Genomic DNA, 288,358 nt, shown 5'->3' with positions numbered 1-288,358 from the left:
TGTAAGATGGGTAAAGAAACAATGCCACAGCTTTGCTAAAACCAACTGCTAATAACAAGGTTTTCTGGCAGCAGAGGTTAGTATTTGATGTGAAAAGAGATTTTCTTCCCAAGTATCATTTCTCAGCATAGTTCGTGATTCTCAAGTTTTACGTATTTTAATGAAAGTTACAAACTGTGAGTTTCTCATAATTTTACATTCTGCTCATTTTCTTTGTGGCTCTTCTCAAGTCCAAAGGATTGAAAAGGGAAATAAAAGAAAGCAAACCAAGATTTCTTTTCTTTTTTTTTTTTGTCTTGTCTTTTTAGGGACGCACCCACAGCATATGGAGGTTCCCAGGCTAGGGGTCCAACCGGAGTTGTCACTGCCAGCCACAGCCACAGCCACAGCAACGCAAGATCCAAGCCACGTCTGTGACCTACACCACAACTCAGGGCAACGCCAGATCCTCAACCCACTGAGCAAGGCCAGGGATCGAACCCGCAACCTCATGGTTCCCAGTCGGATTCATTTCCACTGTGCCATGACGGGAACTCCAAACCAAGATTTTTAATTTAACAGTTATAAATTAAATGCAGTATTTTAAATCTTCACACTTTTAAAAATAAGGTGAAGAAGTAACGTCTGACTCAATGCTCCCTACACCTGGGAGCTGCAGGGGAGAGACTCCTAGTGAGGAAAGAATCTTAGGGTACTTACGGCCAAGTTCAAAGATAAGGGCCTAAGCTCTTCCCTCGGCAAGAGTCTGTGTTCCCAGACACTACGTGCTGTCTATCACAGTAAATACCACTGCATCACTGAGTCCAGAACCCACAGGAGCTGAAATAAAACTAAAAGCTCTGGTCTGCACATTTCACATTGACCTTTTTGAATAAAATAAAACCTGTTTTCTGCAGTTCTACTGTATTTCTAGTAAAGATTTCAACAGTGCACAGAAGCCAAGATTTTCTTTCTCTTCCTCAAATACCATCATAATGACCCCAAATGATCACCAAACATAAAGCCACTAAATGTTTGATATCAGGCACAAATTCGAAGCTCCGGAAATACTGTGGCTCAGTTAAAAAGATACAGGAGGAAAATTTTTAAGAATTTTAAATTTCTGTATATTGGTTGTTTTCATGATCTTCTGAGATGTATAAGGTTATATTTACTGGGTCATTTAAAACATAAAGAAAGAGTGGTCATCCATTACAAGAATAATCTGGCACAAGATCAAACAAGCAACAAACCACAGGTGATCAGTTAGAAACAACTTTAACTATGAAATTAAATGTATTTGTATACAGGGGATTGGAAAACATCAATGGCTGAAATGAAAGCTCAAAGGGAGAAAAAATTTTAAGCAAATTCTGTTTTGGAAGCCCACTTACATTGTGAGCTGCTTGCAGAAAGTGACTATGTGCTATAGCTTAAATCCTTAGTACCTGAAGCATAGTACACAGTAAATGTCTGTTGAATTCTTTTATCTCTAAGGAGAAAGGTTGTGCTTGTCTAGAAATAGAAAAATTTCCTCAGTCTAAATTTGGCTGGGGTTGTAGACTGCAGGTTTCAGGAGGCATCCTTCAAAATATATTCATCTATTTCCATATTTTCATAACTGATATTCAAAACATCTTAGTGAATCATACAGAATGTCAGGGACTAATAGCCCCAAAATTAGAAATTCTCTTTTTTTTTTGTCTTTTTATGGCATGTGGGGGTTCCCAGGCTAGGGGTCAAATCAGAGCTGTAGCCACCGGCCTACGCCAGAGCCACAGCAGTGCAGGATCTAAGCCGAGTCTGCAACCTACACCACAGCTCAAGGCAACGCCGGATCCTTGACCCACTGAGCAAGGCCAGGGATCGTACCCGCAACCTCACGGTTCCTAGTCAGATTCGTTTCTGCTATGCCACGACAGAAACTCCTAGAAATTCATTTCTTATTACACTAGAAGATGAGAGACAAAAGGAATCAGGAAGAATAAGGAAATTCACTGGGAAGGGACAGAGGTAGAGAGAAATGAGAAGGAGACAAAAAGTTAAAAGTTATGGACTACAAGTAAAATGCACGTAAGACAATAAGAATTCGTGAATCACTAAGCAGGAGCCAAAACAACATGACTTTAAGAATTAAACCCATTTTCAAAAGTAGTTTATCTATAATACAGGTTTCTGGAACTATTGATGGATTTCAATTCACTTATTCCCAGAGCATCACTGTCACTACTACACCGATTACATCCAGGTCACGAAGCCTGACCGCTCCCCCTGACCTTCAAACCCAGGGTTTCTACTCTCCAAAGTCTTCACCAAAAAATTCCATGAGTATTTCTTAAATGTAACATTATTAAAGCTGACACAGTTTCACCAGATGCACCAGTCCTCCTTTGTTCCTTTCTGAATAGCGGCATTGTTATTATTTCAGGCATACGAGGCTAGAGAATCAGGGTGATCTTTCTCTCCTCTTAATCTTCACATTCAATTAGTCACGAAGCCCTACTACTTCTACCTGTACAAAGTTTCCATAGCTGCCCCCACCTCTCCATCCCCTCTGCTACCATGAGCCTAGTATCCCTGCCCTCATCCTTTCCCATCTGCACCTGACCAGTCTTGAGAAATGCCCCAACCTTTAGAGGTTTATCACTTTCCTACCTCATGATTCAGGGTCAGTGCATGATTTTTAATTCCTGCACAGGCTATTCGTATTTATGGGTCAATGTCTTTGCTTTCATCTTTTCCTCTGCCTGTAATGTTCTTCTTGAGGCACAATTCTACCAATATCTCAAATTTTTATGTGTTCTTACAGTATCATCTATTCTTGTCTGTTTTCTTAAACATTTTGATCTATGTTTCTCTTAAAGCATTTTCCCTACTCCGCTTTATACCAAAGTTACTTGTTAACATACCTATCTTTGCCAGTAAACTCTGAGTGGTTTAAGGGAGGTGATGGTGTTTATTATGCTTAAATCTCCCAAAGAGTGTTGGAAAGCACCTGACTTGTAGCAGGCACTCAAATATATTGATTAGTTATACTTTCAACACCAAGATGATTTAAAACTGAAGGCAATAATAGGCTATATAGTTTCAAATTGAAAGGTATATTGTATTTGGAAAAAGTAAATCATTCTAATAATGAGTATAAAAATAGAATGATTTGCACTGACATCTATGTTAAGTATTAAAAACACACAATTATCCTATCCAGGTTTTATGCAAAAGTTACTTGTCTTCAATAACCATAATGGCTGACATTTATAAAATACATGCTATGTACCATACACATATATTAAATTATTCGATCTTCAAAACCACCCCATTTACTAGATAAGTAAACTAGGATTTGGAGAAGTTAATTTTCTTGATGTCCTCAAGATATCAAGATGTAAGGAAAGGGTCTGAGTAAAAGAAAGAATAACATACAGAGAAAAATCACATCATATCTTATTGGTTTTTTTCTTCTTAATTCATTAAAGTACTTGATGTCACTGTGTTAAGAAACCCACAATGGATTTCCACTGCCAATTTGTTCAATGGATTCTTGCTCTTTTAAAAATAAAATCTTCTAAATCACATGCTGCCCTAAATACATGTTTAAGGACTACTCCTGCCCAGCCCATTTCAAAGTAAAAGTTCAAAAATTTTATAAAATATTATGATAATCCAGTTGCTTAAGGAAATGTTTGATTCAGAGTATAAATTTCTAATCTTAGGTGAATTTCCTGGAGTTCAAAACACTATGTTTTGGGGGCATTTATATGCATTTCTACCATTGCTCCTTCAAAGCCAAGTACTACTGCTGGGATAAAATGACCCCAAGCGTTAAAGTAAAATGAGAATAATGTTAAATGATTCTTCATCTCATAAAAGCAGTGCTCACAACCTGCCCATATCTAATTCTACATAAGCTCTGCGTTTGACTCAAGGCAAACATCTGTAGTAGAACATTAGCTAAAGCGTTTCTCAAAGAAGGCCCAGGGAGCTTCAAATCTACCATCGGGCAATAACAGAAGCATGAATTGTGTTCCAGACTTTCAGCCAAGGAAACTGGAATGGAGAAACAGTGGCATTATCCAGTCCTGAAGTACAGTGGTTTCAGCATAATTTAATATTGAAGCCCTGGGAGAGAAGTGAGAGGAGCAAACTCCATACACTTGCATGAGACTGGCATCCCTGACATGACCCCCATCAAGTGTACACCTTGGACAGTCCATCATCTTCCAGGGGCGGGACTCAGTTAAACAGACAACAGGACAGAACTGAAGCATCATCATGTCCACATCCTCATTTATCCTCAGCTCTCCCCTTTTCACAAATCCCATTCTTTTTCTCATTGCTCATGATACCACCAACAAAAATAGTTCCTTGTTTGAAAGAAGAAATTTTTTTTCTAAAATAGAAATGGTTAGAATCTACTAAAATATAATAACTAAAAGTATTCATATAGGCTTCACTAAGTCTTTATTGCACATCTTAGCAATAGAATAATGGATCCATAAACACTGTTTCTTTTGCATGTAGAATTGCCTCTTTGAGTAGAAGAAATCTAAGGACATCTAGGAACCAGCCCACCAGAATACTCCATACATGTTCAGCTTAGCTTCCTAACAACCCTATGAGTAAGAAGGAAACATTACCATCACTGTAATTTAAAGAGATGCAGAAGTTGAGGCTTAAGATGTAGTTTTCTTAGGTCTCATATGGGTGAGCAGAAAATAAAGGAATAGAGCCTACATCTCCTGAGGCAAGATGCACACAAACAAGCATGAACTATAGAGAAAGCAGGATGTGTTTAATAGCATAGCAGGCTCAGACCAGGGAAATAATAAGAAATAGAGAGTCAGGACTGTGGCCAGGTCTAGTCAGAGTTGGGTGATCATATTATTTTTGAACTATTTTGATGATGGGAGGTCACTGACCAAAACCAGATAGACTGCCAGTTACTTCTCCCAGAAAGAGGTGTTTATTTAGGATCAGCAGAGAATTGCAGTTTGGGTTCTGTGAGCCAAGTGCAAGTCCCTGCACAGCAAGGGAGTGAAAACACTTGTATAGAGGGGGAAAGGAACCTAGGCTTTTCATTGGCTGAGTCTTTGCCAGGAAAGGAGTCTTTCCTCTTCTTGCTGGGTTCTGCTCTCATTGTAAGGCATGAGAGTTTCCCCTTCTAGTCTTCCAGCTCTGTTTAAGTGAAGTTTCTATTTTTTTTTTTAGTAGGGGATATTGTGATACTGTGATTTATAATAAAAAATGCATATTTTGGTCTTTGTGTCCATTTATGGCACAGAGCTCCTAAAATCCTTGGAACTTCATAAGAAGCAGAACCATAGAGGTGTCTCTTTCATAGATTAAAAGGATTAGAAGTTTGGAACTTTCAATCCCACCCTCCAACCTCCGGGTGAGGGCGGGGAGGAGGGCAGAGGTTGAATCAATTATCAATGGCCAACAAGTTAATCAATCATGCTAATGAAATGAAGTCACTATCAAACCCCAAAAGGATGGAGTTTGGAGAGCTTCTGGGTTGGTGAGCCATGGAGATTTAGGGAGAGTGCTGAACTCAAAGGGGGCATACAAGCTCTGTGACCCCTTCCTCATACCTTGCCCTATACATCTCCACCATTTGGCTGTTCCTAAGTTATGTGCTTTTATAATAAACTGGTGATGTAGTAGGTAAAATCTTTCTTTGAGTTCTTTAAGCCACTCTAGCTAATTAATTGAATCTTAGAAAGTGATCATGGGAACTTCTGACATGTTGCTAGTTGATCAGAAGCACAGGTGACAAGTGACAGTGCAAGTTGGGTAGGGGACAGTCTTGTGGGACTGAGCCCTTGATCTATGAAGTATGATGTTATCTCTTGGTAGTTTCAGAATTGAGTTGACTTGCAGGACCCCAGCTGGTATCAGAGCATTCCTTTTATGTGTGGTGAAGCCTCCCATGCACACACACATTGGAAACTGGGTCCTTGAACCCAAAAGAGGTATATTAATGATTATGCCAAGACAAAAGGTATCTACCAGGATTGTACCAGAAATTCGGACCCCAAGCCAGATGATTACTGTGCAAGAGCTCTCACAAACAATTCGGAGTATCTGAGGCAGAATTCCTAAAATGGAGCCTGAAATGATTCATTATAACTAAAGGTTTCTAGAGGTCAGTACGGAACAAATGATGAGGGGGAAGAAGGGATAGAGAGAGAGAAAAAAAACTAAACATTGTTTCTGGAGTCAGGGAGCAAACAAGATGCTGAGAATCATAACAAAAATGATTATGATAATAGAAATGTCAACTACTGAGTTTCTGCTAATGCCTCAAAACCCTAGAAATTTACCCATTATCACACTTTTCTTACACATGACAGAACTAAAGTTTATAAGGGTTAAGTTGTTCATATTCCCTGAGCTAGTAAGAAGCAGAGAGTGGATTTGAACAGGTCAGTCTGAATCTTAAAAATTATTTTAGCTGTGGGGTGAAAGGACCAATATAAACAAGTTATTATTTATGGTATAGAAACCAGACACAGCTGCAGTGCCAGAGCTGAGAAGAGGTAAAGGAAAGGGGTTACCAGCCAAGGTCAATTAAGTCAGCTAGAAGCAAGACAGAGTCCTAAAGGTGAAAAACCACAAAATGAGTTGCTAATTTAAATAGGCACAATGCCACAGAGGAGGGATGCCACTGAAATTTTCAGCTTCAACTCCTGCATCTTTCCTCTATTTAAAGCTGATAAGCTTTATTAACTTTAAAATCCTAGTGCTGAGTAGAAGGTATGTGAATCCGTGAAAATGTGGTACTACTTCTCCAGGGTCTAAGGACAAGAAAAGGAAAGAAGGTGAAAAAGGAATGAAATGAGGGTATAGCTATTTCAAGAGCCGAGACAGGGATGAAAACAAGTTTAGCATTAGGAGGCAGTTCCTGTCCATAGCGACATGTCTGAGCCAAATAAAGACTACGTCATGAGAGTTTGGGTTAGTAAGATAGAGTAGTACTGTTACTGGAATCTGGAGTTCTGCACAGACTGGAGTCTCTAGAGTAGGGCTACATATGGAGTAGAGTTATTGGCCTCTGCTGTTGAGTCAAGAGGGACTGAAATCCAAAACTTTTTTCATAGCAGGACCGTGACAAGGCTATCTGTAGTAGAGGACTGAAATGGAGGAAGAGCCAAATCATACTGAGTAGGATTGAGTGGAGATACCCAGAAAGGTTTCCAGAGGCCATCAGATGCCATGGTAGCACGTCAGAGACACACATGAATAGACAATGAACAATTAATGTCATAAACCAGTCTGGTTAATGACACTAAACTCCCTCAGTTTTTTGTAAGGATCGGCTGCACACCTGGAGAGACAATGTGTGTCCTATTTAGTAGATCCTGCATTACAGGAAGAGGTGTGATTAGAGGAACACCAGAAGGGAAGACACCGATATCAAGGACACAGTCTCCCATGGGGGGTGCCCCGAGGCTCTTTACAACCCTGCTGTGGCGGCCGATGCCTTGGAAGTTGAGCTGGGGATACACTTTCCTGACAATAGCCTTGAGAGGGCCTAATTCTTCCCAAGGAACGATGGCATTTGCACATCCTTGGATAGGGCTGGTCCCAAGGAGAATGAAGTGGATGTATTTTGTCAACCTCCCACCTCCACATCCATAGCTCCACAGCGAGGCTCCTCTCTGTGTCTTCATACCTAGAGCCTCAGGTCCTCTGCAGAATGGCCCTTCAAAGAGCCTGCACGGGGGACACAAGGAAAGGGGCATTTTGAATTCCTGAAGGATGCTGTTGATGTTCTTACTTGTAATACATCTCACTGATCGGGAGATGCTAGCATTAATAAAATCTTGTCATTTCTTTGCAGTCAGCAGTAATTGGTAGTCACGAGTGTCATAATTTGCATGTATGGGCTGAACAATAAACAGCCACAGTTTGACTGTGGTAGTAATTATGCCTCTTCATCAATTCATCAACTCTATGAATCTGTGAAGTGTTCCTGTTTAGTGATGCCGTCTCATGTCATTTTCAGCAGGGAAGAAAATCCTGATTGATATGTTTTATTTTCTTACAGTTCATCAGCAGAATTAACTTTAATGGGAGCTACTAAACTTCATACAATGAAGAGTGGTAGAAGGGAAAACTGGAGCAAAAAGACATGTTTTTATAGACTTTTTAAAATTCTAATTCTTATTTCCCCCATACAATTATTTTTCTACTGTAGACTTGTTTTGATGACATCTCATTCTCCCATGGATTGCTGTAATCCCAGTGCCCTATATCAAACGGCTCTGTCGGGATGCTCAGACCAATGTCTTATGCTATAGAGTCCTCTTAAATTTACCTTTTTTGTCTCAAGTCTGCCAGGCTAAATGAGTACCTGTATATAGTGGGTGGATGCTTATAATTTTATATACATAGATAAACACATTAATAGGTATATTAAATATATCACATATAATAGGAGAATTATTTGAAATAAGCTTTCAGATCTCCTAAAGGGAGTGGAGTGCAAGAACAAACCTTCCTCAAATTTGGTAATGAGCATGAGAGTGAGATTTAAGGAAGCCAAAAGAAAGCCAAATTTCACTTCACCAGTAAAGTCACATGCCAAGAGAGGATCTCCAAAAGGGAGGCTCCCACAAGGAAAAAGATGGAGTTTGCTGTGGCTAGAGAAATTAACAAAAGAGGGGAAAAGTGACTGACACTGGGATAGAAACCTGGGGAAAGATAGGAGATTTCTCAGAAATGCCTTAAAGATCTCATGCCCTCACCCCAAGCTGTTTATCAGAATATTTCTTCAGCATACACAGAGTTCTGAAAATAAAGCCTTTAAGACAGATACTTAAGAAAAATTGACAGATGTAAATGTAGCTTTTTTTTTTTTTTTTTGGTCTTTTTGTCTTTTCTAGGGCTGCAACCACGGCATATGGAGCTTCCCAGGCTAGGGGTTTAATCGGAGCTGTAGCTGCAGGCCTACACCACAGCCACAGCAACACTGGATCCTTAACCCACTGAGCAAGGCCAGGGATCGAACTCGAAACCTCATGGTTCCTAGTCGGATTCATTAACCACTGAGCCATGACGGGAACTTCTAAACGTACCTTTATTAAAAGGAAAATGGAAATATGAATCTGCAATTGTTAATTTTATATGTATACTTGACTGGGTTAAAGGATGGCCAGATGGTTAGTAAATGTTATTTCTAAGTGCATCCATGAGAGTGCTTCCAAAAAACATGAGTATTGGAATTGATAGACTGAGAAAGATCACTCTGACCAAGGAGCATATGACTCATCATCCAATCTGTTAGAAGACTGAAGAGAACACACAGGTATAGAAAGGGTGCATGTGCTCTGCTTGAGCTGGACGTCCATCTTCTCCTGCCCTTGGACGGCAGCACTCACGGACCGAGACCAAACCACACTACTGACTTTCCTGTTTCTCCAGCTTCAGACAGCAGACTGTGTGACCTCGCAGCCTCCATCACAACATGAACCAAGGCCTACAGTGAGTCTCTTTCTTTCGCCACACACACACACACACATATATCTATATATTTCATAGACACATATTTATCTATCTGTGTCTATATCTCTCTAGGTTCATATTGGTTCTCTGGAGAACCCTAATACAGCTGTGCTAATATTTTACTGAGATGGGAAATAATTCATTGAGTGTTTGCTATTTACCAGGCACTTAGCTAGCTGGTAAGCATCTCTTTGAGCTCAATAATATAAGACTCTTTTACAGATGAATAACCGAGTCTTAAAAAAGGTTAACTGACGTGCCCTATATTACACAGATAATAAGGAAGAGCTCAGACTGAACCCAGCACTATCTCTGCTAAACTGCATTGTGTCTGATGCCATCTCCTGTGCTTGAGTCTGTCTGACTTTATTCACCTGAATTATGTAAAATTCTGGCAAAATAAAAGCTATTAGCCATTTTGGACTTTGAGTAATTTTCCGTAGCAGAAAGGAAATTTATTTCATATACATTTATCAAATTGCTGAGCTTTCTTTTTGTCAGAAATGGAAACATTATTTATTTAGCACCTATTGTTTAGAGCTTCTATTCAAACTACCATCCCTCAGCTATCCACTCAAAAAAATATTCAGTCTTTATCTAGGTATATCCAAGAATATACAGGTATATCTAAATTAAGGGCAGTTAAGGATGTGCCCATTCAAATGTCTAGCCCTGGATGCTTGAAATAATAACAAAATAATCTTTTGAAATCATGACTTGAGAAGTATGTAAGGCAAAGCTAAGTGCATCATTACGATTTGTGAATGTCAAAATTAATTCCATTACGAGATTCCATTTCTCAAATCAGAGAACCAAGTTCTAATGTTCTGTGAATATGACAGCAAAATAATAGATTATATATCCACAACTGACTCATCCTGACATATCAGTGGATTAACGTGAAGGAAATCTATCTGGCATTTATTATAACTGTCAATCATTGAGATTATTGTGAGCTTTCCTGTATTTAACCATCTCCACTTTCCTTCTATTTCAATGGTTCTTTAACCTGCATGTAACCTGCAGATTTCCAGGCACACACTCCAAATATTCTAAAAATAGGGCCAAACTCATGGCATATGGGAGTTCCCAGGTTAGGGGTTGAACCGGAGCTGCAGCTGCCAGCCTACGCCACAGCCATGGCAATGCCAGATCTGAGCTGCATCTGCGACCTACACAACTGTTCACGTCAGTGCTGACCTTAACCCACTGAGTAAGGCCAGGGATCAAAACCGCATCCTCATAGATGCTAGGTGCATTCGTGACCACTGAGCCACAATGGGAACTCTCTTGATAACCTTTTAAAAATAGAAAGCTGAGATGATTCCAGTACAGATTATCTCTGCTCACACTTGAAATGATAGCCCCTCATTTAAATTATTAGAATATTTTCCTTCTATTTGTGTTTTTGATGGGTGAAGAATAAGGGTTTTTTTCATAAAAATTATTTAAATATTTAGTGAGAATTTGACAATATAGAGAAAGATAAGAAAAAGAATATTTATTGCCTATTGATAATCTGTTAACTCCTTGGTAAACATCCTTATGGAGCTTTCTTTTAATATATGACTATTCATATATTCTACATTTATAGTATTTTCTATGTCCTACTAGTTGTATATACTTTTAGGTATTTTTCCAGTTTTATATGTCAGTTTTTTAAATTTTCTGTCCTTGTTTTTTAATTGGGTAATTTCTATTGACCTCTTTCAAGTTCATTAACTCTTTCTTCCCCTTTCACCACTAGTGCTGATATAGAAGTTGTCAAATACAATGTTCTATATCCGTCCCTTAGTTTATTTGCTAATTCTGTTGCCCAAACAAGATTTAAGCACAAAATTTCTTTACTGATTTTTTTTTTCTTGGCTTGAGTTTAATCACTGAGAAATTCATGCTAAACTAACTTATCATAATTGTGGATTTGTCGATTTCTTTTTGTATTATTATCCATTATTTGTTTTCTATATTTTGAGGCTACTGTATTTAGGTGCTTTTAAATTACAAATTGTGATATCTTATTGAAAAGAAACTTTCATCATTATATAATTGACCCTCTTAGTCTCTTTTTAAAATTTTTATTATACTTGATTTACAATGTTCTGACCATTTCTGCTGTACAGCAAAGTGATCCAGTTTATATACACACACACACACACACACACACACACTCTTTTTCTCATACTATCTTCCATCATGTTCCACCACAATTGACTGGATATAGTTCCCTGTGCTATAGAGCAGGACCTTGCTGCTTATCCACTCCAAATGCAAATTTGCATCTACTAACCCCAAGCTCCCAGTCAGTCCCACTCCCTACCCTCTCCCTTGGCAACCACAAATCTGCTCTCCATGTCCATGAGTTTGTTTCTTTTCTGTAGAGGTTGATTTGTGCCATATGTTAGATTCCACATATAAGTGATATACCATGTGATATAAGTGATATCATATGGTATTTTTCTTCTACTTCTGACTTGCTTCACTTAGTATGAGAATATTTAGGTCCATCCATGTTGCTTCAAATGGCATTATTTTGTTCTTTTTTATAGCTGAGTAGTATTCCACTGAATATACATACCACATCTTCTTAATTCATTCATCTGTTGATGGACATTTAGGTTGTTTCCATGTCTTGGCTTTTGTGAATAGTGCTGCAATGAACATACGGGTGCAGTATCTTTTTCAATGAAAGTTTTGTCTGGATAGATGCCCAGTCATATAGTAGTATGCTGGGTCATATGGTAGTTCTACATTTAGTTTTCTGAGGTACCTCCATACTGTTTTCCATAGTGGTTGTACCAATTTACATTTCTACCAACACTGTAGGAGGGTTCTCTTTTCTCCACACCCTCTCCAGAATTTGTTATTTGTAGACTTACTAATGATAGCCATTCTGACCAGTGTGAGGTGGTACCTCAACATAGTTTTGATTTGCATTTCTCTAACAATTAGTGATGTTGAGCAATTTTTCATATGCCTGTTGGCCTTCTGTATGTCTTCTTTGGAGAAATGTCTATTTAGGTGTTCTGCCCATTTTTCCATTGGGTTATTTGTTTTTTTGCTGTTGAGTGGTATGAGTTATTTGTATATTTTAGAGATTAAGTCCTTATCGGTTACATTGTTTCCAACTATTTTCTCCCATTCCATAGGTTGTCTTTTTGGGTTTTTTTTTATGATTTCCTTTGCTGTGCAAAAGCTTGCAAATTTGATTAGGTCCCACTGGTTTATTTTTGTTTTTATTTCCATTGCCTTGGGAGACTGACCTAAGGAAACATTTGTACAGTTGATATCAACAATGTTTTGCCTATGTTCTCTTCTAGGAGTTTTATGGTGTCTTGTCTTATGTTTAAGTCTTTAAGACATTTTGACTTTATTTTTGTGCATGGTGTGAGGGTGTGTTCTAGTTTCACTGATTTACATGCGGCTGTCCAGTTTTCTTGTCTTTTCCCCATTTTATATTCTTGCCTCTTTTGTCAAAGATTAATTGACCATAGATGTCTGGGTTTTGCATCTCCTTGTATCTAGAAAAGCACTAAAATCCTTCGTGGTGAAGTGTGCTCCTCAGGACTAGCAGTAGCCTTCTGTAAAAATGTGTGCCTGGTTGCATGTACCTCTCCTTTCAACATCACTTATACACTGACATTCCCCCCTACCTCTTTTTGGAGCTGTTTTTCAGAGCTTTCTAAAATGCTGCCTCCTGGGCTATAGTCCTCATTGTGCCCCCAGTAAAACTTAACTCTAAACTTTTAGGTTGTGCATATTTTTTAAGTCAACCTGTCTTAGACATGACAGCTGTCGCCATGGCCCATGTGATTTAGTACGACATAGCCCAACTACAAACTCCAATCATTACTTTCATATTTTAAAAACAACTACACAATGCATTATGGAATTTGTGACAATGCTAATTAGAATTTTCTTTTTTTAACACCTGAAATGCCTAGATACCTCTCACATCTGTAGCACAAAAAAACTCTCTCTTTTCTGTGATCTAGTTCCCTGGATCATTTCCTCTGCACCCAAGCCATTCACACGCTACACTCCCCTCTACCTCTGCAGGAATGCAACTAGCCATTCTGTATGACAGAATGCACTTTCATTCTTCTATTCCTTTTAGAGGACAGGAGAGGGAGACAAGATGAGCTGACAATACATATCTTCTTTTCCAGATGGAAGAAAGGAAGGCTTTAAACCAGTGCCCCTCCAATACACACACACACACACACACACACACACACATACCTCCACCACCACCACCACCACCAACAACACCACTTCTGCTCAGTCACACATATCAAAGAAGAAATTCCTTACCTGGGCTTCTCAAGACTCACCAGGCAAGTGTACCTCTATTTTTAAGCAAAAAGAAACATATAAAAATGCACTTATTCAAAATTAAATTATTTGCTTTTATTCACTTTATATAGGGTACTTTACATACTCTCTTGGAGGGTAGCTCACTTGGTACAAATATAATGTAATTACAGATATAGAATAAATATACCTATGATTTTAGAAACACTGGTAATAACAAAATTGAGTTGCAACTCCAAGAGATGAATTAATAAATATATATATTACACCATCGCATCATACACTTGCCCATATACATGGAGCCTTAAAGAATTCCTATACTTAAAGGATCATCTTCCTTTCTGGAATTTAACATTTTCCAAATGTTGAAGTTCATCACATATTTGAATATATAAAAGTATAAGTGACTATAGATCACGTACTTAAATACAGAAAGAACCCTTGATATCAGTGTTTATAATGTATAGTCTTATCACAGTGGCACAGTAGCATTTGAGGGAAAAAAGTTTAATTATTATTGAGAAATAAAATATTGCTTGCCATATCAATAAACAAAAGATGTCACAATCATCAATGATTTTAGCCACCTCCAAGAGTGAGCAGGTGAGCCCTGAGGAAACTCAGGAAGGAAACAAAGTATACCTGCTGCCTAGCAGCCATCAGACTGTAGCCACTCCTGTTAAAAGACTAGAGTGATGAGACTAGGCTGTGAAAACACAGGATACTGGCCCCAGATAGCTGGAATCATCGAAGAAATGATTTCAATGAGCCCAGACCTTGCATATTCCCATACATAGAAAAGCACTAAATTCCTTAACTTAAAATGTCTAATTTTCTGTTATTAGCAGCAATCTTTATTTTTCTACTACCTGCTCTTTGTTGCAAAACTCCTATATATATTAGCTCCCCACTTTCCTCCCTGGAGCAATTTTCTTGGGGTTACTTGAGATGGCGCCTCTTGGGCTTAAGTCTTCATCTTGCCCTCAATAAAACTTACTATCAACTTTTAGGTTGTGCCTATGTTTTCTACTCAACATTTATCATTACAGATCTTGGCATATCACCAAGCTTATCAAGTAGAGGTTCCCAGATTACCATGTAGAAATTATGTTTTCCTATGTATTTGAAATGCAGAGCTGGGGTCCTTGATAAAATGCTGAATTGGAAAAATAGAAGCCTCCACTCTGGTACTGACTCTAAAGCACTATTTTAATGAGTTAATGGCATTAGGTTAAATCTATTGTCAGAAAAACAAGTATTAATTTTTATCAGATGTCAAAAGTATTAGTAATTCTGGTAGTTAAGGATCTGGCGTTGTCACTGAAATGACTCAGGTTGTTGCTGTAGCTCGGGTTTGATCCCCATACTGAGAACTTCCACGTGCCTTGGGCATGGCCAAAAAAAAGATTTTAGTAACTCTGAAGTTAGTATTGTCTTTCTTTTTTGGCCACACCAATGGCATGTGGAAGTTGCTGGGCCAGGGATCAAACCCAAGCCACAGCAGTAACAACAAAGAATCCTTAACTGCTAGGCCACCAGGGAACTCCACAAAGTTAGTATTTTCTTTTCATCCCCACAAAAAAGTAACGAATACTTTTGAGGAGATATTTTTTAATGCAAGATTTCTCTTTAAGACAATTTTCAGTGAGAATTACTGATTTATAAAAGCTGTCTATTCTGCATTGTCATTTCCTTCCTCAAAAAGGGGAGAAAAAGGCTCCTTCTGGCATTTTTATTAAACACTTTATTAATCTCAGTTACAGAATTTATTTAGTTCCTACTGGCATTGACATTTTATTCCCTCTAGTTCACTAAGGTCAGGACTAGATCTTTATTCCACCATCTCTCCACAGTGGTACTTAGCATAGAGCCTTCCACAACGCAGGAGACTAACACATTTTTCTCAACTGCATTGAATTTGTAATTTGCGGGAACATCAAATATATTGTATATAAATTAACATGTCATAAAAATTTTAATTGAACAATAGAACTAAAAATAAGACCTCAAAGAGTTAAACTGTCATCCAAGATCAATAGCTGGTTAATGGCGGAAAGAGATTTAAAATTCCAAATTTTAATGCTTAGTACGATATTCTTTCTGAACTAAAAATTACTCAACTATTAATTACAAACTTACCATTTGAAATTTACAAATTTTTAATTATGGGGACCCAAGATAATGATTGGATTCATTTATTAATAGTGGCATTTTAAGAAATTCTACACTAGATTGCTTTGATAGCTTTTTTGGTTTTTAGGGCCACACTCATGGCATATGGATGTTTCCAGGCTAGGGGTCAAATTGGAGCTGCAGATGCCAGCCTACACCACAGCTCTTTTTAATGTCCTTCATTTGATTCTTTTACTGTAAAGGCAGCATCAACATAGACATCCAGTTTTCTCCACACCCCCTCCAGCATTTGTTATTTGTGGACTTATTAATGATGGCCATTCTGACTGGTGTGAGGTGCTACCTCATGGTAGTTTTAATCTGCATTTCTCTGATAATCAGGGATGTTGAGCATTTTTTCATGTGCCTGTTGGCCATCTGCACATCTTTCTTGGAAAAATGTCTATTCAGGTCTTTTGCCCACTTTTTAATTGGGTTGTTGGCTTTTTTGCTGTTGAGTTGTATAAGCTGCCTGTATATTCTAGAGATAAAGCCCTGTCAGTTGCATCATTTGAAATTATTTTCTCCCATTTTGTAAGTTGTCTTCTTGGCTTCTTTTTGGTTTCCTTTGCTGTGCAAAAGCTTCTCAGTTTGATTAGGTCCCAGTGGTTTATTTTTGCTTTTATTTCTGTTGCTTTGGGAGACTGACCTGAGAAAACATTTATAAGGTTGCTGTCAGAGAATGTTTTGCCTATGTTCACTTCCAGGAGTTTGATGGTGTCTTATCCTATATTTAAGTCTTTAAGCCATTTTGAGTTTATTTTCATGCATGGTGTGAGGGTGTGTTCTAGTTCCACTGATTTGCATGCAGCTGTCCAGGTTTCCCAGCAACACTTACTGAAAAGACTGTCTTTTTCCCATTTTGTATTCTTGCCTCCTTTGTCAAAGATTAATTGACCACAGGTGTCTGGGTTTATTTCTGGGTTCTCTATTCTGTTCCACTGGTCTTGTATGTCTGTTTTGATACCAGTACCACACTCTCTTGATGACTGTGGCTTTGTAATATTGCCTGAAGTAAATTTGTATTTAAATGACATTTTACAACACAGAAAGAGCTTAGTGCCTGGCATCAGGTAGATGCTGAATGAATATTTTTTTTAATATAACCTGTGTGGGTGAATATTTTATCTCACTGAATCTTCAACTTTATGAATTTTCTTCCACTTTATGAAGTAGGCATGGATATATGCTCACTTTACTTTTGAGCTTATGAATGTCAGAGCTGAGATTTTAATTCAAATTAGCAATATTCTTAAGTTCTTTCTCTCATTCTCTCTGGTAGCATATGGATATGAAGAGCTCATAAGACAATACGTGTAAATCACACTTTCACCTTAAAATATTTATGGCATGGCATTGTAGAGATTATGCTTATCATTCATCTCAGAGTCATGACAGGACACACAGCACATTCTGATTTGTTAATAAAGAGAGTATAAAAGAATAATATACAAAGGTGTGGACATTTACTGAAGAGAAGCCAACAGACGATGACTGAGGATCCAGGGAGCTGGCTAGAGTGGGTGAGGAGCCATTGCCATCCCTTGCCTGAAAGGCAAAAGGGAAAGGCAGTGATTCCACCCTTTCAACCACCATGAGCCAAGTGAAGAGAATCCTTCTGAATGTGGGGTTATCTGCAAAAAATAGAGACTGCATCTAATTTTGCTTGGACGACAGGATTGGGAATATGCCTTCTGTGCCTGCTTCATCAAAAAAAAAAAAACTGAATTGGAGAAAGACTGTGGTAAAGGGACACTGTTGGAGCAGTCTGCACTGCCACTATTTACCCAGATAGAAACTGCAGGCATGATATCCATGCTTGAGTTGTCTTACTAATATCATGAACAGCAGGACTACAGCAATGGGAGAAGATGGGAGGTGCCCTAGAATGGGCATCTGAACGCAACTCTTTAATAATTCATGCTTGCCTCCCAGGTAAGAAAGACAGCTTTGGAATGCGGGTGTAAACATTTGGCCTGTCTCATATTTCTCTTCCCAGGCTCCACTGTAAGAGAAGAAAGGTAAACCCAGAAAAGGAGGGGACAGAATTTGAAAGGGAGAAGAAATGAAATAACAGGACCCACACACATAACTCCACAGTGCAATCTCCTTAGAACTTTAAACAAGCGCCAGGCACAGAGAGGAACTGTGCTAATTTGGCACAAAGCCGAACTTAAGTCATTCTAGAATGGAATCAATGTTTTTAATATCTTGGAATGGATGAAAAGTCACAGAAATGATACAAGATAATTTGAAGAGGAAAGAGTGATTTAACAAAACATGGTTGAAAGTTGCAATTGGAAAAAAAATAAAATTATTTCATACTTATACCCCACCAGCATGAACCTGCCTAATAAACTAGCTACCTATATAAGCTTTGAGCACCATCGTACACATATTTGACAATGGTACTGCAAAGAGTTAACTGCAAACTTTCATCCTTGTTAGCCTTACATTAAGAGTAAGCTTGGGTAGGAAAACTGACCACATATAATCAGTTTGATAGGAACTCGTGTTTTACATATAAATATAAAAACTCATGCTTAAGTACATATATCACAAAAAATGTACTTAAATATTATTTGTTATTTGTATATCAAATACCTATAGATCTTTATCTTTTAAAACAGAAGTCCATTTTTGTTCTACTTCCTTTGTAAATATCACAGTCACAGAGCCAGGAGTGTAAGTGTCTACTTCTTTCCAGCTTCAAGTTTTGACTTGTTTTCACACATCTCATATCTTTTGAGTAAGCTTAGAAATAAGCATATTTTTTCTCTTTTCCACAAGGTTAAATTCTTTACTTTTTTCTATTTCCAGTGCTTTGGAAACTAAGCAAGAGAACAGAAACATATCTAGCAGCCTCTGTATCAAGGCACTAAGAATAGTCCAGCAAAGAATTCTTAAAAATGACTCATCTACCCTGAAGTTAAAAGTATATTTAATTCTTCCATTGAGGAGTTGGATTGAACTGCTTATCTTCAGCCTTCAGGATTAAAATCATCTAATTTTTTCACTTCATAGCTTTCAGCAGCAATGTTGTAAGAATCAAGTTTGTATATCACTATATTATGCCCTTACACTAAAACTTGAATTAATCTTTTTGAAAGCATTGGTAATACCATGTCCATCCTCATATTTTTGGGTAACTATGAGAAAACTTTTTCTACAAAAAAGGAAAGTAAATTTTTTCTCCCTTTTTTGCCTTCAAATGAATGACTTTCCCCACTAAGCTTTCCTATCTCCAACGTTGTTTTCATTCTCCTTTGGTACAGTTGGCCCAACTAGTCACTGTTTCCTTGAACTCTTCCTCCCTTAATCTTCCTTCTCTTACATTCCCATTTCCTCAGCTACAATTTCACTCTCTCCCGTTTCCTTCTCTACTTTGACCCATATTGCTTACTCTGATATTTTGTTCCTTTTTCGTTCTGTAAATTCTCTACATTTACCCATTCTTGCAGTTTCAGCTACCATACTTGGTGATGTTGGTAATTCCCAAAGTTTATAACTTATACCTTAGTGTTTCATCCTTTTCTATCATCCAAGTCAGAGGGTATGTCCCAAGGAGCCTGTGATATCTAAAACATAAATACATCTTAAATCCAGTCAAATGACCTTACCACTTAACTGGCATCCTGAGCCTCCCCCTCATCAATTAAACACTGTCCCTGCCCCACTTCATGCATTTGTATTTTCCTCTTCCCTTCTCTAGAAACCTCCCAAGAGCAGAACTTCATCTTCTTACTGGGATTACTGTGACGCCCCCAGTTATCTGCTAAATCTCTAGCCTCTGAGCCTGTCATTCTATCCTGCACGCAGCTGCCAGGATTATCTTCCTCAAACACTACTTTCATCATGCCAGTCTCTTAGAATCACTTTCTCTTGGCTTTGACATCTCATCTAAATTCCTGAGTCTGGCATCTAAAGCCCTTCATCAACGGGGTCCACAATCCCCATATTTTCTAACCAAACATCTCATTACCCTTCAATGTACCATTGCTCTAACTTCATCAAGTAAACCATCACTTCCCACATATATCTTAATCATCCCCTTTATATGTTTTTTTTCATAAGCCCAAATTTCCTTTTTTGTCCTTTTCACTGGCCCATGCTTATTACTAGCCCTCCTTACTATCTTTGGCCGTATAATTACTGCAGGATTGTCAGTCCTGAGGCTACAGAATTTTCTCTAGTTCTCATATAGTCTATTCTTGGATTTTCCTTGAGGGTCACATGAGTAGCCATCATTACAGACAACTTCTATATATTGCTGAAATCCCATACCATTATTCAAATAAATTGTCAACCTGAATGTAAACAAAGTATGTATAATTTCAGATGAATGAACTAAGCCTTAAAATGCTCACTTCATTCATGAATTCAACAAACACATTGAGCATCTACCATATTTTGGCAACTATGCCAGCAGATAGCCATAAAAAACATATGTTTTAAAATAAAAATATATCCCATAATTTGAAAAGCTCCTCAAAAATTATTTTCCCATCCATAAGCATGCACTAGTCATTTGTGAAGTCTGATTATCACTGGGTCATTTAAATATATAACTTTTATATCTAAGAGTTATTTTCTGAGAGTTGAAAGAATTCCTTCATTCAACATATTTATTGAGTACCCATTAGGTGCTAAAACCTGAATAAATGGACTCCAGATTTGTTTTGTTATCTTATTGTAACCTCTGTTAGAGGAAATACATTTTACACCATTAGAAATCTTGACAAAGCATATAAGAATATGAAATTCTTGCTTTCAGAGGCACTAAAAAATTACTTTCCAGAATTGGGAGTTTTGGATTAGCAAATGCAAACTAGCATATATAGAATGGAGAAACAAGGTCCTACTGTGTACCACAGGATTGTTCAATTTCCTGTAATAAACCATAACAGAAAAGAACATGAAAAAGAATGTATATACATATGTATGTAAACTAACTAAATCACTTTGCCATACAGCAGAAATTGACACTACATTGTAAATCAACCCTACTTCAAAAAAATGTTTAAAAATTACTCTCCATATTTAATAATAATGTAATAAATATGCCAATGACCCAGGGGCTCCAGCTGCTGCCTGTTATGTGGTATCTCATTTCTCTTACATAATATATATACATGACTAGGTTTTTCCATCTCTTAATTAACAGCTATATAGTGGAAGAAGACTAAAGGCCAGTATTTGTGCAACCAAACTGGTAGAAGGCAGTGTCATAATGCAGACCCTCTTCTCTGTTAGTGACCTTGTCTCTGAGACAGATTTTTTTAAGGAGATCACTCATGAGTAGCAAACACTACAGATGCTTTATAAATATAAAATATAATTTTTAAAGTGTCAAGAAAGCATCTAGCTGCCTGTTTGAGATTGTGAATGAACCACAAAATCAAGGGCCAATCCAGATTTTACAGGGCCTGAAGCTTATGCAATACTGGAATACAGAAATCCACAGACAATATGGGGTACAAAGCAATTATTTAAAATGAGAAAATCGACCATCAAAATAACTGCAGATTCAAGGTCCTGTCTTCAGAGACTTCTGGGGCCATTTACTAGAGATGCCAACAGAGAAATGCTTTGTGATGGATGGCAACCTGAATTCTCCCCTCCATCTAAAACTCACAGTAATGCCCAGAATTCTCAGCACTCACCAGGTGAGGTACCCTGAAGCTTTAATTCATAAGCTGCATTGTAAGTTTACTTCTGCAAAGTTAAAAGCCAATAAATACAAAAACTTTCTCTTTCACATGATTTCTTCTATCCCAGTCTTGCCTTCTCCAATTAAGTTAGTGGCCTTTTCCGGGTTTCCTAAGATGTGATCATCATCTTTATTTAAAAAGACAATATTTAGGATGCAGAACATGGTATCCAGGGACTACTGAATACAGGTTTCTACAAAGCTGTCACCACTCTCTCTTATCCCCATCATGCAGAGGAGGTGAGCATGACAACTCTGCAGCCCTCATTTTTGCTCCCGCAGATTCAGTTTGTATCATCTAAATTAACACCCAAGGGTTTCAACTCTTTCCTTGCCTTCTTTATTTTCTTGAGCTTCTTCATGTTTATCATCAGCATGATATGCAGGGCCACATCGTCTCTGGATGAGACAAGCAGAGAGTGCTAAGTTCTTGGACAGATCTTCTGGCTCCAGGAGCACCTCGGTGCAACAGCCAAGCCAGGCGAGCAACTGGAGCCAAAAAGACATTTCCAAAAGATATTTCAGATAGTAAAGTCAAAGAAAACAAAATTTTGCTGCATCCTCTATCTAGAAAACCCTAAAGCAGCTTATAAAGGACCTGTCTCACAAAAGACCATGTGCCTTTCTTTGCATCGACAAATTTACAAACTGTTTTAGACCAAAAGTTTATTTCCTGGTCACAAATGGTATTTTTAAGCACACTACTAATTGGGGGAATCTTGCGTTCTCAGTGAGCCACAAATGGTAATTCTAGGCTACTGATGAGGATTATCTTCTAAGGATAATTTTGCTTGGATATTTTATATCAGGCTTTCGGAACACTCACTGGGGCAGAGCCTCAGACTGGGAGTCTGGCCCCTATGGATATTTTTCTAGTTCCTGAAAGTATCTTTAGCAGTTCGCTTTAGACAACTCTGTTGAAAATCATTAAAAAACTATAGAACATTTTTGTTATAGTTTATTCAAATCTGTTTTCTTTTAAGCCAAAATTTAGTTTGCTCAATTTTAACAATTCTAAAGCTAATTTAAAACAATACCCAGCTGTCTTTGTTAGAGGCCAAACTGTAGAACTTGCAACACCATTAAGGAAATTGTTTAATGAGCAAAAAAAAAAAAAAAATTATCTTATGCAAATATATTGCTAATCATTCAGCAATTAAATGTGCTAGAAAAACTATCCTCCCAAGAGAATAATGCTCACTTTAGCAGGTACATTCTGGTATGTTTCTTTTTTTTTTTTTTTGTCTTTTTGCCATTTTTCTTGGGCCGCTCCAGCAGCATATGGAGGTTCCCAGGCTAGGGGTCAAATCGGAGCTGTAGCCGCCGGCTTACACCAGAGCCACAGCAACGTGGGATCCGAGCCACATCTGCGACCTACACCACAGCTCATGGCTACGCCGGATCCTTAACCCACTGAGCAAGGGCAGGGATCGAACCCGCAACCTCATGGTTCCTAGTCGGATTCGTTAACCACTGCGCCACCACGGGAACTCTTTTTTTTTTTTTTTTTTTTACCTTCTGGTATGTTTCTGAATGGATTAACCCCTTAACAGTGTCCTTTGGATAGTAGGAACCTAATTGATAATACACTTGTCATTATGATTTTCTTGGCAATACCTTTTGAATAAATCCCCTAAACATAAAACCATGTGAGTACATATATGATAGAAGTAGCTAACATCTTCTATACACATATTGGTCTTGGATAACTTAGGACATTTTTCTTTTTTTTCTTTTTTTTTTTTTTTTGTCTTTTTAGTGCTGAACCCGTGGCATATGGAGGTTCCCAGGCCTGGAGTCAAATCAGAGCTGCACCTACCAGCCTACGCCACAGCCACACCAGATCCAAGCCGCATCTGCAACCTACACCACAGCTCACAGCAAAGCCGGATCCTTAACCCACTGAGCAAGACCAAGGATTGAAGCTGAGCCCACATGGATACCAGTCAGATTCGTTCCCGCTGAGCCAGGACGGGAACTCCAGACATTTTTCTAAGGTAAGCATTTTGAGATTCCACTTTATTAATACATAGACATGGAAAACACATTAATAAATCTGCTCTTTGAAAAAATGTCCCAGTGGTTTCCCTTTTGTGAACCAATGCTCAGATCAGTGATCCTCCAAGTGTGATCTGAGGACTAATATGAAGAGCCTCTGCACTATATAGGAACCTATTAAGTGAGTTATAAAGGGTTATTAATATTTGCCATTCAGAAGCCAAAGTTACTGTTGGAAGACTTTTCTAAGGATTTTAATGCAGCATTCCATTAAGAAGTCTAGCTACCATGCTATGCTTTACAACGCTGTGAAGTCCTACTGAGCACACCCCTTCAGACAGCTGAGAGTCCTAAAAGTTTTTATTAGAATTGTACACTACCATTAGTGCACTTCAGTGTAACTTTTAATAAATTACAGGATTCACTTGCTGCTATTCTTTTTTGTTTTGTTTTGTTTTGTTTTTGTTTTTGTTTTTTGTCTTTTTGCTATTTCTTTGGGCCGCTCCCGCAGCATATGGAGGTTCCCAGGCTAGGGGTTGAATCGGAGCTGTAGCCGCCGGCCTACGCCAGAGCCACAGCAATTCGGGATCCGAGCCGCATCTGCAACCTACACCACAGCTCACGGCAACGCCGGATCATTAACCCACTGAGCAAGGGCAGGGACCGAACCCGCAATCTCATGGTTCCTAGTCGGATTCGTTAACCACTGCGCCACGACAGGAACTCCACTTGCTGCTATTCTTTGTCTTTAATTTTTATATTATTTTGATTTTAATTCAACATTATAGCTATTTGTTATTCATTGTTTTTTCCCTTATAATTTGCATTGATGCAGGCTTTCATAAGCATATTTTTTACAGCCTCAATATCAATAGTCATCAGAAAAGTACAAATTAAAATCAAATTGGGATAACATTTAGAACATCAACAAGGCTTAAAATAAAAAGAATCTATAGATATAGAGATAGATATATAGCTATAGATCTCCTGTAGATACCATAAAGTTGAATGTGTTCTTATCACAGTGAAAGAGAGCATGATCCTGAAAGAGTTTTAATAGCATCTCATAAGGAAATGGCAAAACCAGTGTATTTGTGAAGATTGGGAGTGTGGCTTAAGGTATAAAGAAGTGCCCGACTGAGATAGGTATGGACTGCTATAATTTAGGTGGACATCACAAGGTGAGGATTTTGAAGCTTGAGTTTCAGAGAGTTTAGGGAAGTAAACAGCCGTTTGGTGCTATCTGTTGAACAGCTGAACAGTTTAGTGTTCACTTAAATGGGTTTTTCAGGAAGTCCTTGGAACAAAGTTATTTTCATCTCTTCTTTTTCTGGTTAAGGGTTACCTGAATATTACATTCGTGTTGATGAAGAACAATAAAATCATGTTTAAAAAGACAGCCAAATAATAAAGTCATGCCTACACTGACTATGAGCAGAATGCATGTAGATGGGTTCAGTTCTCACTGTCCTGCCATGTGGCCATTCTTCAGCCTGGGCTGTGAGAGGGTCCCTTAATGTCTGGTGATGTGACAATCCAAACTGTCATCACATGAGTTGTCATGTAAGTGTGTCACATATCCAAAAACAGTTGTTTTAACCTCTATAAATGTCAGGTTTTCCTATTCTTTTTCTTAGATGGTCATTTATTGGATCATTCAATACCACGGTGGCTACTCAGCAATGTTCACAAATCTGGAGATCACATACTGAACAGTGAAACCAGACAAATACTGAAAGAAGAATTATGATTAGAGTTTGTAATTCACTTGTCAGCCAGGAATCAAGGTGTCCAAATCAGCCAGACACTAGATCTCATCCTCGAACCAAAAAGTCAGCATACCAGATAGAGGTTATGAGCCAAACTGACAATCTCAGGGTTTGTTCCCTCCCAAATCTTTCTTTTCTCTTTTTTCTCTTTTAATTATAGTTGATTTACAATGTTGTGCTTCTTCCAAATCTTCTTGGTGATATTAAAGACACAAAGGAAGCCTGCAAGAAGGTAAGCACAACATTCCTGAATCAGCACATTCTCCTCTTCAGTGGCCAATATTACAACTATCCTGAACCAATCAACACCTGTCCAATTTCATGAGTTTTTCAAGGTATACTTCTTTTAGTGGCTCTTTTGTTAGTTTGTGAACCATGGCATCTAGAATTCTTCCAACTCCCCAAGCCTATTTTAACACACATGGTGAACTTTTTCTAAAAGGAAAAGTGGATGAGCCAAAATGGTCCCTGGGTGATGCAGACTATCCTGAAGGTAGGAATCAGATTAACGATATAAGTCCCTGTCCAGTTGGCAAGTAGAAATCAGTAGTCCTTTGTACACAAAACCAATACCAGTCACTGGAAGCCAGTTGGTGATCTGTTTTTGAACAATGTACCCTAATAGACTGTCAAGTAATGTAGTAAAGTTTGACACCACTTGTCAAGAATGGTTCAGTACCAGGCAATGAAGTTGGCAGTATGAAGATCCTTAAGCAGATTGAAGGCAAAAGAAAAACAGTATGTCTTTCTTAGATCTTTGAAAGTTAGTTGGCCTTCAGATATATACCACTTGTATCATGGTCCTTTTCTCAGTTCTATTTTGTATAAGCTCAAGTTCAAAAGTGAGGCCCAGCAAAAAGACCACTGGATGTTGTTTCAGTGGAGACAGGAACCTCCTTTTCTAAGTACAATATGATATGGGGTTTCAGATTTTTCACTGTCTGGACTGCTTGAGGATTTCTGTCTACAATGTTAGTTAACAAATACAACTACCCAGGAAACCAATGGATTTATTATCAGGAACTGGTACCATGGAAAGCTGGGTGGTTCCCAATGGAAAGTGTGATTCCTCTTGCTTCAGTTGTATTATTTAGTTTACTAGTAAATTGTAGCTATGCATAGAACCCACACAAAGGAGTGACTAAGGAAGCAAACATTAAAATTAGGAGTATGGTTCTTAAAATAACATAGTTTAAAAATAGCCTTAATCCAGCAAAAGAAGAAATAAAATGACTAGAAAACTAAAGGACAAAAATAATGCAAATTAAAGCATCACCATCCAGTCTTATTCTGTGGATCTTGGGTGGAAGCTAGCTATAGATATAGATGTATCAACTAGTCATCCACTCAGTCCAAAAATCTTGAGGAAAAACTATCTCCTTCAGAAGACTGCTTCTGAACATTGGTCCAGAACATTCTCATCTTTAGATCTTTGCTAAGGACCATCTTCCAATAATTCAAGAACATGTTGTGTCTCTTTATTTGAAAGACCTGAACCCAAGGTCTTTTACTTGGAATTTTACTGCCATTCTAGTTGTGAACAATGCTGATGGGCTCTTTCTAGAAGATGTAATTGTAGGTTTTAGTTCATTCAAAGATTATTTAGAAAGAATATAGGAAAAGGCTCAACAAATGTCTGGATAACTGCATGTTATTCCTTGAATCCCCTGCAAAATTTGATCATATTTGTCTTTAGTAGGTGGAGTCCAGAACTGCAGGTGACATTTCCAGACATATGGGCCAGTCTGTTATTAAAGGTAAGGGGAGAGTCACTGAATCCTGGGAGTTGATCTCAGTGGCAATACTTTAGGAAGTTTGAGAGTCTCTTAAAGTTTTACTGATTGAACTCTAGAGTCCTTAACAGACTTCAAATTTCTCTGAAGTCCCTATGCTATATCTCTTGCTTCCGGCCAGATAAAGTTTTTAAAACTTTTCGTGATTATATCAAGCCCACTCAGATAATCTCCATATCTCAAAGTCCTTATCCCATAATCTACAAAGTCCTTAATTGCTATATAACACAAAATGAAAAAGGATCAAAGTATGAACATCTTGGTGGTGGATACTATTCCATCTATTATATGCCTATATCAATAAAAAAATTTAAGATTATTCTTCAATATGTAAAGAAATTTCTCTGTGTAAGAATAAAGGAGGAGTTCTGACTGTCGCGCAGTGGGTTAAGAATCTGACTTCAGTGGCCTGGATCACCTCGGAGGTGCAATTCAGCTCTAGGCCCTGTGCAGTGGTCAAGGATCTGACGTTGCCACAGCTGCAGCATTGGTTGAAGCTGTAGCTTGGATTCAGTCCTGGGCTGGCAACTTCCATATGCCATGGTGTGGCCATTTAAAAAAAAGAGAGAGAGAGAGAGAGAGAGAGAAAAGGAAATTAAGTTCATGCTTGTTCTTCAGAGTGCCTTCATTGATCACTTGGCTTTGTTTTTTCCTTTAGCTTCTTAGCTACAACCAGAAAATTCTTTTCCAAGCATCCTTTCTTTTTACTGCATCTTTCTGTTTAAATATCTTTATCACAAGACTCGCTCCTCTGGTGTTCATGACTGACGTAGGAGGATCGAATTGTTTATCGGTAAAGTCATCAATCTATTTTGATTCTCATTCTGTTTTTGTTCAAAAGTTTTTCAAAATGTCCAGCAAGATGCTGGAGATCTGACAATGGGGCCAAATCCCACTCTAGTTTTTGCTTATACAGTAAACCCTTTATTTCTGGCTTAAGGCCACTTATAAAAAGTGGAGAGAGGACCAAAGTTACACCTGTTTGGGGAGCTACTCTTGAACACTAAGAGCCTTTCCCTGAAGTCTCAGAACTCATTCTTTTTTTATTGAACCGGAATAGAATCCATAAGTCACCAATCAGACTCTTCCATTTTGCCTCTTCCATCTAATGTTTCCACTTACATATGAACTACTCGGTATCGTTCTGGGATCCCTGAATTATGCATTTCTAAAATGATTCTAAATTTTTCCGTAAGTTTATTTTTGTTTTGTGGTTTTGTTTGTTTGTTGTTTTTTGTTTTGTTTTGTTTTTTGGTCCTATACAGACTTTGGAGAGTCTTTGGCAATGATCCTCAACTCAAATGAAGACTGAGGCCTAAAACTAACTTCAAAATATTTTCCTGTTCTGAGGGAGGTTTAACTTTTTTTTTTGTCTTTTGTCTTTTGTTCTTTTAGGGCCGCACCTGCGGCATATAGAGGTTCCCAGGCTAGGGGTCGAATCGGAGCTGTAGCTGCTGGCCTACCTACACCAGAGCCACAGCAATGTGCGATCCGAGCCATGTCTGCAACCTACACCACAGCTCACAGCAATGCTGGATCCTTAACCCACTGAGCAAGGCCAGGGATCAAACCCACAACCTCATGGCTACTAGTCAGGTTCGTTAACCACTGAGCCATGACGGGAGCTCCCTGAGGGAGGTTTAACTTTAAGAAATAACTGACTTTGGTAAAGAAAAATATAAGTTAAAATAAAAAATTTAAAAAAAGTTTGAGTTTGGGAAGGTTTCTGGCCGAACAGAAAGGAAAAGAGCAGATTAAAGGAAGAAATAGGATGGGAGGGAAATTGAAGAGCTTAGGATGGAGGAAGAGTAATAGAAGGATAAAGACCTTTAGGGGTATGTTTCGATTTAAAGGGAAATAAATGAGAGATAGTAAATGAGAGCTTCCCATGACCCCTCTTTGGGTTCAGTTAATTTGCTAGAGTGATTCACACAACTCAGGAAACTTTTCACTCTCTAGATCACTGGTTCATTACATGAGATATTAAAGGATATAAATCAACATCCAGATGAAGAGACACATGGGGTGAGGTACCAAACAAAGACGCTTCTGTCCTCATGGAGTTTGGGGCCCAGTACAGCACTCTTGGAAGAATTCTGTTTCCCCAGCTTGGAAGTGCTCTGAAACCCCTGATTTGGGGTTTTATGGAGAAGACATCATTACACTGACACTATTATCAAGTCATTGGCTATTGGTGATTGATTCAACTTCTAGCCCCCTCTCCCATCACAGAAATCAGGGAGTGGAACCTAAATTTCCAATGCTCTCTTCCTTTTTTTGTTGTTTTTTTGTTTTTTTGCTTTTTAGGGCCGCACCCATGGCATATGAAGGTTCCTACACTAGGAGCTGCAGCCACCAGCCTATCCCACAGCCACAGCAACTTCAGACCCGAGCCACATCTGTGACCTACACCACAGGTCACAGCAATGCCAGATCCTTAACCCACTGAGTGAGGCCAGGGATCGAACCCCAAACCTCACAGTTAGTAGTCAGATTCATTTCTACTGAGCCACGATGGGAACCCACCAACCCTCTTTTCTTGATTGGTTCCCCTGGGCCAGGATCTGCATTTAGGTGCTTTCCAAGAGTTACCTCATGAGCATAAACTCTGTTGTGATGGAAAAGGGCTTGTCATGAATAGCAAGACACATCTCACATTTATGGCTCTGAGTTGTTTTTAGGAACTGAGGACCAAAGACCAAATATTGTAACAAAAGATGCTCCCCTTGCACTTAGTTCAGAAAATTCCAAGGGCTTGGGGCACTGTGGCCAGAAACTGTGGAGGAAGAATATATATATATATATGAAATGTATCTGCATAATCCAATATATATTTCTTATATATTACAATATCAAAGTAGTAAGGCAGATTTCCAGCAAGAATAGGAGGTTTACAAATCCAATTAGCTAATCCAAAAGTTCCTTTAAAAGGCTTATTTTTCCGAGAAGATGAAATAAAGCCAGTATTTGGGAAGAGCCAAAGAAAAAAGGGAAAAAGGAAAAGATAGAAATAGAAGGTTGGATCCAAAGTCATACCCCTGAGTTGAAAGCTCAAGAACTTTCCAAATTGCTCTATTTTCAGATTGATGGTCTTGGGCTACAAACATGTGGGATCTTGATCAGATCTCAACATGCCTCTAAGATGATTCACTATAAATATCACCAAAATAACCCACTGGATGGGACGAAGCTGAGCTTATTCCTCAAGAGATGAAGGAGAATACTACTGTTGCAGCCTTTCCAAGGAGGGAGGGCAAAGTTGGGAGATTTATGAGATTTTGAGACTGTTTTAAGACAGTCTTCCAACTGCAGAGAACTTCACTGGGATTATATGAGGTTCATGCTATAATAGATCAGAAGCGATGAACATGGCAAGTTTAGGTTTTCTAGAGGAAGGTTTTGGAGTATGGAAGAGTAAGAGTCTTTTGACGCTATCTACAGAAATGTTAACCAGTCTGATGTTCTTTTTTTTTTTTTTTTTTTTCTAGAGAGCTCCTGGAGCAAACAATAAAGCTATTTGCAACTTACATCATTTTTCAGCAAGAATTTCCTGACCTAATAAAGTCGTGTTGATAAAAATAGTGGAATAGCAAAATTATGTTAGAGAAAACAGCTAAATAATAAAGATATCTAAATATAGATGGTAAGCTGTGTGGGTGTAGAAGCTTTCAATTCTCCTTTTTTCCTCCTCCCACAGAAGAAAGTTTTCTAGACTGTTTCCAAGGGCTTCTAGGACTGTCTGTGAAGGTATTTTGTTTATCAGTAGCTAATGGCTGTTCATAGGAACCCAGAGAGTTTACCACCTCTTGTCTAACACTCTACAGTAGCCTCTGAACTGGGTTCCCTCCTTTCATTCTTGTCCTATTCCAGGCTACTCTCCACACAGCAGCCAGAGTGACACTTCAAGGGCAAACTGAAACACTTCAATGACTTCCCATCTTTCTTAACATTAAAAGCCAAATCCTTACCAAGACCTACAAAGCCAGCTGGTAGGATTCTTAGACCCCAGCCTTGAGCATGTGCTTTTTACCAGGCTCATTTTTCACCTCTCCAACTGTACCACCAGGTGCTCCACCCACCTCCCACCAGATGAGGAGTCTACAAGTCACTGGAATGTATACAACTGAGTCTACAGACCACTTAGAGAATGTGCCCTGGTTCTCCAGAGACCCAGAATTCCCTGCCCCGAGGTCTGCAAGGCTGCCTCCGAGCTGCAATCTGTTCTTCCACACGATCTATCTCTCCAAGGACAGGCCTTGCTGTGGCTGTGCACATCCTATACCCAAGAGGTAACCAAGAGGCAGCTGTTTACAGGAGTGGAAGCGGAGCTTGGATAGAATAGTCTGGGATGTCCATGGGTATGTCTGATCTCCCACAATTCAGAATGGTGCTAAAGGTGGAACGTGAAGGAGGCAGACCAAGCGCCCGGGGCCAACTTCTTATTCACCAACCTGGAATCAAGAGTCCAAGAATTTTACATTTAAAACTAAGCCGCTGGGTGTTGTGGTGTTATGAAGGTTAAAGAAGGGAGAGAGAACATATTTTATTTAAGAGTATGTTAGCTTGATTTGTACCTTTTAAATATTTAGACACTGAATCATAGGTGGGATTCCATTTGCTTTTGCCCCTGGTCCCACACATGTTAAGTGCCAGCTGCCTCCTAGTCAGTGCATCTCCTGCCACACCCTCCCTCCTCCACTTGCTCCTGCAGGCTGCCTTTCTGCTACTCAGTCACAACTGTCATGCTTCTGCCATAGAGCCCTTAAACTTACAGGTCCTTTTTTCTGGAATGCTCTTCCGAAGATAGTTGCAAGCCTTGGTCCCAGATTTTAAGTCCTTTCTCAAGGGCAGCCTCATCAGAAACACTATCCTTCACCACATGAGACACCTCCTGTCCATTATCCTCCCTGCCCTTATGCTACTTCAATTTTCTTTTTTCTGAAATAGTGCTATCTGGCCTTTTATCAAACAGCGTTCCCTCCATCAGAATCAAGCTCCACAAAGTCAGGAACCTTTATTTTATTTAACGCTGTACACCCACCTCCTAGTGTACTTCTTGATGAGTCCTAGATTCTCTCTTTCTCTCTCACTCACATATAAACGTATCACACACATAAAATAGAAGAATATGAATGAATGCATCTGCAGTTTCTACAGATGTCAATTTTGGTGAAGCAGAAGGAGTACATGGCCAAAATATTTAACACCTTAAAAGCATTTCCTCTTACGGTAATTAAAAGGTACACTATTTAGTTGATTTCAAAGAAATATTTGTTGGCAATGATATAAAGAAGTTCACATTTTTATAGTGATATTTCTTTTTGATCCATTTAGAACCCTTCGAACAACTGACACTATAGCTTCTAGAGAAATTGAGACTAGTGAGTGAGAGAAGAGAAGCAATTGTATGGACTAATGCCTCTAGTACTTGTTATTACATAATATATAGTATGTGGGTGGAATAAAGGCATAAAATTAAAAAGAAGAAACAGTCTCTCCATGATATAATACATCACATAAAATACATATCAAAATGGCTTTCAAGTAGCATCATATAAATGCATCCTTTTCTTTGTAAATATTTACCCTTAGTGTTTCATCAATAGTAGGCACTTAAATATTTCTCAAATAAATAAACTTGAATTGACTAGATTGATCTGGATTCAAAAAACAGACAAATATACAGATACAGAGCAGAGACACAAATATTAAAAATTACAGTAGAAATTAGACAAATGACTAGTTTATTAAAACACAAAAAGATGAAAAATATACATTAAAGTACATACACTCAGGAGCTAGAAACCAAGATTATATACATTTTTTTCTAAATTGTCTTCTGAATTGATTAATATCAATTCATTTCCTTGACTCATTAAAGTTAGCACTATTCAATTAGGTAATACGTTTCCCTATGAGGTGGCTACATTTAATTCATGTATATTGTGACTTTTGCAAGTATTAGAACCATTTTATCATAGCTTCCCTATCACTGTCTCATTCCAAAGTTCAGCCACTATTTTTCCCTCTTTCAAAAAGATAAACACCCTTAAACCAAGCCCCAACTTGCTTCAAGAGGGCAGAAACATCCTTTATGTGTTGTAGTACATCAAGTACTGAGATATGTGCCTTGAGGATTTCTTTTCCAACTCGAGATAAGTTGAAACTTGTATCAGGGATTCCAGGGTAGATTTCACCCTTGGTTTTTCTTACAACAATTGACACACTGATTATATCTCCTTTGAACTGTGACTCATCAGTCACTGAAAAACAGAAACAGTTGCTCAGGCTTTCTGGGCAAATAATTCAGAAGACCTGTCCTTATTCATCATCAATTTCTGCTCCAAAGTACAACCATGCTAAAGGCAAGGCGTTTCCAACAACACAGTATAGGTCTGATGCCTGTGAGCATGATCCCTCTGGGTCAGGCAAGTTTCAGGATGGATTCAATGCATTATTCTTTCAAAACATCAGTAATTTCTGCCTTACCCACTCAGTTCTACATCCACAGAATTCCCTTTGGAAAAATGAACACATCATCACATGACTAGAAATTATAATGGCATTTCTCCTCTCTCCTTTCTGGCTAGTAAGCTCCAGGAGAGCAAGGACCATGTCTATCTTATTTACAATATACCTGGTACAAAGAAAGCACTCAATAAATATTTCTTGTTTGAAACAATGATAAAGAAGAATGGAAAAGGTCTTTGCTTGTTGGGAGTTCCTGTAGTGGCTCAGCAGCAATGAATCCGACTAGCATGCAGGAGAATGCAGGTTTGATCCCTGGCCTTGCTCAGTGGGTTGGGGATCCGGCGTTGCCATGAGCTGTGGTGCTCAGATCCCTTATTTCTTTCTTTCTTTTTTTTTACCTTTTCATCTTTTTTTTTAGGGCCTCACATCACCCACAGCATGTAGAGGTTCCCAGGCTAGAGGTCGAATCGGAGCTGTAGCTGATGGCCTACCCCACAGCCACAGCAACAGGGGATCCGAGCCGTGTCTGCGACCTACACCACAGCTCACAACAACGCCAGATCCTTAACCCACTGAGCAAGGCCAGGGATAAAACTCGAGTCCTCATGGGTAGTAGTTGGGTTCGTTAATCACTGAGCTATGTGAGGAACTTCAGATCCCTCATTTCTATGGCTGTGGCATAGGCCAGAAACTGCAGCTCCAATTCGACTGGGAATTTCCATATGTCACAAATGCAGGTGCAGCCCTAAAAAGCATTTTAAAAAAGTCTTTGCTAACAGTTCTCATACCATAACAAAAAATACATCACACTTTAACATAATAAGAATATACTTTCTGGACTCTCTAACTGGTAGCCATGAACTGAGAAGGAGCAACACAGTCCCTGCTAGGTTTCATGTCCTTACACAGCCCTGGCTTCTCTTTTGTAACATATCATGATAAAAATAGTGGAATAGCAAGATTATGCTACGTGAGAGTCACACAACCAGTATATCCATAAACCAGTAGAGACCGCCTAAGGCTCTAACTGTCAAAAAATAGCATTTGAAGGGGGAAAAGGTACAGTGCTCTCTTATTTCACCCTGTAACTGATTTCTGAATAACTAGTTTCAGATAACATCTGACTATAAAATTTTAATACACCCATATTAAAACAAAGGTCTGCAGTTCCTCTTATAAACTTCATCTAGGACAGCCTAAGCTTTTGAAGCCTTAGGTCATCAATCTTCCCACTAGATTGGCCAGCATTTCCCCCAAAGTACAATCTCTGGAGTGGTAGTTTAAGTGGATTTTCCTATGGGGACAGGGGAGAAGAAGGCATCTAACTCAGGAGATGACAAGGTTTATTAGCATATTTAGATTCTGAGGAGTGTTACAGTTAAAACACACTTCATTCTGTTGACCAGTATTCCCCACTCTAATTTTCTTAATCTGGAAATTTTCCTTTAAATCAAAATACGTAAAAAGCTGCCGGTAGGACATGTTTACAGAAGCAGCACCAGCACAGATTGCTCTACACAGTTCCCTGTCTCCGGACTCTGCTAAACCTCATGCCAAAGAGGCTAAGGTTGATGTTTTTTAAAAAATCTTGCTTCAGGAATATGAGGCTATTCTGTTTACTCTGAACGTTTGCCACATGTCCTAGACATCTTAAGCCATCTCCCTGTGGGCCACCTGGCGACCTTCATGGGGCTCTAGCGATAGGGTTAAACAAAAGTTCAGTTCCTGGAGACACAATGTGAGATTATCATTTACTGTGATCCCAAACACAGGAAAACACCATCGAATGAAGGACAAGAATTCCTGGGAATGTCCTGGGAAACCCAGGGAAATGCAAATGAGCTTCACTTCCTCCTCAAGACAAACGACGTGACTATCCAACCAAGTGTGTTTGGAGATAAAGGAAAAGGCAGAGGGGGCCTTGGGCTGTGCATGTGAACCCAACCAATGAGCTGCCTTTATTTAGTGTCTCCCCATGAATGAATCAATATTTCAGGCTCCTTAGGAAGATCACTCTATAAACCAGTTTATGATTTTCTTTCTCCGATCATTGCAGCTGGTCATTATGGAAAACGATGATCTCAGAGTCGGCTGTTCCTGCCAGAGAGCTTGCATACAGAGAGATGCCTTTGTGAAGCCAGCCATAGAAACCTGCAGAAAATTGGCCTTCTTTCCTTAATAGAACCACGCGAACAAAGATGAGTTTGTTGCTGACTCAGAGCTGAAAGCTTTGTTTTGTAAAGCTCTCTGAATATATTTCACTCTGCCAAAAGAGAAGGGCTCCTTCTTAAAAAAAAAAAAAAAAAGTGAGGAGGAATAGTCAGCGGAAACCAGACAACAAATCAAAGTGCACACCCTTGGGGTGGATATTTGTGACCAAAATGGCCTAAAACTATTTTTTTTTTTTTTGGTGAATACTGGTCACATTTCACAAGCTGAATAAAAATGAAAGGAAAAGGAACTTTAATTGATGGGATGCCTTTTGATTTGCAGAGCAAAACTGCCAGAGCAGATGTACCAGCAAAGAGGATTAGATTGTCCCTGCTATGATGCACTGAAATTTTCTTTCTTCCCCTGTAGTAACCCCATTGAAGAGAGGCTGTCTTTAGTGTCTAAGATTCAGCACTGCAAAGAAACTGTTGTCCTTGGACACAATGGACCACTCTCCCAAGACCAGACAGAATATGTGAGGAGAGAACTAAGATCCTTTTAATTCTCAGCAAGACAGTTTCGGTTTTACTATTTTGACAAGACAAAAATAAAAGCGAAATTTGTGGGTGCATTCAAAGTTGAAAAAACAGGCATCCGAGTGAACCTTAAAACATTCATGAATAGCATTCATCATTCTGAAAACATGAAATTGAATCAAGAAGGACTCACGGCTGGTTTTCTTTTTAATTTAATCAGTCCAGGGTATTTGGAGGGGTTTTTTGGTTTGGTTTGTTTTGCCTCTTAATTATCGTTGAGATTCTCATCTGAAAAGACAGGGCTAACTTTCATCCAAAGGGAATCATTACCAGGATGTGAATTCTCACTGCCATCTGAGACACCAAAATGATCTGTAAATCATGCTGATGGTAAATGGTGTGCTTCCAGTGAAGAGAGAAGTAACACGCCATCGTTGTTGTTGTCCTTAATACGCTTGTGGGAGGAAGACAAGAACTGAAGAAGGGCATTTGTTTTTAATGTCTGGTACCAGGTCATTTTGTATTTCTTTAGTTCTGGGAAAAAAGTGAAAGGGCAGAATGCTACTCAGCTGGGGTCTGATTCTACTGAGAATAGCTATGGTTCTGGGTACAACTTAAGTTGTGGAAGAGCATGAATGCTGGCACCACCGCAGACTCACTTATTCAAGGGAAGAGGGAGGTCGACCTACTGCAGAAGTGAAAGAAATAATCCTCTCTCCTGCTCTTTACCCTCCCCTCCCGCCCCACAGCTCCTTAGCAGTGAGTCGCAAATCTGCCCCAGGGCAGGGAAAAGTATTTATGCAAATGATGGCCCTCCCTCCACACTGGCCAGCTCTGGGGTCAGTCTCTTTTGCAGCTCTGAGGCTTTGTTCCTCATCAAGAAATAAATATGCAGTTCACACACACACACACACAATCATGCAACCACACAAACAAGCCTAGATGCCCCTCTTGTTTTAATAGCAAAACTGTATTTGTTAGCAGTTATCACTTCCTGAGACAGAACTGATACTCGTGTGAAAAATAACTTTCACATTACAGTCTAAGTGATTTTTCGAAGAACGTCTAGTTCTGTGGATACCAGAAGCTGACTGAAGAGCTGGCTGAGGGGGATTCCACCTGCTTCCCTGCTCTCCTGAGTGACAGTAATCAGCCTTCTCATCCGGACAAGAGGAGAAAGTTCTCAGGCTTCTTTCATCGCATCCTGGATAAAACTGTGCAACACTCCACTGGGTTTCTCTTTTCCTCATCTAAGCCAGCACCAACACAAAGCATCTTCAGGATAGAGCACCACCACCCCAGAGCCAGTCTCCTCAGGACCGTCAGACACTTTTACACATGGAGCGCACATCCATGAGAGGCCAGCGGGGCCCTGAACACACCGCAGACCAGGTAAAGGCTCTCCCAGAGAGCCTCGAAAGGCAATGTCGACACCTGCTATGGTTTAAATTATTTTCCGACACACAGACAATGGCCCAGACACCAACCCATCTGTATGTTCACATACCAGCCTAATAGAATACTAATGGCCTGTCCTTGCTTTCTTTGTTTCTCCAGAGTTACACAGAAACACTGTGGACAAAGAAAAGGCCCTGATGTTAAAGAGACATGTGAAAGAAGATGCGACAAATGCTACTGTGTTCCTCTTGGTTTCATCTTTAGCAGAACCAGAAAACAGCTGGGAATCTTCCTTTGCCTATTTAATGTATATAATTAAAGTCTCCTACAAACTCCCCTAAATTTTCTCATTTCCATGCTAAACCATCCCAGTTCCTTTGACCTTTTCTCAAAGATCCTATTTTCTAGGCCTCTAATCTCCTTATATCTCAACACTAGACCGCCCCCCATTCTTTATTCTCAACTCTTGCCATCATTTCTAGGAGCATGTTTCATAAATGCCACTGTGCTTTTTCTTTCAGGCTTTCGAGACCTCTTACTTATATCTTCCCATCTTCAGTTGAGCAAATAAGTACTTACTGTGAAACTACTGACCACAGTGTGGAAGATGCCTTGGGGGAAAATACTTTATCTTGAAAGTAAAGATCCAGGATCCAGGAAGTTCATACTTTCCGAACAGATATAGATATGTATCCAGCAGCCCCTGGCTCAAGGCAGAATGAAGTAGGTGTTCTAATAACAGAGGTTCAAGAAAAATGCATGGGAGGGCAAAGGGATAGGTAATGTTATCAGACCAAGGGACAGCGGGATAGAGTTCAGGAAACACGGTCTATGGATAAGCGGCATTTGAGCCCATATTGGAAACGGCTAAACATTTGAGTTGGGTAATGACTGATCTCTAAAGGAAAGCTTGGTGGATAAAGGTCACCCTTCTAACATTACAAGGTAGCATGCAACACCTTCTTTGTAATCATAACTTCTTAGCAGGGTGACTGGTGGAAGCTTGCACTTTCCTTGGGTACAAATCTACCTTTAATCTTCTCAGTCTACCAGTGATGAAGTCTGCCTGGTCCTACAGGCTAGGAATGTGCCTATACTGATGTTCTTCTGGACCTCCCTCCTTTCCCATCAATGGAAGGAGGGTTAGTAGATGGACCTGTTCAGAAATTTTAGCTAGGTGACCTGAAAATGAGCTGAATGCTCAGAGAGCTCAGATGTCTCAGGGAGAATAGACTCACTGAAAAAACAGAACATAGTGCTTAAAATCATACCCATCAGTCTTTATTTCAGGCACCTGGTTCTTTGGCCACATTTCCCAAGTGATCATTAGGAAAGTGTGTCTGAAACGTATTTCCATGAGGTGTGTCAGATAATCTTCTGGGCACTGAGGGTACAACAACGAATTAGGCATAGTCGCCTCCGTGCTTTCCACATACTGTTTCCTCACTGTGATAACCCTCCTACCTTTTGCCAATGCAACTGAGTTCTTTCTTTAACTTGTTGAACTCATTTAAGATCTGGCTGCAAATGACATGGTCTTAGTGGCGTCTATCTCAGTCCAAATCCAAGCAGAAATATTCAGTGACTGCTCTCTGCTCTCAAAGCACTTTGTACACAAGGTAAAAAGGTCTTTTAGTCAATCTTTACTGAACAAATGCAGCATCCTGAATTCACCAACACCGTTTACACTTCCTGCGGAAAGCACATAGACTGATATCCACACCTGCTCAAAGCTCCTGAAGTTCAATCCCTGGCTCAGGAACTTCCGCATGGCACTGGTGCAGCAAAAGGAAAAGAAAAAACTCCCGATGGGTAATCTCTCTCCAGTGCACCTATGTCCTTCTGTCCTTGCCAGGGAATTCTGTACTTACCAAGGGACAGTTGATTTGTTCCACTCTTCATGCCATTTGCACTCAATACTTTCATTATTTATTTAATATGTAAGCCCACAAAATATGAGTGAAATGAAGACCAAGTGACCTTGTGGGCAAGCCTCTAAGAAAAATTTCTACTGAATGAGATATGGGTTAGACAATATTAAAAGTTTAAGGGAAAAGATCATTTATATAGGACAGGATTCGATAAATTTCTTTACAAGTTTGTTTTCCAAGCGACTTTAAGATCTCGTTCTGCTTTAAGAAAATTGTAATTATGGGGGGTGGTACAGAATATCTTATAGGGTATGGTTTATGGAAGAAAGGGAAGTCAGAACTCCAATGGGTAGAGCCCTACTCAAAGGAATTACATGGAATACTAAAAAATTGACCAATAAATGTATATTTATGTTGGTATGTTAAATTTATGTGTATCAGTCATACGATATTCTACATAAATTCACTTTTTTGATAATCAATCTTCTATCCATCTAAACCCAGTGGGTAAATGGGTTTCTGTTGTATCTCTGTATAGTACTTACATCGGCATTGCTTTCATCACTGCACACCTGTCTACTCTAAGTTACCTGGTGTTTTTGTGTTCTCTTCTCCACATTGAAGACTGAGTTGATATTAATCATTTACATCTCCGGGGGAATGGTTTAGGATTAAAAGTTATAAAGAGAAAACTACCTGAAGTTTCTTTTTTAAGAGATCTTGGGACTGCAGGAGCATGTGTGGCAGCAAGGTTTCTGGTTCTCATAACAATGATGTAGTTTGAGGAACAGTATCATAAAGAGCTTCTTAACCTGCCTTAGAAACCTAATAATAATTTATTCTACCTCATTTTTTTCTCTGCTGAGAGCTACTATTTTTTCAGCATTTTCTTCATGCTGAGTGCTCTCTATATAATATCTTATTTAATTCTCATAATCAACTGCCACTCTTCATTCACATGTCAGATACCTGAACTCCCTTACTTGAAGAAAGATGTGATGAAATATTGATCAGGTGACTAACTCTTGCCAATGCGTCAGCTGGCTAATTTGTAACTCTAGTGTTTAGAGAAAAAAAAAATCTTTATTTATTTAGAAGATGTGTATCTCTAGAAAGCAACTATGGTAGGAATTTCAGATCAAGTGAATATGAATAAAATTATATTCAGACTAGCTTTTTGTTTTGAGGGCTGTCAAATTAAGCAGAATAGCTGCCTTATCCATTTCTTTATAGAACCAGCCTGGCTGAAAATATGCTCAGAGGGCAGAATGCTTCAGTAACCTTGGTAATGACATGTGAGCACCCTGCCATAGACTCTCCATGACTCATCAGGAAGTGCCATTTGGACAATTTTAACTGAAGAAAGCAGCCAGCTCCCAGCCCAACGCTTGCACATCCTTTACTCTGTCAATAGTTATAGAACTGGATTCAGAATAGACGTGACGCTAGATATTATGTAACTGGATATAATAGCTCTTTATAAATGGTGGTAGAAACTTAAACACTAAGAGCAGCTATGGAGCTTGACATAGAAACTCACATAGTCTCCCTTCCAAGCTTCCTCTGACCCAATTTATAGCATGACATCTGCTACAAGGGATGGTAGAGGAATAGCCATAGCAATATATTTGAGGAAGTGATACGGTTCAGAGAAGAAACAAATCTGAAGAAGAAACCAAGTTCATAGATGATTTTAAAGCACTGGATCTTTTTTTAAATTATAGTTGATTTTACAATGGTGTGCCGATTTCTGCTATACAGTGAAGTGACCCAGCCATACAAAAACATACATTCCCTTTCTTTTATTATCTTCCATCATGAACTACCCCAAGAGACTGGATATAGTTCTCTGTTAAAGCACTGGATCTTGAAATCATAACTCTTTGTTTTGTAGAACTGGTATATTTTTAGGAGCCGACTTGAGTTGTTTGTATAAACCAATAAATAACACAGGGCATGAATAAAATTTTAAGAGGAAACAAAGTTGGAAAAGGATTTAGAGTGAGTGACGAGTTGAGGGTGGCCAGGGAAGTCCTCAACGAGGTGACACGTAGGCAGAGTCTGGAATAAAATGAGAGAGTGAATCTTCCTGAGCATTCTCCCCATGCAATGCCTTTTTAAGAGCACTAGTAAGACTAAAGTGAAATTTTAGTAGAATAAGCAGTGTAAAATGCCTAATTGGAGGGACGGTGGTCCCACGGTAATTCACAACAGAAAGGTAGTGGTGGACAGATGCTGATATGCAATGATACCCTCTCCAATCTATAGCAGTCTGCCCCTCTCTCAGTAGTAGGACATGGCCAGTGCTTGGATCCAGGTGAACATTTGGATGTTGCTGACACCCTGGTTTTCAAGTGCTTTCCCCAAGAGCTGATCCCTTTGATCCCTATTCTTTTTTCACCAGATCTAGTCTTGGGAGCACCTGAATGGTGCGAAGAGGGCACCATTTTTTTTTTCTGTGGGTGAAGGTGTGGCAGTCAGGACTTTAATGCACCTGTTGTATTTTCCTAAGGCTGGTCCTAATTAGACTCCTCCCAATGAAACCAAGCAAATGTTAATGTTGTGGGTATTTTCCTCTGTAATGGTTCAGTAATTATTCATCTCATGCTAAGCCCTTGAATATGTATCCTCCCAGAATCACCAAGCCTGGCTCTGATGTCATGGGATAAAGGTTTAAGGACACTTTTTCCATGGTATAGCCTCTTGACTTTATACATTTTTTGTCTTGATAGAGACAGTGGTACTGTTTTGCTAGCATCTAAAGTATGGATCTCTTCTGATAAAGAGGAAATTGTTATTACACATAAATAGACTATTTTCTCAAGGGCTGTCAAGATTGCAAACTTTAATTATTATTTTTTTGGCTTTTTAGGGCTGCACCTGTGGCATATGGAGGCTAGGGGTCAAATTGGAGCTACAGCTGCCAGCCTACACCAGAGCCACAGCAACACAGGATCCGAGCAGTATCTGCGACCTACACCACAACTCACAGCAATGCCAGATTCTTAACTCACTGAGTGAGGCCAGGGATGGAACCCACAACCTCATGGTTCTTAGTCGGATTTGTTTCCACTGTGCCAAGACAGAAACTCCCAAAATTACTAGCCTTTATGAAAACATCCAGGAGTGGATTTAGATGAGTTACCTATAAATGATTTTTACCAGGTGACTCCAACTACAGTCAAGTAGAAAATTTTAGAGGAAGAACCCATATTTGTTTCTGGAAATCTTCAGGATTCACTGAGTCTGAAACACATTGGTTTGCTTCTCTGCTGTTTTCAGCTTACCAAAGCTAGGTACAGAATTTTGTCTCCTTTAATAAATGTACATCCTTTCATGACATAAAATTTGAGGCTTGGGAGAGCCTTTCATCCTATAGCATATATTTTCTTCCAGCTCATTTAATAATACTTAAGACTATCTATGATTTATTTTAGTGATTGGTCAAGTACTATAGAGAGTACTTTACTTTAGTTGGATACAAAAAAATTACGACAGCTAACCTGTACTGAGCATGCTATACGCTGAGTACTCTACATGAATATTTTATTCAATCCTCACTACAACTCTATTTGGTAGGTGTGATTATCACTACTCCTGTTTTATAGATAATGAAACTGAACTTAGTGAGATTGTTCATATGTCATTGTTAACATGAGGTAATGCACATATTAATTTTGTGTATTTTCACAGCAAGGAAGTGTGGTCACTAGTTTTCTGTCCTACGCAGTATGGCACCACACTCACACATATAAACTGTCATGCCGTGTAATCTCCCTTCACAGAGTCCCCTAATTAAATTCTGAATCTCTAACACTTTAACACAGATACAGAGTATGATGTCCAGCACTTTATCATCTTCGTGTTGTCATACTCTCTCCTGTGTTAGCAGGTACTTGACAGTTAAGTAGGCTCTGAGTCATACCAGGCACATTTATCCAATTATATGTCACCTCTACCATCATGATGTGATTTGTTTTCTAAAGCTTCTACCTTCACGATACTTATGGAGAAGAAACCCTTCTTCAATATTGCTGATAAAGTCATTGTTTGAAGTCTTAGTATCTAGATCTGTGGATAACTCAGTAAGAGTAAGAGTTAGTTTCTATAGGATTGTTCACATTAGCGCTATTCAAAGTCCAGTCTGTAGAGCAGCTTCTTGTCTGTGAACTCTTTCCTTAGCTATGTGTAATGAGATAAGGCGCTTGTTGTCACAATGTAAATCATTGGTGTCACTGACTTAATTGGTTTGGACTGTACAGAGCAAAATTTTGCTACCCCCAAAACATCTCTTCGACATACAAATTATTTTGAGCTGAAGATAACTTAGGCCCAAAAGGTTCAGAAAGCAACTTTGAGCTTCCTCCTCATTGTCTGAAGGATGTAGAGGGTCTGTTCCAGGACAGGAGCCTCGCCCTTGTAGACAGGAAGAGGCCTAGCAAAATCTGTTTGCTAACATTCCTCTCTGTATCTCACTGCCTCTGCAGAGCCTAGCAAACCTTTATTTACCAAACATTTGCTCCTTCTCAATGTCAACTGGCTTCCTCCCCTTTGAGGTCCCAAACCACTACCCTCAACAGCTTTTGTCTACAGTGAAGATGGTATTTATGGTGACGGTTTCAGCCATTTTTCTGAATTAGTCAGTTTTCCTGGGTTTCTCTCATGTATGCGTTATTGCTTGTTCGATTTTCTCCTATAAATCTGCCTCATGCCAATTTAATTTTTAGGCTAGCCAGAAGAACCTAGAAGAGTAGAAGAAAACTTCTTCCCTCACAGCTGCTAGAGCAAAATGCCATAGACGGAGTAGCTTATAAACAGAAATGTATTTCTCACAATTCTAGAGCCTGGAAGTTGATCAAGATGGGGAAGATTCAATGTCCAGTGAGAGCCCACTTCTAGACAGCTCTCTTTTTGCGGTAACCTCACATGGCTAAAGGGGCAGAGGAGTTTTGGTGGGGCAGGGGGAGGCTCTTTCGTAAGAGCACTCACTCCATTCAGGAGGACGCTTCTCTCATGACCTCATCATCCCAAAGGTGCCACCTCCTAATATCATCTCCTTGGGATTTAGGATTTCAACACATAAATTTTGAGGAGACATAATATTCAGTATACTGCAATCACTAAGCACACTATCTAGGTCCACTGACGTTTTTTCCACACTGAGATTTTCTCAGTGGAGGGCCTAGTGAGTTGATTTGCATTCCCATGCAAGCCTTTACCTCATCGTGGAGTGGCACTCTAGGGAGTGTGGCCCTTACACGATGCCTGCGACTGAGTAACACTGTGTTTTGCACCTTCCCCATTTAAAGAGACCTCAAGTGAGACTGTCAGGCATTTGATATCCTCTCTGGATGTAGTCTCCCTCCTTTGGTCATCAACATATCCCCAATCAGGCACTTCAAGCAGACCAAGAATCTTCAGGTTGTTCACATAGCTTTTCACATGAGCAACTAGAAAATGACCAATGCGTGACCCAGAAATATTTTGACGTCCCCTAAATTAGTAAAAGCCAACAGTAAATAGAGGCGATTTTATCCTTGTCATCCTCACCGACTGGTAAAGTTCAATCCTGAGATTCAAAAATTATGTACCCGGTATTCAAGAATTATCTTGAATTCACAGCATAATGGAGTGATTTCCTTTAACTTTCAATTCAAAATATAGTTAGTTATCTACACACTTCTTGTCTTCTTTTGTGTCAGTCACTAACTGGATAATGCAAAAGAGCTTCAGGGTTCCTAATAATTCTATTAATTAGGAATTAGCTCAAGTGCTTATTTTGGTTCTCTAACTCTGAAAGAACAATTCTCAGATTTACTGCAGGAAAGGCCAAAAACTATTTTTGACATGAAAGCTTTCACAGAATCCCCATAGATTCTGTGAAACCTAGAAAGGTATAGCCTCCTAATGAGTGTGAAATCAGAGGGACTGAATCCCTTTCTACTGCCAACCACCACAACCAGGAAGCACCTAATATCCCTTCTCAGAGCCCTGAGATTCTTTGCAACGTAGACTGAGAATCACTGTAGCAGATACCAATTTCTGGAGTATCACTTACAGACAGTAGTCATCTGGAGTCATTTTCCTCCTCCATTTGAACTATAGTTAGGAATTGCCATGAACTTGCTCATCTTTCTCCATGCTTCTGAATTTATGGTCTAATTGCCGGGAAGTTCCCATGTATAGTGATAGAAATCTTATCAATGTTTAAAACATGAAACTACAAGAAGCGAACTCCCCAAGCATTCCCAGCAAGCACTGCCACTTCTTTCAATTCTACAATATTCTCCAGCCAGAGTTCAAGAGTTTTTTCTCCTAATATGATAGCAAATAATCTCTAAAAATACAACATAGTTTTTAGCAGTGCATTAAGTCAAGCAGTTCCACTTGCTCATCCTAGAATATGTTTCAGAGTTTGGAACCTAGAAAATAGGTCCCAAGCTTGTAGCCTACTATAACGATTTTTTCATAGATTGCTCTTCTTTCTACAGAAAGAAGTATTTTTACTTAAGAGTTACAACGTTGGGGTTAGGTGTTGTTTTCTATATAGTACTTCCAAGATACTTATCTCTCCCTAGGTCTCAAAGGTCATGGAAGATGCACATGTCTGAGCTGACTTGCTCTGCTAAACATCTTACTCACTACACAATAGCCTCTATATTAGTCTGCAGAAACCTTTGATATTTGCCAGCCACCATCATGGTTCATTGATATCCCTGACTGAGTCCAAAGTTCTTCCTTTCAAAACACACAGTAATTACAATAGCCTTGACTTCCTCTACTACTCATGCTGTTTACTGTCCAAAGAAAACTGCTGCACAAGTGTTTGATGTTTGTTTGCTTGTTGGGTTTTTTGTTTGTTTGTTTGTTTGTTTTTGTCTGCAGAAAGCATCAAAGAAGTGTTGTTTGCACAAAGGAAGAAAAGAAGACAAATCTTATCCAAGAATTTTTCTAGAGTCTTGATCAAGAATTTATACTGAAATTTGAATTTTCAATATTATGGAAAGCTAGATATGTCTTGTTTCATCAAATAAACTATAAACTCCTTGAGGACAGAAATCATGGCTTACATTTGTTTGGAATTGCTTATTATACTCAGAATAGCACTCCTTGATAACACTTTTGGAATCAAATCAAAACAAGCTAGAGAGTAAATTAAGCCATAGAGCAGTTTCTACATTGTTTTGCAATCTTGTAAGTGTCCTTCTGTACCTCATTAAGTTTAGTCTTGACATCCAATTTACCATACAGTCTTATAATTGAATGAAAAAAATGGCACTGAATGACTAAAGCCACCACTGCCTGCATAGTTTTTCCACTTCTTTGGTGGAGTTCTGGCATAAGAACTTAGAAAGAGTGAATTGGAGGCTTTAAGAGAGTAGGTTCAGAAGGGAACAAGGAAGGAATCTCCATATTTAAGGGTCTTAAATGAGAATGCCTGGTAAGGGTGGTAGATCTCCCAGTGGTCTCCTTGTCCCCAAATAATTTTCCATTTTCTAAAGGATTTTTTTAAAGCCAAATTTCATTTCACTGAAAATAATTCTTTCAAACAGAAATTAAAATACACCTTCTTTAAAAATGCAAATGTCGGTTAAAGGGTACCACTATCTAATTAGGTTTGAGATGATTAGATGACATTTGTGGTATAAGTAAAATCATCCGTGTCAATAGCAGACAACCATTTTTGCATAAAAACTAATTTACAAATAAATTAAAATGTTAAGATGATCAATTTATTTTCATTTATCAAAAGTGAATATAGCCTTGTAGAATTCAACAGGGGAACAATATACCTATTTTACAATTTAGATTATTTAGTTTCAAAAAGAATGGAACATCATCAGTGAGAAAGTTGTCATTGTTTAGTGATGAACATTAATCTTTGGGCATATTTGAGAAGTAGCAACATGGAGGAGACAGTTCTCTAAATACTCACCTTGAAATTTAATCAACAGCCACCTCTCTGCAAAAAGTGGCTATGGATTGCTCATCCCTGACCTATGTAGAAGCCACCTAAACATCTGTTTTATATTTTGAGGGTTATTTTGTTGTTTCAGATATTAATGTTACCCATTTCTCCGCATCTCTTCTTAACTACTTAGGTTGTTGCTACAGCTATTTTTTCTGAGGAGAGACATTATCTTGCCATCAAAAACACAGGCAAAAATTAATGTGCACTAGGGTTTTATGTGTCTACTCCTATTCAGTCACTGTTGCTTATGTATACATAATTTTCATATATTCAAGCATATATAAAACCTTATAAAAATGAATACCATTTAATGAGCCACCTTGTAGTTTCCAAATACAAACTCTCTCTTTGCATACTGATATTAACATTGAAGCACATAATTTATTAATATTTTAGAAAAACATTTAGAAAAAGTAGTGTATTAAAAATATACTCTAGCAAAAATGTTTAAGAAAGAAAAAAGGTAAGAAATTAGAAATCTAAAACTCAATACTGTGATCTTTGTTTTCACCATCGATGCTCATAGACACCACCCAGGAGATACAGAGTGAAGAGAAAATTATCTTATTTGAAGAGTGTGCCTCAGTGGGTTAAGGACCCAAAAAAGAGCATAGGAATTCCCTGTATGACTCAGTGGGTTAAGGACCCATCCTCCATGAGGATGCAGGTTTGATCCCTGGCCTCACCTGATGGTTAAGGATCCAGCATTGCTATAAGCTGCAGCATAGATAACAGCGGTGGCTCGGATCTAATGTTGCTGTGGCTATGGTGTAGGTCTCAGCTACAGCTCCAGCTCAACTTCTAGCCTGGAACTTCTATACGCTGCAGGTGTGGCCATAGAAAAGAAAAAAAAGAAAAAAAAGGAAAGGAGTATAAAATGATTAAGACCCTAAAGACAATCAGTGCTGGACTTTATCCTAAATAGCTGAAAAATTATATATTCCCTTTAAGTGAATGTTACCATATATATAAAACAAGAGCTATGTATTATGCAAGATAATTTGGAACTATAAAACCCTGGTAAAATGGTCTAACAAGTTTTTGATGCCTCAAAAGATATTTCAGCTTATTTTAGCCATCATGGGGTCTCGTTATAAACAATTTTTATTGCACAATAGTGAAAATTATTTTTATCTTTGTTTTCTCATTTTGTTCTAATTCTGAATGAAAGAGTGGATAATAGAATCAAAACTTGAATACTAAAACAATTAAATCGTCTTCGATGTAGTCAAAAGGGTATGCAGATACTTGGAAAATATTTTTAAATTTTAAAGATTTTAATAAAATGCCTAGAGATTAAAATAAAAGCACTAGATGGAATCAATTGTAAAAAGAAAAAGTAATATACTGAAGGCATGGTAACAGAAAGTATCAGAAATTAATACATAGAGCAAAGAGAATCAAAAAAGAAGTGAAAAAGCATCAGTGAGCTGTGAAACAACTTTAAGCAGGCTAATGTACATGTAATTGGAGTCACATTGGAAAGGAGCTGGAGGATGGGACTGAATAATCTTTGAAGAAATAATGTCTAAAAATATTCCCAATTTGATGACAATTATAATTGCATAGATTGAAGAATTCAATAAGTTTGAGGTATGAGATTCATGAAGAAAACTACCTCAAAATCTGTGAAAAACAAACCAAAAAACTCTTTAGTCAGAAAAAAAATGACTATGTAACAGGAACAGAGATAGGAATCACAGCAAATTTCTCACCACACCAGAAACAATGCAAGTGAGAAGCAGAGCAATATCTCTATTCTACTGAAAGAAAAATCGCAATTTAGAACACACCTTTCAAGACCAAAGGCAAAATAAAGACTTTCAGATATCTGAGAGTTGAAGGAATTCATCATAAACATACCTGCACTATAAGACACATCTTCAGGCAGAACAAAATGATGCCAGAAGGAAACCTGATTTACACAAGGAATGCAGAGCACCAGAAAACATATAACCAGAAAGGTAAAACATGAAGGAGCTTTGTGCTATTATGTAAAGTTCTTAAAAGATGTTAATTGTTTCAACTAAAGTAGAAACCATGTATCATGGGGTTTATAACACATGTAAAAGTAAAACACATGTCAATGTTAGTTCAAAGGCTGGCACAGAAGAAATGGAAGCAGATATTATAATGCTCCTATAATGTTGATTAAATGGTATAATAGCATTTGAAGGTAGAGTGTAATGAGCTAAAGATATATACTACAATATTTAAGGCATCCCCTAAAATAACAAAAGACTTACCACCATTTAGCCAAAAATGAATTAACATTAAATCACAAAAGCATTCTCAAAAAAGTTAATCCCAAAGAAGCCAGAAAATTAAAAAAAAAAATGAAGAAAGAACTGATAGAAGAAATAGAAAACAAGTAGCAAAATGATAGATTTAAACCAACCCATATTAACAAACACAAAATAGGTAAATGGTCTAAATACCCCAGTTAATAGGCAGAGGTTTTCCAACTGGATCAATAAACAAGACACAAAAATATGCCACCTCTAAGAAACGCACTTCAAATATAAAGACACAAATAGTTTACAGGAATGAGGATGGTAAAATATGCACAATACCAATGCCAGTCAAAAGAAAACTTAACTCATTATGTAAATGTCAGCAAAAGTAGATTTCAGAGCACAGAATACTACCAGATATAAAGAAGGTCATTTCCTAATGATAAATAGGTCAATTCATCAAAATCACATAATAATCCTAAACATTCATACACATAATAGGAGAACTTCAAACTACATAAAATGGAAACTGACAAAACTACAATGAGAAACAGACAAAGCCACAAGGACAAAAACAAGTAGAGAAAAGATCAATAAGGATATAGAAAATTTGAACATCATTATTAACCAACTGGCATAAGTGACATTTATAGAACATTATACCCAGCAACAGAACACATATTCTTATATTTATGAACACATTACACTTCCAAGGTAGACTATATTCTAGGTCACAAAATATTTCATTAAATTCAAAAAAATCAAATCATACATGCATGTTTTCTGAACACAGTAGCAGGAAATCAGTAACCAATAACAGAAATTAGTGATTACTATTTCAATAAATTTAAAAAACTCAAGTCATACAAGCATATTTCCTGACCACAATAGCAGAAAATTAGTATTCAGTAACAGAATTATTTGGAAAAATCTCCAAATATTTGAAAACTAAATGTCATATCTCTATGTAACCTATGGGCTACAAGAAATCAAAAGAGAAATTAGAAATTTTGATCTGATTAAAATGAAAATAAAACATAGAAACATTTGTGGGCATCCTCTAAATTAGTACCTAGAAGAAAACATGTAGTACTAAATGCCTGTGTTAGAAGAGAGAAAATGTCTTAATGAGCTCAGCTTCCAATTTAAAAAAACTAGAAATGAGGAGCAAGTAAAACATAGAGTGAGCGGATGGAAGGAAGTAATGAATGCCAGTGTGGATATTAACAATATTGGGAACAAAAATAATAGAGGAAAATCCGTGAAATCAAAAGTTGGCTTTTTGAGAACATCGATAAATTGATAAACTTCTAGCCAGACTTACAAAGGGAAAAAAGTGAGATAACACAAATTACCAAATTAAGAAGGAGAGAAGAGATATCACTACATATTCTAAAGATATTAAAAGGATAATAAGGGAATATCATAGACAAGTTTAGGTCAATAAATTCAACAACCTAGTTAGATAATTTGAAAGACACAAAGTAGTAAAGATCACTCAAAAATAAGCTTAAATAGCCTGAATAACATCCCCATGGCTACAAAAGAAACTGAGTTTGTTGTCACAAACCTTCCGCAAAAGAAAACTCCAGGCACAGAGTTTTCCCAAACGTTAAGAGAAGAATTACCATTCTACACAAACTCTTCCAGAAAATTGATAAGGAGGGAATACTTCCCAACTCTTAAATGAGGCCAGCATTACTCTGATACCAAAACCAGACAAGAACATAACAGAAACGAAATCACAAACATATATCCCTCATGGACATAGCTGCAAAAGTCCTCAGCAAAAGAATAACACATTAAATACAACATAAAATGAGGATATTGCACAATGATCAAGTGGGGTGTATCCCAGAAACGCAAGGTTGATTTAACATTCAAAAATCCATTGGTATTATTCCCCATATCAACAACCAACAAAGAAAAAACATATGACCATCTCAACCGACTCAGAAAAAGCAGTTGAAAAAAATGCACTATCCATTCAATTTGTAAAGAAATCTCTTGAACTAGAAATAGAGTCTTCTCCAACATGTTACCTATGATGGTAAAATTTCTAGGGTAGCTCACAAATCTATTTATCCCATGTACAAATTATTACATCTATGCAATTTTAAAAAAATTGGAGCTAGCACTCTTGAAATCTGCAGCCTGGGATTTCAGTTACACATATTCCTTCAGCATGAGGCTCCCTTGGGAGCAAGCTGGCTACTGGCCTAGCAAGCCTGGGCTTGTCTATGAAACTCAGTCACATTAAGGTGTAAATAATCTGTCCCCACTCCATTAAAGTGCCGAAGACAGAAGATCATGGAACATCTAGTGGAGATGGAAGAGGCAATTTGAATTTCTTATGTTTTTTAATCCTATAGGGCTCTCATTGTCCATCTCTGCCCCAGAATAAAAGCACGATGTTAACAGGTGTTAATAAACCCATGAGAGAAGAAAACCTGGAGGAGGAGGATTATTCCAGGCTACAATGAATCGAATGAGCTAGGATCTACAGACATCACAGAGCTGAAGGAGGAAAGAGGATTCTATCACAGTATTTTCAGCCCATTAACAAAACCAATTCTTGTACCCGATGTAGCCTGAAGCCAAGGCTGATTTCTCAAGGCCTGTGCTTTCCTGCAGAATCGATCTCATAGTCTTACAGTTCAGAAACCTAAATGGAAGGAATACTACTACTTAGCTCTGAATAAAGGCCCTCAAGGTCCTTCACACTCCACAGATTCAGCCCAAAATGACAGAGAAAGAATGAAGGTACCTTTCCTGTTTATTTCTCTTGGGGAAGTGCTTGTATGGGAGTATGTGATCCACACCCTAACTCCGACTCACAGACACACATGCAAGACTATTTCTGCTTCAGCTCTGGAATCCCACACTGTCTAACTTCATCCTTCCTCCTCAGCCCCTCTCCACTTCTCTTTCCTCTGTGGATCTGGATGGTGAGAAATTGGTGCATGCTTTTTTTTTTTTTTTTTTTTTGGTCCTTTTAGGGCCATACCCAAGGCATATGGAGGTTCCAAGGCTAGGGGTCAAATCCGAGCTGTAGCCGCTGGCCTACGCCACAGCCACAGGGATGAGAGGAAGAAAGGATGAGGTGGGTGCCAGACAATATATCCCATGTAAAAGAGTAAGAAACTCAGTGGCTTTATCTCCTGACTGAGCGCCAGTCCTAGTGACAGCCTTCAACTACGAACAGATCCTTAAACACTCTCCAGAGAAAGGACTTGAGGAGTGTCATTGCCAAAGAAGCAAATAGTCTCCGGAGATGGAGGCTACTTGCCATCCCACACCCCCCTTCTTTCCTTCCTTCCATCATTATGGAGTGTGTTCTCTTTGACAAGTACTGTGCTAGGTTCAAGGACAAGTGTAGCATACTTTGGAGAATTTAAACTCTAAACAGAGGCAAATACGTATACTGGCATGAAAGGCGGTAAACATTTAATGATACAATAATTGAATATATTATATAAAATAATTACACTAAAAAGAAAGAGGCCAGACCCCCCAAAAAAGAGTTCATATTGAACAGATTCTCTCTCTCTTTCTCTCTCTCTCTCTCTCTATATATATATATATACACACAATTTTTTTAATGTAAATTAAATTTTAATAGAAAGTAGATCAGGAGTTCCCGCTGTGGCTCAGCAGTAACAACTCAAATAGAATCCATGAGGACACAGGTTCAATCCCTGGCCTCACTCAGTGGGTTAAGGATCTGGCACGGCCATGAGCTGTGGTGTAGGTGGCAGACACGTCTGGGATCTGGCGTTGCTGTGGCTGTGATGTAGACTGGCAGCTGCAGGTCTGATTCGACCCCTAGCCTAGGAACACCCATATGCCATACCTGTGGCCCTAAAAAGATAAAAAATAAAAGTTAAAAAAAACCTTTCTTTAAAAAAAAAGAAGAAGAAAGTATACCTGTCACTGCTTGGGGATGGGGCCCAAGGGAGAGGGGAGGGCAGTAGGGAGGGAGATATTACAAAAGGGCACAAGGAAACTTTTAGGTGTGATGAAGATACTCATTACCTTGATTCTTGTGATGATTTCATGAGTACATACATAAATGAAAACATGTGCAGTTTATTGTATCTCAATTAAACTTCAATAAAGCTATTAAAATCTATTTCAGAGTACAGTGTGGACACGATGGAAGTAACAGGCTTTTTTTTTTTTTTTTTTTTCCTGCAGAGGATGAGGCACTCTGCAGACGCCTCTTAAATAGTTACTGCTACACCCAAGCATGTTCTCAGTATCAGACAGGGTCCTCACAGGAGACAGAGTGGGAAGAGATGGATAAAAGGAGTGTATACAAAGGCGTCTGGAAGATGTGGAAGATCGGAGCACCCTGGGGCCAGGAGTACAGGGCACAAGAACTCCCCCTAGACTGGCAGTGGAGAGGAGGAAAGTGGTTCCTGGAACTTGGAGACAAGGTGTCCTGCAGAGAAAGACACTTGAAAAGGATCTTAGAGGCAACATCCAACCTGCACAGACCGTTCAGGGAGGGAGCAGAGGAAGGAAGACCCTAACCAAACTCTCCTCTCCCACCTTTACCCTACAGGTGCTCCACGTGGCCAGCCACAACCAAAAGCCAAGGCGGCATCCAATCAGATCGGCTTCCTAGGACTCAGAGCAGCATGGATCACAAGTCCAGAAAAACAGAGGAAAGGCAACACAGTCCCCACTATAGTCTGCTTTCTCCTTTTCTGGTCCAGGAGCAAAAGATGCAAAATGAGACAGAACTAACACAGAGTCATGTTTTTCTTTTGAAAAACAATGATGATTTCAGACGTTTACTTCACACTGTAAGCCTCAGTCTTTACTCTGATAGGATAATCTCCGATCCTACGTTTGGAAGGATGCTGCAGAGAGCGTGAATTTGACAGCCAGTGCCCTATGCCAGGAGCTGACAAGAAAAACTATGGCTCGTGGGCCAAATCTGGCCCACCATCTGCTTTTGTAACAGCCCACAAAGCTAGAATGGTTTCTACATTTTTAAATGGTTGAAAAAATAGCAAAAGAAGAGAAATATTTTGTTACACATAGAAATTACAAGAAATTCAAATTTCAATGTCCACAAATAAAGCTTTTCTGCAACTGGGTATGCCCACTATTTACATATTATGTGTGGTTGCTTGTGCACTCAGTGGCGGAGTTGAGTAGTGGCCCATATAACTTAAAATCTTTACTCTCAGTCTTTCACAGAAAAAGTTTGGTGACCCTAACTTTGTGCTAAAGAAGCTGGAGATTTGGAGTCAGATTCACCTGAGACCAGACCCTGGTTCTACTGGTACTTGGATGTGTCATCCTGACATGTTACTCAATTCCTACAAGCCTTAGGTTTTTCAAGGAAAAACAAGAAGGATAATAATGTCCACTATATGGAGGGACAGTTGAGGATTAAGTTACAGAACAGAAGTAAGTATCCAGCACAGAGACTGATACACAGAGAAAATTGTTTCTCTCATCAAATGAAAAACGGAAGTGAAAAAAAAACATGCAGCATTAAGTCAGACAGGTCTTCTTGCTTTTCTTTTTATATATCTTTTTTTTTTTTTTGTCTTTGTTGTTGTTGTTGTTGTTGTTGCTATTTCTTGGGCCGCTCCCGCGGCATATGGAGATTCCCAGGCTAGGGGTTGAATCGGAGCTGTAGCCACCGGCCTACGCCAGAGCCACAGCAATGCGGGATCCGAGCTTCGTCTGCAACCACAGCTCACGGCAACGCCGGATCGTTAACCCACTGAGCAAGGGCAGGGACCGAACCAGCAACCTCATGGTTCCTAGTCGGATTCGTTAACCACTGCGCCACGATGGGAACTCCTATATATCTTTTTTTTAACTCACCATATACTAAACATATTTCTCTCTTCTCATCATTCCAACCCGTGTAAGTGGAGATTTACCTCTTATCTAAAACTAATCTCTTGACAGTAAACATCATATTCCCTCCCTTTCCAATATGCTTAGATAATAGCTTTTAATCTGTAGTATACTTAGAAGTCACCAGGCGTTAAGATACAGATCTCTCTGCATTTTAAAAGTACTTTAAGAAACATTGATATAAGATTTCTCCTCTTCCTTCTCTCTCTCTCTCTCCTTCCCTCTCTCTCTTTCTCTCTCTCTCATACACACACACACACACACACACACACACACACACACACACGCTCACGTGCACGCTTCCTTTGTAACATTTCAATCTTTTTCATGAACTCTTTCCTCCTATCAATATCCTTTATTTAAAAAAAAAAAAAAAGACTAGAGCTTCTATTATCCTAATAGCCTTTCTAGCTGCCTTTTGATCTCTTTTTCTTTTTACCATAAAAACCCCCACATATACAGTCTACATATAACACATCTGAAGCTATTTGGGGAACCTGTTTTCTATATCTCAAAATTCCCCTATCATCTCTCACTGTCCATCTACTTCTTCCTTTTCTGTTTCCTTTATTAGTTCCTTTTCCTCTTCTCTCCATTAAACAGAACCTTCCCCCATTTTACTGCTACATAGTTCCTCACTTTCAAGTGAGCTCCTCTGGCCCTAGTCAGAACCCTTGTTAAGGAACTTTGCAGTGGGAGGCTAACCTGCTTTTACCCCAGGCATGGGAGTTGGAATCAGTGTTGCCAGGCATGGTTCCCAGGTGTTGGGTCAGATGGAGCTCAAGAGGTAACATCTGTTTTCTCCTGCCTGAGCTAACAGAGAGAAGAGCTAGACAGAGAACACAAATAGGAAAGGAAAAAAATATATAGATATGCCATCTTTAAAGCTGATTGTGGAAAATGTGGGTTATGTCAGCAGCCAAGTGGGCTTTGCAATACTAAACCGCTGACTTACACAGATTTATACCCCCTGCCAGAGACACTGCTGGGAAACATTAAAAATGGAAAAGAATCCTGCAGACAACTGTAGTCTGCTCAGAGGAAGAAATACTCTACTTAATCTTAATTATCACTTAAGAACACATTGATGATGATAAGTAGAGGCTACAATGCACCACAAGACTTGGTAACAAGAATTAATTTTTTTTTTGAAAACTAAATATGCTCTATTTAGATTGTTTGAGCATTCAGTATAACTCTCATGACAACACAACAGTTCATTCATCATACCTTTGCTTCAAAATATCAGATACTGGAGTTACAAAGGTAAGACATGGTGCTTCCCCACCAAAGGCATAAAGCCTGGCAAGAGAGGGGCATGCCAATTACATAACAGCAAAGAGGGGGCAGCAGTGGCAAGAAGCAGCCATGGGGGCAAGTGGAGACCCCCCAAGTGCATCCCAGTCCCCTAAGGAAAGGTTTCCCTGGCTGACACCGTGTCTTGACAAGAGGTGGGATTATTATAGCTTGTTCCTACTTCCCTGCTGCCAGAGGTGAGTAATCAAGTGTCCACTCCTGTTGCAGAGATAACAATTCTCGGAGGGGCTAGCCCTGCCCTTGTCACTTCCCCATCTTGATTCAAGTCTCTTTTTCTTGCTACAGTATATTTGCCATTTTTTTTTTTTCTCTGCAGGAAGTAACAGGAAAGTATGGCAGTGGAATGTTTTATGTGAGTTTCAGAAAAGATATTTTAAAGGTTTAGGGCAAAAACATGATCTTATAAAGGGATGGGTTTTGTGGGGAAAAAAAAGGGGGGATAATCTGGAATAGGCTGAAGGAAAAGAATCTTAACTAAGAAATTATTTATTTTATTTTTTTAAACATATATATATATATTTTTTTTTTTTGGTGGTGCCCACAGCATGTGGAAGCTCCCTGGCCAGGGATCAAACCCATGCCAGAGCAGCAGCCCAAGCCACTGCAGTGAAAACACCTGATCCTTAATCTGCTGTGTCGCAAGACAACTCCCAAAGTAATCATTTTTAAATGCTCTAATATTGTAAGGAGGGAGGCCACTAAAGACATCTTCTAAAAGGGGCTAGAGCAAGCCATGGAGTGTGGGCACATGACCAAGGCTAAGCTAAAAGATTAGTGTAAACTTGTATGAATAGCATCAGGAAGACGAAAGTCCTCAAGGAAAAAGATGAGGCTCAAAAATTCTAAACACCACATAAAGAACTTTAAATATGTGTTCCAAATAAAAAGAAACAGAAATAGTCTCAGGGCATATGATGACACAGATGACAAAGACAAGGCAACTGACTCAACGTTACTCTTGGGAAAGTCACTTGATTTCTCCACAACAAGTTTCCCGATTCCTCCACAAATGAAAAGGTGTTGGACTCCAAGGTCCCATTCAACCACTTTGTTTCCAATGTTCCTAAAGGAGAACCATCTTCGAGCTAGGAAAAGAAGTATATAGACTCTCCTTCGCACAGTGAGAAATGTAGGTTAAAATAATAAACAGGACAGCTACCAAAAGAACAGTAAAAAAATAAAGCATATCACATTGACTTCATTCCTGCTGATGCATTGAGAGGAAAATGTCATTGACATAAAGTTTCTTGATTTCAATCGTGTGTGTAATGAATCCTCCAATGATGCAATTTTGGATAAAACAAACCAGAAGGTTATTTGGGTTTCAACTGGCATTAATTAGAAATGACAAATGGAGTCATGCATCAGGCACTGAGGTTTCCTGTGTAAAGGCAACGAGTACAGGTAGTTTCCTTCGAGAACTTCTTCTCGGGGTTTGAGCATCACCAGGTGACCCTGAAAGCCATGTGGGTAGCATGTGATGTAGAGAAGAAATCCACTGAAAGCTCTGGAGAAGAGTGACATAGTGCCAAACTCTGATGAAGACAGAGCGACTGCCATGGGGCCTTAGGAAAAAGGTGGCAGGCAGTTTCTTCAGTCTAGGGAAATGGCCCCAGTCCATGAGCCAACAGCTCGGGTGAGCTCTGAGCAGCAGGTCAGAGGCCACAGAGGCAGCAGCTTAGATCAAAGAGGATGGTCAGATTAGGACCTGGGGCAAGGTGAAAAAGAAAGGCATGAGGAGCAGCCAATAGACTAAGCCAGGCAGTAGAAGGAGCCACCCAGGAATCTCAGAAAGGAGTGGGAACCTCAGTCCCGTAGCTGGGGAGCTGCTGGATGTAGACACTAACAAATACCTGAGTTAAATGGTGAAGTGACTATCCTGGGTGGAAAAACTGGAGTTTGAGGGGTATGGAATTCTGTTTTATCCCTTCTTTCTTTTTCCCCCACTTATCTTTAATTCCTAATTTTTTATAATAAATATAAACTGCTCGTATAATAAAAAAAGTTATATTATTTTCACAAAATGGCAAAAAAAAAAAAAGTAATCTTTGCTTTGGCATCAATGAAAGATAATACCATGATCCTGGGAGTTCTACCACTGGAAATAATGGCCACACGTTGCAGATCAGCTCACCTCTGTACACGGTTCTTCCGACAGCACACTCTAAGGGCAATGAAGATAAATTAAAGAGAGAACAGGAGGAGGGAAAAGAGTTGGCTAGCATGTTTATAAAGGAAGTAGTAGAAAGCACTGAAATATCTAGCCTGGACCAGAGACTTCTGAGTGGAGAGAAGAGCAGCCATACCTACTACAACGTAGGGGCTCACTTCACACTTGTGAATAATCAGTAACTAAATAAATGACATCTCCTTGGCTAGATTATAACTTCTTATAAGAGGAAGTTGTGAGTTATGCTTCCTTCTATCCTTCAAGAGCCTACTACCATGCTTTGCACATAGTGAAGGCTCAGTAAACATTTCACGGTATTTTATTGCATTCTTCAACCCCATAACAGTTCTAGATAAATAGCTAGAAGCAGATCCTGGCAGCTGGGAAATAAGTAAAGAATTCTCTAGTATCTGTCTTCTCTTCTGGCTCACCCTTAGCCCCCAGACTACTCGGCACTAAAGAACTTCACCTTCTTATCTCCAAGGACCCAATGCCCTCCAATCCTCTTGATCCATCCACTGCTCCTCATGTTGGATTCCTCACTGTCCTTCGGGCTCTACCCCTAAGATTTTAAACTCTGAAATTCCAATTGCATTGTCAAACTTACTACACATGGCTTCTCAGTGCCTCTAACCTAACATAATTAGGACTAAATTCATCATTTTGTCATTCAAACTTGTTTTTCATCTGTTTCTTCATATTTCTGGTTAACAGCACCATGGCTGGCTTGTTAACTGATGTTTAAGACCCGCAGGCCGTCACTGCCCCAAGTTTAAATGCTCCCCCCTCACCATACTTCAAACCCTTCTTCTCTCCTTTCTGGACCATAACAATAGTGCTCCAGGGCAACTCACTTCCTTCTTCACACTGCGACAAACCCGTTCCCATTGCCCTCGGATTAACCTCCTGTGCCTCCCTCTGATCATGGTATTTACTTGCTGAAAAGTCTTGCTGATCCCTTTTCTGACTAACTAGAAATGAAATTCTCTGGTTTGTTACACAGTTTTTGACAAACTGATCCTAACCTGTCTTTTCCAGCATGAGTTCCAACAAGTCCCAGAAAACAGCCCTCTACTTCAAACCAGCCATTCTGCCCAAATATTCTTGATGCTTCTCAGCCCCTCAACCTTTCCGCTGCCCATCCATTTTCAAGTCCTACTTCACACACTGACCCTGCCTGGCAGCCTGCTCTCAACTCCCCTGCTGGGTCAAAAGAGTCAGTGTCTCCTCCTCCAGGCTTCTGCATCACTTCCTGCCTTGTAACTCTTACTCTCTTCTTCATAGTTTCATGGGAATGTACACATTTGGCTGATTTTTCATAACAAAGTACATAATATAGTGAGACTTTACATTATACACCTTTGTATTAGTCATTCATCCAGTGATTTAAAATGGTTTTTGAGCACTTCACGTGTGCTAGGTGACAAAGATAAGCAATGACCTGGATGGATTTGTCCCTACTCTCTTGGAGCTTAGTTTAACATGTACAAGCGCCAATAAACAAATGACTAGTAAGTAGCTGATCAATTAGAATTATGATAAATACTAAAAATAAAAAAGTACACAATGCAGTACTGATATACAGAAAGTGAACATATAGGATGATACTGGTTTTCTGATTCAAAACACCTTTCAAAATGGACCATATTTAGCCCAGCTTAAAAGTATTTGCTAGTTTAGTATTTGCTAGTTAAGAAATACATTCCTTAATTTCCAGCATAATCTGGTTATTATGAGTAAAGATAATAACATCTGAGGGACAAAAAAGGAAATTAAATTCCCATTCTTGGGCAATCGTAGCTGACTAGTTTAGCTGCAAACCTAGGGCAGAAGTATAGTGTGGCCTTTTCCTTCCTGTTGTTTTACTCTAGAGTAGCTATTTTCTGCTTTTACCAGTTGCATGGAGCCATCAATCATGGCCAGTAATCTCCAACAAAATAAGAAGAGCAAAAATATAAAGAGGCAAGTGATTCATCATGAAGCCTGATGCCAGCTGTAAGGGAAAAAGCCCTTTCTGGCTTGGAGCTAGCAGGCACAATAGCACATTATTCCCAAAGAAACTGTGACTTGAAATTTCTGAATGGGCTCACCACCAGTCTCAGCTGGCAGCCTACTATGCATGCACAGGCATGGAAACTCCTCAAATATACTTTTTTTTTTTTTTTTTAGCATTGCGACTGTGCCTGGTATTTCTATCATCATCCAAAAACAGTGTTAGAGTTTCATTTTTTGTTTTCTCCTACTGAATTCATGCTGTGAATATGAACTGTGAGACTATAAAATTCTCTCCGATCCTCTTAAGCAAGGGCTTTCAAACACAAGGTACCATATATATTCTGGCATCTCTGATGGTCAGTACATGAGTACTGAGAATAACAAATTACAGGCAATTGACAGTCATATAAATGGAAGCCAGAAGGCCACCCTCACACCATTTTTATAATGTGGCATGAGGGTGAAAGAAGGGACACTGGGACAGGAGGCAACATTCTAGGTAGAGACTGCACCATTGGGAATGAGACAGATTAAAAGAATTACCCTTACAAAAGGTTACTAGGGAGAACTAGCTATTCTAGGGGCCTGAATTGAAAGGAATATGCAATGAACGAATAAAAACCATTGTTGTTGTGTCCTCTAATTAACTGTCCTTTATTCATCCTTAAGGACTGTGGAAAACACACAGGGCAGACAGGAAATTTTCTACAATGAACCATGAATGTTGCCTCTGCAACAAAGGGTAAACGGGAATGGAAAAATGAAATACGCTTTTCCATGCATTTCCCCCTTTTACTTAGAGGGAAAAAAAATTTTTTCGTGGCAAGCATCTTGGAGACATTGCCTAAGAACAGTTCATCTTCATATAAAGGTTACCTCTGTAAAGCTGCCAAGGTCAGGGCCCTGCGGTTCATCCGCCAAGTAAGTGCCAGTTGTGGAATCTATACCGTGGCAGGCATGGAGGCAGGCCTGGCTCTCCCACCCTCCTGATGAATCACCGTTCTTTGCTCCTTTGTACCAGAGTTGCCACTTTTTCCCACTCTCTGCCCTCCCTTCTCATTGGAAAGATCTTTTTCCTTACACAGGAGCTGAATGTTCCGTTGTTTGCCAGGAAGCCAGGCTTACTGAATGCTGATTTCATGGAAGTCACACAAGAGAGGCAAACAGTAATCTTTGAAGTAATCTGCTTGCAAAGTGACCTTACAAGACATGAAGTGCTCAACTTGTTTGGTGATGCATCCTTTGTGCTACTTCAAAGGAAAAGAGGTATATAGATAATGTATATTATGTAGAATGTACATTATATATGTGTGAATGATATATACACAGATGTTTCCTTTAATATATGCACATATACATATATGATTTTAGTTTCATTTTTGGTTAAGTGTTTTAAATGGCTTTGTCTTTTTTACTCAAAAACATTTATTTCTCTTTTATAAAGAACCACAAGTGTAACTTCAGTTCCATTTTTTAAATCTCTAGTATATTCTAGAGTGTGCATATATATATATATGTATGTGTATATACATACATATATATATATATGCCATTTAATATCCCATTTCTGGAGTCCGATAGGGTGGAAAGGTATATTTCATTTCTTATATTTTGACACATAAAATGAAAGGAGTTATTCAAAAGAAGCATATAAGTGCTTTATAAAAGATATTCTCCTAATAGAAAAGATATCTCATAGTTATCACTTTCTGCAGTCCTCAAAAGTAAAAATTTTTAGCATAAGTCATCTCAAACTATGCCCTTTTGGCATTTATTCAAGCTACTTTCATGCTACAACTTTACTGGAATTGAGGGGAGACTACATAATCGCTTATAGAAAACTGCATCTTTTTACTCTTAACAGCTTTCTAGGGTGAACTGTCACTCACCTTTAGGTCACCTCTCAGTAAATTGTTGTACGTGGCTTGACAAACTCATAAGGCATGCACTACTTGATAGCAATGATTTGTTTTTAAAGAGCAGAGGGGAGGTTTCAGGGTTAGTTAAATTATATATGGTCATAGATACAATTCTTCAAAATCCTGGAAAACACAGAGATTGCTTATAATTAAAAAAATCCCCTAGTATATCTTAAAAGGAATTAATTTTCTATATTGTCCTGACACACAAACTGTTCCATTTTCTCTCCCTTTTGTTACACATCTTCTTAATGATCAAGAAATAAAATGACCATATGTTAAATATTTTCATATTTTTGACAATTACAAAAAAAAAGAAGCAGCAGCAGAGTAAGCTAATTGCACAAAAGAGGGAAATGTATTTATTGAAAAATTCAATACTCAACTGTCAATGAGTTGCAAATTGTGAACAGGACAGCTATTAAAAATGAGATATCCATGTTAGCACTGTGATTCCATTATAGATATTTTTCATATGTTATTCATTTTTTCCCACTGTTTTCACTAGTAAAGCCAGTGGAAGTCATCAAAATTAAATCTGATAGGAAGTCAGATCAGGCAGAAAAAGTAATGGGAAATAAAGATGTAGTGTAAGGCTATGGGCTCAGCTCAGCCCAGATCTGCAAGCAACTAAGAGCTGTTTGACGCTCTGTTAGCAGTCTTGGCAGAGATTTAAAGATTGAGTGGAGATGAATTCTTAATAGCTTCCTAACATTCAGGTGGGGGGCTCCTTCCAGAAGGAGATTGAGACATAAGAGATTTAAAGATTGAGTGGAGATGAATTCTTAATAGCTTCCTAACATTCAGGTGGGGGGCTCCTTCCAGAAGGAGATTGAGACATAAGACTTATAATTGCAGGATGAGGGAACTGGATATATCGAGGCTTCTGCTCAGGATGGAAACATAGCCCACCTCAGGAAACAAGAAAAAGCTCAAATAAACAACCTAACTTTACATCTAAAGCAGCTTGAGAGAGAAGAACAGACAAGACCTAAAGTTAGTAGAAGGAAAGAAATCACAAAGAACAGAGCAGAAATCAATGAAATAGAAACAAAGAAAACCATAGAAAAGATCAATGAAACGAAAAGCTGGTTCTTTGAAAAGATCAACAAAATTAATAAACCCCTAGCCAGACTTATAAAGAAAAAAAGAGAGAGGACTCAAATCAATAAAATTAGAAATGAAAAAGGAGAAGTAACAACGGACATCACAGAAATACAAAGGATCCTAAGAGACTACTATATGCAACTATACACCAATAAAATGGAAAACCTAGAAGAAATGGACAAATTCTTAGAAAAGTACAATCTTCCAAGACTAAACCAAGATGAAATAGAAAAGATGAATGGACCCATCACAAGAACTGAAATTGAAACTGTGAGTAAAAAACTTCCAACAAACAAAAGTCCAGGACCAGATGGCTTCACAGGTAAATTCTATCAAACATTTAGAGAAAAGCTAACACCTCTCCTTCTGAAACTATTTCAAAAAATTGCAGAGAAAGGGATACTCCCAAACTCCCACCATCACCCTGGTACCAAAACCAGACAAAGACTCCACAAAAAAAGAAAACTACAGGCCAATTTCACTGATGAACATCGATGCAAAAATCCTCAACAAAATACTAGCAAAGCACATCCAACAATACATTAAAAGGATTGTACATCATGATTAAGGGGGATTTACCCCAGGGATGCAAGGGTTCTTCAATATCCTCAAATCCATCAGTGTGATATACCACATTAACAAACTGAAGAATCAAAACCATATAATCCTCTCAATAGACGCGAAAAAGCCTTTGACAAAATCCAACACCCATTTCTGATAAAAACCCTTCAGAAAGTGGGCATAACGGGAACCTACCTCAACATGATAAAGGCCATATATGACAAACCCACAGTGAATATCATTCTCAAAGGTGAAAAGATGAAAGAATTCCTGCTGAGATCAGGAACAAGACAAGGATGTTTGCTTTTGCCACTACTCTTCAACATAGTTCTGGAAGTCCTAGCCATGCCAATCAGAGAAGTAAAAGAAATAAAAGGAATCCAAATTGGAAAGGAACAAGTACAACTATCCCTATTTGCAGATGACATGATACTATACCTAGAGAATCCTAAAGACCCTACCAGAAAACTGTTAGAGCTCAGCCATGAATTTGGCAAAGTCACAGGATACAAAATTAACACACAGAAATCGACAGCATTTCTACACACTAACAATGAAAAAGCAGAACAGGAAATTAGGGAAGCAATCCCATTTACCACCGCATCCAAAAGAATAAAATACCTAGGAGTAAACCTACCTAAAGAAACAAAAGACCTGTACTCTGAAAACTACAAGCCACTGATGAAAGAAATCAAGGATGACACAAATAGATGGAAAGACATATCATGCTTGTGGATTGGAAGAGTTAATATTATCCAAATCACTATATTGCCTAAGGCAATCCACAGATTCAATGCAATCCCTATCAAATTACCAAGGACATTTTTCACAGAACTTGAACAAAATATTTTAAAGTTTGTTGGGAAGCACAAAAGACCCAGAATAGCCAAAGACATCCTGACAAAGAAAAATGGGGCTGGAGGAATCAGGCTCCCGGACTGCAGACTATACTACAAAGCAACAAGCATCAAAACCGCATGGTACTGGCACAAAGACAGAAATATAGATCAGTGGAACAGGACAGAAAGCCCAGAATTCAACCCACGCACTTACAGCCAACTCATCTATGACAAAGGAGGCAAGGATGTACAATGGAGAAAGGACAGCTTGTTCAATAAGTGGTGCTGGGAAAACGGGACAGCCACATGGAAAAGAATGAAATTAGAACACTCCCTGACACCATACACAAAAGTAAACTCCAAATGGATTAAAGACCGAGATATAAGACCAGACACTATCAAACTCCTAGAGGAAAACAGAGGCCAAACACTCTCTGACATAAACCACAGCAACATTTTCTCAGATCCACCTCTCATAGAGGATTGACAATAAAAACAAAAATAAACAAATGGGACCTAATCAAACTGAAAAGTTTCTGCACAGCAAAGGAAACCCTAAACAACACAAAAAGACAACCCACAGAATGGGAGAAAATCTTTGAGAGTGAATTGACTGACAAGGGATTCATCTCCAAAATGTATAAACACCTTCTGCAGCTCCATACCAAAAAAACAAACAACCCCATCCAAAAATGGGCAGAAGATCTAAACAGACAGTTCTCCAAAGAAGACCAAGATGGCCAAGAAAAACATGAAAAGATGTTCCACATCACTCATTATTAGAGAGATGCGAATCAAAACTACTCTGAGGTACCGCCTTACACCAGCCAGAATGGCCATCATCCAAAAGTCTACAAACAATAAGTGCTGGAGAGGGTGTGGAGAAAAAGGAACCCTAGGACACTGTTGGTGGGATTGTAAATTGGTGCAACCACTGTGGAAAGCAGTATGGAGATTCCTCAGAAAACTAAACATAGAACTACTATTTGATCCAGCAATCTCACTCCTGGGCATCTATCCTGAGAAAACTATGACTCGCAAAGACACATGTACTCCAACGTTCATTGCAGCACTATTTACAATAGCCAAGACATGGAAGCAACCTAAATGTCCATCGACAGAGGAGTGGATCCAGAAGATGTGGTACATATACACAATGGAATATTACTCAGCCATGAAAAAGAACAAAATACTGGCATTTTTTGCAACATGGATGGACCTAGAAATTATCATGCGAAGTGAAGTCAGCCATACAATGAGACACCAACATCAAATGCTTTCACTGACATGTGGAATCTGAAAAAAGGACCGACTGAACTTCTTTGCAGAGCAGATGCTGACTCACAGACATTGAAAAACTTATGGTCTCCGGAGGAGACAGTTTGGGGGGTGGGGGGATGTGCTTGGGCTGTGGGATGGAAATCCTGTGAAATCAGATTGTTATGATCATTATACAACTACAGATGTGATAAATTCATTTGAGTAATTAAAAAATGGAAAAAAAATAAAATCAGCATCTGGATTTCGTTTAAAAAAAAAAAAAAAAGAAGTTCTCAGAAGAAATGAGATTCCGCCATCAGATTTCCTTTGAACAAAGAGCATTTGTGTTGGTTATCTTCCGAGATTCCTTCAGATGTTGAAAGAAAACTATGCTGCTTTCTTTTTTTTTTTTTATCTTTTGTTGTTGTTATTGTTGTTGTTGCTATTTCTTGGGCCGCTCCCGCGGCATATGGAGGTTCCCAGGCTAGGGGTCGAATCGGAGCTGCTGACACCGGCCTACGCCAGAGCCACAGTAACGCGGGATCCGAGCCGTGTCTGCAACCTACACCACAGCTCACGGCAACGCCGGATCATTAACCCACTGAGCAAGGGCAGGGACTGAACCCGCAACCTCATGGTTCCTAGGCGGATTCGTTAACCACTGTGCCACGACGGGAACTCCTATGCTGCTTTCTTGAGTCTTCTCTAGTCTAGGATACGAATTTCCCTTTTTGATCAGTTTCAATTGGCAATTACACTGATATTCAACATTTGGTCCTAATGTTTTGGATCTCCAGGTGCTCATATTTTGAACCTTAAAGAGGTGAAATATTATGTATTAAATGAGTCATTCTTTGCCCAGCTTCTCTATCGTAGAAAGTTGTTTTAAATAACTGAATCACTTTGCTGTACACCTGAAACACTATAAATCAACTTTACTTCAATAAAAGTTGAAAAAAAACTAAGTCATCATCAATTAATTATGAATTCTAGAATATCTTTTCTTGTGTAACCACATTTTTCCCTAAGTCAGATTAATTATATGCCCCTCTACTGTCCAAAATGGAAGGCACAAGCCACCAGTGACCATTTAGCACTTAAATTGCGGCTGTTCTGAGTCAACTGCAATATGAATACAAAACATACATCAGATTTTGACGATGTCATATGAACAAAGAATGAAAATATCTCAGTAAGATTTCTATATTGGTTACAAGTTGAAATGTTATTTTAGATAATGTTGCATTAAATAAAATATATTATTAAAATGAATTTTGCTTTTTTTTTTCTTTTAAAATACGTGGCTACTAGAAAATTTGCAACTATGTATGTGGCTCACATTTGTATCTGTTAGTGCTGATCTACATAGCTACAGCTAATAGCTGCAATCACTTTAGTTTATTTTGCCCAGCCCATTTTGCATGTTTTATGCAGCCTATAGAGACATTTCTTCTGGGAGAACACATGAGAATCATATCAGGCAGAGTCGCTGGACATCCAAAAGATGACGCTCAACATCAGCAGTACTGTTATGATTATCAGGAAAGAAGGGTCCTTAATAACTCTGATGAACATAATCACTGACTTTCCCAGAACCCCAAACTGGGGGCCTGGAATCACAAGCACATCTCAAAACAGAAACAGAATTCATTGTATGGAAACATTGAATACACAAACCTACAAAATTATCCAAACATTGAACTCATGCCTTCTTACTCTCATTAAGAGAACTTTGTCTCTTTCTGACTTCTACAGTGTAAAATGGAGCAAGAGCAGTAATGGTGGTGGATGGGGACTGGCAGGATTTCTATGAGTTCCCGAAGCTGACCTGGAGCCTCTGTGGCCAGAACTGTAACATGAGCTTTGAGGCTGGGGCAGGGCCAAAATTTTTGGATAGACAGTTAGATAGATGAAATGGAGGAGTACAAGGCCTTTGTACTGATTTAGGTTTATATCATCAAATACTTGGTATATTAAGTAAATTTTTTTCAAATTATTTTTCTTTCTTCTTCTTCCCTTTTTTTTTTTTTTTTGTCTGTGCCCAAAGCATGGGATTCCAGGCCAGGGGTCAAACCTGTGCCTCAGCAACCCAAGTCACAGCAGTGATAATGCCAGATTTTTTGACCTGCTGAGCCACCAGGGAACTCCTATTTTTCTTTCTTAGTTAAAACATCTCTATATTTCCTCATGCCTTTTATTGTCTCCAGAATCAAAGGGACATGCCCCTCCTTGTATTCCACAACATTTGTTCCTCCAATCATCATTGTATGAACTGCCATCAATTCATAAAAGATATTAGACTAGGGGAAAAGCTCTTCTCTTTTATAAGGGTGGGTTTTGTTTGACTACATTTTCTTTAGACATAGATTAAAATGTAACCAATTACTAGTTAATGTTCAATTCTAAAAGATGTATGTAGTGTTTTTAAGCCAATAGCTTTCTATTCTTAGATCATTTCATCTATATCACAACTCTGTAGGTAAGTGTGATTATCTTCACTTTACAGATGAGGAAACTGAAGACCAGACAGAATCAGGATTAAGTCAATATTCACATAGCATACAACAAAGGAAAGTCTATGTGGACCAAACTGGTTCCTTTTAGTCATGTAACGACACTTCCTTTTACTGTGTGAATTATGTACACCAAAGCCAGATGGTGCATATGTTCTAAATTTGCAAAACATTTCAACTGACTAGTGAAAAGTGTGAACAAGAGGAGAAGGGCATAATTAGTCATCCTTTAATACAAAAGTGTTGGGTTGCACCAGTGGGGGAGTGGGGGGGGGTGCTTTTCCTCAAACATAGAACAAGAACCTTGAGAAAAATATGTAGCTAAAACATTTTTTAAACAGAATAACAAGCCTAAGAACAAAGAAAATACAATGCAGTTAAGAAGCACAGAACTGTAGGTAAGTTATATTTAAATTTTAAAAGTTGTCTTTTCTTACTAATATCAAATGGTTTGGAAAGTATTTATAGGTATACCCCACTTTTCAAAAATGCATTTTACACCACTTTGCTTTTATGAAAGATCTACATTAGTGCTTGTTTTTGCTAACAAAAAGAAATCCAAAGAGGATTTTCATTTTTATGAGAAAAGGAGAAAAATGAAAATAGCATTCAGCATTTATGTCACAGCAAGCTGTTATAGAGGCAGCATAGCCCAAGCAGGGAGAATGGCCTCGCCAAGCTCCTAGAGAAACTACACCCAGCAGCATTTTAACATTAAGGTGCCATAAGCTTTGAATTGTGTCTATGAGAGTCTGTGCTTTTACCTCAATTTATTTTGTCCATCCATTAGCAAGGTGTGTCCTGAGGTAACTGCTTCTTCCCTTTACACCCGTTCAGCTTATGAAAGGTTTCTTAGCAACCCTCAACTTCCAGATAGTGAGGAAAACCTATATTTCTATCTATACACCTTCAAAATAAATGTCTGGCCCACAAAAAATAATGTATAAATTTTATATCATTTTGCCTTCAAATACTCTTTTTTATGCCTTTTTTTTTCCCCCTTTGAGAATTCCTACTAAAATTGCCTTTACAATGCATGAATTTTTCCCTTCAGCCATTGAGTCCATCTGCTGTCAGGTACAAAGCCAGGGGCAACTAACAGAAAGCACTAGGATAGAATTCTGTTGAAAGGAGTAGGGAATATTTCTGATCATCTAAAAAATAATTTGCACTTTTTAGCCATTTTTGACAAATCCATAGTCCATATAACATTCGACATAGAAAAGCTGAAAGCTTTCTTGCTGAAATCTGTAACAAGGATACCCACTCTTACCACTTTTATTCAGCATAGTATTGGAAGTCCTAGACAGAAATCAGACAAACAAAAGAAATAAAAGATATCCAAATTGGAAGAGAAGAGGCAAAACTGTCACTCTATACAGATGACATGATACTATATATAGAAAACCCTAAGGACTTCACACAAAAACTACTCAAACTGATCAATGAATTCAGCAAAGTAGCAGATACAAGATTAACACTCAAAATAGGCTGCATTTCTGTATATCAAAAATTAAATATTAGAAAAGGAATATAGCCAGTTAGAATAATAGCCAGTCAGAATGACTATTATTAATAACTCTATAAATAACAAATAAAAAATGCTGGAGAGGGTATGGAGAAAAGGGAACCTTCCTACAATGTAAACTGATACAACCACAATGGAGAACAGCATGGAGGTGCCTCAGAAAACTGAATATAACACCACCACATGATCCACCAATCCCACTTCTGGGCATACATCCAGATAAAACTACAATTCGAAAAGATACATGCACCCCTACGTTCATAGCAGTGCTATTTACAACAGCCAAGACATGAAAACAACCTAAACGTCCATCAACAGATGAATGGATTAAGAAGATGAGGTACATATATCCAATGGAATACTACTTGGTCATAAGAAAGAACAAAACAATGCCATTTCCAGCAACATGGATGGACCTAGAGATTCTCCTACTAAGAAAAGTAAATCAGAAAGACAAATACCATATGATATCACTTATATGTGGAATCTAAAATATGGCACAAATGAACCTAGCTACAAAACAGAAACAGATTCACAGACATGGAGAACAGATGACGGGGCAGGGGAAGGGGTTGGGATGGGCTGGGAATTTGGGGTTAGTAGATGCAAACTATTACATTTAGAATGGATAAGCAACGAGATCCTGCTATAACCAGTCTCTCGGGATAGATCATCATGGAAGATAATATAAGAAAAGGAATGTATATATATGTATGACTGGGTCACTTTGCTGTACAGAAGAAATTGGCACAACAGTGTAAATCAAATATACCTTAATAAAGAAAATGCAACTAAAAATAATTTGTTCTTTTTATACAATATACCTGGCTTAATATAAATTAACAGTTGGTCAGTACATGACACAATAAAATAATCAGTTCCACCCACAGATTACCAGATTGCACTTTAGGTACTAGAAAAAAAGGCAGTGGAATTCACTATTAATTTTTTTTTTTTTGTCTTTTTGCTATCTCTTTGGGCCACTCCCGCGGCATTATGGAGGTTCCCAGGCTAGGGGTCGAATTAGAGCTGTAGCCACTGGCCCACGCCACAGCCACAGCAACGCGGGATCCGAGCCTCGTCTGCAACCTACACCACAGCTCATGGCAACACCGGATCGTTAACCTACTGAGCAAGGGCAGGGACTGAACCCACAACCTCACGGTTCCCAGTTGGATTCGTTAACCACTGCGCCACGACGGGAACTCCTTAATTTTTTAATGTAAGAAAAAAATGTTAGCATCTTTTGTAAAGATTGTATTAAATATTCTTTTAAAGTAAATACATTAAATATGACATAAATTCTAACGTGTACACACACGTTAGAATATTAAGCTATGTGGAAGAGTAAATTCCTTCTGGATTCTAAACTGTTTTCAATAGTTTCTTATTAGCTGTCTCCATTCTCCTTCTAGCCCATTCTCTTCCATTAATTTATATGTTCCTTTAAAATACAAGATATACCCATTGGAAAATAGCATATTTCAATAAAAGCATTTTATCAATGTTAAAAAATAAACGGAGTTCCCGTCGGGACGCAGTGGTTAACGAATCCAACTAAGAACCATGAGGTGGTGGGTTAAATCCCTGGCCTTGCTCAGTGGGTTAACAATCTGGCGTTGCTGTGAGCTGTGGTGTGGGTCGCAGACGGCTCGGATCCCACGTTGCCGTGGCTCTGGCAAAGGCTGGTGGCTACAGCTCTGATTAGACCCCTAGCCTGGGAACTTCCATATGCCGCGGGAAGCAGCCCTAGAAAAGGCAAAAAGAGAAAAAAAAATTAAAAAAAAATAAACAAGATATACTTTCCTTTATTTTCCTAACTATCTATACATTAATAAGAAATATCTATTTGACCTCTGCCCCCTCCCTATTTCTGTCATAGAGCTCCTAAAACCCTTGAAATGTTCTGAGTGATAAAGGAGAAAGAAGCATCTTTTGTTATTTATATCAAGCCTCTCCTGATCTATGATAATGAAGTGACTCCTGGAGAAAGAAACTGGTGGCCAGAGGAATCAGCCCCAACTCCTTACCTCTAGGGAAAGGAAGGGGGCTGAAGACGGATTTAATCACCAGTAGCTAATGATTAGATCAAATCATTCCTTTGCAGTGGAACTTCCATGAAAGTCCTACAGGAAAAGGTTCAAAGAGCTTCTGGGTTAGTGAACACAGAGGAAGGTGGCTCACCGAGAGGACACAGAAGCCCCCACTCCTTCCCCATACCTTGCTCTGTGCACCCCTTCCATGTGGCTGCTCCTGAGTTGTATCCTTTTTTAAGTATTTTCTAGAGTTTGGTGAACTGTTCTGGCAAGTTATCGAACCCAAAGAGGGGTTGTGGGAACCCCTGATTTATGGCCTGAATAAAGTCAGAAATACTGGAGGCCTGAGCTTTCAACTGTCATCTGAAGTGGGGCCAATCGTGTGGGACTGAACCTGCAGCATCTGTATTAACTCACAGCAGTTAGTGTTGTTAAGTATTGTGAGGGGAGAAATAGTTGTTTTTTACTTTTGCTATCCATATTCTATAAGAATTAAAATACTCCCTGCAAATGTTTGAGTAAATGTATACACAAATGATTAAGACAAATGACATAATAAGAAAAACCAGTATAAACCCAGTATGTGAAAAAAAAACTATGCCAAAAATTTTCAGACTATTAAACTCAAAGAATACAATATATAAAATTAAACATTATAATCATTTCCTTTAATTTTTTCCTTTAAATCCTCTAACAGAGAAGTCTGTTGACTCCTAAGATCTCATACAAATATAATTTTTATAACCAGCATATAAAATGATATGTTAAGCTATTAATGTACTAAATATTTACCTACTTTTTAAAATCCTAATTATCTTTCTATTTTTACTTCTTTTTAGAAACCTAACCCAATCTTATTAAAAGAGTGGCACAGCCTGCCCTAGACTTCCTACTTTATGAGATGGAGGTAAATAATCAAACTTGTTATCCAATGTTGCTCATTATTTAGTCTTCTATGCTTTACTTTTTTTTCAGGTAATACTGGCTTCATTAAATGACTGAATTTTAAAATATTGGATCTTCAACTATATTTTATCCTTGGGGTTTAGGGGTGGGGGTAATTAGAATGTATACGTGACCAGTAGCTATGATGGGCAAAGCTGGAGGCTCCATTCATGAGGGAGCAAAGAACACTTGACATTTTTTATTGATATTTTATTATTTAAGTTATTTATTAAATAAGGGAGAATTAGCATCTTTATGAATTTCATATTTGTAGTCTAGAACACGGCAGTGCAGTTTCATTTGCTCAAATATTCTAGACTTTTTTGGATATGCATCTCTGAAGAGTTTTTTAAATAATTCTTCAGATAAATCGTGTACATTTTACATTAAATATATTATTACATCCATTATCTTTTTGCTGTTATTGAAAATCCCTATTTTCATTTTGTAGCTGCCTAGATTTTTCTTACCCATTCTTTTAACTTTTATTTCTCAAATAACTTTATATATTTATATATACTATATATATAATAGAATCGAAGCTTGCTATGTAATTAAAAGAGCAATTATTTTCGTTTTAGTAGGTGACTTAAAACAATTTATATTAATCAATATGACAGATATGGATGGTCTTAGTCCAATTAAATTATTTGATATCTTCTGTTTAGATATCTTAAAAAATTATTCACTCTGCCGTTTTTCTTTGTTTTTGATATGTGCTTTTTCTGAAAATTGAGAAGTGTTACATTCTTTACTACTGGTTACCTTTATAACTATAACATATTAAACTTACCTTTTTTATTTTTGGTCAATATATTCATACATTTCCCTCTAAAATATTAATAAATTTTATCTGTACCCCTCATTTCTTTCTTTACCTGATTTTATTTAACTCTAATATCTTAGTATCTTTCTTAGTTTTTCCATTAGTGCTGAAAAAATACAACTGCACCTATGTTAATTGATTTTATAGGCTTTTATTTTTTTATCATCAGCTAGTAAAAAATAAGGAAATTGGAGCAATCATAGCACCTCCCATTTTTCTCTCCTTTGCCTCCTAATGCTTTTGTTTTATCATCTCCCTTCCTGCCTTGTAATTTTCCCTTTGTATTGTGGGTATCTACACTGGCTGTCCATTAAAGTCATCTGTGGAGATTTTGAAATATAACTTTGAGAAGGCTTCTGCCCAAAACTATTAAAGAAAAATCTGTGGGCACAGATTTGGGACATGGGTATGACTCCAGAATTCTACAGGGGGTTCTAAAATGCAGCCAGGCTTGAGAACCTCTGATTCACATGATGACTTTATTTTACTGTTTTCATGCATTCTGCCAATTCAGTTATCTGATTCTCTTCATTTCTTTCCATACTCTTCCACCAAGAGGCAAATATTTAGTAAGTTCTCTCTTTTTTATGGTTTTCTATTTTTCATGATGAAGGTCTGACAATTTCCCAGTGTTTCACAGCAACATTTTCTGGACGGTCTTGCTTTTGTGACTTGTTTTCTTCTTCCCTTCTTTCCATTTTCTTGTAGTATCTCAGATTAAACCCTCTTCTGGTTCTTCCTTATTTCATATTTGAAGAGGGCAAGTCTTTTTCTGGGAAAAAGAATTCCACGGAAACAAGGCTTCAAGACATACAACGTGTGCAACTGCACAAGGTCCTTTACACAGAGGGCTCTGTGCTTGGTTTCATGCCATGCTGTCACCATCTTAACATTTTGAATAACTTCTAAACAAAAGACTACATTTTCATTTAGCAGTGGACACTGCAAATTACATGGTTAGTCTTGCATTGATGGTAGGGAAGGGAAATGTTTCAGGCTAGCAGGAATTTTCTTTAAGACCCTAATGGAGAGGGGCAATAAAGGATTTTTGCATTACCCGCTTTCACACTGTAGCTGGAGAGGCCACCCTACTTCCTAGAGTAGAGGCTTCTTTGTTGTGTGGTTCATGGTTTAGCTTTACTTCTCCAACTTAGAAGAAAATCAAATCACAGAAAGATCATAAAATTATTCATGTAGCACATCTCAATTGCTGCAGACAAGGGATTTAGGACAGGATGCATTCTTTACCATTTTCTGAAGTTGGCAGATATGAGGTCCTGCTTCCTACCCTTGTTCTGGCTTCCGATCTGCCAGCCCTCTCATCACTTTGGGGGTTTAAGGTTTTTGTTGCTGCCTAATTTTACCAAAAAACCTGACATTTGCATGTCTAGCTTTTATTCTCATTATTGCTTTTGAATGGTTTGTGGGAGAAAAAGATGGAACATATCTGAATTTACATGATCATCTTGAAAAGTATATTTGACTTTCTATGTCTTTATGCTTTGTATGTATCTTCTGTAGGCAACCTATAAGCCAAAAATCTCTATTTTTTAGCTCTGTGTGTATGAGTTAAGGGCAGTTTAATCAACTTACATGTATTTTTACTGATATATTTAACCTTCCTCTCTTCCCTAGCTTCTTGTCTTCTAGTGGCATTTTTAAATTGCATTTTCTCCTACACTACTAATTTGGATGCTATTTAACTCTATTTTTATTATGAATTGGTATTAAAAAATAACATGCATATTTAATTTTATAAGGTCAGAGTAATTAGCACCTAACTTATTAACGTATGCTTAACATATAGGGCTTCAACACCTATGCACAATTCCTATCTAACGTAACATCTTTTCCAGAAATAAATTTTATCTAGTTGTTTACTAACCCACAAATTAGACATTATTGTGGTTGATAATTTGTGGCTAACCCATGTGTTTTTACATTTCTAATCTTTTTAAAATTCCTATTTGTATCTCTGACTTAGATTTATTTTTTGTCTTCTTTCTATAGTATTTCCTCTTAAGTGTGTGTATTTGTTTCTGTTTGAAGATGTCTTTCTTAATCTTGAGAGAGAATTTGCCAAGTATATAATTCTCAGCGGACAGTTCTTTTCTTCAAGCCATATTAAAACATTACTTTATCATCTTCTGGGTTTTCTTAACGCTTCTGAGAGACTATAGCGAATCTGGCATTGCATTATAGGTAAGTTATCTTTCCAGTTTTTTTTTTTTTTGTTAGATATTTTCTCTTTATCTTTGGAGTTTCAAAGTTCACTAAATATTTGTCTTGAACTGGAGTTTTTGTTGGGATTTATTTTTATTTACTGTTCTGGGATCTGGAATGCTTTCTCAACTCCAGAATTCATGTATCTCTTCGATTATGGGAATTTCTAGCCACTATCTCTTCAAATATTACTTCTCCCCATTCTTGTATTTTTCACCCTTCAGGACTCTGATTAGATGTGTGCTACCCTTTCTCATTTTAGCCATCATATTTCCTAACTTGTCTTTTCTTTTTTCATTCTATTTGTGTCTCTTTGCTGAATTCTTAATAATCTCTTTAGATCTATCTTGCAAGTTTAATGGGGTTTTTTTTGAGTTTCTGGTTTGTTCTTCAGATTTCATTTATTATTTTACTTTATTTTTGTCTTTTTAGGGCCGCACCCATGGCATATGGAAGTTCCCAGGCTAGGGGTCTAATCTGAGCTTCAACTGCTGGCCTACACTCCAGCTCACGGCAACATCGGATCCTTAGCCCAGTGAGCAGAGCCAGGGATCAAACTCATGTCCTCGTGGATACCAGCTGGGTCCATTACTGTGGAGCCACAATGGGAACTCCTACTTTGTTATTTTAAATCTTATTGTTTCCTTATTTTTGTGGATTTATATTTTTACTTTCTTAAAATTTCATTCATAAATTATTTTATAATCTACTTCTGATCATTACTATATCTGGGTCTTAGAGGGTCTAATTTTGCTATTTGTTTTTCCTACTGACTCTTGTTCATAGTAGCTTATTGCCTCTTCTGTTTTTTTTTCCCCAGGTTTATCTAGATATAATTGGCATATGTCACCACATGAGGTTCAGTGCATAGCTTAAAGGTTTTACTCATATGTATTGTAAAATAATTGCCTCAGGTTTAGTTAACTCTTTTTGTTTTAAAATGTTGATTTATTAGATCATTTTTTTCTCCTGGTCTACATCTAATAAATTGTGTTGGACTCTGGATGAGGCTGCATTATTTTCAAGAAAATATATAAGCTATCTTTCTCTTAACTTATCTTTCATATTTTTCCATCCTTTTATTTCTCTGTGTTAATCTCTCAAAAACTTCCTCAGATAATATTTTCCAATAAAAATTAATTGCTATATTTCAAATATTCCCATTCTATTTTCATACCACCTAGGTCTTTCATTTTTTTCTATTATTGTTTTTACTTCTATTTCACTTTTAAAAAAATATTAGTATATATTTGTTTTATATATAAATCCACACCCTAGAAGTTACTTTTGAAGTGCTGCTGTTTATGTCAGTGTTATGAAGTCTACCCTGTAACTATTTAAGAAATCGTGATAAAGAAGTAAATAATAACTGAGGAAATGTCTCTTCTGGGACCATACTGCTTCTATCATTTACAGTTTTGACAAGAGTTATAGAAGAAAACTGAATCATTTTATAATAATGCCTCTTTCTTTAATCAGCCGGATAACGCCCCAATTTTTTCACCTGAATTTCTTGGCCAATTTCTAATTGTAGTACAGTGGACTATTTAGTCTATTTTTGAACAGGCTGGCTATTGTGAAGTATAGCAATCATGCGTGAATACAGCTTTATCACTGCTCTAGTATCTTCAATGTCAGTTACTGTGGTAGTGTAAACTCCTGAAGATAACTGAGGCCACTTATAACCTTTGAAGATATTCAGAAGGATGTCTTACTTCATGAAAATATAGAAAATGTTTCTTCATTAGATTGAGGAAGAGTTACTCCTTTTTTTAACCTAAGATTTTAAAAATTACATTTTTTTTCTCAGTCCAAGGAAGCAAAATTAATTTTTATAATGGAATCTAGGCAGTTTCTACAACAAGTCTATATTTTCTAGATGCTCAAGGCTTTGAGTTGCTTGTTCACTGCCTGCTGTATCTTCTCTACTATTGAGACTTGTTGAATGGCTTCCAATAAAATTTTATTGGTGTCCCTGGAAATTTAACATCAGGCTATTACAGATATTACCTTATTGATATCAGCTACTTTAAAATTCCTATCACAATTTGTATCTTAAGTTCCCATTAATTCTTTCAACAAATGATAACCTCCTATTTTGCCCTCCTCAGGATTTTTTCTTTTTTTTTTTCTTTTTCTTTTTGTCTTTTTGCCATTTCTAGGGCTGCTCCCGCGGCATATGGAGGTTCCAAGGCTAGGGGTCGAGTCGGAGCTGTAGCTGCCAGCCTACGCCAGAGCCACAGCAACGCAGGATCTGAGCCACGTCTGCAACCTACACCACAGCTCAAGGCAACACTGGAGCCTTAACCCACTGAGCAAGGGCAGGGACCGAACCCGCAACCTCACGGTTCCTAGTCAGATTCGTTAACCACTGCGCCACGATGGGAACTCCAGGATTGTTTCTGGTAATTAATCATATTGCCACACCTGCAAGAGCAGGTGAAATTGGAACCTCTGCATTCACTAATTCTTTCTTTTTTACATTTTTAAAATATTATTTTGTGTGTTTTTTCATTTTTTTAGGTTTTACTGAAGTATAGTTGATTTACAATGTTATGCCATTTTCACTAATTCTTAACATCCAGTATAATCAATGCTATAGACTTGCACTGTCCACTGATGTAATTATTAGTCACGTGTGGCCATTTAAGTTCAGATTCAATCATAAATTAAATTAAAATTCAGTTTCTCAGATATACCAGCCACATTTCAAGAGCTCAGGAGCTACATATGGCTGGTAGCTGCCATAGTAGACAATGCAGAGGTAGAACATTTTAATCATCACAGAGAGTTGTACTGGAGAGGACGTCTACAGATAATAAACCCATTTGACTCAAGAAACTCGGCTGTGATTCTTGATTAAAAAACAAAATCCTTGTGAATAATTGTATACAAAGCTTTACCTGCCAGAGTACCATGTCCAAGTTCTCCTCTATTTATATGCATAACTTAGTCAATTCCATTAGTTGGGTTAAGTAGGAACCTCATAGTGCAACATAAAACTTGTACCTTTTATCACCATTTACAGCTATCACAATAAAACTTCTCAGAGAGTTCTAATAAATCAAATGTGACTATATAAAAAGTGCCAGCAACTGCCTCTTTACAATAGTACTGATCCATGAAGATATCAACCTGACAATTTATATACCTAAGTGCAGCCATTTCTCAACTACCATACCTTTAGCAGTCACTCAAAATAACACTCTGAAAACCTCCTATAAAATGGAATTAAAGGATTCCTTCATATGGAATGATCTCTACAAACTTTTCCTTTAGTTGTCCTCAGCCATATTCCCTTCCTGATAACCTTTATTTCTGGAAAATTTTAAATGCTCAAAATTAAAATGCAATCATCTTTCCAAGGTGACTGGATGACTGTATTTCACAATCAAAAAGCAATAAATAATGTCTGACTTATCAGACATTATTTCCTTTACTCATTGCCATATGGCCTGAATTATCTGTTGGGTGGACTCACTTGCCACTTGAATGTTATGGAAGGAATCATGATGTACTGCCTTGTTTGCAGATATATGTATACGCTTCCAACTTAACAATCTGGCTTTCTGGTCCTTCAGCATCCAGCAAATTTAAAATATGAAAAGGCATTTTTGAGTGTATATATTAACACATTCTTCATCAGTTGTTCTTAATCATATCACTCCAACAATACTCATTCCGAGCAATATCACATAACAAAAGGATGCCAAAAGCCCCACTGTTTGCTACAGCACCAGGTTGCTGCAACATCACCTACTGCAAAACATTACAAAGGAACTGGGTTTCATAAAGCCAGTCAGCTAGAAAGAGATGTTTAATTGATCCATCTATAATTCATTTGTAACCATTTCTTTTTTCCTATAGTACAATATTATTGTCCATATCATTACACTGATTTGTTAACTGTTACAAGTTTATGCCCTTAAACACCATCACTCTTGTCCCCCTACCTTCTTCCTCTAGTAACCACCATTTTACTCTGATTTTTACATTCACTTTTTAAAATCCTACATATAAGTGAGATCATACAGTACATATCTTTCTCTACCTGACTTATCTCAGCATAATGTTTCAGGTCCATCCACATTGTTGCAAATGGAAGGATATCTTTTTCTCATGGCTGAATAATATTCCATTGTGTATATGCACATTTTTAATCCATTTATCCATTGATTTGGGTTGTTTCCTTATCTTGGCTATTGTGAGTAATGCTTCCATAAACATGGGTGTGCATGTATCTATTCAAAATCCTGTTTTCGTAGCCTTCACATATACAGCCAGATATGAAAATTCTAGACCTATGGTAGGTCTATTTTTATTGTTTTGAGGAACCTCCACATTGTCTTCTGTAGTGGTTGGGCTAATTTATATCCCCCCAACAGCGTATAAATATTCCCATTTCACTACATCCACACCAGCACCTGTTGTCCCTTGTCTTCTTGATGACAGCCATTCTAACAGATGGGAAGTGATAGCTCCTGGTTCAGATTTGAATTTCCTGATGATTATTGTGTAACCATTTCTTTGTCAGAGAAACCAACATCTCTTCAAAAAGAGTACGTGAGAATTCCACCTGCTGCAGTAGCTTTTTGTCTATTGTCAACCACCAAAGGCATGAACAGACAGTGTGAAGATTCTGTTTCACTGATCACTGTGACCATCTGTGCCACCTGACTGTACCACAATGGAACCATCCACAAATCTAGCCAGTTTCCGGAGAATACTCTTGGTTTTCCTCTGGCCTGTGTTCACAGCTACATCCCTAGACCTTGCCTGTCTCCACTCTCCCCACCCCCCTACATCCTTTCTGCAGCGCTTAAGCCCCCAAAAACCTACTCTGTGGGCAAGCAGAGGGCTGGTCTTTACTGAGTGGCGTCATGGAAACCTCCCTATAATCTGTAGCACTATAATCTATAGCACTTTGTTTTCTTCTGTTGCAGGTATTTTTTTATTGTGAACATAATAATGTGTGCGTGTGTGTGTGTGTAAGAGGGAGGGAGAGAGGGAGAGAAGGAGACTGAGAATCTCATAGAACTTGAGCTATGGAAATATCCACATACCAGGGTTTTCTTAAGTCCTATTTTCAGTATTAATTTCCTTCTGATTTCTAATTTTCTACTGGAGCCACTGCTGCTGTACCTTAAGTTGCTAAATATAAACCATCACTATCTCCACCTTAGATTTTTAATCATTAATTATGTTCAAGCTTGTGCCACACAGGAATTAAGCTTGGATTAATATCCTCAACCAGAGATATGTACTACTCTGAAAAAGAACTAAAAGAATGAAAAAAATGGAAGGAAGGAGGGAGGGAAGGAAGGAAGAAAGGACTTCATTTTTTCATGGGATACATATGGCCTTACACTGACATCTATTGTTGCTATGAAGACCATATAATTGAACTAGTTTCCTCTCTTCTGGAAAGAAAAGATTTATTTAATAATAATCACTGCTTATCTTACATAATAATGAATAATCACTTGAATAGGTACTAGGTTCCTCCTGGACACAGGGTAGAGATACTAGGGGCTGTGTTTAGAGATTGTGGCCTTTAGATAATAATTTGTTCTCACTCTGCTGCCCACCTTGTTCCCAGTCTCATCTCCCCACCCCTCCACCCCCGCCCGGCATGTGAAAACAAAAATTCTAGCCACTTGCATTCCAAATCGCACAAGCCAGGTTGCTATGAATACCAGTTTACTTTGCTTTGCTTTGATTTCTCTCCCCCTTTTTTTTGGGGGGGGGTGGGCAGACACTTGAATTTTACCTGTCTTTTCCTGAGTTCAACTCTGTAGTTCCGCAGTTTTTAAAATTTTACACATACTGTTTCTAAAATGGTTCATTACTTACCATGTGATGATTTCTGTGTGTGTGAAAATCTTCTAGCATTGATTATGGATTTATTGACAGGTAAGAAAGTGTTTTTGAGTTTTGAAAGATTGATAGTAGGGATAAAGGTAAAATCAGTTAAAAGGTAAAATCAAGTAGGCAAAGCATTATTACTATTTATAATTCAATTAAATCTTGTTTGTTTACAATAGGTCAGTTTTCTTTAATAGGTAATAAAAGCATGCAACATCTCAACCATTTTAGAACTTGCTCCCTCCAAGGTTTCATTAGAGAGGTTCTGGATTGCAGTTATTTTCAAATAATCCTCACCAATTATGCTGCCATTCTGTCTTATTTCAAGTGCATTTCTAGGCTTTTCACTTTTTTCCATTATTTCTCATGTCTCATGTTCCAACTATGGATCGTGTCAGCCTTTTATGACTATAATTCACTTTTAAGTGGACCTAATAGGTCTTACTGCTGTGTCTTTTTTCACTCTATATTTTAACATTGGTCAACTGTCCTATATCAGAAATTCAGAAAGTAAAAGGGTGGTGTGAGAAGTGTGGTTGCAAGCGGTAATCAGACCTGGCCCCTTGGTGCACACACACCCACACGTGCACACGTGTGTGCCTACTCACAAACTGCAGGACATGAAAGAGGCCTGCTCAGCTCAGCTGAGCTCCGATTCCCCATACACTTCACTCCAAGACAATAAAAAATAATAATAAAAGCATTAAAACACATTTACCACCAGAGATAACCACAAGTCATCAAATATCCACCTGTCATGTGCCTCCTATGTCTACTTCCCCATCAGAAAAGTCAAGTATACAACTGAAGAATAAAGGAGACCCCTAAGATTTCTTTAAACTGACTTCTGTGTTTAAATGAAACACATGTGGAGGGTGACAGCAATTATCTTTATAAGGCTTCCACTGAAAAAGGAGAAGAACCCTCTTGCTAAGTTGGAGGGTGATGGTTTTAATAATTTGGAAAATATTTCCTGAGGAGCCAAACATTTGAATACACTAACTTTCTGCAATTGAAGTCTTTACCTTTAGCAATTGTTAGTATACTGTTCAATTTGTTTCCTGGTTTCCTCACTTATTCTGCCTTATTTTATTGTTGGTTATGGAGAGGAGGAGTAATAGGGCTGTCCCAGAATTTTTCTTTAATCTTGCATAGCTTCTGTTTTCCCAAATGGCATCTTGTTTTGGTGACTCCTCACAGAGCCTTTAAAATTTTATATTATTTAGAAAACTGTTCTCCTAAGCCAGGCAAACGCTAAGGGCTTTAGCCATGTTGAAGATTCTCATCCATTTCTCAAACATTCAGGCACTCCTCTGTAGAGGGGATGCAGGGGGCTGGGGAGACAGGCTTGTAAACAGTCTCAGTGATAAAAGGGAAAGAAGAGAATGGATGGAGAGGGCGTGCTGTGGGCACACAGCAGGAGCCCTTATTTTGTTGTATCTCCTTAGGTTAAAGCATGTTTGCTCATCTCTAACTTAAAATGGGAGCTTTAAAGTTACACCATCTTAATCTTTATCTAAGATAAACTCAAACGTCTTCCTATTCCTCTCCTCCAGATTCTTGCTTCATTAATTATCCATTCTTTTTAGAAATTTCTCCAGTGACTCCTTCTATTCAATCTGCAAAAATGCTTAATTATTCTTGTCCTTAAAAAAAAGCCCCAAATCTTCTAGTAACCATGCCTCCCTCCTGTCTCCTGCTCTCTCTTTCCTGATGTTTCTCAAATTCATGATAGTCATCAGCCTCCTGCCTCCACTTCTGTAACTGCTATACTCATCAGCACACTCAAATCCGGTCTCTGTTCCCCAATACTCCATCTAAACTTTTTGGTCAAAGGGCAACAATAACATCCTAAATGAATGACGGTGGCCTCACCTCAACCCTCTCTATGCTTGCTTGACCTCAGGCAGAAATGTGATTCTTTTGCAATGACTTTTCCCTTGGCTTCTAGCTGGCAACTCCAGTCTACTGGGCCACCTGGGCTTTAGAGCTTGGACTAAACCTGTTTAAATCCTTTACTCAATACTATTTTGAGTCCTTAGGGTTTTTTTCTTATTGATTTGAATAAAGTCTGTATATATTTGTAAAATAACGCTTGGAGTCTTACAGGAGTGGCGACTATTTCTCCCATTTTGTTTTTCCTGATGCTTATAACAATTAACTACCAATATTAATATTAAACGTACTTAGCTTTGTTGGGTAGATTCTAGGATTTTGGATCTTGATTTCCAAAATCACGAAACAATTACATTATCATTTCATCTATCACTTTTATGATTTAATTTTTTTTTTTTTTTTGCCTGTAAACCAAGAATGAAACGTCATTTGTATTTGTCGGTTTGTTTTAAAGAAACTATTTTCTATTAACCTTACTTCCATTTTCTTTTCTTAATCATTTTGGTCTTTTTGCCTTTTCTAGGGCCCCTCCCGCGGCATACGGAGATTCCCAGGCTAGGGGTTGAATCGGAGCTGTAGCAGCTAGCCTACACCAGAGCCACAGCAACAAAGGATCCGAGCCTCGTCTGCGACCTACACCACAGCTCACAGCAATGCCAGATCCTTAACCCACTGAGCAAGGCCAGGGATCGAACCTGCAACCTCATGGTTCCCAGTAGGATTCGTTAACCACTGCCACGACGGGAACGCCTCCACTTTCTGTTTTGAGTCTGCCAGAGAACAGCTTAATACCCCTCAGTGGTTGTTCCTACCCATTTGACGGCCAGAGCGATGGGGGCTGCAGATCAGTCCTGGGGGCTGAGGCTCCGTCTCCACGAAGAAACTGCTGGGTAGACACCGAGGGCACCTGCGCTTTCAGAAAGGACCTCAGCTTGGCGAGCTGGAGCAGTTCATTCCCCCGACATTTCTCCTTGGTCACAGCCTTTTCAGCAGCAGCGGCTCCTTCTTTTCTGTCTCCTAGGCATCCCTGCGGAAGTGGAGATGGGACTGACCTCTGAGGGCCCGTAGCCCGGGGAGACTGCAATGCGCACGCGCAAAACTTCCCCGGTCCCGCGTTCCCGGCAGACCCCAGTTCAGCTCCCTTGCTTTCCTCCCGCTTTGATGGCAAGGTCCACGTGGCACAGAAAGTGTGTGCCACACTGAGGGATGGTGTGTGGTTTCACATGACACACTTCTGTGAGAGACTAGTGGTCAGCCTCTCAGGGATCAGTAGATACTCTAGATCCGTAGATCAGCTTCCTGTGGCCCAGGAAGGCACCTGAATCTGGTCCAGGAAGTTTCCAGGAGTAAAGTGGCCAGCAAGAGGAGTGGCCCCAAGGACAGAGGCGCGCTTCAGCACGGATCGATGGCCAGTATTCCCCGAAGATTTGAAGCTGGCAGGATCCAGGGTACAGGAACAGCCAGAACCTTCCACTCTCTCTTCAGATTTACAAGGTAATCACTTTTCCTTTTGTGGATGATTGTTTCATTTGGAAATTAAGATTGGTGCCACCTAACTGGGTGCCTGCTGCTAGAAATTAGAGGACCTCTTGCTCCTTTATTTGCAGGACATCGAGGGCTCAGACATTGGTAAATTTCCCTTTAAGTTATTACAGGAATCCAGAACAATGCCTTCTGGACTAGTTTCTGGGTAGCATGGAAAGGCTTGGTGGCATTTGTCATGAGAGGCTTGGTTGTAGCAATTATTAATTTTGTTCATCAATATTCACTTCTCCGCTACTTCTGGAGCAGAAGAGGATTGCATTTATACAGCTTCTAATGTTCCATGTGACCTGTTGGTTTTGGAGTGTCTCCCATAGGAGTAAGGGATGGCCACAGCTCACATTGGGGACCCAGACACTGGCAGCAGCCACCTCTGGGAGCTGCCCCCACTGCTAAGACACTGCTGCTGGCAGGGGCCACTGTCAAGAATTAAGTTTCTTGTACTGGGTAACTAATCGCCGCTTAGAAATGCCATCTTCATTTTGTGTTAAATTTCCATATGTGTTTAGTCTTTCTGAATTTCTAATTCCATTCCATTGATTTATCTAATCTTATGTCAATACCAAAATTATGAAATTACTGTAGCTTTATAATAGATTTTGTAACTGGTCAGGGCAATTCCTTTTCATTATTCTTTTTTCTCAGACTTTTTTTTAGTGATTCCTAAAAAACTTTTCTTCTATGTGAATGTTAGAATTTGGCTTGTCTAGTTTAAAAATAGGGTTTTTTGTTTGTTTGTGGCCTTATAACAATTTATGATAATCTGGGGACATAAAAGACATCTTTATAATATTGTTTTCAATCTATGCCAAAACAGTGTTTGCCTTTTTACTTATTCACGTCCTCTTCAGGGGAGTTCCCGTTGTGATGCAGCAGAAACAAATCCAACTAGGAACCATGAGGTTGCAGGTTCGATTCCTGACCTCGCTTGGTGGGTTAAGGATCCAGCGTTGCTACTGTGGTGTAGGTCGCAGATGCGGCTCGGATCTGGCGTTGCCGTGGCTCTGGCGTAGGCCAGCAGCTACAGCTCCGATTCAACCCCCAGCCTGGGAACCTCCATATGCCATGGGTGCGGCCCTAAAAAGACGACAAGGACAACAACAAAAAGCAAGTCCCTTTCAGACATCTCCAACTCAGATCTCCAAAATGGATACAATTATTTCTTTACCACCATCACCTACTGTGTTCACACCATTCTACAGCCAGGGAAAATAAAATGCTAAGGAACATGCCAGAGGGTTGAACATAAAACTGGCTGTGTGCATTGTAAAGTGTAAGTCCCAATTCAGTTTGTTCTGGGACAGTGACAAACCGTAGTATTTTCTGTTAGAGAAAACGTTTTGAAGAGACAAAACCTTCAGTCTCCTTGATTCTCACTGATGATGACCAACATGCAATTTCTACTTAAGGACTTTCTGTTAGTTTCATCTGAAATATTTAGTTCATGTGGACAAATCAGTAAAGATCACTCTTTGTGCGGAAATGTATTGTCCTTCATTTATTTGATATGCCAGTCATAATTAATTTTCCTTTAATTTTTGCTATTTTAAAAACATGGAACTTATTTTTTTTTTTTCCTTTTAACATTCCCTTCATGTCTAAGCTGCTCCCAAAGGCTTTGGGCCTTCTTCCCTCTTTCTTCCATATCGCCTTTGTCCTGTCTGTTTCTCTGTTTTTGTCTCATTCATGATTCCCCGGGTGAAATTGTCTGGAGTCACCAGCACCCAAAGAGTAAGGGAAGCCACCAGGACACAGAGTGAAATGGTAAAAACACTTTAATACTCTTTTTGGGACCTTAAATTCTGTAGCCATTGCCAGTCTCCCTACCACTGATAGGGCTCACCTTCCCATCACTCCCCATGCCCTAGGCACAATGTCCTTTCAGTTCTTAAATTCACCTGAGACCTCTTTGCCCCCAAGTCTTTGCACATACAGCAATACCCAGTTCTCCCACCTCCTCAATTTGCTAACTCTAACTCAGCATTGAAATCTCAGCCTAAATCATGTCCCCAGGAAAGCCTTTTTGGTCCCCTCAGATGAGGTTAGGCAGCCTTGTGATACAGTAACCTTACATATGGCACTTTCCAGGCAGGTTTGTTTTATACCCTGCTAGAGTGGGTCTAGAGCAGCCTTTATTGGGGGGGATAGATTAACCTTACTTGTGAAATATGACTTTGGAGTCTCTACTGAATACAAGTATTCAAGTTATCTCAGCCCTGTATTGTTGAACTTAAATATCTTTCAGCCATGGAGAAGCTCTGGAAATTTTTCAGCGTATAGCTCTCTTGTTCTTCTTTGCCCTGGCTCATTGGTTTTTACCCACAGATTTAAGTAAACTCTTGTTCAGATTTCGAGAGTTTTTCCTCTTAAGAGCTCCCCTCTCCCCTCTAATTTTTCTCTAAGGTTTTAGCCATTCAGACTCCTAAAACTCTGTTGGATCTCCAGCTCATCAAGATGCCCATGCTCTGCTTGGGCACGCCTCTCCTACACTGTGGTCCAGAATATATTTCTAGACAGAAAGCCAGGATTATTGTAGGACTTACCTAGTTTGTTGCCCTTACATCAGGGCTCACGGTCTTGTGCTATATATTGCTCAATATCTAAAAACAATTTTCCCTATATTTTGAAGATTGTATATTTATAGCAAGAGATCAAGTCTGTTTCCAGTTCCTCTGTCATAATTGAAAGCAGGAGGCTTCCAGAATCTTACTTAAATCTTAGTTTTCAGAGAATTACTTAGGGAGGAAAATAATGAATGTGTAAAGCAAGTAAAAAGACATAGCAACCAGTAAGAAATGACCCAGGGTGGTCATTCATAGAGACAGTAAGAATGTATCTGATATGTTGGGGGGTAGATTAGGAGGAGTTAGTTCATGTGAGAAAACGTGTAAACAGATCTTCCAACTCCATTCAGGTCCTCAGAGAGCCAACAGCTTGGCTGCAGGCTTATGAGAGATGCTGCGCCAGAACCACCCAGTAAAGCTGCACCTGGATTCTTAATCCTCAGAAACTATGTGAAATAATTATGTTACACACCTTAAGCTATTAAGCTTCGGGGTTTGGGTTTTTTTTTTTTTTAGTGAAGACTTTTATATTTAGAATTAGCCAGCTGGACTCAGTTTATTTTATTTTTTATTTTTTTGTCTTTTTTTTTTTTGCTATTTCTTGGGCCGCTCCTGCGGCATATGGAGGTTCCCAGGCTAGGAGTCTAATCGGAGCTGTAGCTGCCGGCCTACACCAGAGCCACAGCAACGCAGGATCCGAGCCGTGTCTGCAACCTACACCACAGCTCAAGGCAACGCCGGATCGTTAACCCACTGAGCAAGGGCAGGGACCGAACCCGCAACCTCATGGTTCCTAGTCGGATTCGTTAACCACTGCACCACGACAGGAACTCCTGGACTCAGTTTAAATGATCCCAATGTCGTCAGCAACATCCAAAGCATCATAGTCAGGAGCCAGTAGAACATATGCCTTCTTCTCTCCATCAGGCCTAATCAGAGTGTCGACCTTAGCTGCAGCAATGTCATAGAGTTTCTTCACAGCCTGCTTCATCCGGTGCTTGTTGGTTTTGACATCCGCAATGAACACAAGTGTTTTGTTGTCTTCTGTCTTCTTCATGGCTGACTCAGTGATAAGGGAGACCTTGATGATAGCATAGTGGTCAAACTTGTTTCTTCTGGGGGGCTCTTCTGAGGATATTTGGGCTGCTGCCTGAGCGACAGTGTTTTTGGCCACTGGAAGGTGGGTGATGCCCAGATCTTTTGCATGTGTGCGTGTGTATGTGTGGCTGGTTGTAGACACCTTTCAGTTCTGCCTTCTTGGCCTTCAAAGCCTTTCTTTGGCTTTGGGAGGAGCAGGGGCTTCCTTCTTCACCTCAGGCACCATCTTCCTGAAAAGCACCTTGTGGTATTTGTTATGCAACAATAGAATGCTAATAGTGATGGTAAGCTATTTTTACAGAACATTTTAGAACTTTCCTCTCTCTCTCTAACAAAACATTTCAGAACTTTTTCTCTACTTTGACTCCATTTAGAAGGAGGATTCCCCAAACTTCCACCATCCTTCCCGCCTCTAATTTCAATTGGTATCATTCTACGAAGAGGAATTTCCAGCTTGCGGCTCTATGAGGAGATCAGGACAAAACAATTGCTCCCTAATCTCGGGGGTAATTTACATTTCCTTTGATCTGTGCATAAAGTCACAAATGATCTCTCCTCTCTTTATATTATAAAAATTTTAAGGGTCTGGTATTTTTACTTTACTAATAAAAATATCACCTAAGTACAAATTTTGTGTTTAAAGGCATAAAAACCACTCAGTAAGCTATGGCATAATAATGACTTATTTTCTCACTTTGTGAGATATTGTGTAGGCTGATGCAGAAGGTGTAAAGAGTTTTGAAATTGCAATGATTGCCCGATCCACACTGATTTATTGCCATATTTGGCTTGTTCTTCAGTTTTTCTCAAATGCAAAAGCATGGCAGTATAATAAATCATAATTGACATAAGCCGCAAGATGAACTTTAAGCATAGGATTATTCCACTAAAGCTTACTTTTGTTCACTTTGTTTCTAATTCTAAGTAATTAAAGCCTCAATAATAACAAATATAAAAATAAATTGGAAACTTTACTTTAGGGATAATTAATTTTGGATGCAATACAATTTCTGTTTAAGTCAAGTATTGTTTTTAATTCATCTCATTGATTAAAAAATGAATCATTACATGATAAACCTATTATATTAAGGATGGTTTAAAAGCTCTTTATATTTGTCAGAAAAAACCATTCAGAGTTTCGGTGAATTAAAAAGAATACCGACTGACCATTAGCAGATGGGCATATCTCTTTTCAGTGGATATTTTAAATAATTCCAAAATTGAAAATTTTAACAAATAGCAAATTGACACAGATAATTGATAATCTACCATATAAATTTTGTTAAACAAAATAACAGTTACTTTATAAAAACACAATCTTACCACTTGAGGTTTCTCAACCACTCCTCTATCGTTGTCCTGACATGCCGAACAACGAAATTTTAAACAATATGAGTTTCCTCTACATGTATAATGAAAGTGCTTATATCTTATTGAAAGATAAAATAAAACATTTTATTTGATAAAATAAAACAGTTATTTTATAAAAACACAATCTTACCACTTGAGGTTTCTCAACCACTCCTCTATCGTTGTCCTGACATGCTGAACAACGAAATTTTAAACAATATGAGTTTCCTCTACATGTATAATGAAAGTGCTTATATCTTATTGAAAGATAAACTATATTAAGAACATGGATCTATCTTCACTTATGAGATTGAGTGAACACTATAAAATTATTACATATTTTGTCAAATTTCTCATATTTATGAAAGATGTGATAAAGATAATCATTTATGCTTTATAGAACATAGTTTAACATATCTTTTATATGTAACATAGTCTAACTTACCCAAAAATGTGTATACTAATTTTATGTTGTATTTTCCTGTCATAGTACTTTATTGTGATCTAATTTATAATTGTTTTATATGTAATAACTGGATGACATTCAATTTTTTAGTTAGATTTGACTCATAGGAGAGACTGCTTTGAAGTACAATAGCATTGTGAAATTTGCCCTGCAATCATTTCAACACACATTTAAGCTTTGTCTTTTTTTCACCTACAATGAGTTGCCTCATTGTACTTTGCAACTCACTCATCCTGAATGACAGCCTGAAAAATCAACACATCAGTCAGGATAGTAGAGAGCCCATAATTCCTCATCAAAAATCCATTTCCATAATAAAAAGAGTACATTCTTGGGCGTACCCAACAAGCTTTTCTAAAAAGTACATTGAACAAGAGCATTATGAGAATTATAGCTGAAAATGAGCCTCAGTTGCTTTTTTGTATGCATGTTTGTGCTAAAGACTTCATTTTTATGCTACATATACAGAGAACAAAATGTAACATGTGCATACATATATATGTCTCACTTAATGTCCAACTGTCTAGTATCAACCAGCGTTCATTAAATTAAAGCTTGATAGTTCCTTAAGGACAGGGACAGACATTTCTCATGTTTCTTGGTACCCACCTACTCCCCCTATCCCCATGGTGTCTAGTATAATGTACAAAGCAGGTGCTTAATAAATAGTTTTAACTGGGTTGAGGATGCCTATGGAAACAGTTCTTTTCAATCTGATAGGTTGTATGTCTGTGGGGGTTTTTTGTTGTTTTGTTTTTTTTCTTTTCTTTTTTTTTTTTTTTGCTTTTTAGGCCTGCACCTGTGGCACATGGAAGTTCCCAGGCTAGGGGTCTAATTAGAGCTACAGCTGCCAGCCTACAGCACAGCCACTGCAATGCAGGATCGGAGCCACATCTGCAACCTACACCACAGCTCACGGCAACGTCAGATTCTTAACCTACTGAGCGAGGCCAGGGATCAAACCCACATCCTCATGGATACTAGTCAAGTTCGTTACCACTGAGCCACAGTGGGAACTCCTGATAGGTTTTTATCCACTGCTAGGCCTTATGTGCTAATTAAGTTAAAGATATACATTATAATTTGTTTACTTATGTTCTCAATGCTAAATATTAGACATTTTTGTTCTGCCAAGAACAAAATGAAGATGGACATAAAATAACTCAACCATTAAGTTAAGACCATGAGTGTGATCAAAGAAAGAAAATACTGTTAATGGATTTGAGTTCCATGGAGTATACCACTTGAACACCATTGCGGTCTTTGGCTGTTCATAAAAGAGAGCTTGCCGTCTCTAGACACGTCTTGACTGAGGCATTAGGACCCACGTTCACACAGGAGAAGGGACCAGCCAGCTCCTCTCACCAAGCAGCCCACAGTAAGTTGCGCTCCTGCAGGGGACTCTGAAGAGTAGCACAGGCCTCTGTTTCCTTCCTTTCTTGGTGCGCCTCATCATAAATGCATCCTCATTCATTTTAATTATTGTGCTGACAGTTACAAAGGAAAACTGATAACTTTTAACAATTTAAAACGAAGGGAATTTCTGACTCTTCCTAGTTCTATACAGATTGTCCCTTCTATGAATAGTTGTAAAGTAACTGTCTCTAATCAAATAAATGTGATCCAATAACTCTGTTGATCCTAACTTCCCTTCTTAGGGGCTGCATAGAAGCCAAACTGAAGTTCTATTCTTCACTTTTACTCCAGCCAAAGAGAGGTTTCCCCAAACTTCTGCCATCCTTCCTGCCCCTACTTTTGATTGGCATCATTCCGTAGAGAGGAATCTTCTCAGTCTGTAGGTCTACTCAGGAAATCAGGAGAAGTTAACTGCTCCCTAGGCTCAGCGGATAATTTAACAATCTCCCAGTTTGTACAGACATCCATTTCCTCTGCCCTCCATCCAGAGAATCCCCCTTTTCAGGCATATCTTCATAATAAAATCCTATAAAAGTACACATGCCTTTCGGCTCATAATCTCATCTCTATTAATTTATCCTCAGAGAAAATAACTTAAAAGCATAACTTTATGCATTCAGACATCCGCTGAAATATTATTTACAGTAGTAAAAATTGGAAGCCAAAAATCAGTTTAAAAATCCACCATAGGGAAACACTCAATAAAGTTATGATTTGAGTCCAGATGTCCAGATGAGTCCATGTGCCTCAAAACCCACACCTTGGCTTCTGCAGGTGAAGAAAAACATTCTTTGACTGACACCACTCTGCTGGAGTTGATTCTTCCCTTTTGCTCTGGGCACCATGGCTCAATTCCAGGCAAAACCAGAACTCACTCCCATTTTGTTACTTTCCTGATTACCTTCCCGCTTGGCTGCCTACCAATTGTGGTCCTCGTCACTTCAAACCAAGACCAAAGCTTCACTTTGCTAGGTAAGCACCCGAATATGGACTGTCAATTTATGACCGTACAGCACACTTTCCCTGCGTCTTCTTCTGCTATGATTGAGTTAGCTAGAGCTGTAACCTATTTAAGTTTTTGCAGAAAGTCATATCATAAAATACTATTACCAGGCATTTGCAAGAGATATAGAATGAGGAAAACTCTCTTCTCCCAATGTCATGCCTACATTAAGCCCCTTAAGATCGAACCTGATGATGAAAATGAGCTCTAAACTCTAGGCACAGAATTCTATGTAATTGTCTTTTGGATAAGCGTGTCATTGAGGAAAATCTAGCAGTGCCATACTGTCAAGAAAAAAAGTGAGAGAATTAAACAAATAAGAGAACTTTTTTTTTGGGGGGGGGGTCTTTTTAGGGCTGCACCTGAGGCATATGGAGGTTCCCAGGCTAAGAGTCAAATCGGAGCTGTGACTGCTGGCCTACACCACAGCCATAGGAATGCCAGATCCGAGCCACATCTACAACCTACACCAGAGCTCAGGGCAATGCCTGATCCTTAACCCATTGAGCAAGGCCAGGGATAGAACCTACCTCCTCATGGATGCTAGTCAGATTCGTTTCTGCTGAGCCATGACGGGAACTCCAAAATAAGAGACTTTGGTGTGTGAAAATGTATAGAGCTACAATTCTGTTTTTTACCATATAGAAAAATAAACTCATATCTGAATTTATAGAAGGAGCTAGAATCCTAGATCCTCTCACTTCACACACTCAGAATATTATACGTCCTCATCCTGGTGGAGTCTGGAGGTTTTAATCTTCCGAGAGGGTAAGTAGATGGTAAAATGCAGCATGCACAGAACAAGAACAAATACTACTCTAAAAGCACATTTAGAGATCAAAAAGATCTCTTAAAATTAAAAGTATGGGAGTTCCCGTCGTGGTGCAGTGGTTAACGAATCCAACTAGGAACAATGAGGTTGCAGGTTCGGTCCCTGCCCTTGCTCAGTGGGTTTACGATCCGGCGTTGCCGTGAGCTGTGGTGTAGGTTGCAGACGCACCTCGGATCCCGCGTTGCTGTGGCTCTGGCGTAGGCTGGCGGCTACAGCTCTGATTCGACCCCTAGCCTGGGAACCTCCATATGCCGCGGGAGCGGCCCAAGAAATAGCAAAAAGACAAAAAAAAATTTAAAAGTATGGTTATAGAAACAGTAAACGCAATCGTTGTGTTGGAACAGAGTTGAGAAAAATCCTCCAGGAAGCAAAGAAATAAACAGGTAGGAGAGAAAATAAAAATGAAAAGGTGGGTTGTCTGTTCAAACTGCTATCACAGAAGTACCTTAGACTGAGTGGTTTATAAACAACAGCAACTTATTTCCCACAATTCTGCAGGCTGAGTAGCAACTGTCAAGGACCGTTAGTGAAAAAAAGAACTCAAACCTGGATTTTTATGAGTGCACGGGTCTATATTCTTCAGTAACCTGTTCCAGGTATGTGAAGATCTGGAAAGCCCATTCAATTTGCATGTTACTTAGAGTACATTAGTGCTGGCAGTAGAGCAGAGAGGTGACCGCCATGTCCCTCAGTGGAGCTGAAGGACCATGCTCTCTCCTCAGGCTCTTTACTTGCATCCATTGTGTCCAGCAATAGTTCTGTTTAAAACTATGTCCTCCCTGTAAAATGGAGGAATTGTAGCTCAAGTTGAAAATGGTAAAACCATTTATCATTTAGAATGACTTGTGCTACTATAAACACACGCAGCATTCATGCCTTCATGGTCTTAAAATATATAAATGTAATCAGCATTTTTCTTTTCAAAGGTTAAAAAAAATGGAAAGATTCAGAGGAGCTATTTGCTTTCATGATAAAAGCTGTTTGCCTGGCTGTCATAGTCCACCCCTTCACTCTTATCCATCCACCCTCTTCATCCTCCTGCAGAAGCTTTCAGGGATGGAGGCGCACCCCACAGATGGAGGGAGGGTATGGGTTAACATTTTGTTAGCTGTTTCAACTCTGGCAATCGAGATTTACATAGGTATTTTTCTCTGAAAGACTTTAGAACAGTTTTTAACATTCAGAGCCTTAAAAAAAGATAGCAGCACACTTATCAGAACATTCTGCAAGCATAAAACAATGTGTTCTATTGATTTTGAGTTTCTTTATGCTTTATACTCTCATTCTCTCTCTCTAGCTCTCTTTCCTGTTTTTACTCTGCGTAGGAGACATCTATTACTTACCCATATTTATTTCTCCTTTCCTTCCAAGCACTTTGGAAATCTAGTGGGTTGGAAGGGAAATGATATATGTCCTATCTCTGTGGAAATATTGCATTTAACAGTACAAAATCCACCAGCACTCTCTTTTCCCGAAATTATGAAAACACACGATGAGAAGAAGATGCAGAAAGATCAAAGCAGCCTGGATTGCTGAACCACCACATTCAAGGCAGCTACCCTACTGAGTCAGGTGAACCCTAAACTGGCTTCTAGTGAGCAAGAAATAAACTTTTTTGTCTGGTCAAGTCACAGATATTTTAATTTTCTTTGCTCACTGCTGTATACCTGAGCCCATCCTGATCTACTCATTTTTCATTATGTGTATCCTCATTTTGGTTTTCATTATTTTAATTTACCCTCATTCTTAGGTGCTTCTGCATGTTATGGAACATGCTTGATTGACCTTCAAGTTTTTTGTTTTGGGGGTTGTTTTTGTGTCTCTTTTTTTTTAGGGCCATACCCTCGGCATATGGAGGTTCCCAGGCTAGGGGTTGAATCAGAGCTACAGCTGCCGGCCTACACCAGAGCCACAGCAACAGGGGATCTGAGCAGCATCTTCAGTCTATACCACAGCTCACAGCAACACCAGATCCTTAACGCACTGAGCGAGGCCAGGGATTGAACCTGTGTCCTCATGGATGCTAGTCAGATTTGTTTCCACTGAGCCACAAAGGAAACTCCCGACCTTCAAGTTTTAATTTGCCACGAGTACATGCACAAACATGGACAGGCATAAACGCTTTGAAGAACCAGTTTCATTGGCCTATAAAGCTGGCAGGAATATTGTCAATTCAGTTTGTACTGCGGTGCTCACTAGAGGATACGGTAAGGACGGAGCTACCACCTTCCTGTGGCTGACTACATTCAAAGTGTGTTCCTGGGAAAAGCACACGTACTGGAATCAGAGAAATTTGATTTTTAATTCCAATTATACTGTCATAAGTACTCTGACTCTGCATAATGCTAAACTCTTTTAGACTTGGGAAACATCTGCAAAATGGGGAAAGGATATAATATCTAATTTGGGGTTTGGGAGTGATTAAAGATAATGGATGCAAAAATATTTGGCAGGACATTGATAGTCAAGTCAGTAAAGGATAAACATTACTATTATTATAGGCTCTTTTCTTGATAGGATTTTGGAAATTCACCAGATGCCGGGGGTTCAGGGGAGAAAACAGGGTCTTAATGGGGTCCCTCTGGTCTCCAGTCTTGATGTCACCTTCTGCTCAACTATGCCGATGTCCCAAATCCTTTCAGGGTTTTTTCCCAAAATGTACTTAGATAACTGAAGAGAAACACAAGCCAGGATTCTTCTCAGGCCACACTAATCTTATTTGGGCAGACAGTACATTTGAATTCCTGGGAGGGTGTTTATTTCCCACATCGCACACTTCATTTTGCTGACATTTGACATGGGACAAGCTTTGTAAAGCATATGGGAAAGCATGTAGGGACACATTTCCAACCATGTAAATCACCTGGTCTGAGTTTAGTAAGGGATTAGTTGGCATAGAATCTCTTAAGCATCTTCAGGGAGAAGCAATAAAGATTAATTAGGTATAGGGGTTCACACCCAAGGTCTGCTACGATCTATGTGGCTAGACAAATCATTTTGCCTCAGTTTTCCCAGGAGTTTGGGAAGATGGCAGATTTACTCACAAAGGTTTGCTGGAGGGTTAGGCAATTATACACGACACCTTTAGAACAATGCTTCGTACCTAATAATTGCCATGTACATGTGGCTACAATCACTATTATTATAGGAGATAGAATAAAACATTGGCCATTCATTAGTTTTCTGGAACTTTGGTTTATACCAGCTTCTCAATCATATTATCTGTTCGAGTCTCATTCCTTCTTATGAGAGTAGTGAGATCATCCTCTAGGGGTATGGGCATCCTCAGCTTTTATTTCTATTTTAAGGAACCAGGAGAAGGTGTCTAGAATCATGTATAAATAAAAGCAGGTACTTAGGGAGAATGGCCAATGGCAAATGTCAGAGTTTTGCAACAGCCCAGAAAAAAGAGGTGTTTCTTAACTCAAAATTCAAAATTAACTACAGGCCAGATACAGCTGCTGGAAACAATAAGGAAACCCAGGCCCAGACTGTTCTCTACTGAAATGGAATCAGTGGAGAAGAATTGTGCAGGGAAAGGAGAGAATAAGCTCCCATTAGGCTGAGAATACATGGGAGGTGTTCTAGGCCTGCTAGCCATGCTGTTAGCTGAAGAACAAAAACCACCAAGTAAGTGCTAAGTCAAGGCAAATGTCTTCTGAGCTGTCTAAGTCTGTTTTCCAAAAGAGCCAGCCAAAAAAAACAAGGGAGAGGGGATACCTCTTGAATCTGAGGGTCTAAATTAATGTCCAGGACCTGACAGGGACACATCAAAGAGCTCCCTGGAAATGTGTTATAAGCAGGCAAGGGAGGTAGCTGGGTGTATCGGCCAGACAGTTGTCCTTCTTAGATAAATGAATTCACACATACATTTATGAAGTTCAGAAGATTTCAGCCCCATGAATTATTTAAGGAATGACAGAGAAAAGATGGAACTTAAAAATAAACTGTAGGGCTTAGTGACTGATTAGATGGGGCTGGTGAGAAAGAAGGGGTCCAAGCAACTTCTAAGGCTAGTTTAGGTAAAATAGTGAGGTTTTCGTTTCAAGAGTGATGCACTTCTAAAACCATTAGAATGTAATTTTACACCATTTAAAGACCTCTATAAATAGACTGGGGAGAGCAGAACCTTGGTGTTAGTGGTTTGAGAGAAATGGGAGGTAAGGAAGTGGACATAATGATAATAGTCTCTTCTTACAAGAAAATTATGATGAAAGACACACCTGGTACACTAACTGTAATGAGACTGTGTGGTCAAGAAGAGATTTTTGATGGAAAAATATTTAATAGCTTAGTGAGAAGAAGAAATCGGGTGAGAGAGATTCAAAGAAATGATGGACCATTGGCTCCAGAAGGGTCAGGGGGTTGGGAACAAGCTTGAAAGAACGAGCATGTAGCAAGAGAAGAGAAACCTCATTATCGGGGATTAGAGGAAAGCAGTTCTTTCTACAAGTAAAGGGAAGAGATTTGTTCTGGTCCTAAAATCAAACCTGGCAGTTATAGTGAGATAATATTTTTGGCTAAAAAAATAAAGGTTAACAAAGCGATTTTTAATGCTGTCGAGGGTAGAATGGTTGTATGTAATTTTTGACTGAAGATAGGCAAGAAACAACTAAGTGACTATTAATTGGGAATGTCGATGCATTTAAAATAGAGCAGCTCATTGCAATGACCCAGTCCAATGCTGATTCTCTGGTTTGTAAAACTTGATTTACACATTTGCTTTCTAGTCTAACACTGTCTTGGACATTTTTCAAGGGTCTAGAGGGCGAGCCAAAGATTGATTTTAAATTAAGCTTGTAGGAAGACTTCGAATCCCATGCTTATCTCTGGTAGAACAGGGGGAAGTGTGTTTTCACCTTTAAATGGCAAGAAGATGAAAGTAGCAATAAACCTGAATTTGGCCATGTGGATCCCATTAATCTGAGGACACATTCCTTTGGAACTTATTTGAATAATTGAGTACAGGTCATGGTTGTTAGGGGAAAAGAGAAATATAATTATTCTATTATGTTTTATAATAGAGATATCCATGGGGTGGGGATAAGGGAGTGCCATATACAGATGTTGAATATCAGTCATTAGCCCACGACCAGTTCAATGTAGAAGAGGAACTGCCTCTCCCATTCCGCTTAGTACAACTAAAAATTATCTTAATGTAACCAACAGCTAAGAAGTATTTTACTTCTAAAAAAAATAACAATTGCTTCCTCAGAGTGTAAATATTTAATTGATCCAACCTAATGACTTCTCAAATATACTTGTCAATGACAATGGATAAAAACAAGCAGTAAGGCCAAACAGGAGCAATTGACTACTGGCAAAGTATAAGAAGTACAGATATTTTACTTCCCCTTTAATTCCATGTTTTATTCAGTGATTCTATAACATTTTGCAGTTTCCTAGCACTTCCATTGAATTTATGAGTTAAACAGCTTCTGCAGATAAAACACCCCCCTTCCTCTATCTGCCTCTATCTTTATTCTTGTTAGGTACACTTTGGAAACAATTTGCAGAGTAAGGAAACTTAGGGGAAATCATAGACATTTCACAACCACAAATGACCAGCTCTGACATTAGACAATTCCTGGACATACAAAAGTGAAATGGTCAGATTTAGCAAATAAATATATAGAACACCCAGTTAAATTTGAGTTTCAGATAAACAATGAACGTTTAAAAATAAAAATATGTCCCAAATAGGAGTATGTTAAAAATTACCTTGTACTAAAAATTACTTACTAAAAATTATTCACTAAATTTATTTGTTAATTTTAGTGTATTATAATGCACTAAGACAAGTATTTTGTCTTAACAAATTACTCCTTGTTTAATCTGAAATTCAAATTTAACTTGGCATCCTATATTTTATCTGGCAATCCTCTGCAATGATATTTTGTAGTAGTTATATTTTTCTTTCCCATCTGACAGTTCCTTTATGGTAAGGATGGAGTAATTCATACTTGAATGGTCAGCCCCTAAAGCAATGCATGATACATAGGGGTACACAATAGAAATGTTTTGAATGAATGAATGAATGTCAAGGATGACTTTTAAAGAACCAATAGAGATATTTACTCTGTAGTTTGTTTTGTTGGCATAGCTCAACAAAATAATTATTATTGGTACCAGCTAATGAAAGACATTTTCATATATTTAGGTATGGGGAAGTCATTCTGGCTTACACATGGTTTGGCTTGAACTTTATGCTACCTAAAAAAATCTGTCTTAATGGCCTGTCAAACATGCATTGTACATCCGCTTTAAGCGTCAAATAAAGAATGCATTTAAAAATCAAAAAGAAAATCATGGACTTGGAGAACAGACTTGTGGTTGCCAAGGGGGAGGGGGAGGCAGTGGGGGTGTTTTGGGAGCTTGGGGTTAATAAATACAAACTATTGCCTTTGGAATGGATTAGCACTGAGATCCTGCTCTGTAGCACTGGGAACTATGTCTAGTCACTTATGATGGAGCATGATAATGTGAGAAAATAGAATGTGTATACGTATGTGTAACTGGGTCACCATGCTGTATAGTAGAAAAAAAATTGTATTGGGGAAATAACTATTAAAAAAAAAAACAAACAATGAAAGTACCAGCCTTTGGGACAAGAAAACAGTTACCTCTGTTGACTTCAAACAACCAAAAATAATCAAAATGTGGTTCAGGTATTCAAAATGGAGCCATGTGGCCATTGTGGATGTGGTTCCAGACATGTTCCTGAATCACCAAGAACTTGCATTTTCTACACTGTATCAAATTCAAGGATACCACCAGCCATTTTCAAAACAATATCTGCTAGCAGCTGCCAGCTGCAACTTTGTGCTCTCAAGGTCTCCCCTTGTAACTATGCAACCATTTCCAACCCCAACCAATTGTTGCTTAATAAGCAGCTTTCTTCTTGCCAGCTCCAATCCCAGTTCTGGATAAACAATTTATGTAATTTTGCCAGTTTTGCCTATAAAAGCCTCCCCCATTGTGTAGGCTAGTGGAGCACAATTCAAGTGCTTCTTGTATCTGTGTCTTCTGAGGTATAGTCTTCAGTTTGGTACAAATCAAACTCTCTTCTAATCCTTAATATGCACTGTTTATTGATTATTTGCATTTGCATTAGAAAGAATGAAGCCAGAATTCCAGCCTCACCAGGCTTACCCCTTTGGCAACTGGTACAAGCTACAGCACAGCTGTTCTCTTTCTGGCTATAACATGCAGTGGATGGAAATGGACATAACCTTCTTTCTCCACAAGAGAACTCTGGATGCCTGCCTGAAACTCGGTTATATTTGAAGAAATCACAGATCTGGCTGAAAAGTAAAATGAAGACCCACTAGAAGATCCTTCATTTAAATATTGAGGAATTGAACAAAGTTTATGGTGAAAAGAACTCCATGCTATTTCATGAATTGCCACTGGTGACATCTGGATAGAGTTCACCCTAAAATCCCAGATGAGATCCCCAAGAAGCAAGATAGCCATTAAGCTACCCAACTATGATATTAATTGTATCCTGTTTTGTTATTATTTTTGAAAAAAAAAAAGTATTCTTCTAGGAATGTACTGAACTCTGTATGTAAATACAAACTTCTAGGACTTAAGTATGATTTATATGAAACAGTAAACTGTAAATAAAAGTTATCAGCACACATACAAACACAAAATATATCTTGAATATATAAAAAATAAATAGAAATATGAAATATGTAAATATATTTATAAATATATAGAAAATATATCTGGGTCTTTTTATCTATACATGGATAAATAAATAGATGAAAGGTTCAGCCAGTGAATGGAGGCATGTGGTTTTAGAGGCTTTTAACTTTAATAATGGCTAATGTCTATTGATCAGGTAACACATCTCAAAAATGGTCATGACCCCCATAAAATTGTGAAAATTGAGTTATAATATTTTTGATATTTCCACCCTTTTGATGCCTTCTCTTCCACACCTGGACTATTGCAATGGTCTATTTTCCAAGGACTAAACCTCCTAAGCCTCCCACTCCACTGATCTCCCTGGGACTCTCAGATCTACCCTAGCAGGTCCTCCAAATCCCTTTTCTACTGCTATGACTCAGTCTTGTAGAATGGGTGCCATCCTGCTCTCAGTACAAACCTCAGTAGCAACTTGACTACTCTCTCAAGGGGTGTTTTTTTACCTTTTCAGGTGAATGACATGATTTGAAACTGTGAGAACAGATTTAGCAGAGACCACAGGATCCACCTGCCCTTTTTATCAGAGTAACTTTACAGTGCCATTGTTTTGTGATCTAACTCAAACAAGTAAGAGGGAAGTAACAGTAAGTTTTTACTGCTGGATTATTCTGGCAGTCTAGCCTTAATAATGGAGACCTCTCAGAAGACCATGTGTGCCCTTCAGCAAACCAAGCTTCTAAACAGATGAAGTTCTTGGAAATTTCTTTTATGGTTACCTCTTGCTTAGTATGTCAGGTATAAGCTTCTCTGCTAGGAAATCAACGTCCTCACAGTTCGACTCCACTCAATCTTCTAAAATTTAATTCAAGTTGTTTTTATAGCATATAGCATCTGCTGCTTTCATTCTTGTCTCCACCCATTTTGACATCAGTTTTTTTCCAGCCAGTCCTTCTGGAGTAACTACACATTTCTAGGAAATCTTTTCTGCCTACTCCGATCAATAGTTAACACTTTCTCTGACCTCTCAGAGCATTTCTAGCTTATATACACACTTTCTGCCATGCAAGCAAAAATTTTCTTCCTAAGTGGAAACGCTCATGAACAGTTATTAATCTCCATATAATTCTTGAAAAAGTTGCAACATTTCTATTTCTATTGACAGGAAGAATAAGATCAAGGACAATTTCTTAGTATTTATATGTATTCTTGAATAAATATTCTACATGGATTTGAAATTTATTACACGACTGTAATCAATTCCTGAAGCGATAGCAAATTGCACCATTAGCTCTGCATCTTTAACTTGGTGCTCAGAGGCTGGGGATGTTAATGAGGACCAATTGTAACACCTCAAAATACAGAGCCCAATTTTGAATGTGATAATCTTTCCTTAAAATTTAAAACCAAAATACTATTTTTGAGACAAGAAGAGGACACACGAAAACACACTGCACAGATAATCTACATCCAATGCTGGGTAAGAACACAGGGATCATTCCAGAACTCGAATTTCTGTGTCTTAGAATGGACTCCTGAAAGGCTACCAATAGGGTCTTATATAAGGAGAAACATATAAACCACAGCAGAAACAAGCACGGACGGTGTGACATTTCCAGCTCTGAGGCAGCACAGAGCACGTGTTATATATTTTTTTGGTACCTCTTTCCACCTAGCAATTAGAAAATTCCCCTTGCGACTGTGTGCAGGGAGGTACTTGGGTAGTTAGTTCCGTGCATCGCCGAAGGACCACTGCTGTTGAAAGTTCCTCCAGGCAGCTGTGCACAGCGGGACAATTGATTGGGGCATGGGTAGGGTCTGAATGGTCACAATCAAGGCCAGAGATTACTTACAGTCAACTGCCCTGAAGGAAATGGGGTCTGAAACCATTTGGGTGATTTGGGAAACGGAATTTTATAGAAAAGGGCAAGGGGAACCCAGGTTACCTAGGCACCCCCACCACTTGCTGGCTGTACCCACTCAGCATATGCAGGAAACAACAACAATCAAAAGAAAAACCTTTCCAGGGGTGCACCCCAAAGGTCAGTCTCTGGCTGTGCCGGACATGGAGGGTCTGGCCTCATCTCTTTCAAAGGCATGAAGGAGTTTTAAGGAAGAGACATTTTCTCCGCGAAGATTCTAAACGCCAACGGGTTCCGCAAACTCCAGGGCAGCGAAGCTGCGGGCAGGGGCCGGGAGGAGGGGTACCGCTCTGGGATCTCTACTCTGGGACCCGGCCCCCAGCCGCAGCCGCGCCCCTCCGCCCCCAGCGCGCGACCCCGGCCCGCCGCACGCTCCCAGCGGCGCAACGCCCCCGCCCCCGCCGAGCCGCCGCGGCGCGCACAGCCGGGCCCGAGCGCGCACCCGGCACACAGCGCTCAGACCGCGGCCGCCGCCGGCGAGGGAGACCGAGTCCCGCACGCCCGACATGCGCCTGGGCTAGCGGCTCCCGGGCCTGAGAGCAGCACACGTCCTCCTCTCGTTATTCTCTCTCTTCTCTCTTCTCTCTCCGACCCCTCCCTCCCCAACACACCAGTCTGTGCACTGGAGGAGGAAACCTTTCCTTGGTGCCCCCTCCCTCCGCACTCCAGGCAGCCGAGAAGCCGCGCCGTGGGGGCCCCCGGACCGTCTGGAAATGCGAATCCTAAAGCGCTTCCTCGCTTGTATTCAGCTGCTCTGTGTTTGCCGCCTGGGTGAGTGATAAGACCTCCGTGGGGTTTCCCTTCTGGGATCGTTTGGGACGCGGGTGGGGAGATTTCAGAGCTTTGGGTACTTGCTGCCGCGCCGCCATCTAGCAAGGATGCGAGAGGGACGGCGGATTGGGGGTCCCACGGTGTCGCGGCGGCGCGACGGGTGTCCGCGGCGTGGGAGAATGCGGCCCCTCCCCGCCTCGCATCTCCGCCGCCGTCTTTCTGCCCGCGGGGATGCTGCTCCGGCCGCTCAGAGAGGGAGGTTTGCCCATCACAGTCCGGTCCTCGCAGCTTTTCTCTCCCACCTTGGCAAAGTGTGGAAAGAGCCTTTTAGATACACATAAAACGATAAATACAACCACAGTGCGGGGCAACCTACTATATCCCATTCTTGCTGTTAAGTTCATGCTGCGGATATTAGGGACTTTATTAAATGCACGTGTCTGATGCGAATTACCCACACACACCTGAAGGGCAGGAACAGGAACAGGCACCAACTTGACTTTTCAGTGTTTTTCAGTACTTTTAATTTAGTCACATTCAAGTCTGGGCAGTTAAGTTAAAAAAAAAAAGTTTGGATCAAAATTTCTTTCAACGTTCTGCCAAAGCTGCTGCAGTCAGAGAGCTGCAGGTCGATATCGTTATTCAGGGATTCACATCTCACCCATCACCTTCTAGTTACACATTTAACACTGAAACTGCCTCCTGAAATAGCCGGTTAGGATATTTACCTGGGATGCAGATTCACGTGTTCCAGGCATTTTCCAGACAGGATTTTTGAATTTTCTTAAGAAGTATCTTTTTCCCTCATGACATTTTCTGTCACAATGGAATATAATGGGTTTGGAGACATTAACTTGAAAGTTAGAAAATGTGCCTCAGTTTGGGAGTACATATTTTACTCTTTTCAGTTAGAGGATCCTAATTTTTATTTTAAGATGGTTCATGATAAAATAGTTATTAACCTACATTTTCATCCAATAGATGGTGCTGCTGTTGGCACAGTATCCTTTACAAAAAAGAAATCATTTTCATGTCCTAACTAATGAGAATTGCATTGTAAATATGATAACTGCCCACAGCTCACCAGATATATGGATGTAATTTAAATTCTGAAAGCTTTATGAAAGTACTCAGGGATAATGTGATGCACACCGTTGATGTTTAAGACTTGCAGGGAATCTGGTCCTGGTTTTCTCTAAAACCATACAGTTGATTCTGGAGAGGGGAAGATGTTTGTTTTTTTTAAGTGCTGTGGTCATCAAATACACACCTGTTGAATTTACGTTTCTCTTACAGATCTGTCTTAACAACAGAGCCAGATCCTCTTGGTACTTAGATTATTATTTAAAGTAAATCTCACTGTAGTATAAAAATAAACCAGAGAATATTGATTCCTATGTCATCTAAACTGCATACCCCCAAGTATATTGTGGATTTTAAAAATTGAGATATAATTAGCATGGCATGCAATTCATCTTTTAAAATTGTTCAGTTTAGTAGGTGTTAGTGTATTCACAGAGTTGTGCAACTATCACCACCACTATCTAGTTAAACATTTTAATCACCCTAAAAAGAACTTCCATTCTCTCTGACCCTACCTACCCTATTAACCACTAATCTACTTTCCTTTTTCTATAGACCTGAGCATTTCACATAAATAGAATCATATGACATGTGGCCTGTGGTGTCTGGCTTCACCCAGTTAACATAATTAGCAAGATTCACCCATGTTGTAGCATGCAGCAATAATACTTCATTCTTTTTTTGTGGCTGAATGATATTCCATTTCTGTATACCATGTTTGACAGTCTTTTCTCGATGAAGCATTATTATTAGCCTGTTTTTGTGTGTGTATGTGTCTTTTTAGGGCTGCACCCACAGCATAAGGAGGTTCCCAAGCTAGGGTTGAATTTGAGCTAAAGCTGCTGGCCTACACCAAGCCACAGCAACTCCAGATCCAAGCCATGTCTATAACCTACACCACAGCTCAAGGCAACACTGGATCCTCAACCTACTGATCAAGGCCAGGAATCCAACCTTTGTGCTCATGGATGCTAGTCAGATTCGTTTCCATTGAGCCACAATGGGAACTCCTAGCCTGTTTTTTGAGGTTTGTAGATTTCAGTTTGTTAGACATTTTCCTTAATGCTTTGATGATGTAAAATTTACCTGGAAAGAATGAAGTGAATTATTTAAGAGTATTAGAAATTTATGGGATGATATTGAATGTGAGCTTGTATTAGACCTCAAAATGCAGGGGTTTTGAGCCTGGCAGTGTGAATATATTGTATCCCTTCCCATTTGACAAAGTCGGCCTTTTGCATTGTTGCCCACAGACTGACCTAGGGGCTTGGCTGCCAGAAATGGAATGAATATCTGAAATCAGGATGGCACATATTGAAAAACTGAGGCGCACTGTCGAAAATGGAAAAAATTCAGTCTCTGCTTTAATTGTTTTTCCCTCAGCATCTACTCTTGTTTCACACATGTGCTTACTACTCATCCTCAGTGTCTTTGGAGCCAGTGAGGTGCCCTGGCACATGAAATAGATGCTCAGGAAAGCTCTGCCCATGAAGACTTGCTGTATAGGATGACAGCTCTTGATACTATATGTAGTTAGCCTGCCAGCCTTACCATTGTCTAGGAACAAGATGTAGAATCACGAAGGTGTTCCTTGTTAGCAATTAAGAATGTTATAATGACTGTATCACTTTTCGTGTCCAAAGTGTTCTGATATTTTGAACTGGACGTAGGGATCAATTGCTTCTTTTGAATAATTGTCCAAACCGAAAAATCCTCATTAGATTATTTAAAATGAAACAAAAGTCTTTCTTTCCAAATTATTACTAAGGATCACTAGCAACTTTTTGGGGGGTAGGGAGGTGGTGTTAAACATATCTGTGAGTTCATCTCCCTGGATAATGGGAATGATTATGATTTGGATTGGTCTGAGCCCTCCAATTTTTTTTTTTTTTTTTGTTGCCAGAATGATCTAGATCACATTTCCTAAAACTTCAGGACACATCGAAGTTATCGGGAGAACTTGTTAAAGCACAGACTGTGGAGCCCACAATGAAGGGTTTCTGATTCAGTAGGTCTGGGGTGGGGCCTGAGAACCTGTGTCTGACAAATTCCCAGGATAGGCACGTGCTTCTGGTCCAGGTCCACACTGACAACTACTGAGCTAGCCCGTCATTTAAATGTCAGTAGTTTCTGGATTATTAACAGGTGTTCACTGTGGACTTGATTTCTGACACCTGACTTAACACTGCTTTTGAAAATCACATGAGGAACACATTTAATGTTACTCAGCTGAAGGAGATTCTTAATCAGAGAGGCAGAAATTAAAGATGACTCCAAGATAATTCCCTAAGTAAATCTGGACCTGCTCTAAAATAATTGAGAGGCTTTCTTCTAGGTGGAGAACTAATGTAATGACTGTCTAACTCTAGTTATTATTTAATTGTGACCCACTGAACAGGTAATGGGAAAAATCTGCAGTAGCTTCCTGTAAGGAGGCTTAACTATGAGTCATAGAGGAGAGGGAGGTGTTTGAAGAGCTTTTAAGGAGGAATAGTTTCTTTCAACTAATGAGAATTCAAAAGCTTTGAATTGAGTTACAACCTCCCAAGTTACACTGAATTAAAATGTTTAGATATTATTATTAAATTTGTAATGAATCTAATTCTGAAGCAGTCATGTATTATTGCTTTAAGGGATGCATTAACTACAAATTATACCCAATTCCTCTGCAAGAACTAATTCTTTAATTTATCTTGAGTATGGAATCGGTAGAATCCAGTGGGTTATGACTCTAGGCTTGCTTGGTCTATTTATCTTCCAAAAACAAATTGTAACAAGAGTTAGAAAATATGCATGCCTCCCCCCCCAAATAATAACTACTCTCCATTCAAAAGATTAATTACTCTTAATTTGCCAAGTAGAACTTTTCTTTATCTCATCTCTCCCCTTCATATGTAGACGATAGCTGCTTCCACTCAGGGAAGTTTGCCAGGATAAATCATTTCATTGATGAATTCATTTATGCTCTCATGTCTGCACTAGACATTTGGGAACTTGCTTAAAATTTTATGTTGTGGGAATTTTGCTTCTGGCAAACATTCAGGTTTTTCTGGAAGCATGCACTGAATTTCCTCCTTCCCCTGACTCCAAAGAGATTTGAGTTTTCCCTAACCTGGTGGCTTTGCCTGACTACTCATTTGCCAACTTTTCAGACCGTAGTGTGGAAATGGAACCCCTCATTCAGGACCAGAGGAGCTCAGGGGAAGGGGTTGATTAAAAAGATGAGCCTGTGTTTTATTTCCATTTACCGTTTACCCAGTGATTGCCAGGTGCAGACCCAGTGCTGAAAATTTTATGTACATTTATTTTCTCATTTCATGTTGCCCCAAACTGTTTCAGATAGGGTTTTCATGTTGTACATTTTTAAGCTGAGGAAACCGAGGCACAGAGAAGTAAATGACTTACCTAATATCACACAGCCTGTCTCAGCCTATATGTTCCTTCTGAGCCTTTTCCTCCTTTCATTACTGGGAGATGAGTTTCCTGTTTGGAATTTAGTAGCTTCCCATTCCCATTCCCATCTGTTTTCCTTTTTTTGGCTGCACCTCGAAGTTCCCGGACCAGGAATTGAACCTGTGACACAGCAGTGACCAGGGCCGCTGCAGTGATACTGGTAGATTCTTAACCCACTGCATTGCAAGGGTACTCCCTCATCTGCTTTCTTGCAGATCTCCATGATTTTTTGAATGTGCTTCCATATTACTTTTTTTCCTTTAAAAAAAATTGATATAATTTTTTTTTCTAGTGTACCATCTTGAAAGTCTTGACAAATGCATGTAGTCAAGTAACAACAACCTGATATAGAATGTTCCCATCCATACTCGTTTAACTACTCGTTCATTTCAGTTTTCCTAAGTGCCCAGGCACTAATAATTAAGCAGTGCATCAGCATACAGAGTCCTGATATTTATGATGCGTAAAACTCAGCTGATCTAAATCAATCCGCACACTGAAAACCTCCTTTAAGTCTCCCTTTGAAGATACTGTTTTCTTTTAGAACTAATTGAGAATAATAGTTTTTGCCTAATATCTCTTAATATGCTAAATATCTTAACTTTCAAATGTTTTTCAATGTTTCCCAGTTCATCAGGAAGGCCATGGTAAAAGTCAGAACCCCTTTAAACAAGATATATGTATGTTTTGATTGTGCTTTAACATTTAATGTCTTACTGGGAGTAATTCCTAGCAGCAACCACAGGATACAGAAGGAAATCAGTGTTTATCCATGTTTGTAATTCTTTGGAGGCGAGTAGACCATATGTATAGGCATTAAGGGAAAAATTATTTGATCATAGATCACAATCCTAAAACACTTAAATTTTAGAACTCTGCTATCCAGGACCATGGCCGCTAGGCATATGTGGCAATTTAATTTCAAAAGTATTGAAATACGTGATTCAGTTGCTCATTCACACCAGCCACATTTCCAGTGTTCAGTAGGCACACGTGACCAGTGGCTGCCACATGGGGCAGAGCACAGATAGAGTATTTACATCACTGCAAAAAGCCTATTAAACAGCGTTGTTTTAGAATCAAAAGCTGGTAAGGTGTTGATTGTGGTACTGATGAGAAGTCAACTCAACTAAAAGGACTTCTGGAGTCATTAAAATTATTTGACATATTGATGTATGTTGGTTGTTTTTGGCCAATGTTGTGTCAGCCATGAAAAACTCACAGATATCCTGGTGCCTTGAGGTAGTGCTACAATTGATGAAGAAAGGTAAATACTCACTTTGTGGACTTTATAGACTGGTGTTGAATGAGCTATTAGCTACTGGTCAGGAGCAAGTGTTGTCACAACTCATTTTCTGTCATTTGTCCTAGCGTACACTTTGTTGCAATGTCCCTGTCTGTCTCCCCCACTGGACGAGCTCCTTGAGGGCAAAGACTGTTTCATTCATCCTTGGACTTTGCATTCTTGGACTTAGCACCTATCTTAGGTGCTTAATAAATCTATTATGCGTAAGGTCACAGAGAGACAGTACTGTGTAGCTTCTTAGGTAGCAGTAGCTTTTTGCTGTTGAGATCAGCCCATTTCTTCTGGCCTTGCCTTCTTTTGATTCTGATCTCAATGCTGAGGGTGAAGTCAGCATTGACCTTCAGCCATCCGTCTCTAATGCCACTTCTGGCGCCAGTGTTTCACTTTCTTTGATTCTCCTGGAAATGCACCTAAGCATCACCTAAATCCTAACACTATCTATGCATGAGAAATAGAGCCCCCCGTGTTAGGTGCTGCATGTGTAGTGGCAGGAGAAGTTTTTAGTGAGCATTTAATTCTAGATGAGTTGACAGCAATGAAGCCTGGATATGTCCCAAAGGCAAGGCATCAAGCCACTCTGTGTGTGTGGGTGGCGTGCAAGCCACGTGCATATTTACCTGTTAGGGAGGGAGAGGGTGTAGAGGTTAAGTGGTGGTCAATAGTGAGAAACGAAGCGCCTGAATCCCACAAGGACAGTATGTTTAGTCAGCCGAAAGCCATCATGTTGGATTAAGTCCTGTCTAGTCAAGCTAAGACTAGTCAAGACCAGTCAAGTCTTGTAGTAAGAGGTAGTGGCCCAAGGCCATTCTGGAAAGCAGACAAATGACAGGAAGTACAGTTACATTATGTGGATATTCATGCATTTGGAATTTGTCTGAAGTTTTATGATTAATCCCAGAGATGATGTTCTGCCCCTGGCTCAGCCCTGCACATGGCAGATGTTCAGCAAATATTTGAATTTGGTTGACTTCAGATGGAACAGGGCATGGGATGAGTTAGAAATTTTCACAGAAGTTAAAAACAGAAAAGAATATTTGCTCTTCAGTTAGGGTCTTAGTTTTGTTTTCTTCTCACTTATCTTCCTCCCTCCCTCCCTCTGCCTTTCCTTCCTTTCTTTGGTTTCTGTTTCCTTTTCACTTCATTTCCTTTAAGCACAAGTTCAAGATTTTAAAAATTCAACATTGCTCAGCATGTGACGAAGAGTTTGATAGGAAGAAGATTGATGCTGATACCATTATTTTAAAATGGTTTTTTGTGTTCATGTAATTTGGGGAGCTCTACAGTTAACACAGTTTTTAAAGTATGTGTTAACATTTCTTTCCACCTAAAAATTCTAATGGTTAAAATGGGCAGGTTGTCTCTCTCTCTCTCTCTTGTTTTTTCGTTTTTGTTTTTTTGTTTTTGCTTCTGATATGTGTGCACAGATGCTAAAGAAAATGTGATTATTCAGAGTCCTGGTTAATGTGACCTTTCTGGTTTCATTCCATAAGCATACATTGATTTATGTACGCATTGACAAAAGGTAAATTTTTTACAGGTTTCCTTGGAAATACAGTCTTTATATATTTGGAAAGAATAACTTATTGGTTAGTGGGAAAGAAGGATTTTCTTTTAAAAGAAGGATTTTCTTTTAAAATATTCATAACCATGTCCACAGGTACCTTTCCACTCTTAGAGAATCATTCTATCCTTTTCTCTCTCTGCCTTCCCCATTTACTCCATAATTTTTCTGTTCTCTCACTGTCACTGACTGGACTGCTTATTTCTTGATGTCTAGGGTTCTAACATACTTACGTAAAGCTGGGTCTTGATATTAGGCCTTTTCTCTGAACTGATTAACTCAGTGCCTTGGGTAGGAATAAAAGAAAATGTTGCTGTTGAAAATGCCTTCTTTTTGCAGAGATCATGGTCACCACCAGAGTCGTGATTGTGTCCCTGGAACAGCAAGATGCTGGCCCAATGTAAGGAACTTTCTGGATCTTCTCATGGTTTTCAATCACATGGTCATCAGATTAAAATTATTTCTGCAGTGGCATTTTTACCGTCTCGCCTTCTGACCCATTTTCCAGAATAGGGCACATTGGAATGGCATCTCACTGGGCATACAGGCTTGGGCAGAATCTTGGTCTGCCCATCAGAGCATATTGCCTGTGTGAGATCCTTGTCACGTTTGTTTCAGTGTGAACAAACTTTGATTGCCATTGATCTAGGTCAGTGGTTCTCAATCCTGGCTGACTTTGGAATTATCTGGTGTTATGGATTGAATGTATCTCCTCCAACATTCCCTGTGTTGAAGTCCTAACCCCCCCAGTGTGATGATATTTGGAGGCAGGACCTTGGGGAGGTACTTAGGTTTAGATGAACTCAGGAAAGTGGAGTCCTTATAGGAAGAGAGGGACCAGAGTGCTCTTTCTCTCTGCCACTTGAGAACACAGAGAGAAGGCGGTATATGTAAGCCAGGAAGAGCTTTCTCTAGGATCCAAACCTACTAGCCCCCTGACCTTGGACTTCTCAACCTCCAGAATTATGAGAAATAAATGCTGTTTAAGCCATCCAGTCTATGGTATTTTTTTAATAGCAGCCTAAGCCGATGATATATATGTCAGGGAAACTTTTAAAACATTACCACTATCTGGGCCCTACCCTGGATCAAATACATGTGTGGGTGTGGGGCACAGACATGAATATTTTCTTAAAACTCCCCAGGTGATTGCAGAGTACAGCCAGGGTTTAAAATGACAGATCTAGGTCACCCTCGTGATACTCCTAATCTTCGTTCATTTTTCTCAAGGTAGAGATATTGGCAAGTTTCCTCTATCCTAAAACAAGGCTAGTGGCACAGGACAAAGGCCCTGGAAAACTTCCCATCCCTCTATCCTCTTCTTAAGGCAGTTTCAGTTTCAGAGTAACTCTAGAAGGAGGAGTATGGACTATCGTGGTTGACCTCATAGTCTTTGCAAGCCAGAGGAACTTCAGGAGGCCAGACAGGCTTGGCTTTGGTCCAGAGATTCAAGTCTATCAGCAGATGGGAGGATTCCTGAACCACTCCAAGATGGGAGACACAAGTGCATTTATCAGGCCATGGGCACATAGTAACTTTCGTTTTGTCAGTGATACATATTCTTCCTCTTCCCTTGTCTTACTTATTTTCTTTCTCCATGCATAGTTTGTTAGCTATTTTTTTATATCAGCAGTTAATTTTGTGTGTGTTTGTTTAAAATCACTTTTTTTCAAGCACAAAGATTCACTGAATCTTTATTGAGTACCTTGTTGGTGACAAATATTCTCCTAGACAGAATATTCCTTTAGTGAACTAAGGTCTAAGCCTTTGCAAGAAAGATCCATACATAAGTAGCTCTCATATATGGCAGAGTTTTCAGAATATGGAAGTGTGAGTTGTGTGGGAGTATAAGCTCATTTCACCTCTGGACTGTTTCTAAGAGATGGGGTTGATGGAGATTCTGCAGGGTGGGAGGGAAGGTCTTCAGGAGTCACTCTTGAGGGGAAGGGCATTAGTGGCAAAAAGGATGGCATAGTAGAAACATGGAATAAGAATGAGGATATGGTGTTTAGAGGGAGAGAAAGGTTGGACAGGGTGTGTATTGGTAGAAAAGTTTCAAATAGTAGGTGGAATTTCCAAGGGCTAATTGAAGGGTTTGGAATTTGGAATTTATCCAGTATGTAATGGGGAACAATCGAAGTGGAAATAGGATAGATCATTTGGAGACATAATAATACCAACCTCTTTATATAATGTTTAAGGTATTTTCAAATCCATTGCCTCATATGATGTAAGTGTAATTGGTATAATTGCTAGGAATTGGTGTCATTCTCTGGAGAGTGGGTCATTGGTGGTCTTCAAGGGGATGTCCTCGCTGGAAAGGTGAAGATAAAACAAGGACCATATAGAGTCAGATAAATGTCCAGGAAGGAAAAGTGAGGGCAGCAAATATAATTCCACAGAATTTGATCATTAGAAGGGAAGAAAAAAAGAGAGAGAAATAGAGGAAGGTAGCATGAAGACTGCTTATTTATTGAATGGTTACCTCAAGACATAGGAATTGATGGTAAACATCCCCTCTGAACTGATTAACTCAGTGCCTTGAGAAGTAATAAGAACAAATGGTGCTGCTTAAAATGATCTATTTTTTATCACTTTTGTTAGAGATCATAGTCACAAGTTTTATAAAGCCCTGTTTTCTTAAAGATAGGAAGGCTTTGAGGATATTCACAGTGTCGGCTAATTCTATCAAGTCTTATCAAAACCATTTACTTCATTCACCTTTAAAATCCTTGTATTTGTCCTTTTTAAAATGAACATGGGTACATCATGACATTTCAGTCAAAGCTGTCTGCCAATAAATAGGCTTTCTTGATATCCATGATTTCAGATTGCTTGAAGGCTATCACATTCCTATCGGATAAGCCAGTATGTGTAAATTGCTGGCAGCTTATGTTTTACATAAAAACAGTGCAGTGGAAAATTATCCATAGACTAGGCTTTGCAGAATTTGATTTTAAATTGCTTTTAGCATTTTTTCTTTTAATTCTTAAAAAGTACCATAGGATTGTTATCTACCATATATCTCTTAAGATATATTAAGGATATATCTATATATATATTAAGGATATATCTTAAGAAAAGAAGTGGTAAATTAATGAAATGTTAAGTTTCGGAAAGGAGTAAAGTGGTAGCTGTCAAGGATAGAAACGTAAGCATGTTTTTCTTTGTGTAATGAAGTGGTAGAGCTATATTATGCTATATGAGTTGGATGCAAGACTTTTGTATTTAAGAAGTATGGCTGAGTAGTATTCCTGAGTAGTATTTGCTTATGGTCAGGTTTCCTTTGATGGCTTTGTGGGGGGAAATGACATGTAATATGCATGTATATAAACTATATATAAACTATATTCATGTAAGTATTCTTTTAAGTTTTATTGAAGTGTAGTTAATTTACAAGGTTGTGATAATTTCTGCTGTACAAAAGTGACCTAGTCATACCTATACACGAATCATTCTCTTTTAGATTATTTTATATATAAATATATTTAATATATGTATATATGCTTATAATAGTAGATATGCATACATACACACATAATAAGGATATATGTACAGATGTGTATATGCATGTTTTTCTGCTGCACAAAACTGACATTGCCATACTTTGAGCATGAAAAGATAACATCCTTTGGGAAAATTACAAGTTAAATGATAGGAGTTATCCTGGATATTTTCAGCCTGACGTTTTCCTGCCTCCAACATAAAGGAAGGAGAGGAAGAAGGTCTGCTGCTTCCTGTGACCTGAATACAGTGCAGTCCTTCTAAAGGGTTTGAGTCCAGTTGAGATCAAGGGTCCTCAGTGAACAGCCGCTGTGTGCTTATCACTGTGCTTGACTTTAATAGTCTTTCTCTTTGAGAAGTTAATCTGGTTACAGATGTAAAATGAACCCTGGGGGGAGCTTACCAGAAGAGAGAATAATGACCTAATGTTAGATTATGTGAATCAGATTTTAAGTCTGTGGAAAGTAACAAAAAAAGAGACACAATAAAGATGTGAATTTATTTTAAAAATATCTCTGTGAGCCTATGAACAGCACTTTCTCCTTTGGAACATGGAGAATTTACTGCTTCATTCAATTATGTAAGCGTCTTTGGTGTCTCCTTCCATATTCTACCCTACCACATTCAAAATAATTGTTTTAAGTAGCAAAATATATAGGCAAGACATGCAGGTTAAAACACTCTTCTTGTGTGTTCTGTTCAACACCTACTTGCTGCTATGAAAATGTCACATAATTTCCATATTTAAGTCTGTCCCAATTTGAGGCTAAATTTTTGGTCGTGGCAGCTGTTATTTTGTGACAAAGGTAAACTCTTGATGTTCAACTTTCAAAGAATGGAATGAAATGCATATGATTCTTGCCTAAAAGGCTATCAAAATGGGGCAAGAATTTTGGACAAAGATAGCAATATTTTCTGCAAAATGGATTCCTGGAAAGAAGCTCAAAGAATGAAATCCTTTTTAATTAGCCAAGGATGGCTAGTGCATGCTTCCCTTAAATCCTTTAAGATGCAGCATAGTCATCTTGTGGCATCATCCATCCCACAAGAGAGTATCCCATCATGCTTCTCTCTTGCCTGTGATACAGACATTTTCTTCCTAACTTTTCATTACATTTTAGCAGTTTAGTATTCTTGGCAGAAGAAATCGAGAACCCATGATTCGTCTTTGTTCTTCAGTACTTTATTCAGAATTTTATACCAATCCCTTCACCATACCCCACCCCAAAAAACCTCAAATGATTAAACACCCATATGAAAGTATTTTTTTTCTCTCCTTGGTGAGAGCTTTTCAAGGTGGCTGGCTTCTCCCCTTCTCCCCTACTTTTCCCTCCTCCTCTTCCTTCTCCTTCACATTTTAAAATTAGAATCTTACTATGTCTATGTATTTGAAAAAATACAACAACTCTTACTTTTTACAAACATGATGAGAGATTAAGCTATATTAGGCACAATGGCATTCAGGCAAGTGAAGATAAGAAAATATTTAGCCACATAATCTCTCTGATAGTGATAATGGGATATAAACCCTTCTACTGTGAGATGAGTTGGGTCTTCTCTGAATACTGGCAGAGAATGCATACTTCAGTGTAGTGAGTTTTCCCATTTAAATAAATGGAAGTGCTGACTTTTTAAATGTGAGGCTTTGAGGCAGTAGTCCACAGTCTGGTGGATTTGTTTGGGTGATTGCATTGCTGGAGAAAACTCGCTGAAAGTAGGTCATCAAGAAAAGATTGATATAGGCTTTTTTGTGTGGAAGTAATTACGCTTGTTTATTGCATTCTGCTACATTCTAATATACCAGACTATACAGTGCCAGTAAGAAAATATGTTCACTTAATCCCACTTAGGATTTGTAGCCTGCAGTTTGTTGCCACTGATTAAACCTCTCAAGATTCTTAATACTATACTCAATAATAAAGAATGAAAATTTTTTTACATTTTGCATATTTTTTTACTCAGTCACTTATAAATCCCAAACACACATATTATTGGTCAAAACACAACTGGAAAGTTTCACTCTATTAAATATCCACCCCCACCACACACACACACACACACACACACACACACACGCCATGAAAGTAGCAGCAAACCTGTCTCCTATTAATTTAGGAAGTCCTCACCAACCTGTCCTCTTGCCAAAAATGTATACAGTTCAGTAAACACACTATAGTCATTACTTAACTTGACGAAAGTTATTGGTTGTCTAAAGCCAATGCTAAAGAGCCTTTTACAAGTTTGTAGAATAGATATTGGCATGCTTTTAGGAACTTGCATCTTAGGAGAAGGATTTTCCTTTTATGTATCATGTCTCTGTAATTCTCAAAAAGAACTCCTTCAGCTGGCTTCAGTAGTGAAACACAATACAGGAATGAGGATCTCCACCCATGAAAGTCCTTGAGAAAATAATAGAGCAAATTTTGTGTTGTTCCTACTCCGTTTTGATGAGGACCCATAGCTTCATGTCATTCTGGATGTCATATGCTGTCCTGCCAGGGCAAGGAAGGTGCTTCAAACCCTGAACTCACGCTACTTGCCCAGCTTGGTCGGATTCTCCACACCTGTGCTCCCTCATTCGGGCTCAGGTTTTTCCTTTTTCTCTGGTGGCTTGTGCCTCTGCATGTCTAGGTAGCTTTCCCTCCACTGCAAAGTCTTCTCTGAGACATCACTGTTCGTAGCCAGAGAGGGGGACACATCACTCACACTGTATTTCAGGTGTTTCCATAGCCTTCGTCCCTGACGGAGTCTGGTTTCAAGAGATACAGGCACTAGGCTCTAAAGACCCCTGGCCCGTGTAGTAGCTGCTCAGGAAGTACTTGTGGGTGTATGTCGATGAATGAAATGCTTTCCGAAGCAGTCACTTTAACAACAGAAAATACAATAGAATCTATCTAGTCGCATGTAAATATGCATTTGGAGTGGACAGGCAATGAGACCCTGCTGCATAGCACAGGGAACTATATCTAGTCACTTAGGATGGAACATGATGGATAATGTGAGAAAAAGAATGTATATATGCATATGACTGGATCACTGTGCTGCACAGCAGAAATTGACAGAACATAGTAAATCAATCATAATAAAAAAAATTTTTGAAATGTAAATACTGCCACCCTCTCAGCTTATTCAGCACACGCCTCAGCTGAGGAAGAAACTCAAGATCACATTTCCGACATTCAGAATTAGAATTCAGTTCACCGTCAGATTCACTCAGTCCCTCTTCTTTAAAAACAAAAACAGAAACAAAAACAAAAACTAACTAAAAGTAGGTCAATCAAATCACATTCTCATTTTAGCAGGTCCAAGAGTCTATATAGATTTTGAAGTGAATTGGCAAACGATCACGGACAACTTCCTAAGGGCTTTTTACTTTGGCATTCAGACTTGTACGAAAGAAAATTAAGCGATTGGACTAGAGGACAACAGTGAATGCAGACGACGGGAAGAAAGATGACTGTGGCCAGAAACATGAGAGAAAGAGAACTATAAGTTTCTTTATTCTAAGTAGCGGTGGGAGAATCTACTTGTTGGCCTGCACAGCGGATGCACCATTTCTGTGGCTAAGTTTTCCCTGTGTTTCCTGTCAAGCCAGGGTTTTAATGAAACAAAAAGATACCGGATCCCTCTTGCTAACACCTCCTCATAGCCACCAGTACCAGCCAAAAAGCATTTCTCTCAGTTCCTCTTATCCTTTAAAAAAAAAAAAAACCCAAAAAACAAAAAGCAAGAACAAGATCTTAGATATGTGAGATCCTGTTTAATTCGAGCGCGGAGAAAACACTGCATATTTTACAGCCACTGGTTACCTGTTGCTGTCTATAGCTGTATTGTCGGCATTTTATCATGGATCCAGTGCTTTAAAATTTTTGAACAGCCTGTAATTTAGACTTGTAAGAGTCAAAGCTGTTTTTCTTGGAAAAGAAAAAGCCAGCATTCTTGATATCTGAACTTTTTTTTTTTTAATATGAAAATAGAAGAATGATGCCTTGCCCTACTTGAGGGCAAAACTGTGTGGCAGGAATCAGATATCTTCTCTTTGGGCTGCTGACCTTGTTTATGACATAACTGGAGAGTCCACAATAAGACATGCAAAACACAAGGCGATTTAAATATATATGTATATATTGCTAAAAACAAAAGTCTATCAGGATGGGGCAAATGTATAGTGAAATACTTTAGATGTTAGTGTGCTAGTCAATAAAAATATTTATGAGACTGACAGGCAAATAGAAATCACTTGCACAGAGTTCTGTAACTTTGCAACGCTGCAAATAACAATGATAAGAAAATCTAGTTCAGGAAAAAGTATCCTGCTTAGAATAGGACAAAAGATCCCCTAAAATACATAATCCCTTATATTGAAAAATAGTCATTAGTTTTAACTTAGAGTGAATTGTACTAATATTGAATAATAGATGATTTAAGAAATTATCTCAAAATGTATGTTTTACTAAGTCCAGGACAAAATGTAATCATTAAAATTTAAGAAATACATAATTAAGAGAAAACAGGGGGTCTAATAGTTATACTATTCAGATGTTTAATTAAAAGACACTCAAAAAAAGAAAGTTCCTGTTTTAATAGTGATAGTTGATAGAATATTAACTAGGTTATTAAAACTTTAAAAAGCTATTATTATATAATAACTGAAAGGAACAGTATAGATCTGGTGAAGAACTGACAAATAGCTGTAAGCAATGATTAAGGCTCTTGTGAGACTCACGTTGGGGAAATTAGGTTTGAAAACACAATCATAGAGGAAGAGAATCAATTATTGATGTTTTAAAATTCTGAGCACAGAGAACCGGGTGGATTTAACATTAATTTTTTAAGGCAGACAATATTTTTATCCTGTTGTTTAAAGAGACTTTAATTATTTTAGTTGTTTAAAATGAGGCCTTGGTTAAACAGTCAGTATGAGAGTCCCTGCACAAAATTCAGCCATTATGGTTAGTTATGCTTCTTTGAAGGCAATATTAGTCATAAAGTTATGTGTGGTCTGTGCTTTTGGAAAAGCTTACTATGAGTTCAGAAGCTTTTTTTAAAAAAAATTTTATCACATCTTTTTATTTTATTTTAAAGTATAGTTGATTTACATCACGACTATAGAATAATTTCATGTCTACACCACAGCTAGTTGGTTGTGTGTGTGTGTATTCTTCAGATTCTCTTCCCTTATAGGTTGTTACAAAATAGTAGAGTTCCCTGTGCTATACAGTAGATCCTCTGTTTTATGTCTAATAGTGTGTATATATTAATCCCAACTTCCTAATTTATCCCTCCGCCTACCCTGGAAGCTTTTGGTAAGAAATCATCTAATGTGCAGAAGCAGAAGGGGCAATATGATATTAGAAAATGCAAGTAAAAGTTCTCTTCCTTAGAAGAACTTCCATCCTGAAACAAGGCTCTGTGCAAATGCTTACAGCCAAAGCTCACATCTTTAGCAGTAGCATTTTTTTTTTGGCATTATATGCATTCATAATTAAATCATTGGTGTTTTCTTTCAAATTATTAGCTTCGGATTAAAAAATGTTTCTTGACTCTGGCTCCATTTCTTCTTTCCAGTGACAGCTAAAGTTTGCAAAGTGTTTCCATCTCCATTTACTCTCTTCCTGTTTACTCCTGACCCCACTCTAAGCAGGATTCTGATTCTGTTTCACCACTCCAAAAAACTGCCCTCAGCAGTTACACCAGCATTGCTCCCTCCCACAGTCAATGTCTTTGGTCCCATTTTGTTGACCTACAAGCAGTTTTTGACAGTTATCACTTTGTCTTTCTGGCAGTGCTTTGGTCACTGGTCATTCTAGAACATCACACTTGGAGAGCTCATGGACCACCTACTTCACTTCTATCATTTTTCATAATTCCTTTTTGTCACCCAACCTCTAAAAATTGGAGTCTTCAAGACTCATTCCTCCGTATGCTTCTTTTTTCTGTCTACACTGCTTAGATATCTCATCCCCATCTTCTCTACCAGGATGACTCCCAAATTAATATCTCTCAGCCAGACTCTTACCTGAATTCCAGAGTTATATACCCAGTTACCCACTTAGATGTTAATACACATCTCAAACTTGATGTGTGCAAAGTTGTTCTGCTCTTGCTCGTCCCCCGATCCTAACTCGCACTGTTCTTTACCTCCGTAAGTTATGACTTCACACTTTAAGTTGCTCAGGCCAAAAACCTTGAAGTCATCTTTGACTCTTCCTACTCTCTCACAACCTGCATTCAATCTATTGGCAGACTCCTTCTGGATTATCTTTTCTTATCATTCTCCAACCACTGCTACCATCTGTTCAAGGCTCCATCATCTCTTACGTGGATTATTGCACTAGCTCTCCAACTCATTTATGCAAATGTAGGTCAGATCAGGGTGTTCCCCCAGTTTCCTGTTTCACTCAGAATAGAAGCCCAAATCACTAGTTTTCATCAAGCCCTGAATGACTTGGCCTCTGATGACTTCTGATTGCCACCTCTGCTCCTCCCTCCCCCTGACTCCTTCTGTTCTAGCCTCACTGACCTCCTTGCTGTTTTTCGCACATTCTTCTCCAGGCTGTATTTTTTCTGTTCCCTCTGCTTGAAGTGCCCTTCTGGTTGTTCTTTTTTTTTTTTTTCCTTTTGCTTGCAACATGTGGAAGTTACCAGGCCAGGGATCAAACCTGTACTACAGCAGCCACCTGAGCCACAGCAGTGACTCCCTTAACCTGCTAAGCCTCCAGGGAACTCCTGAAATGCCCTTCTTTTATAGCTCTTTATGACCTCACCTCCTCACTCTCTTTGTTTTTTGCACAGTGTTACCTTTTTATTGATGCCTTTCCTAGATACACCATTGTAAGCTTGTACCACCCTCCCTCAAATGCCCTTCATCTTCCAATTTTCCTCCTTATGCTTTATCACTTACATGTATTTTAAATTATGTTCTACCTCTTCCCATTAGAAATAAGCCCATGAGGGTTTGTGTGCTTGTTCACTCCCTAGCCCAGTCCCCAGCCCACTGGTTGACACATCATTGGTGCTCAGTAAATACTTCTTGAATGAATGAATAAATAAAATAACCACCTTTGTGGTTTTTTTTAGTTTGGTCTTTGAATTCTATTTTGTCTTTCCTTGGTATACATTGCTGTGAATATCGTAAGCTGTCCTTTTAATTTTGACTTTTCCATGTAACTCTTCATTAAATGACCCTTGAAACTTCATAGAGCCATTTTTGGCTTCATCTGAAATCTTCGTGTTTTTTTCAACATCTTTCCTTCATCTTGTTTTATGATTTCATAGTTATGCATCCTACTTGTTTTACATATTACATTAAGCACTATCTAGTCTTTTGTTTTTTTTCTTGGCCATATTTCTAATTCTTCTTGTCATTAACTAATAAAATTCTTTAAAGCTTCTTTTTTCTCTTATTGTTGAGAAGGAAACTATTTCTTTGAGTCCTTTACTATGGCAGGTATAACATGCCTAACCCTCTACCAACCAATTTCCTCCAGCTCCTCTGTTACTCTTACTTGGTATTGTAATACAGATTGGTGATTTTATTTTCTTTCTTCCAAGAGATATTGAGAGGTAATTGACATACAGCGCTGTGTACGTTTAAGGTGTACAGCGTAATGATTTTACTTATATACATCGTGAAATGATTATCACAATGTTTCGTGAACATCCGTCATCTCATATAAGATACAAAATTAAAGAAATGGATACAAAATATCTGTTCCTTGTGATGAGAACTTTTAGGGTTTACTCTCTTAACAATTTTCGTATAAAACATACAGCAGCGTTCATTATATTTATCATGTTGTACATGAAATTCCTAGTACTTATTTGTCTCATAACTGGGAGTTTGTACTTTTTGACTGCCTTCCTCCGACTCCCCTTCCCCAACCAGCCCCTTCGGGTAGCCACAAATCTCATCCCTTTTACTCTGAGTTGGTTTGGTTGGTTGTTTTTGAAGTATAATTGACCTACAACACGATGTTAGTTTTTGGTACCCAATATAGTGACTTGATACTTCTCTACATTTCAAAGTGGTTGTCATGATACATCTAGTTACCATCTGTCACCATACAAAGATTTTGGGTAATTATTGACTGTATTCTCCACACGGTGTATTTCATACCCATGACTCATTAATTTCATGACTGGAAGTTTGAACCTCTTAATCTCCCTCACCTGTTTCCCTCTTCCCTTCCCCCTGCCCACAGATGTGTTATTTTAAATAGAGAGCATTGCTTTTTTTTTTTTACATTTTCTTTGGACATTAGTCCATAATTAGTTCATCTGTTTAAGATCTTGCTGGATAACTTCTTAGGCTTTAGAGCCTACAACATGTTTTATACCTGGATTTTATCCTTCTTGGTTGGATTACCAAGTAACTGAAGTAATTGTTTAAAGGATACTTAGGTGACCTGATTTCTGTATTGAGACAAAGGAAAAGTCTTTTCTTCTTCACATGTGAAAGCCTCGAATGACAAAGATTTATTTGGTCAAAATCTTTTTTCTTACAAACTATATGGGCTCCGCTTTTTATATTACGGCATTGAGTGTTACTGAGACAAGAGTGCAACATTTCACTCAAGGCAACTTTTTTTGTTTTTTTTTTTCCTGCCAAAAGTGGCATATTTAATGGATACCAAAAAAAAAAAAAAAAAAGCAGGGATTGGAGTGGCGCGATACCGTGGTTTCTTCAAAATGCAGAGCTTGCCGGGTAGAAGCAGGGGACACAGACTTCTCAATGTTGAGGACTTAGACCTACAAAATGTGTCAGTTTTCTCTCCATAGTCAAAATATTCAAATGCATTAAAATTGTGTATTTGCAACTGTAATATTTAACACGATTCTTTCTCAAATATTAAATTTGACTTTTCTGTTTCACCATTTAAAGGACAAACTCATTCTGCCTGATGCATCTTAGAGTTCTACAAGCATTTCCCGTGTGTGTGTGTGTGTGTGTGTGTGTGTGTATAAATTTCATCCAGTGACTTTTAAGAAAATAACCCTGGGAATTCCCGTCGTGGCACAGTGGAAACGAATCTGACTAGGAACCATGAGGTTGTGGATTCAATCCCTGGCCTCGCTCAGTGGGTTAAGGATCCGGCATTGCCATGAGCTGTGGTGTAGGTCACAGACTCGGCTCCAATCTGGTGTGGCTTTGGCTCTGGCGTAGACCAGTGGCTACAGCTCTGATTGGACCCCTAGCCTGGGAACCTCCGTATGCCGCGGGTGTCGCCCTAAAAAGGACAAAAAGACCAAAAGAAAAAAGAAAATAATCCAGTCTTTCTGATAAGACATTTGAGATATGGCCCAAAATAAAGGTAAGAATAGTTCAAGACTTTTTAAAATGTGCTGATCTTTCAGCCATATATAACATTTTCTGCATGATGTTGGGTTTCTTTGTTCTTTAGATAAATCTTCTCCACTATTATAATGTTATGCCTAGTCATTGCAAGTATTCAGAAATTTTTACATAAAATATATAAAAGTAAATTCCACCCATAATTCCATCCCAGATACATATTTTTAACATTTTAATTTATCTCTTTCCTCACATTTTTTTAAAAAAACATACACACACACCCCACACAAGGGAAAAGAGAGAGGGAGGCCGGGAGAGAGAAAGAGAGAGAATGAGACAGAGAGGTGCCTATGTTTTTAACAAAGATCTCCTTGCACAAATGGTTTGGTGATCTGCCTTTTGAACTTAAAATATAGTAAATAGGTTGACATATCATTAAACATCATTATTTTAAATTACTATATTAGGTAGAATATGGTTGGTTGAGTATGGAAGAACCCCTAAAGGACTGTGAGGCTCAGACGAGAACTGAGTTTATTTTTCTTTTCCTTGTCGGTCCAGGCTGATGGCACTTTCTCCCCCAAAGTCAGTGAGATGGTTTTGCATGCCACAATATACTGTTTGTGTTCATTGTTTTTGTCATATACAGCTTGTAAAATAATTCTGGGGTTTACCACTCTGAAAGTGAGTAGACTTTAAAAGTGGAAGATGGCCTACATGTCATGATCATTAACTCTTTCGTGAAACGATTACTCTAATTTTTCAAATAATTATCCCAGCTGAAAGTAAATAAATATATAAATAAATAAAGTAAAAATAACAGTCCCTGTCCTAGAGTCTGGAAGACCAATGTGAAATATGTTCTCTGAAAGTTTTTATTTGCATAAATTGTTTGATTATCTCTTTTATTTAGATAGCTATTTGGAGATCCAAATCCTTAAAATAGATATGTTGTTTCTTTTCTAATACAGAGGATGCACCCTTGGTTTTAGGGTCCATAGTAATAGAAACTGGCCTAAAAGAAGTCTGGCTGTGACTCTAGTGAGAAAAATAAATCAGACCTGTCTCTTCTTTCTGTTCTCTTCTAGTCCTGATTTTGCCCTCCATCAGGTCCTGCAGGTGTGGAATAGTCATAGCTATATGTTTATTTGTATGTCTCTGGAGACAGACATTGGAATTCTAGTGTAAGAAAATGGGGACACCTAGAAGGTTGACAAGTGTTGGGTGGGATTGATCGTATAAGCTGATTAAAATTCTTGCAGAACTCTTGCACCAAAAATAGCAATTCTTTTTTTAGACATTTATTGAGAAATATATAAAATGATAGTATTTTAAAGGAAATGTGAAATACAGTCAAGAGTAGACATTTTATATCCATCACATGTTGTGGTGAAGCCTCAGTGTATAACATTGTTTTATTTTAACCATTGCTGCAGTTTTATGAATCTTCTAGTGTTACAGTGTTGATCTCAGAAATAAAGATCTCTTCATCTAAAAATAGAATTTGAAAGTCTTCCAGATGGCTCAAATTGGCCTTAAGAAGAAAAGATATAAAAGGCATTGGCAACCTACAGTCTGTTCCCCAAACAGTTTAAGAAAATGATTGTCAATGAAATACAAAAGACCAGGCCTTTCAGACACCCATGAAAATCTCAAAGAAAAGATTTGCTTAGCATCTTTCCCCATTGTTGATGGGTTGTCCTACCCTCCCTAGATACATAATATGTTAGACTGCACTTAGAAGGCCAGGCCACCCTTTCTTTACCTTCTCTGGGTCCTGCTTCTTCCTCTGCGCTCCCTAATTAGTCAGCTGGTCTACCTCATTTCTCGGTCAAATCTCCGTTTCTTTATCTTCACTACTCACATATTTCTTCACTAATTATCTGATCATGTAATTCATGTGGACTCTAGAGGAGCAAAGTTGATAAGGACATATGTACACCTTAAAAGAGAAGCATGTTAGGGACTTCCCATCATGGCTCAGCAGTTAACGAACCTGACTGGCATACATGAAGACGCAGGTTCGATCCCTGGCCTCACTCAGTGGGTTAAGGATCCGGCTTTGCCACGAGCTGTGGTATAGGTCGCAGACCTGGCTCTGATCCAGCATTGCTGTGGCTCTGGTGTAGGCTGGTGGCCACAGCTCCATTGGACCCCTAGTCTGGGAATCTCCATATGCCGTACATGTGGCCCTGAAAAGACAAAAAGACCAAAAAAAAAAAGTAATAATAATAAAATAAAAATAAAAGAGAAGAATATTAACATCAATAATTCTGTAACTGGTATAAGTATAGAGTGGATATTTTTGAGGGATTGAGGCAACAGCTCTCTGGGATGGGATGTTTTTCGTTACTCTGAAAATTTTCATTGCTCTATTTTTCTATGACTGCAATTTGTTTTTCCCTCCATCGCAATTTGTCTTCATTTCTAATTTAGCAGTGGGTTTATTTAATAATCAGCATTGTCTGTGTGAAGAGAGATACTTGATTAATATTTTCATTATTAGTAATAACCACTTGTTGAGACATTTGTGGTACCACTTTGTATTTGCGTCCCCCTATAATCATTATGATAGGCATTATTTTTGTTCATCTTCTTATTCATCTTTTTGCTTCCTTAAAGTCACAACTGGAAGATGGCGGAGCTAATATTTGAACCCAAGTGTGCTGATTCCAAAGCCTCTGCTTTTTTTGGCTGTGCCAGTGGCATGCAGAGGTCTTGGGCCAGGGATCCAACCCATGCCACAGCAGTGACCTGAGCCACTGTAGTGACAATGCCTGATCCTTCACTCACTGTGCCATAAGAAAACTACCCCTAAAGCCTCTGCATTTAACCCCTGTACCTTTCAGTGAGAATGGTTTTATTCGTAGTAGTACAGGAGTTAAGTTTTAACCTAAGTTCATCGTAGCATACACATTTCAAAGAACTAATCTTTTTTGGGGAAGAAATGTAACATGATTTTTTTTTTTTCAGAAACCAGAATCTTGAGTTTTTTGCATTGATACTTTGGGTGTCAGGCTTAGTGCTGCCATGATGCTTCCAGAAGTTTGGACCTTTGTCCTGTTCCTCCTCCCTCTGTGCATGCCTCTCTCCCCAGAGCCTGGAGCACAGTGCTGTCTGGTTGGTTAGTTAGTCTGCCCTCTCTGTCACCAGTCTTAATGTCTATATTTCATCAGGATCCCTCCCTTTCACCAGTTAGAAAGGCATCTTCACTTTCCCACTAAGACGGAAACTGAGCCATGGTCTTCCCATTATCTGTGATTCTCTACCTGGAGCTGTGCACAGCAACTTTCTCTGCCTCCTTCCCAAAGCAGCATATAATTAATATGTTTACTGCCCGTGTGCAAAAAGAGCACATGATCAAGAAACACCAAGTGACTGTAGTAGCCTGAAGATACCAAGGTGTGCGATGGTATGTAATTCTGTTGTCCATTTCATGTATTCATCCTCATTCAGTCCTTTAACTAGGGGTTTTTGTGCACGTGTTATTTCCCCTAAACATTTATGATAGCATGATGGTCCCTTGGTTGACCTAGTTTAAGTAAGAAGTACAGGAGGAGGAGGAAGAGGAAGAGAGGAGGATTTTTTCGCTTTTCCCAGGAAAGTAGTGGTATAGTTCTATCTGTCATAGTGGAAAGCGATGCCTGAAGATGTATAGAGAGAAATGACCCTTTCTGCCGCTAAAACAATAAACCATATAAGCCTTTGGCGACATCCAAGAATATGTGCAGCTTTCATAAATCTCTCCACACTCACTGAACTCTCTTCGGCGAAAGATTTAGGTGGTCTCATCCTGTCCTATGTATGCTGTCCATGTAAAAGGATCCAGAATAAGCAGGGCCTAGGTGTTTCCCCAATCCGAAAGGGGTGTTGCTGCATTCATTTCAGAAGATGTCTCTGCTATTAAAGGAATTTCTGGGAAGTCTTTCGGCTGCTGTTTTGGGTAACTACGGTATAACTCTAATAAGTATCATCTCTGTTATGTTCGAACAGTGTTTTCTAGAGCATGAGAAGCTGAAGTTTGCCGTCAACCCCTGGTGATTTAAAAACAAAAACAAAGCAAACGAACAACAACAGCAAAAAACAGTGTTGTTTTTCCTGCAATGAGAGTGGCAAATTTGTTTCTGTGCTCTATTTCCTCTGAGTAGATGAAGGAGCAATCATCTTGAATGTGTTTGAGTACACTGAGCATTCTGCCCAAGAAGTGCTGCAGGACTCTTTGCTGATTTAGATGTCAGAACTGGGTGGGTGCCACGCTAACCATAAGTACATCTTGCTGCAGAGAGAAGTATTTCATAGATTTATAATCTACTGAAGAATGCAGGGGAGCTCTTAGTAAGTAATTCAGGTTGATTAGCTTCAGAGGGAAAATTTATGTAGAGTGTATATATGAGAAGTAAAAGAAGGCATAGAACAGAATAGTTCATGATAAGATTGCGTGAGGCATTGATATGAGGTTCCCAACACAGAGAACCCAGCAACTCCTGTTTCTGCTTATTTATTATCCTAAAGCCTCAAGTTATTGCTGTATTTAAAATTTTCATAAATTTAAAACCTACATAAATGTTTCCTTTTCCAGCTTTGAGTCTGTGTATCTCTCTGTGTCTGTGTCTCTCTCTGTCTCTCTCTCTCTCTCAGCTTATCTGGGCTTTCATATGCCAAGATATTAAAATTTTCTTAGCTCCAAAAGCACTAACAGCTTTCACTGGACATAAGCAAAAGTTATAGGATCAGATCTCTATTTTCTTCCTCTTTTTCACCAATCCTCCTAGGCGTTGCAGTTCACATCCCAGTTCAAATCAATTCATTTATTTTCAGCCATGACTCAGAATGTCTCTAACTTCTAATCCGTGGAGATACTTTCATATATGATTCCCAGACCTCTCAGATACATTTTCTGCACCTTTCTTGCTTGATGATATTAATATTTTTCTGTGTAATACTCTGAATATATGAAAGATCTGTCTTGCCATCTGTACATGTTTATGTCTTGTTTTTTATGTCATCAAAGGTTTTTTTTTTAATCTTTAAAAATACTGAAAGCTCAGATTTCATTTAAACAAAATGATCATTTAGGAACTTTATTTAGTTTTTTTTTTTTCACTTTAAGATTTTTGTTTTTTCTATTATAGTTGATTTACCATGTTCTGTCAATTTCTGCTGTACAGCAGAGTGACCCAGTAATATATATATATATATATATATATATATATATATAGAGAGAGAGAGAGAGAGAGAGAGAGAGAGAGAGAGAGAGAGAGAGAGAGGGAGGGAGGGAGAGAATGAATGAATCCTGGAGCTCCTGGGAGTTGAGCTGAGGCTTGGTCAGGGTGGGTAGCTATGGATCGGGGCCAAAGGGAGACCCAGGGCACAGGCCCCTGCTAGGACCAGGTCTGACTGGAAGGCCCTACAGCAGGTTCAGGCCAGGCTGGAGCTTTGGAGCAGCTTTCAACTGGAGTTTGACTGATCCCCGGAGGCAGTGTCACATGGAGTGTCTGGTTTAAGGGTGCCTTCCATGGATTGTTAAAGAAGCTTGGGGCCTGGGACAAGAGCGTTTAAAGTACAGGTGTATTCGGGAAATACCGTTTATGACTCAGGACCTTGTTGTGTCATAACAGTGATAACTATGTTCTCAGTGGGTAAATGTCGAGGCCTGCCTTTCTCTTGGAAAAGACCCAGATCCATTTCCTGAAGAAAATGCTGGCCTTGTCAGTAGGTACTCTCACGGCCAAAGCTTGAGCAGAGTTGACTCAGGCAGGACCGGACACAAAGAGCAGATGCTGAAACCTGAGATACAGGTGTCAAGAATCATATTTGGTTTTCAGGGTGGAGAGGTCAAGTTTGGGAGCTGGAAAGAAGTAAGAAACATGACCAGGGAGAGGCTAAATGGAAAGGGTGAACTGAAACTAAATGCCAAGCACACAGTCATGACTATGAGCCGGGGTCAAAGTCCTGGCAGCACAGGAAAGGAGTCGACCCAGGATAGGCCTCTCACCCTTAAAGACAGAATACCAGCGTCACCTAGTCTCTGACACCTTTCTCGCTGCCCGAGAGGACCACTCTCTCTTCTGTGACATCAGGTGGTTCTGATGTTCCTCTCATTGCTTCCATCCGTGGTATGCTAGTTGTTTATACATTTATCATCCCATTCTAGTCTGTGAACTCTTCAATGCCGAAGGCTGGCTCATCACAAAATGATGTGTATTAGGTTGGCAAAAAGATCTTGAGGGCCTGGGAGTTCCCGTCATGGCTCAGTGGTTAATGAATCCAACTAGGAACCATGAGGTTGTGGGTTCGATCCCTGGCCTTGCTCAGTGGGTTAAGGATCTGGTGTTGCTGTGAGCTGTCGTGTGGGTCGCAGACGCGGCTCGGATCCCACGTTGCTGTGGCTCTGGTGTAGGCCGGCGGCTACAGCTCTGATTCGACCCCTAGCCTGGGAACCTCCATATGCTGCGGGAGTGGCCCAAGAAATGGCAAAAAGACAAAAAAAAAAAAAAAAAATCTTGAGGGTCTATATCTGTTTGTAGGGAAAAAAAAAAAAAATCAACAAATAGCCTTGCTACATTGGTTCATTCTGGGATGTAAATAAGGATAAGTCATGTTATCCTGATTCACTCAGATGCCTCCCTGCCTGCTTTAAATCTTTACATTTGTCAAAAGGCATAGGAATATGTGGATGTCCCTGGAACCAGACACTGTGTTCACTTATTTTTTGATAGCTGCTGTGATGATCAGTATTTGGTCTTTTTGTTTTGTTTTTTTTAGAGCTGTACCTGCTGCATCTGGAGGTTCCCAGGCTAGGGGTCCAGTCGGAGCTGTAGCTGCTGGCCTACACCACAGCCACAGCAACGCAAGATCTGAGCCACATATGTGACCTACCCCACGGTTCACGTCAACGCCAGATCCTTAACCCACTGAACAAGACCAGGGATTGAACCCGCACCCTCATGGATGCTAGATGGTTTCACTAACCGCTGAGCCATGACAGGAGCTCCAGTGATCAGTATTTGGGATTCAGAATGAAGATGATGAAATATACCTCGCAGGAAAGTCTGTTTGTAGTATGATGACCCCTGTTTCTTATACATGACCTGAGTACCAAGCTCTGATAAGTGTTTTCTAGTTTTCATGTGATTTAGCTGTAACAGCAACTCTGTAAGGTTTTTTATATCTGCTTAAATTAAATGAAGTATGGAGAGGTCAAAAATTTTGCCCAGTGTCATGGAATTGGCAGGTAAGAGAGCTCGCATTAAAGTGTCTAAGCCCAAAGAAGAGGAAGGATCTCAGTAGTATTTGTCCCTTTGACCCTATGTGTGTATCCCATTGTGTTTCTGATATTTACCATCGTAAATGCCCTTGGAGTCTGAGTAACACTGTCTCTTTCTTGAGAATGAAAGAAGTAACAGAGAGCAATAATTTAAGAAGTCCCTTCCATAATTCAGGCAAAGACATGTGCCAGTAATCTCATTTGCATGTTCACAACCTATTCAACGTAAGAAAACACAGCTAAAAATGGGACTAAGGCAATGCAGTGTAAAGTTCCTGAGCCATGTAATAAAAGCCAAATTTCGGTAAATATTATTGCCAAGTAAAAGATGTATTTTGCTTAAATGGTTAGTTGGGTAAACAGAACAATGAAAGCTTAGAATTTTTTCTGTATATTCTAGGCTATCATATAAAACAGATCACTTAAAAAAAACAATTCTATGAATATTATGGAATGATATAGTTACCAAAGAAGTTTTTATTAGTTAGTATGTTCTAAAATTTGATGAGGAAATATTTTACAAGTCAAACCAGAATTTAATTATTATTAGTCTTTATTACATTTTATTGCTGGAGAATGTTTTTAGAAAATATTGATTACTTAGCCTTTGACTATTTATTGCAGTCATTTTAGGAGTTAGTCCATAAATGCATGTCAGAGCATAAAAGCTTCTTTCATTTCAGTAATTTGTGATCTAGTATTTTCTTTCACCTGTTATAATACAGGGTCATGAAAAGGTTATTATTAATTTCTTTATCTTGTTCATTTTGAAGGTTGATTTGTCATAGCCTTCTTTCATTCCTAAAGTGAAGCAAAAACCTTAGAATATTGCTGTCTGTATTTCTTCAGGATTCTGTAGCCATGTAGGATAATGTAGAAAATCAACACATTTACTTACTAATGTAGGAGAAAGAAAGATGAGAGGTGGCAGCTGCCTACCACAAACTCCCAGTTTTGAACACTCTAACATTCGTTCAATACAGAGCACTTCTTATGTGTCAGGCACGGGCTGAGTGCTGGGAAAACAGAAGAGAACAAGCCTGTCCAGTCCCTTGCCCCTGTAGGATATGGCTGTTGTATGGACTTGGTGCTAATGCAATGCTAATTACTGTAGCCTCACTTAGTTGGGTTGGGCTGCTGCTTTTTGTGGCTGAGTATTGTATAACATGTCATATGGTGATTTCAAAAATTAATTTATTTAACTTGATTAAAATCCATATTTTTCCTGTTAGGTATGAATTTGCTAGGAATTATCTAGTTTCAGCTTATCAATTGCAATACAATTTATTTACTTAAAAAGCTGTTTAGCAATGAAACATGGCAGAGTTTAATTTTATTATAGACTTTTGTTATTAAAAGCACTTCATTGCTTTGCAGAGTTAAAGATTACTAGATTTTTAAGGCAAGTGAATGGAAAACAAGGGTTCTTTGTTCATTTTTGAGTAAAGTTGTAACTATTGAGGAGCATTAACTCAGTGAAATATAAGGATAAGCACTTTTTATTTTTGACCCAGGATTGTGTCCAACCAGGTGAAGTCACAGTCCATGTTCCCACCATGTAATGGCATCCTTGGCAGGTTCCACAACTTTCTGGTTGCTCTCGGTTTCTAAAAGCCCAGTTCTGTTTAAAAAAAAAAATCAATCTCAAACTTAATTCGAACCTCATCTTTTACCCATCCCCTAGCTCGGGCCAGAGGAGCGTGGAGTATAGAAACCGAATCTGCTCTTTGGTTCCTTCTCTTCTCCCTCTTCAGCACTCCTTTCATTTGACAGTTACAGAGGAAAGAAAAAGAAAAGATTACTCTCTGGTCATGGCTCATTCTCAGCTTCATACCCTCCATGGGTGGGGTCCAGAAGAGGAATCGCTTTGGGGGCCTGTGTTTGCTTTCTTTGCACGAGCCCCGGAGGCATCCCCAGGGCACAGATCCCTGGCATCGGAGACCTGGTCATCCTCCTCCAAAGGCAGACCTCACCCCCTGTGAGCCACCTCGCCTTCCTTCTGGGTTGCCCTCAGCCACGGCCACACTCCTGAGTGGGAGCCCTGAAAAGCGGCTCTCTCCCCTCTATCTCCAGTTCTCTTGTCTCCTGTTCCAGAAACGGAAGGTCAGCACACACTCTTCCCAGCAACGATGGGAAGCAATTTGGAGATCCATCAGTGAAAGCTCCAAGGCATAGCGGAATAATAAAGAAAAAATAATTGCTTTCAAAGGAGGTCTTTCACTTGCATTTCCTTTTTCTCCCCCCTTCAAACTCCTAAGGTCTGAACCTACTATCCTTTGGGATTTAGAGAAGAGCACAGTTCTGTATATATTCAGATTAACTTTTAGTATCCTTAAATTTAATTTCTGCTTATCTCATTTATTCATTTTTTTTCAACTGACTTATCAAGAACAGCTGCCCTCTACAAAGCTTATCATGAGGGTGCTTCTCCCCACTTCCTGACTTCAGCCTATACAAAGCCATGGAAATATGGGATTAGGGCATGAGAATTATTAATGAGTATCTGGGATGTCTACAGGAAGTGGAAATCGACAGCCATAAGATCTAGGTTTTTGCTAAGAGTTGCAAATATATGCAATGCACGCAGTGATTTCTTTGTTCCAGTCTTTGCGTGTGCACACACACACACACACACACAAAGTGCAAGGGACAACAAGGGTCTGTGATATGAATTCACATTAAGACCTGCTCTGAAAATACATTACCTTTTCTATGTGGTCCTACCACAAGTAGATTTGCAATGTTTTTCTGGCACTTCTGTTAATCATTTTATCACTACCTTTCCCTTTCATTCTTTTTCCATCACTCTCTTTTACCCCTTTCCTAGATTTTTAGCCACATTTACCAGATGTGATGGTTTCCTGCCTCTTTCAGTTGCCTCCACTACACAAAGGACACAAGGATCTTGACTACAGAAGACTACATGCTTCTCAACTAAAAGTTGTGGTTCTCTGTCCATGTGGTAATACTCTTACCCTCACTGTAATGTTTCAGTGGTACTTTTTTTTCTAGGAAACTTCTGTTGATGAATCTGTGGTCTTAGAAGTTAGCCTGGTAATAACCGTTTGAAAAGGGCTCTTCCTCTATTTAAAGGAAGCAATTATTCCCAAGGCACAGGGTCTGTGATTGACTAAATGCTAAATCAGAGCTTGAAAGATTATGTCTGGAATGTTTTCTGTCTGGTGAACCTTTGGATTCAAAACATAAAATTCAGATTTAAGGAAGCATATGGATAAGTATTGGTCACCCCCTGATACAACATGGTTATTTATTTTTATATTTAATGGCAGTTTATTTATGGAAATCACGTGGGTTGTCTTCTCACAAATGGACTGGAGGGTAAATAGAAGGAATTTAATTTTCTATTAAACTCTTGTCCGTTTTGTTTAACCCAGTCTCTGTGCCATAGTCTGAAATATTTTAGTTCAGTGTTTTAGGTACAGTGTCATGAGGTGGGTTTCTATAGTTCAAATTAAGCTTCATGGCTTATAAAGAATTATAAATGAAATGAAAAAAAAAAAAAAAAAGGAGTTCTGGTTGTGGCTCAGCAGGTTAAGACCCTGACTAGTCTCCGTGAGGATGCAGGTCCAATCCCTGGCCTTACACAGTGGATTAAGGCTCTGGCATTGCTGTGAGCTGCAGCATAGGTCCTAGATGGGACTCAGCTCGGTCTGGGAGTCCCATATTGCACAGGTGCAGCCCTAAAAAGGAAAAAAAATACAATTGAGTTGAACGTTATAACTGTGTATTGGACGCCTGACTTAGTATTGAGTTTTCAAAAAATGAGTTTGGTTTGAAGTTGTTTTAGGTGGTTAGTTTTTTTTCCTTCCGTTTCAAGGGGAGGTCTTGTGTGAGGCCTGGGCAGTGGCAGAAGGTTTTGGCTACACTTGTCAAAGCCTATCAAAGATGTTCACTGGCTGGACGTCATCTAGAGAGCAGTTTGCTTGTTCTTCATTTCCTGAGATCAATAAAAGTAGTGAATTGCAGGTTTCACTCACTGTTTAAACATGAAGTATGCAATCCCTATTTTTGGAAGTTAAACTTAGGTTGTAATCAGTATGCATATAGAATTAGCATATTAAGTTTCCACATTTTTAAGATGGCAAGTTGATGTAACGACATGCTTATATATTATGTTTGCTAAGAGACTTTCCCCCAAAATGATTTCCCAATTTTAACTTTGTAGGGCAGATATTAGTATTTAAAACTTAAATAAGTCTCTTATTTGTGAAGATTTTATCAAATATCTCATTACCTAAATAAACACTAGGCACAGGGATTCAATTTCACCAGTAATTAATAATGTGACTACAATAAATGAGGAAAGAATAAAATATGTCATATACTTTTATTTATAAATAGTGCTAATAAAAGGTAGAATAATATTATTTTTCCATTATTAAATGTGGCAAGTCTAAAAATAATTTTTAAACAGCGACATGTTTGTTAAAAATCTTGTTAGTTGTACCAAAGAACTGCACATCACAACAAACATGTGTCCAAAATGAGTTAAGTGTGGGAAATAACTCCAAGGCATTTATTTTCTAGACATTGTATGAAAGAAACTCTAAAGTCTCCCATTATCTTACTGAGGCATGTAGATGCTGAATGTTTTTGTATTTTGTTGGTGATGGACCAGGATCGTACATTAAAGAGTGATCTCAGTATCTAACTTTTCACGTTTAAGAAGGTATTGTAAATTATTAGAAGATAGCCTCGGTTCTCTCATGACTTGAGTGTTTATACATTAAAATCAGAATGTGGGAAGGCCTGAGGACAAGGTGTTTTTAAAATATATCAGTTAGGGAGTTCCCATTGTGGCTCAGTGGTTAACGAATCCGACTAGGAACCATGAGGTTGTGGGTTCGATCCCTGGCCTCACTCAGTGGGTGAAGGATCCAGCATTGCTGTGAGCTGTGGTGTAGGCGGCAGACTCGGCTCGGATCCCACATTGCTGTGGCTCTGGTGTAGGCCAGATGCTACAGCTCCAGTGGACCCCTAGCCTGGGAACCTCCATATGCCATGGGTGAGGGCCTAGAAAAGACAAAAAAAAGAAGAAAAAAAAATATATATCATTTAACATATTGAAGCAATCTAATTTATCTCACATGTTAACTTTTCAACCTTTAACCTTCACAAGATTAAAGGTAATTAAATGTCATATACTTTTCTTTTTTAAATGTTAATGAAACAAAACTGACTCATCATTTGTAGGTTCCATACTCTTGGTGTAAATGGATTCATCTACTCATGTGTCTCCCCAATCATAAGATGATAACCAGAGTTCCTGTCGTGGCTCAGCGGTAATGAACCCGACTACTACCCATGAGGATGTGGGTTTGATCCTTGGCCTTGCTCAATGGGTTAAGGATCAGGCGTTGCCATGAGCTGTGGTGTAGGTTACAGATGTGTCTCGATCCTGCATTGCTATGGCTGTGGCTGCAACTGGCAGCTGCAGCTCCGATTTGCCCCCTAGGCTGGGAACTTCCATATGCCATGGGTGCAGCCCTAAAAAAAAAATCAAAATAAAAACAAGATGATAGCCAAATTTAGATATTCAGTCTTCAGGTATAGAAAACAGAGACGTTAATGGCTGATGTGAGAGTTGAACTAATTACTTTAGTCTAGGTCATGTCAAGTTCTAATCAAATGTGTCAGATAAGGGTAGAGGAAGAGGGTAGACACTATCTTTTCACTAGGAATGTTTATCATTTGCCTGTGGAACAATTATAGGTATTTCTACCTCATGATTGAATGAGTTTTCTCTTTAGTGCTTTGGTGCAGTGTATTGGTGATGGTTAGTTGTGATGACTTGACCACATAATCACAGTCTTCTATGTTTAGCCACCGGGTATTCAACTGCATGTCTGTCTAGTTCAGCTACTTCATTAGAAGCTGAAATTGGTCATCAGAAATAGCAGGTTTTATCAAATGTGTGGTTCAGTTGTGTTAGGGAAAAAAAACCCAAGTACACAGCATCTGTATTTCTGAGTTTGTATTCTCCTTTTCTCTTCCTTTTAAGAATGCTGATGCATCCAACATTTATGTTCCTTTTTGTCTGTGTTATATTTTAGTTTCTGCATCAGACTTATTTTTCACCCAGGCTTCCTAGTGGAGCTTCAGATGTTAGTCCTCTCTAGTCTTAACTCCGTGCTCTGGAATGGATCTTATTCTTCTGTGATGATTTTCTCGTATTTTACTACCCTTAAATGACAAATGACCACATTTTAGGTAAGCTCCTCCTAAAAATTATAAACTTGAATGAATTGAGATTCTAAAATAAATTTCTAAATAACCATTGGGAACCTAAAAATGTCTCCAGTAAGCAGTAGAATGACATCAGGTATGACACTATAGTGACGTAAGTGACAAAAAGTGAAAAGAGTCATCATTTTCAAATAAATGTCAGATATCTTGGCTAAGGATTGACAGACTGCAAATACAGAGCGAATTATTTTTGGACATGGAAAAAATCTAGAGTGTTGAATTTTTCACATAGTATTCACTAGTGTCTGAGGATTTCATGGAAATCTATTTAGGATTTGCTGAATATCTGCAGATATGTTTACGCTTTGGTATTGTGACATATCTGATTGTTCTAGATATGTATTATGTATGCATGTTAAGGTTATCTTCGAATTAGTTTGCTTGCTCTTCTATCTTCAGATTTAACTTTCATCTTGCCCTTTACATCTTGCCTTGGAGACATGCATAACAGAGATAAGGATGAATCATGGGGGTGAAAATAAGGGAATTATTGAAAGTCTGAGTGTCAGCTGTGAAGTTTCAGGTGCATTCCTGGTCCCAGAATGCCAAAAGCGTGTGGAAAACAGATCTGAGTGTTTGGAGCTCCACAATGAAAAATCTGTCTTGTCTTGTGATCACCCTACAGTGAAGCACATCATTTGACAAACTCCCCTTCCCAGATACACCTGCTCGGTATTTCTGTGTGTTACTCATAAATAAGAAGGGTCAGTTGAGGATGACCAGATATTAAAGCAGAGCCTCCAGCATGAAAATGGTCAAAACAAATAAGCAGAGAAAATAAACTCAGAAGAACTAAGACAAAGCAGAAAGTCAAGCGAAATTTTATAAACTGTATAATGAATATATTTGGAGAGCTAATAGACTTTGCATTCCTAACATGAAAATAAAGATTTTTTTTAAAAGGCTTAATAAGAGAACATGAAAGAGCCTTTGGAAATTTTTTTTAATAATGAAGAAATAATGGTTGAAATAAGCTATCAAATATTAGGTAAAATTTTTTTCTTTAAAGTAGAACAAAAACCCAGAGATGTGAACAATAAGATAATTAAAAGTAGATTATCAATACAGAAGATACATATCTAATAGGAATTAGATATCCAACTATTAAGAGTTTCAGAAAATTGGAAAAGAGAAACAAAGAAGAAAAATGTATAAGGAAAATATCAAGAAAAGAAAATATTCTATTACTGAGAAACATAGATCTCTAAATTGGAAGGAACCAAAATAGATCCAGTGTAGTCAGTGATAAAGACCCAAAGGCATATCATTATGAAAGTTCAAAACACTGGAGATTAGAAAAAAAGTGTCTGAAGTTTTAAAGACGAAACAAAAAACAGACTCAATCTACAAAAAAAACTGAGAATAAAAAAGGCATCAAATTCTTCAACATCAGTACTGGAAATTTGATGATTAGAAGAGCAATGCATACTTTGAAAAATTAGGGGGCAAGGTTATTTCAACCTGGAATTGTGATGGTAAAACAAGATCCTCTCAGATACAGACAATCTCAAGACTTTCATCTCATGCACTTTTTCTCAGAAGAGGCTGAAGGATGTGTTTCAATCCTCCACCAGAAGCAAGGGAATAAACCCATAAGAGGGGGTTCATTGAATTCAGGAAACCAGAGGTTCAAACAGTGAAAGAGCAAAATAAGGGGGAACCTGCGGATACCAGGAGGCTGTGATGCCACTGATTAGAACAGAGGCATTTCAGGGATAAAACTGAAATGTTATGTATCTTAACCCATTGACCACAACAGACAATTTCAAAATCCATACATGTGTTAGAGATCTAGAGAGATTTCAGATTTGGAGACATTAGCATTTGTTACTGAGAAAATGAGTCAAATTAAAAAAAATAAAGGCATTAATTAACTGCAAGAAAAAATGTTGATTAGAAAAGAAGCAGTCATAGTGTACTTTGCTTGGCAGTCATCAATACTGACATCATTATAATGTTGAATATTGCTGACATATCTTCATATTGGATATTTGAAAAGGAGAGACAGGGGCTATTTAAGTTGGAGATTAACACATCCATTAAAGTAAAAAGGCAGTATATGATGTCTAAAATTCATTAAGTCAGGAAATCTCTATAAAACTATGCTATGTAAAGTTATGAGGTTACAATGCAGGAGAGATAACTAAGCGTTGAAAATCGTGGCCTCTGGGAAACCAGACTAGAAAAGGAGTGAGATAAGTAAGGTACAGCTGTTCCCCATTCTTAATTTGAAGACTTAGACTTGAAGTCTTAAACTACATATATGCATTAGTTGATAAAAATAAATATCTTTTAAAGGAAAAATACTCTGGTAACAGTTGGAAGTCTGCAGAGAATGGAAGAGGCCGTCTTTATCTGTCCCACTTCTTTCTTACTGGTCTTCCCTGCCCCTCTCTGCCTCAGCCATGCCAGCCTCCTTGCTATTCCTGAAATGTAAAAGGTGTGATCCTGTCCTGGGGGCTTTGTCCGGGTGTCAGGACTGCTGTCCCCTCGGATATTGGCGGGCTTACTCACTCATCTTCCTCAAGTCTTTGTTTCAGTGGTACCTTCTCAGCCAAGTTATCCTTGACCATCCCGTGTGAAGTTTCCCCTGCTCATTCATCTGCTCTGTTCTGCCCTAATGCTTCCCCCCAGCGCACGTATCACCTTCTCACACACTGTCTGATTTATTTATCTTCCTTATTTACTTTCTGTTTCCCTTCCTAAAACCAGAGCTCTTCAAAGACAGAATGTTGGTTGCGTTTTCACCAGTATACTTGAATGTCTCTCATGGTGCTTGGCACAAAATACGCAATCATTTAGTTAATGAGTCAGTTAACTAAATGAAGGGAGGAGGATTACAGAAAGGAAGGGCAGAAAGGATGGAGGGTGGGTGAAACAAGAACAGCAGCTAGGAGGCAGCTGCTTTATTTCACAGACAAGATGGTGATGGTTTAGGCTGCCTGGAGGCAAGATAAGTAGAGAGAAGTGATTTGAGATAGGTTTTGAACATAAGATTGATAAAATGGGGGGGCAAGTAGGATGATCTCTAAAACCAACATTTCATCAATTTAAAGAGCAGAAAACACCTGAAAATAAAGAATGCTGGGATTCTAATATATGTTATTAGAACTTAACAGCATTCATAGCCATGCAAAAAATGAAATTTAAAAATAATTGTTTCATTGAATCCCATAGAAGTTCTGGATTCGGAATGAAAAAAAAAAAGTATGGTACAATAACTTACTGACAACAGCAAAAAAAAGCTTTTGTAGAAAGTTTTCCAGCAAGTTTTATAATCTGTTCAGCTTGGGTGGAGGTTACAAAGATGAAGCTTTTTGTGCTTTGGGATGTAAAAACTCGTATCTATGATTAATGAAATGTTCAATATTGTACTTATGAATAGTCTTTCCTCTATTCAAAAAACATTACATTCAGTTCTTAATGGTAACAATTTAGTGAAACTAATTTCACTAACATCTAAAAAGCTTGCTTAGAAAAGAAAGCCTATACATTTCTTAATAATTACAAACACAGTTATAACCTGCATAGACTTAAGATGTGGGATAATTGGGAAAAGATTCTGTATTCTCATTTTGACTGTATATTTGAAAACATCAATTATGGATTAATCTGATTACATTATAGGCGGCCAATGACATAAAATAAATTTCCTTTTCTCTTGTTCCAGGAATAGTAATAACTGGTCAGTATACATTATGGTTTTTGTTCCTAAAGAACAATTGTTTCTATCTTGAATACATTTGAAGTTACTATTCATGCCTAAAATTTGATGCACACCTGGATGGTATGAACGGTGGCCCTCCTGCCATCTCCAGTTCTTCTTCCTTTTCTTGTCCTTCCTCAGAAACAACCCTAGGTGGGTGGCAGGGGGGTGTCACAAAATGTGATTATAAAAGACTGCAAACTTTTCAAGGCCTTTCCCCTGCTAGGCATTGCTGAAAATTTCAAAAACTAAGAGAAAAAAGTTATAGAGAAAGCAATCCCATTCTCAAGTAGGTTGCAGTTAAACACAATTACAGGCATACCTTGTTTTATTTGATTTGCTGTGTTGTGCTTTGCAGATACTGTGCTTTTTATAAGTTGAAAGTTTGGGGAAAACCTGTTGTCAAACAATGGTTAGCATTTTTTAGTAAAAAGTATTCTTCAATTAAGGTATGTGCATTGTTTTTTTTAGACATAGTACCATTGTACACTTACTAGACTGTAATATAGTGTATGCACAATTTGTATATGCACTGAGAAACCAAAATACTCAAGTGACTCTATTGCAATATTATTTTCCTTATAGTGATGGTCTGGAACCAAACCCGCTGTATCACTGAGGTGTGCCTGTATTTCCCCAACCAGCTGACTGCACTTTTCAGAGCCTAAGACCTATCATATCCTATCACATACAGTATATAAGAAATAGCGCTGTATTTTAGAAGCCTTTTAATTTTATAACGCACATGCATGAATTACTTTTCATTTTAATAAGCTATTCAGTATTTCAATAAACTATTCAGTATTTTAGGTACCAGACAACTAGAAGGTCAGTCTTATACTCATCTCAATGGCAAATCCACATAAGAAGACTGTGCCAGGCAAAAATTCATTAAAGTTCTATTAAAGAGTTGTTGATATAAGTTGGGCTGTTATGAAAAGGGAAATATAGCTTCCATGTTCTATCTGAAATTGAAACTTTTGGTGAGATATTTTTCAGTAGTATGAAAACCCAGAAAATTCATTTGCCTGTAAAGGGCTAATGTATAATTGAAAATTCCAATAATTGGTTGAAGTATAGGGTTTTTTGGCACTACTCATGACATATGTAAATTTCCAGGTCAGGGATCAAATCTGAGCCACAGCTGCAACCTATGCCACAACTGCAGCAATGCCAAATTTTTAAGCCACTGTGCTGGGCTGAGGGCTGAAGCCGAGCTGCTGCAGAGATGCCAGATTCTTAACCAGCTGTGCCACAGGGTTTGTTTGTTTGTTTGTTTTGTCTTCTTGCCATTTCTTGGGCTGCTCCCACAGCATATGGAAGTTCCCAGGCTAGGGGTTGAATCAGAGCTGTAGCCACCAACCTATGCCATAGCCGCAGCAACGCGGGATCCAAGCAGAGTCTGCAACCCACACCACAGCTTACGGCAACGCACGATCGTTAACCCACTGAGCAAGGCCAGGGATTGAACCCACAACCTCATGGTTCGTAGGTGGATTTGTTAACCACTGTGCCACGATAGGAACTCCGGGACTCCAGTTTTTAAAAAATCAATTTAGGAGGGAGTTTGAAGTAAATTTCATACATTTATTGTTAGCTGCAATCATCTTATATGAAAATAATGACAAGGCAAAGTATGCATTTCATTATCAATATTGTTTCTTTATCCACTCTTCTTTGAAAGCAGTCAAGTATGGGAAAGCAAAATAAGTGATTTGTACAAAGTTGATAATATGTGTAAGCTCTGTTTTGCATTATCCTGTATTCATTGACTCTTTTTATTCTTTTTTGGGTTAAATATGTCCTGAACACTTATTCTGTGCTGGGTACTAGAGTGGATCCAAGGATTCCCTGTTTCTGCTCTTAAAATGATTCCCCTGAAGAGAGTGAGAAAAGCCTGCATTCATTGAAGGAGAATGACAGCTGCCCTTGGAAGAATGTATGGATGCACAGATGCTTAGTGCATTTGGTAAAGAGGGGTGAGGGGAAGGGGAGTGTTTAGGGTAGCAGACTTGATTGAGTTCCAAGAGCCCCAAAATATAATCCAGTGAAGAGAGAGAGAGAGATTGAAGCCCAAGAAATCCCTGAGGAGGTTGGAGGAGGGGAAAATGTGAGACTCTTTCTCTATGAGATATAAAGGGAAAGAGGTCTATGCGTGAAGCTAGATTAAAGATGATTAAATGGTGGAGAAGAGGGAACTTACAAATCTTCCTGTGCAATGGCTTCTCTCTTCTTGGCAGTAACAGAATGTCAGGTCAGCTCCTAGTAGTAGGTGAAGAGATTTAGCACAATCAGTGGTCTGGAAAATGTTGATGATCAGAGAAGAATAAGTGAATTAAACGTGGCAGGGAACAGTCCTCTGAGATTTAAAATCCTAAATTTATAGTGTATTCATTCGGAGACTATTTATTGAGAACCTGCTGTGTGCCTAGGTTAGGTGGTCAGTATACAGCAGAACGAGATAGACACATTTCCAGTTCTCAAGGAGTTCATAGCTTGACCTGATAAACAAGTATCGAGAAATTATTATGCAATACTCAGTTATAACTGTGAGAAGGACTATGGAAGAGTCATAATAGAAAGGACTTCTTTGAAGAAGTGGTGGTAAGATACTACATGAGGGATGAGGAGGATGGGGTATGGGTAAGGATCAGGAAAGGGACTGAGCAGAGATACCCAGGCAGAGAAGTGGCTGAGCAAAGGCTTTGAAGGAAGAAGTTCCGTGAAGGTGGCAGGACAGACCTTCCCACCCGTTGTGCTGGGGTGCCTTCAGTGGGTGACAGGTATGTCTACTCTTCATCTCTTCAGCTCTCAGGTAGTACCCAGTCTACTGCAAAAATGATCATTTTCTGAGTCATGATATGAAACAGTTTGAGAAGCCCTTCGTTGGGGAAACTAACCCTGGAAGTTTTCATCTGTATCACCAGCAAGATGCTGGAGTAGATGAGATATCTGAATATTTAACTGAATTTGGCACTTCTCATGTGCCAAATTTGGCACATCACTAGATGTTTTTACATTTCACAGGTTTACAGTCATTGAATTACTTCATTTACCTAGCAGATATCTATTTGATAAAATGATACTACATTTAACCTGTGCTAATTTTATAAATATTGTAAACCAACAGATAGTGTGTAAAATGATACTTTATCTTGGGGTTGCTTACAAAGGGGTTGTGACGATTCTTTCTCCTATCTTAGGCAGCAGGTATGGGGGAACGTTTTCTCCTATTTCTCTTTCATTGAGTCTTGTCAGTACAACAGAATAAGATTGAGTGGAATTTCAAATTATTTAATTTTCAAGCAAGAGAATTCCCAGTGTATTTACACAGGCAGATTAAATAATTGAGGAGATTGTAAAGTTCAGGCAAAAGTAATTCAACTTTGTTTCTGGGGAAAACTGGAACTGGTGCTTGGAATTATCCAGTTATATTGACTATGTTTATTTTTTAAGTCACTCACTTATCATCTTTACCTCTATATAAGGCACGTATTTAAAGAGAAGCAAAAACCAGGCATTGCTTTTCTTAGCTGTGAGTGTGACACCTGTGTGCAAGGGATATGTTTTTACTGCTGTCTCCCATCATTGGTTGGTGGTTACTTGATATTATCTGAATTTTTAAAGCATTACTTTTTTTATTTGTATAGAAAAAAAATTTTTAGCATGCTATAAATTTCTGGAAGTGATTTGTATTATCACTTAAAAACGGGCATGTTGTTTAAGGTCCTAAGTAAGCTTCATGCGTAGAAAAGATCCTAGTGCTCTTTCTTCTTGGACTCAAATGTAAACTTCTGGAGACAAGAGAGTGAAAGGCGTCAGAGTGTGTGTCCATGGCAATCTGCTCTCTGTGTGCAGGAAGTTACAGCGGCATTAAGCCATGAAAAGGATCAATTGTTTTTGTGAAAAATCCTCAAGATGTGCCTTGAATTCAAAGAATCAAGTTCATTAAAATCGTAAATCATCTAGTAATCTTTTTTTTTTCTCTGAAACGTCCTTAGTGGTCAGTGGTATTTGAAAGACTGAAATGAAAAATATGGTTAAAACCAGGACAAAATAAGATTGTTGAAAACCATGGAATAAAATCCTCAATGCCTGTTCTTGACGAGCTTGCAGGGAGTACTCTCTCTACCTCTCCTGAGTATAGAATGAAACACAGTGTGAGGTTTATATCTTTTATTCATTTATTCACTTCTGTGCTCAGGCTGGTTTTATAGAAGAAAACATCCCAGGGTTTTCTTGCTATAACCAAAGGCACTGCTAGGTTTCCCATAAATAATTTGGTGGAGTGGAAATGAAGGGCAACATTGTACAAAGAGCTGATAAAATTACATGGATCCTTGTTGGACGTGCTAGGGAAATGGGGTGGGCTTTCTCCCTTGGAGGAGACATAGATAAGCAAAGCCCTGTAGGGCATCTCAGTATACTGCTCCCAGGCTCCTGCAGGCTGCCAGGGGCCCTGTGGGAGATGGGGAAGGTGTGCCAGGACACGGTGTTACCACCGGGTCTTGTAGCTTGGAACACTGCCCCAAACCATCAGGTGCCCCCTGCTCGAGGGGGTGGGGGGAACAGTGAATCCAGCCTTTGTACTGCCTGGGGCTGTTCAGGTAGAAAGCGAGTGCAGAACCTCAGGGAACTAGCCGGGATCTTCTGGGGAGAAGCCAAATCCCTTGGCCCAGCAATACTCCTTGCTCTGATACCAGAGAGGCTTCTGGGAATCCTGTCCTCCCAAGAAGCATTCTCTTTCATGTAAATATTGTATGAAGCATTTCAGTTAGTGGGAGTTAAAATTAAAAGTGTTGACCCTTTCTGGAAGCTATTTTTCTGGAGTTCCCATTGCGGTTCAGCGGGTTATGAACCCGACTAATATCTGTGAGGAATGTGGGTTCAATCTCTTGCCTCACTCAGTGGGTTAAGGATCTGGCGTCACTGAGAGCTGCAGTGTAGGTCACAGATGCAGCTTGGAGCTCTCATTGTAGTGGTTGTGGTATAGGCCGGCAGCTGTAGCTCCAATTCAGCCACTAGCCTGGGAACTTTCATGTGCCACAGATGTGATCTTAAAAAAAAAGGAAAGAAAAGTTTAAATAATGTGAATTTCAGTAGTTACTATTTTCTTAGCTTGACACTGACCTTGAAAGACATGTTAAAGCACGTGCAGCATTGTGCTGCTGGTCTGTGACCTCCTTGAAGAGGCCCTGTTTGAAGTTGTGCATCCCTAGCGCATGGAGTTTAATGTGAAGCCAATGACTGTTAAAGGAATTCTATATGAATGTTCCATTTGGCACCACTGTGATGCAGTGGGGCGTTCCACAGAACTGAATTTTTTAAGTAATGAAAATACAACCTTTGAAGTACAAATTATTTATTTTGAAATCTCCCCAGAATTTTGATGAAAATCTTCTAACAATAGAAATGTTTTTCTCTATTATTAGAAGTATTTTTCATATAATTTCACTTTTTAAATATATATCAGTATTCTTATCTGTAATAATATCTCTCTTTTTTTTAATTTTATGGCATATGGAAGTTTTTGGGCCAGGGATTGAATCTGAACCACAGATGTGACCTACAGTGCAGCTGCAGCAACACTGGACCCTTTAGCCCACTGGTTGGGCCGGGGTTCGAACCCCTACCTCCTCAGCATCCCAAGCCACTGCAGTCAGATTCTTAACCCACTGAGCCACAGCAGGAACTCCTGTAATAATTTCTTAAAATGCTATTGAAGAATGAGAGTCATTCTTTACATCATTAAGTAGTTCATTACTTTTATTTTCCAGGTATGTAGATTTTTTAATTTTTTTTTAATTACTCAAATGAATTTATCACATCTGTTAGTTGTATAATGATCATAACAATCTGATTTCACAGGATTTCCATCCCACAGCCCAAGCACATCCCCCACCCCCCCAAACTGTCTCCTCTGGAGACCATAAATTTTTCAATGTCTGTGAGTCTGCAACTGTTCTGCAAAGAAGTTCAGTCGGTCCTTTTTTCAGATTCCACATGTCAGTGAAAGCATCTGATGTTGGTGTCTCATTGTATGGCTGACTTCACTTCACATGATAATTTCTAGGTCCATCCATGTTGCTAAAAGTGCCGGTATTTTGTTCTTTTTCATGGCTGAGTAATATTCCATTGTGTATATGTACCACATCTTCTGGATCCACTCCTCTGTCGATGGACATTTAGGTTGCTTCCATGTCTTGGCTATTGTAAATAGTGCTGCAATGAACATCGGAGTACATGTGTCTTTGCGAGTCGTGGTTTTCTCAGGATAGATGCCCAGGAGTGGGCTTGCTGGATCAAATGGAAGTTCTATGTTTAGTTTTCTGAGGAATCTCCATACTGCTTTCCACAGTGGTTGCACCAATTTACAATCCCACCAACAGTGTACTAGTGTTCCTTTTTCTCCAGACCCTCTCCAGCACTTATTGTTTATAGACTTTTGGATGATGGCCATTCTGGCTGGTGTAGGGTGGTACCTCATCGTGGTTTTGATTTGCATCTCTCTAATAATGAGTGATGTTGAACATCTTTTCATGTGTTTTTTGGCCATCTCTATGTCTTCTTTGGAGAACTGTCTGTTTAGATTTTCTGCCCATTTTTGGATGGGGTTGTTGATTTTTTGGTATGGAGCTGCAGAAGGTGTTTATACATTTTGGAGATGAATCCCTTGTCAGTTGATTCACTTGCAAAGATTTTCTCCCATTCTGTGTGTTGTCTTTTTGTGTTGTTTAGGGTTTCCTTTGCTGTGCAGAAACTTTTCAGTTTGATTAGGTCCCATTTGTTTATTTTTGTTTTTATTGTCAATCCTCTATGAGAGGTGGATCTGAGAAAATGTTGCTGTGGTTTATGTCAGAGAGTGTTTGGCCTCTGTTTTCCTCTAGGAGTTTGATAGTGTCTGGTCTTATATCTCGGTCTTTAATCCATTTGGACTTTATTTTTGTGTATGGTGTCAGGGAGTGTTCTAATTTCATTCTTTTCCATGTGGCTGTCCCGTTTTCCCAGCACCACTTATTGAACAAGCTGTCCTTTCTCCATTGTACATCCTTGCCTCCTTTGTCATAGATGAGTTGGCTGTAAGTGCGTGGGTTGAATTCTGGGCTTTCTGTCCTGTTCCACTGATCTATATTTCTGTCTTTGTGCCAGTACCATGTTGTTTTGATGCTTGTTGCTTTGTAGTATAGTCTGAAGTCCGGGAGCCTGATTCCTCCAGCCCCATTTTTCTTTGTCAGGATGTCTTTGGCTATTCTGGGTCTTTTGTGCTTCCCAACAAACTTTAAAATATTTTGTTCAAGTTCTGTGAAAAATGTCCTTGGTAATTTGATAGGGATTGCATTGAATCTGTAGATTGCCTTAGGCGGTATAGTGATTTGGATAATATTAACTCTTCCAATCCATGAGCATGATATGTCTTTCCATCTATTTGTGTCATCTTTGATTTCTTTCATCAGTGGCTTGTAGTTTTCAGAGTACAGGTCTTTTGTTTCTTTAGGTAGGTTTACTCCTAGGTATTTTATTCTTTTGGATGCGGTGGTAAATGGGATTGCTTCCCTAATTTCCTGTTCTGCTTTTTCATTGTTAGTGTGTAGAAATGCTGTCGATTTCTGTGTGTTAATTTTGTATCCTGTGACTTTGCCAAATTCATGGCTGAGCTCTAACAGTTTTCTGGTAGAGTCTTTAGGATTCTCTAGGTATAGTATCATGTCATCTGCAAATAGGGATAGTTGTACTTGTTCCTTTCCAATTTGGATTCCTTTTCTTTCTTTTACTTCTCTGATTGCCATGGCTAGGACTTCCCGAACTATGTTGAAGAGTAGTGGCAAGAACGGACATCCTTGCCTGCTGAGATCAGGAACAAGACAAGGATGTTCATTACTTTTTTTGAGCTTGCCTTTCTGATTTTTAGTGGTGCTTTAGTCAACTTCCTCTCTGTCTGTCACTTTCTGATGGTATTTGAATTTCTTGCCACAAATTTTCTTTACATTAGACACAGTTGTCTATATTAGGTCCATTACTGTGGGATAGTTTTTGTGACTTACTTTCATTTGGATTCATGATAGTTGCATGTATGTTAAAGATGCCAAAATCTAAACTTGGGTACTGTTGTGGTATAAGAGAATTCCATATACCCATTGGCTTTGAAACTACTTCTATGACTATTTGGCTTTGATTTCAGTTAAATTAAAATTTGTATATAATTGATAGCTTAGTTCTCTTTTGGATCTTCTCAATTAGATTAAGTATGTTATTGAGTAAAACTGACCGTAAATATATGTGCACTTCTCCTTATACTGAAATTCAGTGAACATATTTCTGAAAGATGTATATATGTCAAATAACTTGCCACTTCCTATTTGTTGGCAAATTAAGTTTGTCGTTTTGCAAAGAAGTTAAAGAATCAGTGAGATTGCTGAAGTTGTTCGAAAACAATAGTCAAATGAACTCTAAAAGTAATGTATATATAATTACAGACTTGCTGTGTGTGCTTTATCCTAAGCATATGTTGTAACGATTATTATATCCACTCTGTAGATATGAGAATTGAGACTTAGAAAGAGACATTGACTTATCCACAGAGCTGATAAGCAATCCAGCAGCATTTTAAGCAATACTATTTGGGTAATGTCTTACATGGAGCATAAAAGAAAATATAGAGAAAATTCCCGCCTTACACAACACATGAAATTAACCTTTGTTTATTCTATAAAATAACATGTAGATCGGCTTCAATGTGCTTCCCAGGTGAAGGCGTATTTGCTTATGTTTATAAACACATTGAAATGAATTAATTTATTGGACCCCAAACCACCTCACCACTGTAGGAGAGACTTATTTTTCAGATAGAGAAACTGGGGCTCTCAGGAGGTAAAGAAGTCTTCCAAGGGTTCACAGGTGGGAAACCAGGATTTACATCTGCACCCGCAGAAGTTCCTAAGCCAGTGATGGAATTCATGCCACAAAAGTGACCAGAGCCACTGCAGTGGCAATACTGGATCCTTAACTTGCTTCCATATGACAACTCTCAATCCCTAGCTCTTTGGTCTCCATCTCTGGTTCTGGTCTCGTTCCATTATGTTACACAGCCTTTCTGAGTATCACAAAGACTAGCCCTTCATTTTTGTGAGTAGTACCCTTGACTGGAGAAGTTGAGCCATTGTAGGATGCATGTAGCTATAAACTAGATAACATGCATATAAAATCTTTAATGAGATACTAGTGCTAAATATAAAGACACAAGATCATTAAGCATTTAGACTTTGCCTTTCCTTCTTATAATCTATATTCAGTCAGTTTGACTATTTAAAGAATAAATATGGAATAGGAGAAGAATATTATTTTTAATCAAAAGTTAACTATTTTTATATTTAAGAGTAACTTGGCGTGGTGATTGTAGCATTTCTTTTAATCATAGATCTGTTCAGTCACTTCATTGTTCTTTTATTGTAGAATTCAGGACATCAATAAAATAGCATTTATTTGAGGACCAAATGGGTAGTAAGACATTTTATTTCCAAGGTTAAATCAGTGTGTTTTGGGCCAGATATATGATAGATTATCAATTAAACATTTTCCACTGAAAATGATTTGCCTTTAATGAAATCAATGGCAAAAGCATAAACTTCAGAAAGGTTTGAAATCACTCAGATGTTTAAAAATATATTAAAGAAAATATGTTCTATCTCAATATCTTATGTCTTCGTGACAGATCATATATAAATTGCAAGGTCTAAATCCTTTAATAAAAAAAAAAATCATTTGTTTTCCCTTAAGTTGCAAAGATGCTACCCTTGGCCTGTTGTATAAGATGTTCTTCTTCATTTAACCATCACTGTTATCACATTAGACACTGCAGGAATGTGTTAGTTATCTTGAGGTGTCCTAGTGGCCCAGTAACTTGAGGGCAAAATGCCAGCAGAGTCCTGGTGACAATCCAAGTTGAAAATACTGCCTTAACTTGTTCAGTCTCTTGACATCCTCACAAACAGAATGATAAACCTGGAGAGAAAACGTATTTGTTCCAATTGAGTTAACTATTCTAAAATAAATATTTCTAACCTCTGGCCAACCATTTAGGATTGTGCATAAAAAGTAACTAACGAGCGCTGTTCTCCAAGGCTGTTCATCATGTACTGAACAGGAATGCTTTTTAGATGTTGTTCCTCTGAGTGCAGTAAACCTGGATTATCCAGGCAACCTAATGAGCATCTTTGAGCATCTGCTACTGCAGAGAGCTCTCAAGTTTCATGCAGAAGTTGGGAAAAGCTGTTGCAACAGTGGGCCAGTAAGACCCAGTGCTGTTGTTGGTCAGGAGCTGTCACCCATGCAAGATTTGAAGGTAGGTGTGTTGTGATTGATGATTGGACTCCTCTCTCCTTAAAGTGAGACACCAAATTCCATGGAGAATGCATATATCCAGGAGGAAAATAAGAGAGCACAGGTGGGAGGCTTTGCAAAGCATAGAGGCATTGTTGGGGGGGCTGGGGCTGGGGCTGGGGCTAGGGCTGGGTAGGGGCAGGGTGCACGTAAGTATCAAGCAGAGCGGAAATAAATAAAATGACTCTGCTAGCCAGATAGAGCTTGTACTGTACCAATCAACTGAGCCAATAGGATTTGAGCAGTCTCACTCCAAATACATTTTACAACAGAGAAAAATAAGATGATGAGTAATAATTACTCCTGGTAGTCTGGTGGCAGTGAAACATCTATACCAAGAAAGCAATAGATGTAATCATTTTTATACAGTTAGGAGCAAACCCAGTGACTAATATAGGTATGTGCTTATTAACAATTGAATACCAACTAATTAAGGATGTCATCAAAGCATTTAATTCCTTAAAGTTGCTAGTTGGGGAAAGTGGTTTTAAAATGAAGAGTTTCTTTAAGATGTAAACAGTATGACCTTTTAAGTAGATAAAGATCTTAAATTAAGTCTTCTGAAACATGGAAGCATAAATATTCCAAAAATCCTCCTTTTTAAAGTATATTCATTTTGGAATGCAGCCAGGAAATTTGATAAGGATAGCCCCTTTAAGTTTAATTAAAATTAAATATTATGTATTTCAGAATTCACGTTGTTTTCGTGGGACTCAGTTCAACATTTGAGTATATAGATTTGTATTTTCTGTCTGCATTGAGTGTCCTTATCTATCTTTAAGACCAAAGAATACTTTAGGCTAAAAATCAAACAGCAACAGGAAACAAATAATTTTGTGACTAAGCAATCATATCTTATCATGCTATGAACATGATATGTCTCGTTGTTGTGTTTTGTTTTTTTCTACTATTGAAAGGAAAAACTAACTACTTGAAAAATAAACTTAAGAAATGAAATATTTGAAAAGCATGTATTTTATAAAGAACTCAAAATGATTTAACATATACCCTAACCTTTGTTATGGCATCTATGTTAGTAGACAGGAGATACCTTTTCCTAGTTTACAATTTCAGAAATACAAGCAAAGACATGTGATTTGTCCAAGGTCAGGATTCAAAGGAGGGGTCTGGACTTCTGACTCTTAAGAATTTGTGAAAAGAGGCACAAAATATTTGCATATGTTTAAATTAGATAGGTCTACAGTGCTCACTCTGATTTCTTTCTGAAACATTGACTAAGCCTAAGCAGGCTTAATGTTGCTGATTATGTTTTTAAAATATATTGACAAATCAAAAATATTTTGTATCATTAGAAATCCATTGAAGAATTGTCAGTCTGTTTTATTATGATGAATACATGTCCTGTAAATAAAAGTTTTCCATTTTTTTAGACCAGTGCCGGGGGCGGGGGGAGTCAAAATGAAGCACATGACAAAAATGAATTTTTAGCTAGTATTCTGGAAGGAAGTCAAGAAAATCTTTGTCTCTACATAGTGAATCATTCAACACTGTGGCAGCAGTTTTAACATATGATCCACACCCATTTCAGAATAGGTTGCCAACTCCAAGTTGACTTTCCTACTTAATGGATAGATACTTACGCTTGAGCTTAATTTTATCTAAGCAAAAGGTATTATCAGAAATAAGATACAAATTAAAATAAGGTTGTTTCAAAGTCTACCCCAAAATAACTGATCCAGTCTATCTGATCATTATCACCAATAAGATGACCTGTGAGTTATTGCATTGCGTATTTTGCTAGGGATCTTGTTTTTTGTTTTCTTGGTAGAAGTGCTCAGATTGCCTACCATGTGTAGACTTGGCTATGATTTCCTAAGCTTAACTTAAAAAATGCTGTTAATGCTAGCTAATTTATGCAGGCTCTTGGGAACAAGAAGATTTTATTGTAAAATCCAAAATAAGAAATGAAAAATGGGTTCAAGTTTTTCTTTACCCATTCTTGAAAACATAGTTATATATTTGTCTCTAACCTATTTGGCTATAGAATCAGAGATATTATTTCAGAATACATAATCACTTTCAATTATTTTTAATATATTAACTCATACAAACTCATAAAATACATGGAAAGCATAAGAGGATATAAAAAAAGTAAAAATAACTCCCAATGGCACCACATGAGGAAATTTACATTTCTTGGAAACATGTAATATTTTTAAAATTGTATCATAACTTATAATGTTTTATATCACATGCATTTCTTCACATCAGTAAATATTTGTGAAGCATAATTTTAATGGATTCACATTATTTCATTATGATGAACATTACATAATTTATACAACTTCCTCTGCTTTTTGTACATTAACATATTTTCCAGTTTTTCACTGTTATTTTCAGTGCTGTAAACATCTTGGTACATACCACTCTGTTCTTATCTCTGTTAATCTTTTAAAATATATTGCTTGAAATGGAATTACTGTCACAAAGGATATGAAGCATTTTAAGAATCTTGTTGACTCTTGCCAGCTTACTTCCCATAAAATATATACTAGTGCATACTTCCAACAACTCAAGATATTTTTGGCATCATTAAATATTTAAAAAATTAAAATAATAAACCTTTGACATTTGATGGCTGGAAAAATGCTCAGTGTTTTGTTTCTTTGATACCTACTGAAGTTTAACTGTTCTTTATATGTTTATTATATTTGCATTTCTAGAACTCTGCTCATATATTTACATTTATTGATTTGTCAGAATTCTATATGTTTAGAAATTATCATTATATTCAATGTATTATAGCAGTTGCCATTAGCTTAATATTTGTAATCTTCATTTCACTAAACATTTTTCTGTACAAGTTTTGAATGTTATGTAATCAAAGCTATGGATATTTCTCTATGATTTATTTTTTTCCTGCTTAGAAAGGCCTTCTCCATGGTTTGTTTGTTTTTTTTGTTTTTGTTTTTGTCTTTTGTCTTTTTAAGGCCACACCAGCTGCATATGGGGGTTCCCAGACTAGGAGTCTAATCGGAGCTGTTGCTGCTGGCCTACACCACAGCCACAGCAACGCGGGATCTGAGCCGCATCTGCAACCTACGCCACAGTTCATGGCAACACCGGATCCTTAGCTCACTGAGTGAGGCCAGGGATTGAACCCCCAACCTCATGGTTCCTAGTTCGATTGGTTTCCACTGCGCCATGATGGAAACTCCCTGGCCTTCCCCATCTTACAAGTTAAATATTTACTTGCATTTTTTCTTATAGTTTTTGTGTATCCTTTTAAAATCATTAATTCATTTGGAATGTATTTTGGTGTATGTATGAAGTGTGATTTAACTTCTTTTTCCAAAAAAGCCAACGTTCCCAATATGGGTTGAATTTTTAGACTTTCCTTATCTGACAGTGATGTTGCTTTATCAAGGATTCAACTTGTATGGATATAAACTTAAAGGTCCAATTTTAGTGGCATATGGCATATGCTTTGTTCTATTGATCTGCCAGAGGATTTATCTTTTAATAGTCTGTTAACCAAGCCCCTGTTGTTTCACTCTTTTTCTTAGCTTATCAATTATTATTTTCCATTTGTATTTCTTTGTGAACTTTAGAATAATTTTGCCAATTAAAAACACCCTTCGAGGAGTTCCTGTCATGGCTCAGTGGTTAACGAGCCCGACTAGCATCCATGAGGTTACAGGTTTGATCCCTGGCCTCGCTCAGTGGGTTAAGGATCTGGCGCTGCTGTGAGCTGTGGTGTAGGTCGCAGTCGCGGCTCGGATCCTTCATTGCTGTGGCTGTGGTGTAGGCCGGTGGCTACAGCTCCGATTTGACCCCTAACCTGGGAACCTCCATATGCTGTGGGTGCGGCCCTAAAAAGACACAAAACAAAACAAAAAAACCACACTTCTGAGACCTGATCTACTCATTAATATGGAAAGGACTAGTATCTTCCCAAAATTCAATGTTCTCTGTTAAAGATATGGTAGGTCTCTTTATATATTCACTTTTTTAATGTTAATAATAGTTTATCTCTTGGGAGTTCCCATCGTGGCGCAGTGGAAATGAATCCAACTAGGAACCATTAGGTTACAGGTTTGATCCCTGGCCTCGCTCAGTGGGTTAAGGGCCTGGCGTTGCCCTGAGCTGTGGTGTAGGTCACCGACACAGCTCAGATCTGGCAGTGCTGTGGCTCTGGCGTAGGCTGGCAGCTGCAGCTCCGATTAGACCCCTAGCCTGGGAACCTCCATATGCCACAGGTGTGGCCCTAAAAAGCAATAATAATAATAGTTCATCTCTTTATTTATGCAGTTTTTGGTGTTTTATGTTTTTCATGGTAGATGTGAACGGAATCCCATTGTATCCTCTATTTGGTTATTTTAGGGTGTCAGTCGTCTAGAACTTCAGGAGCAATCCTGATCGTAGAGCAACACAGCAGACGTTCCTGCTCTATACCTGATTTCAGTGAAAGTGCATGGGCAAAAGACCTCACAGAAGAACCATTATATAGGTTATTGAGTGATAATACACTATTATTGTACAGATAATCACATAAAAGTGTATAATGGCATAATAATATAAAACAACACAAATATAACATCATTTTTTATAATTCAATGAATTCCGTGTTTTCTGCCCACTTTCATGCTATTCTTATACAGATTTGGTTCTTTTAATATTATTTTTATGTTCTAATAGTTTTTTTGCCACGTTATTACTAGATGTGCTCTTGTTATCACTGTTTGATCAACAATTGAGCCTTTCTCTTAGGGTGCAGTAAATTCACGGTTAGTTATGGACATAAAGTAGGGGAGCTATAATGGTTGTAGCACCATACAATAACAGTGTGAGTTTCTTCCATTTTAGTGTTTTCTTGGTGTTATAGAATAATATTGACAGAAAAAGTGGCACATAACTTCCTATCGACTATATTTTGTACATAAAGTTCAAACTAGCTCAATGGAAAATTTCATCACTCTTATCACTTAAAGCCCAATGAGTAAATTTTCCAAAGTTAAATCAACTTTTTATGTTTATATCCAAAAAGTTAGAGAAAGCTTTCAGTAAACTATTATGGTGCTATAAAACTGTATTTATTAACTTGAGAAGAGATTTATTATTAGGTAGAGAAAGCAAGTCACCAAATAATGAAATAGTGTTATATAATTAACGTTAAATAAAAACTTATGTATGCATAGTATAAATCTAGAATAACATATAGACATATACAAAATTATAAATACTAGCTTCTGTAGGAGATGGGATTAGGTGATTTTTAGATTATTTTTACTTATGTATTTTTTAAAGTTATCTGAAACAAGTATTATTATTTATGTCATAAAAATAAAATTGTTAACATGTTTTCAACAGCAAATACCTCAACTCTATGAGTGTACATAAATCTCATGAGGTTAAAATCATTTATGTAAGCAGAGGAAAATATCCTGTTGACTTTCCAAGATAAGCCTGCAAGTATATTTTGAGCTTTCATTGCATATTTGGTAGTCGTATTACCAACATACAAATCCTCCCTGGGAAAGCACCCACAGTCCTCAGTGTCTAAGGAACAGTAAGGTCAATTGCTTACCTCCAGACCCTTCCTCAGTCCTATGAGAAATATATATTTAATTGGATGTCTGACTACCAAAGCAAGCATATGGAAGAAGTGGTTCCCTCTCTTCTTTACATTATCTGTTATGTTCAATTTTTCCATCTCCTTTGATAATTTTACCATTTGTTTTTTTTTAGTATGGTGCCTCAAGGATCCACTTTTTCATTTCTTTTCTTCTTTTTTCTTTTCTTCATTTGCTTTTTTGGTCCACACCTGTGGCATATGGAGGTTCCCAGGCTAGGGGTCAAAAATTGAAGATGCAGCTGCCAGCCTACTCCACAGCAACGTGGAACCCAAGCTGTGTCTGGCAACGCCGGATTCTTAATCCACTGAGCGAGGCCAGAGATTGAACCCACATCCTCATGGATACTAGTCTGATTCATTACTGCTGAGCCACAGTGGGAACACCTCACTTTTTCATTTCTTTACACTTGTCCTTAAATAAAGAGGTAACCTGGACTCTAGTAACTCATATCTTTCCAGAATTTCTATATTTAACAATATGAATTAATGCACTTTCTTATTTTGTGACAAGTTGCTGTTTAAGTTTTGAGACTGTAAAAATACTTTTATTTTTAAAACCTTGCAGAGAGGAGAAAAACAATGGTATTCTATCTAACCATGGAAAGAGGCTGAAGTTGGAAAACAAATGGTTTGGGGGGAAATGATATATATGTGTGTTTTTAAAAGTTACATCTGAAGTGATTAACAGCAAGTACAATATTTGAACTGTAAATATATCCTAAACAAGCCTATTATGTGAATTACCATAATTAAATTGTGTTTCATGAGGGTCTTTGCATATATACTGGGTGCAAGTTTATATACGGTTCAGTGAAGATGAAGTATATACTAACACAGTTTGACAGCAAGCTAATACTTAATGTTGAATGACAGGAAAATCCACAGATAAAATCCGCCATGTATACTATAAACTCTGCTGTACTCATGGGCAGATGGAATTTTCCTTGGAAAGTTTGCCTTGGTTAGTTAATCAAGGTTTTGGTTTAGACCACTTGGGTCATAAACTCAGCTTTCTCATCAAACAAAGACAGACATTTACAGTAGAATATCTGAAGAAATAAGGGACTTTTGTCGCCAGGCAGTGAGTTCACAGGTGTTCTTTAATCAAAGGCTGATTCTTTCCTTAAAGGAGCTCATTTCTGATTTTTTTTTTTTGCTTCTCTGAGGGGGGACTGCTGTAACTTTGTTTTCTGTAATTGATCGTTCTGACTGCTGTAACCACCCACCTTTTTTATTGCCGCCACTTCAGGCTTCTGCGTGCCTGGCAGTCAGATGACTTAGGGGGTGATGGATGCTCTGATAATACTCATTTGTCTTGGGCGTTTTCCAGATTTTCTCCAAATGGTCACCAGCCACTTAACTTTCTCCTCCCAACCCCACCCCCACTTCTTTCACTTCCATTAGAAATATTTATTTTTATTTATTTACTCACTATTTTTCTTTAAAATATACTCAATCTACACACTTTTCAGTCAACTCAGCAGACTGTCTCTTGGGGTCAAAAGAAATCTAGATAAGAGGAGAGAGTAAGATGAAAACAAAAAAGTGAAACTTGAGGGGACCCTTGTAGCACGGTGACCTATGCAGATGCCCACAGAAGAGCTCAGCTGGCTTCCCAGACCTTTGGTTCCATGATTTGCCAACTTTTGATTCTCATGCCCTTTCGCTACCTGGAACATTTCAGTCCACTCCCTGAATCTTTCCTCATCCAAGTCTCTACCCAAGGGTGTTAATGACTCATCTCTATTTCTGTTTCTTCTTCTCCACCTTCCCAGATTTCTCCCATCAACTGGCTTCATTTGTCCCTCCTCTGAACTTCCTTAGTGATATTTTTAAAGGATGTAAAATAAGCAAGTATCATTTACCTTGGAAGAGTCTACTTTGAGAAATCTAGTTTTAGTATCCCAGCCTTCACACTCATATCTATGGCCGTTTTTAACCTGAAGTTTCCTGGTGCGTGTGTGTTTTGTCAGAGCACTGCTGCTAGGCTATGTATAGTAGAATGCAGGTGATAAACTGTTGATCAACATGAAGCAGAGACTTTCTTTAAGCATTTAAGGCAAAATCTAGAGGCATTTATATAATTCGAAATATGTATAATGATTTTTAGTAGGAAATGAGCACTTTTTTTTTTTGGTTTAAAAAAACATGAGCAAAAAAAAAAAGGGCTAAGTTTCTATCTTCCATGTGGTGATTATCAAAACTTTGATTTCCACATTTGCATGTAAAAAAAAATAAAGGAGTGTGTGGCATATACATATTGGCAACTATGTAGGTGCTCAAGGCAAGTATAAATGAGAAATATTGAAAGAGAGACATTTAAGGTTACCTAAAATAATATAAACCAAATTTCTTTCAATTTTGGTAACAGGTCAAAAAGCCACTTCATGAAGAATAATTTTTCAGGACAAACTTTTTAAATTGTTACTTTTTAAAAAGGTTTACTAGTGTCTGAATTCTCACTGTGTCTCATGTGTATAATTCATTCCTTAAATTTCTTTCTTAGTTTTATCCCTACAAAACACACCAAAGCAGACCTGGCAGATGCTTTTAAACAGAAAGAAACAAAATATAATCCACAGAAACAAAAAAATTCTATATTTCATTATTTTAACTGATTTTAAAATGTGTAAGCATTTTCATAGATTCTGTCTTATATAGGATTCACTGGTTTTCAGACTATATAATGCAACCAAAAAAGTGAACCTAGATTCTTTTTTTCTTGCTCATTGAAGCTATCACATCTCATCTATCAGACCTCCAAGTAGAATTTTAAAAGTGGGGTACTCTCTCACGCCCAAGGACCATGTAATTAGCATATGAATGTGTAACGGATTGTTTGAAGTAACAATTAAGGGGACAATGCATAAAGGGACTGAAGAGAGCTACCAACACCTGGGAATCTTGCATTGAAAAAAAAAGCTTACTTAACGTAAGTAATTAAAAACCAAGGACAAATGCTCATTGTGAAGCAGTGAAGCCCTACAAGGAAAGCTAAAATCTGCTGATATTTTGCTGTCGTCTTTTAGCCTGAATCACTAAAACAAGAGCTTACTGTTTATTTATTTCAATGGAATACTTGTTAAATGTAGGTTTTGTATGGTATTTGATTCTCTGAAATCATCAGAATGCATTTATATGACAGAAAAAAGTCTTTACATTTAAAAAATATGTATATTCAAAACATAAAAGATAGTAATAAATCTTTGACCTGTGGTCAGTGACGTTTCAGAGGGAACTTCCAACTGATGGAAGATCAGGTATATAATCAATTCTTTATATGGTATTTGTCCAGATGATTCCTGTTGGTGAAATTCAACCACAGTGTATTGTTTTGCCTTATTTTGTTTCTCTCTCGTTTTTCTCTGAGTAGGAAGAGGTTCCTACTCAGGCAAAGACTTGAGAATAACCAGTAGCTCTGGATTCTTAGTAATCCTTGGTATTGGGGAAGTCTTAGTGAAGTAAGAGGCAGGAAGCAGCATGCATTATTGTTTCCATTTCTGTCACTCTCTACCTCTATAAACCATTTAACACTTCTTTGGGAAAAAAATACCGCATCTCCAAAAGAGGAATTATTTTGTGTAGACTGTCTGAATCAAAGGACCTTTGAGGCCCTAACATCTATATATTCCTTGGTCATGAAAAAAACATTTGTCCTCAGAATTTAACCTTAAATGACTGACATTTCATGGGACAATTCTATATTAAAAATAAATTATGAACCTACTATTTAATTTTAAGTAGAAAAGTAAATATGTGCATGATTATTCATAGCAGCATTATTCATAATAGCCCCAAAGAGGATACAACCCAAATACCCATCAATTGATAAATAAAATGTGGCATATTCATCATCAAAACAAAAATTAAACAGGCAAGCAAAACTTTATTCAAGGCTATTGCAATAGGAGAGAGAAGGCAGAACCAACTCTGACCTCAACTCTGATGAAGCAGAGGAGGGAAGATTTTTTAAGAGCTCCTTTGAGCTTCAGTGTAAAAGTGATATAGCATGTTAGGAGAAAGTCAGAGGCCAGCTGTGTTTGCTCATTGGCTCCTTCCAAAGGAAAAGTAAACTCACATCATTATGACAGGAGGTAGTTTTCACAATTTGGAATGAGACATCTCACTGGAAGTTAGGCTCCTACCCTCCCACAGCAACTGGAAGACCAGTTATTTGGTGTTATTTCCATTGATGGTTACATTTCAGAGAGATGGTTCCCATATACTTGAGAAGTATATTCCTAGTTGTAAAACTAGCATGTGACATTTTAAAAGATTTACGTCTCAAAGGAACAGAGAAAGGATTTACAAGTTTTCTAAACTAAAAGGGAGCCTATAGCCAGGAAGTAGCCTGTCCAAAGTTTAGTCAAGTGGAGAGGAACTTTAAGGCCATCTTTGTCACCATACAATAGAGTACTATTAGGCAATAAAAAGGAGTGAAGTACTGACACATGCTACAAGGTGAATAAATCTTGGAAACATTAATTACGCCAAGTTAAAGAAGCCAGTCACAAAAGACCATGTATTATGTGATTCTGTCTGTAGAAATATCTAGAATACCCAAATCTATAGAGATAACATAGATTAGTGGCTACCTAGGGCTATGGGAGCTGGAGATGGGGTTGGAGGTGGCAGCTAAAAAGGTGTAGGGTTTCTTTTTGAGATAATGAAGATATCCTAATATGTTTATAGTGATAATTTCACAACTCTGTGAATATACTAAATGCCTTTAAATTGTACATTTTCATGGATGGATTATAATGTATGTAAGTCAAATTTCAAAAAGCTATTATAAAAACAAATATTTGTTGAAATGTGCCACATGACCAATAGAATATTTACTATATTTGTGGGTGATGAAATTTTTTAAACAGTTTTTCTGTTTGTTTTTCTCCAAGGTAGGTTTTGGTTTTGAATAATCTATGGATTCAGAATGTGTATTTCTGGTAACTGGCCTGCTTTTAAGTTTTTATAAAATATTTTAGAATTTATTACCATATCCTACTAATGAGATTGTATATTACATGGAAGAGAGAAAAATAATTTCTGAAATGTCCTTGAGATATTTGCCTCCCTGAAACTGGGAGTTGTCAATTAAAAAAAAAAAAAAACCTGTCTAGAGAGAATAAAAGGAAATAGTTTCTCTTCCTAACTGATGAGAAAGGTATACTATATATAAATATTATTTTTTTTAATTTGCACATATGTATTTTATATATAGTATTATTTATATATTAGTATGCATATACATATCTATGGTATAGTATAATATAAATCCTTGCATTCAAATGAAAGCTATACTGACAGAACCCTCATTTATGAATAAATAATATTCTACAATTTCATTTGTAAACTAGCTATTTGTAGCCTTTTCTACAGAAACAGTTTTGCCAACACTGATCAGGTTCCAAATTGAGCTCACAAAGATTTATTTTACCCATAGTGTAGCTGAAATGGAGTACTAGTGTTACCACCGTCTGGGATGAAGGGACAATGACACAATGGCACAGAGAAGAAAAGGAATCATAACATCTCCATTTCTTGGGTGCAGTCATGACTCCAGGAAAAATTTTGAACTGTGCTGAGTGAGACTTTGGCTTCCATCCATTTTCTTTTCTCTACCCATTGTCCCATGTTCAAGATCGAGAGCCTCTATCTCTAGGTCTTGAGGAAGGCGTCACTGCTTTCATGACGCCTGGAGCTTCCCACCGTATCACCTCACTCCGGCATCTCTGTTCCTCCGTGACAAATACATCTCTATTGTCTAACACAACCTCTCTCCCTACCAACATACACACATTGAAATTTCCATTTTTGCACGGCAGCTAATTTTGTTTTGCATTGTGAGGGAAGTAAATTTTGAAAACACGATGACCTCTGGATCCCCTAGAAGTATTTACATATAAAACTTGGGTTGTAACCTTAAAAGTATGTCTAATCAGTAGGATTTCAAGTATTCAACTTAGAGAATGGTCAAAAAAATGAAGATAGGACACGCTGTCCTTTCTGACCCCAGTCTTTCTTTGGGGTGAGACCCTCTAGGTTGTTCCTTCTTTACATGGAGTATTTTTTTTGCCTGAACTTAAATAGTCTTTAAATTTGCCTCCCTAAAAGTTATACTAACTACCAGGACAGAACAGGGACAGTGGGATCTGTAATGGTGGCACTTGGAGTTGGGAGGAGACATTGGGAAGGTGACAGAAAAGAGTAATCGAGTACCATTTATGGTATGAATGATGCTTGCGCATCTTATTTTTTTTTAATTTGTGTATATATATATATTGTTCTATATATTGATCCATTGATTTTTCTTGGTTGTAGACTGGACTAATGGATACTACAGACAACAGAGAAAACTTGTTGAAGAGATTGGCTGGTCCTATACAGGTAAATATGTTATTATATAATGAGATTCTGTGGAAAAATTTATTGGTTTTGTATCTGATTTTATATGTAAGAGAAAAATTTATAGCTCAGCACATCATTTTAACTTAGCTACATGCATAGGCAATTAGATTGATCACTAAAAATATACGCAAAATGATTTCTAGTGACTTTGCATTAGCACATTGATAGTGTAGAGTATATGATATCAGACAGACCTAGATTTGAATCTCAAGTCCACTTCTCCATGGGAAAAATGCATAACCTAATTGAGGCTCGGTTTTTTCATCAGTGAAATGGAAGGTTTTTCTGAGCATTAAATGATATAAATGGAGTTGACATGATGCCGCCTTATAAATAGAAATTTATCAGTAAACGTTAGCTGATGTTGTTATGATCACAGTTGTGGTTTTTTTATTCATTTAACAAATATGAATGGGGGAGCTCCCGTCGCAGTGCAGTGGAAATGAATCCGACTATGAACCATGAGGTTGCAGGTGTGATCCCTGGCCTCACTCAGTGGGTTAAGGATCTGGCGTTGCCGTGAACTGTGGTGTAGGTCACAGACACGGCTCGGATCTGGCGTTGCTGTGTCTGTGGTGTAGGCTGGCAGCTGTAGCTCTGATTAGACCCCTAGCCTGGGAACCTCCTTCATATGCCATGGGTGCAGCCATAAAAAGACAAAAAGACCAAAAAAACAAAAAAACAAAAAACGATATTAATGGGAATCTTGCTCTCAGAAGGAGTTTCCTTCTGAATTACTGTGCTGAGTTAACTGGAATCAGGGTCTGATGTGATTTTGTACAATTGCCAGACTTGGCTTAGAACATCGTGAACAGCAGAAGTTGGCTTGAAGTAGTTACATCCAGATATCATGATCCAAAACCTTAGGAAAGAAGAGAAGCTCTAGGCCTCTTGAGACGAGTCTGGATAGAATCTAGATAGAGCATGACATGACTGATGACCACCTGAAATACAGTTGAGTGGTAGAGTTGGGTGCTTATTAGAAATAAGACTGGATTGGAGTTCCCTTTGTGGCTCAGGGGTAATGAACCCGACTAGTATCCATAAGGACGTGGGTTCAATCCCTGGCCTCTCTCAGTGGGTTAAGGATCTGTTGCTACCACAGGCTAAGATGTAGGTCACAGACGTGGCTCAGATCTGTCTTGCTGTGGCTGTGATGTAGGCCAGCAGCTACAGCTTCGATTTGACCCCTAGCCTGGGAACTTCCATATGCTGTGGATGTGGCCCTAGAAAGACGAAAAGAAAATGAAAAAGGAAAGAAATAAGAACGGATTGATAAGATGGAATTGAATTAGAAGGGCTTTAACATACGCCTGGCCACTTTGGACTTTATTTTATAAATGAATGGCAACAACATGAGGAATTTTGTAGAGAAGCATGCATTTTCTTTCTATTTTCATTCTTTAAAAGTAGAAAAAATTTTTTAAAATATATTCAAGCACAGAAAAGAATATAAAAATCGCTCTTTACCCCTCCAATTATATCCACTAGAAAATTTGGTATATTCTTTTCAGGCTAGTTTATTATATTATGTTTATATATTTTTTAATGTAGAGTTCTGCATACAGTTTATGCTGTTTTTGAGCATTTCCTCATTTCGGTGATGATTCCTGTTGATCATGATACTTAATGCGTACCTAATAGTCCATGGGATAAATGTTTGATTTTTAATCATCCATTATATTGGATAGTCCAGCTACTATAAACAGTGACAATAGATGAATAGATATGTCTTTATATTTTAATCATTTTTATTAGAGAATCTTTGATATGTGATTACTGACTGAAAAAAAAAATTAATGCTTTCAAAATTCTTGATACACATGGCCTAATTGCTTTCCAGAGAGCATGTATGTGCCTAACATATGGTATAAGTAAGTGCCTACCCCACTCAATAAACCAGGATTTAATGATTGCCGTTTTTAAAATCATCACTAATTTGGTATGTTTTAAAAAATGACATTTTGTTTTAATTTGTTCTGTTTGATTACTGCTGAAGTCGGGATTTTAACTTTTATTAGCCTTTCATATCACCTTTTCTACAAAATAAGTTAAATTAGAACATGGAAAATGATCAAAGCAGGAAAAATTGAACAAATTAAGACATATCTAGCTTGTGGATTACTGTGCAGATGGGTATGTGGTAGTTATGCATGATATTCTACAGAAAGACTTGCTCTCAATTTACCCATTTAAATGATGACCTGCATATCTAAGGAGTTCTGCCTTATTATTTTTAATTTTTTAATCTTGACAAATATGTAGAATAGATTCTCTATAACTCTAAACCATTTTTAACTGTTTAAATTATTTCTTTAAAAAATATGTTTTCCTATTAGATACCCAATGCAATGAACATTACATTACACTATATCAGATTTTATTTACTTGAGCAATTTTTTCAGAAAAAAAATGAACTTTAACAAAAAGAGTTGTTGGACTAGTGCCTCGTGTTTTTAATATTAATATAAATAGTCAAATATGGTCAAATTTTAAAAATTGTGTTAATTTATCCATTTCCTCACCTTTTTAATCACATTAATTTTAAATTATCCTAAAATAATTTAAGAATTTAGGTTACGGTTTTGGAAGGATGTATGGTAAATAATTGCTACCTGAAGTAATGGTTAAGTGATTAAGAATGGTAGATATGAGTAACTAGTATAAAAAATGGCAAATTAATTTATTTGCCATAAAACAAGTTTATTTTTGTTTCAGTAAAAGTGTGTGCTGTATTCTATTTGAATAAATTTATGTTGTAGTTTCTCTGGATTTGATTCTAGGTCCTAGACCAATTTTTGTCTGTTATACACACAACTCATATAACCTCAAGATTTTAAACTAAGTTATTTTGCATAAAAAGCAAAGATACCTTTCAAGTATCTTTAAAGCATATTTAAGATTTTTAATATTTAAGGATTTAAACATAAGAGGAAAATATTTTCCCTCCAGTCTGACTTTATTAAAGTAATAATGAGCTAAAATCATATCAACAATAATAAAACAATTATCAAATAAGAACAAAAAGTAATATATAACAGTTGTAGAAAACTTGTTACATAAAGATAGTCATAGAATAAAAATCAACCTGGTTTAGTTATGTTAACAACTACCTTCCTAGTTTTAAAGGTAGAACTAACAGCAGATTATTTTCCTTTAACCAGAGAACTCAGTTATTTACCAGGTATGGATAAAATGAAAAACAAGCTTTAATGCATCCTCCATTCTCTCTGAACAAGAAGCAGAAAGTGGAGGACCTATAGCCCAGGGGGAGAGAGGGTTACAGTTCTCACCATCCTAAGCAAGGGCTGGTATGCAGAGTAGTAATGCTTTCTGTTTCCAGCAGCCTAAGGTCCCTAAGAACCTTGAGGTGGTGCTTCCTTAGGTCAGGAGAAGACAGCAGTTTTACCAATAGCTTTTGGCACATACCACTGTGTATCTCTTGCTATCTTAGGAGGAAGCCACAGAACTCTTCCTTTTAATGGGCTAACTGCATATAGTCATGGCACCTGTAGAGTGGCCAGGCTTTCATGGATGGATCTATGCATAAACAATGCACAGGTCCTTACTTTATAATCAAGTTGCATCGTTCTGTTTATAGTTTAAGGGCTATTGGCTTTACCTCCTTTAAGAGACAGTCTGGTGATCAAAAGGACAGATGCGTTAAAATAGTGTCATTTGCTGCGGGAGAAGGAAGGTGTGGTAGGTCTCAAAAGGGAATGTTCCAGAGCTGAGGTAAGGGTGGGAGCTTACCAAAATTTTAAAGAATGGATTGCTCTACTTACACTGGTACTTCTCATTGGTTTGGAAAATTATCTGTTCTAGAATAATTGAAGATCCTAAGAAGAGGCTACAAAGAGTTTCAGATAAGGACATTTTACAACTACTTAGCTCAAACGACAGATTGATTATTTGGTCAGAATACCTAGAGTGTCAAAAAGAAAACAAATAAAAGTCTTTATCCAAATGAACGTATCTCTCCCAAGCAAATCATACCAAAACCAAGCATTTTAAATGTGGACTATTCACTATTATGTATATTTTTTTCGTTTTAATGCAAGTAGTTAGAGCTTGGTAGCATTTTCAGTTTCTATGCTTGTTATTCCACCTAGAAAATGAAAAACCATATGTGCTAGCTGCATAAAATTTCAAGTTAAGTTAGCTTTAAGATTCTTAAATTTAAGGATTTCCTGCTGTGGCACAGTGGATTAAGGATCCAGTGTGATTGCAGCTGTGCTTAGGTCGCAGCTGCAGCTCTGGCCTGGGACCTTCCTTATGCTGTGGGTGCAGCCAAATTTAAGTAATTGATAAATGGCTGAAATAAATTTGTTTTGATCATTTTTAGACCTAGTTTCAATCATAACAGCTTATCTTGTTGAGCTGTATATTTCTGTTCCTTCTTATGTTATTTAAATTTGTCAGGTTAGCTACAATCTTGGAAGGAAAGACATATCCTTGAATGTTTGTGTATATAGAATTCTATTAATAAAAATTACTAAGGACATCATAACTTCTGTCTGTTAGAGAGCTCATTGCTTTACCCAAGCTACTTAAAAATGGGAGTTCCCATTGTGGCAGAGTGGAAACGAATCTAACTAGGAACCATGAGTTTCGGGTTCAATCCCTGGCCTCACTTAGTGGGTTAAGGATCTGGTGTTGCTGTGAGCTGTGGTGTAGGTCAAAGGCACCGCTCAGATCCCATGTTGCTGTGGGTGTGACGTAGGCTGGTAGCTGCAGCTCCTATTTGACCCCTAGTCTGGGAACCGCCATATGCCCCAGGTGCAGCCCTAAAAAGCAAAAAAAAAAAAAAAAAAAAAAAGGCAGAACTCTACCTGGTATTCTTTGAGAATCTATGTGGGAAAAGAATCTGAGAGAGAATTGGATTTGTGTATATGACTGGGTCACTTTTTTGTACATCAGAAATTACCACAGCCTTGTAAATTAACTATACTTCAATAAAACTTAATTTAAAAAATTAAGTAAAAAGTATATGGCACATTAAACATGATTTAAATGGAATCACTTAAACTAAGGTTATTTAAGAAAGATTATGCAATTGTTGTATGTGAAGAAACAATAAAAATCCCTGCTGGCTACCAGATGGATGGAGGAACAGAAGGTGGAAGGGGAGGAGAAGGTATTACTCTTTCAGTGGAGCTTTTTTTAACCTAAACAACTTTTCTATTCAGGGTGTATCCTATAGTCATGCTGAGAAATGTCACGGTTGGGAAATACAGTCAACAGTCCCATTTTTAAAGTTATTACAGGAAGATGAGCAAAACTTGTTTGTCATGCTGCAATGAAAGAGTGAATTGTAAATCTGGGAATGTCAGCACTAAAATCCAGTTCTTTCCTTATTAACTTCATTTCATTTAAGGGTTTCAAAAAATGAATTTCCTTCTTTCTGTTAATCCTAAGTTTTCTGTAACAAGGCCTGAACAAAGACAGTTTGGTGAAGAAATAAAAACTAAGTTATGTGGTCTCTATTTCTATGTATATATACCATCTCATGAACACATAGCCCACAATGATCCCATGAGATCACACCTTCCTTCTATTTGAATTGTTAGACCTCATCACCTTCAAGCAATGGTATCATCAGAAATGAATGGACTTTCACTGCTCTGTCCTTAGAAGTCATCACAATTGAAATGCAGTCTTTATTTCTTGGTTTTAAAAATATATATATATATTCTGCTTTTTCTTTTTTGACGTAATTAAGGCACCTTCAAGTTAACTGGGTTACTTTGCTGCATAGCACAAAATTGACAAAACAATGTCAATTTAAAAACACTGTATCAGGAGTTCCCATCGTGGCGCAGTGGTTAACGAATCCGACTAGGAACCATGAGGTTGCGGGTTCGGTCCCTGCCCTTGCTCAGTGGGTTAACGATCCGGCGTTGCCGTGAGCTGTGGTGTAGGTTGCAGACTCGGCTCGGATCCTGCGTTGCTGTGGCTCTGGCGTAGGCCTGAGGCTACAGCTCCGATTCGACCCCTAGCCTGGGAACCTCCATATGCCGCAGGAGTGGCCCAAGAAATAGCAAACAAAACAAAACAAAACAAAAAAACCAAAAAAAAAAAAAATAAATAAAAAATAAAAACACTGTATCAGTAAAAATATGAAAATTTTGTACTAATATAGTCACAAGTGTTCTTAAACCCAGACACCTTTAAAGTTTTAGTTAAAGGGTTTTACTGTACACAGTAAGGAAGCCACACAGGAGTCACTAATAGACACTTGACTGATACCTCGGAAGGAGGGAGGCTCTAAATGTCCAATGATTCTGTTTCCTTAAATGGAACATCCTGTCTAAATAGTATGTCCAACAAATACAAAGGCTAGAAGATACTACTTCTGGAAAACAAAAGAGTCATGATGTAAGGTTGTATACTGTGTGGTTTGATGTTTGGCATTTATTTTTGGATGTAGTTGGGTTTAGTAGTTTTACTTCTCTTAACCTAGGATAAAGTAGGCCAAATGCTTCTCAGAAAGAAAATTTGAGTCTATGTAGAGTAATGACTAATTTCTGGGTCATCCATGCCTCTCTTTACATCTAGAATCTGAGATTTTTTTTTTTTCCTCTATGAGTCATCACTTCTTATCTTAAACAGACTGTTCATTTCTCAATCCAAATCAGGTTCTAAAACTCCATGCATAGACTTTCCTCATTTTTGTGAATTATGATATATTTATATGGGCATAGAAGAGAAGCCTGGAAAGATACACGCCATTCTGTTGGCTGTGGTTACCCCTCAAGAAGGGACTACAGAAGGCCATGGGGGCAGGACACTGCCACCTCTTACTGTGTGCTCTTCATATTGTACTAATTTTTAAAACAAGTACATGGAAACAAAAAGTTTTCAGCTTACTTATTTTGGTTTTGCTAAGAAGGGCAAAGGAGTTGGATAAGGACCAGAGCTTTGCGTTTTCACCCATCAGGATGTAGGGTCTCTGCTTGGTCGACCTGCGGGAAGAGGAAGTCACAAGGACAGCAGAGTCAGGCTTTCTCGTCACCACTAACCTGCAGACTGACCAGGCCGTTTAACTGCTCTGCATTCCAGATTTCTTTCAGTAAATAGTTTTTAGTAATGCCCTACCTAATGATGCATGAATCAGATCAAAGTTTCACATGTTGTAGGAAATCTCTGAGCAATTTGATTACAAATCCAAGTGATTATTATTTGGCAGTGTCTTAACTTGAGCCTAAACAGATTGAACAAGTCTGGGTGTATCTGATAATCTCACAAGAGGATTAGAAGGAGTTGGCTTGCTTAACTGCATATTATAGACAGACATTTCCTCTCATCTTTACATTTTTAACATTTAGCTACAACTATGACTGAGCAAGCTTTTCCTATGCTAAATGTGATGAATAGAGCATACCTCAGCATAGAGAGTAATCTGTTAAGTAATCGAAAGTTCAAACTGTGTCTGCAGCTCTCACTTTAATACAGAATTGGAAGAAATGAAGGTGTGGCTGCAGAGTAGCACTGCAGTTAAACACTCATTGCCACACTTATGGAAGAGTAAAATGATATGCTGTGAGTATTCCCCCACGAGTAAGTTAAAATTGCATAGATTCGCCAGTCTCATAACCAGCCTCATAACCACCCCTGTTGCCCGTATTTAGTGGCGTCTTGAATGGATTGGACAAGTCCCTTGGCAGCTCAAGGTGAAAGCCTCTGGCTCTTTCTCCTCCTGTCTGTGCTCAAACGTCTGGCTTCGTGTCTGGGTATAGCATTCCCCTTCTCTTTTCAGAACCTCCTTTATCTCATTGGCTGTGTTCTTCACTCTGAAGTGGTCCTGCCTCATAAAATACATCTTTCAGAATAAAAAAAAAAAAGAGAGAGAGACACAGAATTGATAGAAAATATCTAATATCAGGACACAGTTTGTGTTATCACACAAAATTCATTTCAATGTTTTCAGCTTTTAAGCAAAATACCACTGCAATTATTTTAAGGTGACATAGGTCACCTTATGAAGGAGTAAAGGCTGACAACAAGGCTTATTTTGTTAGTTTCCTGTTTTCTGTATGGTAAATCTGACTCTCTAAACCAAGGATTTTCAAAGAGCAAAAAAGATTAAAAATATATAAATGACTCATTTCTAAGATTTGGAAAGATTTCTTATTGAATGAAGCACAGAATTACAAAAATTATTTTGAAATATATTCAGATATGTTTAAGAGTGATCTTTTTCCCCTTTTTCCATTGAATATACAAATATATGGGTCTGTATGGCTGTCTCTCTATCCTGCTACATATGAATACCATGTCTCTTTGTATCCACCTAGTATGTCTTATTCAGGTAAGACTCCCTTTGACTGGGCCAGAGCTGGGACTCTTCCCAGCCAGACTGCAGAGGATCCCAGGAATTCTTTGTGGCCTGTGGCAAACCAGCCCCCAAACTGCCATAGTCTGGGTAGGAGGCTTCTTAACTATCATAGAATATTCTGGAACACTTATAACAGCTGCCCAGAGTTGTTCCTCAGATTGTATAAGCCTAGGGTTCCATGGGAAGGGAAGAGAACTTGAACCTTATCTTAGAGGTAGGTTCAGAGTAATATCTGATAACCAAAGGAGGTGGGCCTGATGGAAGCCAGAACTGAGAGAAGCCCCAGGGAGCCGCTGAAAGATAGTTCGTGTGACTGAGGAAGGAGTCTGGCAGCAGAGGCTGAGGGAAGAGTAGATCTCACATCAGCGGGTCCTGTTTCCAGGTTCCCTGTGATGCTCCACGCTTGTTTGCAGACCTACACCCGACCCAGAGCCTCTCTCGCTTTCAAATGCCTGCATGCACTGTCCTGGGAGCAGAGAGCCCAAGCACCTCCACTGTGGGCTTCTTCTCAAAAAGCCCCAAATGAAAATACAAGACCCTGGGGGTCTCCAGGCAGACTCACAGGCTGGCCCAAGTGTGAGCATCCAGACCTGTCAAGCAGCTGTCCATAGTCAGAGAGGTGATTCATGGTCTCTAGGAAGGAGCAGCAACCTTGGACTTAAAGTCAGATTCTGGTCCACCCAGGCTGAACTTTATTCCCTTAGAAGATGCTATCCATCTCTTTAATATAGCAGAGCAATTTTTGAGGACAAATTTTTGAGAAAGAGGAGCCCATACCCAGGCTGAGGAGACTGAGTGTGATAAGGCTATACATGTCTTTCTGATCATTTCTCTTACCCTGTCATTTCTTCCAATGACAAAATCAATGGAGTGTAGAAATCGGAGCCATTATCTTAATGAGTATCAAGAGTAATGATCTGGTATATGTTTCCCCAAAATGAATATCATTTATTTCTCGTTCTAAAAACAATACACGTTCATCTAAGAAAACCATACATGTGACTTAAATAAATGGATATATAAATATATAAAATAGCTGAAATTGATAGAAAATAGCTATAAATCTTAATGAATAAGAAAAACAGTAGTTTGTAGCCCTTTGCCACCTGGAAATTAAAACATTAGCAGAGCCACTCAGAATCCACATCAAAGCACATTTGGAACATGGCACAGGCCAAACTAGATTATCTCTAAACTACAAATGGCTTAATCTAGCTTTTTAACATGTGTGGTTCTGTTCATATTTCATGAGCATTTCTAGGCAGTAAGAGCTACTCGTAGCACTTTGTTGTTGTTATTGTTCGATAACATAGAGATTTTCTTTTCCAAACCCCCAAAAGTCTGTACTTGGTAATCAGTTGCATCTATGCCTATAGAACCCCATATATCCTTGAGAAGATTCTGAGGTTCACTGAATGTATGTTAGAAGATGAAGGAGGTGACTTCTTAACCCTTCCCTGACTTGCCTCCTACCTGGATGTCACTGTATACTCCTTGCCAAAGGGAAATTTAAAGTTTCGAGATCATTAGTTTAAGTAGCATACTTACCAGGGTGTAACACGAGCTAGACACTGTGCGGGGGTCCTGGGACGCCGTGCAGAGTAGATGCAATCACAGACCTGCCAAGGACAGTGATTACAAAGTGTGACAAATGCCCCAGCGGTAGATTGTGGCAACTCCAGACTCTGGCCTCTACATGGATTAAGGGATTCAAGGAGAGTTCCCAGGAGAAAGAGACTTTAGGTTGAGATAAAGCATAAGTCGGAGCTAACTAAGCCAGCATGGGTGAGGATTGTTTCAGGTGAAGGGAGCGGCCGTGCTCACCTGTGGGTAACAGAGAAATCAACACGTGCCAGCCTCTCTAGGACTCTTCCTCCCTGGACAGACTAGGAATGTGACGAGAACATTCTTAGGGCCCCATGAATTAATTATGATTTAACTGCTCCCCGTATCCGAGCCACAATTCCAGATGGATACAGTTTACACGTTTTGACAGACAGCGACTTAGGTTTTTACTGACTTCTGTGTATTAAGGGAATTGTGGGCACCTTTGATTTTCCTCTCTGCTTGTCCTTATCTTTTTCTAGTTTGTCTACACGAACCATATATCTGTCTTATAACTGAGTTGGGGAAAAGGGAGCTTAAATGTCTATTTAATATGATATAAATTTATTTAAGTTAATTTTTGTTCTGCAGGGATTAACAAGTCGTTTCGCCTCCCAGAAAGGCTTTTTCTCTTTCATATTTCCTCACTTCATATCATGGTCTAATGGTTTATGTATCTGAGCAGACCGTGTCTGGGTCTCTTCCTGCTTGGCCATAGCAGGTGAACTTCTTTGCTGCTCCGTAAAGTTGGAAATACCATATTAATCATCTATATCCCTAAAGCATAGGTAGTAAATTGTCGCTAGTGTGGAAATGGACAGTATTTTCGTAGCAAGATGGCCATGTCGTTATACGTTTGCATCTCACCGGGTCTCGATCCAGCCAGGACTGCACTGAGGGCACTCAGAGGATCACACAACTTCATTTTCCTCTCTGCTCTGGTGCAGTGCACTCACTCTGCATTCCTTTCACTGTCAGGATCATTATCATTATCCCAGCTCCGAAACAATCAATTTCTCATAGTTGATTGTCTGAGTCACTGCCAGCCCTGTCACATTTTCTGTATCATTTACCAGAAAGCGTAGTTTTCGAAAAAGTCAGAACAATTATGCAGGGACCCTGTAGCCTTGATAGGCCCTCAGAATGTGCTTCAGAGAAGTCACCCACTCCTGGAGCTCGCATTCTTCTGCAAATTGATGACAGTGATGCTGACCCGCAGATCAAAGGATTCTCCCTTCCAGTCCACCGTTTTCTGAGGGAGCCATTCTTTCTATTGACGTGAAAGGGTTCATTCTCTTTAGAAAGGAGAACAGTTCATCTTTAAAGAGCAGCGCCTATTGTTTCCTTTTTGCAAGATAATTACATCTTTAATTTTGGGGGAGAAGAGTACAGAAAGCCAGTTTGGGATGCTACTGTGACTTCAGAGCAGATTTGGGGCGAAGGTTCTGTGACTATTAATTACGATCCTTTACCCCTCACCTGTACATGTTTTGGTAAATGATGATAACCATTCTGCTCCTTTCATGTGGGGCGATTAAGATTTTTTTTTTTTTAATGTTTGAGCCCAAGAAAGAAGGCTCGATTCAAAGTCCAACTCCTATTGATGTGTGTCTATTTTTATGCCATCAACAATTTTAAAAGTAAGTTGAGTAGAAAATTAAGTTTGAGCATATGATGCGAATTCTTCTAATGTATCTGACCTTTGTTTAATCATTTGTGAGTGATCACTGCAAGACATTTATATAGATTAGATACCACAGAGATCTAAGGAACATATTTATTTGATCCTAATTAATACTTGGCATTAAATAATCTCATCACCTTCCAGTTTCCTAATGTTAAGCAATTAAACAGCAGCTGTTGGTCAGATAAGTATTAAACTTTGCCAAGGAGATATATCCAAGTTTTTCACTGTATTTGGACTGTATTAGATTACAAGATGTTGAAATTCACTCATTTTAGGATTATAGATAGATTATTGCTGAAAAATTATTTACTACCTGTTTAGTAGTGTTAAGATTCGTGCTAAATTGTCGCAGTTGTTTATGTATGCGTACCTAAAAACATTTTTTATGAATATATGAAAGTTTTTCATATGTAAATAACATTAAAAAAAAATAAAATACTGATTAGAATGGAATTCCATTTTCTTAATTTGATTGCTCCTAAACTTGTACATTTTGCTCATTTTTTGAAAATGAAATTGCCGAAGGGGCAATTATAATGGTAAAGCTTAGGGAGTTCCCCTTGTGGCTCAGCAGTAACAAATTCATCTAGTATCCTTGAGGACTTGGGTTCTATCCCTGGCCTTGCTCAGCGGGCTGAGGATCTAGCATTGCTGGGAGCTGTGGTGTAGCTTGCAGACGTGGCTTGGATCTGGCGTTGCTGTTGCTGCGGCTGTGGCAGAGGCCAGCAGCTGCATCTCTGATTCGACTTCTAGCCTGGGAACTTCCATATGACGCAGGCGTGGCCCTAAAAAAATAATAATAATAATAATGATAATAATGATAAAGCTTAACATGAGCATTAAATAGATAGCTTATAATCTGAACCAGTGGTTTCTAAACTTTAGTGTGCATCAGAATTACCTAGATATTTAGGCATTACTAAATAAATCTTAACAAAATAGAATCACTGAGTCTGACTTCCAGAATTTTCTGACTCAGTAAATCTGAGGTGGAGGCTATAAATTTAATACCTAACATTTCTCAGGGGATCCTGTTGCTGTTGGTCGGGAGAACCTCATCTTGTAGTATCCAGAATCTTGATCATTCTCTCCTCATATTGCCTTAATTTGGGGAATGAATGAAAGAGTAAAAAAGAGAAAGCTGTGTGTCAGTACATTGATACACATGAAAGTGCTTTAGCTCTTTGGATGTGGTGTAGTGACAGGAAAGAATATTCTTATGGCTTCTATTTACTGTATAATCACATTGTCATTGTTCTTTTTTTTTTTTTTTTGTCTTTTTAGGGCTGCACCTGCAGCATATGGAGTTCCCGGGCTAGAGGTCGAATCCGAGCTGTAGCTGCCGGCCTATGCCACAGACACAGCAACATGGGATCCACAATGCGTTTGTGATGAATACCACAGCTCACAGCAACGCCAGATCCCTAACCCACTGAGCGAGGCCAAGGATCGAACCTGCGTCCTCATGGATACTAGTCAGATTCGTTTCCACTGAACCATGATGGGAACTCCATGTCATTGTTATTTTCAAAAGCTGCTCTCTGCATCAGTAAAGAGGTAAACTTGAGCAGTCGTTCACACATCTTCCATTACTTTGTTCAGACAAGGGCATCTTCACCCGCATCGGGAAGTTTCTGACCTGAGTGGGTCCAGGAGGACCCTCACTAGTGAGGCTGGCTGCAAGCTGTCTTTACCTTGAATGACTCTAGACACATTTACCTCCAGCAATTGCCAAGGAAAGCGCTTTTTCATAACCTTTTAAAAATCCGTTCTATTGACCTGGTTCCAAAAGAGCCTGAGTTCAAATGATATCAAAATGTTGTTATTAATTCCTGGATGCTTTTTTCTTTTCTTTTTAGTTTCCAAATTCCAGTCCTGTAGTCCTCCTATACTATGCTGCTAATAACGATTTCCTCCCAAGTTTTTTGGCTGTTGGTAATATAATTTAGTGCTACCTTTACTACTTTAAAAATAGGATCGAAATTTTTCTAGATTTTTTTTTTTTTAGTTCAAGTTATTATTTATTCCTTTCTTCAGGAGCTGTTTGGAGTTAAGTGAGTAACTCATTGCCATTTTCCAAGTCACTAATGTCAGCTCCAAAGAACAAATTATTTTACCGCTACACATACAAGTTATATTTTCCATCGTTAGGCTGCATTTTTCTTGGAATTGAGTCTCTCATCCTGGGGGATATTTTTGAAAATTTTGCGGTGTTCCCATCATGGCTCGGTGGAAGCAAATCTAACTAGCGTCCATGAGGACACAGCTTCCACCCCTGGCTCTCTCAGTGGGTTAAGGGTTCAGCATTGCCATGAGCTGTGGTGTAGGTTGCAGATGCAGCTTGGATCTGACGTTGCTATGGCTGTGGTGTAGGCCAGTGGCTACAGCTCCAATTCGACCTCTAGCCTGGGAACCTCCATATGCCATGGGGCAGCCCTAAAAAGAAAAAAGAAAAAAAAAGAAAATTTTAGTAGTTGTCCATAGAAACTGAGAAAAAAAAAATCATCTTTCAGATCCCATTATTCTACTACAGAATGTGTTTGAAACTACTACAGTGGATGATAGATCCTGAGCTGTTGGATAATCACCTTATTCACTTATTTATTCATTCTTATTGATCACTTCTTATCTGGCAGCAGCAGACCAACATCTATAGGTAAAGGAAGTGACTGACAATGACTTGTTAAACTCGGTTGCATAAGGCTGCCATCTCATCCAGGAATATTGAGTACAGTCCCTTTAGCCTATTATCCTCTGGAGAGTTTCCAAAATTACAGGAATTCAGTTTACTCAAGTAAATAAACAACTACAAAATGTGTAAGGCCAAGCCCTTGTCTTATTTTAAGTAAATATTATTTTTGATATATTTTAAAAATTGAAAGTCTTGGAAAATTTTTTTTTCATTTCCTTTGACTCAGTTCTGGCTTAATAGGATTCACAGTATACCTCCAGGTTATATGAAAAGTCCCAATTAAGCCATGCCTAGTAATGACTTGGTCAAAGTTGGGAACTCCGGAAAAACTACTGATATCTGCACTGATATCTGCAGCCAGTCATATCTACTCCTCCTTTGCTTTCTGGATGTCCCTTTACCCACATCCAGGAGGCAGTGTGTCAGGCATAACATCCAATCCATATCCAGTACAGGGAGAAGAAAGCTCTCTCCGTGTTAGCCATGGGATACCCCTCAGAGGCTAAAGACGGCCTCTTCTCCAGAACATGAGGAGAATGTTGGACTTAGTGACAGGGTCACTCTCTCCAAAGTTTGGAAGAAGTGGCTTGTCATTTTGGTCAAATTTTTGTCAGGAAGAATAGAATTCAGTAGGGACCATACCCCAGTTATGTCACTTCCTTCCCTCATTAAGAGTTCCACGCGTGTACCGCTAGATGGCATTCAAGACCCTAGGTTGTTAGTGACAGAGAAACCCAAGAAACACTGGGACTCCGGTCTGATTATGAGTGGGCAGTACGGGTGGAGGGTCCTGAATTTGAAACAAGAATTTTCATCCTAATCAAAGAAGGGGAGAAAAGACCTAGTAATGGCCTACAAATACCTATGGGACTGTCCAGTAATATAGAGCCACCACTGAGCAATGTGGCTTTACAGTCCCCCCTTCCTGTATTCCTGTATGTCATGGTAGTTTTTATGGGAGCCTCTTCTGGACCATGTTCCAAAGGAGAATATGAGTGAGAAGAAATTCAAAATTTTCCCTTATGGGAGCCAGTGAAATATAGGAGCACTGTCTGCCCTACACTAATCCCAAGATCAGTTGCCATGGCTCTTATTACTTCTGGGAAAAGACATTGAACATAACAAGATTGAGAAAAGTTCCCCAGAGCAGCCTGTAGAAATGGTGCTGTCCCTAAGACATAAGGGTGTTCTCTTGGTAGAGTAGGGATGTGGTAAGATGGACACACTCTAAAAGACCACCTGGACTTGCTAAGTCCTAATTCCGAGTATAAAATGGAGACTAACCCTAAGTAGTGATCCATAGGACTCAGGTTCTTCAAGACAAAAGAGTCCCAAATCCTAATAGATAACTCAGCATTTCCCATGTAGAACCCCTAGGACCTCTGAGAAATGGAAGAAGCAGGTTTATCTTTATAAGCCAAATCAACTTTGGGAGGTACAGGAACACGGAAAGGTGAAGGGGGCTTAATGGGACAGACAGCATTATTCTTAGAGGGTTCCCACACCTTCAGCCTGCAGTCTCAGCCCTCAGCATGACCATGGCCCGGTCCATCTTGCATACTTCAGTTTCCACTTACCAGCTCCCTGGATACGAACACTGGGACAGGAGGATGGGGAGTGGTGGGGGAGTAGTTAGTGAACGGGGGTGGTATGAATGCTACTCCCTTGAAGAGTCTGTTGCCAACCTGCCAAGAAAACATGCTCGCCTCATTTCGATTGGCTCCTTTGCTTAAACCTCATTTGGTTTTTTAGATGCTCATCATTGCTGACCTAGCCTCCTTGGTGTATTTGCCTCGGTCTCTACCATCTGACACACGGGTCAGTTTCTTCCTACTCACTTACCTGCCTATGTCTTGTGAACTTTGTTACTTACTGATTCCCACCCTCCACCCCTCCTCAGCTGATAGAGTTCAGAAAAAAACAACCCTTTTATTTTTTCCCTAAAAATGTGATAGTCTGGTTGCCTTGGTTAACTTATTCTTAAAGGGTGTGAGATTTTATAACAGCACATAATGATCAATATTTTTCTATACAATTTTTCTTATAAAACTAAGATAAAATATAAATAAAATTATTTTTAAAGAATGGAGGTCTCGGGGAGTTCATGTCGTGGCTCAGTGGTTAACGAATCCGACTAGGAACCATGAGGTTGCGGGTTCGATCCCTGGCCTTGCTCAGTGGGTTAATGATCTGGCGTTGCCGTGAGCTGTGGTGTAGGTTGCAGACGCGGCTCGGATCCCGCGTTGCTGTGGCTCTGTCGTAGGCCGGTGGCTACAGCTCCGATTAGACCCCTAGCCTGGGAACCTCCATATGCCGTGGGAATGGCCCAAGAAAATGACAAAAAAACAACAACAACAAAAAAAAGGAGGTCTCTTATTTTTAAACATATTTAGAGTTACTTAATAAAATTGCCTTGTCAAGAGCATAAATTCATCTAATTAAAAATCCTACATTTCAAATCTAAAGAGACTGATATAACAACACTCATTAAATATGACTTAATACAATTAATTGCTTATATATCATATAAGGTATTATTATATATTCTTATATATGATATTGAAATTGACATCCTAATATTTCTAAGATGACTTATGACTGCACTAACAAAACTAATAATGTAAAGTTTCATTCAAGTAAATTGCTGAAGAATACTAGGTTATAATATTTTATTCATGGTTAATGAAGTGTACTCTCTTTGATTTCATAATTTCTTATTTTTATGTAATAAAACTGAAAATAGAAGGAAGATCATTTTAAAAAGTAAACCAGTTATGGTTAATCAGTGAGAGCAAAGTGCAACTTTTGTGGCCATCTAAATCTTCAAACGTGTCATCTTTCTCCACTCCCTGAGACGCTGTGAAGCACGTGTGCTTTGACTCAAAATGAGTCCCTAGAAGTGCTCTTGGGGCACCATTTTTCCCAAGCAACCACCCCTGGTTCTCAACCATCCCTCACACAACTCCTGCCACTACCCTGAGTGCCGTCTTTTTTGTCTCTACAAAATCTGCCCTTCAGGCAGCACCCCATTCTCAGGAATTTTCCACTTGTCTGCTTTTCCCATTTGTCAACCATTCATCTGAAGTCTAATGTGTCTTTCTATCCTTGACAACATCAGTCCATCCTTGACAACCTCATCTCAGTGTACTTGTTCTCAAATATTGTTTTCCTGATCTGATGAACTCTACTTGGAGTAATAAGAACTAATGAGTTTATGGGAGGCCTCTCAGGAAAGATGTTTGCCTTTTAGACTGCCTTTATAGGTTGAATCCTTGCAAGAATAATTTCATGAGAATTTCAAGCACTGTCCATTTGTAAGGGAGATAATTTTGGTCAGCAAGCCTTTTTATGCCCTTGAAATCATACCAGACAAAAGAATAGCTTCATTTTCATCGGAAAAGATTGAACGTTCTGCTTGTTATTTCATGCTTTAGCAGCTTTCTAGAAGCCATAAAGCAAGGAAGTTATTGCTGCATTATAGTTTCTTTAAAGTTTGTCACTATTTTAATGTGATGAGATTTCTTTAGTGAGATTAGAAATAGAGTTGTACAAAGATGTTAATTGAAGCTTTGGTTGTAATAAAGAAAATTGGAGTCAACCTTGTTGTCCAAGACCAGAAGAGTGAATAAATGTATTCCTGCATATGTGTGTGTGTGTGTGTGTGCGCGCGTGTATAAAATAAGTTATAGTATATTCATGCTATGGAATACCATATATGGCCACTTTTTAAAATGTGGCAGAATTAAGTATGCTGACACTGAGTGATCTCTAAAACACTTATTGTTTAGAGACACCACTCAAATCATATTGACATATGTAACATGATTCTGACTTACAAAGAAAAGTAAGAAGAGAATGATTACAGGTAGATGCATGTGTTACAAGTGCAAATGCATAGACATATTTCATCCTGAATATTTCAGTCCTAAAACCATGAGGAGAGACCCAGCAAAATAAATGTTTGTGCCAGTGGAGGGGTCAACCCAAGGAGGATTGACCAGGTCAGAGTGTCAGATGTTAAAAGAGGTGAGGAGGGCATCCACTCAAAATGACGGCCTGGCACAGGGAATCGGAGTCCTAATAATACAAAGAAAATTCCACATAGGAATATTGGATTCAGCCAACTATAGATTGAAAATATTCTGAAAAATGGAATCCCTGCTGTGGTGTAGCGGGTTAAGGATCCAGTGTTGCCACAGCTGTGGCATAGGTCTCAGCTGTAGCTTGGATTCATCCCTGGCCTGGGAACTTCCATATGCCATGATGCAGCTGTTAAAATAAATGTATGTATTTAGAAAAAAAAATTCCAGAAAGTTCCAAAAAGTAAAACTGTATTTGCCTGGGTCCTGGCAACAATTTTAACACAGCATTTACATTGTATTTACAACTATTTACATGCCATTTACATTGTATTAGGTAAGTAATCTAGCTATGATTTAAAATATGTAGGAAGATCTGCATAGGTTATATGCAAATATTACACCATTTTATATAAAAGACTTGAGCACCCATCAGTTTCGGTATCTGAGGGGGTCCTGGAATCAATTTCCTATTGATACTGGGAAATAAGTATACCAACTAGTTAGCAAGACTTACCTTTTAAAAGAGGAATAGAAGGTGAAGAAGGTTAAAACACAGTCTTTTACTGTTTTAATCTGTAGTCATTTGTGTTGCTTTTTACATGGAGATACATGTAAATTTTAATTGTTTAATAGAAAAAAGGGAAATGTAATATAGAGCCCACAAATAATGCCTATTAGAGTAGAAATTTGATTAAACTAATTTCGATTATTGGGATTACCTCTAGTTTTAATTGAAAAACAAAGATAATTCATTGGTAATTTTACATCGTTTAATGATTTTTCTGTGGAAATAATTTGGATTAGAAAATAATACAGAGGCCTCAGAAATACATCATTTCATGAGAGATTCCCTTTATTCAAGTCTGCCAGAAATTCTAACTGAAATAAAAGAAAGTAGGATGTCACAGTGAAAATTTGTTTTGTAACTCTTTCAGATTCTGTTACTTAGGTTCCGTTAGAATTTTGTTTGTGAGGCCAAATCCAGACTAAACTAAATTATCTGTCATGATAACATTATCATTCTTGGTTCTAAATAACTGTTTCCTTTTAATACACATTGAAATTTCCTAATATGATGAACTAGGGCACATGAAATAGAGTTTCATGCTCCATTGAACCAAATTCTCTGCAGCTGCTAGGAAATGTTTAGAGAGTTTTGGTGGGTTTATTCATTTTTAGTGGCCGTGTTTCCCCTTACATTTGTGAAATACATTTCGCTATATATTTTAGTTATTCTAAAAATGTGAATTCATTCATCTGCCTGCTTCACACATCACTCATGAGAACTAAGAGACATGATAAATACTAATAAACACAATAATAAGAATAATTGTAGGTGATACTTATCCATTTATTTTCTCAGTAGTGGTCTTTATAAATATAACAGTTGACAAGACAGGAAGGTACTTCCTCTGATTAAGCTTCCATTCCATTAGGGAAAGAAAAACAAATAACCAAACAAAATAATGGCAGAGTGTAAGAAGTATTGTCAAAAAAAAAAAAATAAATAGGCATCATGATGTGATAGGCAATAGCTTAGCAGAAGAAAGAAATGTCATTCTAAGAGGAGGCATTTCAGCCATAATCTGGAGGAAGAGAAGGAGACTGCCAGTGGAAGGAAGGGCATCTGTGTTTCAAGCAAGAGCATGGTTCCTGCAGAGGTGCTGACACACAAAGAAGATTGGTGTGATTAAGAAAGAGTGAAATCTGGTAAAAAGGAGAGTATATAACCCGTTATTTTGTCTCAAACACTGTGCTCATGGTTTTCTCTGTAGTAGCTCATGTAAGCCTCAATTCTCTGAGGCTTATCCTAATGTGGTCCATGTTTTCAAGTGGTGATACCAAGGCATAGAAAGGTAAAGAGACCTACCTATGAACTTAGTCATCTGAGAAGTAGTTGGGGACATGATTTTCACCCAGGAAGTCTGACTTCAGGACCCATACTTCCAACATTATGCCATGCTATTTCCCAAAGAAAGCACTATACGCATGTAAGTTGCTGCTATTATTATTATGATAAAGTTTCAGTTATCTTTTGTAGCTTAGAAAATGCATCTCTATTTCCATATTTCATTGTTTAAAGAACGCTGTGCCCTGCTCTAGATGCCAAGCTTTACAAAGAATACAGACAACGTGGAGAGTATTTGGAAGAAGCTCCCCGGGTCGATAAAGAGTCTTGATGTATGTGAAGCAAGTGTGACTCTATCATGAAAAGGATAAGGCTCAGGCGACCACAGTGTCCATGTTCATATACAGGGTCATCCTGTGGGAAAATAACTAAATGTTTTATGTGGCCCCAAGTAAATGTAATTTGGAGAGGAATTACTTTTGGAGAGTAACTTATTTTGATAGAGGAGATGACTTTCTGACCTTGAAAAAAATCCAGAATCGAAGTTAGACTGAGTTAAAGAGACCCTAACATCGGCCATATTTATGCCTAGGCAGAAAACTTACTCTTAAGAGTATTGTATAGAGGATTCAAGCAATGATTGAATAAGTGAACTAGGGTGGGTTTTCCCATTTCTGAGATTCTGTAATGGACCAGCTATAATCAGAAGCCAGGAGAGTCAGACTTGGCAGATCACGCATACAACCCCAATGCCGGATATAGGTGAAGGAGCAAAGTAAGATCCAGGTAGGAGAGCTGCAGGTAAATATCAAAACCCCATTGTCTTCTCTAGTTTCGAGGGAACTGGTGATATTGGCTCAGGCAAGAAAGCAGAAGTAATCCTGTTTTAGCGAATCTGTATACTCAGCTTTCTACACTCCACCTCATCTCCTTTTCAAAACCAGTCACGTTACCCCAGGGAACTGATCACCTAAACAAAGCTTTATTAAAGTACCTTTCATTCTTATTGCATTGATTGTTTATGCATTTCTTCTCCGTCTAAATCCTACACTCATTGAAGAAAAATTTATTTATTTATTTATTATTTTTTTGCTTTTCAGGGCCTTACTCTCGGCATATGGAGGTTCCCAGGCCAGGGATCCAACTGGGGCCACAGCTGTCGGCCTACACCACAGCCACAGCAACTCGGGATCCCGGAATCCTAACCGCATCTTTGACCTACACACTTGCACCACAGCTCACGGCAACGCCACATCCTTAACCCATTGAGCAAGGCCAAGGATCGAACCTGCAACCTCATGGTTCCTAGTTGGATTCGTTTCTGCTGCACCACAATGGGAAATCCTGAAGAAAAATCTATATTTGTGTTTTCAGATCTGGACATATTAACCAAATATATATTTTGTTATATTGAGACTGAGACAATCAGTAGCAGACCCCTATAAGTTCAAAGAATAGGATCAGAAAGAGTGGATTTAGAAACATACCATGTTTGTGGCCAGTATTCACCTTCCAGTTACTCATCAAGGTCACAGACACGTGTTCTTTGAACATGAAATCAGAAGACTAATTCATAAAACATATTTTTTATTTAGGAGAGTACAAAGTCCAAGTGATTCAACAAGGGCATGCTGAGTTATGATGGAATTAGATCTTAGATCTGAAAGATTTTCTCCATTTTGTCACCCCAGAGAACTTCCAAATGGAATCACAGTGAATTTGCTGAAAATAAATATTTTGTGCTAACCAAATTTGTCTATCTCTGTAGACATATAGTCTTGGGTCAGCTTCTTTGAAACTTCCAACATTTTAGATAGATTTCTTAAGCAAATGTTACAGTGGCTTCTTTGAGTTGAGGTGATTATAACCTCAACTCTCTACCACGGAGGAAAAACATTGTTTATTAAGACTTTTTGGTATTATTAACGTAACTTTTTAATGTTTTTTTGGGGGCAGTGAGAAGAGTGGCTTATTTGAAGAGTTTTCCTAATTTGACTGTCTTGAACACCTTTTAGAAATGTGGTGTTTTTGTTTGTTTGTTAATGGTGTTTATGGAGGCACTTTAAGTAAATCAAAGCAAGAGAGGAATTTGCTCTTCTGCCTGTGCATTGTTGACTTTTACCTGGTTCTTAATTTTGGCCATTCTTCAGCATTAACTAGTTGAAAATGTCCAGCAGATGTCAGCTGGGGCCTCCCAGTTTTTCAAAGATCTAGCTCATGCTGGCTCAAAAGCCAGCCTTGCCTCTTCATCACCTTCTGCTGCCTGTAGCAGCCCTCCTTGGGATTTCTGTAACTTCTCACCAGGCTTCCCTTCTCTGCTTGCTTCACTTCCTTTGCCCCAGCTCCTTAGCGTATCATCTTTGGTTAGTCACGCAGGAACAGGGAATTTACTCATCCAAAGAGAGAATCTGCTTATATCTGTAGTTACTGAAAAGACTGTTGCAGAATCTTCCACTGAGCTGGATACAAGGTGGACACAGTTAAGAGAATACATTTGAGTCCATGTAAATGTAGCCTGATTTTGCATACAAGATATTTATTCAATTTATTAAAAATCAAATATATTTGACTTGCATGACAATTTTAACATTTTTTTCTTTATCTGGGATTGATAGTCCCTTAGCGGTGACCCATAACATTTTAATTTAAAGCCTCTAGTCATTTTAAAGTCTTTAGTCTTTTTATGTATATATGTAAAAAGTGGGGCTACTTGCTAGTTTAATGGACTGTTACAGTAAATCTCTTTGCAATGTAAGTCGATTTACCTGCTCATTATATCTGATTTATAAATTGTCATTACCGGAATTATTTAATTCAAAAACTCTTACATTTAAATATCACTAAAAAATAAATTAGAAAAAAAAATGAAAAGGCCACTGTTCAGACTTGTCTGTGTTCAGGGTTTCCTGATTTGAGATTAATTTTTTAAAAAATGGAGATGCAGTAAACAGAAAGGCTAGAGACACAGCAATAGACTAGGTGGTTCTCACATGCTATTTATTGCCACACTAAAACAATTTAGTACAATTCATGAGTCAACTTTAAGATTTTTTAAACCAAGCATTAAATTTGCTGTCTTTAAATAGAAATCACTTAAAACACTTTTTATTTTCTCATTTCAGGCTTTTAATTTGGTAATAATTTTTATCATGTATTCCTTTTATATTTCAGAGGTTCTCTTAGCTCATTAAACAGTTTATTTCAAATTGCTCATGAAAAATTCAATTTTAGTTGTCATTTCCCTCAAGCAATAGACATTTGAGTGTCTGTCTAGAGAACATTCACCTTGTTTGGAAGGACCATGATGTAAAGCAAGACTGAGAAAAGGTAGATTTTTATGCAAAAGAAAAACAGGGCTTCAGTTCTTCAGAGGATTTTTTTTTCAATTCTAGCCCATTCTATTATTATTTTAGGAAACATTTCTGGTTTTATTCTGTAATAAAGAACAATCAAAATGATCACTAATGTCGCATAATGTTTATTATTATCCAGCAATATACATGTTTAAGGAATCCGCTGCCATTAAACTACTCTTTTTAAAAACATTTTTGCTGTAGATGATTTGCAGTGTTCTGCTGTACAGCAGTGACCCAGTTATACATTTATATACATTCTTTTTCTAACATTATCCTCCATCATGGTCTATCACAAGTGATTAGATATAGTTCCCTGTGCTATACAGCAGGATCTCATTGCTTATCTGCTCCAAATGCAATAGTTTGCATCTACTAACCTCAAACTCCCAGTCCGTCCCCCTTCCTCCCTCTCCCCCTTGGCGACCACAAGTCTGTTCTCCATGTCCATGATTTTGTTTCTTCTCTATAGATAGGTTCATTTGTGCCATATTTTAGATTCATATAAGTGATATCATATGGTATTTGTCTTCTACTTCTGACTTACTTCACTTAGTATGAGAACCTCTACTTCCATCCATGTTGCTGCAAGTGGCATTATATTGTTCTTTTTTATGGCTGAGTAGTATTCCATTGCATATATATATACACCATATCTTCTTAATCCATCTGTTGATGGACATTCAGGTTGTTTCCATGTCTTGGCTATTGTGAGTAGTGCTGCAATGAACATACGGGTGCATGTATTTTTTCAATGAAAGTTTTGTAGGATTGCTGGGTCATATGGTAATTCTATATTTAGTTTTCTGAGGTACCTCCATGCTGTTTTTCATAGTGGTTGTACCAATTTACATTCCTACTAACACTATAGGAGGGTTCCCTTTTCTCCACACCCTCTCCAGCATTTGTTATTTGTAGACTTACTAATGATGGCCATTTTGACTGGTGTGAGGTGATACCTCAACATAGTTTTGATTTGCATTTCTCTATTGATTAATAATGTTGAGTGGAGTTCCCATCCTGGCATAGCAGAAACAAATCCAACTAGGAACCATGAGGTTGGGGGTTCGATCCCTGGCCTTGCTCAATGGGTTAAAGATCCGGCATTGCCCTGAGCTGTGGTGTAGGTCACACATTCGGCTCAGATCCCACTTTGCTGTGGGTGTGGCTTAGGCCGGCAGCAACAGCTCAGATTAGACCCCTAGCCTGGGAACCTCCATATGCTGCAGATGTGGCCCTAAGAAATGACAAAAGAGAAAAGACAAAGAACATATATATATTGGGAAATTTTTCATGTGTCTATTGGCCATCCATATGTCTTCTTTGGAGAAATGTCTATTTAGGTCTTCTGCCCACTTTTCAAATGGGTTGTTTGTTTTTTTTGCTGTTGAGTTTGTATGAGTTGTTTGTATATTTGGAGATTAAGCCCTTGTTGGTTGCATAGTTTGAAGCTATTTTCTCCCATTCCATAGGTTGTCTTTTTTTTTTTTTTATAGTTTCCTTTGCTGTACAAAAAGCTTTTAAGTTGTATTAGGAGCCATTGATTTATTTTTGTTTTTATTTCTATTGCTTTGGGAGACTGACCTAAGAAAACATTTGTGTGGTTGATGTCAGAGAATGTTTTGCCCATGTTCTCTTCTAGGAGTTTTATGGTATCTTGTCTTATGTTTAAGTCTTTAAGCCAATTTGAGTTTATTTTTGTGCATGGTGTGAGGGTGTGTTCTAATTTCATTGAAATTATTCTTTATGTTGCTCTTGGTGAAAGCAAATTTTTATTGACACTTTACAAGCATAAAAGTAAGGTGAAGACAGTTTTCTCAGGTACACAGTCATCAGGCTAAACTTTTTATATCATTGGTTGTGGCGCAGTAGAAATGAATCCGACTAGGAACCATCATGCTCTCCTAAGTTTGCAATTCTCTTTCAGGCTACTTATTCTTCATTTCTTTGGGTGCTTCCTCCTCCTTTTATGCTCCCTAAATGTTAATTCAGTGTCTTATCATCAACCTTCTTGCTTATTACCTTTAATTGAAATATTTCATCCATGTTCATGGTTTTAAATTAGCCCCTGTGCTGATATTCCCCAGTCTCTATCTCTGGTCCAGACTTCTTAATGACTCTCAGACCCATATTTTTGATCACGTAGTGAACTTCCATGGGAATCTGTCTGTAGGTGGAAAACCAGATGCACAGTCTTTCTTTCCATCCATTCTGTCTATAAACATGGTGGCTACCATGATACACCCAGGTATGCTCCAGCAGGGTCTTGGGAGTCATCCTGTGTGTATATGTCCTTTTCTCACTTTCCAATAAAGATCACTTAAACATTTCCAAGCCCTTTGAAATGACATTCTACTTTTAGTCTTTGATTCTTTTGCATTAGTTTGTACCCCTGTAATTTTCTGCCTTAATTCAATTCTTCTCTACTTTTCTATAGACTTCATTACATTTTCTGATTAAACCATGGTTAGTTGTGTCCCACTGTGAGTACCATTCTACTGGTTCTATTCATTAACCTCATTTATATCCACATGTTATCTGGTTGTGATTACTTATCTTCAGAGTAATAGTATTTTACTATGAGTGTCCTTAGATCTTCTTCATCTTGTGTTTCTCCCCCCTTTGATCTGGAAAAACTTAAGTTGTTTATTGCATTATAGAGCAGTAATTTTTATTGTTACTGTTTTTTTAAGGTTTTATGTTTGTTTAACTTTGGATTTTTCCAACCTGAAAAAGCCTTAAAAATTTAAACAGAAACTTTGAAATAAGTTTCTGATCTCTCTCTCTCTCCTTATACTGAACTTCAATTAATAATTTTTCTTCACTATCGTAGTACTTAAGGAACTTTTGAGCTCGTAGTTTCCTGAATAAATTGATAACTACTTTTCCTGACATGTGTGACCCTTTGTCATTTGGATACATCTGCCAGGCTTGCAAAGATTTTCTGCTGCCCTGATGTGAGTGTCCTACTGGGATAGATGCTAAAGGAAAATGCATTCTTGACTAAACAGCTTCTCATTCTGAAGTTGGTCGAATTTATCCACTGAGTGCAGTTTTAACAGCAGCCAGTATCTCTCTTCACCCAGCTGCTTTGCTCTTTCTAGCTCCAAAAACCTCTGTTTAACCAAAACCATAAACAGGCACGCTGATTTGTGTGTGTGAAAATACATCCTCATTCTTTTTCTCAACGTGGTAAGTTCTCTCAGACATCCTTCTTCCTTTGCTTTCAAGTTATGTGATGACATTTACTGGTGTGACATAAAATTACTCAGTTACTATTATTCAGTGTTTTGTGTGTGTGTGTGTGTGGGGGGGTATTTTCTTATCTCTGAGGAAGCCCCCTTTCTCAAGAACCCTATTGCCTCATCTGAAAAGTGTCTACTTAGATATATCATCTTTCCATTTTGCCAGAGTGCTAAGTTAAATACTATGCTTCTATTGAAAATAACAGTGATTTATTTCATTTTTATATTTGAATAAATCGAAATCTATTTCTTTCTTTCTTTAAGTTTTTGTGTAGTTAATTTACAAGGTTGTGGTAATTTCTGTTGTACAACAAAGTGACCCAGTCATACAGATACACATATTCTGTCTCTCTGATTCTTTTCCCACATAGATGATCACAGAATACTGGGTCCCATTCTCTGTGCTCTACAGCAGGGAATAAATAAACGGAAATTTGAATCCAAGACATTCACTGCTGATAGCTTTATGCAGTTTCAGTGACATAAGTTTTGGCTTCTGGTGTATTTGTTAGAACATGCATAGCAAACCCAGAGTAATTTATAAAGCTTTGATATATAGTATGTGGAATCTTGAGTGGCATTTATTCAAAGCAATTGCTTACAATTAATGCCACCATCATTACTGCAGTCTACATTCCAATATTACATCTATGTTTTCCTCTTAATAATATTTTTATATGTAAATGTATAGAGACACAAACATTTTCTTATATCAAAACCCAGAATAGAAAAGAAATTCATTAAGATTGAAAGCAGTATATGTTTTTCTTAATAATATCTTATCTTTAAAGAATCTGTTCCAAATCTGCTGTTATCCAAATCTTGTTAATTATCAGCAAATTATGGCAACCTTGAAAAGGAGTAAATATTGGGATTTTTTAAATCATATTAGTATGAATTTTCAGTGGATCTCTGCTGAATACCTTATACTGTGTTATAATCATTGTTGTCTGTTTTTCCAACATTGGAAGATAAGGCTTAACAGGAATCATGCCAAAAAAGAGAGCAGAATAATTTTTTTCTTTGACTTTCATTTTCATCATTTTCTCACTTTTTTCTTTGAATATTAAAACACCTGCATTGGTATTTTTTTACTCTATCCTTCTTTATTTTAAATCGTAGTTCGCCTCAGTTGATATTTTTATGACAGAAAATGGTAGAATAATACTTCCCCACACAGAATGTTTTTTAGAATGTGCTCGTATTTTGAAGGTGTGTAGTGCAAAGCTGTTGAAATGTAAGTAACCGTAGTTATTTTATTGAAGTATTTATTCATTCAGGAAATGTTTATTTAATCCTTAAGTGTCAGCTTCTAAGAACGGTGCTGAAATTACCATATGAATAAAAGACAGACATGTTGTAGTTCAAATAATTACAAGGTATGTTAGCCATTCAGGCTGCTGTAACGAAATACCATAGACGGGTAGCTTATCAATGACAGAAACTTATTTCTCACAGCTCTGGAGACTGAAAGTCCAGATCAAGGCACCAGCCGATTTCATCTCTAGTAAGGGCTGCTTCCTAGACTGCTGTTTTTTCATTGTGCCCTCACATTTCAGAAGGGGCAAGGGATCTCTCTCTAGAGTCCTTTTCGTAAGGGCACTAATCCCTTCTGTTAGTCAGAGCCTTTATGACCTAATCACCTCCCAAAAGCCCCACTCTGAACACCATCACCTCCCAAAAGCCCCACTCCGAACAGGGATTGGGATTCTAACCTATGAATTCGGAGGGACATAAACATTCAGTCCATTGCACAGGGGTTATGTACCAATCGAATGAAGACAAATAAAAGATACCAATGGTAATGGCTACTAATTATGCAGCTCCCCCTTCCTGCTCATCTGCATTCCTGCCAGCTCAGGTTCTCTGATCAAGCAGCAGTGAGCTTCCAAAGCCTCGGTGCCGCCCACTGGCCTTCCCAGGTACGTCTGATCACTGCCTGCCTTTTCATCTCCCTCTGTAGAATTCCTCAGCATTTCCTCTTTGCTCACGGACCGAGCTGGCGTGCTCGCTTGTCTCTGAACATTGCCCGCACTTCTCTGCCATCGGGAGTTTGCTGAGGTTCATCACTCAACCAGACAGTGCCCTCTCTGCCTATCAAGCAAGATTCTCCCCATCCCTCAAGGCCTGCACTGTGTGCTTTGCTGTCCATGTTTACCTTCTTTCATCCCATCCATGCCTTTAGGCATTTGTCTCCTTTTTATTGAACATGCCCCCCACCTTCTGGAATGCAGGAATAAACAAGCAAGCAAAGAAACTCGTGCACCCGTGCATGTCTCCTACAAAACCTACAGTTGCTTTCCGTTCTGCTTGGAATATAAAGAGTGCACAGGATGTAAATATTGAATGCCTTCATTTGGTGTTCAAAGACTCTTTCCCAAGCACTTAATTTGTTTCTACCATGTGCCAGACTCAGGGTTTGATAATAAGATATAGAGGCAACAGATAAGTTGACACACAGTGTACAGTCTGTTATGTCCTCCAGTAGAGGTAAGCACAGGAAATTTATAGGAGTGGTACTAATTCAAGTGAGTCAATAAATGGATGAATATGTGGATGAATAATTTATTTTAATTCTCTAGGGCTGACACTTAGTTCTCTGCAGTCCTCCTGATGTAAATCACCCTGATAATCTTCTGCGGCAGCTATGGTGCATGTCCTAATTTCTTCCTTCACAACATTTGCTAGTAACACTCAAGTGATAAAATATAGTTCTAATGAATTCTGTACACCTGCTTTCTCAGGTACGTTATCCTGACTTTAATTACTACATGACTGAGATCTCCCCATGAAAAATTAAAAACCATTAATTTGGGAATTTTAAAAATAATGTTTAAGCATAAGGTTAACCTGAATGGTTCGTTATTTAAAACAGCTAAAGTATATTTAATGATTCTTTGATTTATGTTTCATCCTTCGGCACAATTTTAACACTTAATCATTTACTTTCCCTGGTTTCCTACTTATGGTGATTTGAAACATTCTCTTTTCAGAGTCCTTTGTAAATAGAACCTCCAAGTCTTATTTTTATGGACTTTTTCTGTTTTACAGCTTTTTCACTAAGGAAAAAAAACTCCTTTTTCCTCTTCTGACTCTTTTATTTTGTCTTTAATCACAAAAATTAAGGAGGCTTCCTGAGCCTATACGGTACTTGGACTCATGATCTAGTAGATGTTTTAGACACTCGCTATAATCATTGGGTGCACTTCAGACATCATCCAGTGACTCCAGATCATCCAGCTGTACGCCGTTGAACAACATACATTTAAGACCTGAGGTCTTGGAGTTCCCACCATGGCGCCGTGGAAATGAATCTGACTAGCATCCATGAGGACGCAGGTTTGATCCCTGGCCTCACTCAGTGGATTAAGGATCTGGTGTTGCTGTGAGGCATGGTATAGGTTGCAGATGTGGCTCGGATCTGGCGTTGCTGTGGCTGTGGTGTAGACCAGTGGCTGCAGCTCCGATTAGACCCCTAGCCTGGGAACCTCCATTATGCTGTGGGTGCCACCCTAAAAAAGATTTAAAAAAAAAAAAAAGGCATGAGGTCTTTTTTTGATATCCTTCTGCAGAAGTTTAGTGGGAACTACTCAACAAAATTGCCATATGACAGTCAGATGTGACCTGCAGTTGAGTTTAGAAATGTTTCTTTAGGAGTTCCCACTCTTGGTGCAGTGGATTAAGAATCTGATAGCAGCGGCTCAAGTTGCAATGAAGGATGTGGGTTCAATCCCTAGCCCAGCACAGTGGGTTAAAGGATCCGGCATTGCTGCACCTGCAGCATAGGTTGCAACAATCATTCAGATTCAATCCCTGACCTTGGAACTTCTGTATGCAGAGGGTATGGCCATTAAAAAAAGAAAGAAAGAAAAAAGAAATGCTTCTTTAATTGGTCAGTTTTCTTTTTTTCCTTCTTGTTGCCATCCTATGTTAGACCTCTGAGTGCTTAGACTCACAAACAAAAGACATCCTCATTTTTTTTTTATTAAAATATAGGTGATTTATAGTGTTGTGCCAATTTCTGTTGTAGAGCAAAGTGACCTAATGATAACATATATATAAAAATATGTATACATTCTTTTTCTTGTGTCATCCCCCATTATATTCTCTCCCAATAGACTGGATATAGTTCCCTGCACTATACAGTAGGACCTCATTGCCCATCCATTCTAAATGTAATAGTTTGCATGTACTAACCTCACATTCCCCATTCGTCCTGCTCTCCCCCACCCCCTGGCAACCGTAAGTCTGTTCTCTATGTCAGTGCGTCTGTTTCTGTTTTGCAGATAGGTTCATTTGTGTCATATTTTAGATTCTACATGTAAGTAATGTCATATGATATTTATCTTTCTCTTTATGACTTATTTCACTTAGTACAAAAATCTCTGGAGTTCCCGTCATGGCACAGTGGTTAACGAATCTGACTAGGAACCATGAGGTTGCAGGTTCGATCCCTGGCCTTGCTCAGTGGGTTAAGGATCTGGCATTGCCATGAGGCTCAGATCCCGCATTGCTGTGGCTCTGGCATAGGCCGGAGGCTACAGCTCCGCTTAGACCCCTAGTTTGGGAACCTCCATATGCCGTGGGAGCGGCCCTAGAAAAGGCAAAAAGACAAAAAAAAGAATCTCTAGTTGCATCCATGTTTTTGCAAAGAGCATTATTTTTCTTTTTCATGGCTGAGTAATATTCCATTGTGTATATATACCACATCCTCTTAATCCATTCATCTGTCAATGGTCATTTAGGTTGTTTCTTTATCTTGGCTATTGCGAATAGTGCTGCTATGAACATAGGGGGTGCATGGATCTTTTTGAATTATAGTTTTGTCCAGATATTTGCCCAGGAGTGGGATTGCTGGATCATATGGTAGTTTTATATTTAGTTTTCTGAGGAATCGCCATACTGTTTTCCATAGTGGTTATACCAATTTACGTTCCATTAAGGGCATATTCTAAAGTTAGACCCAAAAGTCTTGCTGAGGAGGGAAAAGAGGCTCCAAGATGGCTTCTGTGTTTAGGGGAAGGTGAAGATTGTAGGATGAAATTGTTGCAGGGCAGAAGTCTCGGTTGCGGACATGCTAAGCTAGAATCCACGTAAAGATAGGCACCATGATATGGAAAAAAACAGGTTATAAATCATATGCAGTGTTACTAGAGACTTAAAATATTGTATTTCTGTGTGCCACAATTATGAGACTCTTCCTAAGGAATTTATTGTACCGTTTTAAAGAATTTAAGCAAGAAAAAGGGTCTTATTGATTTGTGTTGCAATTTCTGTTTCTGCTTTTTTATTGACAGTAGTAAAATAAGTGTTTTCTTGTCTCCATGCCAATGATCTTTACATTGAAATTAACATATTATTACTTGAATCTTGAAAGCTGCTCCTAGAAGCCAAAATATGCATCCCCCTGCATTTTTAAAGCATATTGTATTCAAGTACTCTCTAAGAAGAGAGCTAGACCTTAAAAGAAGTTTTCAGCGCCTTTTATTGATTCTGGTGGATGCCTCACTAGGAGATGAATTACCTAATTTTTCCAGGCTGTAGAAGCAGTTTCATGGTGTGACTAATTATTATTTCTTTCCTGGGTTAAATTATGCAAAATCAGCTTTGTCACATTATGAGAGCTTGCATGGAAATCAATCCTCACTGATTCCCTTATCACAAAAAGAAGATAGACTCGAGTTAGATGAAGAGTATGTTTTCTTATCATTTGTCTGAACATCAGTCATGTAAAATCATGGCCTTATGCATGTGAAAGAATATAAGCTGCTGCCTGTTTTTTCTTTCATTGGATATCTACAGAAATGCTGGAGTTAAGCCTAAGAGCAAAGTTAAGGCTTGGACTCACAACACTTCATATATTTTAATAGATCTTTAAATGAAACATACCCATTCTTAACACTGCTTGGGTGCTAGCTAAGTTAATGTCCAATGAAATAAGGTTATGAGAGATGGTTTGTGGTTTCAGGTAGTGGTGAAATAGAGGCAACATAAGATAGTTTTGGTTTAGTAGACTATTCATTCTGTGGAACAGATGAAAATTCACTTCACTCTAAGAAAAAATCTTTATAGAAAGCCCTGTTTTAGTTATCTTATTGTTAAATGAAGTCTGGTAGGTTTTATTAATAGGAAAAAAGGGAGGCGAGGGGAAGGAAGGACCTATTTCAAGGATAGCCTGGTGATTACAATTTTATAAATTCGATCCTGAGCAGATGGCAATTAAGCCATATTCCTTAATGGCAACAATGAGAGAAAGTCTAAAGGGGCCTCCTCCCATGGAGAGTGCTGAAGAAGTCAGAATTCAGCTTCTATCACCTGGACACCCACCAGCCTGGAACCTTGAGCTGAGACTTACTACCTGATATGACAATTAGGTTTTCCATTGATTTGGAAGAGCGTGATGACTATACAAGGCTGCTGTTGAACCATGCACTTGTTCTATAAGCATCTTTTTATAGTGTATTGTATTAAAACCCAGACTCTAAATCTAGGCATACAGTTGTTTCTCAGTATGGGAGCGGGGGATTGGTTCCAGGATTCCCTTGAATACCAAAACCTTCAGATGCTCAAGTCCTTTATGTAAAATGCCGTAGTATTTGCATATAATCAACATACCTCCTCCTCTATTCTTTAAATCATTTCTACATTACTTATAATACCTAATGCAATGTAAATGCTATGTAAATAGCTGTAAATACAATGCAAATGATATGTAAATAGTTGCCAGCACTTGGCAATTTCAAGTTGACTTTATGGAACATTCTGGATTTTTTTTTCCAAATATTTTTGCTTTAAATTTGGATGAACCTGCAGGCACGAAATCTGTAGATATAGAGGGCCAACAGTAATTGCTTTAAGAATTGGTTTAAAGGTGTCTCAATTTTTCCTACTATTGTATCTATTTTAATGCTATGTGTTAACTACTTTATAATATAAAAGTCAGCTATTGCATGGTACTTTAAGAATCTAACTTCTTACCTTCCCCCCACCCCAGGAGCACTGAATCAAAAAAACTGGGGAAAGAAATATCCAACATGCAATAGCCCCAAACAGTCTCCTATCAATATTGATGAAGATCTTACACAAGTAAATGTGAATCTCAAGAAACTTAAATTTCAGGGTTGGGATAAGACCTCTTTGGAAAACACATTCATTCATAACACTGGAAAAACAGGTAAGATGTTTGCATTTTGTTTGTGACTTTAATATGTTTATCAGACCTAGAGTATGTTTAGGTTATTTTCATCTTATTTTCCTTTGAATAAGGTACTATAAATTGAATAGAAACTATGGCTAGAAAAAAATCAAGTATAGCATAGAAAATTGGAAGTTTAGGTATTTTAAAAATGTGTACAAAAAATTAAATGACCAAAGTTATCATGTCATATTCTCCAGCAGTATAACAGTGAAGATGCCTCCACTGAAAGAGATGATAAAGATAATGTAATATGTAGCTAATGTAATTTAATAACTTCATCACTAGTTAATCACTTAGTGAATGGGGATTTCTTTTTCTTAGGCATTTTGTTTGATCTTGTCTGCTCAGCCTTGTGCTATATTAAACATTTGGACGTGAAAATAGCAATCTACTATACTTGAATTTTAAGAAATCACTAGCCCTTCTGTATAGAAAGTTTAATATTATATACCAAACTTAGGAAGCAGTCTCTAAGTTTTTTTTCTTGGTATGCAACATATAATACCATAGAAAATAGCCAAAAAAGTTTTCAAAAGTGAAACAGCATTCTTTTTTCTGATATTGTATTTGAAATGAAATTAGATGTGTATCAGAAGTTATGTAAAAACAAATATACTTATAGGAAAAGATTTAAAAAATACTCACTGTAATAATAGCTATATTGGGGTGGTTTTGGCATTAGTACATTTTTTCTCTATTTTTCATATTTTGGTAATATAATTATTTGAGTGTGGCTATTTAATTTCAAGTCCCATGAAGGTAGGAATTTTTTTGTATCAGTGCCTAATACATATTAACCATTCTGTGAATATTTGTTGAATGAATAAGAGAATTATTACATGTTATATTATTAATTAAATACATTGAATATCTTGTCCCAAATCTTGACGTTTTAATTATCAGTTTTAAAGGATGTTATAAAGCATGTAATCTCTGTTTATTTTTCTTAGTGGAGTGTAGTCAAGCATTTGCTCTTTAGAGCCATGATTTTTAGGTTTACTACTGGCTATTTAAAGCACAGTTTGAGATTCCTATTGTGGCTCAGCAGTAACGAACCCAACTAGTATCCATGAAGATGCAGGTTCTATCCCTGGCCTCACTCAGTGGGTTAAGGATCTGGCATTGCCGATCACAGAAAAGGTTGGATCCCACATTGCCATGCCTGTGGTGTAGGTGAGCAGCTGCAGCTCCCATTTGACTCCTAGCCTGGGAACTTCCATATGCCGCAGATGTGGCCCTAAAAAGACCAATAAATAAATAAATAAGTAAATAAAGCACAATTTGGAAGCTTGAGCAAGTTACTTAACCTCAACGTGACTCAACTTCCTTATCTGTAAAATAGAGATTGTAATGGTATCTTCTTCCTAGTGTTGTATAAGGATCAAATATTTAATGCCTATGAAGTAGGATAATGGATGGCATGTTGTCAGTGATAAATAAGTGTTGACCATTATTATTGTGCCTGTTATTATTCATGAAAGTTTATGTCTCTGGTTGGCTGGTATCAACTGAAAAAAAAAAAAAAGCACAACCTAAAAGTTAAGCATTATGTTTTATTCAGCAGACTTTACACTGGCCATTGCATTCAGTTCCAAGTGCCAAAGGTGGTTTCTGCCTGTTGGAACAAAGGCTGTTTAAATCTGATTGAGAGGCATTGAAATCTTGCGTTAGGCTCTCAAGAGAATCATTCATCTCCAGATGTCTCTTAAAATACAGTCAGATAGTATCTGCTATGGAACTCAAACAGGAGAGTTTAAGATTCTGAGAGTTGTCACCGAGGGTTCAAACATGAGATGGCTAAAACCCCTTCAGTAGAAAGGGGTCTCTCTCTTTCCTTGCCACGGTCCAGGACAGAAGTTCTGAAGCCTGATGAAGCCTGGGGTGATGCCTGGAGGCACAAGGAGTTGGGACAAAAACAGCAGCCTGGGAGTTCCTGTCCTGGATCAGTGGTTAACAAATATGACCAGGAACCATGGGATTGAGGGTTCGATCCCTGGCCTTGCTCAGTGGGTTAAGGATCCAGTGTTGCCATGGGCTGTGGTATGGGTTGCAGACTTGGCTCAGATCCCTGTAGCTCTGGCATAGGCCGGCGGCTACAGTTCCGATTAGACCCCTAGCCTGGGAAACTCCATATGCCTGGGGTGCAGCCCTAGAAAAGACAAAAAGATAAAAAACAAACAAAAAAACAGCAGCCTGATAAGGAGTAGAAATGGGCTGAGTGTGAGAAGGTAGAGGTACAGAATTTTCTTCTTCCCACTCTTCTTTCTTTTTAACTGTTGCCTCACTACCTTCTCATGCCCAGGGCTTCGTCCAGCAATCTCAGGACACCAAACAAGCAAGGCAGGTGGACTGACCATCTCCTGCTTTTAGTATTATACGGCATTTCAGGCCTTAACATTTATTTTACATTTGTAGCAATAGGATACATTAAGTATACTATGCAGAGTTACAACGTTCAGCTTCCAACATAGTGACTTTTTTTATTTTATAAAATAAATTATTTTCTTAATGTACTTGAATTGAAGAAAATTTAAATTTGTCATTTTGAATTTCAGAAGCTTAGATGCAATTTTGTTCTTTTTTTAAGTGGAAATTAATCTCACTAATGACTACCGTCTCAGTGGAGGAGTTTCAGAAATTGTATTCAAAGCAAGCAAGATAACGTTTCACTGGGGAAAATGCAATATGTCTTCTGATGGATCAGAGCACAGTTTAGAAGGACAAAAATTTCCACTTGAGGTAAGTCAGTAGTTCCACTTGTTACTATTTTTACTTTCTGAATCATTGGGATTTTATTTAGCATATAGTATGATTCATTTATAATCACACTTTAGAATTTATACAGTAATATTTTGTTTACTTGGTTAATATCTGCCTTCCCCCCAGACTAAATTTAATAAGACCCATATTTATTTTTCCACTTCCTGGTAATTCAAGTGTCACGTTTTAAATGACCAATAAATGTTGAGTGAATGAATGAAATTCTTTCCATAACCCAGTAGGAAAAAAAGAGGAAAATATCATCAGTATACTGGAGAATCAAAAAACCTTAAGTTAAAATGAGAAAAATTTTCAAATTTAAAATCAGCAAAGTAGAAGTTCCCATTGTGGCTCAGTGGTTAATGAATCCGACTAGGAACCATGAGGTTGCTGGTTCCATCCCTGGCCTCGCTCAGTGGGTTAGGATCTAGCGTTGCTGTGAGCTGTGGTGTAGGTTTCAGACGAGGCTCGGATCCCCCGTTTCTGTGGCTCTGGTGTAGGCCGGTGGCTACAGCTCTGATTAGACCCCTTCCGTATGCCACGGGTGCGGCCCTAGAAAAGGCGGCCCTAGAAAAGGCAAAAATAAAAATAAAATAAAATAAGCAAAATAAATACATTTGTAATAAATAGTGCACAGTGAAATGTGTAAACAAGCCTGAAGAAAGTATAAATTGGTAGACTTTCAGGGAAGCAGCTTGCTTGTTTTTATCAAAAACTTTAAATGTTTTATTCTCAATACTGACATTTCAATTTGTAACCATTTAGTCTAAAGAGTAGTTAAAGACAGCTCAAAAATTTGTGCAAAGATTTATTTTTACTAATAAGAATTGAAACAAAAGGAAATGATTAAATACATTATGATGGATTAGTATAGATCTTGTAAAATCGTGTTTTTGAATGATTTATTTACACACAAAAAAAGGTTCAAAATAGGATACTAATGCTTTTAAAAAGCAGAATGTGGGAGTTCCCTTGTGGCACAGTGGGCTAAGGATCCAGCTTTGTCACTGCAGCAGCTTGGGTTGCTGCTTTGGTGAGGGTTTGATCACTGGTCTGGAAACTTCCACATGCCATGGGGTGGCCAAAAAAAAACAAGTGGAATGTAAAATAGGATACATAATAGTAGCATTCCAAATTTTGTAAAATGTGAAACTAATTAATTAGTGGCTGAGAGTACAGAGTCTGGGTCAAATGGACGAAACTTGAATACTGGCTTCATCATTTAAATAGTGGTTATATGACATTGTGCGACTTGATTTCCCTAAGCTTCTGTTTCTCTTCTGATAAATTGACATAATAGTAGTAGCACTTGTCTATAAAGCTATTATGAGGATTAAATGAGAGATTGAATTGTTACCATTGTAAAAATAATTGGGAGTTCCCATCGTGGCGCAGTGGTTAACGAATCTGACTAGGAACCATGAGGTTGCAGGTTCGATCCCTGCCCTTGCTCAGTGGGTTAACGATCCGGCATTGCCGTGAGCTGTGGTGTAGGTTGCAGACGCGGCTCAGATCCCGAGTTGCTGTGGCTCTGGCATAGGCTGGCAGCTACAGCTCCGATTAGACCCCTAGCCTGGGAAACTCCATATGCTGCGGGAGCGGCCCAAGAAATGGCAAAAAGACATAAATAAATAAATAAATAAATAAATAAATAAATAAATAATAATAATTGAAGGAAACCAAGAAAACATTAACAGTGATTTTCCCTGGGTGATGGTATTATAGGTGCCTTTTCTTTTCTCCTTTAAAATTCCTATATTTTTTATATTACCTACAATAAAGCTGTTTTATAATCCAAAATAGTTATGATAATAAAGGTGAGTTAGTTATTTCATGACAGATTTAAAAATGTTAATGTGGATAAGCACATTCAAATTTATGGGTATAATTTTTTTGATATATTAAATATCCTTAAAGAAAAGTGTATTTGTCAAATTTGGTTTGCAAAAATACAAAAGTTAACTCATAAAACACACAAGAGTCTTATTTTGGAGCGTTTCACTTTCTCTCAAGACTACTTAGAACAAAGATGAAATACCAAGAAAAACCCTAACAATAACAAAAGCCATGATTCAGTGAAATAAATTTTACCGAATCCATGTACTTAACCTCATATATTTTTCTTATTTAAAAACCTCTCAAGTCGTCTCGCAGAAATGTCTTTGTTGTTTGGTTTTTAAAACACTCTCCACATAATTTTGCAAGCAGGGAAATTGGGGGGCATCCTTGATTTGCTTGTTCTTTGGGGCCTCCCACATCCTCTAATCAAATCCCCTTAGTTCTGCCTCTAAAGCGTGTGAGAGGCCAGAAAAAGGTTCAGACCATCTCAGCTTCTGACTTGGATTTGCAAGTCCCTGCAGCTAGTTTCTCTCCCGTCTCCATCCCTTCGCTGTACCCTTTCCTCTAGCCCTGCCCCCTCCCCATCAAGGACTTGGCATTGCCCTGGCCTCACAGCCAGTCCCCTTGCGGCCCCTGCCTGCTGCCTACCCCTGCAGCCCCCTCTCTCCTCCTCTCACACGTGCTCAGCTGAAATCCTAACAAACTACCTTGTTTCCTATACTTCTCATACTTGCTTGCCTGTAGGTTATTTCCTAGCCAGTCCCTCTGACTTGAACCCACATTCACCTCTTCCGCCTTTTCATCTCTCTGCTTTAAAGCCACTCGTGCTTCAGGGGTCAGCTTAGAAATCTTTTCTCTGGAGAGGTTTTGGTGACTACCCAAGGTGGGAGCAAATGTCTTCTGCTTCACACTCATTATTTCTCTGATCATAGCCCTAACCGCACATTAATCTTCTCAGAGGCTTTCTGCTCTTCCCTTCATTCTACCTCTAAACCCAAGTTATCTAATTTCCAAGCCCACAAGGCGAGGAGCGCCAACTTGTCAGTAAGAGTAGAGGCTGTTGTGGACGGAAGTAGAGAGGAACAAGGGATAGCCGTGCAGCAGGCAGAGACTTACACAAAGAACTCGAAAGCTCCTTTGGCATTTTCTAGGTAGAAGCAGGGAGCCCTTGAAAGTTCCACTGTTCGTCGAGCACAGGACAGTAATGTCCAAAACTGGTAACTCAGATCATCAAGGGCAGCATGTCCATTCAAGAAAGAATGCAGCCATCCTTGAAAGAATTCCATCAATATAGTTAAAATAATGTTTGATGATTTCCTGCATTTGATAACTGCTCCAGTGTGTTTATTATTCAGCATCCCCTGGAAATCTCAAAGTGGTCATTTCAGTTCGAGATCTAACTTTGAATTTCCTTCTTCACTGAAGGATGGCAAGTGATCCTAACTGTGGTTGTATACACACGTAATTGATCAAATATTTTGAAACGTCGCAAATTGTAGAATAGTGTATAGAATTTTTCAAATACAATGTATTGAACAGGTCGATTGTTTTACTGTCTTTTTGGCTAACATTTGCGAAGTCTTTGTGTGTAATAAAGCCATCATTGTTACATTTATAGATGCAGATCTACTGCTTTGATGCCGACCGATTTTCAAGTTTTGAAGAAGCGGTTAAAGGAAAAGGGAAGTTAAGAGCTTTATCCATTTTATTCGAGGTAATCATTAGAGATGTAGCACTAACTTTTTAATCATGGGAAATGCGAAAAAACGCTGTTTAACAAATAGGAGGGCTCACAAGTAGAATGATAAGTGGTGGTTGTTTTCAAAGAGAGCAACTCCTTGGCTGGGATCTTTCAAAGGGGACTCTTGTATTCATTGGCGCATCACTTCCAGCTGGAGCGAATCTGTGCACTGACACACTGCAAGATTTGCTTTTTGCTTATTTGTACACTCAAAGTGTCATCGTGATACAGCAGAAGTGGGAATTGTAGCAGAAGTGGGAATTGTAGCATTTTAAAATGTCTTTTTCTCAGTGGAAAGTTTAAAAGTTACCTGATTTTTCTTTATTTGTGCTCACCTTGCTGTGAAGAAAAGAATGTGCCTTTTGAGAACATTGCTTTTGAATACTTAAAATGTTATTCACTAATCTTGACATTTTTATTGAACAATCAGTCAAATGTTTTATCCCATTTTTAGAATATCATTCTTCTTTAACAGGTTGGAATGGAAGAAAATTTGGATTACAAAGCAATTATTGATGGAGTTGAGAGTGTTAGTCGTTTTGGTAAGCTATTTGGAGAAATCTCTCCAGATTCCACTTTGGATGGATATGAATTTTTACAATATTATAAAAATCACTTGTCCCAAGGAAGAGGGGAAGGCAATTGTAAAGAGGAGTAATCTTTCACGTCTCACAGTGGATGGTTTATACATTTCTCACTAAAAAACAATTTATCAGAAATTTTTGTCACATAGAAATCATCAGATGTTAATATGAAGAAGTTGAGGTTTTCTGATTTGATTATTGAAAACAAGCTAATCACATCATGCATTAAATGAATTTTTATTCAGTCTTTCCATGTACATCTGTTAAAAACTCTAATTTGTAAACTTGAACCAGTAAATTTTATAAAAAATATACTTAAAATGAAGAGGGAATTGTCACTCAAGTTTGAATGCATTCCCTGGTGGTTTCCTTGGTAAGTCCTTTGCTTTATCAATATGATGAGATGAGATTTTTGGAAGGTGAATGCTTACATAGAACAAGATGCATTATGCTTTTAGGTTCCGCCTGCTATCTCATGGATCTTGTAATTTGCCACAGGATGTGCCTTTGGCAACGCTGGCAAGAGATAGCACACCTGTTGTTATTGTTATTTTATTTTTATTAAGCACCCACAAACAGCGTATTAATGTCCTGAGTTATCAGTAAAGCAAGGATTATTCCTCTCAGAGAACCTGCAGGATTTGAAATCAGAAACAAAACTCACATAGATCCTTTCCTTGAAAGCAGAAGTCTGGCCTGGGATTGATTCGTCTTTGTCAATTACATGTGAGAACCTGAACTGACCACACAGCTCAGAATTTGTGAGCTCTAGCAATGCAGCTTTGTTTACTTTTGAAAGATGCAGTCAAACACGGGATAAAGCTGTTATCCACCTGGATTGCAAAATTCAACATAAGCTACACTTAATTTTTCCCTCATTTAGTCAGAAAGTGAGATCTATGCAGACTGCAGGAAGGCAGCTAGTTTGAATTCCCACACTGAAAATTACGTTAACTACGAATCTGAATTTTCCCAGGCCTTTCACCAGCCTGTGAAGACCACAAAAGTGATGCTGTTATTGGTGGTTAGTACAGATTTGGACAATCGTGGCATGTTGACCACATTCTTGAAGCTTCTTCAGTTGTTTCTGGGGGGGGGGGGTCTCTAGGAGGCTGTCGTATGAGCTTAAGAACCACTTTACTCATGTTCTTTGACTAAAGTTTCCTTTCCAATATCTACTGTCTGTTACCCCTTGTGGGGGGTGATGCTTCTTCAGAGCCTGCTGTCAAATACCACCACAACCCCCCTGGGAATTTGGGTTCCCTAACAGCATTCTGCCTGTGTCCTGGCTCTTAATTTGGAAGCAGCGCAAGTGGTCTCTTGGGCTGTCTGGGAACACATGCTAGTCTGCTTTCTGTTACCAAGTCAACTTCTTCCCTCCTCTTTTACCAAAAAATAAAGTACCCTATGCCTTTCAACTCATTCGCCAGATACTTAATATTTCCATGTACTCAGCAAAGATACCTAAGCCCATGTGGTTCATAAATGATAGAGCCAGGATTTAGATCCTGACTGTCTTAAAATTTGTTCCAATATAGAGAAGAGATTGATATTAGTTACAGGTTTCAGAACACTTAGGAAACACATGCCAATTTGATTTGAATGGTTGTGAGATATGATCTGTCCAAACTAAACCCGTTAAATCTTCCCACAGTTAAATGTTTCCATTTTGAGAGTTCTTGGATTAAATTTAGTCCTATTTCAGAGTCTAGAAAATCCCCCAGCGCCCAATAAACAGAAGACGTCCCAGTACTGGCTGCCAGCCACTGTTGCTGGGGACTTAAAAGCAGTGCTTGTCTTTTTAGAGGGTGACTCAGGAACTGCAGCTAAACTCCCTAGTCCTGCTGCGTATTCTCCGTATGATGTGAATTATTTTAACAAACAGCACTTTTCAACCATCATTCAGGTTATAACATATTATAAGGTGGGCTGGTTGGTCATGTTCTGTATTTCTCACTAAGCGATAAACCCATTTCTCTTTCCTTCCCTCTTGACACCTTTGTTTCTTTCCGTTCCTTCCATCACACCTACTCTATGGTAGGCATCGCTCTAACAGGGGGTGGTGAGAAAGAGGATGATGTTGCACAAAGATGATGCATTAATATTCCCCAAGCAGGGCCTACAAAAGGGAAAACTGTTAGTTGAAATCTTTCAAGTTGCAAGGAAGAGACACACACACCCCAGGTAACATTATCAGTGGTCCTGAAATGGGATTCTCATTAGAATCATTTGCGGTGCTTTCTTAATCACAAATGCAGCCCAGGAATTTGTATAGTGAAAAATCCTCACAGGCAGTGTTGATGTGGCCCCATAGTAAGTCTCACTGTCCTAAGCAGTAAGAATTCTTTCTAAGTGTTTAGTGGCTCTCCCTTTGCACCAGGCCCAACTGTGGTCTTTGTCTTAACGCCCTGTCTCTTTTACCTTCCTCATCTTTCCCCTTCCTTCTGTCAACCTCCCGCGGAAGGAGGATCTGATTGGTTGGTTAATCACTAATTTATGTTCAAAAGAAAAGGATTGGTTGAGTGAGTGACTGATCACACATAGAGCAGCGTTGGCTCAGGTGTGACACTCTCCTGTGTTAGTGGTAGTGAGGTTATTCAGATGAAGTGTGTGTTTTTGCAAGCCACGAAAACCCCCGTTATGAACTCTTTTTTCATGCTACTTCAGAAATCTCAACCTATGCTAAAGTTATGAAGATAATTCTCAGTGTTTTCCTCTAAAGCCTTATTATTCTGTTAACATTTAGATCCACACTCTACTTAGAACTGATTTATGCTTATGGTGTGAAGTAGGGAATAAAGATTTATATTTTTCCTTAAGGATATCCAGTTGATATAGCACTGTTTGTTGAAAAGGCCTTTCATTCATTACATAGTAATTATTTTCTGTCATAAACCAAGTAACCATATATGTGTGGGTCTGGCCTCTTTTCTTTCATTGTTCTCTGTGTCTATCTTTGCATAAAATCTCACTATCATGATTTCTATAGCCGAATATAGTAGGTCTTCTCACTAGAGATCGCCCACTTTGTTTTGGTTGAAGATTGTCTTAACTTTTCTTTGCATTTCCATTTAAATTTTAAAATCAGAATGTCAGTTAATACACACACACCAACCCATCTGAGATTTTGACTAAGAAGTCATTGGAATTCCCTCTGTGGCACAGTGGGTTGAGAATCTGACTACAGTGGTGTAGGTCACTGTGGAGGTGCAGGTTCGATCCCAGCCTGGTGCAGTGGATTAAAGGATCTGGTATTGCTGAAGCTGCATCTTGGGTTCATCCAGTCCCTGACCTGGGAATATCCATATGCCGTGGGTGAGGTCATAACAACAACCAAAAAACATCGTTGACCTCATGAAACAACTTGGGGGAAATCAACATCCTTTTTTTATTAGGGCCACACCTGTGGCTTATGGAAGTTCCCAGGCTAGCGGTCGAATCAGAGCTACAGCTGCTGGCCTACACCACAGCCACATAATGTGGGATCCGAGCCGCGTCTGCCACCTACACCACAATTCATGGCAACACCAGATCCTTAACCTACTGAGCAAGTCCAGGGATCAAACCCACATCCTCATGGATACTAGTCAAATTCGTTTCCACTGCGCCACAACAGGAACTCCCGAAATTCAACATCTTTACAACACTCAGTCTTTCCATTAACATATTCCCACCCTTTTAAGGTTTTGTCTAATTCTCTCAAGGAAGTTTTTAAATTTTCGAAATAGATGTTTTACGTATCACTTGTTAGACTTAACTTGTATTGATATTTGTTGCTATCATGTTATATTGTTTGAAACTTCATTTTCTAGTTTGTTGCCAGTACGTAGAAATAAAATCATCTAGTCACTTATGATGGAGCCTGAAAATGTGAGAAAAAAGAATGTATACATATATGTGTAACTGGGTCCCCAGGCTGTACAGTAGCAAATTGACAGAACACGGTAAACCAGCTATAATGGAAAACAATAAAAATCATTATATATAAAAAATAAAATTAAAAGAAAATAAAAAGCTAGAAAGAAAAATAAATAAAATCAAGTTTTGTATATTTGGTTTTATATGCAGTGAGTTTGCTAAATGCTCTTACTATTCCAGTAGTTGGTAAATTATTTTCAGTATTTCACATACTCAGTTGTGTTATTTGCAGATTATGATTATATCATTTTTCCTGCCCAATATTCATGACTTTTTTTCCTTCTTCTTACTTTATTATAAGTAAGTAAAATAAACAATTCCAGTCCTTAAATTCAGTGTTCGATGGAAATGGAGGTAGTAGGATGTCCTTGTCTTTATCACTAAGGGAAAACCTTTCAGTAAGTCATCCTTAAATGCGATCTTTATCATAGACTTTTGTAGATAATCCTCATCAGAATAAGGTCTTGCTTTTGTTTTCCACAAGCTGGTATTACATCTTAGCAGATGCCTTTATAGTATCCATTGAGATGGCCGTACGATATCTGAATATCTTTCCTATGTAGAAATAATCTCTCCAGCATCTTGCCCGTGTAAAGATAAAACATCTAACACTATGTGGTGATATATGCAAGAAAATTTGGGGTACGCCAGTTTTATCGTTTTGCGATATATCTGAAATGTTCTTAAAATTTCAGTTCTGCTTAAATAATACATATCAAAGCATATGTCTCTGTGTCACAGGACCTTTGAACAGCTAAGCTCCAGTGGTGGAATTTCAGCTGAGATGTATGTTCTTCCTTTGTAGGGAAACAGGCTGCATTGGATCCGTTCACATTGCTGAACCTTCTGCCAAACTCAACCGACAAGTATTACACGTACAATGGCTCGCTGACTTCCCCTCCCTGCACAGACACCGTGGACTGGATTGTTTTTAAGGATACAGTTAGCATCTCTGAAAGCCAGGTAATCTTGGAAATTCAGATGAAGTAATTTGAAGCAACTCAAAAAGAATTATTCTCTAAACTTTGCTGTAGAAAATCTGTTATAAAGCATTCTCTGATTCTTTCGAAGCTGATATGTTGAATTATGTGTTAAATATCTTCTTTCCAGTTGGCTGTTTTCTGTGAAGTTCTTACAATGCAACAATCTGGTTATGTCATGCTGATGGACTACTTACAAAATAATTTTCGAGAACAGCAATACAAGTTCTCCAGGCAGGTGTTTTCCTCATATACCGGAAAGGAAGAGATTCATGAAGCAGGTAGGTATTGGATAACTTTTCTACCACTCCTGTAGATTCAGTTTTTTAGGAGGTAACTGTGGTGTAATGGAAAACACACAAGACTTAGCTTTTTGGAAATATTTTGATTATAGCTTTGTAGCTTTAGGTGAGCTACTTAACGTCTCTGAATCTTGCTTGCCGTATTTATAAAATGGTAATTAAAAATACCTGTTCAGGTGTTCCTGTTGTGGCTCAGTGGGTTAAGAACCCACCATAGTTTCTAAGAAGGTGCGGATTCAATCCCTGGCCTCTCTTGGTGGGTTAAGGATCTGGCATTGCCGTGAGCTGTGGCATAGGCTGCAGATGTGGCTCGGAGCCAGTGTGGCTGTGGCTGTGGTGTAGGCCAGCTGCAGCTGCAACTCCAATTCAACTCCTATCCCAGGAACTTCCATGTACCGAGATGTGTATATGTGCTTAAAAAGGGGGGAGTATATATATAAATATATACTTTCCATGTGAATAACCCCATTTTGCAGATAAGAAGCAGTGAGCTTCAGCAAGGGAAGTAATTTTTCTAAAACGCACAGTAATAGGTGGCCAAGCCGCACCCCCACCCCCACGTGCCCTTTAGGGCAGATGCCTGTGCTAACAGCTGCAAGAGAGGAATGAAAGAGGGGTGAGGTGTTCAGAGCTTGGGGAGGTCACTGCTGGTTGGGATGACCAGGGAATCTCCATGGGAGAACCACATTTGACCTGAGTCTGGATGCGTGATTTGGGTTTTAAATAAATGCCCATCTTTGTGTGGGCAGCTCCCAGAGAAGCCTAGAGCCCAGTAAGGATTGAAACCAAAGGCACTGAATTTTTACTGAATAAAAAGTGAGTCTTTTCCCCAGTTTCCTTCTTTGAAAGAAAAGAAGTTTGTCCTTGTCAGGCGCAGGCGATGGAGAGGAGGCAGAAGGAAGGCTGCTGGAGTGCCTGCTGTGTCTTTTGAAGCTGGCACGGCCATCAGAAGCCTTTGAAAGTGTCCAGAGGACACAGTCAGTTGCATCTCCGGACTTGTTCCTTTCAGTCTACGCTGAGGGTGTACCAGTTCATGAGAGAAGGGGTTGAAGTGGCCTTTGCTTTGGGGACCAAAAACCTTTCCAAGTACATGGTCTTCTTTGATCCCAGCCCTGCAGTAAATTTTTGGCCGTGGATAAGATTAATTCAGTAGTCGTCTGAGTTTGACAGTTAGGCATTGAAATAGCGTGTTTTTACCATTTCAGTGTAATTTTTGTGACAATCACTCATCCTTTAACAACAGCCAAAAAACAGAGCGCCGGTGTTCGTGTCTTGGCTCAGCGGTAAACGAACCCAACTAGTACCCAGAAGGACACAGGTTCAGTCCCTGGCCTCACTCAGTGGGTAAAGGATCTGGCGTTGCTGTGAGCTGCAGTGTAGGTCACAGATGCAGCTCTGATGCTGCATTGCTGTGGCTGTGATGTAGGCCAGCAGCTGCAGCTGTGATTCAACCCCTAGCCTAGGAACTTCCAGATGCCATGGGTGTGGCCCTAAAAAGGATTAAAAAAAAAAACCCCAAAAAACAGAGCCCAAGACAGCAGTGATGTATAGCTGCATTTAATGTGACATTGTTTCAAATTAAATTTCCCCAGAGTAAGGAAATCCCATTATATTTCTACCAGCAATACTGAATACTAGAACTTCCTGTCTGGTAATTAACACACAATTGATTAGAAAAAAAAGAAAGATTTAACCATCCTTTCTAAAATACCGATGACCAAATAACGAAATAAATCAATAAGATTCTGGGGTCATGTACTTTTATCAGTTTTATTTTATTTTATTAAAACCTTTCAATGGACCCCATTACTTTTATTTATTTTTTAGAACTTTTTAAAATTAAAATATTTTATTATATCAATAATAGTTGATGGGGAGTTCCCCTCGTGGCGCAGCGGAAATGAATCTGACTAGCATCCATGAGGACGCAGGTTCGATCCCTGGCCTGACTCAGTGAGCTGTGGTATAGGTTGCACAGCGGCGGCTTGGATCCTGCATTGCCATGGCTGTGGCATAGACCAGCAGCTACAGCTCCAATTCAACCCCTAGCCTGGGAACCTCCATATGCCACCAGTGTGGCCCTAAAAAAGACAAAAGACAAAAAAATAATTAATTAATAAGTTAATAAATAAAATAGTTGATTTACAAAGTTTTGCCAATTTCTGTTGTATAGCAAAGTGACCCACTCATACATACATATATATATGTACACATTCCCTTTCTTATATTATGGTCTATCCCAGGAGACAGGTCCCATTGCTTTTAGACTAAAATCCAAACTGTTTGTCATTCCATGGTAGGTTCTGTTTAGTACTTACTTGCTCAAGCACTTACTTCTGCGCAACCAGCTCCCTTCCCATGTCCTGAACTCTGAGGTCCCCTGAAGAGGGCATACCACACTCTTGCAGGTGGCACTTAGACATGCTGTTTCCGATCCAGGGCATGTTCTTCCCTGCTGGTTTTGCTTGCTTGTCTCCTCTCCTTCTTCAAGACTCCGGGAGGCATCTCTAACTCTCCCTCCATCCCTACCCAGCCTGGCTCTGGCCCGAGCACAGGACTGTGCACTCCTACAGTGGCCATGCCCTGGGGGTGCCATTGAATGATGCTTGTCTGAATGTATACAGAGTGTCCAGGAGCTCCTATATTCAGCTCATCCTAACTTCCTAGCAGTGGCCGCCGTATAATAGTGTCTCTTTACCTATCTGTCCCCTCACCACACTCTGAGCTCCAGGAAGGAAGGAGCTAAGTCTTTTATCACTTTACCTTCATTGCTGGGCCAAAATAAAGCTCTTATTCACCAAATATTCACCAAATGATGGTTAGAATCCACTTCTCTATAATAAAAATATGGCAGGCAATTCTCAACAGATGCCTCTTGCACAGCTCAATGTATTAACCCATATGAATTCTTGCATTTTCCATCATGAGTATTTACATTGAACCAGCATTTATTTTCTGTATGCATATTCTTGTGATTTTTTTTTCCCTTAATGGATACATTTTATCCCTCGAGCTGAATTTGAAAATAATTTTTGAGGACTGCATTTATGTTCAGGATTTAATCTTTATTAAATTGAATCTGAAAATAAGTTTTTATTGCATTAACATTGTAAAAAAAATAGAGAATATATAGGTACACACACAAAAGGAAATAAAAATCCCCTATGATGTCATCACCCAGTGATAACTGCTATGAGGATTTTGGGGAATATCCTTCTAGGCCTTTCTCTTAAACATATATATAATAAAAATGAGGCTGTACTACATTTATCTGTTAATTGATTTTACTTAGTGATTAAGTATATCATTAATAGACCATCCCTAATTTTATGTACTATGCCATTGTATAGTCATAGTAACTGATTAAATTAGTTACTCAATTTTGGACATTCGGGTTATATTTATAGATTTTGCTACTATAAATATCTAACATCCTCATTTTGACCAAGAGAGAAGAAAGAGGTGGCACGAAAATTGTCAGAATCCTGCTCTCAGTAAATGCATTGTGGAAAAATATGTTTTGCCAAGTCCGCTGCAAGTAATTGCAAAGACCATGTGAGGTATACATATCCATGTGAACTTCTTGATGGCAGAGATCAAGCCTTATTCGTCTTTGCATTTAGAGCAGAATTCAGTCTGCATGTTTTAGCAGAACTTCAGTCCTCTGTTTTTGCCTTTTTAGGTAATGGTGCCATGTATTAAAAGGCATTTATTTGGGGCATTGTGGAGCAGACACTGACTCCTCTAAGAATCACAGAATTGACTAGAACCATCTGACCTTGAAGGAGTTAGTGGAAGCCGCCTCTTAGTTAATGAGCAGTCTGTGTGAATAAGCTCACAAACAGTACGAGCATGTAGGGGAGGTGAAGGCCAGCTCTGTCCCCGCTGCCCTCTTGTCCCCCTAGAAGCAGAGGCCTCCTGAAGCCCAGTGGGAAAGAGCTTGGGCTTTCAAGTCCAGGTGACTTGTGGTTTCAAACCCCAGTGCAAATACTTCTTTGTTACATAAAATTTGTCAAGTTATTTAATTTCTCGACGCCTCAGTTTCTTCACCTATTAAACGAGAGTTAAAAATGGCCACTTGGTAGGGTTGTCATGAGGTTTAAATGAGTTAACATTTACACAGCAGTCCAGTCCCTTGAACCTAATAGGGTGCATGTTTGTAGCTACTGTTACTGCAGGGTGCATTGTGTACATATGTGTGTGTGTGTGTGCATCTATAAATATGTTTATATAGAGGGGGCAAGCTATCACCATACGTATGGGGTGCTATTCAAGTTTTCCATGTTGTAAAGCTTGTGTTTGTTGAACAGAATTATAAATGTGCTTTAAATCTCATTTACTAGCATTGTAACATAATCAATGCAAACTTAAAAAAAAAAAACCATAATGTACTTTTCAAGAGTGTCTTTATAGCTTAATGTTGGGTCTGAGTTGTGAGAAATTGTCTGTAATTTCCTGAAAAGTGTCGTGATGAATTATGCATCACCTTCTTGAAGGTCAGTCGTTGTAAATAGCATTCATTAAGGTCACATGTACATTAACACTGGGCTTTAACCATGTGCAGATAGTGACATGGAGATTACTTCTTATATGTTATAAATTGAACTGTCGACAAAGTTACTGGGTGTTCCGAGGGAAGATTGACTGAATTAGGTAGAATTGGAAAGATTTCTTTTGGCTGTTTATCTAAAAGGAGTGGCGTATAATCATTGAGAAGTACAAGACACTGACAGATCCTTTCTAGTTATTATTTTTAACCGTTCTGGCAGTCTTTACATTAGTTTTATTAAGACCTGCTGCTCCCTGAGCGGAAATCACACCCTTAGTATTGACTGACTTCTGACTGTAAATCTCCAAGTGCCTCTCGTGATAGTCATTGAATTACCTGTCTCAGTACTTCTTTCGGGGAGGCTCATAAACCTCAAGCAAGGATGCTGTGGGTTTATCAGTGTGCATTCACAAAGTCCTTCTGCCATGGGCTGTGCTGAACCGTCTGCAACCACAAGACAGTGGGAAATACTAGATAAAAACGTAGTGACGTCTTAGGTAATGAGGACATTTTTCCGCCACTCCCCGAGAATCGCAGCCCTGTCTGCACCTCCACCTACATTTTTACTCATAATCCATGGAGCTGAGACCACACCTTCTCCCTCGGGGTTGTGTTCCATCTCCCAAGGTGGCCTGTGGAACAGCAAAGGCAGAAGGAAACGCCCATCTCCCCTTGACCATCTTCACCAGCTTTCAGGATTAGCTAATCCCGAGACTTGTCCCAGCAAGAGTTATCATGTTCTTCTCCGGGGTGTCTTTCCTTCATTTATTTCCTTTTCTTCTCCCACGTGTTTTCCTTTTTCCTCGTGACACTCAGTGTTGGGCCTGTTAATCTTCTGGGACTTGCTCTGCAAGGCAGGCACATTCCTACATCCAAGGTTTTCACCCTTTGAGTTGTTCATATAAGTGATGAGAAGGTATAGGACTGTGCTTGCTAAGTTTTGTGAAGCTTTTACAACTTGTAGTGGGGAAAATGTGTGATTTTGCAAAGCAGAACCTAATTTGGTCTAAAATGGTAGAATTTTTAAAAGCTAATTTTGCATTCCTTTGTAAATGGAGTCTAGGGTTTGGAAAATAAAAGTACCCATTACATTTAATAACTTACTCAATGTAAGGGTTAGAGGTTCTCATAGGAATGAGTTTTCTGAAGGCAGGGACAGCACCATCTTTATTTGTACATCAAGAGTGCCTGGGGAGTTCCTGTCGTGGCACAGTGGAAACGAATCCGACTAGGAACCATGAGGTTTCGGGTTCAATCCCTGGCCTTGCTTAGTGGGTTAAGGATCCAGTATTGCCGTGAGCTTTGGTGTAGGTCGCAGACACAGCTCGGATCTAGCGTTGCTGTGGCTCTGGCGTAGGCCAGCGGCAACAGCTCCGTAATAGTAGACTCCTAGCCTGGGAACCTCCATTTGCCGCAGATGTGGCTCTAAAAAAGACAAAAGACAAAAAAAGAAAAAAACTGGAACCAAGTAAATGAGAATTGAATGTTGAAGATCAGTTTTTAAGTAAGAACACTTAGCACTCCTTTAAAACAGGTACCACAGCCTTAGGCTTTAGATGTCAGGATCCTTTGGGTTTTTTTCTGAAGCAATGTATTTGTGTAACTTTTTTTGTCTTTTTTTTTAGGGCCACACCAGTGGCAAATGGAAGTTCCCAGGCTAGGGGTCAAATGGGAGCTGCAGCTGTCAACCATAGCCACAGCATTGCCAGGTTCAAGCCTTGTCTGCAACCTACACCACAGCTCACCACAGCAACACTGGATCCTTAACCCACTGAGCAGGGCCAGGGATCAAACCCACATCCTCATGAATACTGGTCAGTTAACTAATTCGTTTCCGCTGAGCCACAACAGGAGCTCCACTTCTGTGTGACTTTGACATGGACCCCAGATTTGTCACAGCCCGACTCATAGCACAGAGCTTGCAGGAACTAAATTCTCCTTCTTGGCCAGTGTTCCTTAAAGAATCAATAACTGTGATCCAGCTCACATGAACTTGTAGAAAGGAATCAGGACGAGTCCTGAAGAAGAAGATGGAACCTCAGCATAATTCCAAACTCCCCATAATCAAGAAAATTATAATTTTGTTACTATTTTATTGTATCTATTGGTAGCTTGTATTGAGTGTCTGAATATATGTTGATCCAGAAAACCCTTCTTCATTTTCTTTCTTTCTTTTTTTTTTTGTCTTTTTTTTTTCTTTTCTAGGGCCACACCTGCGGCACATGGAGGTTCCCAGGCTAGGAGCTAATTGGAGCTGTAGCCCCTGGCCTATGCCACAGCCATAGCAATGCGGGTTCCAAGCTGCCTCTGCAACTGACACCACAGCTCACGGCAACGCCAGATCCTTGACCCACTGAGCGAGGCCAGGGATCCAACCCGCAACCTCATGGTTCCTAGTCAGATTCGTTAACCACTGCGCCACGATGGGAACACCCCCTTCTTGATTTTCAATCCAGGTGTCCTCATGTCTTTTTAGTTTAATTAAAATTAAAGTAATTTTAATACAAAATATCAGGAAAGCTTAGAGTGCAAAAGAATAACTTATTCCATATTTGTTACCCAGCTTTATGTTTGAACACAAGGTATCGTGTATAGAATTAACTACATTGTTATTGAAAAGATCCCATCCTACCGTATAGAAGAGCCATCCTTTGGCAAGATCATGGACTGTGTTCTGAAGTCCTGGTCTTTTTCTTGATTATGTTCTAAAGTGTATGTCTTTTTTCCATAAAGTTCTCTATTTCAGCATGTAAAAGATAAGATTCAACTGCAGATTTAAAACATGTTACTAAACTACGGTTATATATAAACAAAAGGAATGTTTTAAAAATAAATTCCTAATCACGGTGTAAGTTTAAAGTCTTAAACAGGAGTTCCCATTGTGGTGCAGCAGAAACGAATACAATTAGGAACCATGAGGCCGTGGGTTTGATCCCTCTCCCACGGGTGAGGCTCTAAAAAGCAAAAAAATAAATAAATAAAAACAGCAACAACAGTGACAGAATTATCAATAAACTTTTACAAATACATAATGAAGAAAGAAAAGAAATGAAAACCTGGTGACAAGGAAATACGAATTTCTTTTTAAAGTCCTACTTTATATTAATTGCTGATTCTTAAAATTTGAAATACCTGCTGATTTCTGCTATTAAGGCAAGGTGAATATAGACATCTGAAAAAAATTGTACTCTTCAGGAAATAGTCCTTTGGGTATTTTGCAATGACTAATTTTATATTTTTCTCAGTTTTTCAGATTTTTATGTTCTGTGTGCATGCATAAAACTTTCATCTTTGAGGAAGAGATACTTCACTTTAAATCATTCTCACTCTTTAAAAAGAGATTGAGTTTTGAACAAAATCTACAAATGATATGGTCCAGAATCACTTTTAATCTTCCAAAAATAGACTTAGGATTCATCTTAAGCAAGTCTGAGGCAATCCTGTTCCTCCAATGATGTAATTGATGTGAGCAGCTCACTTTTGAGATGATTTAATGGTATTCTGCCATCTGGTGGACACTAATAGAAGTGTCCGTAGATAGAGTAAGGATGATGTGGTCTAGACCTAAATTAGAATACATTTTCTTTTTCTGAATGCATGGTTTTTGATAATGAGGAATTGTCCTCTTATTCCCAAAGGAACACCCAACCCTACATCCTTGATAAACAAAAATAGCGTTATAGTTTTAACAGTGAAAAGTTCTGTCTCTAACTCATAGGAAGTTACTCATACATTCATTTAAAAAATATATATGTATCTTTACTTTTCTCTCATTCATTCATATACCATAGCTAGCATATGCCACAATTTCTGTTACTAAATACTGTATGTAAAATTTGTTTCAATTCGTAAGATCAGTTGTTAGTTTTGGGTGCCCTCCTGTGTTCAGGAGAAAAACTACATACTGGTAGAGACAAAAGGCTTTCTGGTCACATTCTGATGCAGCTGCTTGCATGTTTTCCTTAGGTCCTGGAAATAGTTTTGGTAGCAGTGACGATTCATTGGCTTAAGTCAACTGCATGGTCTCATGTAGTGGCTTTGTAAGGTTAGGTAGTCCCTGAAAGGAAAGCTTAGATTCTGTGAGCATAATAATTAGTCTTTGGCCTTAGAGCCGCTCTTGTGCAAATCTCTCTGGCCTAAGATAGATTATATTTATTGCTTTGCTTCATTAGCACAATGTCATGACTTTTGTAATTTTTATCCTCACAATTAGCCCAATTATCACATTATGAATGTATTTCAGAATGTATCAGAGTACGCTTTCTGATGGGACTGGATTTTTGGCGTGATTCCCAGCATGGGCTTCAATTCATTTTAAGGAATCCCTGAACAAGTTTCAGAACATTTTTTTTTCGGATGAGACAAACAAACCTTCTAATTCCCTGAAATTAATTGCTTAATCTATTTATAATGCCAAAGTGGGATTTTTGTCATCAGGTCGGAAAAATATTGAAATAATAGTTTTAGTTATTCGCCTATGGCTTTCTCTGATAGGGAATTTGTAATTATTTTAAGGATTTCCAAAGAGCAAACTATCTGATAATAGACTGTCTTTCATCATTGAAATTCTCCTCATCCTGAGCTAACCGCATTTATCAGGTACCAAACAAAAGTAATGAAAATCCATCAACTTGAAGATATCCTCTGTTCCATTATTTCTGAACATGAGCTTATGTGCTAGACAGATTCAAGACAATATAGAGATTAAAAAAGCTCAGTTTCTTTTGCTTACAATCTACGAGAGGAATTAAGACCCATGCAGAAAAGAAAAATATAAGAGACTATGCAATTAATGCCAAACAGACCATTGAAAATGACAGATATCACTTCAGTAGCAATCAGACCATGCCTAACAGAGGAGGCTGCTCTTGATCAGTACCTGTCCTGAGTGGTACTGGGCAGACTTGAACAGATAGAGATGGGAGAGAAGGAAGACGTTTTCAGAAACAGAAGATGGCCTGAACAAAAGTACCAGAGTGGGAAAGTACAGCTTTTCACTTTGTGTGAAAATACAACCAAAGTTCTCGCAGAATGTGTTTTACTGGTTAAAATCCTAGAGGCTGACAGTTGTAGCAATAATTATCTTTTTTTTTTTTCTTCTGAAGTTTGTAGTTCAGAACCAGAAAATGTTCAAGCTGATCCAGAGAATTATACCAGCCTCCTTGTCACATGGGAGAGACCTCGAGTAGTTTATGACACCATGATTGAGAAGTTTGCCGTTCTGTACCAGCAGCTAGAGGGAGAAGACCAGACCAAGCATGAGTTTTTGACAGACGGCTACCAAGACTTGGTAACTATAAGATGGGTTGTTTCATGTACTGATAATATTGTAGTGATCAAACTTAGGATAAGAACTTAGCAATGCTTGTGTATTGTTGCCTTCGTTGATGTTAGACTCTGCGTGAAGCTCTGTAGTGGGGAGAAGGGGAAGCAGAAGCTCGATTCAGTTATGTCAAAACCTACAGTGTGCGACTCTAGGTTCTTTCTTAGGTTTTTCAATTACGCAGGGGCCCTAAGTGTAGAGTAGACCCTTACAGACAACTTAGAAACTGGAGACCACCTGGTGTAGCCTCTCTCTACAAAGGAAAGGAGCCAAATGGTTAAATACTTTGACTGTGATTTCACTGATGGAGAAAGAATTGGGCCTGCAATGTCAGAGCTCAGTTCCCCCATCAAGTTGTCCCAGCGTAAGGAAGATAGAGTAGGGGACTTGGAGTCCATTTTTTGCATCAAATAGTCAAGTAACAGATGTGAAGTCAATGGAGGTAGAACCTTCAGGGCATGAGGCAGATAATCCTTAGGAAAAGACTTAGTCTTCTTTCTTCCTCTCCTCCCTTGCATGAAAATTAAAGAAAAGAAAGCAGATTCCTCCTGTGACCTGAGCATCTCAACATTAAACTTGGCCTTTGTAGGGAGGTATTGGGGTGCAGTTGAGAAAATCCATCCAGGATGGCTCCACTGCACATCCAAGACCCTCAACTCTATACAGACAGCTCATGTCCCTCAAGCCTTCGGAACCTGCATTTAAATAAAAATTGTCTTCGTTATCATGGTGTTGAATAACATATAAACAAAATAGATGAGCTTTATAACAACTTTTTAATTCAGATGTCTAGAACAGAGACGCTGTGAATTGGAAAGTTATGGAATTTATGAGAATGTACTACTTTGCATTTCATGATCATGTAAAGAAGATAAAAATTCTGTTATTGTCTGGCTTACATGTTGTTAAGATAAAGAAATAAATTGAAAGTTTTTCACATTCTCCTCCTTGCAAATGCTGTTTGTTTGTTTGTCTAAAGTATTAAACTACAGTTTTGGCTACTCACTTAGGAATTTGAAGAGTTCAAGTTAAAAAATGAAACTTTCTAAAGCTAAATCTGATTTAAATTTCTAAAAAGAAAAAAAGCCTACTTTTCCAGTATCTTCCTAATTCACAGATACCACAAGTTCAACTTGACAGTATCAATTGTTAAGTAAACATACACGCTTTTTCCTCGGGTTAATAAAATATAAATATTTTCCTTTGACAGATGTCTAGTATGTTAGTACTCCTATGAGAATAATTCATTTGTATAGTGACTGCCATCTTTCTTTTAGGGTGCCATTCTTAATAATTTACTACCCAACATGAGTTACGTTCTTCAGGTAGTAGCCATATGCACCAATGGCTTATATGGAAAATACAGTGACCAGCTGATTGTCGACATGCCTTCTGATGACCCTGGTGAGTGCGCCCCTGATTTGCCTAATCTTAGTTTAATTTCTGAATGTATTGGTGCTTTCTCTCTGACTTTATATTCTTTTGGCCAAAAGGCAAAGTGATTGCCTTTTAGTCTGGATCATCAGGGAATTTTGTAAAGCATGAAACTCATTTTTCACTCAGCAGATATGGTGCAGAACAGTAGGTAAATTTATTCTTAATACTTAAGTTTTCTATTTGTAAAAGAACAGCAAAACCTATTGTAAAGTTTGTACAGATCATCAAATGAAAACAGCAAAGTAAATATAACGACTTTTGTTTAGGGTAATGAAGAGTTGGTTACATTTGTGTTTATTTCCTCTTTCAGCCCCCAGAGCATTTTGTAGTAAGTATATACATGATCCAAGGATCGTGTGAGGTTCTTTGAAATATCTACACAAAGCATCTCAAAGGTTTATCTTGGATGTTTTTGTCCACTTTTTGTAATCTGGTTGGGGAGGGGAGAAGTGCTTTCCTCTTAGCTTTGTCAATATTATTTCACAAAAGCAAACGAAAAAGTTTTTCTAGTCGTATCTTATCTGCATGCATCTTCTTGAAGTATTACGGGGAAATCTTTGATCTCAAAGCATATGCAATAATTGAGAGAATGGCTGACCATCATAATTTGATGATTTACAAATTTATGTAACTAAGTGACAGTTTTCCTCTTGCTATTATAAACAGTTTTAAAGAGTGGAATTATATGTGTATGTATATATATGTATGCGCATATAAATATACATACACAGAATATAGATATACATATTCATAAATATATGCAAACTTCACACATACATAAATATAAGTATTTGGTCATCCCTCTCATGAGGCTCCTTACTGAAATGTGCACAAGTTTTTCCTGGCAGTGGTTACAAGTGACATTCATTGTAGCATGTTCCACGTTTACCTCTAGAAGGAAGACTGATGCATATTGATTTGCCTTTGGGGTCTACATGCCGTAACAGGGCTTCAGTCTATTTTGAGCTTGTTCACTGATGACCTCATCATAGTTCTTCTCACCTGTTGAATTTTTAGGTTAAAGAATATAAGTCAGAACATTGGACGTTAGATTATGGATCCTTCCAAATCACAGGGTACAGACCTTGCCAAGATATTTCAGAAATTAGAACACTGCTGGCTAATGAATATTACTACTATCATGATGGCAGTGTAATTATTTAATAATATTTCTTATGACCTGCCTCGTGGCCTGGGTGTAACCATCTTTCCTATTGATTTTATTTAGCATTGTTTTTCAAAATTAGGTTATTTAAATGGAAGTCTCATTGGAAGGTATCAAAATAACTGGCTGTGGTTTCATCCCTTCATTGGTTCTTGTCTTCACCAAGGTGCTCATAGTGATTCGCCTTTAAATGACATCATTAGCAGTGCACCATTGCCCATATTGGCCAGTATTGTATGTGAATCGTATGTGGTATATAAAAACCTCTTCCAATCTTATTGTGTATTTTAGAATATGAATTGTATTGAATATGTTCACTCAGTTTTACTCTCTTGGTTTCATTAGACCACTCTACTTGCTAAACATCAAACAAAAATGTCCCCAAAAAAACAAATCCCCAGGAGCTTACAAAAAAATAACTTCAGCCATTTATTGTTATGAACTTTCCTACTCTATCCACTGAACTAAAACTTTAGAGCTTCTGAAATTTTTTCTTTTTCCTTTTTGAGAGAAGCTTATTGCATATGGAAAAATAGATCAAATGTCTGTTTTCCACTGAAGTGATTTCTGTGTGATCCTTTTAGATCAAGTCTGCATTGGTAGAAAGTACAACATTCTCGTATCTCTTGTAGCACTTTCACTTTTGCACAAAATAATAAATATTACAACCTAATTTCTGTTTGTTCAAAGGGCAAGGACACCATTGAACCAAGGAGATGCTAGCTTGGACACTTCATTAATCTCCATGGATGTCTCAGTCCCTGAGAGCATTTTGTATAGTAATGAGAGTTCAGTGAAATATGGCATTTGATTTGATATTGTGCTATGATATTACTTTTAAAAGGCAGGGGTTAAAATGTTAGTTAATCCCTTAATCATTCCTACCAAAAATTCCTTCATCAAAAACCAATTTACCCAAATTTGGGGCTTTTCCTGTTTTTATAAAGAAAAAATGAGTTATCTTAGAATTCATTCTTTCTGACCTTAAAGACTGCAATGGCATTTCAATCCATATATTTCCAATTCATTATTGAAATTACATTACCCTAAATATTGTTTCCATGGTAAACATATCACAGTGGAAGTCCTTACAGCAGTACCATCTTGTGCTTTAGTGGGATGGTACCTACAAAATTTTTTAATTTTATGATTTATGTGGTGAATATAGATGTAAGTGGCTTTTGAGTTTACTGCTTATTTCATGGTTTTTGTTGGTACCATTTCATTCTGTTAATCATGTTGTTTCATTATCTTAGAAACATTGTAATATACCCTATTGAATTATGCTATTATTATTTTGGTTAGCTATTTTCTAAATACTGTGTTTGTTGCTTTTGTTAAAAAGAAATGAAGTGGGCCATTTATAATTGCCCTCATTCTTTCAGTCACAGATTTTTAATATTCTAATCAATATTTGTGAAGGAAAACTACTCTTCCAAGTTGTGCATTTAACTCTGGCTAATTTGATTAATTTGTTGCTTATGCATTTTAATGACGTTTATTGTTGTGTACAACCATATCGCCGTAGTTAGTGTTCGTTAAATATTATTATAAATTGCTATTTTAAAATAAATGCATAAACTCATGTTCAGAATTAATTTTTTTCAAGGAAATCTTTTTTTTTTTTTTTTGCCTTTTCTAGGGCTGCTCCCGCAGCATATGGAGATTCCCAGGCTAGGGGTCTAATTGGAGCTGTAGCCACCGGCCTACGCCAGAGCCACAGCAACACAGGATCCGAGCTGTGTCTGCAACCCACACCACAGTTCACGGCAACATCGGATCCTTAACCCACTAAGCAAGGCCAGGGATCGAACCCGCAACCTCATGGTTCCTAGTCGGATTCGTTAACCACTGTGCTGTGACGGGAATGCCAGGAAATCTTTTTTAAGATTAAACAAAAAACTATATTCTTTTTAAAAAACTTTTTAGAAAAGTATACTTATGAGTAATTCATAAATATATTTATTTGGTTGTAACTAAAATAATTATGCTCATTTCTATAATGTAGGTCTAATTATAATAATATGGCAATAGAGGACATTAAGTACATATTTTAAGGGTTTGATGATTATATGTGTTAAATTTAAATGTGAGGTGAATTGGATCAACACATTTTCTTGTTTTGTGTACTTTTCATTTGTATAACAGTTGTCTTTGCTAAATTACTACAGGTCTGTCCTTATTCTGCCTGTACCATGCTATGGGTGTTATATCATGATATTTAAAATCACAGTTTGAAGAGATTGCAGTCTACAATGCTTTTTAACCTTTGCACTGTGAAACTTGGGTTACCTTTGAACAATTAAATAAGCCTTGCTTGCCAACCTACATCAGTGTTGCCTTTTTGTGTTATGGAATAGTAATGTGTGACAACATGCTCCTTTAGAAAAATCTAACATTGAAGTTCCCAATGTGGCTCAGTGGTAACGAACTTGGCTGGTATCCTTGAGGATGCGGGTTCGATTCCCTGGCCCCATTCAGTGGGTTAATGATCCGGTGTTGCCATGAGCTGTGGTGTAGGCTGCAGATGGGGCTCGAATCCCGCTTTGCTGTGGCTGTGGTGTAGGCTGTCAGCTGCAGCTCCGATTTGACCCCTAGCCTGGGAACTTCCATATGCTATGGGTACAGGTTTAAAAAGACAGAAAAAAGAAAAGAAAAGCAAAATCTAACATTGCGTGTGCCCCCAAACAAAACCAGAAGGAGGGAATAGCTTTTGTTCAGTTATCACATAAATGTGAATTTTATGTGTTTACTAAAAAAAAAAAAAAAATTGACAGTCTTCACCATTGGACTTTTTATAGCCGTCATGGAGTCTATTTTGATGATGTGAGAAGATTCTGTAACCCAGTATAATTTTTGAACTGTTTAATATGTCAGCAGTGCCTGAGTCAGACCAGGGACCACTAAAACACCAGTTACTATTTGTCATGACAAGCAGGCCAAAGGTCACTCATTCTGCGACCTTGTGCCAGTCACTAGAGCCGGACCTTGAGTGCTATGAACTCTCAGACACAGGAGTATGCCTCAGATGCTCCAGGGAGATAAATCTTTCAAAATTATTTTATTTCAAAATTGTTCTGAAAAGGCTTAGCAAAAGACTTCTGAATTATTTGGAGCAATGTTCCTGGGCAAACGCAGAATTTCAGTCAGTTCAAATAATATGACCCTAATAGGAAACCAGAATAAAGAGCTTTCAAAGTGGGTTCTTCTAACATGAAGGCACCCACAGTTGAGGTCTTTACTTAAGAGAAGGTCGTGAAATAAAGAGGGACCCAAGGGCTGCTTGGATCTGTATGTTCTGCCCCTAAGAGCCTAAAGGGGGCCCAAGCAAACATCTTACTTCTTAGTTGCAGTAAATAGCAAAGCCAGTTATAGCAGAACTCTCCGATCCTAATGCTCAGTAGAGGTTATAAGTGAGTAAAATTATGTATTTTAACTTAATAAGAACCATAATCTGTATGGTTAAGTTATGCTCTGATGAAAGATAAAAATTAGTCAAATGCAATATATGCATGGAGAATATTGAAAAAAAGAAAATCTATCTTCCATGTTGTAATTATGTATATCCCATCCCAACCCTGACAATTAATAATAGAATTACCTTTGCTCATTAAAAGTATGAAGTTAGGTGAAATTAGGTCATTAAAAAAAAGAAACAAAACTAAAAAATCCCCTAAGCATGTTGAAGAGAATGGACTATCATGGAGATATTTCTCTGTAGTCTCTTAACAGAGAAATATATAATATGAGATACAGATGATATATGTATCACAAGCAAGTATTTGAGTATGATTTGTGTTAAGTTAAAGTATTTTAAAAGCACCTGAAAAGGAGTGTCACCATTTAACATCATTCTCAATGAAATTATATATTGTCTCACTCACTGAATTTGAAGAGTTTTACACGCATGAATTTCTCTAATTAGAGTTTTTACAAAATCATATTAAAGATTCTTTTTTCTCTCTCACAGTTTAGTTGCATCCTGTTTTTAAATCCACATGCATTGTTTCCTTGCAGGGTAGAGAAAGTTGTTTCAAACTATTGAAATCACTTTAATTTGAAAATATAAAGAATAAAGAGCATGATGGAGTTCCCGTTGTGGCACAGCAGCGGAAATGAATCCAACTAGGAACCATGAGGTTGCGGGTTCAATCCCTGGCCTTACTCAGAGGGTTAAGGATCAGGTGTTGCTGTGGCTGTGGTGTAGGTCGAAGACGAGGCTCAGATCTGATGTTGCCGTGGCTGTGGTGTAGTCCAGCAGCCGTAGCTCTGATTCAACCCCTAGCCTGGGATCCTCCATATGCCGTGGATGCAGCCCTAAAAAGGAAAAAAAAAAAAAAAAGGAATAAAGAGCATAAAAAATAGGGTAGGGGAGAGGGTTCACAGAGACAAAAAATAGAAAAAGAACACTAATGATCCAAATATAAACTTTTAAACTCCTTCATGGTCAGTTTTAACAAGAAAAAAATAATAATAACTAAGAGTTAGAATTTGAGACTATGATTGTTTCTAGTGAATATGTCTATTTTTATAGCACCAAAAATTGTTCAGGGTAAGTAAGTTTAAAACAGCTAAATAATCAAGAGTATTAATTTTGTCTAAATCCTCTTGGAGGCTGGCCTTACTTCAACATTTTACTTGAACTCTTTTAAATAGAATTCAGGCTTTAAAGTATTTTATAGTTTTACGCTTCTTAATATCTAGAAATTTTATGACAAAAACAAACTCAAGAAAATGCATATTGTAAAACAGACCTGGGTTTGATAAGTATTTAAGGTTAGTTCATGTCTGCCTTTGAAAATTCTATAGAATATGCATTTCCTTTGAGAATCTGTAGAGGCGTAAAAATAGAGCAGAAGCAGCACTAGGATAGTGAAGAGCATGAACTTTGGGGATGGAAGCAGATTCCCTAAAATAAGAGGAATAAGGGCATCTTTGAGCTAATGCCCAAGCCCTCAGTTACCCTGTCTCCTGTCTTCCTGATGACCCAGGCGACTTGGTTGGAGAGTGAGGAAAAGCGGTCCTCAAGCCCCTCAGACATTTGGAAGTGGGGCTAGGGTCCTTGTTGGGGAGAGAGAGCCAGCTCCGTCTTCCCTAACATTTACTAACAGGTCGTGTTTGAAGAGTGAGATTTCATGGGCTGGTCAGTTGGGAAAAACAGACTTGAGTGGTCCTGGTCGCTACGTTCTTGGCGTAGACTGCATTCGTTGAGTGACCCTGGGAAGAAAGTGTGGTGAGCCTCCTGGTGCTGTTCCTGCTGCCGATCTAGGCTGCACCTGCTGGAAAACACTCTCCTTTTTACCTGGTATGGCACCCTGTGTGCAAACAGGTATAAACCCAAATCTGAAAAATAAAAGGAATTATTTGACCTTCAGTCAAAAGAGGGACTTAAGGGAGTAAGTGATTGAATAAGAAAATAAGTCTGTCAATTCTCTTCCAAATCCCTGGCCTTTCCCCACCTCTGCTTTCATCAGTCAAGCTAAGAATGAAAGGAAGTCTACACTGATGAAAAATTACTTGGGTTTCTTTATACCCAGTAATACCAGCCTTACTGTGCCCCATCCTTTCTTGGCTCCAGTCACACCTGGGGTAGGACTAGAGAAGAGAGATGGAGTAGAGGACAGAGATGAAGGTTTTAAATGTGGTCTCACGTATGTTTATGTAGTGCTGGATTTTGTAATGTTCAGTAGTCTTGAAACCTGAAATTTGAAATTTTTATTTTGAGTGATTCTTTATTTTCCAAGCTAACAGTCTTTTTTTCTTTTCCCTCTTTCCATCCAAAGGTTGACCCATGAGGCTGAATTAGTTGAATAAAAATTTTAGTAATCTTTGTTTTTAATTTTGCAGAACTTGACCTCTTTCCTGAATTAATTGGAACTGAAGAAATAATTAAGGTACCATAGCTATGTTTTATTCAAGTGATTTAAAATTAAGTCTACTTTGAAGGATTGGTTAGGTTTCAGATGTTCCATCAATAAAAATATAGTGTTGCATTATTCATTGTTTGTGGGATTAGTTGCCGAGTTTTGTAGATAAACATGTACTATATATGATTTTTTATGAAGAAGCTAGATGACACACTAATTGGTATAATTGAAAAAAGAGAGAAAAGGTTTGTTGATAATGAAAAAACAATGAACTATAAAAATGATAGCTGGAGTTCTTGTTGTAGTGCAGCGGAAACAAATCTGACTGGTGTCCATGAGCATGAAGGTTCGATCCCTGGCCTCACTCAGTGGGTCAGTGATCCCGTGGCATTGCAGTGAGCTGTGGTGTAGGTCACAGACGTGGCTCGGATCCCATGTTGCTGTGGCTGTGGTGTAGGCCAGCAGTTGCAGCTCTGATTTGACTCCTAGCCTGGGAACTTCTGTACGCTGCAGGTGCGGCCATAAAAAGCAAAAAAAAAAAAAAAAAAGATAGCTATAAACTATAGCCACAAATTGGAATTTTTTCATATTCAGATGTTTCTAAAAGAGTAAAATCATATTTTAGCAGTTCTTAATATTGCTACAGCTTATTTTTAACTAACTTAATGAATGATTGATAGGTTGACTATAAATATCAGCCAAAGTATAAATTGTATATATTCTTTTGCCCATTTAATTTGATTGTTTCTGTTTGGACTATTTCTATTATATATTAAATATATATAAATGTCTTAACACAATGTCATTTAGGTAAATGGGCATTTAAGAATATTTATAGATTTTAACGTTGTCTTAATTTTTAAAATATAAAATGTATCTTCTTTTTCATCCTAAACCCAAGTGTGCTATTCATTTTAACCAAGATTATATATTAAATCCAGGTTCTATTTTTAGTGATAGTATAAATGTGTCTAAGAACATATGTGTGTATGAGCTGACAACATGTGAAAACCAATGTCATTATCTAGCAATAAATAGCAATTAGATTGTGTTTTTACATGTGTAATTACCTCAGGAGTTTGTTTATTTTATGGTAATTCTCTCTTACAAGAGATTATTTTCCCAAAATGACCAATCCACATTTCAACAAAAGTTCACAGAACTCAGCTGTAAGGATGTCTGCATGTGTGTTTGCATTCAAGCCCCTGTGCACATGCACGTGGCTGTGAATATACCTAGAAATGGTTACCAGAATCAAGTCAAAGGCAGGAAAAAGCAATTATCTTTACAAATCCTTGGTTCGTATCTTAGTCAGTTCGAGCTACTGTGACAAAATACCACGAACTGGGTGGCTTATAAACAACAAAAATGTATTTCTCATCGTTCTGGAACCTGGGAGTCTGAGATCAGGGTGCCAGCACTGCTGGGGTCTGATGAGAGCCCTCTTCCAGGTTGTAGGCTATGTGTCTTCACATGGCAGAGAGAAGAGCAGGAGCAGTCCTTCCATGACTCTTAATACAAGGGCACTAATGCCATTCAGGAGGGCTCGACCTTATGACCTCATCCAATACTAATGACCTCCCCAAAGCCTACCTCCGAAGAACATTACTTTGGGGTGTAGGGTTTCAACATATGAATTGGGGGGGGGGCACAAACACTCGGTCACCTTCATTGATTCATGCAGGAATAAATGATAGAGTTGGCAAGCATTTGGAATGTATCTGAAATGGTATTAAGCCTAAATAGGGAGCTGAATATCCATATTGGAGGCATTTCCCCTCAAATCCTCTTCCAATCCAGATCATGAAAGATGACTCACTCCTCAGAGTTGTCACATATGCCTTAAAACTAAAGATACCTAAAACTAGCTAAATAATTAAGCTCTGGATAATGATGTAGTCATTTTACTTGAAAGTTCGTGTTTCATACAGTGCAGCTTTCCAGGTATGAGACAAAAGTTGATGAGCACACTTGGCTAAAGACTCAGGTTCTTTCTACTGATACTAATCAGGTTCTCACTGACTAATTAGTATTCAGTCACTTTTTTCTTTCTTTTTTTTAAGAAACATGGCCTTAAAATCTCTAATAGATGACAGTGCTAAGAAACTGACAGAATCATGTTCCGTGTGGACGAAAGCTATCATGTCTTGATACATTTGGCAGTTTAGTTTTCTAAACATATAATTAGACATACTATAAAGTGCACAGTTCAAAAAAAAAAAAATCCCCAAAACGATGGGTTTTGGCCAGATCACTCCTGGGCCGTTATAGTGACTAAGTGTTCATGAAAGACTGGGTCACCTGCATGGTATTTCTGAAGAAAACACAAAATTAAATGACTAATACCAGAAGCATCTTTTGACAAGTTATCTTTAAATGTCTGCCTAAATCTAAGAGTAAATCCTAAGACGAGGTATTTAAAACAAAAACAAAATAAAAAGCTCTTTCAGTCCTAAACCTTCTTCTTATGACAGCTTAAAAATTGTGATTTACTCTTAATATATACAATGACATACTCTGAATATACAGCTACTCTGGTCCTTGAAATAAGTTGTTTCATTGCCACCTCATATTACAAGAAACTAATTGCTATTTAGCTTGTTGCCAGATGAACTGAACAGAGAAATATAAACACAAGAAAAAAAATACCATGTTAAATAAATAACACTCAATAAGTAAATACCACTACACTGTATCTTCTTTTCAAAGCTGTGCTATTAATTTAATTACTTCCTCCCATAAAATAAAATAAAAGAAGCTGTAAATAAGATGCTTTTATTAAGTTTAATTGCTCTCCCTGGAGGGTAGATAGTAGTAGTTATAAGGGGAGTTTCCTGATGGCTTAGCAGTTAAGGATCTGGCATTGTCACTACATGGCACTGTGGTCTGGGTATTTCTGCGTGCTGAGGATGAAGCCAAAATAATAATAATAATAATAATAATAATAATAATAATAATAATGGTTTATAAGGTAGAGACATGGCTTCTGTGGGGTGGTGCTTTATGAGAAGGTACCAAGAGCTCACAAGTGTAGACTCACAGGATAATGCAATAGAAGATACTAAGATTTTCTTTTTCTCTTATTTCCTTATGTTACATTCCTTATGTTACATTTGCTTATGTTACATTCAATCTTTGCTTATTTGCTTTTCCAAGGAGGAAGAAGAGGGAAAGGGCATTGAAGAAGACACTGTGGTCAATCCCAGTAGAGACAGTGTCACAAACCAAATAAGGAGAAAGGAGCCCCAGGTTCCTACCACAACAAACTACAACCGTGTAGGAACTAAATACAATGAGGCCAAGACTAACCGGTCCCCAGCGAGGGGAAGTGAATTCTCTGCAGAGGGTGAGAGTCCCACCTCATCTGTCGATTCCACTTTCCATCCAGTCACTGAATCGGCTCCAGAAAAAGAAGTGCCTCTGACTTCACAGACCGTGACCCAGCTGCCACCTCTCACTCTGGGAGGCACTTCAGCCTCTTTGAGTCACGGCTCCAAAACTGTTCTCAGATTTCCACAGATGAACTTGTCTGGGACTGTGGAGTCTTTACCTACAGTTTCTATATCCGAATCTCAAGAAGTGTCTACCGATACCATTGAGGAAGAGAGTTTATTGACCAATTTCAAGCTCGACACAGGAGCCGATGATTCTTCGGGCTCCAGTCCTGTGACGTCTGCTGTGCCATTCATTTCTGAGAACACATCCCCTGGCTATGCTCTTTCTTCAGAGAACCCAGAGGCTGTCACATATGATGACTTTCTGCCAGAAACCACGAGAAATGCTTTGGAAGACTCAGCCTCATCAGGTTCAGAAGAATCTCTAAAGGATCCTTCCCTTGATGGAAACGTGTGGTTTCCTCATGCTACGGATGTGACAGTACAGCCCGATGTTGGATCAGGTAGAGAGAGCTTTCTCCAGACCAACTACACTGAGATAGATAGTGACGAATCTGAGAAAACAACGGAGTCCTCTTCTCCAGGCCCAGTGGTGTCACAGGGTCCCTCGGTCACAGATTTGGAAATGCCACAATACTCTACCTTGGCGTACTTCCCAACCGAGGTAACCCCCCATGCTTTTACTGCCTCCTCCGGACAACATGATTCGGTGCCCACCGCCCACGTGGTGCCCTCGCAGACAACTCAACCAGTATACAATGGTGAGACACCTCTCGAACCTTCCTCCAGTAGTGGAGTCTTTCCTCTAGTCTCCCCTTTGTTGCTTGACCGTCAGATCCTCAACACTACCCCTGCTGCTTCAAGTAGTGATTCGGCCTTGCATGCTCCGCCTGTATTTCCCAGTGTCGATGTGTCATTTGACTCCATCCTGTCTTCCTATGATGGCGCACCTTTGCTTCCATTTTCCTCTGCTTCCTTCAGTAGTGAATCGTTTCACCATGTGCATACGGTGTCTCAGCTCCTTCCACAAGTTACTTCAGCTCTTGAGAGCGATAAGGTGCCCCTGCATGCTTCTCTGCCGGTGGCTGGGGGTGATTTGCTAGTAGAGCCCAGCCCTGCTCAATATTCTGATGTGGCGGCACATCAGACCGCTACTCGCGCTGCTTCGGAGACCTTGGAGCTTGGTGGTAGTGAACCTGGTGTCCTTTATAAAATGCTTGTGTTTTCTCACGTCGAACCGTCCAGCAGTGATGTCATGATGCATGCACGTTCTTCAGGGCCTGAACCTTCTTATGCCTTAACTAATAATGAGGGCTCCCAACGCCTCCTCACTGTTTCTTACAGCTCAGCAGTACCTGTGCATGATTCTGTTCAGGGGTCCTTGTTTAGCAGCCCTAGCCACATACCGGTGCCCGCGTCTTCCTTGGTAACCCCGACCACATCGTTGCTGCAGCCTACTCATGGCCTCTCTGGTGACGGGGAGTGGTCTGGAGCCTCCTCTGATAGTGAATTTCTCTTACCTGACCCAGATGGCCTGCCAGCCCTTAACATGTCTTCACCTGTTTCTGTAGCTGAATTTATGTCTCCAGCATCTATACTTGGTGACAATAACAAGCAGCCTCCTAAAAGTGATGTAGTAAATGGAAACGAGACTGAACTGCAGATTTCTTCTTTCAGTCACCTGGTTTACCCTTCAGAACGCACAGTCACACCCAACCTGTATGATCATGTATATAAGTTGAATGCGTCTTTACAAGAATCCCCTGTTTCTGTTTCTAGCACAAAGGGCATCCTTCCAGGGCATCTTGCTTATGCTGCCACTAAGGTTTTTGATCACGAGATTAGTCAAGTTCCAGAAAATAACTTTTCAGTTCAGTCTTCACACACTGTATCTCAAGCATTTGGTGATACTTCTCTTAAACCTGTGCTTAGTGCAAACTCAAAGCCAGCACCCTCTGACCCTGCATCTAGTGAAATATTATCTCCTTCAACTCAGCTCTTATATTATGAGCCCTCAGCTTCTTTTAGCACTCAAGTGTTGCTGCAACCTTCCTTTCAGGCTGATGTTGACACATTGCTTAAAACTGCTCTTCCAGCTGTGCCTAGTGATCCAAAATTGGTTGAAACCCCCAAGGCTGATCAAATTAGTTCTACAGTATTGCATCTCATGGCATCAAATTCTGCTTCAAGTGAAAACCCGCTGCCCTCTACATCTGTACCAGTCTCTGATATATCGCCTACTTCTAATATGCACGCTGCTTCACTTCAAGGTTTAACCATTTCTTATGCAAGTGAAAAATATTTTGAACCAGTTTTGCATAAAAGCGAAAGTTTCCAGCAAGTGGTTCCTTCATTGTACAGTCATGATGAGTTGTTCCAAACGGCCAATTTGGAGCTTAACCAGGCTTTTCCCCCAAAAGGAAGGCATGCATTTGCTACTCCTGTTTTATCAATTGATGCACCACCAGACACACTTACAAATAAGCTTGTTTTTTCTGACGAAGTCCTCACCTCCACCAAGGGTTCTCTTACTGATGAGGTACTGGCTGGTATTCCCACAGTTGTTGCTGATGCATTTGTAACTGCTGATCATTCGGTTCCTTTAGGAAATGTGTATGTTTCCATTACAGCTCTTTCTCCCAACAAAGACAGCCCGGTAACCACAACCAAGTTGCTTTTTCCTTCTAGAACTACTTCTGAGCTGATGCAAAGTGCCAGATCTGACGCCGATTTAGCGGGTGGTGGTGACAATGGCGATATTGATGATTATGGTGATGACGATTATGATGAAAGCGATAGAGACGACTTGTCCAAAAATAAGTGTATGTCATGCTTCTCCTATAGAGAGTCGCAGGAAAAGGTCATGAATGATTCAGACACCCAGGAAAACAGTCGTGTGGATCAGAATAACCCAATCTCATATTCCCTCCCTGAGTATTCGGAAGAAGGAAATAGAGTCACAGGTGTAACAAAGGACAGTCAGACTGATGTAGACCTAAGTCTTGGTAAATCATCACCAACAAATGTGCCGTCTCGAAAGCACGATGATGGAGAACAGGAAAATGACATTGAGACTGGTAATGCCCTCCTCCCTTTCACCCCAGACTCTAAAGCCTGGGCAGTTCTTACAAGCGATGAAGAGAGTGGATCAGGGCAAGGTACCTCAGATAGCCTTAATGATAACGAGACTTCCACAGATTTCAGTTTTCCAGATGTTCATGAAAGAGATGGTGATGGGGTCCTAGAAGCAGGTGACTCAGAAATAACTCCTGGATCCCCACGGTCCTCAACACCGACAGTTACTAGCAGGCACTCAGAAGTATTCAACATTTCAGAGGCAGGTTAGTTATGGAGCCAAGGGATAGACTGAGGTGTGGTGGCTTTCTTCCTCAAAAAATAGAGAAATCATGGAAAGAGAAATTTGGTAAAATGGCCATCATCTTTTTTAAAAATCAAGATATTCACAAATCAATTTACAGTTTTTAAAGTATGATTTCATTATTTCAAATGAATATTCAACATGCTTTGGTCCTTAATTTAAGTCTCTCCAAAATAGGTAAAATGATTTTTATTTATTGTTAATTTTTTCATATTCTACAAGATGCCTGTTACATGAGGGAGCAATTGTGTGTGCATAATACATTTTTAGTACACTGCTTTTAAAGTGATAGATTGGAGTGTGTTTTAAATAATTCTCATTTTAATGTTTACTCATCTTCTAAAATAAGTTGTAAAATAATTCTATCAAATTATAAAATGAATTATAAACGTTGGTAGTAATATGATAGATGCACTCTCTCTGACCCACCCAGTGGAAAGGAATTAGGTAATTTGCACATCCACACCAGCTTGGGAGCTTTAAAAACAAGTTCTATTGCTAAGTTTCCAGAGTTAATGGTAAGATTTTTTTTTTTTTAAGACTTCAGTTTTTAAAAATTGTCTTTGATTACCTTAATGTTGCCTAGAGAGGGCAGTGTGAACTAACAAAATACATCCTACTTCATACTTGCTGTTATACACCTTTCTAAGAAATTAAATAACAGGCATTAATATGCATAGTATGTATAGATACTGCATGACAAGGTGTACAACACTAGAACATTTTCCGTAGAAATGCATTTCATTTGTTAATGTATTTTATGCAGATGAATTTATCAGCCAGATGTTTCTTTGAGCAGATTACTTGCAGCATATATAATACAGATGTTTGCTTTAGATGCCAATGGGGGAAAAAAAGGGAAATTCAGTACCATTAAGCATGTGAAATACTAGATAAATTCACTGCATTAATCAGAAGAGTTTTATAATTTGCTTTTATTAAATTTTAAGCCTTTTTTTAATTAGCAAGGGCAAGATTTAAATCTCAAGAGTAAGTCAAAAGATAGGCTGAAGTAACATCTTGCACTTCTGTTGCATAAACGTGGGTATTTAAATCCAGAGCATAGACACCAATCTCATAAAGATATTTTTCTTCTTATCTCCATCCCTTGAATTAGCTATATACTTTTCTTTCAGTGCAGCAGCAATTAAAAGTTTGTACATAGAGTTTTTCTACATACTGACTTGATACCTATATAACACTACATTCCAGTTTAAACACTTATGCTCTGGTATGTGAGCATAAGGAAAGAATTCATGGGTCACTATATTCATTAGTGTTACCATATAAATGAATTGTTATCTGTCTTCAATTATAGTACTTGTGGTTTTTAAATTTTTATTAGATTTATTTTAAAAGAAAACATCAGAAATCCATCCATTTTTCCCTCTTAATGGGTAGTGACATCATCTATATGTTCTTGCTAGATTATGCTGCTCTAAAAGACTATACATAGTACAATCCCAAACCTGAAATTATTGACTAAAACTTAGCAATTTCTCTTCAATGAACTAATAAGATTTAATTGAAGAGTATATTCTCCCACTAATGAGGAAAAAATAATATGAATATAATATCCAACATCATCAAGTAACATAATTAATGAAGTAAATAAAATCATACAAGATTAGAAAATTCTTGCCTGTTTTAAAAACATGTGTATAAAAAATCATACGTAATCTGTTTTATCCAGTAATTGAATATGCCTCTTTATAGAATGCATATAGAGTAATTCTGAAACTTGCCTGTAAATTACTTCTAGAATGTAGAGTAATTTACAGGACATACTCCTCAAAATAATATAGATAAAGCAAATATTAGTATCTGCAGTTTATGAATGTATAAACTGAGACCCAAAGATACTAAATTGCTTGATCAAAGTCATATAGGGAGTTAATACAAAAATGAGACTGGAAACATATTATGGGTATCTGTCTCTTAGATACTATGCTTTCATGACTAAGAACAATAAAATATATATAATGTTTAATTTGTAATACCAAAATTATTCTGCTTTATTCTCAAAATGCATTTTAGAATATTAATCCTAGTTCTTTATTTCCTAATTATCTATTAGTAGATTCTTGTCTTATCACTTAGGTAACTCACATACACCACAGCGCCATATCAAAAAGGGTATTTTAATCTCAACTAATGAATATAAAAATCAATACAACTAGTTATTCCTAGTTTGTATAGTAGTATACAAAGCAGTTGATTGTTTGTACTTTCATGTGGCATCTCATCTTGTATAAAATACCTAGGCCTCATAATATGTAATTACCATAAATTTATCATTCTCACTCCTCAATTAAAACTTTTGTTTTAAAATCAGACCTCTCAGAACTTTTGAGAAAAATCTGTACACAAGACTCTGTGTGTGTGCATGTGTGTGTATACTGCATGTATATAGTGCGTATGGGATGTACATATGTATGGTAATTTGTAACATAGGTTATGTGTTATATATCTTACGTATCTGTCACATATTTGATCAGATATATCTCATATATGTGCGCATACATTTATATAAGAGAGATGTATGTATCTAGATACATATGTATATAAAGTATATGCACATCTATATACATATGGCAATGAATATTTGTGGCCATTGAAGACAGGTGTAATTGTATCCGCTCTCTTTGTATATAAGTTAATGGATATCATTGGTTTTCAAACTTTAATGTGTATCAGAATCACCAGGAGGACTTGTTAAAACACAGATTACTGGATCTTACCCCACAGAGCTTCTGATTCTGTAGATTTGGGATGGTTGGGACTTTGCCCATGCCACCGTTCTGGGGAACACACTTCAAGAATGACTGAAATAGATAATAATACTAACCTCCATTTGTAATTTCTAGGTACCAGGGACTTTGCTAAGTGGATTATTTCATTTATTAACTACAGACTTTCTATTTAGGTAACAAAAGTTACAGTGGAAAAATGTGAAGACAATTGCGTACAAAACAAGATGCTTTCCTAAATTTCATAAGGAAGTATCAGTATGTGCACCATCAGATTATTTAGGCTTCTGGATGAGCCTCCCCACCGTATGTAATGACCAGAGCATATGATTAACATGATAGAAGGTGAAGCTCAGCCTTCTCTCACAGGAATATTAACTACAGCTAAGGGATTGGTTGACTGACAGTATTCTCACTATTTTTACAGTTTAATGATTTTTTAGTCACAACTTTGAATTCCACTTTTTTTCTAGCAAATTCTTCTGTAATTATAAAAATGAACGTCTTGAGAAATTTGGTTGTCATTTATAATCTTTTGATGCATTTTCTAAATGAGTGGATTAAATTCTTGATCCTTTCTGCATCATCTCTCCTTACAAAAGGAAGCTATCATTTAAATCTTAAGCTCTCTCCAATATATTTCAATGCTATAGTTATGAATTTTTGACTCAAATTTATTCTTAAATATATGTTCAATTACATTGATTCCTGTTGTCTCATACCACTAATAGTAAGATACCTGGTATAAAAGCACCAAATGTACCAAGTGTGTAGGAAGCAACGTAGATTCTTTTTTTTGGGGGGGGGGCCGCACCCACAGTATATGGAGGTTCCCAGGCTAGGGGTCAAATCGGAGCTACATTTGCCGGCCTACACCATAGCCACAGCAACGCAGGATCCGAGCCAAGACTTTGACCTACCCCAAGCTCATGGCAACGCCAAATCCTTAACCCACTGAGTGAGGCCAGGGATCGAACCTGCAACCTCATTGTTCCTAGTCGGATTCATCTCCCCTGTGCCATGGCAAGAACTCTAGCAATGTAGATTCTGAAGAGGAACTTAAATTTAGTTTTTCCAGAACTTCTCCAGGTAAACAGGATAGGGGCTGTTACTTTGTAGCAGGGTCCACATATCATGGGTATGCTCGTAGACTGGTTCTAATGTTCAGTCATTCTTGGTTACCCACTGCACACACCTCAGAGTCGAAGGGAAGAATCGTGACTGGCCACTGACACCCTGCAGTTCTGAAGTCTGTGGGGTTTGTTTGTTTGTTTGTTTGTTTTTAACAATGATAGTTCTAGTTGTTGAAAATCCTAGAACAATAATGCACCTCATTTGTCACAAAAATAATTATTTTCCATCTTTCGAAACTGACCCAAGGACAGAAGTTGGACTTTTTCATAATTTACACTTGCATATTTAAAAAGAGTTTCTTAGATCTGTGCATGTTTTCAATTCACAGCCAATAGTGTTTTTATTTTTGCTAGAGAGAAAGAGTTGGTAAGAAGAGCACTCAAAATAACATCTTAAAAGCAACCTACATTTAAATTTTAAATTGTTTGCTGGACTGGAGGGTTATCCTAACGTAGAAGGTTTATCCTAAGATTCTCTCTTCCTGAAATTATTAATTGCTCATAAGTGTTTACCTAATTTGTGAGATAAAAAATATTTCCATTACAATTAATTTTGGAAAATAGAGATTGTATATAGTGATTCAGGAAGAGCATTGTTTTTCTTGATCATTTTATTTAAAACTGAATAGGTTTCCTATTTTTACACTATTTCCCTTTTTAACAAGATTTTTAAAGCAATATTATGCTCACTTCTTGCCAGAGCACCTCTTCCTGTGTGTCAGTCTTTGTTGGAATATTACAGTTCTTCAGCTCTGATAACCTGACTTACTTTTTTTTCTCTTTTTCTATGAAGAGTTTGTTTTTGAAATGTAATTGATCTGTAACACTGTGTTAGTCACTGTTACACAACAGAGTGACTTGATATTTCTCTACATTTCAAAATGTCACCATAAAAGACATTGTATACTTATTGACTGTACTCCCTACTCTGTACATTTCATACTTGTGACTCATTTTGCAACTCGGAAACCTGCCTTACTTTTTAAGCTTTGTGTTTTCACTTATAATCCTAGACATTTGTTGCTTCATAGAGTCGCAATTTTAAAGGTAAGAAACAGCAATGAAGGTTGCAGTTATTCGGTTAAAAAATGCCGTGCTTTTCCTCAAGCTTAAATATCAACTTTCTCAATTTTCTCCGACTACAGAGGCCAGTAATAGTAGCCATGAGTCTCGTATTGGTCTAGCTGAGGGGTTGGAATCGGAGAAGAAGGCAGTTATACCCCTTGTGATCGTGTCAGCCCTGACTTTTATCTGTCTAGTGGTTCTTGTGGGTATTCTCATCTACTGGAGGTAAGTTGAGTGCTTGTTTTGAAAATGTATTTCATAAAGCTCAGATTTTGCCTGTTTTTTGTTTTTTCCTGAATGTTCTTCAAAACATGTTCAAAGTTCCTTTTACTTGAGAGCTGCCGTTCACTTATCCAGGTAACTCTGAGTAAGGTGAATTTGTGAATCCAAAGACATAATAGTAAAAGTCTCCATTGTTCTTCATACTTGCAACAAACAATTTCAGATGAAATGGAGGACCTTTGGCCTCACTTAATATTTTATATGGTGTTTTGACAGTTGCATTTCCATGTTAATCTAATTAGCATGCATTTCAGAGCATTTAACATAAGTCTAAGCGTCTCAGTTTAAATGCTTCTTCACCTGTTTGAACTTTAAAAGTTATTCTTTTGGAAAACATAGTTTTTGATATAGTAAAAAATATTTTTATAGTGGTGGATTTTGTACAAGATACGTATCAACTGCCTACTAATACAAAAAAAATGATAACCCATACATGAAAGTAAACATCAAGCATTAAAATATAGTTAGAAAATAAATAGCTATATTAAGATGCATGGAATTTTTTAACTCATTGTTATCTGCCTTGAGGATGAGCTATAGCCTCATTCTTATCAGTAACTTATTGAAACATTTAAATGACAATGAAAATTGGACCCATTGCAAGCTTCCCATTTTATCGCAAGCAGAACACACAGCCAATTAATGTTTACTAGGGGCATCATGTAAATCGGTATAAGTGTTATAACTGTGTCTGTTGGAAAACAAAGACTTTATGATATTTAAGGAATCTTACCTGTAAACTAAGAAAGGGCATAGCTTATATTTTTATTTCAAAAGAGAAGTTTGTTCAGATTTATAATTCCTCTATGTTTAGCAACATCTTTTTATAAGTTCATATCACCACTCTTTAGGTACAGTTTCAAAATATATTCTCTCTTATTCAAAAACATTGACTATGTTTATTAACTGTTTCCCATGTGCTGAATCATATGTTAACTACTGTGGGGAAAGTATTTTTAAAAATGAATGAATGGATGAATGGACAAACAAATGAGAGTCACTGCTGTCGAGAAATTTATGCTTATTGGGGAGAAAGCACTTTATATGTAGAATGTATAAAATATTACACAAAGTATATGCAAGGCAGCTTAAATCTCTAATGCTAAGAGTCATCAGAGAAAAGGTTTTTTTTGTTTTTTTTTTTTCCCCTTTGGCGGCCTCCCTGCCCTGCCCCGCCCCGCCCAGCCTATGGAAGTTCCCTGGCCAGGGAGTGAACCTGCACCACGGCAGTCATAGCAGTGACAATGCCAGATCCTTAACGCACTACACCACAGGGGACTACAGAGAACAAGGGATCTTCGTAGGTCAGATTGGACAGGGTAAAGGTAAAATGTTGGCTTTGGGTTGGGTAGGATTCAAAAAGAGTTAAGAGAGAAGGGTTACCACGTAGGGTCCCAGCAGATAGGAAGACTGGGGAGCAGGAAAGCGCTGGTTGTGTCTGAGACTGAAGCATGCCTCAGGGAGCTGCTGCCAGGTTTACATTGGTTGGCTAAGGTAGAATGTTTCCAAGAGCAACTGTATTTCATATCTGACATCTTTTAGGGAAGAGTAAATAGACTGCAGACTATGGAGAATAGGTCATGCTTTTGTTATCCTACAGGAGTTGGGAGTCTGTTTTGTCCATAAGATGCAAACAAAACTGCTTTCTTAGGGATTCCTATAATTGCCAGTGCCTCATTTTACAGAATATTCCTTGCTGACCAGAGTACCATGAACACAGCACTGAGTCCATAAATGTTCACTTAAAAATAATTCATATTGCTTTTCTTCCTACTCCCCACAAGGCTTGTTAGCCAGACTTCTTACCCACGTTGATATCATGTTTGTTCAGATTACTGCTTTCTGTCTAATCTGATTTTCCTTTCCAAGCCAATTTTTGAAATTAATGGAAATTGAGGTTAAACAAGTATAAAATAGGATGAAAAATAGGACCAAATTCTGCTTATTGCAAATAACGTTAGAATAAATTTCAGTCAAGATGTCAGATTGTTTATAGTTATAACGTTGAAATAATTAGGATGTCTTTTAATCTCTCTACTTAATCTTCCCACTTTAATTTATACAGATTTGAAAATCAGTGTCTTTTTTTAATATGATTTGAGATTTCATGGAAAATTAAAATCTAGAGTGGTTTTTATCTTGTATTATTAATAGTTCATTCCATCTGTACTTAGATGAAAGTACATCTTCATCTAAGAGAAAAAAGATAAAATTACAAGTTGGAATATATTAATTGGACCTTCCTCAATAAAGTTTCTCCTTTCTCACCAAATATTTCTCTTTCCTTCACAATAGCACTTATGTCACTTGAGTTGAGAGTGTTGAAGTAAGAATACTCAGGGTTTTATGAATATACTTTACACGATCAAATATCCTGATAGGATTCGTTCCTCTTACTTACCCGTTTTCAAACTTAACGTATCTGTCCGACTCACAACCATTTGAAGTTAATTCACTTCAAAATATACCTTCTGAGACCAGTGATACAAATACATTAGGAGGGTTAATTGCTGAATTACAAAATGACAATGTTGGTGCATTCTTCAGGGTTTGTTTGAATTATTCAAATGCCAGTGTAGCTGCATTTGTCAGCAATGTGATTTCCTTAGCCAGTCTGGAAACGTTTTAGATCTTTGTGGAAACTGTAGCCTGTAGGACGCCTTAAAAAATCTCATGGCTAATTTACCTAACTCAGGATGGTCCTAGAGTTTTGTGTAAACCTTGAGAGAAAGCATGTTAGAGCAGGAAGGCAGGACACATCAGAGGTGGTAAAATCTGGATCCCTTTTTTGTTCTGCCTGATATTTGCTCTAGGGCCTTGGGAAGGTCATATCTCGGAATTACCCACCTAAGACTCAGTTTCCTCTTTTTACCGTTTGGGGTAAAAAGAGACCATCCTTAAGATTGTGGTCAAACTTTCTTTGGGGTTCTCTGATGAGTACGGCATGATGAATATTGTTTCATATTTGTATGAGGATCAAAAAATGGAATAATAATTACACGTTTCTGGCTTTGAATGCTAAATACGGTGATGAAAAGGTGTAAATTAAATAATCAGATTAACATTGATTGATAGGACCTATGTCTACAAGTTTAAAACAGTCATCACTTTCTTTCCTCATGGCTGAGTGATAATTAGCAGGAGACATAGTTATCAACACTTAGCACATAGACGTGAAGACACTCACTGCTGATACAGAACAGATGGACCACGGTTATTGAATCGTGTCATACATTAAATAATATGCCTTGAAATTATTTTCCAGATGCTTTAATGTATAATTTATATGAGCCAAATCGTAAGTTTCTAAAATGCAAAATCTCTTCCATAAGAGATATTTTCCAAAAGTTCTATTTAAAGATGACAAAGCATAAATTTGGGAGAGCTTTTTAAAGAGTTAGAGTCTAAAAAAGTACCAGAGGTATGTTCAACAAAACAGCACTCCATCAAAAGTGCTGTAGGGGGAGATCCCGTCGGGGTGCAGCAGAAACAGGTCCAGCTAGTATCCGTGGGTATGTGGGTTTGATCCCTGGCCTCACTCAGTGGGTTGGGGATCCGGCGTTGCCATGAGCTGTGGTGTGGGTGGTGGCTAGGATTCCATGTTGCTGTGGCTGTGGCATGGGCTGGCAGCTGCAGCTCCGATTCGACCCCTGGCCTGGAAGAGCTTCCACGTGCCCTAAAAAGAAAAAAGAAAGAAAGAAAGAAAGAAGGCTCTGTGGAATAGAACTTTCCATAGACACAGTTGTTCTGGCTGGGGAGAGTGGGAAGAGAAGCAATACAAATTCTCTCTTGATTTTAAAATCAAATTTGTGGGCCCTTGAATGGAGCTACCAACCCATAATGGATGCCTTTCAGTGCCAGGCTGCCTTTTGGTGCCATGATGTCTTTTAAGCAGAACGTCACTTCCTAGGTCAGACTACACTATGGAATATACCTAAGCAATATACAGATGCTCTTCATCCAGAATATGTGCTATTTTAATTTTTCTCACTTACAGGCTTATTGGTATGATGCATAAGATTGCCTTGTTATTTACTAAGGCAAGTAACATTACTGGACCACTTTTTTTTTCTAAAACCAACAAATGTTTGATTACAACCCTGAAAAACATGAAGCTGATATTTACCCAGATACCGCAGTGAATATTAGCAACATGTTAAACCTCAACACCAATAAGTCCTAACTTACCTTTTCCTATTCTAAAAGATGCTGCCTTCTTCCCCTTCTCTCAGACACATCCTCTATCCATCCAGCCAGCCAGCCATTCTTCTCTAGCTGTATATTCCAACTCTTCTTCCCAAATGTTTTGTGATTTTAAGTTAATCTCCTTTGAGGCTCAGGTAGGTAATGGAGTCTAGGATACAGGCAAATACCTTATGGTTGGTGGAATTTACTTGCTACTGGGAATCCATCTAAACATTCAACATTTAATACCTACTGTACTCCTGCCACTGTATTAAAAATTGGGTTGACATAAATCAAAAGACATAGCCCCATGTTTTAAAAAAAATGTAATGAGGATAAAGGCATAAAACAAATATACGGAAAATTGATTACCCCAACCATCAATTAATAAAAATATATATCTATATATATTTGTCTTTCTGTCTTTTCTAGGGCTGCACCCGAGGCATATGGAGGTTCCCAGGCTAGGGGTCTAATCGGAGCTGTAGCCACCGGCCTACACCAGAGCCACAGCAACGTGGGATCCGAGCCACGTCTGCAACATACACCACAGCTCACGACAACACCGAATCCTCAACCCACTGAGCAAGGCCAGGGACCGAACCCGCAACCTCATGTTTCCTAGTCGGATTCATTAACCACTGCGCCTCGACAGAAACTCCATTAAAAATATTTAAAATAAGAGAGAAAAATGTCCAGGAAGTGAAGGTCATCCTTGGATTAATCAAGCATATTTTTTGAAGCTATCTTTTGGAAAGTGAGTGGATGGAAGTTTGTGTTGGTACAACAGAAACAGAAATGGGAGTGCAAACGCCTCCTTAGGAAATGAGAGGGAGGCTGTTTCTCAGAGATACCACCGAGCTGTCTTTAAAAAGGAAGTTTTGCTTGGCATATTACTGAGTGAAGCAGTTGGGTCAGAAGGAGAACCATGTTTACAGCAGGGAGGAGAAATACTGAGTTAGAGCAAGACAAGGCATGTTCGGTGGTCCATAATCTGTTTTATTTTTGGAGTATAAACTTCAAGGAGAAAAGCCCGAAAAGGTTTGGACCACAAATAGCTAGGGTTTAGGTATTAAAATATTTGGAAGTGCCCTGGTGGCTCAGAAGATTAAAGATCGGGCATTGTCACTGTAGCGGCCTGGGTTGCTGCTGTGGAGTAGGTTCAATTCCTGACCCAGGAGCTTCCACATGACGTGGGCACAGCCGAAAAAAAAAAAAAGAGAGAAAAAAAAAGGATTTGGGGTATTATAGTCTTTAAAAATCTGTAAACTACAGAAGTGGAGCCAATATGTCAAAGTATTAGGGGATTTAGGGCTCAATGCAAGAAAAATGTCAACAGTAAGAGGCACATAACATTGGAACAGGAGGTACATACCATTTGGAGATGCTTACAAGGGAATGAGTTTTGAGTTAGTTTAAGAAAATGTCTAGTAACTAAAGCTGTTTCATAAAGAAGTAAACTCCTTGTCACTGAAAGTATTCAAACAGGATCTTTTTTTAGTATGTCGGAGCTGCTGGGGAAGGGACTCGTATCAGCGGTGATGTTGCACTAGGTCCCTTAAGGTATTTTACAACCTTAAGATTCATCAAAAAGTAAATAGAAATCCTTTCAACCAGCTTGAGTAACCGTATTTTAGGGACGTCAAAAGAATTTTAATTCTGCAATCTGAAAAGCAGGTGTGAAACCCAGTGTCCCTGTATCGATATGTCAGAATATCCTGCATCCCTGATTGCACAGATAAGCCACTCTTGCCCTGGAGTTTCCGCTCCAGGCTGGTGTCAGGGCTGCTCAAATGTGGACTTTCGATGGGATAGTTCTTGATTCGGAGACCTGTGGCCACCATCCCTCCCTCTTCTGAGTCTGCCCTGAGCTTTCCACTTTCTGGGATCTGAACCTTGTTCAGGACCCCTTGGGCCCTACATTGTAGTTGATTCTGCATCTACTCCTTTTTCTCCTACCTCTCTTCTCTTGAAGACATTCTCGCATTCTCTCAATTACCTACAGCCTCATAAGTTTTATCATCAAAGGTTATGCCATCAGACCAGAGGGCAATTTTTTTTTTTTTTTTTTTTTGCTATGCGCGTCATTGCTTTTGAAATGGGGGGGGTTGTGACAATTTATAAATAAACTATATAATTTTGTACTGCTCATACTTAGAGCAGTGAATTCACTGAATAAGTACATTGGGGAACCTACAACATGCCCAACACTGCTCTTGATCCTGGGGACTCGCACTGCATTGAGACAAAGTACCTTGCCTTTGGGGGGCTTACATCCTGGTGAGAGAGGACCAACTAAAATCATGAAAGACAAATAAACACATCAGTAACATATTTCAGGTAGTGAGAAGTGCCACAGAGCAAGCAAAGAGGGAAGAATAGTAACTTGGCCGGAAGAGCTGGTACTTTTAGCTCAGGTGGTCAGAGAAGGACTCACAAGAAGTAGCCTTTGAGCCGATGCATAAATGCTGGGAAAGAGACAAGAGCGAAGGCCCTGAAATGATAACAGACAGGGCTTCTTCAAGGGAGAAAGAAAGGACCAGTGTGGGCTAGAGCAGGAGTCAGAGATGAGGTGCTGGAGTAGGCGGGAAACCAGGTCAAAGAAGATCTGACAGCCCTTGCTGAAATAATTAAATATCATTCTAATTTTAGTGGGCAGCCACTGAAGAATTTTATGCAGAGAACTGATTATGTAAAAAAATACCACAATTGAAGTGTGTCACATAAGAACAAATGTTATGTTAAAGCTCATTAGGGTAAATATCTTGTCGCTTGGATGTTTTAAATGGAAAATGAGATTGGCATTTTCACTCAAACAGATCTTTCTATTTAAACCTAACCACTCATGAGTAATATTTCAAATAAATTAAATGACCCACATCAAAGTGTCATTAGCAGTTTTAATTATGTACATTTTTAAATTAAGGATGGTTTACATTCGTTTATAGCAGCAGTTGGTTCTTTGCTCTTCTCAGTAGTTTGCAGTGAGCTCATACCATATGTTACTCTCTTGATCTGAATGAAAATAGATTCAGGTACATTGTGGGTCATAGTTGTCATTGATTCCCAATATATTCAGTCTCAAAACCCTCCTCAAGGCTAGCATCTGTCTGAGAGGAAATCACCCCCGTTTTTGGTTTAATGTGCTCATTATTTCCTGACTTCCTTTCGTCATTACTGCATTCTCTTACTTAGAAAGCTGCCAACTTTTTGGCATCAAAATGTTACCACTGTGGAATTTTGTTTCTACATGGTTGTTATTTGCTACCTTTTGCTAGCAGCTGAATATCCTCAGAATGGCATGGTCATTTAAGTATTGAGTGAAAATAGCTTTGGCAGCCTTTCTTTCCCACTCTGGTCCTGTGGGAGATGGCAGGACATACTGGTATACAGCGGTGGTAGAAGAGTAGCTAGGGCACTGGGGTGTCTTCCTCCTTGGCACCAACTGCAAGTTCAAGTGTCATGTCTCCTTATTATAGCATGTGCGATAGTTGCTCGCTCTTCTGGATTTGGTGCAGGTAAAACGGAGATAAATTTGGAGGCCATGAAATTCTTTAATACCTGAGTCTTGCAAAAATAGCTTATGGATTTCCACTTATGTTTGAATTCTGGACATTTCTGTCATAACGTTTAAGCATCTCAGAAGTTGTCTTATTGTCCATGCCAGCTAGTAGTATAAATTGCTTTCTCTTCTTCCCAGGAAATGTTTCCAGACCGCACACTTTTATTTAGAGGACAGTACGTCTCCTCGAGTAATATCCACACCTCCAACACCTATCTTTCCAATTTCAGGTAATAGCTTAACGTGTGACTGTGAGTAGCTGGTAGATGTTCAATGAAGAGCACTGTGCTGGAGGGTTTGTGCTCATTGGAATACTTTACAAATGGTTACAATGTAGGTCAGTAAATATTTGTGTTGCCCAAAATATTGTGTATCAGGCATTCAGGTGTACCACTTATCAAATTTGAACATTTTCTCTCTCTCTCTCCTTTTTTTTTTTTTTTGGTCTTTTTTTGCCTTTTCTAGGTCTGCTCCCGCGGCATATGGAGGTTCCCAGGCTAGGGGCTGAATCAGAACTGTAGCCACCGGCCTACACCAGAGCCACAGCAACACAGGATCCAAGCCAAGTCTGCAACCTACACCACAGCTCATGGCAACTCCGTATCCTAACCCACTGAGCGAGGCCAGGGATCGAACCCGCAACCTCATGATTCCTGGTCAGATTCATTAACCGCTAAGCCACGACGGGAACTCCAAATTTGAACATTCTTAACTGTACAGGTGATATGGCAAAATAATTTATAATTGTTCAGATGTTATATGTTAAAGAACATAAATGTTTACAGCAATAAAATTAGTAAGGGATAATACTTCAGTCGTTTCAGTGACTTGAATGGAAACCTAAACAACAAAAGTCAGACTAAACCAATGAAGTAAAGAGTCAGGACAAAACCACAAAAATAAGAATGAAGTTTAATTCTTTTCTGATTATGTGAGTATATGTGAAAATAGGTTTCTTCGCTGCATTTGGGGGAAAAAAAACTATGAGATGGTGAAGGTAGAAGAAAATCATAAGCGCAAAGAATATATGGTTGCCTGAAATACTTGAAGTAAAAATGTCACACAGTTGAATGCCTGGGAAAACATCAGCTATTTCATCAGAACTTCCCTAGTTTACAAATTCAAGACTTAACCAGAGTCATTTTGGTTCAGCCCTTCATTGACCCTAGAGTTCACACTGTTGCTAAAGCCACAGACACTTATTGAATTAACCGTTTATAAAATTTCACAATGAAAAGCGGTAACAACAACAACAAAAAGAGTTGCCTAGAGGGGTTCCCATCGTGGCTCAGTGGTTAACGAATCCAACTAGGAACCATGAGGTTTCGGGTTTGATCCCTGGCCTTGCTCAGTGGGTTAAGGATCTGGTGTTGCCATGAGCTGTGGTATAGGTCGCAGACATGGCTTGGATCTGGCGTTGCTGTGGCAGTGGTGTAGACCGGCAGCTACAGGTCTGATTAGACCCCTAGCCTGGGAACCTTCAGATGATGTGGTTGCAGCCCTAAAAAGACAAAAAGACAAAAAAAAGTTGCCTAGAAGAGTGTGAACTATGGGAGCAGTACTAGAGGAGAAAGGATGAGTTGAGGACATGGAGAGTCAGGTAGCCAGGGAAAGCAAGAGGAAACACTCCTCTCCAGAGCCTCTTTTTATTTATTTATTTTTTTGTCTTTTCTAGGGCCGCACCTGTGGCATATGGAGGTTCCCAGGCTAGGAGTCAAATCGGAGCTATAGCTACCGGCCTGTGCCATCACAACAGCAACACAGGATCTGAGCCACGTCTTCAACCTACACCACAGCTGACATCAACACCAGATCCTTGACCTACTGAGCGAGGCCAGGGATCGAACCCGCAACCTCATGGTTCCCAGTCAGATTCGTTAACCACTGAGCCACGACAGGAACTCCAGAGCCTCTTTTTAAATTGTCTGAGATGCAGTCTGTTATTGCTTGAGCCCCAAGGTCTACATGATGTTATCTTCTGAAGTCTCATGACTTAAAAAAGAAAAAAAATTTAAAAAGAGAAGTATTTTCTTTGTAATTCTCAACAGACATAGGAATCCAAAGTGTTTTGCTCTTTTACTTCTTTTATCAACCGTATGTCTTTCACCACCACTGTTTCGTTTCTGTTTTTCTAGTTTATATGAAAATCCTGTCCATTTCTTTTAGTACAGCATCATTTCTCATTAACAGATTGAGAATTTTGAGACCAGTGGCTCTCAGTTATCTCTCATGTTTAGTTCCTTTCACTTTCAAACATACGTCTTCCACATACCCTTCTGTCAGCGAGGGTATGCACATTCATCATAACATTATCCAAAGTTCAAACAATAAATAAAATAATCCAAAAATCAGGACCTTGCCCAGGAAATCCAAAATCCTTTGTTTTACCTCTCAGATGATGATCAAAGGCACCTCTTCACTTCACCTGCTCGGCTCTCAAAGATGCACGCCCCATCATGTAAAAACGGAACGTAAAGAGAAATGTCAGTCTCACTTACTTGCAGACCAATTTGTGAAAGAAATTACCAAAAGACATGATTGCAAATGAGAAGTCATCAGTTTGCTTGTGGAAAAAGTTAGCTGTGCGGGATCATTTCCATGGGTTTGATGGACCTTGACTAGGAGAACTAATGATTTAGATGGGATAAGTTTATTTGTTTTCTTATCTAATTATAAAAGCTACTCCCTGCAAGATTCTTCTGTAGGTGTGAAGGTGGAATTACACCTTTGCTTTAGTGTTTCTTAAGCTTCACTCGCTAATTTAATTTTAGTATTCAGGTACACTCATCTAAAAGAGAACAGATGGATTCTAATTTTTTTTTAAAATCAACAAATTCCTGGTAACTGAAGCTTAAAAATATTAAATGGCCTAGATGCTGAACATCTGTTGATGTAAATAACTGTTTCTAGTGCAATGTGTTTGATGTTTCCTTGTCAGAGATATCACTTGTGAAATTGAACACTGTGAACTAGGAATATGTTTAATCTAAGAAAGTCTTTCCAGGAAAAAAACACACACACACACACACACCCAGGTAAAATCATTTGGCCCCTTCACAATTAATTAACAGATCCGGTGACTTTGTTTACATAGCATATTTTCAAGTTAGAATTCTTGAAATTTTACAGATTAAAAGTCCCAAAGGTTTTTGACATTATCCTTAATGAATAGTCTGCTTATAAATGTTTTCTATTGTTTGTAAAGAGAAGGGAAAGAATGTCTTCAAATGTAAACATCTCACTCTTGAATGGAGAGACATTAAACTGTACGATTTTGTAAAATTGAAATTGCACTATGTTATGTTGAGTCCATGGTAAAATTCAAAATGTATTATTTCTGAATGTTTTCCCTAATGTTTACAGGCAACTCCCACTCATATTAAAGAAAGTTATCCATAAAGAGATGCAGTCTATGGATAAGAAGTGAGGCTTTGGTGTTGTTTATAACTTAAAATTGAGAATTAAGTCTTTTCTCTTGAGAGAATGAAAGGAAAAGAGATTCCTGATCAAACCAGAATTCTAAAGTTCAGATTATGACTGATAGTAGATGATGGCAAATGTAGAGGAAATTGTAATTGTTGCTTAATGTTTCATTGAACACACGTTCAGTCGGGATTATAGGAATAATTAAATTTCAAAGTTGTTTTAGAAGGCTCTCTATAAATCTCTATAAATGAGAGGCATATTTATTTCTGTTGAAATTATCCTTTCCAATCTAATTTTTTTATTCACTTAGATGATGTTGGAGCAATTCCCATAAAGCACTTTCCAAAGCATGTTGCAGACTTACATGCAAGTAGTGGGTTTACTGAAGAATTTGAGGTATGATTTTAATATGTCTATTTTACATAAGATGGAAAATAGTAAGGAGATTTTAAAAATTCAGCAATAGGCTATTTCATGATATTGTAACCCTTTTCACTTCTAGTAAGAATATTGCTTCTGCAGTTAATTATGTGTTTAATTATGGTTATCATATGGTTATCATATAGTTTAGAAAATTGGTTATCATGTAATTTAGAAAATTGGTTACCATATAATTTAGAAAATTGGTTATCATATAATTTAGAAAATTTTTCATTTTAAAATTCAAGTTGCCCTAGCGGAAAAAACAAAAGCATTGTTAATTCTCTCCCTTAAAATCAGAACTCCCGTATTCTTTCTTATTTTTTAATCTGAATTAGTAAGGCTTATTCCTTTTAATTTTCTAAATTATATGAATTAAACTACTGAATTTCATAATTTTCGGTCAAAGGACATACAGACTTTTCATTGTAAGTATTACAACAGTGTAAATTCATAAGCACTTATTATACAAGTCATAATAAATATTATACAGGGTAAAACCCCATCTTCTCAAGAAAATACGCATTTCTAAAAAAAGTTTGAACCTCACAGTCAGTGAAAATTTTTCTAGGACTATTCTGTATATAAAATACTCTTAGTAGAGGCAGAGAAATGTACTGCAAATTTATCATGGCCCACTGAAGTATCAGTTAAGGAGATTTTTCAAAATAGGGTACCGTTAAGTCCACAGTTAACAGTAATACCCAGAAAACTCAAGTTACTTTTATTGCGCATCCATAATATGCCAGTCATTGTACTAGATGCTTCTACATGCAACCTTCACCCAACTCTGGAAGTTACTAGTTTTTATTTCTATTCATATTGTTGGTGAAATCAACTTCCACAGAAGTTAAGTAACAACTAATAAATAACAGGACTGGGATTCAAACCTAGGTCTGTGATTTTTAACCTCATATCCTTTCCATTCCAGAAATTGAAGGCATCCCTGCCCTCTCCCCTATAGGAAGCAGCACATTGGCTTTTGCCCCTGACTTCAGTCCCAAGTGCTCAGAGGACCTCCCTTTGAGCTCTGATCCTGGCAACAGGGTGTATTACCGTCCCCATTACACCCATCCATAAGAACGCATGTAGGGAAGGAAAATGCCAGATATTGGAAAGCTTTAAGAAACCAAGGGAAAGAGTAATGAAATATGATGTATTTTCACTAAATTAAAAATAGTAGAGGAGTTCCCACTGTGGCTCGGTGCATTAAGGACCCAATGTTGTCTGTGAGGATGCGGGCTCCGTCCCTGGACTCACTCAGTGGGTTAAGAATCCAGCATTGCCGAAAGCTGTGGCTTAGGCCACAGATGTGACTTGCATCTGGGGTTGCCATGGCTGTGGCATAGGCAGCTCTGACTCAACTCCTGGCCCAGAAACTTCTATATGCCACAGGTGAGGCTATAAAAAGAAAAAACAAAACAAAACAGAACAATCGAAGCCAGATAATATAATCTTAAAAGAAATCTAAGTCATAGCTACGTTGAATAAGAAAGCAGTGTGAGAATAAAGTGGGATATTCTGAAGAATTATATATTTAAAACATCACATTATTTTTTCCTACCATGATAGAGGTTACTGAGTGGTGCAGTATTAACTTATAGAAACTACCAGGCATACATCAAACAAAATCATAGCTGTAAAAGGGAGAATATGTTAAGTATGGGTTTAATGTTGCAAATATTAAAAATTATAAGGAAAAATAGACAATTTATTACAAAAGTTGCTGATAGTTTATGTGTAAAGGCAGACACAGTTTTCACAACTATGAAATCATTTCGAATATTTTAAGTAGTTCAAAATGATTAAATTAATAAAATAACCTCATATTTTTACTCAGAGTATTTTCTTAATTCCATTGCTTTTAACTCACAGTCTAATTGAAAAAAACTTTTTATTAACTTAATAATTAGCTTAATGACTAACAATGCTACACCTTTTAAGTGGCTTATACATTAAATTGTTTTTAAATCTAAAGTCAGAATGAGGCCTTAAAAGCTTATTCTGAGAAAGGCTGGGCCATTTTGCTGATGAAACATGTTTGCGTTTGGGTTATATACTTTCTTAAAAATTACCGGCTGGGGTTCCCACTGTGGTGCAACAAAATTGGCAGTGTCTTGAGAGCACTAGGACGCTGGTTCAATCTCCAGCCCAGCACAGTGGGTTAAGGATCCAGCATACCTCTTGGATCTGATCCCTAGCCTTGGAATTCCATATGCTGTTGGGCAGCCAAAAAGAAAAAAAAAATATCAAGCTTTCAAGTTATCTTAATATGTAGTAGATAATGTAAAATTCCAAACCCATATATTTAGATAAAAGACATACCTGAGAAGGATTTTAATTGATTTTAAAAGAGAAATGGCAGAAATAGTTTTTCTCTTCTCAGTGAAGTTTTCATTAAAAAGAGGTCCACTAATTAAATATGTAGAAAATACTGCTACCTAAATTTTGTTTCAAAGGACATAGTATATATGATTTCAAACTTTTAGGAGATTTCTAATGTTTTGACACCATCTAATAGGAATCTGCACACTCTTTAAAATTACTCAAAGTAAACCAAAAAAAGATACCCCTAGTTCAGTTTCAAATAGCGCTATCATGATCAAATATAATTATATTTTGAATATTAGCAAATCTGACTCATATGTCAAAATGTGTCATCAATATGTGGTTTTTCTCATCGACATTTTAAAAATCCATCATATTAGTATACCCCTGTCCCCTTTTAAAGTGTTATTTTTTTTCCTTTTACATAATTTTAAGGTTCCAAACTGTTAGAAGTTTTGATTTGCATGCAAGTGTTTGAAACATTCTGTTTTGTTAGTATTAGACAAATGTATTTATTGCATGATCATGGTTTTCCATTGTAAACCTAATATGAACACTTTTTTTTCTCATTTGTCGTGTGCTGTGGAATTTGATTTCTTTACTTTTTTGGCATTCATTCCCTCATTAGACACTGAAAGAGTTTTACCAGGTAAGGCATTATTTCACTGCATTTTCTTTTAGCCAAGAAATAGTTGTTATATTAAAAAAAATTTTTTTTTGGATAGATTGTTTTGTTTGTTTCATCTTCCTTAGTATATTTTAAGGCACTTTGTTTGAAAGGATTTGTGTTAAAATGTTGTACATACAATTTCTTTACAGGAGGTACAGAGCTGTACTGTTGATTTAGGTATCACAGCAGACAGCTCCAATCACCCTGACAATAAGCACAAGAACCGATACATAAATATTGTTGCCTGTAAGTATATCTTTCACTCAGCACTGACTCATTATCACTGTTGTGGTGCTTTTAATTCAGTGTCCTCAAGTCCTCTGACAGTAGACCTGAGTTTCAGGACTTTTGTGTCAGGGAGTAAGACCTGGATTAGATAGGACATAGCTACCCACCCCAGTGTAAATGCACTTTGCATTTACTGATATCTGTTTCTTTCAAACAAATTGAACTCAGCATTTTAATTCAGGCCTTTCTTCAGACCCCAAGGGCTATAAATCTGTTCTTATGCTTTCTGTCAGTATTTATATTCCATAGTTCTTTTTTTTGTTTGTTTTTTGGGTTTTTTTTTTTGTCTTTTTGTGTTTTCTTGAACCGCTCCCGAGGCATATGGAGGTTCTCAGGCGAGGGGTCGAATCAGAGCTGTAGCCACCGGCCTACAGCAGAACCACAGCAACGCCAGATCCTTAGCCCACTGAGCAAGGCCAGGGATCGAACCCGCAATCTCGTGGTTCCTAATCGGATTTGTTAACCACTGAGCCACGACGGAAACTCCTTCCATAGTTCTACTTTCACTTAAATCCTCCTACTCTATGTTAATTTAGTAACCAAATGGGATTTTCTGTAGCCTTTTTTTTTCCTTCTACCCTTTTTCCTTCAGTCTTGCCATTCTCCCTCGGATCTTAATAAAGGTTAGTTGGAATCACTCTTTTTATTTCTTCTCCCCCCTTATCATCTTAGATGATCTCCCTCTTCTCCTTAACGAACAGCTCTCCAGCTTTTTTCTTTAGTACAAGTTTACCTATTTTTTTCCTATGAAATCATCATCTGTCTTCCAACTTCTGACAGCACTTCTTATTTATGTCTGTTCCCTTTTCTTTTCCTTCAGAGCCCCCTCCATCTCCTGAGGTCCATCTCATTCCTCCTCAAAACCTCAGCTGAGGTCCTTCCTTATGTATTCAGTGGGCCTTCCTAGATTCACATGAACACAATCTTACCGTCTTGGTTATTTAAATTCTGGTTCCATTCTAGATTCTGGAATGGGAACTTTTGTGATCACGGTTCCAAGTAGTTTGCATGGGTGCTATCTTTCTTTCCCAACAAGATTTCTCTGTGCATGTCCTGCACCTTTGTGGGCTGCTAATGTCACCAAAGTATTACTATCCCAGAATATCTCTTTAACTTGTGATGGTTTGGTCTATATTCATTTATTCATTCTAGAAAAAAAAAACAGAAACAAAAACAAAGACCAGTCTTCGCAGGCGTTCCTGTCGTGGCTCAGCAGTAACAAACCTGACTGGGATCCATGAGGACTTGGATTTGATCCCTGGCCTTTCTCAGTGGGTTAAGGATCCAGAGTTGCTGTGAGCTGTGGTGTGGGTTGCAGATGTGGCTTGGATCCCACGTTTTTGTGGCTGTGGTATAGGCCGGCAGCTACAGCTCCAATTCTTGCCTTAGCCTGGGAACTTCTGTATGCCGCAGGTGCAGCCCTTAAAAAAAAAGTCTGCCCCGTTAAACCAAGTGTCCTTCTCGTGACATTTTCCTTTTTTATTCTGCAGTTCCTCCAAACATAGTTTCTCTGTGGGACTGAAGTTAATCCCAAACTGCTCATTTCAGCATATGTAATTAGGACCGAGGACCATGAACCACGCATGCCTTACCGAGCTTTCCATCCCTTCTTCACTGCCGTGCAGGCTCCGTGTCCTCCATCCTTGGGTGCTCATTCTCCTGCCCTCCTCTCTGAGGTCTTCCCTTGAAAGAGCTGTTTGCTTGTAACCATTCACAGACACGTCCTCGATCCCTTCTGCTCCCTTCTCAACTTCCTTCTCCAGCCTCCTGTTTGGAGCATAGGTGCTGCCATCTTCCTTAACTTTCTGACGCCCACGTCACTGTTCTCTCCCCTTCACGGGCTCTGCTGTGTTCACAGCCCCAGTATCCACCTTTTGAAACCCATTTAAGATGCCAACTTGAGGATTCAACCTCTATGAACTGGGGTATTTTCATCTCAAACCAATCCAATTTCTGCCTTTATGCCCCTCTAGTAGTGTGCACCTCCCTGTTGACACCTGAACATTCTTCTCTGTAAATACGGCCATTCTCACTTTCCACATTGGAAAACTTCTTAAAAGAACAGGCTTTTGTTATATTTATCTTTATTTTTGTCAACTCTGTATCCTCCAAAAGCCTACTAGAGTAAATGATGTCTGCATTGATTTTAACTGTATTTGATAAATTGAATTTATATCTTATATAAGTATAAATGACATTTATGCCAAAAAGCAGTTCATGCTATAGTGAAATGTTTTCTTTTTTATTACAGATGATCATAGTAGGGTTAAGCTTGCACAACTTGCTGAAAAAGATGGCAAACTGACTGATTACATCAATGCCAATTATGTTGATGTAAGCATGTTTCAACTGAACTTTTATGAAAATTGTATTAGACTATGAATTTATTATACCATGGTATTGTACATGTAATAGTGGTTAGTACATATTATAGGAAAGATAACAAAAATACAAATCAGCAGTAAGAGATCCCATGGCAAAGCTTTTCAGATTGCGTGGCACTCAAGCTATTGTACTTGGTTTATGTCTTGGGCAAGAGTGGCACAGTGGAAACAAATCTGACTAGTAACCATGAGGTTGCAGGTTTGATCCCAGGCCTCGCTCAGTGGTTAAGGATCTGGGTTGCTGTGAGTGTAGGTCACAGACACAGCTTGGATCCTGCGTTACTGTGGTGTAGGTGCAGGCATTGCTATGGCTGTAGCTCCGTTTCAACCCCTAGCCCGAGAACCTCCATATGCTGTGGGTGCGGCCCTAAAAAGGAAAACAAAAACCAAAAAACTGGTTTTGAATCCCAGCTCTGCCACTGGTCAGGGAAGAAAGGCTAAAAAAGCCACTTAACTCCTCTGAGCTTCAGTTTCCTTATCTCCAAATCAGGAATGAGGCTTCCATTTTGTATATAGATGGAGGATTAGGGCTAATGTTTGTCAAGCTTCTTGGCCACCAATGGGTAATAAGTGAAGGGTAGCTGTAAATGATTAGCATTGCTCAGTGCCACTGGGGAGAGAGGGTGAGGAGTCAGCACCAAAGTTTTCATGACTGTTGCAGCTGACTGAGCCCTAATGCCTCACATTTCAAAGCAGCATGGTTAAGGACCACATATTATACATAATAAACAGACTAGAATTAAGTGCACTTGGGCTAGAGATGCAGAGAATAGTCACTGTGTCAATGCAAGAAGAACTCTTTTTATTTTTGTCTTTTTGCTATTTTTGGGGCCGCTCCTGTGGCATATGGAGGTTCCCAGGCTAGGGGTCGAATCGGAGCTGTAGCCGCCAGCCTACGCCAGAGCCACAGCAACTCGGGATCCGAGCCTCGTCTGCAACCTACACCACAGCTCACAGCAACGCCGGGTCGTTAACCCACTGAGCAAGGGCAGGGATCAAACCCGCAACCTCATGGTTCCTAGTCGGATTCGTTAACCACTGCGCCACGACGGGAACTCTAAGAAGAACTCTTTTTAATTGAAGTATAGTTGATTTACAGTTTTGTGTTAGTTTCAGGTATACAGCACAGTGATTCAGTTATACATATTCTTTTTTAGATTCTTTTCCTTTATAGGTTATTACAAAATATTGAGTGTAATTCCATGTGCCATACAGTAGGTCCCTTTTTATCTATTTTATATACAGTAGTGTGTATCCCAAACTCTTTTTTTTTTTTAACAAAAATTATAGTTAAAGAAGAGTTGCTGTCTTTGCCAGTACTAGTAAGTTCCTCCAGCTTTGCAAGTTTTTTAAATGGTTTTCTTTTATAGCCCCCCCCAAAAAAAAGTGCTGATCTTAAAAATGAAACGGTTAAAAATGGCATACCAGTTCATTAGTAAGAAGCATTCGTCATTTGTTTCTCCAGGGCTACAACAGACCAAAAGCTTACATTGCTGCCCAAGGCCCACTGAAATCCACAGCCGAAGATTTCTGGAGAATGATATGGGAGCATAATGTGGAAATTATTGTCATGATAACAAACCTTGTGGAGAAAGGAAGGGTATGTAGGCAGTCTATTATGCTGTCCTTGAGACGGTGATTGGAAGTGCTTTATGTTGCTTTTGAGAGAGTCAGCATTAGGAAGCAGCAAAAGTTAGGAAGGCTAAGCAAGATTCCTTTCTAGTAAGTAATGACAGCTAAAAGGAAACCGTTACCATTACAGGTCAAAAACTTTCACTATAAATCAAGCTACCTGCTATATAAATGCCTGCTTCATTTCATGAGAAAAAGCAAATGCGGGTCCTGGGAAAACATTGCAGAGTGAAGTAGATTTTAATTCACAGGAGCTGGATTCTAGTCCTGGCTTTATAGTGACTCAGTACATCCGGTCTCACTTTTCTCATCTGAAAGGGGAAAGTTTGGACCCGAGCATCTCCAGTTTCTTCCAGCTTTGTGGTTCTATCCCTGGTCTCCTCTGCAACTACTCTGCAATCACTTAGAAAGGAAAGAAAATGTTTAGAAGAATGAGGGAGTTGTGGTGTCAGATCCTAACTGATTTCAGGGATAAAGTATATCGAACACTTAAAGTATGGAAATAGCATCTTAGCTTTCTCTTTCACAGAGAAAATGTGACCAGTATTGGCCTGCTGATGGGAGTGAAGAGTATGGGAACTTTCTGGTCACTCAGAAGAGTGTTCAGATGCTTGCTTATTATACTGTGAGGAGTTTTACTCTAAGAAACACCAAGATCAAAAAGGTAAGTCCACAAATGATGGATAGTGTCAATTAGGTAATACATCTGGTTTTTCTTTAAGTGAATGGGTGGTGTCACCAGAACAGGGTAAAAAGTATATATGTGTGTAGATATGTGTGTGTGTATATATATTAAAGGCATTAAGTGTTCTTATCACAGCTACACCTCAATTCCCAAAGTTTCTTCCAAGTCTCTAAATACCAGGCATGGCTTCGGCACCATATTGGTCATGGCGCCAGTGGTTGCAGTGATACACAAACTAAAGTCCCTGCCCCATGTGAAACTGCACAGCCAACTGAAAACAGTGGTGATGGAAGAAGGGGAGGAAAAGAAAAAGAGCAAGTTGTAAGCCAGAGTTCCTTAGAAAAACATACATGTATATGAAGATAGAGTTTTTTAGAGAGTGGACTCCAGGATGGAAAGTCAGGCAGGATTTCTCTGTTGCAGTCTTGAGGAGAATACCTCTTCTTCAGGGAACTTCCGTCTTTGCTTTTAAGGCCTTCGACTCTTTGGATGAGACCTACTCACATTTTGGAGCATAATCCACTTTACTTGAAGTCTTACTGATTAAAATGTCCATCACATCTTTAAAAATGCCTTGACAGTAACATCCCGTGTGACTGGTGTTTGATCAAGCTACTGGCCCTCATAGCCTGGCCAAGTTGACACACAAGATTAACTATCGCAAATGACTTTTTTTGCTTCATCATGGACCACCAAGATCCAGCTCTGAATCCTGAGTTGATGTTAAGGACCCCGTGTCTGCAGGTCAGTTAGCTGATTTGCTGTCTGGTCTCTTCCAGGGTTCCCAGAAAGGAAGACCCAGTGGGCGCGTGGTTACGCAGTACCACTACACTCAGTGGCCTGACATGGGAGTGCCCGAGTACTCGCTGCCTGTGCTGACCTTTGTGAGAAAGGCATCGCATGCCAAGCGCCATGCCGTAGGGCCTGTTGTTGTTCATTGCAGGTGAGTCTCAGAGCCAGGCTCTTATCCCCCAGAACTGCTTATGCTAACAAAAAAGAAATCAGAGGAACAAAGGTTTTGCCAAAATGGGAATGATTTCATGACATCAGGGCTCATGAAATCAAGCCTCCTTTCATAAGTAGGCCACTAGGAAGTGAGTACGCCAGACTCAGAATGTGATTGCTGAATATATCAAAGCTCCAGGTGTTTTTTTTTCTTTCTGATGTATATTATCCTAATAGGAATAAATTAATAAAATTAATAATTAGATGAGGCAGGCAGAACAATGTTTTGTCATTAAACGAACATTTACTACAACGTAATGTCTTGAGATAAAAATGCCTGAGACCCAACCCCTGTTCCTCGGAGTTAACAGTCTTTGTAGACTTATTATGCCAGGTCATCATTAGAGAAAACAAAGCACACAAACTGTTAGGATTTAGCAAAATACTTTTACGTTGTTTTCAAACAGTTTGGGATCAAAACCCCTTTCTCATTTTCCTGAATTTTTTCTAGTATATCCTATTGAACGTGTTATCAATTCATAGTTGCGCAGGTACTTTAATTTCCAAAATCAGGTTGATGAATAGAAATAATGATATTTCAAAGAAAGAAGAAAATGCAGAAAAGGTTTGACTCGAATATGTTTTTAGTTAAAATGAAAATAGCAGGAGTTCTCTAGCAGGTTAAGGATCCAGTGTTGTCACTGCAGCATCTTGGGTCACTACTGTGGCACTGGTTCAATCCCTGGCTTGGGAACTTCCGCATGCCTCAGGCATGGCCAAAAAAATTTTTTTTAATTTAAAAAAATTTTAAATATCAGGGAGTTCCCATTGTGGTTCAGCGGGTTAAGAATCTGACTAGTATCCATAAGTATGCAGGTTCCATCCCTGGCCTTGCTCAGTGGGTTAAAGGATCCATTATTGCCTCAAGCTGAAGTGTAGGTTGCAGATGTGGCTCAGATCTGACATTACTGTGGCTGTGGTGTAGGCCAGCAGCTGCAGCTCCGATTCAACCAATAGCTTGTAAACTTCCATACATCGTGGTGCAGCCCTAAAAAGACCAAAATAAATAAATAAATAAATAAAAATAAAAATAAAAAAATTAAGATAAATAAAAATAGCAGTTAATGTTTACTGAGTGCTGACTCTGTGCCAAACTTTATGACCACAAAAATCAAATTCATTTCTATGTGCAGTATTTTTGTCCAAGCAGTGTCTGTGTTCTTACAGAAACAAGTGTTTTCCTTTGATAAGCAGCATAGCTCCCACATTCTAATTACCCATCTCAGGAGTTATCATCAGACAAAATTTGAGAGACCTAGCTTGAGTTTTTTTATCTCTTAACCTGATGATAAGCTCCGGGGAACAGGAAGATGCAAGGAAAATAGCTCTGAAGGTCAGAGATTGTTTCTGACCGAATGGAGAAGGACCAGAGCATTGTGCGGAGCAGGTGCTAATTTTCCTCTCTAGGACTTCCTACTCATCGGCGCATTTGAAAAGAATCCCTGTTTCTGAATTCCGTCCCTCCAGTAGAGGCTTTGAAGAAGTCCATAGATAATAGCCCTTTAGAAATGACTGAAGTTATGCTTTATTCCTCACCATCTCACCAAAATGATATTTTCAGCTGAAAGCTTTTGCAAACTCCTTTTTTCCATTAACACGGAAGCCTTTACAAACATGTTTACCTGGCAATACAGACCCAGAGACCTTTTCTTTTCAGAGTTTGGGGAAGCTGATGCTTTCATTTTTCTCAAATTAAATGTCTATTTGCTGTGCTCCGCTACACAAGATTTTTTATTGCATAAGATGAATAATAACTATAATTATTGAAAATCTCCAACAGAAATAGTCTGATTGTTTTGTAGTTTGACCTGAAAGCAAAAAAGAAAACTTTCTGTTATTTGAAGTGTTGTACTTAACTAGTGAGCTGCTTACTGTTTGGGACTGCTAGATTACTTATTAAGCGGCTCATTTTCTTGGAGAAGGAAATTGTTTTAATTTATAAGGCAACCATGGTCAAATGTATTTTATGCTTAACATTGAAATAGCTCTTTTCTTTGTGTGCTCTTCAGTGCTGGGGTTGGAAGAACAGGCACATATATTGTGCTGGACAGTATGTTGCAGCAAATTCAACACGAAGGAACTGTCAACATATTTGGCTTTTTAAAACACATTCGGTCACAAAGAAATTACTTGGTGCAAACTGAGGTATGATCAAAAGGAAATTTCATTTATCAAAGGGTTGGAATTGTCCCTAAAAGGCTGGATAGACCAGAGTTTGTATTGCTGGGTCCCTGTAATAAAGTGCTACAAACTGGGCAGCTTCAAACACAAGAAATGTATTGTCTTATAGTTGTGGAGGACAGAAGTCCAAAATCAAGGTGTTGGCAGGGCCAGGCTCCCTCCAGCTCTTCTAGGGAAGGATCCTTCTGTGTCTCCTCAAGTTTCTGAGAGCCCCCTATTTCCATGGATGGAGCAACCCAACTCCAGTCCCTGCCTCCATCTTCACCGCGCTGTCTTCCCTCGGTGTCCATGCCTGTGTCCACATTTCCCACTTCTCGTAAAGATGCTGGTCACCTCATCTTAACTAGTCACATCTAGGACTTCCTGTGTGGCTCACAACTAGTCCTGTCTACAATGACTCTGTTTACAAATAAGGTCACATTCTGAGGGATGCTGGGGAGAGGGGGAGGTAGGCTCTCAGCATATCTGTTGAGAGGACACAGTTCAGCCTGTAACACGAGGTGATTGCCTGTAAGTCATGGACTGCCAACTAAATTTTGCCCATTTTGTGATCCCATGGGAAATAGCTTTAAAATGGCATGAATCACAGAGAAGATTTAGAAAAAGAGTAAGTGAATCAGTCAACACTCTTCCCCTCAAGAAAAATCCTCAAGCTTTTCCTACATATTGTGAATGAATGGATTCATATTTAAGAAGTATGAATTATCCCCAAATTATGTCCCTCTTTAGGCCTATATCATTTACCCATATGTGACACAAGATAAAATCGGCATATCTGTATTTTATTTTCACTGTCTTAAAAAATGGATTTAAATTGAAAACTGTGGATGACAGCTTGAAAGCAATAAGAAACATGGGACTGGAGTTCCCGTCATGGCTCAGTGGTTAATGAATCCAACTAGGAACCATGAGGTTGCGGGTTCAATCCCTTGCCTCGCTCAGTGTGTTAAAGGATCCAGCATTGCTGTGAACCATGGTGTAGGTCGCAGACGCAGCTCAGACCCAGAGTTGCTGTGGCGCTGGCATAGGCCGGCAGCTATAGCTCCAATTCGACCCCTAGCCTGGGAACCTCCATGTGCCGCGGTGCAGCCCTAAAAAGACAAAAAAAAAAAAAAAAAAAAAAGAAGAAGAAAGAAATGTATGACTGAGGGGGCTTCTAAACCAAACCACCCAAACTTCATTCCATCAAGGGAATGACATTGTAGTCAGATAAGACCAGGGAAGAGGCCCATCCATGAAGTAGAAGATAACTCTTAAAAACTGTATAGATAATTGTGCTAAATTAAATAATGACCAGCTCAAAGGAGGACTGGAATGGGCAGAAGGGGAAGACCCATCAGAAGTAGAGAAGTCATCACTTCACATGTGGAATCTGAAAAAAGGACACAATGAACTTCTTTGCAGAACAGATACTGATTCACAGACTTTGAAAAACTTACGGTTTCCAAAGGAGACAGGTTGAGGGGTAGGGTGATGCCCTGAGGGTTTAGGATGGAAATGCTATAAAATTGGGTTGTGATGATCATTGTACAACTATAAATGTAATAAATTCATTGAGTAATAAAAAAATTAATAAAGAAGAAAAAAAAAAGGAGTAGAGAAGTCAGTGCAAAATGTGGAAGAGGGTCTAGGTTTGAAGGATGGGCAGAGAAGGCGTTGCTTTGCCTCCAAAAATCTTCAGAAGGCCTCTTTTCCTAAACATCAGTGCATGAGAACTGAAGAGGCGAGAGACGGAAACTTTCGTGTTCTTGCTTTTGTTTTAATGTTTTATTATAGTTGATTTACAATGTTCCTTCAATTTCTGTTGTACAGCAAAGTGACCCAGTCATACATATACATATATGTATGTTTTTTTTGTTTCATACTGTCTTCCATCATGTCCTAACCTGAGAGATCGGACACAGTTCCCTGTGCTGTACAGCAGGACCCCATTGCTTATCCTTTCCAAATGTAACAGTTTGCATCATCTACTAACCCTAAACTCCCCGTCCATCCCACTCCCTCCCCTTTCCCCCCTCTCCCTTGGCAACCACAAGTCTATTCTCCGTGGCCGTGATCTGTTTTGCAGATAGGATCATTTGTGCCATATTTTTAATCCCACAAATAAGTGATACCATACAGTATTTGTCATCCTCTTTCTGACTTACTTCCCTTAGTATGAGAATCTTTATTTGCATTCATGTTGCTACAAATGGCATTGTTTTGTCCTTTTTATGCCTGCATAATATTTGTTTGTATATATGTACCACATCTTCTTAATCTATTCACCTGCCGATGGACATTTGGGTTGTTTCCATGTCTTGGCTATTATGAACAGTGCTGATATTTTGTATTCTTTCTTGATGGCCTCTTTTTCCTCCATCTGACTCCCAGCCAGATCTGAAAGGCGATCTTTGCGAGTCCCCCACCCTCCACGTTGTAAGACTCTTTTTGTCCATCAGTGAAAGGTACTACTCTTATACCCAGGTACATATAAGGAAAACCCGAAATAATATTCTTGTTTGCCACTCTTTTCCCAGGAACAGTATGTTTTCATTCACGATGCACTGGTCGAGGCCATCCTTAGCAAAGAAACCGAGGTCCCGGAGAGCCACATCCACGCCTATGTTAATGGGCTCCTCATTCCTGGACCAGCAGGCAAAACCAAGCTAGAGAAACAGTTCAAGGTGAGTTCTCTCATAAGCCCCTTTCCTGGGGGGTCACCACAAGTTGGGACGTTCCTGCATCTCCTCACGTGAGTGGACAAGGCCAGGTGGACGGGCTGAGGGCTCTGTTGGCCCAGTGGCTTCGTTGGATTCGTTACAATGGACAGCAGAGTCACTGGGTAAATTTTAAGGAGAACTTTGATTTTGACCAGCAAGAGGAAAAGTTCTCAGACAAACTACGCTACCTTTCAGAAATGTGGACGTGGTCCAGGAAAGGAGGGCACAGAGCAGAACAGGATGAACGGGAAGAACTTCTAACACAGACGGTTTAAGTGCTCTTTTTGCTTTGAGAAAACCAGACCACTTAACCATGAGTGCTGTGGCTCTGGCTGTTCGTGCAGCTCTGCGGAAGAGTCTGTCTCACTTGAAGCCCCAGGACTAGAATAGGGCATCTCACAAGAAAAGCGTCTTAAGCTCCGTTTCTCCCACGCACCATGACACGAGGCGGTCGGCTCGAGAGGGAAGACTGCTTTGTTCAACATTCTGCCTCCCACCCTGTAGCCTCTGACGTCCTGACGCCAGTCAGCAAGGGATTCAGAAAGCAGCTGTTGCCAGCTGGGAGAGGGGACTTGACAGACTGTGACCTTGCAGGTGAATGGAGGGCACGTTGTTTTGTGCCCCACTCTTCCTATGCTAACTTCTGACGTCTCAGCATTGCTGGAGAAACCGGGCCCATTTCGGGAGAAGGAGGGTCTGGGACGAATTCAGAAGGCCCTGGAAGAACCCAGGAGAGTTAACAAACCTTGGGGTGGCAGCGTTTTCCTCTCTCTTTTCCGCAGCTTACCACACAGGAGATTTAATCATGATGAATTCCCTCCGCCTTTTTGCCTCCTCGGTCAGCACCTTTTGTGCTTTGGGAGGAATAAGCAACAGAGGAGGGGTGGAGGCTGAACTTAGACAGGCAGACATGTATGTTTTATTCAGCCAAGCATATCTGAGTCATCAAAGGATGCTTTAAGGAAAGAGAAAGTCCATGGTACAGCTGCCAGAAACAGATAATAAAGAAATGTGAAGCATTAACATTAGGTTGCTAAGACAACTTTTCGATAAGGTAACTAATATATATGTGTTACCTACGTTCAGCAGAATTCTCATTTAAATATGATTTACCCCCTACACAAATGTGTAAAAGAATTGCTATTACTTATACTGGCTGATTCAGGATCAAATCAGAAATATCAATTATGAAATCAGAATCCAGTTAAAAAGAGAAACATTTGACTGTTTGCTGTTATCATTACAACTAGGGAAATTTAGGGGTTTATTGGGTGTGTGTGATTCTGATTTTGAAATTAATATTGAAAAGTAAAGAACCAGGAGTTCCTGTTGTGGTGCAGCAGAAACGAATCTGACTAGGAACCATGAGGTGGTGGGTTCGATCCCTGGCCGTGATTAGTCGGATTCATTAACCACTGAGCCACAAGAGGAACTCCTAAAGAAGGACTTTTTAAATAAAAATGCAGTTTACAGAAATCTTAAGGAAAAAGTGAATTTTGGCTGTAAATGTGTTTATGATTGAAAAGAACAGAGACATTTGCAACTTTCTTAGCAGGCTGTAGATTTACATTTAAGACTTCAGAAAACCCCTATAAATTAGTAAGTCACAATGAAGTAGAAATATGAAAAGGCAACATAAAGAAAATAACTAAGGAGTTCCCGTGGTGGCGCAGTGGTTAACGAATCCGACCAGGAACCATGAGGTTGCGGGTTGGGTCCCTGGCCTTGCTCAGTGGGTTAAGGATCCGGCGTTGCGGTGAGCTGTGGTGTAGGTTGCAGACGCGGCTTGGATCCCGCGTTGCTGTGGCTCTGGCGTAGGCCGGTGGCTACAGCTCCGATTCGACCCCTAGCCTGGGAACCTCCATATGCCTCGGGAGCAGCCCAAGAAATAGCAACAACAACAACAACAACAACAACAACAAAAAAAATAACTAAAATTCACAATCTCAAAATGATTAGGGAAATGCCAATCAAAACCACGATATACTGTTTTTCTTCTGTTAGCCTATCAAAAATTAAACAGCGGTGACTCCTAATTCTTTATAGAAACCCTCACAGGTGAACACATTAAGACGTATACAAGGGGTATTCGTTACTACAAAGTTCGAAATGGCAAAACATTGGAAATAACCTGAACATTCACTAATTGGGAAATAATATAAATAGCCAGTAGATTATTCGTGTAAAGAAGGACTAAATTAATGTAGAAAATCAAACTATATGCATAGATATATATATTATATATACACAGACACACACATCATGCAGTTTATCTTCCAGCTGCGGTGTGAGATTTAAGTGGAGAATGTGGAGGATGCACACCTGTAGAGGAAGTCGTGAGGAAGAGCCTTCCGAAGCGAAAGTCAGACTAGACATCAAATGTTCTCTGCTGCTTCCAGCCCCCCGTTGTAGCATAGAGAACCTCGATGTCTACGGTTTAATTCAAGGAATTTTAGAAAGCAGATCAGATATATTTGTATTCAGTAACTTATTCATGTTGGGCACATGTGTATATAATTGTGTGTGTGTGTTGCATATTCGAGTGGCATAAATAAAATAATCTGTGTTTCTCCTTGACACCCTTTCTCAGCTCCTGAGTCAATCAAATATACAGCAGAGTGACTATTCAACAGCCCTAAAGCAGTGCAACAGGGAGAAGAACAGAACATCTTCCATCATCCCTGGTAAGCTATGTTAAATCGAGGCGGGGGAAAAAACTACGTAATAGAAGTCTTGTAGGTTACTTTGACCATATTTATACATTGTGGAACAAAAATGATGACACGCATATTTTTCTAGTCATGGCAGATCAATAACATACCTGAAGTTAACCAGGACCCTTAAACCCTGAGGTCTTATTTGAAAATGCAAAATACATAGCAAACTAGCTGAAAAAGTCAGAGACACTCAGCTTGCAAAATGCAGCTCTGTTTTGCCATTTGAAGGGAGTGGGAAGGGAGGCGATACAGCGCTAAGAGCTTGGTTGTTTATGATGCATGTTCTGTGTTCCAGTTGAAAGATCCAGGGTGGGCCTTTCATCCCTGAGTGGGGAAAGCACAGACTACATCAATGCCTCCTACATCATGGTGAGTCAGGGAGGCGGCACGACCTCTTCATTCCCATCTGAGTATCCAAACGAAGTTTTCTGCTTATCCCATAAGGTTGTAACCAAAATAAACGAAGTAGAATTCTACAAGATGAATCTGTGAAGATACAGCTGAAAAAACTAAAGAATAAAAGCATGCCACACTTCAAATAAGCTGACAGGGAATAGGAATGGGGCCTGAGAGATACCGTTGCAGAAGAGGCTAAGCAGCAACACAGAAATCATGACTAATTCAATGGCAGCAGCTTCCAGGTTTCTGCAACAGTATCTGCAAGGTGCCCCCCTGGTTCCTCTCCCGTAGGGGGCAGCAGGGGGTCAGGGTATCCTGTTTGCCGGTAGGTGTGAAATTTGGCACTCTATCATTGGGTCTCATAAAAAGTAAGAAAAATAAAGTCTCCAGATTTCCATTCTGTCCAGCATAGGAGATATAGTTCACTAGCCATTTTGGTAAGTCTCTCCTAGAGGTAATGGCTGTATAAGCTTAGGCACAACACTTAACTTCTTAAGTCTCAGGTTAATCATCTATAGCACCTATGGGAATTGCGTTCCTTTCTCATAGTACTGCTGTGAGGAGTACACGACTTCAGGGGAAGAAAATGCTTAGTGCTACACCTAGCATAGGAGCTGCCCCTAACATTGGCTGTGATAATCATTATGGTTTGTAGATACAATCTAAAAATAAGGCTAACTTGACCTAAGGTCCATTAACTTACGAATGTTTTTTGAATGTTTAATGTCATATGCCAGGGCTCTTGCTATCTTCTCTTTGGTTTTATAGGGTTATTATCAGAGCAATGAATTCATCATCACCCAGCATCCTCTTCTCCATACCATCAAGGATTTCTGGAGGATGATATGGGACCATAATGCCCAGCTGGTTGTTATGCTTCCAGATGGTCAAAACATGGTAAGTCACTTTTGGCACTTTCCGTACAGGGAAATTATCAAGACACAAGAGCCAGAAGTCCTGCATACAAAGTCCTATTTTTCAACTAATAAGCTAAAGTTTGTTAAAGTCATTAAACAAAATAAAGTCATTAAAGCTGCACCTTGTCTACTCTTGGACCTGGTTTGGATGCAATCTCCCGCCTCTGAAATTGCTGAACAACAGTTTTCAATGAAAGTAGGTTAAAATTAACTTAAGTATTTTATGATGCTGCTTAAGGAAATCAGAATTGCAACCACAAAGGAAGTCATTTCATTTATATTTTTAATAAAACTTGTTAGTATAATTTGGAAAGTCCCTAAGTTTAAGGAGATCTATAGAAATACCAAAAAAAAAAAAAAAAGACCTATTTCATTTAGGGTTTACTATAGACTTAACTTTAAGACTCGTTTCTTGTCTATAACGTTATACTGATGATTCCAAATGACACTGCAAATTGCTGAGCTCTTAAAATTTTTTGAATCACAGAAGCAACAACGAACTGTTGTTAATGATGAGCTAAGAAAGCAAAATAAAGCAATTGTTTGGTTTCTTAAGCAGTAGTATTTTATTCTACACATCAATCCAGTTTATGACTCAAGATTTTAAGAGTAAACTTTGAGATTCAAAGAAAATTTTGAGTTGAATTTTCTGTGGCAGTCAGTTGACTTCCATTTCATAGTCTGACTTAGACATGTATTGCTATCCACAATCTTCTTTGTTTTTAATCCTCCAGGCAGAAGATGAATTTGTTTACTGGCCAAATAAAGATGAGCCTATAAATTGTGAGAGTTTTAAGGTCACTCTTATGTCTGAAGAACACAAATGTCTGTCTAATGAAGAAAAACTTATAGTGCAAGATTTTATCTTAGAAGCTACACAGGTATGGTCATACTTTATTTTTATTTTTATTTTTTTATTTTTGTCTTTTTAGGGCCTCACCCACTGCATATGTAGCTTCCTGGGCTGGGGGTTGAATCGGAGCAATAGCCTCCAGCCTACACCACAGCCATAGCCACACCAAATCTGAGCCACATCTGCGACCTACACCACAGCTCCTGGCAACGCCAGATCTTTAACCCACTGAGCAAGGCCAGGGATCGAACTTGCAACCTCATGGATGCTAGTCGGGTTTGTTAACGGCTGAGACACAACAGGAACTCCAGGATGGCCATAGTTTAAACGACAAACTTTTCATTGTAAGCCCATGTTAAAAATATGCTAATTTAAGGATTTTTCCTGGAAACAGAAGGAATCTGATTTCTTACAAATTGAAACAGATTACCTAAATAATACATCTTTACTTTACATGTCATTTTTATTTTCTGAATCTTATAGAATCATTAAACAATTAGTCTCACTAAACTCCACCATTCCTGACTTCTTCACACACAGGAAATCGATTGCTGATAGAACTTAAGTTGAAAATAAACAGAGTAGGAGTTCCCATCATGGCTCAGTGGTTAACGAATCCGACTAAGAACCATGAGGTTGCAGGTTCGATCCCTGGCCTTGCTCAGTGGGTTAAGGATCTGGCATTGCCGTGAGCTGTGGTGTGGGTCGTAGACTTGGTTCGGATCCCACGTTGCTGTGGCTGTGACGAAGGCCGGCAGCTACAGTTCCGTTTAGACCCCTAGCCTGGGAACCTCCATATGCCGAGGGAGCAGCCCTAGAAAAGGCAAAAAGACAATAAATAAGTAAGAAAGAAAGTAAAAAAGTAAACAATTTCTTTATTCCTAAATGTCATGTTTTAAGGCAAGTCCTTTCCTTGTGTTCTTTCCTTGTGTTCTCCTAAGTAAAAATGGGAAAAATACTACCTATCAAAACAAGTGTATTGCGCTCTGTCTACAGTAAGATGTCAAGGACAGAAGGGCTTTGAAAACGTGCAGTGAAATGAACTCGGGTTGTTTTGCTAAACTCGTGGTATCTACAAGGCATTAATCTGAATTCTTTGGCAATAATTATTCCTATCATGACAGCACAGTTCATAAATTATTGGACAGCTCTGAAAATACTAAAAGAGGCATGTGAGAGTCAGAGGATCTTTTCAATCAGGGAAAATAATTACATCATGTTTTAGATGGTTTAAATGTCTCACTCTACCCTAGTTCTGAAACTAATAAGTAAGATTCACTATTCTCTAGAATATTTGATTGACCAAAACTTATAAAATAGATAGTGCATATAAAATAATGTAAACATTGTAACAGTGGAATAGTACTCTGCTTGATTCAAACAAAAAAGGAACACATTGATTCCAGCCCCACTGGTGAGCAGTGTGGCCTTGGGAGAGTGCGTTACATTCCCTATTTGTAAAATGAAGTGCAAAAATTAGAACACCATGGTCCCTGAGAGCACATGATGACCCATGCTAGTTTCTACCTGTGGTCCTAAACACGCATTCAGAACTGTATTTTTCATGCCCTCCTCTCATCACTCTTCCCAGTTGGCCAAACACTTACTGTAAGAGTAACAATCCGTAAGTACCATTCTCTTGCTATGCCTATTATTACTGATGATGTCTAATATCTAGGTTGGCCTTGTATAATCAGCACAGTTTTTTTCCCTAGTATTATGCAGAAAAAAAAAACAGAGAATAAGCATTCATGAATGCTTGAATTCATGACTGAGCCCAATTCCATAAGTCTCCTCCGTGTAAATCACCTTGATCACCTGGGTGTCTAACACAGGGATGGGCAGCAAGAAGAAAAGACTGATGTGGGCAGAGCCATAATTTCAGACATTTATAGGTGCTCCCTCCCCCCCAAAAAAAAATTCATACCATTTGAGGTTGGTGGGGGAAGCGATGGCCTTTACTTTATAGATCTGGATTCATTAGTGTCTAGGAGGTTTAGAGTAAACTACTGAAGTCAAAAGCTGGGGCCTTTGATTTATTTATCTGTTATGAGTTATTTTTTATTTTATTTTTGTCTTTTTGCCTTTTTTAGGACCGCACCTGCGGCATATGGAGGTTCCCAGGCTAGGGGTCTAATTGGAGCCATAGCCGCCAGCCTACACCAGAACCACAGCAACACAGGATCCGAGCCACGTCTGCAACCTACACCACAGCTCACGGCAATGCCAGATCCTTAACCCACTGAGCAAGGCCAGGGATCAAACCCACAACCTCATGGTTCCTAGTTGGATTCGTTTAACCACTGCGCCGCGACAGGAACTCCTGTTATGAGTTATTTTAAAAGTGTAGGAGTTCCTGTCGTGGCTCAGCAGTTAACAAACCCAACTAGTATCCATGAGGACATAGATTCAATCCCTGGCCTCACTCAGTGGGTTAAGAATCAGGTACTGCCGCGAGCTGTGATATAGGTTGCAGACATGGCTTGGATCCCACATTGCTGTGGCTGTGGTGTAGGCCAGCAGCTGCAGCTCTGATTGGACCCCTAGCCTAGGAACCTCTATATGCCACGGGTACGGCCCTAAAAATACAAAAAAAATGTAATAAATATTAAATAGATTAAATAGAATGTTCATAAAACATGTACAAGATTATAAAACTGATACAATAAATGAATTCAAGAAAAAGAACACAGCTTTTATGTGGCTGTGGCTGGCAGCTGTAGCTCTGATTCGACCCCTAGCCTGGGAACCTCCATATGCTGCCAGTGAGGCCCTAAAGATTGAAAAGAAAAAAAAAGAACACAGCTTTTATCTTAGAAGTCCCCCACGTGCCCTCCTTCTGTGTCATCCCTTTCTCCCTTCAGAAATAGCTGCTTCCTGAATCAGTGTTTATTACTTTCTTTACCTTATAATTTTCCCTTTTCTCTGTATTCCTTAACATCGTGCCGTTTAGGAGTTCCCAATGTGGCTCAGTGGTAACGAACCCAACTAGTATCCATGAGGATGAGAGTTTGATCCCTGACCTCGCTCAATGGATTAAGGATCTGTTGTTGCCAGGAGCTGTGGTGCAGGTCACAGATGCGGCCCCGATTCGACCCCTAGCCTGGGAACTTCGATATGCTGTGGGCGAAGCCCTAAAAAAGACAAAAAAATAAATAAAAAGAGAGTAACTACATCTATACACGGCAAATGCATCCTCAGGGCAGGTTCCTCCCTTACGTGATGGAGGATGGGCTGCAACTACTGCTGCTCACTCTCACGTGTGGTTTGGTGTTACCGCCTTTGTGTGATTCTTGATTTTCCTCAATCTGTTCACCAACCTGTATGACTCTTTTAAAAACACTCATTTTTTTTTTCTTCTTATAGGATGATTATGTACTTGAAGTGAGGCATTTTCAATGTCCCAAATGGCCAAATCCAGATAGCCCCATAAGTAAAACTTTTGAACTTATAAGTATTATCAAAGAAGAAGCTGCCACCAGGGATGGGCCCATGATTGTTCATGATGAGTAAGTTCCACACTTTAAATTGTTTCATGCCTGAGCATTTGGGTGTATGTATATTTCAACTGTCTTTGCGCTAACCTAATACCTTGGACCAATTGTGAATTATTCAACCAGGATGCATTATCAGCTTCTAATGAACAAAATTAATACAGAAGAGTTTGGGAGTTTTTCCTGCATCTCTTAGAGCTCCTTTTGAAGGCAGGAGATGGGTGAATGATCATAAGAATCTGCTGGTGCATCATATGCTGAGAACACATTGCATGATCAGTCAGTACTTTAGAACCTGAATTTTCACAAGCGCTAACCAATTCTCAGCCATTGCCTTACTGGGATAGGAGTAACACTGATATATTTTTTATTTATCAGAAACAAATTTTTATCCAATTCTTTCTAGGTTTCTGTTGTGAACAAGTAAAAAATGCATGTGCTGGAATTATGTTGCATACATATTATATAGACTGCATGTGATACATGTTATACAATGTATCTTAGAACCTCAGTCAGATCATTGCCGACCTCTTCCATAGTATAAAAATAAGAAATGTGTAATCAAATATTAAACTTCTATAAAGTATCCCATTACTGATGTCATGAACACTCCCCAGTGTTTCAAATTAAGCCACAATTCCTTGAATAATGAGACAATTTATTAAAAATTTCAGTGTTCTTACTGCAAAGTTGTCGTGGCCCTGTGCTCTGGGAACATTTGATGCATCTGAATGGAGTCTTTGTCCCTTCCTTTTGCTTCCAGGCATGGAGGAGTGACAGCAGGAACTTTCTGTGCTCTGACAACCCTTATGCACCAACTAGAAAAAGAAAATTCCATGGATGTTTATCAGGTAGCCAAGATGATCAATTTGATGAGGCCAGGAGTCTTTGCTGACATTGTAAGTAATAAAGCAGCAAACCAAATCTTTCCAATTAGAGCACTAGTTACTTTCTAGAGGCTGCCAAAATTGTTTTGTCATGTATCAAAAAAAAAAAAAAAAAAAAAGATCACGTTGATAACATTAGCATGTAGTTTTTAAGCTAAATTATATTCAGTTTGCAATCCATAGAACTGGAACAATAAATATTTAAAGTTTATCTTCCAGAAAATTGATGGATCAAAAATTTAAATCTTATGTGTACCTTTTTGCAGGACTTATTGTAATTCTGAAAAATATCCCCAGTAGAAGCACCATCTAATTTGATTTATCCAACAAAATAAATGGTTATTTCCCTGGGGTTCAAATTCTGAAGAGCCTCAAAGAATAGTCAGAAGGTAGACTTCAACTGTTCGCTTTTTTCTCAAGCCAAATTCATTTTCTAAACTTAAGAAATAACTAATTCTGGGTACTTTTAAAAAGAGAGAGACTCATACAATCAAGATAGAGATAGCACATCTGGAAAGATAAGTCTGAACTCTGAAAATAATTTGAAGATTTTATTATAGAAATAAGGGCTGGAGGAGTTCCCATCGTGGCTCAGTGGTTTACAAATCCGACTAGGGAGCATGAGGTTGTGAGTTCAATCCCTGGCCTTGCTCCGTGGGTTAAGGATCCGGCATTGCCGGGAGCTGTGGTGTAGGTCGCAGACACAGCTCAGATCCCGCGCTGCTGTGGCTCTGGTGTAGGCTGGAGGCTACAGCTCCAATTAGACCCCTAGCCTGGGAACCTGCATATGCCACAGGAGCAGCCCAAAAAATGTCAAAAAAGACCAAAAGAGAAAGAAAAGAAATAAGGGCTGGAAAGACAATAGGGAACTTTGTGTGAATGCCCAATGGGAGAAGCTTAGGCAGATGCAGAAATCATGGGCTCACTTCTAGCTTCCTGGTCTGGGGTATGTGTAAGGGCCTTATAAAGGGCCCATCTTCAAAGCCAGAAAGAAAGGAAGCCCTTATACACATGCACTGCAGAGGGGCCCTATTCAAAGTCTTATTCAGGCCAGTTGTATCAAGCTTGTTCTGTATGATATTGCTTTCCAGAGACTAAACTTACATCCACCTTTCACAAATGCATTCACTGACACAGGTAGTCCTCATGATTTTCTTCTATGGTGCCAGCCACTGGCTCACATTCTTTACAGCTGCCTTCCCCCCATCTCACCAGCCCCCAGTTGGCATTTGTAAGACAACACCTACTTTATTCTTCTGTGTGGCTCTACCCTGAGACCATAGGAGGGCACATACTCACCTTTGCACAAAGCAGGGCATAGGACCAGTCAGGCTGTTAGAGTTTGAAGAATTCTTGTAAACAGCGTATCTTGTAAAAGACCTGTATTCTGCATGAGTCCATGGGTGACAGTGCCGTCCTTTCTGAGATAGCAACATAAATAGACAAACCCAACAGATTTCATAACTGGAGAAAGGAGAATGAGTAACTGGTGAGTGGGTTACAGATGCCTAATGCCAAAGCGTTTACACACAAGTTGATAAATCAGTAACAGAACCCTATCACAAGGGGATTAAGATGGCAGAATATTCACAACTAAAGGCTGACCATTCTTCAACCAAATGGACTGGGAACCTTAAAAAAGATATCCTACTCCAGAAGAAAAAGAGGGGAGACACATCAAGAGGTAGGAGGAGCAATTTCACAGTATAAACAACCCCGTACCTCCCAGGTGGGAAGCCCTACAGACTGGAAAGTAACTGGTTCACAGCAACTCACCTACAGGAGTGAGAGTTCTGAGCCCCACATCAAACTCTCACGTGTGGGGGTCTGGCACTTGGATAAAGACCCCCTGGAGCATTTGGCATTGAAGGCCAGTGGGGCTTGTGCACAGGAGCTCCACAAGACTGGGGGAAACGGAGACCCCACTACTAAAAGGTATACACAGACTTTCACGAGCACTAGGTCCCAGGGCAAAGCAAAGCCTCCATAGGAATCTGAGTCAAACCTGACTGCAGTACTTGGAGGACATCCTAGGAAAACGGGTAAATGTGGGTTGTTGTGACGGAAGGACATTGAAAGCAGAGCTCTCAAGAATATTCAGCAGCCGCCTTTCTCTGGAGGGGGCCATTTTGGGAAAATCTGGCCCCACCCATCAGTCAGCAGCTGAGAAGCCCCAGGGCAAACAACAATCCAGGTGGGATCACAGCCCTGCCCCCTCAGTAAACAGGCTACCTAAAGACCCCTCAGGCACACAGCTGCCTCTAATCCCATCCAGAGACTAAGCCCCACCCACCAGAGGGATTAGAATTGGCTCCTCCTACCAGGGGGCAGGCATCAGTCCCTCCCATCAGGAAGCCTACAGCAAGCCCCCCAATACTGACTTCAGCCACAAAGGGGGCAGACATCAGAAGTAAGAGAGGCTACAACTCTATTATCTGTAAGAAGGGCAACACACCAAAAACCTATAAAAGTGAAAAGACAGAGAACTATAACTCAGATGAGGGAGAAAGGAAAAACCCCAGAAAAACAGCTAAGCAATTAGGAGATTCTCAGCCTCCAGGAAAAAGACTTTAGACTGTTGATGCTGAAGATGGTGCAAGACATTGGAAATAAACTGGAGGTGAAGATGGATAACTTACAGGAAACACTGACCAAAGAGATACAGGATATAAAACTGAAACAAGAAGAGATGCAAAATACAATAACTGAAATAAAAAATTCACTAGAAGCAGTTAACAGCAGAATATGGGAGGAAAAAGAACAAATAAGCGAGGTGGAGGACATATTAGTGGAAATTACGGATGCGGAACAGAAAAGAGAAAAAAGATTGAAAAGAAATGAAGAGAGCCTCAGAGAACTCTGGGACAACGTTAAATGCACCAACATCTGCATTATAGGGGTGCCAGAAGGAGAAGAGAGAGAAGGGGACAGAAAAAATATTCCAAGAGATAATAGCCAAAAACTTCCCTAACATGGGAAAAGAACCACTCACTCAAATCCAGGAACCCCAACGAATACCATATAAAATAAACCCAAGGAGGAATACACCAAGACACATATTAATCAAACTATCCAAAATTAAAGACAAAGAGAAAATCTTGAAAGCAGCTAGGGAAAAGAAACAAATTACATACAAGGGAACCCCAATAAGGTTATCGGCAGATTTTTCAGCAGAAACTCTGCAGGCCAGAAGGGAGTGGTATGATATACTTAACGTGATGAAAGGAAAAAACCTCCAACCAAGATTACTTTACCCAGCAAGGCTCTCATTCAGATTTGAAGGAGAAATCAAAACCTTCTCAGATAAGCACAAGCTGAGAGAATTCAGCAACACTAAACCAGCCTTACAACAAATACTAAAGGAACTTCTCTAGGCAGAAAAGAAAAGATATCAACAGGAAACAAAAATTCCACAAATGACAAGGCTCACCAGTAAATGTATATATATAGTAAAGATACAAAATCATCATGCACAATTATACCACCAAAATCAGAAATCATGAGAAGAGGTGGGTACAAATTCAGGACACTGGAGATGAACTTGCAATTAAGAGAACAACAACTTAAAACAATCTCATATACATATAGACTCTTATATCAAAACTTCAGAGTAATTGCAAACCAAAAATCTACAATTGATACACAAACAAAAGTCAACTCAAATACAACACTAAAGATAGTCATCAAACCAGAAGAGGAGAGAAGAAGAGAGGAAGAAAAAAGAGCAACAAAAACAAATCCAAAGCAATTAATACAATGGCAATAAGAACATACATATCAATAATTACCTTAAATGTGAATGGACTAAACGCCCCAACCAAAAGACATAGACTGGCTGAATGGATACAAAAATAAGGCCCATATATATGCTGTCTTCAAGAGACACACTTCACTTCTAGGGACACATACAAACTGAAAGTGAGAGGATGGAAGAAAATATTTCATGTAAATGGGGATCAAAAGAAAGCTGGAGTAGCAATACTCATATCAGACAAAATAGACTTTAAAATGAAGAATATTTTAAGGGACGAAGGACATTACATAATGATCAAAGATCAATCTAAGAAGATATAACAATTTTAAATATCTACGCACCCAACATATATAAGGCAACTGATAACCTTAAAAGGACAAATCAACAATAACACAATGATAGTGGGGGACTTTAACACCCCACTTACAGCAATGGACAGATCAACCAGACAGAAAATAAATAAGGAAACACAGGCCCTGCATAATGCATTAAACCAGATGGACTTGGAGTGACTGTTGTGGTGCAGTGGTTAACGAATCCGACTAGGAACCATGAGGTTGCGGGTTCGGTCCCTGGCCTTGCTCAGTGGGTTAAGGATCCAGCATTGCCGGGAGCTGTGGTGTAGGTTGCAGGCATGGCTTGGATCCCCTGTTGCTGTGGCTCTGGCATAGGGCGGTGGCTGCAGCTCCGATTAGACCGCTAGCCTGGGAGCCTCCATGTGCTGTGGGAAGTGGTCCTAGAGAAGGCAAAAAGGCAAAATAAATACATAAATACATAAATAAATAAAAACCAGATGGACTTAATAGATATTTACAGGACATTCCATCCAAAAGCAACAGAATACACACTCTTCTCAAGTGCACATGGAACATTCTCTAAGCTCAATCACATCCTGGGCTACAAATCCAACCTTGGTAACTTTAAGAAAATTGAAATCATATCAAGCATCTTTTCTGACCGCAATGCTGTACAACTGGAAATCAACAAGAAAAAAACTGCAAAAAACACAAACACATGGAGACTAAACAACATGCTGCTAAACAACCAATGGATCACTGAAGAAATCAAACAGGAAATTTAAAAATACCTAGAAGCGGAGTTCCCGTCGTGGTGCAGTGGTTCACGAATCCGACTAGGAACCATGAGGTTGTGGGTTCGGTCCCTGCCCTTGCTCAGTGAGTTAACGATCCGGCGTTGCCGTGAGCTGTGGTGTAGGTTGCAGACATGGCTCGGATCCCGCATTGCTGTGGCTCTGGCGTAGGCCGGTGGCTACAGCTCCGATTCAACCCCTAGCCTGGGAACCTCCATATGCCGCAGGAGCGGCCCAAGAAATAGCAACAACAACAACAATAACAACAACAACAAAAAGACAAAAAAAAAATACCTAGAAGCAAATGACAAGATACAATACTCCAAAACCTATGGGATGCAGCAAAAGCCATTCTAAGAGGAAAGTTTATAGCAATACAAGCCCACCTCAGGAAACAAGAAAAAGCTCAAACAACCTAACTTTACATCTAAAGCAGCTTGAGAGACAACAGGCAAGACCTAAAGTTAGTAGAAGGAAAGAACTCATAAAGAACAGAGCAGAAATCAATGAAATAGAAACAAAGAAAACCATAGAAAAGATCAATGAAATGAAAAGCTGGTTCTTTGAAAAGATCAACAAAATTGATAAACCCCTAGCCAGACTTATCAAGAAAAAAAGAGAGAGGACTCAAATCAATAAAATTAGAAATGAAAAAGGAGAAGTAACAACGGACATCACAGAAATACAAAGGATCCTAATAGACTACTATATGCAACTATACACCAATAAAATGGAAAACCTAGAAGAAATGGACAAATTCTTAGAAAAGTACAATCTTCCAAGACTAAACCAAGATGAAATAGAAAAGATGAATGGACCCATCACAAGAACTGAAATTGAAACTGTGAGTAAAAAACTTCCAACAAACAAAAGTCCAGGACCAGATGGCTTCACAGGCAAATTCTATCAAACATTTAGAGAAAAGCTAACACCTCTCCTTCTGAAACTATTTCAAAAAATTGCAGAGGAAGGGATACTCCCAAACTCATTCTATGAGGCCACCATGACTCTGATACCAAAACCAAAGATACCACAAAAAAAGAAAACTACAGACCAATTTCACTGATGAACATCGATGCAAAAATCCTCAACAAAATACTAGCAAGCCGCATCCAACAATACATTAAAAGGATTGTACATCATGATCAAGGGGGATTGATCCCAGGGATGCAAGGGCTTTTCAATATCTGCAAATCCATCAGTGTGATATACCACATTAACAAACTGAAGAATCAAAACCATATGATCCTCTCAATAGACACAGAAAAAGCCTTTGACAAAATCCAACACCCATTTCTGATAAAAACCCTTCAGAAAGTGGGCATAGAGGGAACCTACCTCAACCTAATAAAGGCCATATATGACAAACCCACAGTTAACATCATTCTCAATGGTGAAAAGCTGAAAGAATTCCCGCTGAGATCAGGAACAAGACAAGGATGCCTGCTCTTCCCACTACTCTTCAACATAGTTTAGGAAGTCCTAGCCACAGCAATCAGAGAAGTAAAAGAAAGAAAAGGAATCCAAATTGGAAAGGAACAAGTACAACTATCCCTATTTGCAGATGACATGATACCATACCTAGAGAATCCTAAAGACTCTACCAGAAAACTGTTAGAGCTCAGCCACAAATTTGGCAAAGTTGCAGGATTCAAAATTAATACACAGAAATTGACAGCATTTCTATACACTAACAATGAAAGAGCAGAAAGAGAAATTAGGCAAGCAATCCCTTTACCAATGCATCCAAAAGAATAAAATACCTAGGAGTAAACCTACCTAAAGAAACAAAAGACCTGTACTCTGAAAACTACAAGCCACTGATGAAAGAAATCAAGGATGACACAAATAGATGGAAAGATATACCATGCTCGTGGATTGGAAGAGTTAATATTATCAAAATCACTATACTGCCTAAGGCAATCTACAGATTCAATGCAATCCCTATCAAATTACCAAGGACATTTTTCACAGAACTTGAACAAAATATTTTAAAGTGTGTTTGGAAGCACAAAAGACCCAGATTAGCCAAAGACATCCTGACAAAGAAAAATGGGGCTGGAGGAATCAGGCTCCCGGACTTCAGACTATACTACAAAGCAACAAGCATCAAAACCGCATGGTACTGGCACAAAGACAGAAATATAGATCAGTGGAACAGGACAGAAAGCCCAGAATTCAACCCACGCACCTACAGCCAACTAATCTATGACAAAGGAGGCAAGGATGTACAATGGAGAAAGGACAGCTTGTTCAATAAGTGGTGCTAGGAAAACGGGACAGCCACATGGAAAAGAATGAAATTAGAACACTCCCTAACACCATACACAAAAGTAAACTCCAAATGGATTAAAGACCGAGATATAAGACCAGACACTATCAAACTCCTAGAGGAAAACAGAGGCCAAACACTCTCTGACATAAACCACAGCAACATCTTCCCAGATCCACCTCTCAGAGGATTGACGATAAAAACAAAAGTAAACAAATGGGACCTAATCAAACTTAAAAGTTTCTGCACAGCAAAGGAAACCCTAAACAACACAAAAAGACAACCCACAGAATGGGAGAAAATCTTTGAGAGTGAATCAACTGACAAAGGATTAATCTCCAAAATGTGTAAACACCTTCTGCAGCTCCATACCAAAAAAATCAACAACCCCATCAAAAAATGGGCAGAAAATCTAAACAGACAGTTCTCCAAAGACATGCAGATGGTCGAGAAACACATGAAAAGATGTTCCATATCACTCATTATTAGAGAAATGCAAATCAAAACCACGATGAGGTACCACCTTACACCAGCCAGGATGGCCATCATCCAAAAGTCTACAAACAATAAGTGCTGGAGAGGGTCTGGAGAACAAGGAACACTAGTACACTGTTGGTGGGATTGTAAGTTGGTGAAACCACTGTAGAAAGCAGTATGGAGATTCCTCAGAAAACTAAACATAGAACTACCATTTGATCCAGCAAGCCCACTCCTGGGCATCTATCCAGAGAAAACCACGACTCGCAAAGACACATGTACTCCAATGTTCATTGCAGCACTATTTACAATAGCCAAGACATGGAAACAACCTAAATGTCCATCGACAGAGGAGTGGATCCAGAAGATGATGTACATATACACAATGGACTATTACTCAGCCATGAAAAGGAACAAAATACTGGCATTTTTAGCAACATGGATGGACCTAGAAACTATCATGCTGAGTGAAGTCAGTCAGACAATGAGACACCAACATCAGATGCTTTCACTGACATGTGGAATCTGAAAAAAGGACTGACTGAACTTCTTTGCAGAGCAGATGCTGACTCACAGACATTGAAAAACTTACGGTCTCCAGAGGAGATAGTTTGGGGGGTGAGGGATGTGCTTGGGCTGTGGGATGGAAATCCTGTGAAATTGGATTGTTATGATCATTATACAACTACAGATGTGATAAATTCATCTGAGTAATAAAAAGTAATAATAATAATGGTGAAGAATCCTATGATATCATCTTCTGACTCTGGGAAGTAAATGATAAGGATGGAGTGCTTACCATTGGCCAGTGTATGCAGGCCAGTGTTCTGATCAATGAATGTTGGCTAATTGTTAAGCTCCTTTACATTTGATCAGAAAGAAACACTCATGTAGATGTTGTGCCTCTGCTGATTATAACAGAGTCCTTAACACGATGCCCTCCCTTAGTGTTGAAGGGGACTGTAAACATTCCTTTTTTTTTTTTTTTCTGTCTTTTTGCCATTTCTTGGGCCGCTCCCATGGCATATGGAGGTTCCCAGCCTAGGGTTCGAATTGGAGCTGTAGCTACTGGCCTACACCAGAGCCACAGCAATGTGGGATCCGAGCTGCGTCTGCAACCTACACCACAGCTCGTGGCAACACCAGATCCTTAACCCACTGAGCAAGGTCAGGGATCGAACCTGCAACCTCATGGTTCCTAGTCAGATTTGTTAACCACTGTGCCACGACAGGAACTCCTAAACATTCCTTCTTTTGACAAATGTTGTCTTTGCAGAGCTTCCTGTTTCTAACCTTCCATTCTCTGTTCCCCAGGAGCAGTATCAGTTTCTCTACAAAGCCATCCTCAGCCTTGTGAGCACGAGGCAGGAAGAGAACCCCTCCACCTCTCTGGACAGCAATGGTGCAGCTTTGCCTGATGGAAATATAGCTGAGAGCTTGGAGTCTTTAGTTTAACATGGAAAGGGGTGAGGGGAGTCCACATCTGAGTGTTGTTTTCCTCTTTCTAATATTAGACAGGAAAATCAGTTCCTCTGTTATCTGTTTACCTCCCATCACCTGACAGTAACTTTCATGACATAGGATTCTGCTGCCAAATTTACATCATTAACAATGTGTGCCTTTTTGCAAAACTTCTTATAATTCACTTATTGTGTTGAAACTAAAATGATTGAAATTTACAGTATTTCTAAGAATGAAATTGTGGTATCTTTTTTTCATATTGATTTTAACAGAAAATTTCAATTTCTAGACATTAGTAATTCCCAACTACAGAAAACATGTTTGTTTTTAGTGTCAAATTTTTAGCTGCGTTTGTAGCAATCATCAGGTTTGCTAGAAAGGTAACTTTTAATATAGTATCCTGTAAATAAAATACTGTGTTCCCTCTGATATTCAAATTTTACAACTGCAGTATTCATCTAAAGTAGAAATAATCTGATACTTACTGTAAATACTGCTCTAGCATCTCCATGGACCAAATTTATATTTATAATTGTAGATTTTTATATTTTACTACTGAGTCAGTTTTCTAGTTCTGTGTAATTGTTTAGTTTAATGATGCAGTTTGTTATCTGGTCTTACTCTGCAAGTCTTCTGATATTGTTTTGTGTTAGTCATTAACTCTGTTTCAGCATGTAATTAATTTTAACTTTTATGGAAAATAAAAATACATTTGTTTTGAAAGAAGATGATGTTTTTTTATGAGAATAACACCTTACCCAACATTGTTTAAATGGTTTCTATCCAAGGCATTTCAAAAATAAACATTGCCATCAATTTTTGTTGCTTGTGGACCGCTGAGACATGAATAGTACAAAATTGTGGATAGGAGTTCCTATTGTGGCTCAGTGATAACGAACACGGCTAAGATCCTGAGGTTGTGGGTTTGATCCCTGGCTCCACTTGGTGGATTAAGGATCTGGTGTTGCTGTGAGCTTTGGTGTAGGTTGCAGACGAGGCTCTGATCCTGTGTTGCTGTGGCTGTGGTGTAGACCAGCAGCTGCAGCTCCCATTCCACCTCTAGCTTGGGAACTTCCATATGCTGTGTGTGCAGCCCTAATTAAAAAGAAAAAAAGAAAGAAAATTGTGGGCATGTTCCCTCTGAGGTGATGGAAGTGAAAGAGGGTTGATGGGCTAGGACAATGTATAGAGCTGATTACTGAACTGTGCATTAAGGCGTACAGGGAACTCACATAAATGTACGGTCTGGGGGACAAATCAGCAAAATGTACTGACAGCACAACTATCACTATTAAATTACTTGTACCTAACTACTTAATAAACATTATGGTTTTGGTTTTTTGGGGGGTTTTTTTTGGTTTTTTTTTTTGGTTTAGGGGAGCTATGAAAATGTTACCCAGATGCTAAGGGCACCAAGTACCAAGAAATGTTGGGAAACTTTGGTTTAGAACCAAACAGGGAGTTAGAAGCAGGCAGATTTGCCCGTTCGGGACAAACTAAGCTGGTCTGGATGCCAGGTGGGAGAATAGAGCAGCATCAGGAGGTCATATCTCCCAGAGTGGAAAAAGACGTCCTAGGTTAAAGCCGTTTGTCAGGATTCAAGAGCTGTGTGGGGCTGAAGGGCATGAAAATATGGGTAAATAGCCTGCTTTGAGAGTGGAAGCTGCCCCCTGCCTCAGCCAGGAGTGTTTTGGAACACTGCCTGAAGAGGGGGGGCATCAAAGCCAAAGAATGCCCAGCTCAGTATCTCAAACAGAAGGCCAGAAACCAGCAGCAGGGGGAAAATCCAGGAACTTGCAAATCTGGATTCCCATCCCAAATCTACCATATCAGAAACTCTGAGGTTGGGGCTCAGAAATGTAAGTTACAATTTGAGAACCACTGATCCTTAGTAACAATTCAGGGAGCCTCTAGTTTCCTCCAGCAGTATCACAACATTTCCACCAAATCCTTAAAACAGAATCAAAATTAATGTTTCTAACATGATGGAGGATAATGTGAGAAAAAGAATGTGTGTATCTGTATAAGTGGGTCACTTTACTGTCCAGCAGAAATTGACAGAACGTTGTAAATCAGCTATAATAAATTTAAAAATTTTCTAAAACGAAATAATAAAGTGTTAAAAAAAGTTTCTATTTTTTTAGCTTTCCTTTTAAAGCAATAGTTACGAAGAGAAATGAAATAGAAAAAAGCCCAATAAATAGCAGAGTGTCACACATCACAAAATGTTGGTAAGCACTGCCCTCCAGGTATAAAGAAATTAACGTGCTGCTTTCTTACCCTCCCAGGGAAGAAGTCCACAAGGCTAATTTTGATTCCTTGGTTGTGCTTCTAGCCTTATCTCCTAGTCCTCTTGTTTTAGAATTTTGTTTCCTCATAACCCACAAAGTCTAGTCATAAGCTAATGTGAACAAGCAGTATATGTCACCTTAATTATTTTTTCTGTTTCCCTCAGCCTTTGTCTCAGGAACAAATGGCCTTTGAAGGGATATAGTTTTGGTTTTTTTTTTTCCCTTCATGGTTTTTTTTATTAGTGACGTGCCTTGTAGAACCTCTTTCAAGAGAAAGTAATTTTGCAAGTACCATGTATGATAATTAAGTATTTTATCAGCAAATTGTAATAAAATGCCCTGAAACCAACAACAACAAATAGAGTCATGTCAGATAATAGTAATCTTTCCTCATCATTTGAACCTTAACTCAGACAATAAACAATAACGAGAAATGAAAAGAAATGAAGCCTGGTAAGTAAGCCAGGTAAGTCTTGCCCAAATATTTACATCTGTTACCAAAATTCCACTTACTATTTTATTGCTGTCACAGATTTTATCCCCACATTGTTTTGTTATATAA

The 288,358-nt window shown here is 38.6% G+C and overlaps 1 protein-coding gene and 1 pseudogene across 2 annotated transcripts; one reads left to right on the top strand and one right to left on the bottom strand.

The window, feature by feature from the left end:
- Positions 1-89,708: 89,708 nt before the first annotated feature.
- LOC125117783 (60S ribosomal protein L23a-like) lies at positions 89,709-90,188 on the bottom strand (annotated as a pseudogene).
- A 14,883-nt stretch (positions 90,189-105,071) lies between these two features.
- PTPRZ1 (protein tyrosine phosphatase receptor type Z1) lies at positions 105,072-286,406 on the top strand. Of its 2 annotated transcripts, XM_047763544.1 has the most exons (30): positions 105,072-105,375; positions 165,112-165,177; positions 199,044-199,223; positions 201,835-201,986; positions 205,465-205,560; positions 206,063-206,129; positions 210,895-211,052; positions 211,200-211,350; positions 221,026-221,210; positions 222,521-222,647; positions 229,693-229,739; positions 232,869-233,868; positions 241,515-241,659; positions 249,602-249,693; positions 253,200-253,285; positions 256,266-256,286; positions 256,457-256,553; positions 258,847-258,929; positions 260,445-260,579; positions 261,141-261,275; positions 262,076-262,239; positions 264,311-264,446; positions 267,002-267,148; positions 269,775-269,868; positions 270,197-270,270; positions 271,069-271,197; positions 271,952-272,098; positions 275,437-275,579; positions 276,328-276,463; positions 285,359-286,406. In XM_047763544.1, exons 1-30 carry the CDS (start codon positions 105,318-105,320, stop codon positions 285,497-285,499), a joined length of 4,392 nt encoding a protein of 1,463 aa, XP_047619500.1. In that variant the 5' UTR covers positions 105,072-105,317; the 3' UTR covers positions 285,500-286,406. The 2 variants fall into 2 exon arrangements, with proteins under 2 accessions (XP_047619500.1, XP_047619501.1); XM_047763545.1 differs by lacking the exon at positions 256,266-256,286.
- The last annotated feature ends 1,952 nt before the right edge of the window (positions 286,407-288,358 follow it).

Source organism: Phacochoerus africanus, chromosome 16 (genome assembly GCF_016906955.1).
Source record: "Phacochoerus africanus isolate WHEZ1 chromosome 16, ROS_Pafr_v1, whole genome shotgun sequence".
In the NCBI taxonomy this organism is placed as follows: Eukaryota; Metazoa; Chordata; class Mammalia; order Artiodactyla; family Suidae; genus Phacochoerus; species Phacochoerus africanus.
The sequence above is the reverse complement of the archived record's forward strand: the minus strand, read 5'-3'. Positions and strand labels throughout refer to the sequence as shown.

Bases quoted from the DNA above. Each gene is read 5' to 3' on its own strand.
- PTPRZ1 (XM_047763544.1), top strand. From the start codon at position 105,318: ATGCGAATCCTAAAGCGCTTCCTCGCTTGTATTCAGCTGCTCTGTGTT. The intron at 249,694-253,199 runs GTAATAGCTTAA...TTATTCACTTAG, and splicing joins ACCTATCTTTCCAATTTCAG to ATGATGTTGGAGCAATTCCC. The intron at 271,198-271,951 runs GTAAGTCACTTT...TTAATCCTCCAG, and splicing joins TTCCAGATGGTCAAAACATG to GCAGAAGATGAATTTGTTTA.